Source organism: Cherax quadricarinatus, chromosome 52, assembly GCF_038502225.1.
Source record: "Cherax quadricarinatus isolate ZL_2023a chromosome 52, ASM3850222v1, whole genome shotgun sequence".
Classification (NCBI taxonomy): Eukaryota; Metazoa; Arthropoda; class Malacostraca; order Decapoda; family Parastacidae; genus Cherax; species Cherax quadricarinatus.
The window spans coordinates 23,888,691-24,138,690 of record NC_091343.1 but is presented as its reverse complement, the minus strand read 5'-3'; the positions used below and the strand labels follow the sequence as shown (position 1 = coordinate 24,138,690).

The following is a 250,000-nucleotide window of genomic DNA, read 5'->3' as shown; positions in this document are numbered from 1 at the left end:
GGTACATCTGTCATTACTTGTAACCAAGCCTAAGCCTGGTTACATCTGTCAGTACTTGTAACCAAGCCTAAGCCTGGTACATCTGTCAGTACTTGTAACCAAGCCTAAGCCTGGTACATCTGTCAGTACTTGTAACCAAGCCTAAGCCTGGAACATCTGTCAGTACTTGTAACCAAGCCTAAGCCTGGCCACTACAACATTAGTCAGTACTTGTAACCAAGCCTAAGCCTGGCCACTACAACATCAGTCAGTACTTGTAACCAAGCCTAAGCCTGGTCACTACAACATCAGTCAGTACTTGTAACCAAGCCTAAGCCTGGCCACTACAACATTAGTCAGTCTGTTCACATTGCACGTTGTTCCATAAACATACTGACCTACGTTCATGTTAATATAGTGGATTATAGATCTACTCAGGCTTCTAACTGCATTCCTGTAACAACATTTTCATTATTTACTTCTCTCCTAATATTATTCCTAATGTTAGACACAGTTATACCAAAGTTATATTCTACATTCTCCTTCTGGGTACTCTTCTTGGCTAACATATCAACTTTATCATGAAGGAGTAACCCAATGTGTGATGGGATCCATAGCAACTGTACATTAATTCCTTTGTCCCTGATTTTTGAGTATCTATACCTGAAAACCGACAAGTTGAAGATTCAGACACTTATGCAACATAAAGGAATCTTTATAGAGGAAACGTTTCGCCACACAGTAGCTTCATCAGTCCAATACAAAGCATCCCCCAGGATGCGACCCGCATCCTGGGGGACAAGATTGAGGACTCCAATAGAAATAAGACAGACAATCCTCGATGACACACTGACTTTCTTGGGTTATCCTGGGTGGTTAACCCTCCGGGGTTAAAAATCCGGACGAAATGTTATCTTAAGAATATCAGTTGGAGTTAATCCACTTACAATGAGACGAATTTTTGATATCGAAGTTACAGTTGGTATCCAGTTCTGACTTCTACAAGAAATATGTATTTCCAAGCAGAAAATATAAAAATATCTTGGATAATGCGAAAATGATGATATCATTATTTGGAAGTACATAAACTTGTGAACAACGTTGTTCGAAAATAAAATATGCTGAAAGTGGTTTAAGAAGAAGGTTGCGTGACTACCACCTGGATCATTGTATTGCTCAAGGTTGCGTGACTACCACCTGGATCATTGTATTGCTCAAGGTTGCGTGACTACCACCTGGATCATTGTTTTGCTTAAGGTCGCGTGACTACCACCTGGATCATTATATTGCTCAAGGTTGCGTGACTACCACCTGGATCATTGTTTTGCTTAAGGTCGCGTGACTACCACCTGGATCATTGTATTGCTCAAGATTGCGTGACTGCCACCTGGATCATTGTATTGCTCAAGGTTGCGTGACTACCACCTGGATCATTATATTGCTCAAGATTGCGTGACTACCACCTGGATCATTGTTTTGCTTAAGGTCGCGTGACTACCACCTGGATCATTGTATTGCTCAAGATTGCGTGACTACCACCTGGATCATTGTATTGCTCAAGATTGCGTGACTACCACCTGGATCATTGTTTTGCTTAAGGTCGCGTGACTACCACCTGGATCATTGTATTGCTCAAGATTGCGTGACTGCCACCTGGATCATTGTATTGCTCAAGGTTGCGTGACTACCACCTGGATCATTGTTTTGCTTAAGGTCGCGTGACTACCACCTGGATCATTGTATTGCTCAAGATTGCGTGACTGCCACCTGGATCATTATATTGCTCAAGGTTGCGTGACTACCACCTGGATCATTGTTTTGCTTAAGGTCGCGTGACTACCACCTGGATCATTGTTTTGCTTAAGGTCGCGTGACTACCACCTGGATCATTGTATTGCTCAAGATTGCGTGACTGCCACCTGGATCATTATATTGCTCAAGATTGCGTGACTACCACCTGGATCATTATATTGCTCAAGATTGCGTGACTACCACCTGGATCATTGTATTGCTCAAGATTGCGTGACTACCACCTGGATCATTGTATTGCTCAAGATTGCGTGACTACCACCTGGATCATTGTATTGCTCAAGGTTGCGTGACTACATAAGAACATAAGAACATAAGAATGGAGGAACACTGCAGAAGGCCTACTGGTCCATGCGAGGCAGGTCCTTATCAGAATGACTACTACCTAAAGCTTCCCTAGAAATAACTCCCGTACCCAATGACACCAATCAAACCCAGCCCCCTCCCACTCAAGGATCACATTATACTGCATATGTCCACATTATACTGCATTGTTTTGCTCAAGGTTGCGTGACTACCACCTGGATCATTGTTTTGCTCAAGGTTGCGTGACTACCACCTGGATCATTGTTTTGCTCAAGGTTGCGTGACTACCACCTGGATCATTGTTTTGCTCAAGGTTGCGTGACTACCACCTGGATCATTGTATTGCTCCTGTCATTGATAAATATTGCACCTGATGTGGAGAAGTTATCGAACAATAAGCACAACAAGTGTCTCATTAAATAATATGCTATTTCTAACTGTATTTGTTTGAAGTAAGGAATTTGAATTTTTTTTTGTTGTTGTGTTAGTAGTTGTTTTTCTGTTACTGATGCAGTACAATAAAGAACCTTGTTTAAATAAAATGGCATTAAATTCCTTTTTCTTTACTTTAAACCTCCAGACCAAGGCAGCTTTCTGGACAGAGCTGTCTGATTTCGAGAATTTTTTTTATATTACATTTAATAACATGGGCGTCCTCAGAGAGACTGCATAACTGTCTGACCCTTTCTATCCAAAAGGTTGCCGACCCCTGGGACTCCAGCTGGTACACATGTCCCCCAGGGTTACAGGTGATGGTGAAGGTTGCTTCATCACTCCAAAGTACTTCAGAGCACTGTTGCAGAGTCCAGTGAAGATATTTCTTTGCATAATCCGGGCTACGTTTCTTCTGTGGCTTGGAGAGGATCAGTTTCTTAACCTGGCGGTGACTACTGTAGTCCAGCTCTGACACACGTCTGTTAACAGTTCTTACAGACACCTCTGAGGGAAGATGTAGGTTCTTTTCTTTCAGTTCTCTAGCAGTTATCTTAGGTGTACTCTCTAACTGCTTCTTTAACACAGTTAAGGTATGAACATATGTCTTCGAGGAGCCAACCCGAGGTTTGGCAGACGGTAACTCTGCACCGCCACCAGCCTTGCAACGTTGCAACAAGTTCCTCACTGAACGCTCACACACACCAACATTCTCCACTATTTCTTTCGTCTGGTGCCCAGTTTTGTGAAGCCCTATGATTTGAGCTACAATTTCAGGTGTTAAAGACTACCTTTTACCCATAATCAAACAAGTATACCCCAAAACCATAGGGAACACCGGATAAAAGATGGGGCGGATGAGAGACAAAAGTGCAACACTTCCCTCTCACCACGGTAGCCACGTGAGCACTGAGGAGTCACTGTGGAGTGTGGCGGCAGACATCATGCTAACGGCTGCTACCCGGCATAATGCACTGACGAAAGAAGACCCCCCTGTATGGTAGGCGCTCACCCGGTATAATGTCGTGACTAGCATTGTGTGTGTGTGTGTGTGTATATATATATATATATATATATATATATATATATATATATATATATATATATATATATATATATATATATATATATATATATATATATGTATATATATATATATATATATATATATATATATATATAAATATATATATATATATATATATATATATATATATATATATATATATATATATATCATACAAACATTATTTCTTAGTCCACAGTAGGATTCGAACCTACAAACTCGGCATCAGAGTACACAGTACCATGTACTCTGACGCCGAGTTTGCAGGTTCGAACTCTACTGTGGACTGAGAGATAATGTTTGTAAAAATTTTGCCTTTTAGCTAAATATATTTCGAGCTAAGTGGTACAAATATATTGATGTTTCATGTTTATGCCTAAGAATATAGATGTAAACCATTACCTTGTTAAATTAAATAGTCTAACTCATTCCATAAATTTTACTGTTGAATTTGAGCAAAAGAACTTATTGCCATTTTTTAAATGTTTTAATTATTAAATATATGATTGACCATTAAACTGAGAGACTGTGATAGAGTTAAGATTTGAGATTCCTCCTGCCACCCGCTTAATTTTCAGTGTTCAACCCAACACTGGCAACACTCAGCCAGTGTGTGTGTGTGTGTACTCACCTATTTGTACTCATCTATTTATGGTTGCAGGGGTCGAGTCACAGCTCCTGGCCCCGCCTCTTCGTGTGTGTGTGTGTGTGTGTGTGTGTGTGTGTGTGTGTGTGTGTTATGAATACTAGTCAGTGGTAGAGGGACTCCCACATGTACACAAACAGAAGGATAGTTGATCTGTACATATAGATCCCGGTCTGAAATTCTCTTCAGCAAGCTTGCATATCGAGATTGAAATATACAGATCAACTGTTCTCCTGTCTCTTTCTACATAAGAGGTTCATCTTGGAGTGTATGTGGAGGCTCAGTGAGTGTTTTCTTATAGGCAATAAGATCATAACAGAGAGGTGGCATCTTAATATGAAATATAAGCAGAGTGATACACAATAAAATTCCAAATGTTTTCGTAATTTTCTCACATTATCTTATACATTTTGCCCCTGTTTACCTATAAATAAAGAGGTACAAGACGGTGAGTCGGCTGTTGTTGGGCGTCTGTTGTGGGGGGGTTGTTGTGAGTCGGCTGTTGTTGGTCGGCTGTTGTTGGTCGGCTGTTGTTGGTCGGCTGTTGTTGGTCGGCTGTTGTTGGTCGCATCCAGGGAAAAGTGCGTTAGAAAACTTAATTCCTTCTGGAATATCATATTCTGTGAATGAAAAGATTCCTGTCCTGTATAAGAAACCTCCAGTGCCTGACGAAGCGTTAATAAAGCGTTCTAATTCTTTCGAAAAGAATTCCAGTACCTGGTAGCAGCATTCAAGCCTTGACTGAAGGATGTCAATGTACTTAATGATGCTAAAATAATGACCCGGTCTCACTCACATTTACTGTTCTTCCTCAACTTACACATATTTAAAACATTTAACAGGCACATAAGTTCCCCTGTATTCTAATAACATGTTTATTTTGCCATTATAATCTACCTTGTCCATAATTACTATCGCATTTACTTTGTTTCGTCTGAGTAAAGCTCAGACTTTTGTAACACAACTGTCATCAAAGGTCTGTTAAGTTATACCATGAATTAAGGAAGATCCTGGACTTCACCTTACGAAACAAAGTAAATGTCTACCTGGAGTCTATCTGGAGGGTAGATAGTAATTATGGACGAGGTAGATTATAGTGGTTGTTATGTGTTAGTGGTTGCTGTGTGTTAGTGGTTGTTGTGTGTTAGTGGTTGTTGTGTGTTAGTGGTTGTTATGTGTTAGTGGTTATGTGTTAGTGGTTATGTGTTAATGGTTGTTGTGTGTTAGTGGTTGTTATGTGTTAGTGGTTGTTATGTGTTAGTGGTTGTTATGTGTTAGTGGTTGTTATGTGTTAGTGGTTATGTGTTAGTGGTTGCTATGTGTTAGTGGTTGTTATGTGTTAGTGGTTGTTATGTGTTAGTGGTTGTTATGTGTTAGTGGTTGTTATGTGTTAGTGGTTATGTGTTAGTGGTTATGTGTTAGTGGTTGTTATGTGTTAGTGGTTATGTGTTAGTGGTTGTTATGTGTTAGTGGTTATGTGTTAGTGGTTGTTGTGTGTTAGTGGTTGTTATGTGTTAGTGGTTGTTATGTGTTAGTGGTTGTTATGTGTTAGTGGTTGTTATGTGTTAGTGGTTATGTGTTAATGGTTGTTATGTGTTAGTGGTTGTTATGTGTTAGTGGTTGTTGTGTGTTAGTGGTTGTTATGTGTTAATGGTTGTTATGTGTTAGTGGTTGTTATGTGTTAGTGGTTGTTATGTGTTAGTGGTTATGTGTTAGTGGTTGTTATGTGTTAGTGGTTGTTGTGTGTTAGTGGTTGTTATGTGTTAGTGGTTGTTATGTGTTAGTGGTTGTTATGTGTTAGTGGTTGTTATGTGTTAGTGGTTATGTGTTAGTGGTTATGTGTTAGTGGTTGTTATGTGTTAGTGGTTGTTATGTGTTAGTGGTTATGTGTTAGTGGTTATGTGTTAGTGGTTATGTGTTAGTGGTTGTTATGTGTTAGTGGTTGTTATGTGTTAGTGGTTATGTGTTAGTGGTTGTTATGTGTTAGTGGTTGTTATGTGTTAGTGGTTGTTATGTGTTAGTGGTTGTTGTGTATTAGTAGTTGTTCTTATATATGGTTGTTGTTAGATGTGTGTGTCAGAGAGTAGTTGTAGTTAGTGGCATTGACTGTGGTTATTACAGTGGTTGTAATGTATAGTATCAGTGTATTATACAGTGTTACCGTACAACCTGACGATTGTTACACGCTGAAGTACACGTGTAAACTCAAGAACAATGTACACCCATTGTTGGTTCAGATGAGAACGTCGGCAAGTCTCCCCACACTTGTTATCTTTGTTCTCCTGGCAGTAAATAGGTACCTGTCGTGGTTGGTATCCTAGGCTGTGCCTCTATGATTTAAAGGCGAACTTTGACCTAAGTTGAGGTTGGGTCACAACCTCAAAACTAAATTTACTGGCGTACAATTTTTTAAGGTATTTAGAATATTCTTTTTTCAAACTTATTTTTTACAGGGGTATATTATACTGTGAAAAGAATTTTGTGTTCTTAGTTAATCCTTAAACTGGGGACTGATCTCTAAGTATATATACACTGAGAGACATACACCTCTCGGTGTATATATCTTGTGACTGCCCAACTCCACTAGTTATTAGAGAAAACTGATCTACCATGGTCTGGTCAACCATGAGTACTGGTCTACCATGGTCTGGTCAACCATGAGTGCTGATCTACCATGGTCTGGTCAACCATGAGTACTGGTCTACCATGGTCTGGTCAACCATAAGTGCTGATCTACCATGGTCTGGTCAACCATGAGTACTGGTCTACCATGGTCTGGTCAACCATGAGTGCTGATCTACCATGGTCTGGTCAACCATGAGTGCTGATCTACCATGGTCTGGTCAACCAGCACTCACGGCTGACCAGACCAGCTAGGGTCATGGTACAACAGACGGATGTTTCTAGCGGACGCACTTTCACGAGGATGAGATGATTTGCAGCTCACCAGTTTTGTGTTGCACACAGTGAATACAGAGTTACAAAGAACTTAGTGAGTTACAAGGCAGTTACAAAGAACTTAGTTACAAAGTTACATAGAACTTAGTGTGGCATGCAAAGAGTACGTAACCTTTATTCGGCGCATGGACACACCCTCATTTACAGGCTATCTCCCCCAACCAGCGAACCAGGTTGCTAAGAGTTGGTGATGGGGCCCCATCGTTCAACTAGTGACCAGGTTCTAGCCAATAAGAAGGTGGGATTGGCAATCGCAGAGGTTATGTGGATACCGCTCTCCTGTCTGCCCTTGTCATTCCCATTCTAGAGCTGGTTGAGCACGGTCTGCTATCTTGTGGCTTCTATTTCTGCCTTGCTTACCGTGACGTGCACTATACTTATTACTGTACATAGTGTACATATTGCTGTTCTAAATTGGTGAAGGATAATATAAGTCTAAACTTTTTCTGCTGTGTTTCTTTTGCTCCCATTACACCTGGGATAACAGGCCTTTGAAATCCTAGGTTGTAATACTTAGTGAGTTTCAACGCAGTGCGCACTTGGTAAGTGCGCTCAGTGCATGCAACAGTCACCTCCACAGTCAAAACACTGACGATGGTATCTTTTCAGTATGGCAAGTAAGGTGGTCAGTGTGTGTTGCTGTGGTCTATGGTTTGGTGATGTTGATACTGCTACGTAAACCACATCAGTCACCCCAACTTGTGAGGAGGTGAGACCCACCATTATAGTTCTTGATCTAAGAAAGTGTAAGCTACCCTTCGCTTCAATCAAACTTACACGATGTATAACCCGTACAGGTTTACTTCTTTCCAAGTGAATATGATGGTGTGAGAGGTAGACTGCAGACTGGTATACTCTTTGGTAAAGGGAGTGAGCAAGAAGTGGTCAAGGTCCCAGCACCGAAATGTTTTATAATAAATACGTCTTAGTATATGATCAAGTGTCCTTGAAACCAACCCATACCTCATAACTCCAGACCGACGTGTTAGCCACTAGTGTGGAGTTTTGAGACTCTCTGATCGCGGGTTCTAACCCCGCCCGTAGTATGGTTTGTTTGCAATCGTGTCGTTACGATTTCGTGAGTCATACCTCACATGACCAGTTGTGTGAGGTATGGGTAAGAGGTAGGGATGAGAGGTACGTGTGTGAGGTAGAGGTGAGAGGTATAGGTAAGAGGTATTAGTTTAAAATATTACTTACAATAGAGCTAGAGTTATTATTACTTAGGTGCTGTAGTTGTAAGAGTAGCGTACTTATTAAAAAACTATCATAATAATAATAATAATAATTAATAATAATAATAATAGCAACAACAACAACACCAAAAGCAACAACAATAATAATAATAATAATAATAATAATAATAATAATAATAGCAACAACAACAACACCAAAAGCAACAACAATAATAATAATAATAATAATAATAATAATAATAATATAATTCCTATGACATGAAACGAGTTACTGGAATAGTTTGTACTGCTACGAAGATATGTTTTTACTTATGTTATACTTACGATATCGGTAATTATAATACATTAGCCACAAAAGCTGTCAAATATATTTTCCAGGTTACACACTGTAAAGATAACTTATTATGGCAGAGAAGTAATGATATAAACCACTTTGTTTTATTTTAAGGCTCTGAATAACTCATATTATTTTAGTGCTTTGCAAATTCGTAACCTGTCTGCTTCCCTCAGGGCTGTGTTTATGGTGGGGTCAACGCTGGACCCTGAACTACAGGCTGCCCTGGATGCTGAAGCTACCCAGCACCATGATCTAGCTCAGTACAACTTTATAGACTCCTACGAGTGAGTCTGCCACACCTAAAGTGTAAATAATAAATTCTCTCTGTTAAACAAAGCATTAAGGAAGTTTTGTAACAATATTTAATGGGTCAGAGGTGTGTGTGTGTGTGTGTGTGTGTTAAGTTCCCTAATGATGTTGTTGGGTCTCAGGAGATCATAATGACGTGACTGAGCTAGAGTTTGTCACGGCCACGCTGGCGGGAGGTGTATATGTATAAACTTATATTTGAGGTCACAGTGGTGCCTATGCTAACTTTTCTACTGTGCATACATGTACCTAATTACATGAATCTTATTGTAGCCAGTTGACCCAGTGGCTAACGCGCCGGTCTGGAGTTTTACGACTCACTAGCCGCGAGTTCAGTTCCCTCCCGTACAGTGGTTTACTGGGACTGAAGACAGAGATGGCAGGAACATAATTTACTCATGGTCTTAACACTGTTCCTTGAGGGGTCTGTCTTGTCTAACTCATTCATTCAAGTATTTCACTGGTAAGACCTCATTTCGGCGATGCGGATTTGTTTAATTCATGTTAAGCGCTAAACCCAAGTGGAGTCATTCAACGCAAGCCTCTTCAAGGGGGGCTCCTTGGCGTGGTGAAGAGGCTCTTGGTCTGAGGAATTAGCCCTGTCGGTCTTCTTCCTCAGACCGAACCTAATTACCCCCCATTCTCCCCTCCCCTATCCCATCCTCCCCATCCTCCCCTTTTTCCATTCCTCCTCCTCCTCCTCACCCCTCCCTTTTGCCCTTCCTCTTTTTAGCCTTCGTGATTTCTCCCACAGGCGCGCTAGTTCCTAGGTAGGGGAAAGGACACCGGGGTCCATCCCATTCCGTTGAGGTTTCTTGGCGGTGGCGTAGTTTGCCGTGGAATCTGGATTGCCTAGGGATGTCCCGATCCCTCTCCGGTATCCCGGAGTAGCTTTGGGTGTCTTTTGGGCGACGGGTGTATCTCTGGAAGCCACCTTTCGGATTCCGGGGGTGGTGGCTGAAGGAGGTATGCTTTGTGGCGGATATCCGGCCGCCCTCTCTTTTGTCCACCGAGGTAGCTCGGCAGATGTGAGGTTGCTATCCCAGATTGCTGGTTTACTGGCATGAAGGGTAGGGTATGGCACGGGTTCCATGCTGCATCTGCGCTACTAGCGGTGTCGAGTCCTCATGGGCGCGGAGGGAGATTTCTGGCCCTTTCATTCCTCCTAGGAACTATCCCTCCCCGGTCCCCCCTTTTTTTTCTTTTTTTTATTTTTATTTTCTTTTCTTCTTTCTTTTTTTTTCTTAAAAACAAAAAGAAAGAAGTAACCTAACCATGGCAGCCCTAGTCCATGAACCTGGTACCCCCGGGCCCCTTCTTGATACCGCACCCCGTTCTGACCCCGCCTCGTCTTTGGACCACTCTTCAGACATTCCTCATGCCTCTGTACCTATTGCCGGTGCTGTTTCCTCACCCGCTTCAGGTACTGAGGCCTCGACTGACTCCTTCGATTTATCAGACCTTCGCTCTCCTCTGACTATGCTTCCGGCCTCTCCCTCTACGGTGCGGCAATTTTCAAATCGCCGACCCGTTCCACGTCGGACCAACTCTGGTCCCACGCCTAAACGTCAACGACAATTACCTGCTGATGATACTTCTCCACCTTCACCTTCTCGTTCTTCTCAGAAACGATCGACACGTCCTTCACTACCTTTCCACGCTCAGTTTCAGACTGAACAGTGGACTAAATTCTTCACTTTACGACCAACTTCCTCTACTGCCTATCTTTCTGACCATAGTATTGGCAAGGCACTCCTACGCCATGTTGGTAAAGATATTTCTTTTCATGCTCTTAAGAGCGGTACGCGCATCATTACCGTACAGAATGCTACCCAGGCTCGTGAGCTCTCTCGTCTTTCCCATATAGATACTGTTCCTGTCACCCTTGAAAAACATCATTCCCTCAATTCTTGTAGTGGTACCGTTATTCTGCCCCATACCATAGTTCAACAAAATTTCCAGACATGTGGCACCGACATTCTAGAACAGCTGGAACTCCAAGATCTCCCAATCCTCAAGGTAGACACTTACGTTCTTCCTGCCCGTGGGCGGAGACGATACCCTAGCAATGTGGCTCGTTTAACTTTTGACAGCCGAGAACTCCCATCCTCCGTTTATATAGCAGGACATCGGTTACAAGTTCGAAAGGTGATCCCTACACCACAACAGTGTAGAAATTGCTGGCGATTTGGCCATCCAGCGAAATATTGCAGATCTATCGCCGAATGCCCAGTCTGTGGTGCCGATGACCATTCTAATACGTCTTGCAATCGATCTCCCTCTTGCCTTAACTGTCATGAGGCTCACCCTTCGTACTCTCGCCGTTGTCAGGTCTATTTAAACGAGCGGGAAATCCGTTACCTCAAAGAGACAGAAGGTCTCCCTTATGCCATGGCAGTTTCTCATCTCCGCCTCCAAGGGAGACTCCCACGTGTTTTTTATTCCCGTGTTTCAAAACGTCCCCCCACTTCTGGTATCCCATCTTCTACACCCACCTCTGTGGTTACCTCTCCCATAATCACTCCTGTATCTAATCCTTTTGCTGTCCTCGGCTCAGACGTCCCTACTTCAACGCCTCAGTCTAATCTCGCTTCTTCGAGTTCTCTCTTACAAGCCTCAGTATCGACGAGACCTCGTACGACACCTCTTCCCATTCGTCCCTCTACTTCTCAAAAGTCAAAAAAAGGTCCGGTAACACCTCCTACCCATCTTCCACCTCCTCATTTTACCCTCCCTGTCTCTGTCCCTAGTTCTTCCCCTCTCACTGGCTCAGTTACAAGTGCAGAGGTTCACCCTCCTCCTCGTAATGTACCTTCCTCCCCTGTTCCCTCCCAAGTTTCTTCCTCTTCTGCCACCTCCCAGGTTCCTGTCTCTTCTGTCCCCTGCCACGCTTCTCCAGTTCCCTCCACCCTTTCGCCCCCCCCTACCTTGGTACAGTCCAATACAGTTCCAATCTTTACTCATCCTCCCCCTACCATTCCCAATATTGTCTCCCATACGACATCTCTGAATTCCGAAACACTTGAAGCAATCTCTGAATATATTGCAGAGACCAAACCATCAATGGACACTGATCCACCTTCCGCTCTTTCTCTCTCCTCTGCTCCATCTGCGCAACTCCTTTCTTCACAGCGCACCGTTCCTTCGCTGCTTGAACATTTTCCACTGCCTCCGCATGTGGACTTTTCTAACCCTTCTAGTCCGTAGGAACCCTTACCTGCGGATTTCAAGTATCTTTATCATTGCCAATCATGGCCTTTTTACAGTGGAATATACGCGGCCTCAGGGGTAATCGGGGTGAGCTTCAGATGTTACTCTCCCAGTTTGCCCCTGTTGGTGTTTGCTTACAGGAACCAAAATTACACTCTGCTGTTATTTCTCACATCTCAGGCTATAATTTATTGTATTCTTCAGATCCTTTTCCTGATGGGACCTTTAATGAAAGTGCCCTTCTTCTCCGCACTGATATTCCGTACCATCAGCTATTTATTCATACTTCGCTGCATTACACAGCAGCCCGTATCCACTTACATAGGTGGTATACGCTCTGTTCTTTATATCTCTCTCCTTCTCGGGCATTATCTATTCCGGATTTTGCCTTCCTTGTTTCGTCATTACCGCCACCGATTCTGTTACTTGGTGATTTTAATGCCCACCATTTCCTCTGGGGAGGGTCTCACTGTGATTCCCGTGGAATTCAGTTAGAGGCTTTTCTTGCCACCCACCCCCTCCATGTTTTAAATACAGGTACTCACACCCATTTTGATCCTCGGACTCATACTCTCTCTTGCATCGATCTCTCAGTTTGCTCTTCCTCCGCCGCATTAGACTTTACTTGGTCTGTTCTCCCGGACTTACATGACAGTGATCATTTCCCAATCATTCTTTCTTCCCCTTCATATTCGCCACCTCTTCGCACCCCACGCTGGCAATTTAATCGGGCAAATTGGAACCTTTACTCACACCTGACTGTTTTTAAAGAGGTTCCTTCTTCGTCCTCCATTGATGAGCTTTTACACCTCTTCTCGTCCTCCGTTTTCACCGCAGCTTCTCATTCTATACCCCAAACTTCGGGCAGGCATTCTCAGAAATGCGTGCCGTGGTGGTCTCCTGCTTGTGCTCGTGCAGTACGTTTGAAACGCGCTGCATGGGGCAGGTACCGGTACAATAGAACCACAGAGCGACTCCTTGATTTTAAACAGAAGCGTGCGATCGCTCGCCGTGTCATCCGTGACGCTAAACGCACTTGCTGGCGAGATTATGTCTCCACCATCACCTCTGCTTCCTCTATGAGTGCAGTCTGGAAAAAAGTACGAAAACTGAGTGGTAAATATTCTCCTGACCCGGCTCCTGTTCTGCGAGTTGCCGGTGTTGATATAGCAAACCCACTAGATGTTGCCAATGAAATTGGCAATCATCTGGTCCGTATTTCTCAGGGACTCCATCTATGCCCCTCATTTCTTTCCTCAAAGTCTGCCAGAGAGTTAGCACCCTTGGACTTTTCTTCTCTCAGAGAAGAACAGTATAATGTGCCTTTTACACTTCAAGAACTGGAGGCAACACTCTCAGCTTGTCGATCATCGGCAGCTGGGCCCGACGACATTCATATTCGTATGCTACAACATTTACATCAGTCAGCCCTTGCAGTCCTATTACGCCTTTACAATCTTATTTGGTCACAAGGAGTTCTTCCACAGCTGTGGAAATCCGCCATTGTTCTCCCTTTCCGCAAACCAGGCACTACGGGACATGAAACCTCCCACTATCGTCCCATTGCTCTTACCAGTGCAGTTTGCAAAGTAATGGAACGTCTAGTAAATAGACGTTTAGTGTGGTATTTAGAGACACACAACAGTCTCTCCACTCGTCAATATGGCTTTCGTAAGGGACGTTCTACCATAGACCCCTTACTGCGCTTGGATACGTATGTTCGTAATGCCTTTGCGAATAACCACTCAGTTATTGCCATATTTTTTGACCTTGAGAAGGCATATGACACAACTTGGAGGTATAATATTTTAGCCCAAGTCCACTCCTTAGGCCTTCGAGGCAATCTACCATCCTTCCTTAAGAACTTTTTAACTGACAGGCATTTCCGTGTTCGGGTTAATAATGTGCTCTCCCCGGACTTTGTCCAAGCTGAAGGTGTCCCCCAGGGATGTGTTCTGAGCACAACACTTTTTCTCCTTGCTATTAATGATTTGGCCTCTAGTCTTCCATCAAATATTTGGTCATCACTCTATGATGATGACTTCGCTATTGCCTGTGCAGGCGCTGACTGTCACCTCCTTACAGTTTCTCTCCAGCATGCAGTCGACCGTGTTTCCAATTGGGCCACCACACATGGGTTTAAATTTTCCAGCACTAAAACCCACCAAATCACTTTCACTAGACGCTCTGTCATCTCTGATCATCCTTTGTACCTCTATGGCTCACGTATCCCTGAACGTGATACAGTCAAGTTTCTGGGCCTCCTCTTTGATCGTAGGTTATCCTGGAAACCTCACATTACCTCTCTGAAGGCAACTTGTCACAGCCGGCTGAACCTTCTTAAAACCCTTGCTCATCTTTCGTGGGGAGCTGATCGTCGAACCCTCCTTCACCTACATTCCACCCTTATTTTATCGAAACTTGATTATGGTGACCAGATCTATTCAGCGGCATCTCCTGCTACTCTCTCTAGCCTTAACCCCATTCATCACCAAGGATTACGTTTATGCCTTGGTGCTTTTCGCTCTTCCCCTGTCGAAAGCCTCTATGCAGAAGCGAACGTTCCATCCTTATCCGATCGCCGTGATGCCCATTGCCTGCGCTACTATGTACGCTCTCATGATCTCCGCAATCCTTCCATTTATAGAATGGTCACTGATATTAGTAGACATTCTTTATTTGTTCGCCGCCCCTGCTTACTCCGTCCCTTCTCTCTTCGCCTTCATTCGCTCTTGTCTTCTCTTCAACTACCACCTTTCTATGTACATGTAGCATCTCACTTTTCCCTACCCCCCTGGGAAGTTCCAGCTGTTCGAGTCTGTTCTTTCTCCCTCCCTTGCTCGAAAGCCCAACTGTCTACGGTCGCTTCCCGCTCTCTTTTTCTTGACCACTTTCACTCTCATTCTCATGCCATTGCTGTGTACACAGATGGCTCTAAGTCTTCTGACGGCGTAGGATTCGCAGCAGTGTTTCCGGACAGCGTCGTACAAGGGCATTTACTATCTTCAGCTAGTATTTTTACTGCTGAATTATATGCCATCCTTACAGCACTTATCCGTATTGCATCTATGCCTGTGTCATCATTTGTGGTTGTCTCAGACTCCCTTAGTGCTTTACAGGCTATACAAAAATTTGATACACCTCACCCCTTAGTCCTCCGTATCCAACTTTGGCTACGCCGCATCTTTACTAAGCATAAAGATATTGTTTTTTGTTGGGTCCCTGGTCATGTTGACGTACAGGGCAATGAACAGGCAGACACTGCTGCGCGGTCAGCAGTACATGACCTACCAGTTTCTTATAGAGGTATTCCATGTACGGACTATTTTGCTGTAATATCTTCCCACCTTCACACCCGTTGGCAGCAACGTTGGTCTACTATGCTCGGCAACAAACTTCAGTCTATTAAACCGAGTATAGGTTACTGGCCGTCTTCTTATCACCAGTGTCGAGGTTGGGAGACTACTCTCTCCCGTCTTCGCATTGGCCATACTCGTCTTACTCATGGATATCTCATGGAGAGGCGTCTTGCTCCTCTCTGTGAGAATTGCCAAGCTCCATTATCAGTCAGCCACATTCTGTTGGACTGCCCACTTTATCAACGAGCACGCAGAATTTACCTCTGTCGTCGTCTTCGCCCCGCTGCTCTCTCTTTACCTTCCCTTCTCGCTGATGGACCCACCTTTCATCCGGACTCTCTCATTGACTTTTTGACAACGACTGACTTACTTCACAAATTCTGATACTTTCAGCCCTTTCTACTTGTATCTCTTGCTACCCTCTACCCCCGTACTATCCCCTGCCCCGCTGTTTTCTGTAACCTGCTGATCATCCCCCCTCCCTTCTGCCATCCAATTCCCTTGCTTCCTTCCCTACCCTGCAGCGCTGTATAGCCCTTGTGGCTTAGCGCTTCTTTTTGATTATAATAATAATAATTCAACGCAAGACGAGGTGAAGGCTTGATCCTCCGTCTGCTGAGTACGAAACAGACGACGCTCTTCATATATATTTTAATTACAAAGTTGATATCCTGTTTTAACAATCTTTCATACAAAAAAATATATTATAAGCACTAGCATCACCTTCTTGAAAGATGAATAAAGATGAATAAAGATGAATAAAGGTGAATAAAGATGAATAAAGATGAATAAAGATGAATAAAGGTGAATAAAGATGAATAAAGGTGAATAAAGATGAATAAAGATGAATAAAGACGAATAAAGATGAATAAAGATGAATAAAGGTGAATAAAGATGAATCAAGGTGAATCAAGGTGAATCAAGATGAATCAAGATGAATCAAGATGAATCAAGATGAATAAAGATGAATAAAGAAGAGATATGATTGAATTGTACAGAAAGAAGATAGCTTATAAATAAATTATAAATAAGGCATTTAAAATAAACATTAACGAAGACTAAACTAGCACTGAGCTGGCACTGGGGCTGGCACTGGGGCTGGTACTGGGGCTGGCATTGAGGCTGGTACTGGGACTGGGGCTGGTACTGGGGCTGGCACTGGGGCTGGCACTGGGGCTGGCACTGGGGCTGGCACTGGGGCTGGCACTGGGGCTGGCACTGGGGCTGGCCCAGGGGCTGTAGGTGAATGGCAGTAAATGACAAAGAGTGTCATTGAAGCAAGTGTTCTGAGTAGTTTAAGGGGCACGTAAGTACCTCTGTCTCCTAATAACATGTTCATTTTTCCACTATAATCTACCTTGTCCATAATTACTATCACATTTCCTTTGTCTGTTTCGTAAGGTGAAGTCCAGGATTTTTCCTTAATTCATGGTATAACTTAACAAATATTTGAGGACAACTGTGTTGCAGAGGTCTGAGCGTTACTCAGACGAAACAGACAACGCAAATGCGATGCAACACATCGCGATAGTAATTATGAACAAGGTAGATTATGGTGGAAAAATGAACATGTTATCAGAGGACAAGGGTACTTACGTGCCTTTTAAAAGATGTGAGAATGAAAAATACTGCATGCCTTCAGGCCACTCTGGACCTGAAGTCATGCACTGCTCCTTTGTTCTTATCTTAGTCTGGCCGGCAACTGCAACTTAGTCCAGAAGTAACAACAATTTTAGTCCAGGAAACTTCTGACACATCAGTATTGTATTACTCACTAAACTTCTGACACATCAGTATTGTATTATTCACTAAACTTCTGACACAGCAGCAGTAGTGTATTATTCGCTAAACTTCTGACACAGCAGCAGTAGTGTATTATTCACTAAACTTCTGACACAGCAGCAGTAGTGTATTATTCACTAAACTTCTGACACAGCAGCAGTAGTGTATTATTCGCTAACCTTCTGACACAGCAGCAGTAGTGTATTATTCACTAAACTTCTGACACAGCAGCAGTAATGTATTATTCACTAAACTTCTGACACAGCAGCAGTAGTGTATTATTCACTAAACTTCTGACACAGCAGCAGTAGTGTATTATTCGCTAACCTTCTGACACAGCAGCAGTAGTGTATTATTCGCTAAACTTCTGACACAGCAGCAGTAGTGTATTATTCACTAAACTTCTGACACAGCAGTAGTGTATTATTCACTAAACTTCTGACACAGCAGCAGTAGTGTATTATTCACTCAACAATCACCTCCCACCGCAGGAACCTAACATACAAGACACTGGCCATGTTTTCTTGGGCCGCCTCCTACTGCCCTGATGTTCCCTTCATCGCTAAGGTGGACGACGACGTGTTGGTCAACCCCTTCCACCTGAAGAAGTTCCTCCTGAAGCAGCTGCGTGAGCCATCCAATCCTGCGGTAAGTCTATTCAGGGTGGAGGTTAGTTATAACATCAGAAAAGACAGTAAACATCCTGGACTATGAGAGACAGGTCCCATTTAAACCTCAACTCTTTATCTATTTTTATGTAAATTACGTTTAACGCTTTAGGTTCGAACCTCTAAACTGACAAGGGAGACGTGTGTGTACTCACCTAATTGTGGTTGCAGGGGTCGAGACTCAGCTCCTGGCCTCGCCTCTTCAATGAACGCTACCAGGTCCTCTCTCTCTCCCTGCTCCCTGTGTGTGTGTGTGTGTGTGTGTGTGTGTGTGTGTGTGTACTCACCTATTTGTACTCACCTATTTGTGGTTGCAGGGGTCGATTCACAGCTCCTGGCCCCACCTCTTCGCTGATTGCTACTAGGTCCTCTCTCTCCCTGCCCCATGAGCTCTATCATACCTCACCTTAAAACTATGTATGGTTCCCGCCTCCACTACGTCACTTTCTAGGCTATTCCACGGCCTGACTACTCTATGACTGAAGAAATACTTCCTAACATCCCTTTGATGCATCTGAGTCTTCAACTTCCAATTGTGACCTCTTGTGTCTGTGTCCCCTCTCTGGAACATCCCGTCTTTGTCCACCTTGTCTATTCCGTGCAGTATTTTATATGTCGTTATCATGTCTCCCCTGACCCTCCTGTCCTCCAGTGTCGTCAGGCCGATTTCCCTCAACCTTTCTTCGTAGGACAATCCCCGTAGCTCTGGGACTAGTCTTGTTGCAAACCTTTGCACTTTCTCTAATTTCTTGACGTGCTTGACTAGGTGTGGATTCCAAACTGGTGCTGCATACTCCAGTATGGGCCTGACGTAAATGGTATACAGAGTCTTAAACGAATCCTTACTGAGGTATCGGAACGCTATCCGTAGGTTTGCCAGGCGCCCGTATGCTGCAGCAGTTATCTGATTGATGTGCGCCTCAGGAGATATGCTCACACCATTCAGGCCCTTCGCTTAGCCTGCTCTGAGCACTCTAATTTTTTCAAAGTAATTGTGCCGGCCACTCGGTGAAGAGCACCCCGTGCAAGCCGGCGGGGCGGCTTTAGCTCAAACCGTTCGGAGCGTGACGGTAAGCACCATCGGCGGTGAAACGTCAGTCCAGAACTGAAGCCCAACTACGAGCTTTTTAACTGCAACAACTTAAATATACGCTATTGGAGCTGGAATTACCGCGGCTGCTGGCACCAGACTTGCCCTCCAATGGATCCTCGTTAAGGGATTTAGATTGTACTCATTCCGATTGCGAGGTGTGTGTGTGAGTGTGTGTGTGTGTGTGTGTGTGTGTGTGTGTGTACCCGACATTACTTTTTTTTTAATCCGGGGATTCAATCCCAGGAACTCAGTGGTGAGAGGCGTGACTCTCACCACTGGGCTACGACTTTTGGTACGACCCTTGTGGGTTTAGCGCTTAGTTATAATAATAATAATAATAATAATAATTCACCTATTTTTAAGCTTTCTGATGTATTTGTTTTAATGTTAGTGTTTGGCAACATCATTAATGTAAATATTAATCATACATTTCCTTCTCTTCTTCCTCCATCTCTCATTTCCTCCTACACCTCCCACTTTCCTCTCTACCTTCCCCTTCCTCCTCCACCCCTTCAATCCCTACTGATCTTCTTGGTTGATGTGCAGGACCTGAAGCCTGGAGACGAGGTGTTGCTGCCTAATAACATCAGCAGAGCCATGACATATTTATGGCCGCTTCGACCCTATTGCCTATCCCCACAGGTCCGGCAAGTGGGGCGTGTCTAAGGTCAGTCCGTAATACTTCTCTTCCTCTATTATATCTTTGTGAAGCTCTAAATGTGTGTGGGTCACTCAGAGCAATGAGGGGCAAAGGTTCGATCCTCGGTCCGGTAAGAGAGGTTCTAAATTTTGCAAATACATATACGTATATATATATATATATATATATATATATATATATATATATATATATATATATATATATATATATATATATATATATATATATATATATATATATATATATATATATATATATACACAATCAGATCTATTGTAGAAAGAGGAAAGGTAACTGTAGTTCATGATTGTTTCTCCAGTAGTAAGATAATTCTCTGTAAAGGATTATTCGTAGTGTTACAACACAGACGATGGCTGGGTGGCCATGCTTTATTCGGCCAATGGGAGAGCCTGGTTTTAAGCACGGATGTTGATTGGCAGATTCATCAAGGCTAAGTCTTATTGGTCGAGCAAGCCCTGCCCATGTAGCCAGTCACTGCATACACTCAGCAGCGAATAGTGCAGAGTCACAGCTCTCCCATTGACTGACTTAATCTTCATGAAGCGGCCAAAAAAAAAAAAAAACAGAAATTGTTTGAAATCAGGTTCTCTCTTAACTAAATAAAACATTCCCATGAGGTCAGTCATTGTCTGGTTCGTGACGATGTACTTTATTACTATTTATTTATTTACAGTAACAGTGCAAATTGACCAACAGGATGAGTACCCGGAGGAGAAGTATCCGTCATTCGTTCATGGACCGGCTTACCTGGTGGGGAGTTTGGCTTGGCAACAGCTGTTGAAGTACACCCCCTACGTGCCGTTCCTCAAGCTGGAGGACGTTTACATTACCGGCCTCGTCGCCCACGCCGCTGGGATCAAGCACGTCCAGATCATAGGCGTCATCAACACTTTTCACGCCAAATTTGAGTTCTTCAGCGGCACTCAGGCCTTCCTGGAGAAGAACAAAGAGGAGAACAGAGAGACGGCGTGGCAGGGCGTCCTTAAGTATGCTCCTCCTGTCTAAGACAGACGTATAGACAGCATAGATTGGATTCGATAGAGTGTCATAGTTCAGGTGGAGTGCGACAGGGCTATCATGCCCCGGGTGGGATTCCACAAGGCTGCCATTGCCCAGGTGGGGTACATCAGGGATATTATACCCCCAGAGGAGGAATGAGACTGCGATGTCATAGCCCTGGTCTGTGTGGCAGGAGTCTCACAGCTCCGATGAAATGCGAGAGGCCGAACTAAACCAGTTAATCAATGTACTTAATACTGAAGACCTAAATATTGTTTATTCGCATTAAAGATGATTAACAGATTTGTTTCCAAATCATAGAGCCAAACAATTTTTCTGTGTCTTCCGCCGAAGCAACTTTTTTACTTATTTTGTTAGTTTGCAAAGGATACGAAGCTGTGGTTAATGTTTTTATGTGTTGGTTGTGAGGATGGGAAATGAAAGTTTTGGTCCAGGACTTTGCCTTGAGGCAAATGCTTTTGCATTTGATTTGCTAGAAAGTTGAAAATCAATTTTCATACTTTTCCTGTTATGCCTATTCACATTATTTTACAGGCTATTGCTGCATGATGACATTTATTAAATGCCTTGGCGAAGCTTGCATAGACAACATCTGCATTTTGGGTTTCTACCAAAGCCTCATTCATTTTTGCCATAATGATCTAATAATATTTATGAATTGGGTTGTATAAGTCATGCTTTTCATAAAATTAATAATTTTGCATATCACAACCATTTCAAAGATTATTTTGTGTGATGTTGACACAACTGGTCTGTAATTTTGTGCAAGAGGTCTTTTGCATCCTCATTGAAGACGAATCATGTTTGCACTTTTTTAAAGCCTTTAGGATTTAGCCTGTATTTAAGGTCTTTCTCCAAGGAATACAGTGTTCGTGTTAATGATGTTTTACACTTTATATTGAAAACAAGTTTTCCACGAATTAGATCTAGGCGCTACACCAGTGGCCATGTTATGGAGAATTTGTGCTTATATCAAATAGGGGATTAGTAGGGAGGGCCAGAGATAATAAAAAAAGATAAATGCAACTTTTCTTTCTGATAATGGTTTAATGATTATTGATTCGTACGTGACAAAATCCATCCTGCATGATGGATGTGTTAGGTGAACATAGGCCTAGAGATATTTTTGTAAAGTATCAGCAACAAACTGTGATGTATCTTATGTTAATAAACAAAACGTGATTGATTAATTTATCATTTCAGTTGTGGATTATTTCTGAATTAACAAAAATGGAAGCTTACCCTCTATGAATAACGAAAATGGAAGAGTTTGCCGTCTATGAGTGAGGAAAGAATATGAGTTTACCCTCTTCAAATAACAAGATCGGAATATTATTAGTATTATTTTGTATTTTGGGCAACCCCTCAGGGGAGGTTCCTTGACGCTGGTGAAGGGCTCTTGATCTAGGGAACTGGATCTGAATTGAGCTTGAATGCCTTCCATCCCCCTCCCCCAACAGGCGTTGTATAATCCCTACGAATTCAGCTCTCCCCCATGATAATAATAGAATCTTGGGCAAGATTCCTGGGACTATTGACAAATGTTCGGGCGCCCAGGCGCAACGCTACACACAAATTTTGTTCCTGTGAGACAGGTGGAGACAGGCTCCTCCGATAGGCTTCGAAAATTCAACTCAGTTCTATAGTCAGTTCCTGACTATGGAACTGAACTTCTCCAGGCTGAGGGACTGACAACCTCAAATTCTACGACTTCAAGGGTGATGGACTGATTACATCGTCTTCACATCTCTACTGTTCCTCCCTACTTTCTGTATTCGACTGAAGAAGCCTATTGTGTAGGCGAAACGTTTCGGAATAAAGTTGCCTAACTGTTGCCTATGTGTCTTACCTACCTTACTGCCTTGATGCTGGTGAGCGGCTTTTGATCCAAGAAACTGGGCTTCTCTCCCTTGCTGGGATCGAATTTGAGTGCCTCGCGTTCCACAGGCCCTTTGTGACACCCCTACGGGTTTAGCGCTTTCCTCTGATTAAAATACAACCACTGCGGACAGCAACAGTCTTCAGTGGCTGATGCATCTTATAAAACAGATGGAACATTTCACGGGCTTAGCCCGAGTAGGAGCAAATTTTTTTGGATTCTGCCCCCCCCCCCTCCAAAAAAAATGCACCTTGTGGTCATCCTCGTAAAAACGCTGAATTACATACAGTGGGGTACTGTTACAACCACAGTGGGGACTGTCACAACCAGTGTGGGGACTGTCACAACCACAGTAGGGACTTGCACAACCACAGTAGGGACTGTCACAGCCACAGTGGACAAGTACACTAAGGGAAAACACCATAAATGTCCGGGGCCCAAGACTGTTCAACAGCCTCCCATCAAGCATTAGGGGAATTGCCAATAAACCCCTGGCTGCCTTCAAGAGAGCTGGACAGATACCTAAAGTCAGTGCCGGATCAGCCGGGCTGTGGCTCGTACGTTGGACTGCGTGCGGCCAGCAGTAACAGCCTAGTTGATCAGGCCCTGATCCATCGGGAGGCCTGGTCATGGACCGGGCAGCGGGGGCGTTGATCCCCAGAATAACCTCTAGGTAACGCATGAACATGTTACATTAGATTACCTTTGTTCAGGAAACCCAGGATTCATTTTACAGACCACTGCATACGTTTGTACAAAGGTTTTGAGAACACATAGCTATTAAGTACATATAGTATGTAGAGTTAACTGAACACTACACTGAAGTCAGTGTATCTTGTATAGTTAATTGTAATTAAGCTTATCGATTACACTGTGATCAGTAAATAAGACTGGGTATAATTTCTTCATCAGCAACAGCCACGAATGTTATAATTCCTAAAGTAGGGATTACTGAATATAAGATGACACATACACCTCTCTGTGTGTGTATAACCTTTATTGTCACGTGGTTTATGACGGTTTAATGGTGGGTTTAAAATACATCAACTGCACGAGGCTCACTAAGGCTGCATGACACTTGTTCACCACCAGTCAAGATTACTTAAATTATATACGCTGATAGGAAACTATCAGCGTATATAATAATAATAATAATAATAATAATAATAATAATATCTTTATTTCTACAAGTACATGTACATGTATACAGACCATAGCTGACATCAATGACATACTACTATATAGAAAGCCCCTTGTTATGCTGAGCATTTCGGGCAAATTAGGTCAGTTTTGTCCCAGGATGCGACCCACACCAGTCGACTAACATCCAGGTACCTATTTTACTGATGGGTGAACATAAAACAACCGGTGTGAGCAAACACACCCAATGTTTTTACCCTTGCTGGGAATCGAACCCGGAGAGCTTTTGCCACCAGGCCACGAGCCACCGTATATAATGAAAGACATACAACTCTTAATATGTATAACAAAGGGGTGATTTATTTGCATTAAAGTCCTTCGTGTTAGATCGACATTAAATCCAAAAGATTTACTATGGAGATAAAAATGTGTGGAAGAAAAGCGCGGCTTCCTGTATCTGTTACCATAGATGATTTTCTGGCGTGTCCCAACGAACTTATAGAAAAGAGTTTATCATGTTTTTTTAGCATAAGGTCAAAGACAGGGTAAATCAATATATAATATATAGCAAGTTCGCTTACAAAGCTTCTCTTAATAGTGATTTTTTTTTTTTGTAAATACAGTCGAAAAATGTCCAAAATTGAAACCTAGTGGAAAGACCTAGTTAAGTGTTATTCAGTTTTTGAGGTACAACTTAGGTTAAGTTTAATACTACCAACACCATCACCACCACCACCACTACCACTACCAACACCATCACCACCACCACCACCACCACTACCAACACCATCACCACCACCACCACCACCACTACCAACACCATCACCACCACCACCACCACTACCACTACCAACACCACCACTACCACTACCAACACCATCACCACCACCACCACTACCACTACCAACACCATCACCACCACCACCACCACCACTACCAACACCATCACCACCACCACCACTACCACTACCAACACCATCACCACCACCACCACTACCACTACCAACACCATCACCACCACCACCACTACCACTACCAACACCATCACCACCACCACCACTACCACTACCAACACCATCACCACCACCACCACTACCACTACCAACACCATCACCACCACCACCACTACCACTACCAACACCATCACCACCACCACCACTACCACTACCAACACCATCACCACCACCACCACTACCACTACCAACACCATCACCACCACCACCACTACCACTACCAACACCATCACCACCACCACTACCAACACCATCACCACCACCACCACCACCACTACCAACACCATCACCACCACCACCACTACCACTACCAACACCAGCACCACCACCACCACCACCACTACCAACACCATCACCACCACCACCACTACCACTACCAACACCATCACCACCACCATCACCACCACCACCACCACCACTACCAACACCATCACCACCACCACCACTACCACTACCAACACCATCACCACCACCACCACTACCACTACCAACACCACCACCACCACCACTACCACTACCAACACCATCACCACCACCACCACTACCACTACCAACACCATCACCACCACCACCACCACCACTACCAACACCATCACCACCACCACCACTACCACTACCAACACCATCACCACCACCACCACTACCACTACCAACACCATCACCACCACCACCACTACCAACACCATCACCACCACTACCACTACCACTACCAACACCATCACCACCACCACCACCACCACTACCAACACCATCACCACCACCACCACCACTACCAACACCATCACCACCACCACCACTACCACTACCAACACCATCACCACCACCACCACTACCACTACCAACACCATCACCACCACCACCACTACCACTACCAACACCACCACCACCACCACCACTACCACTACCAACACCATCACCACCACCACCACTACCACTACCAACACCATCACCACCACCACCACTACCACTACCAACACCATCACCACCACCACCACTACCACTACCAACACCATCACCACCACTACCACTACCAACACCATCACCACCACCACCACTACCACTACCAACACCACCACCACCACTACCACTACCAACACCATCACCACCACCACCACTACCACTACCAACACCATCACCACCACCACCACTACCACTACCAACACCATCACCACCACCACCACTACCACTACCAACACCACCACCACCACTACCACTACCAACACCATCACCACCACCACCACTACCACTACCAACACCACCACCACCACTACCACTACCAACACCATCACCACCACCACCACTACCACTACCAACACCATCACCACCACCACCACTACCACTACCAACACCACCACCACCACCACCACTACCAACACCATCACCACCACCACTACCAACACCATCACCACCACCACCACTACCACTACCAACACCATCACCACCACCACCACTACCAACACCATCACCACCACCACCACTACCACTACCAACACCATCACCACCACCACCACTACCAACACCATCACCACCACCACCACTACCAACACCATCACCACCACCACCACTACCAACACCATCACCACCACTACCAACACCATCACCACCACCACCACTACCAACACCATCACCACCACCACCACTACCAACACCATCACCACCACCACCACCACCACTACCAACACCATCACCACTACCAACACCATCATCACCACTACCAACACCATCACCACCACCACCACCACCACTACCAACACCATCACCACCACCACCACTACCACTACCAACACCATCACCACCACCACTACCACTACCAACACCATCACCACCACCACCACCACTACCAACACCATCACCACCACCACCACTACCACTACCAACACCATCACCACCACCACCACTACCAACACCATCATCACCACCACCACTACCAACACCATCACCACCACCACCACTACCAACACCATCACCACCACCACCACTACCAACACCATCACCACCACCACCACTACCAACACCATCACCATCACCACCACCACCACTACCATCACCACCACTACCACTACCACTACCAACACCATCACCACCACCACCACTACCAACACCATCATCACCACTACCAACACCACCACCACTACCAACACCATCATCACCACTACCAACACCACCACCACTACCAACACCATCACCACCACCACCACTACCAACACCATCACCACCACCACCACTACCAACACCACCACCACCACTACCAACACCATCACCACCACTACCACTACCAACACCATCACCACCACCACTACCAACACCATCACCACCACCACTACCAACACCATCACCACCACCACCACTACCAACACCATCACCACCACCACTACCAACACCATTGTTGCAACCCCTGAATGGGTTACAATGTATATTATGATTATGAATATAATGTATATATATAATTATCACCTTTTCATATAATTTTGTATTGCTTATATTTGCGATTATAGCTAAATCGTAAATATATTGCTTTATATTATTATTATTATTTGACTTAGCTAAATTTTGTGAGGTAGGATGTAACATATTATGTGCTCAGTTCAAGTCTTGATCGTCCAACTACTGTAATTATCGCTCTTTTCTCGTTATTCTGCCGGCTTCTGTTGGTGGGCTGTACTGTCCACGGAGCTATCACGTGATCGAAGGGGAAGTGTCCTCACCTCGCCTGAAGTATTCAGTCTGGTCTAGACTCTCTTGGTGGTTGGACAGATTGTCTGTCTCATTATTCTTCTTAGTTTGTAGAACTCTGTTCACAGAACATTGTATAGACTTAGTGATTTTCGACGTTGTACTGAGGTTGTGTGTCGCATAGACACTCTGAGCAACTCAGGTCCTGAGCTGTAGCTTCTGACCTAATTTGTACTGGTATCTGTGTACTGTCACAGTCGGGGATTTTCTTATGCTGAACTTAGATTCAGTAGTATGGGAGTTTTGTGACTTTTGTGGAGGATCTGCTGATGGTCCCTACTTAGTGTCGTTATATTATCTCCTTGTTCCTGATTCCGTGTCGCAGTTGCTTGTTATATTGCTATTGGGCTTAGCATTCTTTTTATTGTTCAAGCAGACTATTCTGATAGTCAGTTGGTCAAGAAGTTAGTTTATTTGAAGACTTTGTAAGGAAAATGCGGTAACATTCATTGACAACTGGGACCTCTTCTATGGCAGAAATGACATGTATGCCAGGGATGGGGTTCACTTATCTAGGTCTGGGGTGGTAGCACTGGCAACTGCAGTGGAGGGAGCAGTTAGGACTTTAAACTAGGAATAGTTAGTGGTATGGGTTTGGGCAGGAAAACAGTGAAGTCCCAGTGTAGTAATATTACGAGTTCTAGAGGAACTAATAATAAGCAGAACGAGGTAGATATTGAAAAGCCAGGGACTTTGGGTGATAAGGACAGTAATAGGTTTAGTAGAAAAACAGAAATGAGCAGGAAGGGTAAAGAGAAAGGAGAGTCTTTCAATGTTTATTATGCTAATTGCCATAGTGCTAGGAATAAGATGGACGAGTTGAGATTAGTTGCTAGTGCAGGTAACATTGATGTATTTGCCTTAACTGAGACGTGGTTTAATTCAAAAAGTCGGGACATGCCTGCGGAATGTCATATTCAGGGTTTTAAATTGTTCCAAGTAGATAGAAGTATCGGGAAGGGGGGTGGGGTGGCATTGTATGTCCGAGATCGCTTGAACTGTTGCATAAAAACGGGTATTAAGTCTGAAGTAACACATACAGAGTCTGTTTGGATAGAATTTTCAGAGGGGCAAGAAAAACTGATTTTAAGAGTGATATACCGTCTCCCAAACTTAGATAGGGACCAAGGGAGACTACTTTGGGAGGAAATTGTTAAGGCCACAAGGCACGATAATGTAGTAATTCTAGGAGACTTTAACTTTAGTCATATTGATTGGAATTTCTTGACTGGGAATTTAGAATCATACGACTTCTTAGAAGTAGTTCAGGATTGTTTTTTGAAGCAGTTTGTGACAGAACCAACAAGGGGAAATAACCTGCTTGACTTAGTTATGGCAAACAATGAATCCCTTGTTAATAATTTAGAAATTTCAGAGGAACTGGGTGCTAGCGACCACAAATCAATTACATTTAGCATTGAATGGAAGTACGATAGTAGCGATAACTCAGTAACAGTCCCAGATTTTCGCTTAGCAGATTACGATGGGCTTAGAGAACACTTATCATCTGTTGACTGGGGTAACGAAGTGAGCTATCAATATGACAGTTTTCTGAACACTATACATGCTGCTCAAAGAACGTTTATCCCATATAAAGAAATTAGATCAAATAGAAATGACCCAAAATGGATGAATAATAGGCTCAAATATCTACTAGGGCATAAGAAATGAATTTATAGGCGTATCAAAAGAGGTGAGAGTCATCTTATGAATCAGTATATTGACATTAAGAGGGACATTAAAAAAGGGATAAGAAAAGCTAAAAGGGACTATGAAATTAAAGTTGCTAGGGATTCTAAAACTAACCCAAAAAGTTTTTTTCCAGGTCTATAGAACAAAAGTTAGAGATAAGATAGGTCCCCTTAAAAATAACTATGGGCACCTTACTGACAAAGAGAATGAAATGTGCTCGATTTTTAATAATTATTTTCTCTCAGTTTTTACACAGGAAGACACTAACAATATTCCAGTAATTAATTTTTATAGTGGGCTAGAAGAAGATAAATTATGTAACATCACAGTCACTAGTGAAATGGTTGTGAAGCAGATAGACAGACTGAAGCAAAATAAGTCGCCGGGTCCTGATGAGGTTTTTTCAAGGGTTCTTAAGGAATGCAAAATGGAACTCTGTGAACCATTAACTAATATTTTTAATTTATCTATTCAAACAGGTGTAGTGTCTGATATGTGGAAGATGGCTAATGTAATTCCTATTTTTAAAACAGGGGACAAGTCGTTACCGTCAAATTACCGCCCAATAAGCCTGACCTCAATTGTAGGCAAATTACTAGAGTCAATTATAGCTGAGATTATAAGAAGCCATCTCGATAAGCATAGCTTGATTAATGATACTCAGCATGGATTCACAAGAGGCCGGTCTTGTCTAACTAATTTATTAACTTTCTTCAGTAAAGCTTTTGAGGCTGTTGACCACAATAAAGAATTTGATATTATTTACTTAGATTTTAGTAAGGCTTTTGAAAGAGTTCCGCACCATAGACTGTTAAAGAAAGTGGCAGCTCATGTCATTGGGGAAAAAGTGCTCTCGTGGATCGAGCCATGGCTCACTGACAGGAAGCAGAGAGTGTCCATAAATGGGGTTAAATCCGAGTGGGGATCTGTAACAAGTGGCGTTCCACAGGGATCAGTCTTGGGCCCGTTGTTGTTTATAATATATATCAATGATCTTGATGAGGGAATTACTAGTGATATGAGCAATTCGCCGATGACACAAAGATAGGTAGGATAATTGATTCAAACGTAGATGTTATGGAACTTCAGGAGGATTTAAACAAACTCTATTCTTGGTCAGAAAAGTGGCAGATGCAGTTCAATGTAGATAAATGCAAGGTTCTGAAGCTTGCGAAAAGGACTTGGGGGTTATGGTGAGCAGCAACTTTAAACCAAGACAGCAATGCCTAAGCGTACGTAATAAGGCAAATAGATTACTGGGATTTATATCAAGAAGTGTAAGCAACAGAAGTCCAGAGATCATACTGCAGCTTTATACATCATTAGTAAGGCCTCACCTAGATTATGCAGCTCAGTTCTGGTCTCCATATTACAGAATGGACATAAATTCGTTAGAAAACATTCAGCGTAGGATGACTAAATTAATACATAGCATTAGAAATCTTCCTTATGAAGAAAGATTGAAGACTCTTAAGTTACATTCACTTGTTAGACGAAGAATGAGGGGAGACCTGATCGAAGTGTATAAGTGGAAGATAGGTATTAATAAAGGGGATATTAATAAGGTCTTGAGGATGTCTCTCCAAGAGAGAACCCGCAGTAATGGATTTAAATTAGATAAGTTTAGATTTAGAAAGGACATAGGAAAGTATTGGTTTGGAAATAGGGTAGTTGATGAGTGGAACAGTCTACCTAGTTGGGTTATTGAGGCTGAGACTTTGGGTAGTTTCAAATTTAGGTTGGATAAGCACATGAGTGGGAGGGGTTGGATTTGAGTGGGACTTTCACATCAGAGCTTATTTCTTGGGTGGCATTGAAAATTGGGTTGGTCAAATGTTTTGTTAGTGGGATGAATTGTAGAGGACTTGCCTAGTGTGGACCGGCGGGCCTCCTGCGGAGTTCCTCCTTTCTTATGTTCTTATGTTGTCAGTCACTTTAAGTCTAGTTGAGTCGTGAGACATAACGAACTACTTAGAGCACTTACACACATACACACAAACTTGTACATGTTTGTAATATCTTATTAAATGTTACTGTACCAGACGGTACTTAAGAATTATAAATGTGATATGTGCTTTCAGCACAATAATACTGTACTCGAGAGAAGTGATTAATATTATTTTGATTACTGTGATTATTATTAATTTAATTTAATTTGATATACGCCTAGACAACTTAAATAATAAATTTATTAAATTTAAATTCTCTAGTTAGTAGCCTACCAGTTGTAATCCTGAAGCAATATTGAATCATACTGAATTCTAATGGATAATTGGACAAGGATACTGACTACTTGTTACGAAAATTGTCCTCATCGCCTCCGAGCCGTGTGGACGAGCTGCGCAGACGCTCCTGTTTGAGATTGATGGACTGAACACATCGACTCCAGGTTGAGGGACTGATTACCTCATACTCCTCCTCTCCTTACGCCTTCCTCTTTGTATTGGACTGATGAAGCCACTGTGTGGCGAAACGTTTCCTGAATAAAGATTCCCATATGCTGCAAAAGTGTCTCAATCTTCAGCTCCTGTTTGAGTTTGTTTTTGAGCAGTTTACCTGATTGAGCTGCCCCTAGCGTTGGTTGGTGGAAACTTTATTTTCTCCAACATGGCGCTGAATAGCAGAAGAAGAATCAACACTGTCTGCATTGAGATGATCCGTGGTGCTGTCACGGGATCCAACATGGATTTATTGTTACCAGCGATCATTCGCGATACCTATGGTATAGCAAATGAGGAGATAAGTGGTGTCGCACTCAATGGAACAAGAATCTTCGTTAAAATGACGTCTGCACGAGTCTACGAGGCGGTGGTCGACAAGTATCAGGAGACCATCATACCGGTTAATGCAGCTGTGTCGGTGCGACTCCATGATGTATCTCTACATTACACTTGGGTGAAAATCAGGAATGCGCCTTTTGAGGCGACTGATTTTGATATTAGCAGTGAACTGCGTACTTATGGGACGGTTCACGTAGCCACAGCAGGGAGATGGGCAACTGGACCGTATGCAGGTGCGCTGGAAGGTACATATACTGTTAAAATGACTCTTCGACACCCTATTCCTTCATATGTTGTGTTGAAGGAATTACGGACTCAAGTCTATGTAACGTATGCGGGGCAACAACGTACGTGTCGGCTATGTGGGTCATATGACCACATCGCGGCGCAGTGTGGGAAACGAAGTGGGTACCCGGCACAACAGCAACGGCAACAGCAGCCAGTGGGCGAGGTAGGTGATGAGCGAGAACAGTCTCTTGCTACACCGCCCCAACAACGGTTGTCATGGAGTGAGGAGGTGGACAAAGGAGTTTGAATCGCCAGTTGTAACGCTACAAGGAGAATCTCAGTCTTTGGACATACATCAGGTTTTTGAGGAGAGACTACCTAATATGGGTGAAGAAGTGGCGGCGTCTTTGGTAAAGGCGTTGGATGTCTTGTTAGAGGAATCGGGCCTAGATCAGGTGGAAGACCCAGGCTTAGTTCTGGGGACGGCTGTGAATGATGGTATGGCAGGAGATGACGGTTTGTCGACGAGAGAGTCTAAAGGATTGAAGGTGCATGCAGTAGAGGTGGAGGTGCATCAGGACGGCACTTCAGATGTCAAAATGCAGGTGGAGGGCGGGACACGAAAGAGGACTGCAGCATCATCGGATTCTGATGATGTGCTCACTCCTGCCCAACGCCCTGGGAAAAAGTCTTGGGTGGAGGTACAGAAGAGAGGGAATGGTGAACCCAAGGATCAAGGGATTGCAAAGGTGATTCCCAATAAAGGGGGGAGGGACAGAGGTGTTGCAAAACGAACTGGGGTAAAGTCAATGCCGGGGACAAAAGGAAAACCCATTTGTTGAATTCAAGTGTTTTACTATAAATATTAACGGGTTGAGAGCTGAGAGGAATTATTATTATTATTATAATCAAGGGGGAAGCGCTAAACCAGTAGGATTATACAGCGCCTGGGGGGGGGGTGATGTGGAAGGCATTCAGGCTTAATTCGGGGAACTGGAGCACAGATCCAATTCCCTAAATCAAGAGCCCCTCACCAACATCAAGGAACCTTCCTTGAGGGGAGCTGAGAGGAAGCTTAAGTGGTTTAATGAGTATTTGGTGCGACTTGGTGTGGATGTGGTATTCTTACAGGAACATAATTTTAGGCCTGGTTATGAGTTGGATATGAGTGGTTATAATGTATACATGGAACATGCGACACGTTTGAAAGGTGGGGCTGCCATTTTGGTAAAGAAAACTAGCCCGTTTATAGTAAGGCGTAGTGAAGGGGGGGAGGGGAGGGTAATTAGAGTGGATGGAACCTGGGGTAGGGTTCCCATTAGTTTAGTATGTGTATATGGCCCGGCTGAGGGTGACGTATTAAAACTAAATTTGTTCAGGACGTACTGGTCTATTTTTTACGTGGTTTACCGAATGTTGCAATAATAGGCGGAGATTGGAATTGCGTGATACGTCGTAAAGATGTGGAGCCCAGAGGTGCGGGGTGTTGTTTGGGTATATTGGGGGATATATTGACCGGGGTGGGGTTAAAGGATGTGGGGGGGGGGGGAGGGATGGTAGAGCATACCTTCATTAAACGAGGTTATGCGGCGAGGTTGGACCGAATGTACGTGCCTTGTGCGGTTACTGTGCGGAGGGTGAATGTGATAGATGTGTTTTTTTTCGAATCGTAGAGGAGTTGTAATAGATGTGAATATCGAGGGTGTGCCTCGGAGGGGTCCATCATTTTGGAAATTGAATGTAAAGTTATTAAAGGAAGAGGATAGTCTTTTGTCTTTTGGACATATGTGGGATCGTTTAGCGGTAGAAGCACCAGGGGATGTTGCCATGGTTAATTGGTGGGAAACGATAGCTAAAAAACGTATTAAGGAATATTATATTAATCGAGGGACGAGATATAATCAGTTACAATACAGTTTTAAAAAATATTTAGAGGGGCAGTTGCGCGAATGTTATGCACAAATTAATGCTAATTATCCTGTTATTGAAATTGAAAGTTTGAATGAAAATATCCGGAATTTACAAAATGAGAGGTTTGATGGGGAAAGGCTTAAGGGAGGGATTGAGGAGGTTTTGTGGGGAGATCGGCCGTCGGCGTGTGTGTTGCGGAGTCAACACACACGTCGCAAGGCAATGGAGTTAATGGGGTTGAATGTTCAGGTAGGTATGCAAGGGTATAAAGTGGATCAGGTGTTGACGACGACTGAGGGTATGAGTGGGTATATTGATGCTTGGGTTAAGTTGAAAACGCAAAGTGTGGGAATAAGGGCAACATGGGTTTAGAACAGGTCGCTCCTGTCTGTCTCAACTATTGGATCACTACGACAAGGTCCTAAATGCACTAGAAGACAAAAAGAATGCAGATGTAATATATACAGACTTTGCAAAAGCCTTCGACAAGTGTGACCATGGCGTAATAGCGCACAAAATGCGTGCTAAAGGAATAACAGGAAAAGTCGGTCGATGGATCTATAATTTCCTCACTAACAGAACACAGAGAGTAGTCGTCAACAGAGTAAAGTCCGAGGCAGCTACGGTGAAAAGCTCTGTTCCACAAGGCACAGTACTAGCTCCCATCTTGTTCCTCATCCTCATATCCGACATAGACAAGGATGTCAGCCACAGCACCGTGTCTTCCTTTGCAGATGACACCCGAATCTGCATGACAGTGTCTTCCATTGCAGACACTGCAAGGCTCCAGGCGGACATCAACCAAATCTTTCAGTGGGCTGCAGAAAACAATATGAAGTTCAACGATGAGAAATTTCAATTACTCAGATATGGTAAACATGAGGAAATTAAATCTTCATCAGAGTACAAAACAAATTCTGGCCACAAAATAGAGCGAAACACCAACGTCAAAGACCTGGGAGTGATCATGTCGGAGGATCTCACCTTCAAGGACCATAACATTGTATCAATCGCATCTGCTAGAAAAATGACAGGATGGATAATGAGAACCTTCAAAACTAGGGAGGCCAAGCCCATGATGACACTCTTCAGGTCACTTGTTCTATCTAGGCTGGAATATTGCTGCACACTAACAGCACCTTTCAAGGCAGGTAAAACTGCCGACCTAGAAAATGTACAGAGAACTTTCACGGCGCGCATAACGGAGATAAAACACCTCAATTACTGGGAGCGCTTGAGGTTCCTAAACCTGTATTCCCTGGAACGCAGGAGGGAGAGATACATGATTATATACACCTGGAAAATCCTAGAGGGACTAGTACCGAACTTGCACACGAAAATCACTCACTACGAAAGCAAAAGACTTGGCAGACGATGCACCATCCCCCCAATGAAAAGCAGGGGTGTCACTAGCACGTTAAGAGACCATACAATAAGTGTCAGGGGCCCGAGACTGTTCAACTGCCTCCCAGCACACATAAGGGGGATTACCAACAGACCCCTGGCAGTCTTCAAGCTGGCACTGGACAAGCACCTAAAGTCAGTTCCTGATCAGCCGGGCTGTGGCTCGTACGTTGGTTTGCGTGCAGCCAGCAGCAACAGCCTGGTTGATCAGGCTCTGATCCACCAGGAGGCCTGGTCACAGACCGGGCCGCGGGGGCGTTGACCCCCGGAACTCTCTCCAGGTAAACTCCAGGTAAGATTATTCAATATCCTTAAGAGGGATCGGGTTTTAGGGGCACAGCAACGGATGGCTGTGGTCGTTCTAGTGCCTAAAGGTGAGCCACTAACAGTCAAAGACTATCGTGCTATTTCGTTATTGTGTGGTGATTATAAGATTTTTGCAAGAATTTTAGCTAACAGAATAAAAAAGGTCCTGGGTAAAGTGATAGATAAGGGACAATATGGGGTGCCGGGAAGATCTATGTATGACGGGCATTGGTTGATTAGAAGTTTTATTGAAGAAAGAGTAAAATTGGGAGGGGGGGGGGTGTTGGCTATAGGTTGGGAGGCGGCATATGATAGTGTAGAAAGGGAAGCGTTATGGAAGATTATGAGATGGCAGGGGTTTGGAGAGGAAATTATATCATGGGCCAAATTAATGTATCAAGATGCATCCTTGCGGGTGCAGGTAAATGGAAGGTTAGGAGAACAAATTCAGATGAGAAGGGGTCTACGTCAAGGTTGTCCCCTTTCACAAATATTTTTTGCGTGTTTACAGGATCCCTTTTATAGAGGAATTAGGGTCTTATTGGCAGCTAATGGGGTTGGTGACGAAAGGGGTGGGGGGGGGGGGCTGGCATTGTTGGATATGTTGATGACACAACGATTTTAGTAAGTGGTAACAGGGATTTGCCTCGGGTGGAAAAGTTAGTAAACGTTTTTGAAAAGGCTTCTGGCATGTCAATTAATAAGGAGAAAACGAAGTATATGGATCTTGGGGATGGGTTACCTGGAGTTTACCTGGAGAGAGTTCCGGGGGTCAACGCCCCCGCGGCCCGGTCTGAGACCAGGCCTCCTGGTGGATCAGAGCCTGATCAACCAGGCTGTTGCTGCTGGCTGCACGCAAACCAACATACGAGCCACAGCCCGGCTGATCCGGAACTGACTTTAGGTGCTTGTCCAGTGCCAGCTTGAAGACTGCCAGGGGTCTGTTGGTAATCCCCCTTATGTGTGCTGGGAGGCAGTTGAACAGTCTCGGGCCCCTGACACTTATTGTATGGTCTCTTAACGTGCTAGTGACACCCCTGCTTTTCATTGGGGGGATGGTGCATCGTCTGCCAAGTCTTTTGCTTTCGTAGTGAGTGATTTTCGTGTGCAAGTTCGGTACTAGTCCCTCTAGGATTTTCCAGGTGTATATAATCATGTATCTCTCCCTCCTGCGTTCCAGGGAATACAGGTTTAGGAACCTCAAGCGCTCCCAATAATTGAGGTGTTTTATCTCCGTTATGCGCGCCGTGAAAGTTCTCTGTACATTTTCTAGGTCGGCAATTTCACCTGCCTTGAAAGGTGCTGTTAGTGTGCAGCAATATTCCAGCCTAGATAAAACAAGTGACCTGAAGAGTGTCATCATGGGCTTGGCCTCCCTAGTTTTGAAGGTTCTCATTATCCATCCTGTCATTTTTCTAGCAGATGCGATTGATACAATGTTATGGTCCTTGAAAGTGAGATCCTCCGACATGATCACTCCCAGGTCTTTGACGTTGGTGTTTCGCTCTATTTTGTGGCCAGAATTTGTTTTGTACTCTGATGAAGATTTAATTTCCTCATGTTTACCATATCTGAGTAATTGAAATTTCTCATCGTTGAACTTCATATTGTTTTCTGCAGCCCACTGAAAGATTTGGTTGATGTCTGCCTGGAGCTTTGCAGTGTCTGCAATGGAAGACACTGTCATGCAGATTCGGGTGTCATCTGCAAAGGAAGACACGGTGCTGTGGCTGACATCCTTGTCTATGTCGGATATAAGGATGAGGAACAAGATGGGAGCGAGTACTGTGCCTTGTGGAACAGAGCTTTTCACCGTAGCTGCCTCGGACTTTACTCTGTTGACGACTACTCTCTGTGTTCTGTTAGTGAGGAAATTATAGATCCATCGACCGACTTTTCCTGTTATTCCTTTAGCACGCATTTTGTGCGCTATTACGCCATGGTCACACTTGTCGAAGGCTTTTGCAAAGTCTGTATATATTACATCTGTATTCTTTTTGTCTTCTAGTGCATTTAGGACCTTGTCGTAGTGGTCCAATAGTTGAGACAGACAGGAGCGACCTGTTCTAAACCCATGTTGCCCTGGGTTGTGTAACTGATGGGTTTCTAGATGCGTGGTGATCTTGCTTCTTAGGACCCTTTCAAAGATTTTTATGATATGGGATGTTAGTGCTATTGGTCTGTAGTTCTTTGCTGTTGCTTTACTGCCCCCTTTGTGGAGTGGGGCTATGTCTGTTGTTTTTAGTAACTGTGGGACGACCCCCGTGTCCATGCTCCCTCTCCATAGGATGGAAAAGGCTCGTGATAGGGGCTTCTTGCAGTTCTTGATGAACACAGAGTTCCATGAGTCTGGCCCTGGGGCAGAGTGCATGGGCATGTCATTTATCGCCTGTTCGAAGTCATTTGGCGTCAGGATAACATCGGATAGGCTTGTGTTAATCAAATTTTGTGGCTCTCTCATAAAAAATTCATTTTGATCTTCGACTCTCAGTCTGGTTAGCGGCTTGCTAAAAACTGAGTCATATTGGGACTTGAGTAGCTCACTCATTTCCTTGCTGTCATCTGTGTAGGACCCATCTTGTTTAAGTAGGGGCCCAATACTGGACGTTGTTCTCGATTTTGATTTGGCATAGGAGAAGAAATACTTTGGGTTTCTTTCGATTTCATTTATGGCTTTTAGTTCTTCCCGCGATTCCTGACTCCTAAAGGATTCTTTTAGCTTAAGTTCGATGCTTGCTATTTCTCTGACCAGTGTCTCCCTACGCATTTCAGATATATTGACCTCTTTTAGCCGCTCTGTTATTCTTTTCCGTCGCCTGTAAAGGGAGCGCCTGTCTCTTTCTGTTTTACATCTACTCCTCCTTTTTCTTAGAGGAATAAGCCTTGTGCATACATCGAGTGCCACCGAGTTAATCTGTTCTAGGCATAAGTTGGGGTCTGTGTTGCTTAGTATATCTTCCCAGCTTATATCGGTTAGGACTTGGTTTACTTGGTCCCACTTTATGTTTTTGTTATTGAAGTTGAATTTGGTGAATGCTCCCTCGTGACTAATCTCATTATGTCGGTCTGGGGCTCCGCGCATACATGACTGAACCTCAATTATGTTGTGATCTGAGTATATTGTTTTTGATATGGTGATATTTCTTATCAGATCATCATTGTTAGTGAAGATGAGGTCTAGTGTATTCTCCAGTCTAGTAGGCTCTATTATTTGCTGGTTTAAATTGAATTTTGTGCAGAGATTTAAAAGCTCGCGTGAGTGTGAGTTTTCATCAGAGCTGCCTCCTGGTGTTATTACTGCAACAATATTATTTGCTATATTCCTCCATTTTAGGTGCCTTAAGTTGAAATCCCCCAGGAGCAAGATGTTGGGTGCAGGAGCTGGAAGGTTTTCCAGACAGTGGTCAATTTTTAACAGCTGTTCCTGGAATTGCTGGGATGTTGCATCCGGAGGCTTGTAGACTATCACAATGACTAGGTTTTGGTTCTCGACCTTTACTGCTAAAACTTCCACTACATCATTTGAGGCATTTAGCAGTTCTGTGCAAACAAATGACTCTGCAATGTACAGGAATGTGAAGTAGTTGAAAGGTGGAAAAAGGTGGCCCAATTACTGATATGTGGGATCGTTTATTTAAGTGATATCAAGTTAGCACAAATAAATTCAGTGCGTATTGTAGATGGTGTACGGAAGTGCCTTAGTGGTTTACGAGCTGCACACTTAACTTTGCATCAGAGTGATTACAACGAATGTCCTATTATATAGTAAACTTTGGCATGTAGCAGCAATATATCAGATACTTCGTAGCGAGATACAAAGGTTACAAAAGCGCGTTTTTAGATTCATTTGGGGTACTGGAAGCGAATGGTAGGTAGAGCGGTTGTCACACTCCCGGTTGGCCGAGGAGGGCTGGGTCTTAAAGCTGTTGAAAAGAGGATTATGAGTGTGTATTTGAAACGTAGTTATAAGCGGGAGGGGGGGCGAGGGAAGGCGGACTTCATAAGATACGTCAGGATATGCAACGGTGGTGGGTGGGTAGGGAGTTCATAATAGATGAGGCAATGTTACGGGGCATCATAAACATGAGCGATCCTTCACATATTAAATTGGGAAACCTTGATGGGGTGGATGGTAAGGCAGTGGTAGAAGGGGTTTATCCGATGTATGATTGGCGTAATATCTGGGGGCGTTTGAACAAATTGCGTTTAAAACCTAAAGTACGAGAAGTTATGTATAAATTTTTACATGGGATCTTACCGTCTGGAATGGTTTTATTCCATAAGAGAATACGGGAGGATAGGACATGCAAGGCTTGTGGTGGACTGGAGACTGTTTTCCATATGGTGTATTTTTGCGAATGTATTGAACTAATAAGGGTTTGGTTGGGTAAGGTAATAAGGTTAGTGGGAGGGGGGGGGGGGTTTGCAGGTGTTGAGGGTTTTAAGCTTAGACATAGGTGGGGTGAATCAAATGGTAGAGAATGCGGTAGGGTATATAATTACGGATTATATTTATATGTCTTGGGCTATGAGAGGAGCGAACGTGTGTGAAAGAATTAATGCATTAACAGCAACTTTTTATAGGACAAAGTGTAGGAATAAGGAGGTGTATGGGGGGAGATGGGAGAGGGATTTAAGTGAGGGTTACAGAAATTTCACATTACGGGATTTACGGGAGTTGAAAGGCAGATAAGGGGGATGAAATGGGCTGGTTTCCTAGAATGGGCGGTAGCATGATGAGTTTGATGAATGTTATATGAGGTATGTCTGGGGTGCAATTTTAACATTATTTGTTCTGAGTGTGTCAAGTACAATACAGTTATATTTGGAATTGTCGACTTATAACTGTGTATGTGTATGTATGTGTGTATATGTGTATATGTATGCATGTGTATGTATGTGTGTATGTATATATATATATATATATATATATATATATATATATATATATATATATATATATATATATATATATATATATATATATATATATATATATATATATATATTGTATATATATATGTATATATATGTATGTATGTTTACTTTCTTGTATATACCATTAATGGTTTTTCTCATGAACATTTTCAATGATATTCAATACATATTTTCTATGTGTATTTATGATTTTGATACAATGTGTAAATGTCAAAATGGCTTTTTATGTTTCAGTTTAATTTACAATGTATTTTTGTAAGCACAATTGATTTGGTGCCAATAGAAGCATAGTGTGTTTTGATATATTTGAGTATTGTTTTTCTTTTTAATTTGTCTAGATGGTGGCAATACTATGTATGTAGTTTAAGAGTTTTACGAACCTTGAAGTTGTAAGAATGGTTGAAGTTATTCATGGTTGAGTTGACGTAATATTATAACTGACGTTGGAAGTGATTGTGTTCAATTTGACAATATACTTTATATAATTATTTATATGTATGTACCTAATGGTAAATTGAAGTCTGATTTTTAAAGGTGAAGAGTGGGGTTTCCTTTTTTATTGTTCTTTTTTTCTTTATGGTAATACAAGGTTGTATCATGTACACCAACAAATATGGTTAGGGGTATGTGGTAAAATTTTCGTGTTGATTAGACATTTATAATACAGATGGAATACTAGGCTTAGGTTAGGGTAAATTTATGATAATTGTGGAATGTTCTTTGATTCAAACTGCTCTTTATTATGCGAATTTGGGTAGCATGTTTCTAAGTATGGCATTATTGAAAAATGTTGAGCTAAATCTAATTGTAGGTACGATGTGTAATATACATGTGAACACCTGGGCGAGCAGCTGCGCGGACCGTACAGTTCTCATGGACCTGTATGGTCGGTGTAGGTTTCGCTTGGATGTGTTCTTGACATCATTAGTTTAATTATTATCCTATATTTCTTTCCGTGCTCTGAGCAGAAGGAATTTAGTCTGTAACGAAATAATGAAAGTATACTTGTATTTTATTATTCTAGTGTAAATTAAGAGCAAGGATGATTAATTTGAGGAAGAGTTAATATAGGTTTGTATGTTTCTACGAAAGTTAACTTATCCACATGTAGCTAGTATAGGACAGTTTTAAGCTTCGGTATCTGATTTTATATGTAGGTTATAGTGGTCATATTTGTTATATTGTTATGTTATTCGTTACTGTTTCAATATCTAATGTAACGTTTTTTCAGTTATTGTTCATATATTGTCATCTTTATGGTTTTTCCTTTTGTCTATTGTATATTTGTTGGTTTTAAATAAAATATAAAAAAAAAACTTGTTACGAAAACCCAGTAACAGGCTGGATGCTAGAAGGGCAGTCCTTTCTAGTATTACCTGGAGATCTCTAAGCTTTTAGAATAGCGTTTTTTGTAACAACCACCACCACCACCACCACCACTACCATCACCACTACCATCACCACCACCACCACCACCACTACCACCACCACTACCACTATCACTACCACCACCACTACCACTACCATCACCATCACCACCACCACCATCACCATCACCACCACCACCATCACCATCACCACCATCACCACCATTACAACTAACAAAACATTCATCTTTGCTACTACCATTACCATTAATACACTCGTCACCACAATGATCTTCATATTCGTCACTATCATTGTCATAATCGTTACTGATATCATCATATTCGTGGCTACTTACATTATATTAGTTACCACCATTATCATACCAACACTATCTCATCATTCATCATTATTATCCTCATAGTCAAACTACTATTGACGTCATATTCATCACCACTGTTATCATATTCATTATCACTGGAGATACCTGGAGAGGGTTTCGGAGGTCAACGCCCCCGCGGCCCGGTCTGTGACCAGGCCTCATGGTGAATCAGGGCCAGATCAACCAGGCTGTTGCTGTTGGCTGCACGTAAGCCAACGTACGAACCACAGCCTGGTTGATCAGGTACTGACTTTAGGTTCCTGTCCAGTGCCTTCTTAAAGACAGCCAGAGGTCTATTGGTAATCCCCCTTATGTATGCTGGGAAGCAGTTGAACAGTCTTGGGCCCCTGACACTTATATTCTACATTATTAACTACATTATATTCTTCACAATTATCATGTCCATCACTATTAAGAAAAATAATATTTGTCACAGATCTTGGTAAGCATTTTTATATTTAAACTCTACTAAAACTTCGATAATTCAACAGTCGTAAACCTTGAACAATTTTCAAGAACATTCCAGGGCACGTGAGCCTGAGACTCCAGAAGACAAATGTTTGAGGCAACAGCTGCTTTCATCACATGTTTAGGGCATCAGGGAGCGTTCTTCATATATTTGGAGCACGAAAGGGTGTCCATCATATGTTTTGAACATCTGAAGACGTCCTTCATATATTTAGAGCACCAGAAGGTATCCTTCATATGTTTGGAGCACCAGAGGGCGTCTTTTATATGTTTGAAGCACCAGAGAGCGTCCTTCACATGTTTGGCGAACCAGAAGGCGTCCTTCGTACATCTGAAGCACTAAGGGGCGTCCTTCATGTGTCTGGGACACTTACATAACTGGCAGTGTTTTCCTTAGTTTTTTTTTTCCTGCAGTGTGACTCGTATATTAACTAGAGCTGTCTGATACTGCTTGTCACATAGTGGCCATCACACATGGAAAGTCGATGCCTCCTGGCTGAATTTGTGTCAAATCTTACAGCAGTGTAAAATCATATATTCCAATGACAGCCATCATTTCTTTGCCTTGCTGCGCTTTTGTACATGGGCGTACTTGAGAATCTTCGCCCAAGAGACAGCTTTGTTCTTCTCACTGGCGTCTATATAAAAAACTTGTTGGCCCGAGTACAGCTTCTTCGTGAGTTTCTTCGTATAGAGGACTTTGTCTACTTGGACGTGTTTTATTCCTGCGGCATGAGCGACAAGTCCTGTGATGTAGACGTCCTCCAGCCAGAGGAAGGGAGTGTGAGAAATGTAGGCCAGCAGGCGGTCAACAGCGTTGCGGCCCAGGATGTACGCAGGACCCAAAACAAACGGTGGGAAGATCTCCTCCGGGTACTCCTCCTGTAGGAAAAGACATGTGGTTACTATTGTAGCCTTAAAAGTTTCCTTCCAGCCTGGCTGGAGTTACTCTCGTTTAGGAATTACAGTCTCTCTCAGGATAGTCGGTTCCATACACAGGAAAAAGGGAATTTTTATGAAGATTTCTGCATCATCGTAGAGCGGGAGGGCAAGAGAAATAAAAAAGAGATGACTCCCTCTTCACAACTGTCTAAACTGAATACAATGAATGCAAGGAGCATTGCTTTATACAGTAGCAGAAAAAAACTAAAGTATAAGGTGTGTAAAACATCTTTCTATACTGAAGATTTCAGAAGCTATTAAAAATAAAACTTCTAACTAGAAATAATGCAAGCAGTTACTACGTGTATTGCAAGGCGTTTTGCTTTCTAGCAATCTTCAGTGAGAGAAGAACATACCTTATGAAGAACTTATCACGTGATCTGTAACAATGTTGAAAGTAAATATCGGGAACTAAAACATTTTTTTTATCAGGAAGTATAGTCCCGAAATCTTCATACTTGAGTGGAACGTTAAGTAACAAAGTAACTCCGTTATAACCCAGGTCTCACCTCGGTAACGGCCCATTTGCCGTTCCTGTGAGGCTTGGCCCTTTTCCAGAAGCGCCCGTGGATCTTGGCGGGCGCCGAATCCTTGTGGATTTCCTCCTGAAGGTAAGCGACCAGGTGGAAGGGGTTTACCACCAGATCATCGTCCACCTTCACTATGAAGGGCGTGTCTGGACAAAAGTCCCTCACCCACGACAACCACGAGATGCTTTTGTACGTCAGGTTTCTAAGGTGAGTGACGCCAGGGAGTAGATTATTATTATTATTATTATTATTATTATTATTATTATTATTATTATTATTATTACTATTATTATTATTATTATTATTATTATTATTATTATTATTATTATTATTATTATTATTATTATTAAGAAGCCCTAAATCCGTGTTTCATACAGCATGTTGCGTGTATCAGTTGTTAAGGAACTTCATCTTATGCAGTCATACATTAACATGCTAAGCCACCTCCGACAAGATAACAAAATCCCCCCCCCCCCAAAAAAAAAAAAAATAACAAACTTTTTAAAGGCAACATGATTTACAGCAACATTTATAATATAATGATGGAGCAGACCAACAGTATATTAAGACACAGAATACAATGATGGAGCAGACCAACGGTATATTAAGACACACAATACAGTAGACCGACTGTATGTTAAGACACACAATACAGTGATGGAGCAGACCAACGGTATATTAAGACACACAATACAGCAGACCGACTGTATGTTAAGACACACAATACAGTGATGGAGCAGACCGACGGTATATTAAGACACACAATACAGCAGACCGACGGTATATTAAGACACACAATACAGTGATGGAGCAGACCGACGGTATATTAAGACACACAATACAGTGATGGAGCAGACCGACGGTATATATTAAGACACAATACAGTGATAGAGCAGATCGACGGTATATTAAGACACAAATCCTTGACGGGAATTGTGAATTGCCCGTCAAGGATTTGAGCAATTCACAATTCCATTACTCGTTTTGTGTATTTTATATACACGATCAAACGCTATTAAGGCATCAAGCGTTACACGAGGTTACTTACTAAGTCAGCGAAACAAGCTTATAGTGTGTATGTGGGAAGAACAACTACATGAAATTTTTTTCAAAAAATAGTGGTAATATCATTTTCAAATTGTATTCCTTACTGTACTGTGTACAACAACTATATGAATTAATTTTAAAATATGAAATGGCTAATGTGACATCTGTAATCTTGTCTGTGCTACCACTCTGGGGATGAGATGCGGTGTTCAGTAAGCTAGCTACTCAGCCGACACAACTATTAGGAGAGGAGAGAGATCCGAGCCTGGGGAAAAAAGCCTGACATTACGTAAGACTTGGATCAAGGGTAGATATTAGAGCCTGTGGGGAGAGGTTTTGAATATCAGTCCTGAGGACGTTTAGTGTACCTGTAGGTGTCAAAGAAGGTGTTCTGGATGATGTCGTGGTTGATATCCATCTCTTGGAAGATCTGGTCTTGTAGAATGAAGTTGTCGGTGGCTCCCAGCACGAACAATGCCCTGCAAGTTCAAGGTCATGTAGTCCACAACTTGGATCCAAATTAAGAAAAGACACGCGTGGCAGAACACATTTTTTGGGGGGACAACGTTTCGCAGTATATAGCTCTACCAATCGCAATACAAAGCGAAATGTTGACCTTTTATAAAAGCTTGTTTTACAACGAATGTTTCCTTCAAATCAAAGCTGATTACCTTACATTCCCCGCTATCAGTGTCATTGTTCCCACTTGTCTGAATTTCTCATTGTTTACCTCCCTGACCCTCGCGTGCCGAACACTTCCCGAAATGATAACGAGCAGTACTAACCTGATCCTTGTGAAGGGATAGAGGCTGGGATTAGCCCAGGTGTCCCTGATGCGATTCCTCTCCGTGAAGTGGTGCAGGGCTGACGGCACCACTGCTAGGATGAAGGGGTCACTGTTGTTGCACACTGGTTCATCCTCCTGTGAGAGGTCCTCTATCCACTCCACCTCCTCCAAGATGCTGTGCACAGTAGGTCCTGGTAGGCTGATGGTCTCGTTCAGTTTGTTAAATCTGCTGGTGCACGTGGTCACCAGGATTGCGCACATACAATAATAAATATTACTAGGATTATTAGATTGGGAAACACACATACACACACACACACACACACACACACACACACACACACACACACACACACACACACACACACACACACACACACACACACACACACAATAAGATCACAGTAAACAGGTGATTTCAGAATATGCAAAACAACCACTGTAAAAGAATAGAGAAGTTCCAAGCGCTTTCGTGACTACTCACATTATCAAGGAACAATGAAAGTAAAGCATCAAAGGAAGGTATATAAAGGGGTAGCCCACACCTCACTATCAGATCCCACAAACAACGAAACGCCTGACGCGAGACAGCAGGCCCGCCGGCCGAACTAGACAGGTCCTTCATACAACCCACTAGCAAACTATTCTACCCAAGAAATAAGAAATTAAAAAAAAAATATTATTTGTCCAATGTATTATTAAATTCTTCCCAAATTCTATTAATTATAAATGGATCTAATTTATATAAACCAAAGGAAATATTCATATTATTGTCAAAACTGCTTTTTATGAAACAAGAGTCAATTATATTCCTGTTGACCATTGACTTGCTTGATACTACTTTCTCAACTTTTTGAAAATCAATTGGATGGTTAAAATCTCTTACATGAATAAATAGAGCATTGGAATCTTGTCCAGTTCTAATGCTATATTTATGTTGTTTTAATCTTCGAGATTTTTACCAGTTTGACCGTAATAAACTTTATCGCAAATTTTACAAGGAATCTTATAGACACATCCATCAGCATTTTGGGGGGAATTCTTTATCAAAAGTTTTTTTTACTGTATCAAGATTTTTGAATACAACTTTAATATTAAAAGTCTTAAGAAGAGAAGGCATATCAACCAAGTTTTCATGGTAAGGGAGAACCAACATATTTTTAGTTGAATAAGGCTGTTTGTCCCTTTTTGGATTGTAAAAAGTATTTCTAGCAACTTTAAAAGATTTATCAATTACATTTCTTGGGTATTTCAAATCATTACCTATTTCATAAATTTTGGATATTTCCTCATCTATGAACTCTGTTTTTGAGAGCTTTACGAATTTGTAGTCCAGAGTTCACAGATGAGGAAATATCCTGTATGAGAGCTACGGTGATCTTACCTGTATGAGGGCTACGGTGATCTTACCTGTATGAGAGCTACGGTGATCTTACCTGTATGAGAGCTACGGTGATCTTACCTGTATGAGAGCTAAGGTGATCTTACCTGTATGAGAGCTACGGTGATCTTACCTGTATGAGAGCTACGGTGATCTTACCTGTATGAGAGCTACGGTGATCTTACCTGTATGAGAGCTACGGTGATCTTATCTATATGAAAGCTACAGTGATCTTACCTGTATGAGGGCTACGGTGATCTTACCTGTATGAGAGCTACGGTGATCTTACCTGTATGAGAGCTACGGTGATCTTACCTGTATGAGAGCTACGGTGATCTTACCTGTATGAGAGCTAAGGTGATCTTACCTGTATGAGAGCTACGGTGATCTTACCTGTATGAGAGCTACGGTGATCTTACCTGTATGAGCTACGGTGATCTTACCTGTATGAGAGCTACGGTGATCTTACCTGTATGAGAGCTACGGTGATCTTACATGTATGAGAGCTACGGTGAACTTACATGTATGAGCTACGGTGATCTTACCTGTATGAGAGCTACGGTGATCTTACCTGTATGAGAGCTACGGTGATCTTACCTGTATGAGGGCTACGGTGATCTTGCCTGTATGAGAGCTACGGTGATCTTACCTGTATGAGAGCTACGGTGATCTTACCTGTATGAGAGCTACGGTGATCTTACCTGTATGAGAGCTACGGTGATCTTACCTGTATGAGAGCTACGGTGATCTTACCTGTATGAGAGCTACGGTGATCTTACCTGTATGAGAGCTACGGTGATCTTACCTGTATGAGAGCTACGGTGATCTTACCTGTATGAGAGCTACGGTGATCTTATCTATATGGGAGTTATATTGATCTTACCTGTACTCACCTAATTGTGGTTGCAGGGGTCGAGACTCAACTCCTGGGCCCGCCTCTTCACTGATCGCTGTTAGGTCCTCTCTCTCTCTCTCTCTGCTTCCTGAGCTTTGTCATACCTAGTCTTAAAGCTATGTACGGTTCCTGCCTCTACTACATCACCTGCTGGACTGTTCCACTTCCTGACAACTCTATGATTGAAGAAATACTTCCTAACATCCCTTTGACTCGTCTAAGTCTTCAGCTTCCAGTTGTGACCCCTTGTTTCTGTGTCCCCTCTCTGGAACATCCTGTCTCTGTCCACCTTGTCTGTTCCACGCTATGGTGATCTTACTTGTATGAGAGCTGTGGGGTCATACCTGTAAGTGAAGTTAGCAGGCAGCAGAGGACGGTAGGGTGGTGGTAATGTCATACTGATGATGGCTATCAGCAGTCCCGTGCAGCAGCACACAAACATTAGTAGACGTAGTATCATCTCTGTAGTTACATCAGTAGACGTAGCACCTCACTGTAGTTACATTATTAGACGTAGCACCTCACTGTAGTTACATCAGTAGACGTAGCACCTCACTGTAGTTACATCAGTAGACGTAGCACCATCACTGTAGTTGGAGTTATAACATCAGTAGACGTAGCACCATCACTGTAGCTGGAGTTATAGCATCAGTAGATGTAGCACCATCACTGTAGCTGGAGTTATAACATCAGTAGACGTAGCATCATCACTGTAGCTGGAGTTATAACATCAGTAGACGTAGCACCATCACTGCAGATGTAGTTGCAACGTCGACTTTCGTAACACTAGCACTGTAGCAGCAGACATAACATCAGCAGACGTAACACCAGCACTGTAGCAGCAGACATAACATCAGCAGACGTAACACCAGTACTGTAGCAGCAGATATAACATTAACAGACGTAACACCACCACTGTAGCAGCAGACAACATCAGCAGACGTAACACCAGTACTGTAGCAGCAGATATAACATTAACAGACGTAACACCACCACTGCAGCTGCAGACATAACATCAGCAGACGTAACACCAGTACTGTAGCAGCAGATATAACATTAACAGACGTAACACCACCACTGTAGCAGCAGACAACATCAGCAGACGTAACACCAGTACTGTAGCAGCAGATATAACATTAACAGACGTAACACCACCACTGCAGCTGCAGACATAACATCAGCAGACGTAACACCAGCACTGCAGCAGCAGACATAACATCACCAGACGTAACACCAGCACTGCAGCAGCAGACATAACATATTTGTAAATATTACTTGTGATCTGCAAGATTAAACAAACATGTAAGTGGTAAGTCTTCTCCCTGAAGTGATAATAAAGACTGTGTTAGCCATAAAAAAGAACAATAGCAAAAACGAAATATTTTTAATCTAAGTAATATGATACTGACCTGTTGTCCCTGTTCACCCATCAGTAAAATGGGTACCTGGGTGTTAGTCGACTGGTGTGGGTCGCATCCTGGGACAAAACTGACCTAATTTGTCCGAAATGCTTAGCATAACAAGGGGCTTTCTATATAGTAGTATGTCATTGATGTCAGCTATGGTCTGTATACCTTGTACATGTACTTGTAGAAATAAAGATATTATTATTATTATTATTATTATTATTATTATTATTATTATTATTATTATTATTATTATTACATTATTATTATTATTATTATTATCATCATCATCATCATCATCATCATCATCATCATCATCATCATCATCATCATCATCATCATCATCATCATCATCATCATCATCATCATCATCATCATCATCATCATCATCATCATCATCATCATTATTATTATTATTATTATTATTATTATTATTATTATATAACATCAGCAATTCGACTATATAAACTCTGCAAGTTAAGTTTGCAGACAAATATTTTGGCAGGTTAGTTTTGGCGTGGGAGATGATACATCTGGCGGTGTTATCATATATCTAGCTACTAACATCCCCCCTCCCCTCCCCTCCCCTCTAACCATATGACGAGAAGCAGATCACAACACACTTATACTTATTTACTTGCTATACCTTTCTCTACACATATTGCCGAGTAGGCTCCCACGTACTACACCTGTCCTCTTTCCTGGAAATCTTGTAGCAAGTTATAATGTCACAACTCACTCGAACCTCCTCTACATGTCATGTACCTTGGTAGTACTTGTTGTTGGTCTCTTTTCGGATCGTCATCAGTTGTGTATTGTTTAAAATCATTAATATGTAGAAATATACTCCTCCTGGTAGATAATTTAGTTATAATGAGAATAGTGTGAGAGAAGGAGCACATCTCTTAAGAGAATAACTTGTCACACTCACCAATTCTTTGTGTTTTCTTCTCCATTCTTAACATTTTTACTGACTATATTTTTCATCCACGTATTGCTTTATCTATGAATATACTGTGTCCTTCCTGTCGCTCCGTAACCCATCCTGAGTGTCCGTGGTTCAATCCCCGACACGGGTGGTAATGATGGGCGTGTTTCCTTACACCCTGTTGTTCCTGTTCACCTAGCACTAGGTAGGTACCTGGGTGTTAGTTGACTGGTGTGGGTGGCATCCTGGGGGGGGGACAATACAAAACAAACATTGGAAATAAGACAGGCAGTCCTCCATGATGCACTCTCCTGGGTTATCCTGGGTGGCTAACTGGATAAATCTTATCATATCCTTCTGAACACAGGATGGGTATGGAGTGCGTAGTAAAAATATTAAACTAACTCTTTCAGAAGAATATCTCACTCCATCAGTGTTCATCCATTCTCTGATACAGTGACACCATATTCCATTATCATGTATTTTTTATATATTTTCTTACGTTCTTCTAGAATATTTTACGATAACCTGGCATTAACTATGTACAGAAGCCACTAGACTCATACCAACATTGTACTCTTGTGGTAACTTCATTTTTCATGGGTTTTCGAGGCCGTGGGAAAGACACAAGTTGTTATTACTAAGGGGATATGGAAGGAAATCGAGGCAGATACAATGTGTTTAGAAAATGTCTCCTTACTACCATTGCTGCTCACTTAATGATGATCACAGTGGTTATTTTCTAGTTTATATTGTTATAAAAACAAGCGATTTTCCCGATATTCCTGTAAACTTTCTATGCATCATTTATCATTTAACAAGTCATTTAACGAACCGTATCATAAAGTTAAAGGGAACAGAGCATAATTATATAACTATGAACCAACTCGTTGTTGCCATAGACACTGGGAGGTATGTGTCACTCAGTGTATGGATGTTGACACTGAGTTAATTACTTCTACAGAGATTAAAAGATTCTTTAATGGTTGCGTGCAGGTTACTTGCAGCCCTAGGCTTTAAAACACAATAAACCTACCTCTTAATATGTTTAAAAACACACAATAAACCTACCAGAGAGCTCCGGTTGGAAGTTCTAGAGTGTACATGTGACAGTGAGAGAAACACTCGTGTTATCGTACTCGGTCAGCAGCACTGCCAAGCTGTTATCTACTGATAACCACACATTCATCCAACCTTATTTAGTGTTAACAATTTTTGTTAGTAAAAGCATGTAGATCAGTAGTGATGTAATTGGATATCTCTTGAAATGGACTACCTTAGTAGTTGTCGATTTGCTTTTTTATTCCTCTATGATTATTGCCCAATACCTGAAAACGTTTGTTCTGATCGGCTTCAAACTTTCAAAACTGGTGTATCCTATGTAGCAGAAAGTTTGGATTGTCACTGGGTTGTGCATGTGTCCCTGTGTCACTGGGTTGTGCATGTGTCCCTGTGTCACTGGGTTGTGCATGTGTCCCTGTGTCACTGGGTTGTGCATGTGTCCCTGTGTCACTGGGTTGTGCATGTGTCCCTGTGTCACTGGGTTGTGCATGTGTCCCTGTGTCACTGGGTTGTGCATGTGCCCTTGTGTCACTGGGTTGTGCATGTGTCCCTGTGTCACTGGGTTGTGCATGTGTCCCTGTGTCACTGGGTTGTGCATGTGCCCCTGTGTCACTGGGTTGTGCATGTGCCCCTGTGTCACTGGGTTGTGCATGTGCCCCTGTGTCACTGGGTTGTGCATGTGTCCCTGTGTCACTGGGTTGTGCATGTGTCCCTGTGTCACTGGGTTGTGCATGTGTCCCTGTGTCACTGGGTTGTGCATGTGCCCCTGTGTCACTGGGTTGTGCATGTGTCCCTGTGTCACTGGGTTGTGCATGTGTCCCTGTGTCACTGGGTTGTGCATGTGTCCCTGTGTCACTGGGTTGTGCATGTGTCCCTGTGTCACTGGGTTGTGCATGTGTCCCTGTGTCACTGGGTTGTGCATGTGTCCCTGTGTCACTGATCTGCTTCAAACTCTGAAAGATAATATATTCTACTTAAAATAATATTCGAATTGTTATTGGGTGTCAGTCTGCCAGTTTCCACTAGGTCTTTCCACTTCCTGACCACTTTAAAGCTAAAGAAATATTTCCTAACATCCCTGTAACTCATCTTTGTTTTTAATTTCGAGTTGTACCCTTGTGTACCTGAGACCCGCCTCTCAGGCTAGTCCTCTCCACCTTGTCACTTCGTCTCAGTAGTTTTTATGTCGTACCCATGATACCCCTGATCCTTCGTACAGTGTCGTCAGATTTGACACTTTGAGTCTATCCTCAGCTCTTACCCCTTAGCTCTGGGACTAGTCTCGTTGCAAACCTTTGCATTTTTTTTCAGCTTCTTTACATGATTTATCAGATACGAGTTGCATACTGGTGTTTCTTGCTCCAAGATGGGATGATATATGCTGTGGAAAATTGCATTTATCTGAATGTATCATTATATACATAACAGTAAATGAAAAGATAATTATTATTTATCAGTTAGACAAGTAGGAATTTGGGACACCTAGGTCGCAAAAAATGTCCTCCTTCGATACCTACCACTGTCATATACACAAGTTGCTCTGGACCTATTAATCATAAATGAAATATACATCACCAGGAATACTGGTAAATATATAAATTTGTGGACTGTATATTAAAATTAAAAAAGGATTATAGTATATACACACATTTATATAACAGAAGGAGAATATATCTTAATCATAACACTCACCAATTTGACTGGAGATTAAGTTGTATCATACTCAGAAAACCTCACTGTCTATACATGAAAATAACACTGGCCAGGTTACTACATAAGACTTATCTGAGGTTCATGGAGCTGTCTTGTCCAGTCGCCTGATATCTCAAGTTATACAGGAATGCACATCCAACAATTTCGCCTCCTATTTGAGAGGTGTCAGTCCAATTTTAACCTCTAGAGCACGAAAAATTCTTCCCATTACACCAACGTTTCTAATCCAAATTCAAACAAAATGGCAACTGCCCTTCTGCACAGGCGCAGGCTCAGTTTCCCATTTTCCTTAATATAATTTTTATTAAATACAATATAGGCAATCTATTTATCTATAAATTACCGTATTTACGGAAAATATATACAGTATTTTCCACACTGTGGCCAGGCGGAGGTCGTTGATAAACAACTCAAATTGCTGATTTGGCAACAGTGGAGGACCTGGGTACATATAGGATCTGGCATCCACACGGCGACATATTACACAAGATTTAATCACCCTTTTTACACTTTGCCGTCCTTGTCGAATCCAGAAAGTTTCCCTAATACAATTTAAGGTATCTTGTACCCCACCATGCATTACATTTTTATGGGCATTTAGAACAATTACATTTGTTAGATGATGAGTTTTGGGCAGTAAGATAGGGTATTTAGCATAATCATCCAATTCAGCATTTTGTAACCTACCTCTGCACCTAATTACATTGTTCTCTAAATACAGCCTCAATTTCTCTATTATAGAACGTTTCACAATTTTTCTTTCCATCATCAATTTAATCTCATTTCCATAGATTTCCTCCTGTACCCTCTTTATCCAATATTCAAGAGGATGTGAAAACTTATATGATATATTCATCTTGTTTAGAAATTTAAACACCAACTTAGTTACATTGATTAGTTTGGGTAAAGAAGAATACCTATTTATATCAATGGCTAAGGGAGGACAAACTATTGGAGCGGTGGTCACAGTAATTTCAATGGGAGCAATATACGCCTTTTGTACAGGCCAATTAGCATTATTTACCAACCAGCTCAGTCCTTTAAACCATGATACAGCATTTACAAATTTAGCATAAGGTAAACCTTGAGACAAGAAATCAGCTGGATTCTCCTCACCAGGTATATGATTAAATGTTAACATATGCTGACCCAAACTATTATACTTCTCTTGCATCTGATTAATTTCAGCGACTCTGTTTTGTACGTACACAATTTTACTGTTTCCATTACGAATCCATTGTAAGGATACCTCATTATCAGACCAAATTACAGTGTCGCTAATATTTATCTCATGCAACTTATTTCTTATATAATTAGCTAATTTGACACCTACATAAATGGCTGTTAATTCCAACTGGGGCAAGGTATGTGATTTAATTGGAGACACTTTAGCCTTAGACATAACAAGAGAAATAACACTATTACATTGAAGGTAAGCAACTGCTCCATATGCCAATTTTAAAGCATCACAAAAAATGTGGAGTACATTTTTCCCATTTGGATTGGCCACCTGGCGTGGGAACTCCAACATTGGAATTTTCTCATAATCACCAATTAACTCATCCCACCTGTTAATGAATTCCTCAGGTAGAATTTCATCCCAAGCACATTTAAGTTTCCATGCTTCCTGAATTAATAATTTCCCTCTTATAGTAAGGGGTGACACTAATCCTAGTGGATCAAAACATTTGGAAACTTCAGCAAGCAAAACTCTCTTAGTTAATTTATTGGGCATACCGTAATTATTAGGTTTTAACATTAACAAATCTCTCTCAGTATCCCAAGTTAAACCCAATACATTACTACATTTTAGCACTTCATCCCCAGGGTAATCTTTACTTATTTTGTCCTTTAATTTGGACGAATTACTATTCCATTCCCTCAGAGGCATATTTGCACTTGCATTATTTTATTAGCCTCTCCATAAGTCATTCCTCTTCAGTTGACGTCACACCCAGGGAATTGTCCACATAAAATTATTTGCTCATTACTTTACTCAATGGACTTTCCATAAATTTAAGGTGTGCATTTATCGTCGCTTGAAGTAGGAACGGACTGGATGTAGCACCAAATAATACGCTCCTAAAGCAAAAGGTTTTCAGAGGGCTAAGTGGGTCACTAGGATTCTCAGGCCATAAGAAGCGGGTACAATCCCAGTCAGCCTCTTGTAAACCCACTCTTAGGAAAGCTTTACTTAAGTCAGCCGTAAAGGCATAATGCTTCACTCTGAAATTTAATAAGATATCTCCTAATTTTTCCGTCAGTGACGGACCTGTCATCAAACAGTCATTTAAACTAGGTGCATTTTTGTTACTCCTGGCACTACAATTAAACACAATCCTCAAAGGAGTGGTCTTAGAATCCTTCTTCACTCCGTGATGTGGCAAATAGTGACCATAAATTTTGGCTTGTTCAGGAGGTACCTCTTCTATAAATTTATTAATTAACTGCTCAGCAATTATATCATTATAGTCAGTTAACAATTCTGGTGTCTTACTCAGTTCGCGGAGCTGAGCCTTAATTGTCCATATGTCATTCTGTAATTAGTGGGCAATTCTGGATGGTTCAGTCTCCACGGAAGTCGTACGCAGTATTGTCCAGATTCAAATTTTACAACTCTCAGGTATTGCTCCTGAGTAAAAGAATCGTCTGGACTTTCTTCATTTACATTTATTCCAATGTTGTCTAATTCCCACAATTTATGCACTGGCTCAACACCATCCTCTATGGAAGAATTATACTGGGGTACGATTTCATGAGAAAGACACACAGTTATGGTATTTGTAGTTTCCTCTAGTCATGAATTATTATTACGAGGAATCCTACCATACATTACATGTCCTCCAGCAGTCTTTAAAAGGGTGACACCACATTTCTTTACCATACCCTTTACAAAGGAGGCATAATAGTCACTACCTATCAAAATATTTATTGGGCCTACAGAATCATCACTTACACCAGAAGGTGCTAAATTTACATTATGTGAGAGTCTGTAGCTTTACTAAGCCCTACTGTAGATATTTTCTCTGGAAGTCTATCTACAATTACTGCATTAACACGTTTTTTCTCATTGCCCAACCTGACAGTTACATAAACAGTGTCATACAATTGAGACCTTTTATCCGAGAGAAAACCAGATAATTTTAAAGTTGTGGGATCTCCCATCTGTACTTTCATACCATCAAGACAAGATAAGATAAGATAAGATTTCGTTCGGATTTTTAACCCCGGAGGGTTAGCCACCCAGGATAACCCAAGAAAGTCAGTGCGTCATCGAGGACTGTCTAACTTATTTCCATTGGGGTCCTTAATCTTGTCCCCCAGGATGCGACCCACACCAGTCGACTAACACCCAGGTACCTATTTGCTGCTAGGTGAACAGGACATTTACGTTTTATGAAAATACGCCGGGATCCCTGGTCCAATAATGCATTTACATTTTTTTATTTATGCCTTTTATCATCAATTTTTACCTGTAACACAGGTAAGGCTACTTCAGCAAAACCATCATTATTAACATTAGCAGCAATTTTTACATTAGCTACTGTTGTGTCAGGATTGTCAACGTTATCATTATTATCAACATTATCACATAGACTTTTACACATGACTATATGATGTCTTCCTTTGTGACATTGATAACAGAAGTTTAATTTGGCATAACAATACTTTACATTGTGATTACCTAAACACCTGATACATCTGTCAAGTTCCTCCAATCTTTCAACTTTATCATTCCATGAATTGTATGCATTGCAATTCTTATAAAAATGAGTACCCTTGCAGAAAAGACAATCTCTCTTTTCTTTGACTGGTTTCTTATTAGCTGGTCTACTCTTAGGAGGGTACTTATTCTTCTTACCTTGTGGAGAATCATTATTTCTGATTCCTGCTACTTGATATGCATCTATGCAACTCTTTTTAGGAAATGAATTTTGATTATTACCATTGGGATAATTTTTCCCTTTGTGAAACTTGACAGATACCTCAGAGTTATTATGTGTTGCATCTTTAAAATGAGTTATTTGGCTGGTCTGCAACTGAGCAATTAATTCTTGTAGACCTAGTCATATTTCCTCCAGACCAAAATAATCCTTGTGATATTTATTTGAGAGCCATTCAAGTGTTTTACAGCTTAATTTATTCTGTACCATGGCACTCAATAACCAGTCTGATTCCTTCAGATTATATTTATTACTTAAAGTTTTGAGAGTGCTATCCAGTTTAACTCTAAACTGCTGTAAACCTTTGTAAGTGTGATCTGGAGATTTTAAATTAACAATAATATTCACTAGATTTAACCTACTTTGTTCTATATTACCATAAGTGACTTTCAACAAGTCAACTGCTTCCTTATAAGAGTCATCTACATTGGGAAAGGCTTGTATGAGTATCTGAGCATCTCCTCTTACCTGTCCTAATTTAGTTACACAGGCTAGGTTACTCCTGTCATGCACAGCTGCTTTAAAGATTGACCAAAATTCCTCCCAATTTTCACCAGGATTAAATACAGGTAAACATAATTCTGGGAGTTTTGGCAAAGACATATTATTTGTTGGAGCAGACTGATTAACTGCCTGGTTTACACATTTTAATTTATTCAAGGCCTGACTTTTACAAGAAAGAATCTTTTCCTCTAATTCATAATACCGATTAATCATAAGATCTACTTCAGTCTCATCTACACAGTTTACTAACAAATCTCCTTCATATTTGTTGTAATATAATTTGTATGAATCATGCTTTATTACCTAAAGCATCTAAATACAATTTTAAATCATCAGTATTCACAGTTTCTTGATTCATTAATACCAAACACTTATTATATGCCTTGGTTACATGAACTTTTCTAGCCTGTAGTGATGCTTTCTTTACTCTATATTCCATATGTTTGTCTTCTATATTAATTTCCTCATTTTCAGCCATGATGCAATGTATTAAATTCAACTTAATAACACTGACTATGTACTAAATTATGCACTTTAGAAAGGTAAATAGAACAACTTACCTTTGAATAAATCCTAGCTACTTGAGCTTAGCAATTACATGCAAAAAATTATAATATAAATTTTAAATGTACATTAATACAAACAAACCTTTAGCCAGACTTGGCTTATCAAAATTATTATACAAATTAATATAAATCCTTGCCAGAATTTGGCATAGCAAAATTAACATTATACACATTAATATTAGTTACACTTACTTGGCTTATCAATTACACATACACTGATATAAATCTTGGCCAGAATTATCTTATCAAATTAATATTATACAAATACATTAATATAAATCCTAGCCACTTTGGCTCTGCAAAATTAATATACACATTAATTAGCTACACTTGGCTTATGAATTACACATACACTTATACACATTAATATAATCTTTAGCCACACCTGACTTATCCAAATTAATATTGTAATAATTATAATCCACTACACATTAAATAAATTTGTGAACTTAACATCCACCTCCTTCTGTCATTTCACATATAATTATTAAGTAATTAACTAATTAATGACTTCACTAATTACCTCTGGTTCAAGAAGGACCAACGGACAAATTAAATATGGAAAATTGCATTTACTTGGATGTATCATTATATACATAACAGTAAATGAACAAAGATAATTATTATTTATCAGTTAGACAAGTAGGAATTTGGGACACCTAGGTCGCAAAAAATGTCCTCCTTCGATACCTACCACTGTCATATACACAAGTTGCTCTGGACTTATTAATTATAAATGAAATATACATCACCAGGAATGCTGGTAAATATATAAATTTGTGGACTGTATATTAAAAATAATAAATGATATATATATATATATATATATATATATATATATATATATATATATATATATATATATATATATTACACACACACATTTATACAACAGAAGGAGAATATATCTTAATCATAACACTCACCAATTTGACTGGAGATTAATGTGTATCATACTCAGAAAACCTCACTGTCTATCTATGAAAATAACACTGGCCAGGTTACTACATAAGACTTATCTGAGGTTCATGGAGCTGTCTTGTCCAGTCGCCTGATATCTCAAGTTATGCAGGAATGCACATCCAACAATTTCGTCTTCTATTTGAGAGGTGTCAGCCTAATTTTAACCTCTAGAGCACGAAAAATTCTTCCCATTACACCAACGTTTCTAATCCAAATTCAAACAAAATGGCGACTGACCCCCCCCCCCCCAGCCGCAGGTTTCCCATTTTCGATAACATACTTCTTTTAAAAATGCAATATAGGGCATCTATTTACCTATAAATTACCGTATTTCCGGAAAATATATACAGTATTTTCCACAATATTATTTTCCATGTGATGATTTAAGAAAACCTTCTCTGATCTGCTTCAAACTCTGAAAGATAATATATTCTACTTAAAATAATATTCGAATTGTTATTGGGTGTCAGTCTGCCAGTTTCCACTAGGTCTTTCCACTTCCTGACCACTTTAAAGCTAAAGAAATATTTCCTAACATCCCTGTAGCTCATCTTTGTTTTTAATTTCGAGTTGTACCCTTGTGTACCTGAGACCCGCCTCTCAGACTAGTCCTCTCCACCTTGTCACTTCGTCTCAGTAGTTTTTATGTCGTACCCATGATACCCCTGATCCTTCGTACAGTGTCGTCAGATTTGACACTTTGAGTCTATCCTCAGCTCTTACCCCTTAGCTCTGGGACTAGTCTCGTTGCAAACCTTTGCATTTTTTTTCAGCTTCTTTACATGATTTATCAGATACGAGTTGCATACTGGTGTTTCTTGCTCCAAGATGGGATGATATATGCCCCGTATAAAGATGTGGATGCCTCCTTATTGAAGTTCCTGAAAGCTACACTTAATTTGCCAGTTTCACATTCGCCGATGTCATTCTTCAATTCATGTGTACTTCCGGCAACATATTCGGAACTGTGAATGTAGATAAATGGCTCAGAGAACCGATACAAGTGTCTGATTCATCATTCGGAACTATGATCACCCCGTGGACCGTCTTTTTCACGGAGATTTGCAAACTTTGTTCCCCTGCCTGTACTCTTCTTAAGGTCTAATTTGCCCTTCCCCCTGTTTCATAACTTGCATTTGCTAGGGTTAAATTCTAATAACCACTTGTCTAACCTAAGCTACAACTTGTCTAGATCTATGCGTAGTCTTATCGTCTACCTGGAGAGTGTTCCGGAGGTCAACGCCCCCGCTGCTCAGCCCATGACCAGACCTCACAACGACCTGTTTCTGTTTGCATTATCCTCATTAGTTTTACGTCATATGCGAACAGAAATACCTCTGACTCGATTTCTTCTGTCAAGACGTTACTCATAATAAAAAGTACCGGTCCAATGGACAAGACCTAAGATTCCACTTTGTCACTCTGAGGGGGATTAGGCAAGGGGATTCACCTGACCTAATTGAGAACTTTGCTGTTACCATTCCTTTTTTCCAGAGGAAACTGCTTCCTTTCTAGTTCCCTATAATTTTGGGACATTTTGTTGTTCAGGGCCCCCGAGAAGTAGTGCTCAATAAAGGAAATAGTGCTAAATAAGGGAAGTAGTGCTCAATAAGGGCAGTAGTGCTCAATAAGGCTCACTGTGGTGGCCCTTAACAACAACAACAACGCCGCCGCTGCTACTCCAGGAGACAGGAGTCACTTACCTTCATTTACTTCATTTATTTATCCCTCATTAATGAAGCAAGTACAGGGAATGTGTTCTCTGGGGAGTAGGATCTACAAATGCTGATAATTTGTCCTTTGTTATTGTTGGTTCTCTGAGGGACGTGTCTGGGAGCATTTTTTGTGTGGTCCACCAGAACCTTGTTAGATAAGAAGTTACGTTTATATAAGTACTGGTACACAATTTTAGGTGATTTTAAATTAGTATACATAATAATATGTGTAATTTACCTAGGATAATCCAAAAAGAAGTCAGATGAAGTGACTTGTTTCCGTAACAATGGGCTTCTGCCCATCTTTATATATATTGTATCATGCTGAAATAAATATTTTATCATTATTTTTATTATTATTATTATTATTATTATTATTATTCAGATTTTTAACCCAGAGGGTTAACCACTCAGGATAACCCAAGAAAGTTAGTGCGTCATCAAGGACTCTGTCTTATTTTCATTGTGGACCTTTAATCTTGTCCCCCAGGATGCCACCCACACCAGTCCATTAACACCCAGGTACCTACTTACTGAAAGGTGAACAGGGGAAGTACTCTATCTGTGTGTGTGTAATATATAAAAAAAATTTCATTATTGTCACATTGGCAGTTTCCCGCCGAGGTGGTGTGACCTGAAAAAGAAGAAACCACTTTCATCATCACTCACTCAATCACTGTCTTGCTAGAGGAGTGCTGACACTACAGATAAAAGAAAACTGCAATATATCTGCACCCCTCCTTCCGAGCACAGTCACTGTACTTACCACCTCCAGAACTCAAGTGTGGCTAACCTGTTTTCCCGAGTCCCTTCATAAATGTTACTTTATGTATGTATGTATCGGCAACTGTATAATTCCTTGGGAAACTGGGAGAGTGTGTGTGAGAGAATGTGTGTGTGTGTGTGTGTGTGTGTGTGTGTGTGTGTGTGTGTGTGTGTGTGTGTGTGTGTGTGTGTGTGTGTGTGTGTGTGTGTGTGTGTGTGAGTGTGTGTGAGAGTTCTTACCTAGTTGTGGTTACAAGGGTCGAGTCACAGCTCCTGGGCCCTGCCCCTTCACTGGCCACTACTAGGTTACTCCTGCTCCATGAGCTTTATCATACCTCTTCTTAAAGCAATGTATGGATCCTGCCTCCACTACATCACTTCCCAGACTATTCCATTTCCTGACAACTCTGTGACTGAAAATAATACTTCTTAACATCCCTGTGATTCATCTGAATCTTCAACTTCCAACTGTGACCCCTTATTGCTGTGTCCCATCTTTGGAACTTCCTGTCTCTCTCCACCTCGTCGTTTCCTCTTAGTATTTTATATGTCGTTATCATATCCTGTCCTCCAGTGTTGTGAGGTCGATTTCTCGTAACTTCTCCTCGTAAGACATGCCCTATGCCTCTGGGACTAGTCTTGTTACAAACCTTTGCACTTTCTCTAGTTTCCTTAAATGCTTGGCTAGGTGTGGATTCCAAACTGGTGCTGCATACTCTAATATAGGCCTAACATACATGGTGTACAGGGTCCTGAATGATTCCTTATTGAGATGTCGGAATGCTGTTCTTAGGTTTGCTAGACGTCCGTATTCTGCAGCAGTTATTTGGTTGATGTGCACCTCAGGAGATGTGCCTGGTGTTATACTTACCCCAAGATCCTTTTACTTGAGTGAGGTTTGTAGTCTCTGGCCCCCTAGACTGTACTCCATCTTTGCCCTTCCCCAATCTTCATGAATTTGCACTTGGTGGGGTTGAATTCCAGGAACCAGTTGCTGGACCAGGCCTGCAGCCTGTCCAGATCCCTTTGTAGTTCTGTATGTACATATATATGTATGTATGTATAACTAATTACAACACCAACCATGTATCACTTATCATATCTTATAATTTATTTACATCACTGATATGTTTGTTGAATTGCACAACTATTTGTATCCAGGTAAATGAATTGGTACAGATGGGTGAGAAAATAAGGAGAGGTCAGTTGAGCTTCTGGGTATCATTGAGAGATGTCAGTGACACTGAAGCTTCTAAATTGCACAGGAACTCCTCTGCCTTGGAGTCTCTTCCATATTTCTGTACAACAGCAAATCTACCAAGTGCTGTGGTCTACTTATCACAGGTAAGTTTTCTTGTGCTAACTTGGATGTCTTGTTACAGTATTCATAAGTTTCTTCTAGTACTTGGATGTATTGTCACATATAAGCCTCTTCTAGTACTGTTTCCTTATCTTATAGGACAGTGGTACATGTACTGAAGATAAAAAAAAATTACTGTACTAAAATTCTGAAAGAACAGTATAAATCCATGTCTAGTATAAGATGCTAGTGAGAAGTACTTAATCCAGGGAATTGGGCCCATCCTCCCCTTCCTTGGATCAAACCTGATTGCCTCCCACTCCTCAGGTGTTGTATGACCTCTACTGGTTTAGTATTTCCCCATGAGTGTAGTATGTAATAATAATGTCATTATTGGCAGTTTTCAGACCCACATAGCCATCACAGCCTGGTTGATCTGGCTCTTCTCAGGAGTACAGTAGCAGTCTGCTCTCCTCTTGGGGATTTGCACACTCCAGGCAATATTTCTGATATCTGCTGGTAACAAGTTGAATAGTCTTGGACCACTGATGTTGACACTGTTCCCCTATTTGTCCTATGGCACCCCTGCTTTTCACTGGGTCTATTTAACACTTCTTCCCATATCTCTCACTCCAGTATATTATGATAGTATGTACTCTTGGGAATAGGCTCTCAAGTATCTCCAGTGTATAAAGTATATTATCAGGCATCTCTACTTCACTCCAGAGAGTACATTCAAAAAATACTTTGAAGTATTCCTTTATTTTAAAGGTTTTATTGGCTCTTTATGGACTCTGCATGATCTCTCTACCATTTTAGCTCAGATATCACTGCTGCCTTGAATAGAGCCATCAGTATCAAGCAATTTTGTAAATGAGAGAGCACAAATCATTTAAATAGTGTCACCATTAGAAATGTTTCATTATCCATCCTGTCATTTTTCTGTCCTCCTCAGCATTTGCCTTATTGTATCCTTTAAATTAGAAATCATATGACAGTATTATACCCAAGTCTTTTATGCGTTTCTTTCATTCAATGAGACCGTCTTCCTGTGTTTTGTATCCAACGTTCTTTTCGAGTTCTCCATTCTTCCCACATCTGAGACATTGGAATTTGTCTCCATTAACTATTATATTATTTTATATTGTTTGCTGAAAGACTTTGTTAATACCGGTTTGCAATTTTTTCATTGTTCATACCAGTTTACAGTTTTTTTATTTGGAAAATCTGAGACATTTGCTCTACTCCATAATTTTTAATTATTGTAACACAGTTGTAAAATTAACCCACTCGGGCTTTGTGATACAGTAATCTTAAAATTGGCCGATGCTTTGACAACACCATAAAAAAAAAATGACTTTTGGAAACACAGTTGTATTTAGGAAGGTAAAGGAACATAATATTGATTTATTTTTCTACTTTTTATACCCTCCTCCATTATGCATAAGGAGCAGTTTTAATTTTCAATGTTGTAGCTAAAGTCTTTGACTGCAGAATGTTGAGTTCCATGTGAAGACTTTCAGTGTTTCTTTGATGAGCATTCAGTTGTTTTAATGAAGTTCATTGTAATTAGTTCTGGCCTTATTTGTGTGCTCTGTTTGATTATTCTGTTCATATAGTTAATATTAGTTCTGTACTGTATTTTAGCTTTAATTTCATTACAGGAACTACAGGGAATGGGTCTTGGTTGTCCACTTATTGAAACAGGAAGCCAAAGAGTTAATTTGGTGGCTCTTATTAATACCTGTTGGGAGGTGACGCAGTTGTATCGTGCTTCTGCTCGAGACAGTAACAACCTTCTTGACCAGAGGAGAAGAGATATTGCTGATCTTAACCACTGCCAGGTACACAAAACATTTACATGTCAGTTTTTCATAAAGTTAGAGGACTTTAATATAGGGGTGATTTATTGTCTTGGTTACACTATTTCATTTGTAAAGTTTAGATTTTTGTTTGTAAGTACAGTACATATATAATTTTTTTTTATTCTACAGAAGTGAAAGAAGGAAAAAACTTGAAAAAAGTTTTTTCTTTTACATGTCTTTATTCATTAGAAGTGTAGTGCTATTTTGAGGGAGAATATTAAGACACAGCCTTAAAAAACATCTTTCTCTATTTTATAAAATTATTTTATTTCATTATGTATTTTTTTAAAACAGAGCAATATAAAAGATCTGCGAGGAAATGTGGAGGAAAAAGAGCGGCTGGTGTGTGATGCTCAGGAGAAGGAACGACAAGCAGTTTCTGTTAGTAAAGCTTTGGCTTCCAAACTCAAGGCTGAGAAAGAGGAGGTATTGATTGTTTTTTCTACATTCATTTTGTTTTAATTTTTATTTGGGTCTTCCTCTATGCTTATGGTGATACTAATTTTCCAATGGGAGGTTAAAAAGGAATGAATAAAATATAAGAGATCAGTGTACAAATTTGAGTCAGAGGGAACAAGTTGTAGGGGGACATCCAACGAAAGGATTGGTTAACAGATGGATGATGGAGTTTAATATACAAAAGTCCATGCAATGAAAGTAAAAAGATTAAAAAAAAAAATCTTGAAAAATATTAGACTGTGATAAAATGCTGATTGCCTTAAAGAGGGGCAGGGAGGAGTAATGATGACAGTTCGGCAGCACAGCAGGCTTTATCAATTTAATACAGCCTCTCCTTACTTAATGATGGTGTTACGTTCCTAAGACCACGTCATTAAACGAATTCATCGCTAAGTGAGGAGCATACTATTATGCTAGTGGGTTTGTGTCAACCATCTTTGATATTGCTTTAATGTCACCTTTGCACCATTTTTAATATTTCTGGTATGCTTTTAAGTGTTTATACAGTAGTGTACTGTATATTGAAATAAACAGAATAGAGGAAATCAGCTTTAATATATACATTATTAGGTATAAATACTGGTCAGAGAGCCCGTCGTAAATCCAAGGCATCAGTAAATGAGTATGTCGCTAAGTGAGGAGAGGCTGTACAGAGTGAAGATGGAGATATGTATGCTGGAGCCAGAGGAGCAGTGAAGGCTGACTTTAACACTAGAGGTAAAGGAGGATAGAAGAATTTGTACTCAAAAGATTATCACCAGATGATATAAATGAAGCATTGTCATCTTCATCTGTTACATTGGCAAACTTTAAAATAGTCTTCAGTCATATGGATCGTGAAATGAAAATTCTTTTCACGGTATATTTTGGACTAAAATTAGGATACGTAACAGTAGATTCAAAGGTCACGTAGATAATATAAATAAGTCTATTGTTATGTGACAGAATTTTTTCCCATTTTTAAAAAATATGACTAATGAAGACTGAAAACAATCAATAAATCCTCATTAGTTGATAAAAGGATGAGTTTATTGATAACTACAAGAAGAATCATTAAAGTATAAGAGAAAATATAAAACAAGAGTATGTACTTTGATAGAGGCAAAAGTGTTTACTGTGGTTCAAGGTGTCTGATGATGTTTCCAGCCAAATGTCCTAAATCACCCTTATGGGTCATGCTATCCATGAATGGATGAGTAAGACATGCAACAATAGCATCTGTGAATATGGTAATAATGCACATGGAAGGCTCCACTGTATGTAAGTGGTCACTAGCCCAACCACTGTAGGTGTAGCCACAGTGTGTATTGTGCTATTGTAAGTACATTTGCATGAAGATTTAACAGTATTACAAATGTACATTTACAAATACAAAAATTATGAATGCTAATAATAATATTACTATTGTTATATCCTCCTACAGGTACGGAAATTAAGTAGTGTTCTGCAGCAGCGAGAAGTTCACCATCAACATGAACTTCGGAAGAAAGAGGTACATACCTGCCATTGTGTTTGCAGCACTTGTGATTAAAAAGCCAGATAAATCTAGAAATATCAAAGCAGCAACTATGTAAAGCTTAAATGCAGTGGTGATCACTGTGAAGCTCACAGATTTCTTTCCTGAAGCCCAGAAAAAGACCAATAAAGTTACAACAATACTGTTCAGTCTGACTTCTCTAGCCCTATCTTTATGAGATCTAAACAGAGAAAAAAAAAAAAAGCAGAGTTCAGTAATGTACTCCATCAGAATCCTAGATCTGTATCATATTACTGTATTTGGTCCTTTGTCAACATTTGGGCTCTGCCTCCACTATGCACATGTCATATTATGGCATTATCCGCAGACCTGGACTAAGTGCGAAGGAATCTTATAATGTAACTGAGATAATAGCCAACAGAATGAACTTATTTACTAAGACAGAATTATGGTCCTGTATTTAGTATGCTATGTATTATTTTCAATTTCCTAACAACAAACAAATAGAAATTTTACAGTTGTTTGACACAATCTGTGCAAGAAAAGCATAAAATCATTAAGATAACTTGCTTTCCATAACCATTGATAAATCAAATACAGTACCAATGTTTTAGCACTTTTGTATGGTTATGTAAAAACACCAGAGCACACCTTACCGACAAATTACGGTGAGAGTCACCAGTCCATTTCCAAGCTACAAGATGACAGTACATTGTAATAGTCAGAGAAATATGTAATACCAAAATGAAAATAGAAGTTTTCAAGATTAAACTGGACCATTATCCTGTGAGTGCCTGATCAATTAGGTTGTGATGGTTATGTGGACCTATGGGCTGCTAACAACATCAGTTTAGTTGATCAGTCAAAAAGGATTCTTCGCCTCAGGCCAGGTAGCAAAGGTAGAAGAACCCCTCGAAACTGGTCAAAGGTGTCATGATGATGTGCTGCCTCCAAAGGTTTAAGTTGCTTTTGGAACATTGTATCAAGAAATGTTCGGTGATGTGTATGGCTGTTAATGTCATTCAATTTGATTATTTAAGGAATTTTTGTAAATTGTTTATTTTTCTCTCTTGGACCCAAATTTTTGGAACTTCTTGTAAATACATAGATGTAAATATTCTTGCAAGGACTTGGTAGCCAAGCCCTTACTAGATGCAGTATTGTAATAACATGCTTTGGTTTAGATAATTTGATCAATTTGATGCCTTTGTCATTGACTGTCTTGCTTGTCTTTGCATTCTTAGATTGAGAATAACAGACTTACTGAGCGTCTCCATCGATTAATTTCTGGAGATCGCTCATCAGAGTTACGACCTCCCAGCATGACAGTCTCCAGTACACTAGCAAGAACCAACCGCTCAAGAGCTAAGTGGAAAACAGAAGCTTCAAATGCTCGGTGAGAGTTAGGTTGTGGTTTGTGATATACAAGTAATGAAAAATTCTTTAAATGTCATTTAGAAGTTAACTATATATATATATATATATATATATATATATATATATATATATATATATATATATATATATATATATATATATATATATATATATATATATATATATATATATATATATATATATATATATTATATATATATATATATATATTATATATATATATATATATATTATATATATATATATTATATATATATATTATATATATATATATATATTATATATATATATATATATATATATATATATATATATATATATATATATATATATATATATATATATATATATATATATATATATATATATATATATGCATATATATATATATATGCATATATTTACATATTTTGAAATCACCTGTTTACTGTGATCTTATTGCATATATATATATATATATATATATATATATATATATATATATATATATATATATATATATATATATATATATATATATATATATTATATATATATATATATATATATATATATATATATATATATATATATATATATATATATATATATATATATATATTATATATATGCAATAAGATCACAGTAAACAGGTGATTTTGGAATATGCAAAACAACCACTCTGAAAAAATAGAGAATTTGGGAAGAATTTAATAATACACTGGACAAATAATTTTTTAATTTTCTTGGGTAGAATAGTTTGTGGGGTGAGTTGTGCAAAGGACCTATCCAAGTTGGGTCGCCGCGCGTCAGGTGTTTAACCGTTGTGGGATCTGATAGTGAGGTGCTGGCCGACCCCTTATATAGCTTCCTTGGATGCTTTACTTTCATAGTTCCTTGATAATGTGAGTTGTCACGAAAGCGCTTGGAATTTCTCTATTTTTTCAGAGTGGTTGTTTTGCATATTATATATATATATATATACAGTGGACCCCCGGTTAACGATTTTAATCCGTGCAAGAGGGCTCATCGTTATGCGAAATAATCGTTATGCGAATCAATTTTCCCCATAAGAAATAATGGAAATAAAATTAATCCGTGCAAGACGCCCAAAAGTATGAAAAAAAAATTTTTTTACCACATGAAATGTTAATTTTAATACACACAAACTGAAAAAGGCATGCACAATTAAATGACACTTACTTTTATTGAAGATCTGGTGATGATTGATGGGATGGGAGGAGGGGAGAGAGTGTGTTAGTGTTTAGAAGGGGAATCCCCTTCCATTAGGACTTGAGGTAGTAAGTCCTTTTCTGGGGTTACTTCCCTTCTTCTTTTAATGCCACTAGGGCCAGCTTCAGAGTCACTGGACTTCTTTCGCACAAGATATCTGTCCATAGTGGCCTGTACCTCTCGTTCCTTTATGACTTGCCTAAAGTGTTTCACAACATTGTCAGTGTAATAATCACCAGCACGGCTTGCAATAGCTGTGTGAGGGTGATTTTCATCCATGAAGGTTTGCACTTCAAGCCACTTTGCACAGATTTCCTTAATCTTTGAAGTAGGCAACTTCTTCAATTTCTCTCTCCCCTCCTCCGAAGCAATTTCCTCAGGTGTGGCCTCTTGCTGTTGAAGTTGATCTAGCAGCTCATCAGTGGTTAGTTCTTCATTGTCCTCCTCCACCAACTCTTCCACATCCTCCCCACTAACCTCCAACCCCAAGGACTTTCCCAATGCCACAATGGATTCCTCAACTGGCACAGGATTCTCAGGGTTAGCCTCAAACCCTTCAAAATCCCTTTTGTCTACACATTCTGGCCACAGTTTCTTCCAAGCAGAGTTCAAGGTCCTCTTTGTCACTTCCTCCCAAGCCTTACCTATAAGGTTTACACAATTGAGGATATTAAAGTGATCTCTCCAAAACTCTCTTAGAGTCAGTTGAGTTTCTGAGGTCATTACAAAGCACCTTTCAAACAGAGCTTTTGTGTACAGTTTCTTGAAGTTGGAAATAACCTGCTGGTCCATGGGCTGCAGGAGAGGAGTGGTATTAGGAGGCAAAAACTTCACCTTAATGAAGCTCATGTCCCCATAAAGTCGCTCTGACACGTCTGTAGGATGACCAGGGGCATTGTCTAACACCAGGAGGCACTTAAGTTCTAATTTCTTTTCAGTTAGGTAATTTTTCACATTGGGGGCAAATGCATGGTGTAACCAGTTATAGAAAAATTCCCTAGTGACCCATGCCTTACTGTTTGCCCTCCACAGCACACACAAATTATCCTTGAGGACATTCTTTTGCCTGAACGCTCTGGGAGTTTCAGAGTGATACACTAATAAAGGCTTCACTTTGCAATCACCAGTAGCATTGGCACACATCAACAAAGTAAGCCTGTCTTTCATAGGCTTATGTCCTGGGAGTGCCTTTTCCTCCTGAGTAATGTAGGTCCTGCTTGGCATTTTCTTCCAGAACAGGCCTGTTTCATCACAATTAAACACTTGTTCAGGTTTCAGTCCTTCAGTTTCTATGTACTCCTTGAATTCCTGCACATATTTTTCAGCCGCTTTGTGGTCCGAACTGGCAGCCTCACCATGCCTTATCACACTATGGATGCCACTACGCTTCTTAAATCTCTCAAACCAACCTTTGCTGGCCTTAAATTCACTCACATCATCACTAGTTGCAGGCATTTTTTTAATTAAATCGTCATGCAACTTCCTAGCCTTTTCACATATGATCGCTTGAGAGACGCTATCTCCTGCTATCTGTTTTTCATTTATCCACACCAATAAGAGTCTCTCAACATCTTCCATCAATTGCGATCTTTGTTTCGAAAACACAGTTGAACCTTTGGCAAGAACAGCTTCCTTGATTGTCTTTCTGGTGCCCACAATAGTAGCGATGGTTGATTGGGGTTTCTTGTACAGCTTGACTAGGTCGGCTATACGCACTCCACTTTCATACTTATCAATTATCTCTTTCTTCATCTCTATAGTAATTCTTACCCTTTGAGGTGTAGGGTTGGCACTAGAAGCTTTCTTGGGGCCCATGGTCACTTATTTTCCAGAAACAGCACCGAAAATACTGTAATAATACGAAATATTCCGAGTGTATGCTTGGATGTTACCGCGGAGGCTGGCTGGTAAACAATGGGACGGAGCGGCACATGTGAGGCTGGCTGAGGGCACATTGGACGCGTCTCGGACGAAAATCGGTATGCGGGTTTTTAATCGGTATGCGGGGCAAAAATTTTGCGATAAAAGTAATCGTTATGCGGAAAAATCGCTATGCGATGCCATCGTTATGCGGGGGTCCACTGTATATATATAATATATATATATATATATATATAATATATATATATATAATATATATATAAATATTTATATATATATATATTTAAATATATATATATATTTATATATATATATATATATTTATATATATATATATATATATATATATATATATATATATATATATATATATATAAATATAAATATATATATATATATATTATATATATATATATATATATATAATATATATATATATATATATATATATATATATATATATATATATATATATATATATATATATATATACATATATATATATATAAAATATATATATATATATATATATATATATATATATATATATATATATATATATATATATATATATATAGGTAGTAGGTTGGTAGACAGCAACCACCCAGGGAAGTACTACCGTCCTGCCAGATGACTGTGAAACAAAAACCTGTAACTGTTTTGCATGATGGTAGGATTGCTGGTTTCTTTTTCTGTCTCATAAACACGCTAAGATAACAGGGATATCTTGCTACTCCTACTTACACTTTGGTCACACTTCACAGACACGCACATGCATATATATATATACATACATCTAGGTTTTTCTCTTTTTTCTAAATAGCTCTTGTTCTTTTTTATTTCTTCTATTGTCCATGGGGAAGTGGAAAAGAATCTTTCCTCCGTAAGCCATGCGTGTCGTATGAGGCGACTAAAATGCCGGGAGCAATGGGCTAGTAACCCCTTCTCCTGTATACAATTACTAAAAAAGAGAAGAAGAAAAACTTTATAAAACTGGGTTGCTTAAATGTGCGTGGATGTAGTGCGGATGACAAGAAACAGATGATTGCTGATGTTATGAATGAAAAGAAGTTGGATGTCCTGGCCCTAAGCGAAACAAAGCTGAAGGGGGTAGGAGAGTTTCAGTGGGGGGAAATAAATGGGATTAAATCTGGAGTATCTGAGAGAGTTAGAGCAAAGGAAGGGGTAGCAGTAATGTTAAATGATCAGTTATGGAAGGAGAAAAGAGAATATGAATGTGTAAATTCAAGAATTATGTGGATTAAAGTAAAGGTTGGATGCGAGAAGTGGGTCATAATAAGCGTGTATGCACCTGGAGAAGAGAGGAATGCAGAGGAGAGAGAGAGATTTTGGGAGATGTTAAGTGAATGTATAGGAGCCTTTGAACCAAGTGAGAGAGTAATTGTGGTAGGGGACTTGAATGCTAAAGTAGGAGAAACTTTTAGAGAGGGTGTGGTAGGTAAGTTTGGGGTGCCAGGTGTAAATGATAATGGGAGCCCTTTGATTGAACTTTGTATAGAAAGGGGTTTAGTTATAGGTAATACATATTTTAAGAAAAAGAGGATAAATAAGTATACACGATATGATGTAGGGCGAAATGACAGTAGTTTGTTGGATTATGTATTGGTAGATAAAAGACTGTTGAGTAGACTTCAGGATGTACATGTTTATAGAGGGGCCACAGATATATCAGATCACTTTCTAGTTGTAGCTACACTGAGAGTAAAAGGTAGATGGGATACAAGGAGAATAGAAGCATCAGGGAAGAGAGAGGTGAAGGTTTATAAACTAAAAGAGGAGGCAGTTAGGGTAAGATATAAACAGCTATTGGAGGATAGATGGGCTAATGAGAGCATAGGCAATGGGGTCGAAGAGGTATGGGGTAGGTTTAAAAATGTAGTGTTAGAGTGTTCAGCAGAAGTTTGTGGTTACAGGAAAGTGGGTGCAGGAGGGAAGAGGAGCGTTTGGTGGAATGATGATGTAAAGAGAGTAGTAAGGGAGAAAAAGTTAGCATATGAGAAGTTTTTACAAAGTAGAAGTGATGCAAGGAGGGAAGAGTATATGGAGAAAAAAGAGAGAAGTTAAGAGAGTGGTGAAGCAATGTAAAAAGAGAGCAAATGAGAGAGTGGGTGAGATGTTATCAACAAATTTTGTTGAAAATAAGAAAAAGTTTTGGAGTGAGATTAACAAGTTAAGAAAGCCTAGAGAACAAATGGATTTGTCAGTTAAAAATAGGAGAGGAGAGTTATTAAATGGAGAGTTAGAGGTATTGGGAAGATGGAAGGAATATTTTGAGGAATTGTTAAATGTTGATGAAGATAGGGAAGCTGTGATTTCGTGTATAGGGCAAGGAGGAATAACATCTTGTAGGAGTGAGGAAGAGCCAGTTGTGAGTGTGGGGGAAGTTCGTGAGGCAGTAGGTAAAATGAAAGGGGGTAAGGCAGCCGGGATTGATGGGATAAAGATAGAAATGTTAAAAGCAGGTGGGGATATAGTTTTGGAGTGGTTGGTGCAATTATTTAATAAATGTATGGAAGAAGGTAAGGTACCTAGGGATTGGCAGAGAGCATGCATAGTTCCTTTGTATAAAGGCAAAGGGGATAAAAGAGAGTGCAAAAATTATAGGGGGATAAGTCTGTTGAGTGTACCTGGTAAAGTGTATGGTAGAGTTATAATTGAAAGAATTAAGAGTAAGACGGAGAATAGGATAGCAGATGAACAAGGAGGCTTTAGGAAAGGTAGGGGGTGTGTGGACCAGGTGTTTACAGTGAAACATATAAGTGAACAGTATTTAGATAAGGCTAAAGAGGTCTTTGTGGCATTTATGGATTTGGAAAAGGCGTATGACAGGGTGGATAGGGGGGCAATGTGGCAGATGTTGCAAGTGTATGGTGTAGGAGGTGGGTTACTGAAAGCAGTGAAGAGTTTTTACGAGGATAGTGAGGCTCAAGTTAGAGTATGTAGGAAGGAGGGAAATTTTTTCCCAGTAAAAGTAGGCCTTAGACAAGGATGTGTGATGTCACCGTGGTTGTTTAATATATTTATAGATGGGGTTGTAAGAGAAGTAAATGCGAGGGTCTTGGCAAGAGGCGTGGAGTTAAAAGATAAAGAATCACACACAAAGTGGGAGTTGTCACAGCTGCTCTTTGCTGATGACACTGTGCTCTTGGGAGATTCTGAAGAGAAGTTGCAGAGATTGGTGGATGAATTTGGTAGGGTGTGCAAAAGAAGAAAATTAAAGGTGAATACAGGAAAGAGTAAGGTTATGAGGATAACAAAAAGATTAGGTGATGAAAGATTGAATATCAGATTGGAGGGAGAGAGTATGGAGGAGGTGAACGTATTCAGATATTTGGGAGTGGACGTGTCAGCAGATGGGTCTATGAAAGATGAGGTGAATCATAGAATTGATGAGGGAAAAAGAGTGAGTGGTGCACTTAGGAGTCTGTGGAGACAAAGAACTTTGTCCTTGGAGGCAAAGAGGGGAATGTATGAGAGTATAGTTTTACCAACGCTCTTATATGGGTGTGAAGCGTGGGTGATGAATGTTGCAGCGAGGAGAAGGCTGGAGGCAGTGGAGATGTCATGTCTGAGGGCAATGTGTGGTGTGAATATAATGCAGAGAATTCGTAGTTTGGAAGTTAGGAGGAGGTGCGGGATTACCAAAACTGTTGTCCAGAGGGCTGAGGAAGGGTTGTTGAGGTGGTTCGGACATGTAGAGAGAATGGAGCGAAACAGAATGACTTCAAGAGTGTATCAGTCTGTAGTGGAAGGAAGGCGGGGTAGGGGTCGGCCTAGGAAGGGTTGGAGGGAGGGGGTAAAGGAGGTTTTGTGTGCGAGGGGCTTGGACTTCCAGCAGGCATGCGTGAGCGTGTTTGATAGGAGTGAATGGAGACAAATGGTTTTTAATACTTGACGTGCTGTTGGAGTGTGAGCAAAGTAACATTTATGAAGGGATTCAGGGAAACCGGCAGGCCGGACTTGAGTCCTGGAGATGGGAAGTACAGTGCCTGCACTCTGAAGGAGGGGTGTTAATGTTGCAGTTTAAAAACTGTAGTGTAAAGCACCCTTCTGGCAAGACAGTGATGGAGTGAATGATGGTGAAAGTTTTTCTTTTTCGGGCCACCCTGCCTTGGTGGGAATCGGCCGGTGTGATAATAAAAAAAATAATAAAAAATAAATATATATATATATATATAATATATATATATATATAATATATATATATATATATATATATATATATATATATATATATATATATATATATATATATATATATATAGATATATATATAGATATATATATATATATATATATATATATATATATATATATATATATATATATATATATATATATATATATTACTAATTAATCACAGGGTATACAGTATAATTTTTCTGGTAAACATGTTACTTAGACCACAATACCATAGAGTTGAATCAGCATTTTAATTCCTAAACAGTTTCCTGGGTATAAATATAGGTGTCTTTCTTAACTTGGATTTCTTCTCGCTGCATTACTACTATCTCATTGGTTATAAGTTATGTGGTGTTGCCTTCCTGGCATATATAAAAACAAATGCCATCAACTACCTCCCAGGGATAGATCTTGTAAACTAACTAATGAGATACATGGCTGCAAGCTTCCATGTCTGCCTTAACACCAATAATATACTTAACAGAATGAATACTGAGTACTTCTCTTAGCCTTATACACTGATGCTTGGTCCTGAGATCAGCAACAGACCTTTTTGAAGGGACACGCATGTCACATAATTTGCCCATATGGTTTTTCTACTTGATCCCACTAGTGACATCTTTAGGGATAGGGAAAGGATGCATAAATCCATTGAGATATAGCAGTCCGTTTTCACTAGTGATTTGCTTTGTATGACAAAAATTAATCAAGGTAATTAGTTTGGTTCTCACTGTGTAAATGCAGGTGGATGTTCTATATTTTGTCCTGTATTGTACAAAACATAAATTTATTCTTATACAGCCATTGGATTAGTACTGGTAAACATTTGTGTGCTTTGCCTGATGTATTACAGGAACTATAATAGTAAGTTGTGGCCACTATTTCATTTATTTTCAAGTGATTTATTTTTTACATACCTGTACAGAACTGTAATTTGTTGTGTGTGGTGTACTCGTTTTATTTTTGGGTAAAACTTGGTCGTAGCTTGTGGATTTTGCTTTTCTCATCTTTTCATTAAATTCCTTTACTTATTCTTTCTGTATATGGCTGTTTGGTTCATTTATGGTGTACTGCCTCTTGTATTCAGTTTTGTTGGATACCTCTATGTCAAGAAATATATGTTCTTTCTTTTGTCCTGGAACACAGTCTTACATGTTCATATGGTTTTTCTTTATTCTGTTTTGCTGTGTAATGGCCCTAGATTGCAGTCTACCATATACAGTGGAACCTCGGTGTTTATCATTAATTCATTCCAGAAAGTCTGACAAAAACTGAATTCAACGAAAACTGAAGCAATATTTCCCACAAGAGATAATGTAAATCCAATTAATCCGTTCCAGACACCCAGAAGTATTAACAAAAAATGCATTTTATAAGGAATAACTATAGTTTTACATGCAGAAAACAATGAGAAATAAATATAAAGGACTAATGAAATAGATAAATGAACATTTAATATCACTTTTACCTTTATTGAAGACTTGTTGGCATATGGAAGACAGCGAGGAGAGGAGAGGGAGGAGGAGAGGTTATTATTTGGAAGGAGAATCCCCGTCCATAAGGATTTCAGGTATCAAGGCCCTGTCCGGGGTTACTTCCTTTCTTTGTCTTTTACTGGCACTAGAATCAGCTTAAAAGTCACTAGACCCCTGTCGCACAAAAAAGTCTATCCAGAGAGGTCTGTTTCTGGCGTCTCTTTAAGATTTGCCTAAAATGGGACAACGCATTCTCATTGAACATGTTGCAGACACGGCTTACAACAGCTTTGTTTGGGTGATATTTCTCCACAAAACTTTCCAACTCACTCCACTTTGCACACATGTCCTTAATCAGTGAAGAAGGCACATTCTCCCCTCTCTCTTCCTCCTCCTCTGAAGCAATTTCCTCAGCTGCGAGCTGTTGCTGTTCCAGTTGAAGGTGTTGCAGCTCTTCAGGGGTTAGCTCTTTCCTGTGGTCATCCACCAACTCTCTCACTCACATCCAACCCAATAGTACTTTGCTACGAGTTCTTTCTTGAATTCTATTGCGTTTCTTGCCTTCTTTATCAAAGGGTTGGCACTCAGAACTTTCTTTGGCCCCATGGTGGCTTATCTAGCAGTCACACTCAATAAACAAGCACAAAAAACAATGGATTACTATGAAATGTTTCAGATGAACACACAGGGTAATGTTCATTCGACGAGAAACAAAGCCAGACTTACTCAGAACGCGTGGAATGCTTTGTGTGGGCGTTGGCAGGCAGACATGTTTGGTACAGTGGACTGACGAAAACAGAGGTGATGAACGAAAACTGGGAGAAAATTTTGATGAAAAAAGCCATCAAAAACCGAATTTGACGAAACCCAGGGCAAACGAAAACTGAGGTTCCACCGTATTAATGCTCCTTTATTCAACTGTAAAGCTCAGAAATCACAAATTATTAATTCGTGTTACAAGTAACACTCAGTAGTAACATGGTTACTGTATTGTTGTCTTTTTAATAATAGACATGAAGAGGACCTGCACCGAAGAATTCTAAGCCAGTACGAGGCTTGGGTTGGGCAGCTCAGTGCTGAAAATGATCAACTCAAGACTTGTCTTTCTTCAATCTCCACTCAGATGTCAAAACTTATTTCTAAATATTCTAAAGTAAGTTCTAAGCTAACAAGTTTTATATTTCCAATTTTGCTTTATAAGAGACGGTTGTCAGAAACAATTTTTTCTAATGTTTATTATTGTTTATTATAATTATTATTATTATTGTTATAAGTTTACTATATTTTTTATTGAATAACTGTTTTTCTCTTAGCAACTACATAGTAGTAGATTGCAGTTTTAAATTAATCAGGTATGTATCATAATTCTCTAAACATCTAACAGGGGTATTTCTTGAATAGTTGAAGACTATATTGACGTGAAGGAAAGTGCTGACACTCAGTTTGTTTTCAATTAACCCTTTCAGTGTCGAGACCCCTGATTCTTAACTCACTCTCTGTGTCGAAAAATAAAAAAAAAATATTTTTTCTTATGAAATGACAGAAATTTGATGGAAAACTTACGAAATTATGCTCTCTTGAAGTTAGCGATCTTGGCGATATTTATGAATTGGCGATTTTGCCCACTTTGAGCCTTATTTTCAGCCAATTCCATTGTTCCAGTCAACTAAAAATCATAGCTATTTCACTAGAATTCCATTTGTTCTATTGATTGAGTACAAGAAACTGCCTATTTACCTATTTCAACTACCCAATAAAGTGGTCAGAAATTAGCAATTTGGCCAATTTCACACAAATTTCAAAAGATGCAAATTTCAAAATAGGGTCCAGAATAAACAAGGCAGATATTCCTGGCACTAAAATAACATTTTTCTCTGTTCATTAGCCACGTCTCCAGGCCCCTCTTGTATTACTCTTGCTTTCCATTTTGAATTTTTATTCTCGCAAAAAATAGAAGATATACTGTTATGCAAACTACTGCATTATTATAATAATTGTATAAATAATGTCAACCCATTTGTGACTGTGTATTAGACTGGCCAGTTGGACACACATTGAACAGCAACGTCATTTGTTTACTCTTGAACTTTGGCAAAAATCAAATATTTCTGCTACTTTGAGCTCAATTTCAAGGTACTTTTCATCGTGAAACCAATCAAAATCATCTCCATTTCTGTAACATATCTTCCATTCTATCAAATGAGACCAAGAAAACAAGAATATAACTATAAATACCATACAAAACTACACCACAAAGTCACTGTTTTAAACCAAAAACACGGTCTTTTTTTTTTCTCATCATGCAATGCGTGCTGCAGGATTTTTTTTATACTGCGCATACTGACCATGCAGACCCATTCTTTCATATGTAGGCCTACCAGCTTTCTTCCACCAGATTTGAAGGAGCTAGAATTTTGGTGTAGTATCACTGACTCTCAAGCTGTAATATTACGGGGCCAACACTGAAAGGGTTAACACCTCTAATCTGTTTCATAGAGTAGGAAACTAGTTTTTTTTTTTTTTTTCAACAAGTCGGCCGTCTCCCACCGAGGCAGGGTGACCCAAAGAGAAAGAAAATCCCCAAAAAGAAAATACTTTCATCATCATTCAACACTTTCACCTCACTCACACATAATCACTGTTTTTGCAGAGGTGCCCAGAATACAACAGTTTAGAAGTATATACGTATAAAAATACACAATATATCTCTCCAAACCGCCAATATCCCAAACCCCTCCTTTAGAGTGCAGGCATTGTACTTCCCATTTCCAGGACTCAAATCCGGTTATATAAAATAACCGGTTTCCCTGAATCCCTTCACTAAATATTACCCTGCTCACACTCCAACAGATCGTCAGGTCCCAAATACCATTTGTCTCCATTCACTCCTATCTAACACGCTCACGCACGATTGCTGGAAGTCCAAACCCCTCGCCCACAACACCTCCTTTACCCCCTCCCTCTAACCTTTTCGAGTATGACCCCTACCCCGCCTTCCTTCTCCTACAGATTTATATGCTCTCCATGTCATTCTACTTTGATCCATTCTCTCTAAATGACCAAACCACCTCAACAAACCCTCTTCAGCCCTCTAACTAATACTTTTATTAACCCCACACCTTCTCCTAATTTCCACACTCCAAATTTTCTGCATAATATTTACATCACACATTGCTCTTAGACAGGACATCTCCACTGCCTCCAACTGCCTCCTTGCTGCTGCATTTACCACCCAAGCTTCACACCCATATAAGAGTGTTGGTACTACTATACTTTCATACATTCCCTTCTTTGCCTCCATAGATGACATTTTTTGCCTCCACATATACCTCAATGCACCACTCACCTTTTTTCCTTCATCAATTCTATGATTAACCTCATCCTTCATAAATCCATCTGCTGACACGTCAACTCCCAAATATCTGAAAACATTCACTTCTTCCATACTACTCCTCCCCAATTTGATATCCAATTTTTCTTTATCTAAATCATTTGATACTCTCATCACCTTACTCTTTTCTGTGTTCACTTTCAACTTTCTACCTTTACACACATTCCCAGATTCATCTACTAACATTTGCAATTTTTCTTTAGAATCTCCCATAAGCACAGTATCATCAGCAAAAAGTAACTGTGTCACTTCCCATTTTGTATTTAATTCCCCATAATTTAATCCCACTCCCTCTCCCGAACACCCTAGCATTTACTTCTCTTACAACCCCATCTATAAATATATTAAACAACCATGGTGACATTACACATCCCTGTCTAAGACCTACTTTTACCGGGAAGTATTCTCCCTCTCTTCTACACACCCTACCCTGAGCCTCACTATCCTCATAAAAGCTCTTTACAGCATTTAGTAACTTACCACCTATTCCATATACTTGCAACATCCGCCACATTGCTTCCCTATCCACTCGGTCATATGCCTTTTCTAAATCCATAAATGCAATAAAAACTAGGTATGTATAAATATTGAGGATGAGTATAAACTTTTTTTTTTTTCAGAATGAAAACAAATTGCCCACAGAAGGAGACATGAATTCTTCCATGACATCATCCATATTGAGTACAGATAGTCTGGATGATCCTGTATATAAGCTAGAGTTCCATGCGTTTCGTGATCAAGTGCAGCAGACCTTCGATGTCCATATGAAGACAATTATGCAGATTTTTGAAGAAAAATGTAAGTATCTGGTTGTTTTATGGCTTTAAGGAGGAAAAGTTCACCATTGTTTTGAGATTATGGCAGTACAGTGGAACCTCAGTACTCAAACAGCTCCATACTCAAACAATTCGGTATTCGAATGCTTTGTTCGGTAAGCAAATTGCTCAGTAGTTGACCATTTGCTCGGCACAACACCAAACAGACACGGCCTGCCAAAGCTTCTCTGTAAACTATTTCATGTTTCTTCGCATTTTTTGATGTTTTTTTTATATTACATGTATTTGTGTAAATAAGTCACCATGGGGCCTAAGAGGGTTAGTGATTACAGCCAACCCAAAAGAAAATTGGTTGGGAAAAATTTGTTCTGTACTCAAACAGATCAGCACCTGAACAGCCTTCTGGAACTAATTAAGTTCGAGTGCCGAGGTTCCACTGTATTTTATTTTTCAAATATTGCTGCCTTCACATGTGACAGAAAAAGCATTGAATGTGATCAGTGACTTGCAAAGCCATTCTTTCTCTGAAAAGTGAAGGTATGGTTTAAATATTTACTTTTTTGTGGTTACTATTAAAATGCTCACTACTATCCCACAATTGGGAAAGCAAACTTTAGACAACATTTCAGACTATCCTGGACCATTATCATTGATGATGTAAGCCAAAGCCCAAATTAAGTATGTTTTGTTTAGGCAAGGTTACCCTGTTTTAACCTTAATTTTCATAAATTGATGTATAGTTAAATGTCTTACGTAGGTGTAGACCTTCCTTGTCAATGCAGCCTCCCTTTGACTTCAATTTCCTTCAAGTAGAATTATTATTCTTCTTTCAACAAACTGGCCGTATCCCACTGAGGCAGGGTGGCCCAAAACGAAAAACAAAAGTTTCACTTTTTACCTTTAGTATTGTATACAGGAGAAAGGGTTACTAGCCCCTGGCTCCCGGCATTTTAGTCACCTCTTACGACATGCATTTCTTATGGAAGAAGAATTCTGTTCCACTTCCCCGTGGAGAAAGTGTTGAGTTATTGTTATTTAATTTAACTTTTCTTCTCAGGTAAAAAAGGTAGCAAGGATGTTGAAGAGCATCTGAAGAAAGAAATTAGTGAATTGGAAAAGCAACTGACCATCACCAAAGATGAGTTATCCTACTACCATCTTTTGCTCAGCAAAGGTATTGTACAGTTTGTCAGGGTGTGTATATACACTTGTGTGTTTGAGGCAGATTGCCAGCAACAAGCACCACCACCTTTACTACCATTCCTCTTCCACTCTCTCCCTCTTTACACAGTGCTCTCACCTTTTTTAGCCATATATGCATCTCATACCCATCTGTACTTCTTCTATCCTATCAACTTTTCTCACCAACACTTAAACTGATTCGGAATAAATTTTACATTCCATGATATTTTATAGCACTTTATAAAGTAGACACATTACCAATATTGGTTGATATCTTATGTCCACTTACAGAAATAAGGCCACTTAATCTATCTCATCACCAGTTTGATGCTAGACTTTGCTGGGATAAAACAAAACATAGTAAAATATAACTAGATTAATGGTATACCATACCTGCATGTTGATGAATAAGACATGTGCAAAACTTCGGTATCTTTATTGTGAAAATGTTTCTCCGACCAGTGGCTTTGTCAATTCGATGCAGATACTATATAGTACCAGAGACTTTGGAAGATGAGGTAATCAGTCCCTCAGCCAGGATAGAATATGTTCAAACTCTTAGCCTTGAATATTCTGAAGCAGAGACAGCAGGTGCAGAAGAAATGGACAGCAGAGACAGCAGGTGCAGAAGAAAGGAGCAGCAGAGACAGAAGAAAGATGCAGCAGTTCAAGACATCCTCAAAGGTGCCTGCATCTGCTCTGCCTCAGTTCTGGCTCTGGTACATGTGTCCATCCTCCTGCCTCTGCTTCAGATCAATCAAGGCTAGGGGACTGAACACATTCTCTCCAGGCTGAGGGGACTAATCAATGCACCTTCCACTGTCTCTGGTATATTATCTCTGTACCGAGTTGAATAAGCCACTGACTGGTGAAATATAATCGTAATAAAGTTATTGAAGTGTTTCACATATGTTTTATTCATCAACTTGTTGGTATTATATACCATTAATGTAATTACTCTTGTCTGGAACAATACACAAATAATGCACACATAGGTGAAAGAAACTTTATGATGATGTTTCAGTCTGACTTGGACCATTAACTAGTCACACTAACACATGAAGGTAAGGGAACTAGTACACATATACTGGCTCCCTTACCTTCATTTGTTAGTGTGATTAGTTAATGGTAAAATTGGACCGAAAAATCATCATAAAGTTTCTCCTGTGTGTGTGTTATCTTTGTATTGTTCCAGTCATGATATTGTGCCTTTGTGTTCTTTAGTCTTGTCTAACTCAGCAACACTGGAATTTTGGTACAAGGGATATCTATTGCTGGCCCAACTCTTAGGCATAGCCTACTTAAACTAGTGGGCCCCACTCACCAGTGACAGTTCCTTCAAATGCTACACATCTCTTTTGGCTCCAATATATATGTACCATATTTCACAGCTTATAAGACACTCCTATGCATTAGATGTTTTAAGTTTCAATGGCTTGGCATTGGATGTAAATGGGAGAGCTACAGCCCACCCCACACCCCAAACTTATAGCTCCTGTCACTGACCTTCAGTTTATAGGATGCAGGGTGGTTTTTGGAGACATTTTATTGAAAAAAAAATGCATCTAATAAGCTGCGAAATACAGTAAGTATTCAATCTCCTACCTTTACCTCAGATTGATCAAGGGTAAGGGACTGAACACCTGTCAAAGTGGAGGGACTGATTACCTCTTCTACTGTCTTCTGTCTCGTTTTTCTGTATTGAATTGAAAAAGTCACTGGTTAAAAATAAACAAAATTGGCAAACCATTTTTATTATAAAGATACCCAGGTGTTGTACATGTCTTATTCATCAGTAAATATCAGCACTTGAAGGGGTTTAAATTGCTGGAATTCTTAGAGCATAACACATGTTTGTTACTATAGGATCAAGCAAATAAAAAACATCACACTCTTTGAATACTTCATATAGATATTAGTAGTATGTAAAGCCTTGTGAATTGTTTGCCTGAAATACTTCTGCATAATTTGTGGCTTATTTTGAGTTTTATATTGTATCAAATTAAATCTGTATCATAATAAAATCAGATTCAAATTAGGTATACTCAATATGAATGTATTTCTACTGTAACTAATTTGTATGGCACATAAGAAATAAAAATTTTAATTTTATTTTTTAATTTTAATTTTTTAGTATTGCATTTTGATGAAAACAAAGAGTGAGATAAACAGTAGTTTTAGAAGTGTAACATAATGAATGATAATAATATGGATTACACGTAAAATAGGGAATACAAATATTTTCAACTGTACAGGTCAGCCATCACTAATCCAGCATCATTGGGACCTGTAGTGTGCCGGATTACAGAGTGGTTAGGTTAGAATACACTTAATTAACCTATCAATAGAGAGACTGCTACATTTTTCTCATTTTCATCACTGCTTTCTCCTCCACTGGCTTGCTGCTGTGGATTTACAACCATCTGCACAATCTGAGTCAGTATAATGATGAAATTTGAGTCAGTATAATAAATTGAGTCAGTATAATGATGAAATTTGAAATTATGCTAACCAAAATTAGTGCCGGATTACTGAGGGAGCAAGATAACTGATTGCCGGATTAGTGATGGCCAACCTATATTAACATTTAAAAAATTTTAACAGACGAGGGTGCTGCAGCAAAAGAAAAAGACTTGTCATTTCTAGAGGATGCCAAGTATGTAGAGGAAAGAGCAACTTTGGAGAAAGATAGGCAGGAGCTAGCAAAAGAAAAGAAATTGCTGCACCAGGAGCGTGACAAATTCACAGAGGCTGCCATCAGACTTAACAGAGAAGTGAGTAGTGTGTGATTACAGCATTAGTGTGAATATATGAGGATTCATCCCATGAGCTACAACAGTGTGTGAAGTGCATATACCTGTGGAAAGGTGAATAACTGAAAGTGTAATTACATATAACAGTTTGAGGAGGAGGAGGTGAGTTCTAGTTCTTGGTCCCAACTCTTAACTTTTGACTGATTAATGTGATTGAACACACACACACACACACACACACACACATATGCACGCATGCACGCACATGGTTTCAGGTACGGGAAATCCCGTGTCACAAACCTACTGGAGTTCTATGACGTGGTTGACAACAGTAAGACAAGAGAGAGAGGGGTGGGTGGATTGCATTTTCTTGGGCTGCAAGAAGGCATTTGACACAGAGTTCCACACAAGAGATTAGTGCAGAAACTGGAGGACCAAGCAGGGATAACAGGGAAGGCACTGCAATGGATCAGGGAATACTTGTCAGGAAGACAGCAGCAAGTCATGGTATGTGGCAAGGTGTCAGAGTGGGCACCTGTGACCAGCGGGGTCCCACAGGGGTCAGTCCTAGGACCAGTGCTGTTTCTGGTATTTGTGAACGACATAACGGAAGGAATAGACTCCGAAGTGTCCCTGTTTGCAGATGACGTGAAGTTGATGAGAAGAATTCACTCGATCGAAGACCAGGCAGAACTACAAAGGGATCTGGACAGGCTGCAGACCTGGTCCAGCAATTGGCTCCTGGAGTTCAACCCCACCAAGTGCAAAGTCATGAAGATTGGGGAAGGGCAAAGAAGACCGCAGACGGAGTACAGTCTAGGGGGCCAGAGACTACAAACCTCACTCAAGGAAAAACATCTTGGGGTGAGTATAACACCAGGCACATCTCCTGAAGCGCACATCAACCAAATAACTGCTGCAGCATATGGGCGCCTAGCAAACCTCAGAACAGCATTCCGACATCTTAATAAGGAATCGTTCAGGACCCTGTACACCGTGTACGTTAGGCCCATATTGGAGTATGCGGCACCAGTTTGGAACCCACACCTAGCCAAGCACGTAAAGAAACTAGAGAAAGTGCAAAAATTTGCAACAAGACCAGTTCCAAATTTAAGAGGTATGTCCTACAATGAAAGGTTAAGGGAAATCAACCTGACGACACTGGAGGACAGGAGAGATAGGGGGGACATGATAATGACATACAAAATACTGAAAGGAATTGACAAGGTGGACCAAGGCAGGATGTTCCAAAGATGGGACACAGCAACAAGGGGACACAGTTGGAAGTTGAAGACACAGATGAATCATAGGGATGATAGGAAGTATTTCTTCAGCTGCAGAGTAGTCAGGAAGTGGAATAGTTTGGGAAGCGATGTAGTGGAGGCAGGATCCATACATAGCTTTAAGCAGAGGTATGACAAAGCTCACGGAGACTGACCCGAAACTGTTGTATAGCCACATCAGGAGGAAGACAACAGTCAAAGACCAGGTGATCAGATTAAGGACAGAAGGTGGAGAACTCACAAGAAATGATCAGGAGGTATGTGAGGAGCTGAACAGGAGATTTAAGGAAGTTTTTACAGTAGAGACAGGAAGGGCTGTGGGAAGACAGCACAGAAGGGAACATCAAGAGGGAATATACCAACAAGTGTTGGATGACATACGAACAACTGAGGAGGAGGTGAAGAAGCTCTTAAGTGACCTTGACACCTCAAAGGCGATGGGACCAGACAACATCTCCCCATGGGTCCTTAGAGAAGGAGCAGAGATGCTGTGCATGCCTCTAACCACAATCTTCAACACATCCCTTGAAACTGGGCAACTACCTGAGAAATGGAAGACAGCTAATGTAGTCCCCATATTTAAGAAAGGAAACAGAAACGAGGCACTAAACTACAGACCTGTGTCTCTGACATGTATTGTGTGCAAAGTCATGGAGAAGATTATCAAGAGGAGAGTGGTCGAACACCTGGAAAGGAACAAGATTATAAATGAAAACCAGCATGGGTTCATGGAAGGCAAATCGTGTATCACAAACCTCCTGGAGTTTTATGACAAGGTAACAGAAGTAAGACACGAGAGAGAGGGGTGGGTAGATCGCGTTTTCCTAGACTGCAGGAAGGCCTTTGACACAGTTCCCCACAAGAGATTAGTGCAGAAGCTGGAGGATCAGGCGCATGTAAAAGGGAGGGCACTGCAATGGATAAGGGAATACCTGACAGGGAGGCAGCAACGAGTCATGGTACGTGAAGAGGTATCACAGTGGGCGCCTGTTACGAGCGGGGTCCCACAGGGGTCAGTTCTAGGACCAGTGCTATTTTTGATATATGTGAACGACATGATGGAAGGAATAGACTCTGAAGTGTCCCTGTTCGCAGATGATGTGAAGTTGATGAGAAGAATTAAACCGGACGAGGATGAGGCAGGACTGCAAAGAGACCTGGACAGGCTGGACATGTGGTCCAGTAACTGGCTTCTCGAATTCAATCCAGCCAAATGCAAAGTCATGAAGATTGGGGAGGGGCAAAGAAGACTGCAGACAGAGTATAGGCTAGGTGGACAAAGACTACAGACCTCACTCAGGGAGAAAGACCTTGGGGTGACCATAACACCGAGCACATCACCGGAGGCACACATCAACCAAATAACTGCTGCAGCATACGGGCGCCTGGCAAACCTGAGAATAGCGTTCCGATACCTTAATAAGGAATCGTTCAAGACACTGTACACTGTGTATGTTAGGCCCATACTGGAGTATGCAGCACCAGTCTGGAACCCACACCTGGTCAAGCACATCAAGAAGTTAAGAGAAAGTACAAAGGTTTGCAACAAGGCTAGTCCCAGAGCTCAAGGGAATGTCGTACGAGGAAAGGTTAAGGGAAATCGGACTGACGACACTGGAGGACAGAAGGGTCAGGGGAGACATGATAACTACATACAAGATACTGCGGGGAATAGACAAGGTGGACAGAGATAGGATGTTCCAGAGAGGGGACACAGGGACAAGGGGTCACAACTGGAAGCTGAAGACTCAGACGAGTCACAGGGACGTTAGGAAGTATTTCTTCAGTCATAGAGTTGTCAGCAAGTGGAATAGCCTAGCAAGTGAAGTAGTGGAGGCAGGAACCATACATAGTTTTAAGAAGAGGTATGACAAAGCTCAGGAAGCAGAGAGAGAGAGGACCTAGTAGCGATCAGTGAAGAGGCGGGGCCAGGAGCTGAGTCTCGACCCCTCCAACCACAATTAGGTGAGTACACACACTCACACTCTCACACACACACGCACACACACGCACACACGCACACACACGCACACGCACACACACGCACGCACACACACACGCGCGCACACACACACACACACACACACACACACACACACACACACACACACACACACACACACACACACACACACACACACACACACACACATGCACACACTCACACACTCACACTCACACTCACTCTCACACTCACTCTCACACTCACTCTCACACTCACACTCACTCTCTCTCTCTCTCTCTCTCTCTCTCTCTCTCTCTCTCTCTCTCTCTCTCTCTCTCTCTCTCTCTCTCTCTCTCTCTCTCTCTCTCTCTCTCTCTCTCTCTCTCTCTCTCTCTCTCTCTCTCTCTCTCTCTCTCCCCCCCCTCTCTCCCTCTCTCCCTCTCCCCTCTCTCTCTCTCTCTCTCTCTCTCTCTCTCTCTCTCTCTCTCTCTCTCTCTCTCTCTCTCTCTCTCTCTCTCTCTCTCTCTCTCTCTCTCTCTGTAAAGGCCTCTGATAAAATAAAAATGAGAACAAAATACTAATATAAAACATTTAAGCAGACGAGTCTGTGGATGAGAACACAAGCACCGAGCATTTTTGCAGGCATTAAAATGTTTTACCTTCTTTATATAGTGAGCAAGTGAGTCTTAAAACTAGCTCAGAGTTTTAGGGCTCACTTGCCATGGGTTCATACCCCCTCCATTCTGTGGTTTGTTTGCAATCCTGTTATTATGATTTAGTGAGTCAAGATATAATATATCTTTGTGTTATTCATCCATCAACAGAGAGCAGCATTTGAAGTTGAGAAGGTTGAGCTGCTGAGGCAACAATTTCTTCAGGAGTTGCCACCAACACTTACCGACATGTGTGCTGATGCAACAACAAGTGGTCATGTGAGTGCCACTAGACATAAATGGAATCTGCTAGCTTCATTATATAATTTTGGTACCGAAAACCTTCCATCCCTTGCCTCCATCCCCACAGGCACTGTATAATCCCTATGGGTTTAATGTTCCCCTATGATTATTTTTTTTTCAACAAGTCGGCCGTCTCCCACCGAGGCAGGGTGACCCATAAAAGAAAGAAAATCCCCAAAAAGAAAATACTTTCATCATCATTCAACACTTTCACCACACTCACACATTATCACTGCTTTTGCAGAGGTACTCAGAATACAACAGCTTAGAAGCATATACGTATAAAGATACACAACATATCCCTCCAAACTGCCAATATCCCAAACCCCTCCTTTAAAGTGCAGGCATTGTACTTCCCATTTCCAGGACTCAAGTCCGACTATATGAAAATAACCGGTTTCCCTGAATCCCTTCACTAAATATTACCCTGCTCACACTCCAACAGATCGTCAGGTCCCAAGTATCATTCGCCTCCATTCACTCCTATCTAACACGCTCATGCACGCTTGCTGGAAATCCAAGCCCCTAGCCCACAAAACCTCCTTTACCCCACACCTCCTAATTTCCACACTCCGAATTTTCTGCATAATATTTACACCACACATTGCCCTTAGACAGGACATCTCCACTGCCTCCAACCGTCTCCTCGCTGCTGCATTTACCACCCAAGCTTCACATCCATATAAAAGTGTTGGTACTACTATACTTTCATACATTCGCTTCTTTGCCTCCATAGATAACGTTTTTTGACTCCACATATACCTCAACGCACCACTCACCTTTTCTCCCTCATCAATTCTATGATTAACCTCATCCTTCATAAATCCATCCGCCGACACGTCAACTCCCAAGTATCTGAAAACATTCACTTCTTCCATACTCCTCCTCCCCAATTTGATATCCAATTTTTCTTTATCTAAATCATTTGATACCCTCATCACCTTACTCTTTTCTATGTTCACTTTCAACTTTCTACCTTTACACACATTCTCAAACTCATCCACTAACCTTTGCAATTTTTCTTTAGAATCTCCCATAAGCACAGTATCATCAGCAAAAAGTAACTGTGTCAATTCCCGTTTTGAATTTGATTCCCCATAATTTAATCCCACCCCTCTCCCAAACACCCTAGCATTTACTTCTTTTACAACCCCATCTATAAATATATTAAACAACCATGGTGACATTACACATCCCTGTCTAAGACCTACTTTTACCGGGAAGTATTCTCCCTCTCTTCTACACACCCTAACCTGAGCCTCACTATCCTCATAAAAGCTCTTTATAGCATTTAGTAACTTACCACCTATTCCATATACTTGCAACGTCTGCCACATTGCTCCTCTATCCACTCTATCATATGCCTTTTCTAAATCCATAAATGCAATTAAAACTTCCCTACCTTTATCTAAATACTGTTCACATATATGCTTCAATGTAAACACTTGATCTACACATCCCCTACCCACTCTGAAGCCTCCCTGCTCATCCGCAATCCTACATTCTGTCTTACCTCTAATTCTTTCAATTATAACCCTACCGTATACTTTTCCTGGTATACTCAGTAAACTTATTCCTCTATAATTTTTACAATCTCTTTTGTCCCCTTTCCCTTTATATAAAGGGACTATACATGCTCTCTGCCAATCCCTAGGTACCTTCCCCTCTTTCATACATTTATTAAACAAAAGTACCAACCACTCCAACACTATATCCCCCCCTGCTTTTAACATTTCTGTCATGATCCCATCAGTTCCAGCTGCTTTACCCCCTTTCATTCTACGTAATGCCTCACGTACCTCCACCACACTTACATTCTGCTCTTCTTCACTCCTAAAAGATGGTATACCTCCCTGACCAGTGCATGAAATTACCACCTCCCTTTCTTCCTCAACATTTAAAAGTTCCTCAAAATATTCTCTCCATCTACCTAATACCTCCCTCTCCCCATCTACTAACTACCCTACTCTGTTTTTAACTGACAAATCCATACTTTCCCTAGGCTTTCTTAACTTGTTTAACTCACTCCAAAATTTTTTCTTATTTTCATTAAAATTTCTTGACAGTGCCTCTCCCACTCTTTCAACTGCTCTCCTTTTGCACTCTCTCACCACTCTCTTCACCTTTCTTTTACTCTCCATATACTCTGCTCTTCTTATAACACTTCTGCTTTGTAAAAACCTCTCGTAAGCTACCTTTTGCACTCTCTCACCACTCTCTTCACCTTTCTTTTACTCTCCATATACTCTGCTCTTCTTATAACACTTCTGCTTTGTAAAAACCTCTCGTAAGCTACCTTTTTCTCTTTTATCACACCCTTTACTTCATCATTCCACCAATCACTCCTCTTTTCTCCTGCCCCCACCCTCCTATAACCACAAACTTCTGCCCCACATTCTAATACTGCATTTTTAAAACTATTCCAACCCTCTTCAACCCCCCCACTACTCATCTTTGCACTAGCCCACCTTTCTGCCAATAGTCGCTTATATCTCGCCCGAACTTCCTCCTCCCTTAGTTTATACACTTTCACCTCCCTCTTACTTGTTGTTGCCACCTTCCTCTTTTTCCATCTACCCTATGATTATAATAATAATAATAACCATAAAATGGTAAGATTTGCAGTGATGCAAAGCTTTAGAGAAAGAGCATTAATTTAGAATGTAAAACTGGTTTTTTTTATGGCTGCTTGATCCTTGTGAGAAATTAGGTACAGTTATGATTATTATTATTATTATTATTATTATTATTATTATTATTATTATTATTCTTTCTTTCAACAAACCGGCTGTATCCTACCGAGGCAGGGTGGCCCAAAAAGAAAAACAAAAGTTTCTCTTACTTTAGTAAAGTATACAGAAGAAGCTCCCAGCATTTTAGTCACCTCTTACAACATAAATGGCTTACGGAGGAAGAATTCTGTTTCTCTTCCCATGAGATAAGAGGAAATAAACAAGAACTAGTAAGCAAATAGAAGAAAACCCAGAGGGGTGTATATATATGTGCTTGTACATCCAAGTGTAGTGTGACCTAAATGCAAGTAGAAGTAGCAAGACATACATGAAATATTGTATGTTTATGAGACAGAAAAAAGACACCAACAATCCTACCATCATGTAAAACAATTACAGGCTTCCATTTTACACTCGCTTGGCTGGACGGTAGTACCTCCCTGGGCGGTTACTGTCTACCAACCTACTACTTAAATGTTTAAAAACTATTCATTAATTATGTTAAAGTATTAGTGAGGTTTTAACTGGGTTATTAACTAGGTTACTATTGGGTTATTAATGAGATTATTACTGGGTTATTAATGAGGTTATTATGGGGTTAATAATGAGGTTATTACTGGGGTTATTAATGAAGTTATTCTTAGTGCCTTATAACACAAAAGAATTTTTTTATCAGGAAAGTGGTGGTAGCTTATCAAGTGGAAGTATTGGTGATTTATTAGACTCCCCTCAGCGAAAAGTGGCTGTGCCAAACATTACCCCTCCAAGAGGAAATGTCACATTCATTCAGAGTTCACCTGTTGTTTTGGGTCCGACTAGACTCCCAAAGCAGCAGCAACCGTAAGTAATTAGTCTGATGAAACAATAACTATTTTTTTGTTTTTTGTAATCTGAAATTTGAACATTAATACTCCATTTGTGTTTTATAATACTGAATTGTGTTCTTTGTAATTGAGCATGGTACATGGTTTGAGGTTAGACTATAGCACTTAACACTAATGTACAAGTTGCCTGCACAATAGAGTATGTGTGTTGGGTTAGAGTACTAACTGTGCTCCAGTAATTTTTAATGTTGTTTACTAACAACCTTGCTTATTTTTCTCTTATTTTAGTGATTCTAAAAAACAACAAGGATCTTCAAGAAGACTATGAATAATGGTGAGTTGCTGTGAACATTCCATAGAAGTATTTGTTTTATACAAAAGTATGCTCCACTTATTACATAAAATTTCTGTGTTAAAATCCCAGTGCATCAATGAATTTTTTTTTAACCACACTTAAGTCATATTTAGCAATATCATACTTTTATATAGTTCACCTGAACAATATAAGTACAATAGAACTCGTGTATCTGCGGGAGATACATTCCAAGTATCTGCCACGGATACCAAAAACGCAGATAGTAGCGAACCCTATATACGTATGTCGTTTTTTGTTTACATACATACCTGTTACAAAGTTTAATTGATAAATTGTGCCTAATAAGTGGAGAATTATCATGTTTTCACTGATGGGAAGCTCTTCACAGCTTCTTTTATGCTTTGAAGAACTTCTACCATCAGTACTTTTGCACTTTGAGGCCATTATTAAGCAAAATTAAGGGTTATTCTCAGGCCACCGTAAACCGTGGATACGGGGGTCCTTTCTTTCTTTCAACACACCGGCCGTATCCCACCGAGTCGGGGTGGCCCAAAAGGAAAAACAAAAGTTTCTCCTTTCACATTTAGTAATATATACAGGAGAAGGGGTTACTAGCCCCTTGCTCCTATACGGGGATCCTACTGTATATAAATTTTGTGTTTACTGTACCTCTTGCAAATCATGTTAACTTCCATATTTTTTATGTTTGCTACTAATATGTCTATTTTTCTAACTTACTAATATAGTTCAGTATTTTTGGTAGAGTAGTAGCATGATTGAACTCAGTGGTACTGAAATACCACCACCATGCTGCTCTAGTTTGTATGTAAAGTAAAAGGACACAGTGCAACTAATGTGATATTTTATTGTGGCAACGTTTTGCTCTCCAGGAGCTTTGTCAAGCCCTAGTTTGGTAACTCTGCTAGCTACTTTATATCAAACAAACAAATTTTATTTCTATAAAGTGGAGTACAGTGTATTATACAATTAGGGTGAATAACATGTAACTACTTCATAGGAAGCCCCTTGTTAAGCAAAGCATTTTAGGCATCCTTAAAACTAAATTATGAATTGAAAAGGATGTGGGAAAGCACTGGTTTGGCAGTAGAATTGTAGATGAGTTGAGCAAGTTACAATGAAGCCAATGCTTTACATAGTATTAAGGGATGCAGGGACAGGTACAAGAGTGGGAATGTTTGGGTGAGAGTTGGACCTGCCTAGCATAGAGTAGTAAAACTACTAGAGTGACCCCTCTACTCTTAGGATTTTTATATGTATTCTTATATTGGAGAACACTATTTTGGCAACAGCTGTAGATGAATGGAATAGGTGGGTGAGAGTTGGACCTGCCTAGCATGGGCCATCAACCTTGTTGTACCTCCTTATTCCTATTTTCTAATGTAAAAAATATCACTGGTTTAGCAATAGAGCTGTAGATGAGTAGCATGGATCATTGTGAGTAGGTCCTGCCTAACTTTGTCAGTGGGTCTACCACAGTGCTACATTTTCATTTTTATGTTATTTTGTATATAAAAAGCCTCTATAGAAAACCAAGAGGTATTGTAGTGAAGGTGTAGCCACAGTACAGGTAAATTACAAATTAAATCAGCAGTAGTTCTTTCATAGGCAACTAAGGCAAACAGGTCTACTAATTTGTACAGTATTTTTCTAAACTTTACAGTGATGGAATTTACTAGAGATATAATGCCAGTTTGTTGAAGAAAAAAAAAGTAATGCAATCACCAGAGATGGATCCATTATTAAATAGAGACATAATTGTGTTATACCCCCATTTTATGAGTGCATAATGCATAAAAGTATGAAAAATTTGACAATGTTTTTTCATGTCTGTGAGAGAAGAGCATTGTCATATTACATGCTATACTCTCCACCATTCTTCCCTCCCTTCATCACAGTTGAGTCCATTGTTTGCTAAAGGCATAGTGGAGTTGTTTCCTTTGTTTTATGAGTCTGTAATACAAAAACTATAAAAAATTATCAAAATATCAAGAGAAGTATCTCATTGTTTTTTTGTTGTTGTTGTTGAGTTTAATTGTGATGGCTCTAAAGAGTTGCAGCACCCCTTAGTCTATCACAGTATTTCTACCCAACAGTAGAAAGCTTACAAGACATGACAGCTCTTCAACTTAACTACAATAAAAAATATATGTTACTTCTCTAGATCTTTCTTCTTTCAACACACCGGCCGTATCCCACCGAGGCGGGGTGGCCCAAAAGGAAAATCGAAAGTTTCTCCTTTTACATTTAGTAATATATACAGGAGAAGGGGTTACTAGCCCCTTACTCCCGTCATTTTAGTCGCCACTTACGACACGCATGGCTTACGGAGGAAGAATTCTGTTCCACTTCCCCATGGAGATAAGAGGAAATAAACAAGAACAAGAACTAGAAAGAAAATAGAAAACCCAGAGGGGTATGTATGTATATATATGCTTGTACATGTATGTGTAGTGTGACCTAAGTGTAAGTAGAAGAAGCAAGACGCACCTGAAATCTTGCATGTTCATGAGACAGAAAAAAGGACACCAGCAATCCTACCATCAGGTAAAACAATTACAGGATTTTGTTTTACACTCACTTGGCAGGACGGTAGTACCTCCCTGGGCTGTTGCTGTCTACCAACCTACTACCTAGAACTTCTCTAGATATTTTGGTAAAATTTTTTCATAGCTTATTGTGTTATGCACTCATAAAACAGGGGTTATAACATTACTGTGTCTTAACCAAACAATGAACTCATCTCTGATGACTGGAGAGAAGAGTGGTGGAAGGCACTCTGCTCTCACAGACATAATCACACCTTGTCTCTCCTGGGGGTGATAAACAATTTATATACTATATAAATGTATGAAAGAGGGGAAGGTACCTAGGGATTGGCAGAGAGCATGTATAGTCCCTTTATATAAAGGGAAAGGGGACAAAAGAGACTGTAAAAATTATAGAGGAATAAGCTTACTGAGTATACCAGGAAAAGTGTACGGTAGGGTTATAATTGAAAGAATTAGAGGTAAGACAGAATGTAGGATTGCGGATGAGCAAGGAGGTTTTAGAGTGGGTAGGGGATGTGTAGATCAGGTGTTTACATTGAAGCATATATGTGAACAGTATTTAGATAAAGATAGGGAAGTTTTTATTGCATTTATGGATTTAGAAAAGGCATATGATAGAGTGGATAGAGGAGCAATGTGGCAGATGTTGCAAGTATATGGAATAGGTGGTAAGTTATTAAATGCTGTAAAGAGTTTTTATGAGGATAGTGAGGCTCAGGTTAGGGTGTGTAGAAGAGAGGGAGACTACTTCCCGGTAAAAGTAGGTCTTAGACAGGGATGTGTAATGTCACCATGGTTGTTTAATATATTTATAGATGGGGTTGTAAAGGAAGTAAATGCTAGGGTGTTTGGGAGAGGGGTGGGATTAAATTATGGGGAATCAAATTCAAAATGGGAATTGACACAGTTACTTTTTGCTGATGATACTGTGCTTATGGGAGATTCTAAAGAAAAATTGCAAAGGTTAGTGGATGAGTTTGGGAATGTGTGTAAAGGTAGAAAGTTGAAAGTGAACATAGAAAAGAGTAAGGTGATGAGGGTGTCAAATGATTTAGATAAAGAAAAATTGGATATCAAATTGGGGAGGAGGAGTATGGAAGAAGTGAATGTTTTCAGATACTTGGGAGTTGACGTGTCGGCGGATGGATTTATGAAGGATGAGGTTAATCATAGAATTGATGAGGGAAAAAAGGTGAGTGGTGCGTTGAGGTATATGTGGAGTCAAAAAACGTTATCTATGGAGGCAAAGAAGGGAATGTATGAAAGTATAGTAGTACCAACACTCTTATATGGGTGTGAAGCTTGGGTGGTAAATGCAGCAGCGAGGAGACGGTTGGAGGCAGCGGAGATGTCCTGTTTAAGGGCAATGTGTGGTGTAAATATTATGCAGAAAATTCGGAGTGTGGAAATTAGGAGAAGGTGTGGAGTTAATAAAAGTATTAGTCAGAGGGCAGAAGAGGGGTTGTTGAGGTGGTTTGGTCATTTAGAGAGAATGGATCACAGTAGAATGACATGGAAAGCATATAAATCTATAGGGGAAGGAAGGCGGGGTAGGGGTCGTCCTCGAAAGGGTTGGAGAGAGGGGGTAAAGGAGGTTTTGTGGGTAAGGGGCTTGGACTTCCAGCAAGCGTGCGTGAGCGTGTTAGATAGGAGTGAATGGAGACGAATGGTACTTGGGACCTGACGATCTGTTGGAGTGTGAGCAGGGTAATATTTAGTGAAGGGATTCAGGGAAACCGGTTATTTTCATATAGTCGGACTTGAGTCCTGGAAATGGGAAGTACAATGCCTGCACTTTAAAGGAGGGGTTTGGGATATTGGCAGTTTGGAGGGATATGTTGTGTATCTTTATATGTTTATGCTTCTAGACTGTTGTATTCTGAGCACCTCTGCAAAAACAGTGATAATGTGCGAGTGTGGTGAAAGTGTTGAATGATGATGAAAGTATTTTCTTTTTGGGGATTTTCTTTCTTTTTTGGGTCACCCTGCCTCGGTGGGAGACGGCCGACTTGTTGAAAAAAAAAAAATAAAAAAAAAAATAAACCTTATCCTCATTTTTCTCATATTTTAACTGCTGATGCAATGGATATGAAAAAAAAGTGTGCATGTTGACTGCTGATGCAGGAAACTACTGATTTAGTTCCATCTGTGGAGCCCTGTGAGATAATAAGCAATAGTACAGGTCAGCCATCACTAATCCGGCAGTCAGTTCTCCGGTTCCATCGGTAATCTGGCACTAATTTTGCCTAGCATAATTTCAAATTTCACCATTATACTAACTCAAATCATTATACTGACTCAAATTTCATTATTATACTGACTCAGAAATTGTGCAGATGGTTGTAAATCCACAGCAGCAAGCCAGTGGAGGAGAGAGCAGTGATGAAAATGAGGAAGATGTAGCAGAAAGAGTCTCTAGTGATAGGTTAATTAAGTGTATTCTTACCTAATCACTCTGTAATCCAGCAAACTCACTAATCTGGCACACTACAGGTCCCAATGATGCCGGATTAATGATGGCTGACCTGTATACCGTATTTATCAACATTGTCTAGTTGTACATGGAGAAGTCATTAATCAAGGGAAAAGGCAGCCCACAGCCTGGAATTTGGTTGTCAAACAAGTGGGAACTGGTCATTAACCCTTTCAGGGTCCGTCCCGTAGATCTACTGCTTTATGTTCAGGGTCCAAACCGTAGATCTACGTCATGAGCTCAGCTCACTCTGATAAACTGTGAGTGGTACATTTGGGCCTAGATATGAGAGAATACATCTATGTGGTATGTGTGCACCACATAAAACAAATCCTGCAGCACACTGTGTATAATGAGAGAAAAAAAACTGAAATCATGATTTTTCGATTAAAACAGTGACTTTGCAGTGTTTTTTCGTATGTTTTTTATAGTTGTACTTGCGATTTCTTGGTCTCATTTGATAGAATGGAAGACATATTACAGAAATAGAGATGATTTTGATTGGTTTTAGCACTGGAAATGGCTTGAAACTGAGCTCAAAGTAGTGGAAATGTTAAATTTTTGCCGATATTCAAGAGTAAACAAACGACCTCACACGTCTAATACATGCCAGCTGGCGGGTCTAATATACACTCACAAATATGGTGATGATATTTATACAATTATTACAGTATTGCATAACAGTAAATCTTCTATTTTTTGGTGTGAATAAAAATTCATTATGCGAATAAAAAATCAAAATGGAATTTATTTGTAAAGCCTCAAAACATAACTGATGAACAGAAAAAATGTTAGTTTAGTTCCAGGAATACCTACATTGTTTATTCTGGACCCTATTTTGAAATTGGAATATTTTGAACTTCGTGTTAAATTGGCCAAACAGTTGACTTGGCGATTTCTTGTGCTCAATCGATAGAATAGAAGTATTACTAGTGAAATAGCTAAGAATTTGGTTGACTGGAATAATGTAATTGGCCTAAAATGGGAGTCAAAGTCTGCAAAATCGCCGATTCGTCAATATCGCTGACACATCAAAATTCGCTAGAGCATAATTTCGTCAATTTTCCATCAAATTTCGTACTTTTTGTTTTATTACCTTCACAAAAAGAATCCCTACCATTTCATAAGAAAAAATAACAAATTTTTTTTTTGAAAATTCTTGGACACTGGCACCACTTCAGATTTGGGCCTTGGACCCTGAAGGGGTTAAGCTGGGAATAGTAATAGTTTTTGAAGCCATTCAAATTATGTTATGTGAATGGTTGTTAAGTGGGGTGTCACTGTATTATACTGGTCTGCATCAATAAACCATACCCCGGCCGGGATTGAACCCGCGGTCAGAGAGTCTAAAAACTCCAGCCCGTTGCGTTAGCCACTAGACCAGCAATCGTGTCATTACGATTTCGTGAGTCCTGCATCAATAAATTTATCCATTTTTTGCATGAATTGGTGATATATATAATAATATAAAAAAAATAGGATCAGTGATAAGATTTTTTTTTTTTGTATTACTAAACCATTTCTGTTAAATTTAAAGTTGAAAACAAGCATCTGATTTTCAAGTAATTTGAAAGTAGCCATTACTATGAACTTATTAAAAATTTTAATGAACACACTTTAGTATTGCTGTTTATAAATTTGGTAAGCTCTGTTTCATACTCACTTTTATTATACACAATTAATACTTTCAGTGATGATTGCTCTAATGCCCAAAATCGAAAGGCATCTTCTGTCTTCCGTATGAAATCTGCCCCAACAAGTAGAGCACCCTCTGTCCCACGACACAAAGAAGTAGAAACACAAGCTTTAGGTTATAGTGTGTCCAGTGGTGTCTGTCCTTCCAGCGTTCGTCCACACACCTTGGAAAGAGCAAAGCGGCGATCACTCTCAGGGACATCTACTCCGCTTTATAGAAGTCAGAGCCGAGGTGATTTGACAAAGGATTGCTGTCAGGAAATCAGTAGGCATGGGATATTTTTATTACCTTCACAAAGAGAAGGAGAAGCCTTACTATGCAAAAGGAAATCAAACTTTCGAGATCATAAACATTCACACATTGCCAACAAAGAAGGCTTGAATACTTTATCTGCAAGTTATCAAAAAGACACACTGCACCATGGTGTGGGTTCAAAGCCATCCAGATCTACCAGGAAATTAAACATGCCTCTTTACAGGAATGATGGTAAATATTTCCAAGAAGATCAATATGATGATGATGATCATGATCATGATGTTAATGACTATATGGTGGCTCAAGCAGAAAGTGCTAACACCTCACTAAACACCTTCGAAACAGAGCTTATTAGTTTAATGAACCAAATCACTCAACAACAAGAGGAACAGAGTACAAAGTCACACATTGACTGTCCTCCATCTTACGAAGAGGTTACACAACCAAAGGCACTTCCAAGAAATAGTCTCTCGCTCCACAGCAGTGCACCAGGGAGTTTGTGTGGAAGTAGGAGATCTAGCCGAGATGTTAGTGCCCCAAGGGAGTATTTGAAAAGAATATACAGACAGAAAACTAAGAAATGAAAAGAATCAAAATTAAAATAGATATATGGTGAAATTGATGAAGCGTATTCAAAAAATCAATGCAAGTTAGATTTAAATGTCTTGTATCTCGAGTTGATAATTATCAGACGTGCATATATATATACAGTATATGCCCATTGCACAATAGATAAGTGTATAGTAATAGTCTCCATAAGCTTTATCATATTTTGGAACATTTTCTTACAGAAGAAGAATGCTTAATATTTACTTGTCTTAGAGATTGCCTTGCAAGTTCCATTTTAAAATATTTATGTTAGTACTCAGTATTACATTCAAGTCATTAGTATATTTCACAGTTTGTTTCTTTTACATTTATATTCATATGTCATGCTTTTTAGTCACTTGTGTACTTGCCTTATAATAATGATTTTTCTTTTACCAGATATTCTAAGTATAAACTCATTGTTTCAATAGCTGTGAAAATCAGTCTGAATATTGCAAAATTTATATATTTCATTAATGTTAAATAATGTGATCTAAACAAATTTAGGCTGACCAGAGAGGGTGGGTAGGGTTAAGCTATGTAATTTGTATTCCATTAATTTAAAAAAGGTTAAATGAGGATGCTGTTACTTTTGGTGCAAAAATTAAAATTTATATGCCCTATTAATTTACAGATATTTATCTATAAATGCAAAGAGAAAGTTTTAGAAGAAGATGTATTTTTAGTTGAGTTTGACTTGTTTAACCAAATCTTATTATAAAGCATGCCATAAAATATGCTCTACTGTGTATAGTATACATATACATGTACTATATTTACAGTATATGGTGTACATATTTTGTATTATGATTTCATAATTTTATAGATTCTCATTTTTTACATAGTAGATTGCTGTGTAGAATTGTCCACCACTAGATCTAGGCTTTGTGTGAGACAACAGAACTATTCTTGTAGTTGTATTAAGACTTCAACATGCATGATTTGCAATGTTTGGCTTCCAACACCATGCAAGCTCTCTTTCTGTTTTATATATTGCTTCAGTCAGGGACAGATCTACTGTGAAATTAATGAAGCTTAAGCTTCAGGGCCCCTAATCCTTGAGGGCCCCCAGAAGCAACTTTAGTCCACATTGCTTAAAAATTTTGGGTCTTCTGTATGAGAAGAGGTTGTAAAGGGGCCCCATAACAATTCAAGCTTCAGGGCCCTCAAAATGTAGGTCTGCCACTAGCTTCACTTGTTGAACTCTAGTGAGAACAAACTGAGGTTGTGGTATGCACTATATTTGTAGTACATTAAAGTCCAGCTAATTCTGGAGAAAAAAAATTCATTATTTTTTTTTTTTTATTAACACACTGGCCGATTCCAACCAAGGCAGGGTGGCCCAAAAAAGAAAGACTTTCACCATCATTCACTCCATCACTGTCTTGCCAGAAGTGTGCTTTACACTACAGTTTTTAAACTGCAACATTAAAATTAATTGCCATGCATTGCTTCAGTTACTGAGCACTTGTGAGACACATACATACTATGGTTGTTATATGCATTATATTTATAGTACATTACAGTCCAGCTAATCCTGGAGACAAAAAAATTATTGCCTCTCATAAATACAGTACTGTGTCCAGAATTTGTAAGTCTGTGTTGTATTATTCTCAACAAGCACTTCGTGTTGTTTCTTCATTATTCCAGTGATAAATTCATATGGCAGTATTAAAACTTGTGATTGTTGATTTTGTTTTTGAAACTTCTAAATGAAATCTTAATTTTTGCTTGCAGTGTTGAGATAGTGCTGCAACCTGATGTCAACAGTACCACAGCACTAGAGCATTGCCTAATTTCACATGCCTGCTGGGATAAATCTTAAGGGGTTTGGAAAATTGGTTTATACAGATTGACACTGGTCCCATGCACTCCTAGATACGAAGGATTTTACTTTACTGCATCACAAACCATTTTCTTAAATCTTAATTCTTTTTTCAGATCTACCACCACCTGTTGGATCTGAGGTGGTGTAATTGATCAACCTCTAAGTCTGTTTCTCCCTCACACTTTGCTCTCATATCTGGTTTCATTACATTTGCTCTTGATTCTTGCAAAGTCATCTCCATGTGCACAAACCAACAATATCATAAGTCAGAATTTCTCATTACATTACATTTCTCATTAGGTAGTAGGTTGGTAGACAGCAACCGCCCAGGGAGGTACTACCGTCCTGCCAAGTGAGTGTAAAATGGAAACCTGTAATTGTTTTACATGATGGTAGGATTGCTGGTGTCTTTTTTCTGTATCATAAACGTGCAAGATTTCAGGTACGTCTTGCTACTTCTACTTACACTTAGGTCACACTACACATACATGTACAAGCATATATATATATATATACACACACCCCTCTGGGTTTTCTTCTATTTTCTTTCTAGTTCTTGTTCTTGTTTATTTCCTCTTATCTCCATGGGGAAGTGGAACAGAATTCTTCCTCCATAAGCCATGTGTGTTGTAAGAGGTGACTAAAATGCCGGGAGCAAGGGCCTAGTAATCTCTTCATCTGCATAAATTACTAAATTTAAAAAGAGAAACTTTCGTTTTTCTTTATGGGCTACCCTGCCTTGGTGGGATACAGCCGGTTTGTTGAAAAAAAAAAAAAAACTTCTGATCATTACTTTCATGATCAAAATTGCATAGTACTTATCTGCAGAGTATCATTACTGCTGACCAGAACTTGGATAAACTAGAAAAAGTTATAATCATTGTATTGTTTTGATGGGTACTGCAAGATATACTACATGTCAAAACCTCTCCACCTGTATGTTTAATTCTAGGCTTCGTCTTGAAAATTACATTCTTATTAACAAAGTGAGACGAGGTTTTCTGCCCCAGGCTGTTTTGTAGGTTCATATTTTTGTATGTTTAGTTCATGCTTATACATAAAAAGCTTTTACAGCTTGTGGCATAATTGAGTTTTTATGTGCTGTTCCTGTACTATACAGTAGCTATCTTCCACAAATCTGAATATGCAGACTTTAAAAAGTGAAGTTATGTATATAGGTGTTACAAATGTTATGGTGTTAGATTTATACTGTGTGGAGTGGGTGAAATTACTAGTCAGGATTTACTCAAAATTTTTGTCACATATTTTTCCATGGATTCGGGGTAGGGGATGGGGGAGAATAGGTGAATTCTGTCTTCATTCATCCTTAGTCTTATTTAAACTAGACTATTGGAATTAGATTAATTACTCTGTTTCTGCAGCTATTCTTTCTGGACTTGGTGATTTATCACTAGGGATTTAATTTGTGGGTAGGGATCTTTTATTTGTACCCACTTAAAAGAATGTATGCAATGTAATATCCTTTCATTATGGGATCTCTCAGATATCCACTTCTCTGTTATCTTGTTAGTTTCCAATATCCTTTTTAACTTTTGTGACTTCTTTCTTCTTTCAACAAACTGGCCGTATCCCACCGAGGCAGGGTGGCCCAAAAAGAAAAACTAAAGTTTCTCTTTTTAAATTTAGTAATTTATACAGGAGAAGGGGTTACTAGCCCCTTGTAACTAAAATGCGACTAAAATGCCCCTGGCATTTTAGTCGCCTCTTACAACACGCATAGCTTACGGAGGAAGAATTCTGTTCCACTTCCCCATGGAGATATGAGGAAATAAACAAGAACAAGAACTAGTAAGAAAATAGAAGAAAACCCAGAGGGGTGTGTATATATATGTTTTTTTTTTTTTAACAAGTTGGCCGTCTCCCACCGAGGCAGGGTGACCCAAAGAGAAAGAAAATCCCCAAAAAGAAAATACTTTCATCATCATTCAACACTTTCACCTCACTCACACATAATCACTGTTTTTGCAGAGGTGCTCAGAATACAACAGTTTAGAAGCATATGCGTATAAAGATACACAACATATCCCTCCAAACTGCCAATATCCCAAAACCCCTCCTTTAAAGTGCAGGCATTGTACCTCCCATTTCCAGGACTCAAGTCCGGCTATATAAAAATAACTGGTTTCCCTGAATCCCTTCACTAAATATCACTGTGCTCACACTCCAGCAGCTCGTCAGGTCCCAAATACCATTCGTCTCCATTCACTCCTATCTAACACACTCACGCACGCTTGCTGGAAGTCCAAGCCCCTCGCCCACAAAACCTCCTTTACCCCCTCCCTCCAACCTTTTCGAGGACAACCCCTACCCCGCCTTCCTTCCCCTACAGATTTATACACACTCCATATCATTCTACTTTGATCCATTTTCTCTAAATGACCAAACCACCTCAACAACCCCTCTTCAGCCCTCTGACTAATACTTTTATTAACTCCACACCTTTTCCTAATTTCTACACTCCGAATTTTCTGCATAATATTTTCACTACACATTGCCCTTAGACAGGACATCTCCATTGCCTCCAATCGCCTCCTCGCTGCAGCATTTACAACCCAAGCTTCACCCCCATATAAGAGTGTTGGTATTTTATATGCTCTGATAAATGGTATAATCAGTCAACAGGACACAAGCTACAAAACATAACAAGTTTCACATAAACAATGGGTGCCTCTCTAACTGATGTCACATCTTGTAGCTGGTGTCAACTTGATTGATTGTTCCATTTATCAGAGCATAGCGTGCATGAGTGTGTTAGGAGTAAATGGAGACGAATGGTTTTTGGGACCTGACGAGCTGTTGAGTGTGAGCAGGGTAATATTTTGTGAAGGAATTCTGGGAAACTGGTTAGCTGGACTTGAGTCCTGGAAATGGGAAGTACAATGCCTGCACTTTAAAGGAGGGGTTTAGGATATTGGCAGTTTGGAGGGACATCTAAATTGTCATACCTGAGTGCCTCTGCAAAGACAGTGATTATGTATGAGTGATGGTGAAAGTGCTGAATGATGAAAGTTTTTCCTTTCTTTTTGGGTCACCCTGCCTTGGTGGGAAACGGCCGACATATTAAAAAAAAAATTTAATTTCCAGACTTTTTTTTTTCAGAACCAAGGCACCAATGACTTTACCTGTTCTCCTTTCAGAAAGCCTACCCTCAGTGTAAACTGACTTTTTTTTGGACCGAAACTGACTTTGTTATTTTTTGTGTTTGAGTGTTAGCTCAATATACAGTGGACCCCTGCTTAACGATCACCTCCCAATGCGACCAATTATGTAAGTGTATTTATGTAAGTGTGCTTGTACGTGTATGTTTGGGGGTCTGAAATGGACTAATCTACTTCACAATATTCCTTATGGGAACAAATTCGGCCAGTACTGGCACCTGAACATACTTCTGGAATGAAAAAATATTGTTAACCGGGGGTCCACTGTATTTCCCATTACAGTACCTTTTATAAATAGCTTCCCAGCAGTGCAGTGTTTTATGGCCTATATGGGTTTGGTGCATTCTGTGAATATAACATATTCATGGAAGAGTTCTAAACCCATAGGTCATACGTCGTTTTGGGAATGGGAGGCAACAAGATTTGAGCTAAGTAAAAGGAGGGTAGTTCTTGTTCTCTGGATTAAAGTACCTCATTTTAGGAGTTTTAATGGATTGTATTTATCAGAAAACAAGCGGACTTCATTCTGGCCACTCTCCTCTTGGAAAGCTTCACTTTTAATACAGACTGACTTCTTAACTGAAACTGTCATTGCACCAACAATAGCTTCCTCCTCTTGTACGAGATCACCTTCCTCATTTTGTTCTCCTGACACTGCCATGCAGTGCTGAAGAACCCATAGGGACCTGGTACTGTTTTATGAATACAATATAATTGGGCAATCCTCGGCCTTGTGAATAAGACGTGTAACACCTGGGTCGCTTATTTAAGAAATATTTGGCCCAACAGGGGCTTTTATCAAATTTTCATTTAGAGTAAGACTGATTAGGAAAAACTATCTTTAATAGACACAAAGGTGTTGCACTTGTTTTAGATTCACTATTTTCTTGGTATTATATTTCTTGATCTTGTATATCCTCAACCTTTCAACACACTTTCATAATGAATATAAATTGTGACGAGTGATTTTGAGGACCGGTACAATATGTGGAATTCTAAATGAAATATTTCAAAATGTTTCTTAGGCTGATATTATAATCAGAAAGGTTTCTTAGTCCGAGACTCCTTTGGGTTTAGCACTTATTTTATTATTCTTAAGTCTGAACAACTTTACTATATTGGCTGGGGTCTGAAGGTGCTACATAATAATTTGATATGTCTATTATTATTATTATAAAATCAGGGAAAGTGCTAAACCCATATGGGTTATATAACACATGGAGAATGGGCAGCAATCGGGTTTAATCCAAGGACAGAGAGGATCTGTCCACTTCGCTGGATCACAAGCCCCTCACTACCAACAGGGTGTCTCCCTAGAGAGAAAGGTTAATAACAAGCTTTAATGAGCCTGATTGTGCCTCATTCTCCCAGGTACTGTATGACCCCTAAGGTTTAGCACTCCCTTGCAGGAATGTAATATCTATGCATAGAGCGAGAGTTACTTCTAAAAAGAAAATTTGTTACTAAATATGAACCAGAGGAAAGAGGGTGCCCTTAAATGTAACTAGTCATTCTTTATAGAATTTTACCATGTTATATTGTTAGTATTTTATCCTCTTTGTATACAGGTTTTAAAACCTTACACTAGTCATTATACATATATTGTAAAGTGAATCAATCATCTAGTCATGTGTAATGTATGTGGTTTCATAGCCCAGTTATGTGCCTTAGCAGCAGTATTGTTATATCTATATTCCATGATTAGGAGACTTGCTTTTTATTACTTAGAATGGAACTTTGCAAGTACTGTATGTAACATTTCATGTAAGTTTATGCAATTTCCTTTTGAAATGTACAAAAATATAACTGCCATATTCTAATTTGTTGGTATAGTTCCACTAGTGCATTACTGTACTGTATGTACATTTTCATTTATATTTTAGTAGGGCATTTTTAAAAAGTGTGTGGTATGGAACAGGGAAAGCTCACTAGTTTTAATTTATGTCTGATATTTATGAATGTAGGAGGTAGCAGGATGTTGCTAAGTTTTGAATGCATAATGTCATGCTTGTATGGCCTACAAATCAGCGCCCATGATCGTAGTAATACATAGAGTAATGAAATCACAGTCCTGACGTAACCAAGCCAAGGGTGGTCATGGGTAGGTGAATTGTGTGGAATCAAAGTTGTCTCCTATTAGAATGTGCCAACCTGTGAAATTGGACATGGTAAAAATATTAAATCCATTTAAATCATTACAACAGCATCCAGATTCTGTCATTGGATTAGTATGTAATTATTATAATCATTAAGTGCTATACTACTTGTGGTCATATAGCACCTGGGGAATGGGAGATAATTAGGTTTGATTCAAGAAAGGGTAGTTTAGGTCCTGTTCCTTCAATCAAGAATTGCTTACCTTCACCAGAGTACCTCCCTTAAGGAGTTAGCATTTAAAACAGAATTTAAAATTTACCCATTTCATAGAAATAAGTACATACTTAAAGTTGTTAACTTTTATTTCACCCCCCCCCCCCTTTGTTTTTTTTTATAGCAAGGTTACATTCAGTAAGAGGTAATGAGAATGTTATGGTGCTGACACTACAGATCAGCATTAAGATAAACTCAGCAGTCTTTATTGGTGTAATGTTTCACCCATGTAGGTGAACGTTGCACCAATAACAACACTTTATTATGCATATTTACCATTTGTCAGCATTATGCCTTTACTTAGTATAAAAATTTAGATGTAATGCAAAGTTCAGCTTTAATTCTGACAAAGCCTTGTGTCCATTATTTTTTTTTTTTACTTTCATGGTATGTATCCATAAATCTTCAAAAATTCTCTATCTATTTGAAAAATAGAAGATCATCGGGACTGACATCCCACCTTCAGTACAGACTTGCTTGCTTTTTTTTTTTAATTGGACTAACCTACTGTCCCAACTCCGACATTAATTTTGCACGTGACAAACTCTTACACGTCACGACTGTATGACTTGTATGCATTTAGCACTTATTTTTTTTTTATAAGGGGTGTCCCTCCTTTCAAGATTGCTGCCCATTGTCTCCATAATTTTGTAGACTTTCACAACCTTCACAATCCACCCACATATAGGATGGTAATGGATAGTGGAAAGGGAAAGGCTAATTTATTCATTTCTCACCCCCATTTATTATGCCCCTTTACTCTCTATTCACACTATTGGCTTGCTTACTTAATTTACTTCCCATTTAAGCGCACCTTACATCATACTTTTTTGCTCCTTCTTTGGGAAGTCCCAATGATTCACATTTGCCCCTTTTCACTTCCATGCATGAAAGCTCACCTCTGCTATAATTTCACATTTGCTGTTTATTGGCCACTTATTTTCTCGTTTTCCATACTATTGCAATGTACACTGATTTAAAATCCTCTGATGTTAAGTATGCAGTGGTTTTCCTGACAAAATAATTCAAAGTCACTTACCAGAATAAGCCAGAGTTTTCACAGCCATATTATGTGCAATTCTCACTGCTATCATACACAGTGCATCAATGTTCACCCCGTTCTTCGTAGTTATTTCAGACTCCTTTAGCGCTTCTTTTTGATTATAATAATACATTAATATTTCAGACTCCTACAATGCATTACAGACTAGCCAAAAATTAGACTTCCCTCATCCCATCATCCTTCATATGCAACTTTGATTATGCCTCATATCTAGTGACACAATAGTAGTTTATTGCTGGGTCCCTGGGCACATTGATGTTTGGGGCAGTGAACAAGCAGACTCCTGCCCCCTCACTCCCTCCTAGACTTTGCACTTTCCTCCTTTTGCACAACCCTCCCTACAGCACTGTATGACCCTTTTGGGTTTAGTGCTTCTTTTTTATTATAATTCACTCAATTACTGTATATTATTACTGTTATTATAATAATGGGCTTCCTTAACTGACAAATGGATTTGTCAGTTAAAAATAGGAGAGGAGAGTTATTAAATGGAGAGTTAAAGGTATTGGGAAGATGGAGGGAATATTTTGAGGAATTGTTAAATGTTGATGAAGATAGGGAAGCTGTGATTTCGTGTATAGGGCAAGGAGGAATAACATCTTGTAGGAGTGAGGAAGAGCCAGTTGTGAGTGGGGGGGAAGTTCGTGAGGCAGTAGGTAAAATGAAAGAGGGTAAGGCAGCCGGGATTGATGGGATAAAGATAGAAATGTTAAAAGCAGGTGTGGATATAGTTTTGGAGTGGTTGGTGCAATTCTTTAATAAATGTATGGAAGAGGGTAAGGTACCTAGGGATTGGCAGAGAGCATGCATAGTTCCTTTGTATAAAGGCAAAGGGAACAAAAGAGAGTGCAAAAATTATAGGGGGATAAGTTTGTTGAGTATACCTGGTAAAGTGTATGGTAGAGTTATTATTGAAAGAATTAAGAGTAAGATGGATTATTATTATTATTATAATCAAGGGGGAAGCGCTAAACCCGGAGGATTATACAGCGCCTGGGGGGGATGTGGAAGGCATTCAGGCTTAATTCGGGGAACTGGAGCACAGATCCAATTCCCTAAATCAAGAGCCCCTCACCAACATCAAGGAACCTTCCTTGAGGGGAGAGTAAGATGGAGAATAGGATAGCAGATGAACAAGGAGGCTTTAGGAAAGGTAGGGGGTGTGTGGACCAGGTGTTTACAGTGAAACACATAAGTGAACAGTATTTAGATAAGGCTAAAGAGGTCTTTGTGGCATTTATGGATTTGGAAAAGGCATATGACAGGGTGGATAGGGGGGCAGTGTGGCAGATGTTGCAAGTGTATGGTGTAGGAGGTAGGTTACTGAAAGCAGTGAAGAGTTTTTACGAGGATAGTGAGGCTCAAGTTAGAGTATGTAGGAAAGAGGGAAATTATTTCCCAGTAAAATTAGGCCTTAGACAAGGATGTGTGATGTCACCGTGGTTGTTTAATATATTTATAGATGGGTTAGTAAGAGAAGTAAATGCAAGGGTCTTGGCAAGAGGCGTGGAGTTAAAAGATAAAGAATCACACATAAAGTGGGAGTTGTCACAGATGCTCTTTGCTGATGACACTGTGCTCTTGGGAGATTCTGAAGAGAAGTTGCAGAGATTGGTGGATGAATTTGGTAGGGTATGCAAAAGAAGAAAATTAAAAGTGAATACAGGAAAGAGTAAGGTTATGAGGATAACAAAAAGATTAGGTGATGAAAGATTGGATATCAGATTGGAGGGAGAGAGTATGGAGGAGGTGAATGTATTCAGATATTTGGGAGTGGACGTGTCAGCGGATGGGTCTATGAAAGATGAGGTGAATCATAGAATTGATGAGGGAAAAAGGGTGAGTGGTGCACTTAGGAGTCTGTGGAGACCAAGAACTTTATATGGGTGCGAAGCATGGGTGATGAATGTTGCAGCGAGGAGAAGGCTGGAGGCAGTGGAGATGTCATGTCTGAGGGCAATGTGTGGTGTGAATACTGTATAATGCAGAGAATTCGTAGTTTGGAAGTTAGGAGGAGGTGCGGGATTACCAAAACTGTTGTCCAGAGGGCTGAGGAAGGGTTGTTGAGGTGGTTCGGACATGTAGAGAGAATGGAGCGAAACAGAATGACTTCAAGAGTGTATCAGTCTGTAGTGGAAGGAAGGCGGGGTAGGGGTCGGCCTAGGAAAGGTTGGAGGGAGGGGGTAAAGGAGGTTTTGTGTGCGAGGGGCTCGGACTTCCAGCAGGCATGCGTGAGCGTGTTTGATAGGAGTGAATGGAGACAAATGGTTTTTAATACTTGACATGCTGTTGGAGTGTGAGCAAAGTAACATTTATGAAGGGGTTCAGGGAAACCGGCAGGCCAGACTCAAGTCCTGGAGATGGGAAGTACGGTGCCTGCACTCTGAAGGAGGGGTGTTAATGTTGCAGTTTAAAAACTGTAGTGTAAAGCACCCTTCTGGCAAGACAGTGATGGAGTGAATGATGGTGAAAGTTTTTCTTTTTTGGGCCACCCTGCCTTGGTGGGAATAGGCCAGTGTGATAATAATAATAATAATGGGGAAGCACTAATTTTATATGGGTCATACAATACCTGAGAAACTGGAGATATTCAGATTTGATGAGGAAGGGATAGCTCCAGTTCCATAGATCAAGAGCCTTTCACCAGCATCAATGCATGTAAACATCTGGTTTGTAAACTTTCCCCTTGTCCCATGCTAAATGCATTATCTCCTAAACCCACTAATAATGTGAAAAATCTTGTAAATAAGAAATATTGTATAGATAAAGTACAAAAGTTTATAATGTTACACCATTTGTCAACTAGATATTGAACTTCCATTTTATCAAACTAAAACATTTCATAATCTGGTTCATTAATCTCCTGCTACTGATACTTCCACTACATACTCCACTGCCTGCTCCTATGGCCTTTTCCAATAGTGGCGAAACTGGCCACCAACTTTTTGAACTGCCCATTTTCTAGCCTTCACAGATGCTGCCTTATTGACTGAGCCCTTATACACAGTCCTAATATGAATTGTAGCCTTCATTTGTTCCTGTTGTTGCCTACCTTTCTCGGTGCACTGTCCAAATGGGCGGAGACAGCCCTTCCTATCTCAAACCCCCCTCATCAGCATCAAATTTCCTTGATGCTGGCGAGGGGTTTCTGATCCAAAGAATTAGACCTGGCCTTCCCCCCCTTGATCGAACCTGAATGCCTCTCATTTCCCCAAGCGTTGTATGACCCTTGTGGGTTTAATGTTCCCGCCCATAAATATAATACTTTACTCACCACCTAATCTATTTCTGGAATTTTCATACCTTACCTGTTGTCTTTCTACTCAGCTTTGCAACTGACTGGTCATCTGGCTTTTCCCAACTTTATTGCAACTTGATAATTGTCCAGGATGGACCAAAATGTCATCATAACTTTTTTCTCTGAAATGTGGATTTGTTCCACCCATGGTATTGCACCTTTAATTCTACAATTCTCCATATGAGCCTTTACCCACTGATGACAAAAAAAAAATTAAAATGTAAGTTGGCTTTTATTAGCAAAATTGTTTTACAGCAGTGAAGGAATAAGATTATTTTATCAACAAACAATAAAAGCTGCTGCAGTAACCATAGACATCAAGTGCATCGATGGACTTTTATCACACCCGCAATCAAGTGCAAAATGCTTACAGCGCTTCGGTATCGTACTTCATTACTAATACTCATTCATAAAATTACCCATTCTAAAACAGATTACATGTCACGGATGTGAAATAAGCCAGGCCTTGGAATGAAAATATTTATGTAATTACACAAGAATGAAATGAACTCCCTATGGCTCTTCATTTGATGTATTTACAATGGACAAGAGAGAAAATGCTTAGACTTATACAACGATCCAAAAGCTAGATTAAGAAGAAAACAGACTGAGGCCAAGGTTGAGCTCCCTTACCCAATAATATGCAAATTCATCCTCTACAATATTATGTATACCTTCCTGAGCACTTTCTCTGGATGATTTTGAGATTACAATAAAGTGGACTGTAATGCAAAAATGACTGCAGCAAAATTAAAAAAAACTAAATGTAATATGTTGCTAGAATTTATATGACCTTCTCTACCTGGTATATGCAAATATTATAAACTTATGACAGAATATTGCAGCTTTAACTTTTGCTCCAAATAACAGACAAAAGACTACAGAGGAAGATTAAATTAATACTTACTAATTTAGTACTTATCTACATCAGAAACATACCCCAAAAGCAGTACACAAAGAGAGGAAGACAAATTTCACACTGTAGGGTAATCCAGCAAGGCTGTTCTGATGGCAACAATTGCAACTCAAGACTAGATGTCACAAAGACATTCATCTTTAAAAAATATGAGTGAAAATCCTCAATTAAAAAATGGACCCTTAATAAAATGCACTACACCATAAAAATTGCATTTGCCTCTTTCCCCATTCATATTTAGATAATTCATTAATCCCCCTCCAGTACTAAATTGTGGAACTACGTATCAAAATTACTCACATCATGGGATTACTGCACGTTACTTTATATTAATAATCTTTGGTACAAGTGCACTTATCTCTAGTGCCCTATTAAATTGTGTGACATATTGACTTAATTCATAGAAATCAGTAATAGACTACAACACTTTTCTTTAACAATGGAAAACAAAATTAAAATGCCTGCACAAAAAACTGAACAGTTCTTTAAAAGCCAAAATCACAGTACCCTCAACCCTCCATATTATTATTATAATCAAAAAGAAGCGCTAAGCCACAAGGGCTATACAGCGCTGCAGGGTAGGGAAGGAAGCGTGGGTATTGGGCAGCAGAAGGGGGAAGGGATGATCAGTAGGTTACAGAAAACAGCGGGGCAGGGGACAGTGCGGGGGTAGAGGGTAGCAAGAGATTGAGGTAGAAAGGGCTGAAGGTATCAGAGTTTGTGAAGTCAGTCAGTTTTTGTCAAAAAGTCAATGAGAGAGTCCGGATGAAAGGTGGGTCCATCAGCAAGAAGGGAAGGTAAAGAGAGAGCAGCGGAGCGAAGACAACGACGGAGGTAAATTCTGCGTGCTCGTTGATAAAGTGGGCAGTCTAACAGAATCAACCCTCCATAATACCACAGACAAGCTCTTCCATCCTATAATATGAAAGGAAAGGTTAAAACAGCAGAATAAAGACTAGCAAGAAAACCTATAAAATGCAGGTATTAATTTCTAGTACAAAACCAACTTGTAATTACAATATTGCCAACATTTCAATATCAACCTCAATAGTAATATTGCTTATTAAGGAATTTTTACTCAGATTTTAAGACTACAATAATATTTATGACTGAGGAGGAGGTTTCATTAACAGTTCAAACATATAATAGGAATTTTACTACAGTATCACCACTAAAAGAAATATTTTGGTATACTGTATGTCAGTTTGCCTCAATTATTATTACACTTGCACACATCCACATACTTTCAGAGCTTATATAATGTAGATAATTTTAACATAGAAGCAATAATTTACTTTATCTACTGGAAATGGTAACATTCGGAATAATTTCATTATTGCTTCATATTTCAGGTCAGTTACACTTTAAATATAAATATTTTTAAAATGCTTTATCAAATTATAAATATTAAATAATTAACTTACATAAATTTATGTAATGATTTTACCAAAAATAAATTTATACTTTGATATGCAAAAAACAGAATGCTTACTTTGACATATTGCCCAACTTAATTAATATTAAAATGTTATAATAAATAATACTAGTGAAATAACTACACTTCTCCCATATTATAGGTATACTGATAATGCTGAAAAATCAACTAATAGTTACAACATCATTCAGACAATTTTGTTTTAAATATAATTTATACAATTACTCAAACTTCAATATGCTTAAATGACATAAATTATTCTTCACTTAATGTTATTACCTTACAAAAGTTGTTTCTACTAGTTAACACTTTTAATTTATTAATACACAACTATTTTACCCTCTGGGACCTTCCAGAAATAATAAGAATAAAACAAAAGGAGAAACTGAGTTTTGAGAAGGCAAGCAGATGCAAAATCCTACAAGATCTCCATCAATCTTTCTCACTGAACAATATTTTTCTCATCACAAAGTATATCAGAGATGAGAAACCAAATCAATAATTTCCTCTCAACTTTTTACTTTTTCAAAAAACATACATGTCAATGCATACAGTACTATTAGACTATTATAATACATATATATTTTGCTGTTTGAATTAAGGCATACAGCAATCAATAAATGATTAACAATGAACTACTGTATTGGCTTTAAAAAAAATATCCCAAAATAAAAATACTGTATCATTCTTTTCACTTCATAACCAATTAATTCTGACAATATAATTATCTGCTGCTGTTCAAAATTTCTGGACTTACAATAAGCACAATATAGAATCAAAACTTTTTGTCATGAAATTCTCTAATTTGCAACTCTGGACATTCTGGTAAATTACCACAATCACCACATCTATGAGGAGAAAAAAAAAGGTTATTCAACCACAGACGAGACTGCAAGAAGCAGACAAGGATATAAAAAAAAGCAGACAAAGATGCAAGTAACAAAATAGGCTGAAAGGAACAGCTGTGCTTCCCTCATTTAAAGTTGGTTTCTGTACAATTACTAGACTCACAGATTTGCTGTGCACTTACATATGTATATATATAGAAGATCCCAACTTCTAAATGAGTTGTCATTGGATTTTCAATGAGTTACTTGTACAGAATGTAGTAATGCAAAGAGTGGATGCTTCACACATGTTCATACTCTGGCCTTGCATCATTATTATTATAATTATTATTACTATTATTAATATCTAGAGGGAAGCACCAAACCCAAAAGGTTGTACAGTACTGTCACAATTTAAGTGACTCATGTATAGGGCTTATATATTTAGGTTCAAATACTTTACTTTGGGAACAATTTTTTTTTTCTACTCATTTTAAATTTTTTTTATTACTAACCCCATAGCAACAAGATCTTGGAAATAACCACAAACAGCAAATGAGGTGTGCCTGAATAAGCTTTATGAAGGCAAAGTGAGGAAAATATCTGAACTAGATGACATTTATGTAGCAAGTATGTCAAGAGAACCACTTTTTAATGAACATGTGGTTCTAATGGAGTAAAGCAAAAATTATGTCAAATGTTCATCAAAAATGTAACTTTAGAGACGTGTATTATTATTATTACTATTATCATCATCAATAAATGTGCTAAACGTGTAAGGGTCTGAGAGATGTGTTGATACTTAATTTATGAGGTAGGGTAAAGGCATTATGCTTAAGGAGTCATAGGAAGGTTCTCAAACTCCAAGTATTTCAGTACAAAGAGTTTTGACTGCAGTGAAAAAAGTGATTCATATTGAAATGCTGATTATTTGATGTTTCAACTTGGCAAGTAATATTTCTTGCATTATCTTTTTTTTTTTTTTTATATGCACACGGAACAACAGAAATAAAAATTATTCAATATGTATGGACATATATGCAACACATTAGAAGCACAATATGTTTCCATAAACAATGATTCACTTATCCCCTTTTCAGTGATTAAAACATTTATTAAATAATGTAGTTTCCTTTTTTGATTATTTTACTAATATAGTACCTAACCATGTCCATAAATTTTAACTACCCATCTAAAAAAAAATCACTTTTAAGTAGTACACTCCTGGTAAAGACTACAGAAGACACATTCACACAATTCATTCATTCTACTCACCAAAAGACATTAACATTTAATTCTGATAATCTTCAATATATACAAATGACAACACTAGTTGCTGGTATGAATGGCATATCATATACAATCAATGATGATTTAATTCATCTTTTAATACAATGCATCAGCTGAGCCAGACTGAATTTCCAAACTGACTTTCTCAGCCAAGGTAAAAATCAAAGTACTTACTTTAAGCACACATTAAAGTTATTAAGAACTGATGGTTGATGAGGATCTTTATTATAAAGATCACAGCATATTTTGTAGAGATGATACACTTGAATGAAGACCAAAAGGACCCACAACCAAGATTACACATTAAAATTAATCTGATGTATACTGAAGCCCAATAATCCACTCAAATTAAACAATATCACCAATCACACTTTGTTCAGCTACAACTCCCATGCTTTACATATGTATCCATTCCAAGCAAAGCACAGGGAAAAACCAGAGAAACATTCTACATGCCAGTAATATACCATCCTCAAGTAGCTGCTCATTAGTGTCTCTGAACACAGCTCTTACAATGGAGAATTATCACATGGCTGAGATTCAATGAGACAGTCTGCACACAACTTGGTTTGCAGAGTCTTACAATATAGACTAAATAAATAATATATTTATATATATTACATCGTTATCTGAAGTCTTAAAATTATTGTTTAATATTTACATCCATTAGCTCCTAAACCATAACAACAAAATATTTGAGCCATATGAAATGAAATCCACATCTATCAAGGCAGCTTTTAAGATCTAAGAAAATAGAATATAAAATTTTGCCATGATAAAAACAATGCCCTGCAGCAAAATGCATAGGCATTCAAGACTATTATTCATACATAAGACTGGATAATGCATTAAGACTAAGCATATCCAAAAAAACAGAAAAAGGTACTCTCAACAAAAGAAGACATTATTTACAAGTGTTAACCACTCTTAATACCTCTAACCACACAACCACTGTCTCAATTTCTAGTACACAGTGACCATCACAGATGCTAAGCCATACATAAAATTACATTATAATTGTATATCATATTTTCCAACAAAACACACAGCTGCATCTCTCCTGCACTGCTTTACATTGGACTTTTATTCAAATACCATTCTGCAAACTAAGTAATGTGGTATCATTTTGTTTAAATAAAAATAAAAAATTTATGAACAGCATATATAATGGTAGATCCCAATAGAACACTATTTTTTAAGTGCATACAGTAGGTATCAAATCTTTGTTTTATGCTAATTTTGCATTCCATCAAAATTAATCACACAATCCCATGCCTAAAACTCAAGGTTCCAATTAAAAATTCTGTAACTACAATACAAAATATACAACCCTGCTTAAAATGTAGGACTGCATACAAACTATGTAGAGACAATAGATATCTAATTTCATTTTCAAAATCTTTCTTTCCTGTATCACTAAAATATATTTTTCCGAATGAGCAGTTGGTGTTTGATCTGTGAAGTGTTTCAAAAGCATCACTAAATACAATTCCATGACCTTTACAGACCATAATGGAACCAATTCCTACCGCAAAAACAAAATATTAAAAGAGTTTGATCTATGCTGTCTCCTTCAATAATGAGCTCAGGTAAAAAGAACATAAACACACATTATACATATCTTTCTTTCAACACACTGGCCTTCTCCCACCGAGGCAGGGTGACCCCCCCCCCCCCCCACAAACAAAAAAAAAAATTTCACCATCATTCACACATAATCATTGTCTTTGCAAAAGTGCGCAGATACTACAGTTCAGATGTCACTCCAAAGAGCAAATACCCCAAAACCCTCCTTTAAAGTGTAGGCATTGTACTTCCTACCTCCAGGACTCAAGTCTGGCTAACTGGTTTTCCTGAATCCCTTCACAAAATATTACCCTGCCCACACTCCAACAGCTTGTCAAGTCACCCTGCCTTGGTGGCATATGGCCAGTGTGTTAAAAAAGAAAAATACATACTTTCCAGTAAAAGTAGGACTTAGACAGGGATGTGTAATGTCACCATGGATGTTTGACATATTTATAGATGGGGGTTGCAAAAAAAGTAAATGCTAGGGTGTTGGGGGGAGGGGTGGGATTAAATTATTGGGAATCAAATACAAAATGGGAGTTGACACAGTTACTTTTTGCCAATGATACTGTGCTTTTGGGAGATTCTAAAGAGAAGCTGCAAAAGTTAGTGGACAAGTTTGGGAGGGTGTGTAAAGGTAGAAAGTTGAAAGTAAACGTAGATAAGAATAAGATGACGAGGGTATCAAATGATTTAGGCAAACAAAGCTTGGATATCACATTGGAGGGAGTATGGAAGTGAATGTGTTCAGATATTTGGGAGTAGACTTGTCAGCAGATGGGGTTATGAAGGATGAGGTAAATCACAGAACTGATAAAGGAAAAAGAGTGGGTGGTTAACAGAGGCATCTGTGGAGACAACATTACCCATGGAGGCAAAAAAGGGAATGTATGAGAGTATAATAGTACCAACACTTATATGGGTGTGAAGCATGGATTGTAAATGCTGCAGCAAAGAGGAGGCTAAGGGCAATGTGTGGTGTAAATATTATGCAGAGAACCTGTAGTGTGGAAATTAAGAGGAAGTGTGTAGTTACTAAAGTATTATTCAGAGGACTGAGGAGGGGTTGTTGTTGAGGTGGTTTGGTCATTTATAGAGGATGGAGCAAAATCAGATGACTCAGAGGGTGTATGAATCTGTTGTGGAGGGGTAGGGGTCATCCTAGGAAAGGATGGAGGGAGGGGGTAAAAGAGGTTGAGTGTGCAAGGGACATGTACATATAGCAGGCATGTGTGAGCATATTAGATAGGAGTGAGTGGAGACAAATGGTTTCTGGGACTTGACGAGCTGTTGAAGTGTGAGCAGGGTAATATTTTGTGAAGGGAGTCAGGGAAACCAGTTGGCCAGATCTGAGTCTTGGAGGTGGGAAGTACAATGCCTGCACTTTAAAGGTGGGGTTTGGGGCATTCGCTGTTTAGTGACATCTGAACTGTCGTATACATACATACATACATACACACTGGGCAAACTAACAATGGAAGTATTAAATATTACTTTAAAGTTACAATAAAATATAATTATACTTAGTAACTTCTTTTAATCTATTTTCCTATACCATTCATTTTCATATAACATGAATCCCATTTACCAAGTGTAAATATTAGACTACCATATACTGTATACTCATAACACTGGTATAAAGGAGCTCACTTCATCTGGTTCACCATCATCAGAAGCACTACAGAAAATATTTAAAGGCATACCAGACAGTACTTTAGCAACATGATCCATCAATTTCCACACAACCACCTCAATAATGCACTGTAAAACTTGATCTAATAACACCACATCTTTTTATCTGGGACCTTAAATCTTGTATATAATTATGATACTCACAGCTTCTGTGTCAACTGTAGAATACTAATACATGAATACATTATATTCAACCACTCATACTTTGTAGCAATTATTTTTCCACCACAAATAGCCACACAAGAAAAGTATTTATATCAGTTTAAATAAACACACGTCCACGATCTCATAAAGATCACATACCAAATAAATTTAAAGACAACAAGAAAATTAAAATCCTTAGCACCTACTGGTATGGGAAGCTCCTGCCACCACTCCAACAGTAAGATGACCCTGTATGCTGGTATGTACATCATGCAGCACTCCACCGTTTTCACCAACACATGTGAAACATATCCTCTTAACTACCATAAACACGCACACACAAACATACATGAAGCAACTGTGTACATCCATTATAATGACACACACATACAAAACAACAATGTCCATCATTTATACAGATACACACAATGCCAATATGTACATCTTTGACACTGATGCACACACATAATAACAATGTATATTCTTTATACTTATACACTGAATTAACAGTACATACCTTATGCGAGGGACATACATGCAATAACAATGCACAACCAGCAGAATTCAGGGTAACCAAATACAGAAATGTGTGTAGCTAGCTTTGCCATTTTCAACCACCTCCCTAAATATATATGTAAAAGGGCCAAATAAATGAAGATTGCAAATTAAGTCTTAAAACAGAGAATAAAGAGTAATCCCAATAAAATGAACATTATGTTAGGTAAGAGGACACAAGTGCAACTAATGTGACATTTTATTGCAGCAACGTTTCACTCTCCAGGAGCTTTATCAAGCTTTATCAAGGTAATGGCTTGATAAATCTCCTTGAGAGTGAAATGTTGCCACAATAAAATGTCACATTAGTTGCACTTGTGTCCTTTTACCTAACAGATTGTTGGCAATTCTACTAACATTAATACAAAATGAACATTGAATATATATGAATCAAAACAGCCTACTAGATTGATAGTGTTCCACAGAAGCATTATCCTGGATTCTTGGATAGAGAAAAAATTGTATATGCATTTCTTAGTAACAGTTCTGGTCAGCTAAAGTTCAGTTCTTGGTAGTCTCCTTCATATTCTCATTCTCTCTCTCTCTCATAATCTCTCATTCTTCATCTAATATTCTCATTCTCTCTCTCTCTCTCATAATCTCTCATTCTTCATCTAATTTTCATTCTCTCATTCTTTCTCTAATTCTCATTCTTCCATTCTCATTTTTTCTCTCCTTCTCTTTCTCACTCATTCTCTTACATTATCCTTTCAATAAACACTTTTCAAAGACACCATTTCCTTACTTGTGACTACAATTCCACATTTCCTGCTTATAAGTGAATAATTGCAATTACTTTAAAAAAAAATTCTCACATTCTTGTTTCTAAGTGTAAGGGGTGATTACTTTTATAACAGACATACCTGCATCTACAATTCTTTAATAAACGATCATCAGTGGCAGCAACAAGGTGGTAGGGGCTTCGGGGGTGGGGGTTCAGCTCCCAAATTTTTTTCTCAAACCCCCCATAGCCCCCCCCCCCCAATAAAACAGAAATAACACTGACCACCCTCCCCCCAAAATTTCCTAGCACCCCCCCAGTATAGAAATTCTGGCACTGTTCCTGCAAATGATACAGGCTCTTTGAACATTAATTTTTTTTTTTTTTCAACAAGTCGGCCGTCTCCCACCGAGGCAGGGTGACCCAAAAAAGAAAGAAAATCCCCAAAAAGAAAATACTTTCATCATCATTCAACACTTTCACCACACTCACACATTATCACTGCTTTTGCAGAGGTGCTCAGAATACAACAGTTTAGAAGCATATACGTATAAAAATACACAACATATCCCTCCAAACTGCCAATATCCCAAACCCCTCCTTTAAAGTGCAGGCATTGTACTTCCCATTTCCAGGACTCAAGTCCGACTATATGAAAATAACCGGTTTCCCTGAATCCCTTCACTAAATATTACCCTGCTCACACTCCAACAGATCGTCAGGTCCCAAGTATCATTCGTCTTCATTCACTCCTATCTAACACGCTCATGGAGACGAATGATACTTGGGACCTGACGATCTGTTGGAGTGTGAGCAGGGTAACATTGAACATTAATATCTGAAATATATGTATTTGCAACCCTCTTCCCCAAGGCTGGAAAATTCCAAGATGAAACAAAGCCATCAAGGATACAAGTAAACTGATAAATCACCACAAAGTATATCTGAAAAATTTTTTTTCTTTTAAATTCATAGAATTTAATTATTTTACGATCTTGCAAATATGATAAACCAAAGTTAAGCTTAATACCAAACCAAATGAATCTAATAAAACAAGTACATGCCAGCTGTACTTACAATACCATCAATAATACAAGAGTTGCCAATAAAACTTAGCAATCTCCTGAATCTCCGATAAAAAGCTTATCACACATTTGTCCAACCACTAGCAATATAAGTGAAGTATCTGGTATGAAGCCTTTCCTTTCTTTCTGCAGCTTGTGTATTATAAATTAAGGAGTTTGGCTGAAAATGGCTAATACCTAGCAACAATACATCTGAAGTTCAGTACTGTGTATATATTGGAGGAGGGTGGCGAGACAGATGTTATATACAAGTGTCAGGAGAATGGCTGGAATATGGCTGCTTTCCTCTTGTTGTTTTATTTTTGTTGACATCTCCCTTGGCAAGTGTTATAGGATCACTGCTACATTTGCGTGGATTACCAAGGGTCACAAGAGTGCTGGCAATTGCTAAACCACCTGAAATTATAGAGAAAAATTTATTATTAATTATATTTTAACACACTGGTCATCTCCCACCAAGGCAGGGTAACCCAAAACAAAAACAGTTACTATTATTTATGCTACCACTGTTTTACTAGAGGTGCAAAGATACTACAGTTTACACATCCCTCTAAACAGCAAATATCCCAAACCCCTCCTTGAGAGTGCAAGCACTGTACTTCCCACCTCCAGGACTCAAGTCCAGCTAACTGGTTTTCCTGATTCCCTTCACATAATGTTACCTTCACATCTCCACTTTATGTTCAACTGAATACAAAGTCACACTGCCAATAGCAATGAATAAAAGACAGGTGCAGAGCAAGTTTTTGTTGGGACAACTTTTTGTTCCATGCAGAGCATCAAGTCAATGACTGACTTGACGAAGCAAAACCTTTTCTTTTTAACATTGCCATCTCCCACCAAGGTATGGCAACTCAAAAAAAAAAAAAAGAGAGGAAACATATTCACAATCATTTATTCTATCACTGTCCTGAGAAAAAGTGTGTGACATCACAGTTCAGTTTGCCCTCTGAACCAGTGGCACAGCCAAGGGGGAGGGCACTATGGGGGCTAAAGACCCCCCCAGATCCATACTTTTTTTTAACGGCTAATCCTCACTGTATTATACTAAACAGTGACCACAAAGCCAAGGAAGTTTAAGAAATTTCACATACATACTGAAAACTGTATATTTAAAACTTATTTCTTTGATTTTTAAGTTCCCCTTCCTTCCCCAACAGAAATCCTGGCTTAAGCTCATTTTGCCCCATATTAAAATCATGGCAGTGCCACTGCTCTGAACTGCAACATCCTCGTCCCTTTATTGCAGCATATCTCAAAGAGTTTTGTTTTTAACTCAACAGCTGTCTTTTACCAAAGCAGGATGACCCAAAGAAAACATGTTCACCATCATTTACTCAGTTGGCATCTTTCTAAAAGTGCTGACATTCCAATAAGATTACCCTCCACCTGCAACATCCCCACCAACCACCTTCAGAGTGCAGCAGTGCCTGCCTGACATTAGAGGTAAAGGGGTGGTTAAAGTTTTAAATAAAGATGCAGAAGGAAGAGCACAAAGGCAAAAGAATGAAGTCTTACATGATACATTCAATCAATTTCCATTAAAAGATTGAAGAAAGTAATAGCATATAACCTAGATAACAATATAGTGTCATGGATTAATAATTTTAAATAGGGGCTGAGAACCTACCAGGGTGTCCTATAGGGGTGTAAGGTTCTCCACCCGTTGGCAGCTGCACCAGGAGGGAGAGGACGGCGGCACGATTTCCACAACATGGTTCCAGAGCAATGGGACTAGGATTTACCTACCAAAAAAACAGTGTAACACTTTAATTCTTATTGAAGAATTTCACCTTCATATTTTAAAATTGTCTAAGAATAATTTGCATACCTGTAACTTTCTCCATTTTTTTTTTTAATTATTCACTAATTCATGAAGGTTCATACATAACAGTTAAGGAAAACACAACTACATCAATTCTTTTTTATATTTCATACAGACATCTTCACTCCAGTTGATAAGCACTATGAACACAGAGGCAATTTTTTTTTTTTTTAAACAAGTCGGCCGTCTCCCACCGAGGCAGGGTGACCCAAAAAGAAAGAAAATCCCCAAAAAGAAAATATTTTCATCATCATTCAACACTTTCACCTCACTCACACATAATCACTGTTTTTGCTGAGGTGCTCAGAACACAACAGTTTAGAAGCATATACGTATAAAGATACACAACATATCCCTCCAAACTGCAAATATCCCGAAACCCCTCCTTTAGAGTGCAGGCATTGTACTTCCCATTTCCACGACTTAAGTCCGGCTATATAAAAATAACCGGTTTCCCTGAATCCCTTCACTAAATATTACCCTGCTCACACTCCAACAGATCGTCAGGTCACAAATACCATTCGTCTCCATTCACTCCTATCGAACACGCTTGTGCACGCCTGCTGGAAGTCCAAGCCCCTCGCCCACAAAACCTCCCTTACCCCTTCCTTCCAACCTTTTCGAGGATGACCCCTACCCCACCTTCCTTCTCCTACAGATTTAAATGCTCTCCATGTCATTCTACTTTGATCCATTCTCTCTAAATGACCAAACCACCTCAACAACCCCTCTTCAGCCCTCTAATACTTTTATTAACTCCACACCTCCTAATTTCCACACTCCGAATTTCCTGCATAATATTTACATAACACAATGCCCTTAGACAGGACATCTCCACTGCCTCCAACCGCTTCCTCGCTGCTGCATTCACAACCCAAGCTTCACACCCATATAAGAGTGTTGGTACTACTATACTTTCATACATTCCCTTCTTTGCCTCCATAGATAACGTTTTTTGACTCCACATATACCTTAACGCACCACTCATCATTTTTCCCTCATCAATTCTATGATTAACCTCATCCTTCATAAATCCATCTGCCGACACATTAACTCCCAAGTACAGTGGACCCCCGCATACCGTACGCATCGCATAACGTTCAATCAGCATACCGCTTGCTTTTTTCGCAAAAATTTTGCCTCGCATACCGCTCAAAATCCCGCTCACCGCTCTTCGTCCGAGACGCGTCCAATGTGCGCCCTTAGCCAGCTTCACATGTGCCGCCGGTGGCATTGTTTACCAGCCAGCCTCCGCGGTAACATCCAAGCATACAATCGGAACATTTCGTATTATTACAGTGTTTTTGGTGATTTTATCTGCAAAATAAGTGACCATGGGCCCCAAGAAAGCTTCTAGTGCCAACCCTACAGCAATAAGGGTGAGAATTACTATAGAGATGAAGAAAAAGATCATTGATAAGTATGAAAGTGGAGTGCGTGTCTCCGAGCTGGCCAGGTTGTATAATAAACCCCAATCAACCATCGCTACTATTGGTGGTACAGCTGCTGCTGCACTGTCAGCTGCTGCTGCTGCTGTACCACCGTCAGCTGCTGCTGTAGTACCGTCTGCTGCTGCTGTAGCATCGTCTGCTGCTGCTGTAGCACTGTCAGTTGCTGCTGTAGTACAGTCTGCTGCTGCTGTACCACCGTCAGCTGCTGCTGCTGCAGCACTGTCAGCTGCTGCTGCTGCTGTACCACCGTCAGCTGCTGCTGTAGTACCGTCTGCTGCTACTGTAGCATCGTCTGCTGCTGCTGTAGCACTGTCAGCTGCTGCTGCTGCTGTAGCACTGTCAGCTGCTGCTGCTGCTGCTGCTGCTGCTGTAGCACCGTTGTTGGTGTGGCTTATTGAGAATACCAAGAAACAATTAACCCCAGAGGATTTGCCACCCAGGATAACCCAAAAAAGTCAGTGTCATCGAAGACTGTCTAACTTATTTCCATTGGGGTCCTTAATCTTGTCTCCCAGGATGCAACCCACACCAGTCGACTAACACCCAGGTGAACAGGAAAAAATGCCTGGAACTAGTGCTCATATTGGTGAATTTAAAGCCAGCAAAGGTTGGTTTGAGAGATTTAAGAATCGTAGTGGCATACACAGTGTGATAAGGCCTGTTCTGGAAGAAAATGCCAAACAGGACCTACAGTACTCAGGAGGAAAAGGCACTCCCAGGACACTGTCTCATCAGTCATTGCTGCATCTTCAATAAAGGTAAGTGTCATTTATTCTTCATTTAGTAGAGTAGTACATGCACAATATATATTGTGCATGTACTACTCTACTATTGTGCATGTATCCTTCTCTTTATGTGTAGGAAAATGTATATTTCATGTGGTAAAAAAATTTTTTTCATACTTTTGGGTGTCTTGCACGGATTAATTTGATTTCCATTATTTCTTATGGGGAAAATTCATTCGCATACCGATCATTTCGCATAACAATCAGCCCTCTTGCACGGATTAAAGTCGCTATGCGGGGGTCCACTGTATCTGAAAACATTCACTTCTTCCATACTCCTCCTCCCCAATTTGATATCCAATTTTTCTTAATTTAAATCATTTGATACCCTCATCACCTTACTCTTTTCTATGTTCACTTTCAACTTTCTACCTTTACACACACTCCCAAACTCATCCACTAATCTTTGCAATTTTTCTTTAGAATCTCCCATAAGCACAGTATCATCAGCAAAAAGTAACTGTGTCAATTCCCATTTTGTATTTGATTCCCCATAATTTAATCCCACCCCTTTCCTGAACACCCTAGCATTTACTTCTTTTACAACCCCATCTATAAATATATTAAACAACCATGGTGACATTACACATCCCTGTCTAAGACCTACTTTTACCGGGAAGTAGTCTCCCTCTCTTCTACACACTCTAACCTGACTTGTTAATTTTTTTTTTTTTTCAACAAGTCGGCCGTTTCCCACCGAGGCAGGGTGACCCAAAAAAAAAAAAAAGAAAGAAAATCCCCAAAAAGAAAATACTTTCATCATCATTCAACACTTTCACCACACTCGCACATCATCACTGTTTTTGCAGAGGTGCTCAGAATACAACAGTCCAGAAGCATACACATATAAAGACACACAACATATCCCTCCAAACTGCCAATATCAACTTGTTAATACTGTAATGTAATCTTATTGATTATTCTTTCTACAGTAATTAATTTTCACAGAAAAAATCAGGACTGATTTAAAGAAACAATAAAAAAAAGACAAAAATTCTGCTGGCCACTTTTTCCAAACTTATTCCTAATAATATCACTATATAACCCTGAAGTAAATTTACACAGATACAGTAAAGTCATAGGAAATATACTGATAGCACATTTTTAGTAAAACAATATTCCAATTTCTTTTCAATAAATATTACTAAGCAGTTTTGTCAGAACATTCATGTCATGTCCCTGATAACTGCCATGCAGTAATGTCAATAATAATAAAATTATTGGCATCCCCATATGTTATGCTTGTTCTCTTTTCTCACAGGCATAATCTATCAAACATTAAATTTTGAAACAGAGCAAAAATTCAAAATTTAACTACAAAAACATCTCTAATTCAGAATTTTCTAAATTAAACAAATTATATGAAGTATTCAGTAATATAAATTCTTAAAACAGATTTTTCCAAATTTAAAAATGATCTCTAATTCTAATTTTTTCCAAATGAAAAATACTTTTCAAAAATTCTAAATTTGAAATTTTCTCTCTCATTCACATTTTTTGTTTTAAAAATCAGAGAAATTTCAGATTCCTATTATTTGAAACATTCTATATTTTGGACAACCCCAAGCAAAAATGTTCAAATAAAGAGATTTCACTATAAAAAAAAAGTACAACAGAATTACAATGGGTGCATACCTTCTTCTTTATTTTGTGAGTGCCAAGACTGTCAAGTAAATCAGAAGACAGATTATCTGGCAATGTTGCATTTGGGATGATTTTATTGGCACTGTTATTACAGGATTTCGTATTATCTTTGTTTGTGGCCTTTGTGATGGCATTGGAAGAAAGACAAGGAATAACAGTGGCATTTGGCATGGCCCCATTACTTCCTGTCACACAGCAATTGTTGGTGACTGTTGTGGTTACAGTTGTGTTAGTTATGGAAGCAGTTGTAGTAGATGTGTCACTAGTTTCCAAAACCTCAGCGGCCGGGCCTCTTGGATACAGCTCCAGAAGAATGGGGCGGAATGGACGAGATGCCATAGCCTCCATCTCAACCAGTAGACGCTGAAGGAATTAAGTGGCAAAATTATAAATTGCTGCTAACAATGCATGTATACATTAAATAAGTCATCTTATTTATGTGATTAGATAATGAGAAGGTAGATCATAAAGATATTCTGAAGAGCATCTAACTGAAAATGTGTGTGCACCATAGGCATAATAAGAGAACACTAAGGCAACATCCACACCCCAAGACACCTCAACTTGCTACCAACAGATATCAGAAATATTGCTGGAACCTATGTACAGTGGAACCTTGGTTTTCGTGATTAATCCATTTGAAAAAGTCTGACGAAAACCGAATCGAACGAAAACTGAAGCAACATTTCCCACAAGAAATAATGTAAATCCAATTAATCTGTTCCAGACACCCAAATATTAACAAAATATACAATTTTTAGAGAATAACTATAGTTTTACATACAGAAAACAATGAGAAATAAATATAAATGATTAATGAAAAGGATAAATGAACATTTAACATCACTTTTACCTTTACTGAAGACTCTTGTTGGCGTATAGAAGATGGTGAGGGAAGAGGGAGGAGGAGAGGTTATTGTTTGGAAGGGGAATCCCCGGTCCATAAGGAATTCAGGTATCAAGGCCCTATCCAGGGTTACTTCCCTTCTTTGTCTTTTACTGGCACTAGGACCAGCTTGAGAGTCACTGGACCCCTGTCACACAAAAAATCTGTCCAGAGAGGTCTGTTTCTGGCGTGTCTTTAAGATTTACCTAAAATGGGACAAGGCACTGTCATTGAACATGTTGCACACATGGCTTGCAAGAGTTTCGTTATGGTGATATTTCTCCACAAAACTTTCCAACTCATTCCACTCTGCACACATGTCCTTAATCACTGAAGAAGAACCATTCTCCCCTCTCTCTTCCTCCTCTTCCAAAGCAATTTTTCCAGCACTGCGATCTGTTGCTGTTCGAGTTGAAGGTTTTGCAGCTCTTCAGTGGTTAGCTCTTCCCTGTGGTCGTCCACCAACTCTTCCATATCCTGGCCATTCACATTAAACCCCATGGATTTCCCCAACGACACAACAGATTCCACAACAGGCGTAGGGTCATCAGAGTCAGCCTCAAACCCTTCAAAATCACAAACGCATGGGATGCTTTGTGTGGGCACTCGATTCTGAGAAATGAGTGGCAGAATCATGCAGGCAGGCGGAGGAGTTTGGTACAGACCATTTACAACTGTACAAAAACTGAAAGGATGTATGAAAACTGGGACAAAATTTTGACAAAAAAAAAGTCGTTGAAAACCAAATCGTACGAAACCTAGGGCATACGAAAACCGAGGTTCCACTGTGTAAGTCTTCAGAAGGAAACTGAACCACTATCTCTATAAAGTGCCATGTCAACCAGGTTGTGATAGCTATTTTGTCAACACAGGCTGAAAAGAGGCAATCACCATAAGAAGCATGTCAGTCAGATGAAAACTCATAGGTATAACCAAGAGTATAACCACCCAGGGAGGTACTACTGTCCTGCCAAGTGAGTGTTAAACGAAAGTCTGTAATTGTTTTACATGATGGTAGGGTTGCTGGTGTCTTTTGTCTGTCTCATAAATATACAAGATTACAGGTACGTCTTGCTACTTCTACTTACACTTAGGTCACACTACACATACATGTACATGTTTATTTATACACACTCATCTGAGTTTTCCTTGATTTTATCTTAATAGTTCTTGGTCTTATTACTTTTCCTTTTATATCCATGGGGAAGTGGAATAAGAATCTTTCCTCCTTAAGCTATGCGTGTTGTAAAAGTCAACTAAAATGCCGGGAACAATGGGCTAGTAACCCCTTTTCCTGTAATAATTACTAAAAAGAATAAGAAGAAGAACCGGTTATTCTTAAATACCAGTTATTTTTATTTTTTTTTTTTTCAACAAGTCGGCCGTCTCCCACCGAGGCAGGGTGACCCAAAAAGAAAGAAAATCCCCAAAAAAGAAAATACTTTCATCATCATTCAACACTTTCACCACACTCGCACATTATCACTGTTTTTGCAGAGGTGCTCAGAATACAACAGTTTAGAAGCATACACATATAAAGATACACAACATATCCCTCCAAACTGCCAATATCCCAAACCCCTCCTTTAAAGTGCAGGCATTGTACTTCCCGTTTCCAGGACTCAAGTCCAACTATAAATAACTCGAGTATAAATAACTCCGAGTATAAATAACTCGAAAGTGACAAGCTTAAGAAAGGAACTCAATCACGAAAGAAAAACGACCACAAGAGAGAACTTGACATGTCTCTTATGAGAGGTCAATGAGTGAGGTATGCTCCCTTGGCTATGCAAGCCCAGACTAGAAGTGGGAATGCTAGTCAGAGTGAGTGTGAAGGACATACTCTCTGCGAGTGCTGTAAAACTACTCAGAGCAAGGGTTGTGAACCTTCTCTGAGCAGGTGCGGTAAACCTACTGACGGTATCACTGAGTGGTAAGCCAATGTCAGGTTGGTCACGTGACTGAGGGAGACCTCAGTACCTGAACTGCTAACCGGCACTTAAACCTAGTGGTTTCCCACTACATGGAAATAACATTAAAGCGTAATAAAACATATAATACATACAATATTAGCATTAATATTTGCCTTAACATTTTTTTTTTTTTTTTCAACAAGTCGGTCGTCTCCCACCGAGGCAGGGTGACTTAACATATATACATGTATTATAAAATAAAGGGGCTTATCCAATTATAAAATAAAACGGGTATGGCCATACTCGTAACACCGGACTTGAGTTCTGGATATGGAAAGTACAATGCCTGCACTTTAAAGGATGGGTTTGGGGAGATATGTTGTGTATCTTTATACGTACATGCTTCTAAACTGTTGTATTCTGAGCACCTCTGCAAAAACAGTGATTATGTGTGAGTGAGGTGAAAGCATTGAATGATGATGAAAGTATTTTCTTTTTGGGGATTTTCTTTCTTTTTTGGGTCACCCTGCCTCGGTGGGAGACGGCCAACTTGTTAAAAAAAAAAGAAAAAATACATGACATTTATTTTTATTCTAAATCACAGATTACATTTATTTATTATATTCTCAAACATGATATCTCCACTGGAGGCAGTGAAGATGTCATTTTTGAAAGCAATGTGTGGTGTAAACAGAATACATGGAATAAGGAGCATAGATATTAGAAGATAGTGTGGGGTTACCAAAAGTATAATTCAGAGGACTAAAAAGAAATTATTGAGGCAATTTGGGCATTCAGACAGGATGGAACAAAATGGGATGATTAAGAGGGTATATAAATTAGGTATCCATAGGGAAGTGGAGAACAATCCTTCCTCTGCAAGTCACACATGTCATAAGAGGAGCCTAAAATGCCAGGAGCAAGGGACTAGCAACCCCTTCTTCAGTATAAATTACTAAATGAAAAAGAAGAAATACTGTGTGTTTCTTCATTTCTAGGTCACCCTGCTTCAGTGGGAGATAGCCGTTGTGTTAAAAAAATAATAATAAATCATGGTGTAAGGAAGGAGGGACAGGGGTCATCCCAGGTAGGGTTGGAGAGAGAAAGAGTAATGGAGGGTTGGAGTGGTAGAGGCTTGAACATCTAACAGGCTTGTGTGAACATGTTTGATCAGAGTGAGTGTCATGCTGTTAGAATGAAACTTAAACATTTATTAAAGGATTCAGAGTAACCATATAGCAAAATTTCGTTCCTGGAAATGAGAAGTACATGCACTGTATTGTAACATCCTCTGTACAGTAACATCCTCACTGCTCCTTTAGGAGCAGTGAGGATGTTACAGTTCAGAGATCATCAAATGAACTCTGATATCAGCACACTTCTGGCAAGACAGATATTAAATGAATGATGGTGAATGTGTTTCTTTTTGGTGGGAGATGACCAGTATTAAAAATATTAAAAAGAGTTAAACCCCTTGGAACCACACAGAGTCGAAGAGCTTATTCATTTAATTTATACAAAGCAAAATGCTAGGCCCCTCAGTCAGAGATTAAGTCTCTCTCCAGCACAACCCTCCATCCCTGCTTTTCTTCCACCCACCCACACCCACACACCCACCCACACACCAAACAGAAAAAGGTGACCCAGCTTTGGAAAAACTAGAGGATAGGGTATGGCTATCACAAGCAAATGAATTGTAACTTGTCTAGATCAACACACAAAGAAAGCATTCAGTCTAAGAAATACAAACAAGCAGAGAAATAGAAATAAACAGAAAAAAGAATAAGGCATAAGACAAAGGTAAAAAAGAAAAATAAATTGTTCAGTGAAGAGGCAAAGTTGGATAAAGCAAACATGCAGCTAACCATCAAGCTACACTTTCACAAACATGCAGCTAACCATCAAGCTGCACTTCCACAAACATGCAGCTAACCATCAAGCTACACTTTCACAAACATGCAGCTAACCATCGAGTTGCACTTCCACAAACATGCAGCTAACCATCGAGTTGCACTTCCACAAACATGCAGCTAACCATCAAGCTGAATGTCCACAAACATGCAGCTAACCATCAAGCTGAATGTCCACAAACATGCAGCTAACCATCAAGCTGCACTTCCACAAACATGCAGCTAACCATCAAGCTGCACTTCTACAAACATGCAGCTAACCATAAAGAATTTAATACACTAAGATGAAATTATATTTCTTTGGAATATTTAAGTTAAATTTAAAACCTTCACTGTGTAAAACTTCACTTTTACCTGTCTCCTGGTGTAGATGTCATATTTCTGTTTAATTTTCCATAATATTGCAGCCAAAGTTAACAACACCAAAAAGCATCTGCAAGAAAAAGATAATTCTTATTAATATAATTTATGTTTGATAATAGAACACTTTGTACATAATATTTTGTACATAATATTTGTACATAATATTTGAGGTATATGTGGAGACAAAAAACGTTATCTATGGAGGCAAAGAAGGGAATGTATGAAAGTATAGTAGTACCAACACTCTTATATGGGTGTGAAGCTTGGGTTGTGAATGCTGCAGCGAGGTGGTGGTTGGAGGCAGTGGAGATGTCCTGTCTAAGGGCAATGTGTGGTGTAAATATTATGCAGAAAATTCGGAGAAAGTGTGGAGTTAATAAAAGTATTAGTCAGACAGCTGAAGAGGGGTTGTTGAGGTGGTTTGGTCATTTAGAGAGAATGGATCAAAGTAGAATGACATGGAGAGCGTATAAATCTGTAGGGGAAGGAAGGCGGGGTAGGGGTCGTCCTCGAAAAGGTTGGAAGGGATAAGGGAGGTTTTGTGGGCGAGGGGCTCGGACTTCCAGCAGGCGTGCGTGAGCGTGTTTGATAGGAATGAATGGAGACGAATGGTATTTGTGACCTGACGATCTGTTGGAGTGTGAGCAGGGTAATATTTAGTGAAGGGATTCAGGGAAACCGGTTATTTTTATATAGCTGGACTTGAGTCCTGGAAATGGGAAGTACAATGCCTGCACTCTAAAGGAAGGGTTTCGGGATATTAGCAGTTTGGAGGGATATGTTGTGTATCTTTATACGTATATGCTTCTAAACTGTTTTGTTCTGAGCACCTCTGCAAAAACAGTGATTATGTATGAGTGAGGTGAAAGTGTTGAATGATGATGAAAGTATTTTCTTTTGGGGGATTTTCTTTCTTTTTGGGTTACCCTGCCTCGGTGGGAGATGGCCGACTTGTTAAAAAAAAAAAAAAATCTATATATTTATATTTACAGTGCCTGCACTCTAAAGGGGAGTGGGGATATTTGTTGTTTGGAGGAACATCTGAACCATCATATCTACATCCCTCTGGCAAGTTAGTGATAGTGTGAATGACAGCGACAGTGTTTCCTTTTCGGATCACCTTACCTCGGTGGGAAATGGCCAGTGTGTTAAAAAGAAACATTTATTTATTTATTTAGCTATTTGTATTTTGTGATAAGCAGAAGTGTGTGTGAGGCTGGGTTCCTGCTGTTATGTTTACACACCTTACTTCCCTCTCTTCTTCCCTTCCACCATTCCCTCCCTTCCAGTGGCATTATTATAACCAATGATGTTTTTTCATGAAAATATTGCTGATATTTATCATAAGAATGATAGCAAATATGGGCATGGGGCTAGTAACCCCTTCTCCAGTATATATTACTAAATTTAAAAAGAAACACTTTTTTCTTTTAGGGCCACCCTGCCTTGGTGGGATACAGCCAATTTGTTGAAAGGAAAAAAGATAGGAAATATATCAAGCAAGCCAATTTTAATTCAATCTTCTGCACAACATCGTTTCCTAATCATTCTTTTAGTTATCCATGAATGCAAGATTGTATAGTTACCTTAAGAACAAATTTCCATTCACTGCATTTTTAAAAATTACATCACAAACATTAAATATATTTATACTAATATTATTTCTGCATTTTTCACATTACTGATACCATAAACACTACACTGCACAAGAATACTTACAAAGAAAATATAGAAAAAAATTGAATTAGATCCAGTTTAGGATGTTGAGAGAAGGAGACGACAATTTCTATAGGTGGTGTGAAGTTGTAGACGTAGACATGAAAGGTAGTGTTGTTATCCGCTGAGCCAAAAGTGTATTCCGAAGCACTGAACCTCTGTCTAATCCGTGTACCAGTGAAGTTCCGGATTATCCACGATTCGTGACTCCGAGCTGAAATCAATAACATTAATGCAGTTGCAAAATTTACTATAAGGTTTATCAAGTTTTCTTTAAATTAACACTTATCATATTACATACATGAGTTTGCACCTATGGATAACTAGAAAATAATGATACAGGACCTACAGCTTTGTAATGAATGAAACATGATCAGTAATACATGAAGCATAACAGGCACATTAAACCCACTTCCAGGTCTATTACATAATAAGATCTGTGACTTGCAGTGTGGCACAGGCAGAACAGAAACTACATGAAAAAAGCCACATTCCAAGATACATGGTCTCATGAAGAATATATGATAAAATGTAGCCTATCTTTTGATAAGCATGGAAAATAACAGCAGCCATAATTTGTTGTTAATTTGTGTATGTTCACAGTGGCCATTATGAACTCACAGGGCACAGAAGAATTACACAAGCAGTTATTAAACTGCCATATAAACACTCAAGGCTAAGACCATCCAATCACATTCATGACAATTAAAGTTCACAAGAATAACCAAGTACTCAGACTGATCACCTTTCACGCAACTATTTTGTTCAACCTTAACTTCATCACATGTAGATACAGTTTACACGTCAGCAAAATTGATAAGAAGGACAATGCTAACACTATTTAAATCATGTAAAACAAATTAGATTTTTTGTCAAAATAGTGGTAATCATACTACAATACTTCAAATACCAATACCAACAAACAGCTCATTGAAAAAATAATCAATATTGCCAGGTACATGCACTTGCATCTTGCATGTCTGAGTTCATAGGTTCAAACCTAAAGCATTAATGCTTACACTGATTTTGATAAATGAACCAGGTGTATAAATCTTCAGTGAAAGAAAGGTAGGATAGGGGTTATACTAGAAAACATGACTATGACCGCGGGTTCAATCCTGGCCGGGGGTATGGTTTATATTAGAAAAGTTTGGATGGGGTAAAGGAGGTTTTGTGGGTGAGAAGGGCTTGGACATCCATCAGGTATGCGTGAGCATGTTAGATAAGAGTGGAGGCAAATGGTTTTTGGGACTTAACAAGCTGTTGGAGTATGTGTGAGCAAGGTAACATTTTGTGAAGGGATTCAGGGAAACTGGTTAGCCAGACTTGAATTCTGGAGGTGGGAAATACAGTGCCTGCACTCTGAAGGAGGGGTGGGGATATATGCAGTATGGAGGGGCACCTGAACTGTAGTACCAGCACACCTCTGGCAAGACACTTGGTGTGAATAATGGTGGAAGTTTCTTTTTTTTTTTATGTCATCCTACCTTGGTGGGAGACAGCCAGCGTGTTAAAGAAGTATTTAAGTCAAGGCACACTGCCAGGAGCAAGGAAATAACAGTTCCTATATATACAAGACTTTACTAGTGGAGTAAGAATGGAACTTTACAGTGAAGAAATCTGGAAGCTTTCATTTTTATCACATTAACTGTTCATTACATTCATTTATATGCACATCAAAAAGCAATTAGGCACACCATATTAGTGTTAAAGGAAGAGTAACCACAATGAATCAATTCATCTATCTCATGTTGCTTCACTCACTAGTTTTAACAGGAGACATTTGAGAATGCAACCACCCAGGGAGGTACTACCGTCCTGCCAGGCGAGTGTAAAACTGAAGCCTGTAATTGTTTTACATGATGGTAGGATTGCTGGTGTCTTTTTTTTTCTGTCTCATACACGTTCAAGATTTCAGATACGTCTTGCTACTTCTACTTACACATAGGTCACACTACACATACATGTACAAGCATATATATACACACCCCTTTGGGTTTTCTTCTATTTTCTTTCTAGTTCTTGTTCTTGTTTATTTCCTCTTACCTCCATGGGGAAGTGGAACAGAATTCTTCCTCTGTAAGCCATGTGTGCGAATGGTATGCAATACCGACAAAATGAGATTAAGACACACGTGCAACATCTGGGTTTCTTTATTGTAGACGTTTCGCCATCCAGTGGCTTTATCAATACAAATTCTAGGACATAACTTGAAGACAGTAGAACTATGTACAGAAGATGAGGTAATCAGTCCCTCAACCTAGGAGTAGGTGCGAAGAGCACCATAGTCGTGGAGATTCTGAAGCAGAAGAAAGGATCCTGGAGCTTATATAGTAACGTCAGGTGTAGCAGACGAGGGCATATTCACTGGTAGGCGGGATTCCCCAGTGGAAGTAGGTCCTTCCCAAAGAGATGGGTTAGTTGTAGTAGTAGTTGTAGTAGTAGTTGTCGTAGTCGTGAAGGTTATGTACATGTCCTCAGAATTAAGATTCCATGATGCTGCAGTGTCTGACAACACAACTTGTCAGACACTGCAACATCATGGAATCTTAATTCTGAGGACATGTACATAACCTTCACGACTACGACAACTACTACTACAACTACTACTACAACTAACCCATCTCTTTGGGAAGGACCTACTTCCACTGGGGAATCCCGCCTACCAGTGAATATGCCCTCGTCTGCTACACCTGACGTTACTATATAAGCTCCAGGATCCTTTCTTCTGCTTCAGAATCTCCACGACTATGGTGCTCTTCGCACCTACTCCTAGGTTGAGGGACTGATTACATCATCTTCTGTACATAGTTCTACTGTCTTCAAGTTATGTCCTAGAATTTGTATTGATAAAGCCACTGGATGGCGAAACGTCTACAATAAAGAAACCCAGATGTTGCACGTGTGTCTTAATCTCACTCTGTAAGCCATGCGTGTTGTAAGAGGCGACTAAAATGCCGGGAGCAAGGGGCTAGTAACCCCTTCTCCTGTATATATTACTAAATGTAAAAGGAGAAACTTTCGTTTTTCCTTTTGGGCCACTCCTGCCTTGGTGGGATACAGCCAGTGTGTTGAAAGAAAGAAAGAATTTGAGAATGCAATTTTACTTTGCATAAATCACATTTTTATTTAAAATATCAAAACTGTCTTACATATTATACTATTTAGAAGCAGAAATAAGATAAAACCAATTTTTTTTGTTGATACCAATACCATCAAAATTAGCCAATACCCATTGATAATGATACTTTGGTACACATGCAAAGCCTAACAAAATACATATAATACTGCTAGTGTATTGATACATCGAAGTTGCTTACTTGTTTTAGCTGATATCTTGATTTTTGTTGCCTTGGAGCAGTATATATCAAAGTCTGTGTCCACGTCACTCTTGGTGGGAACATTGAAGAAGTTGATTTGCCGGATATGACGATCTTCATGCTTGGAGAGGTTAAAAGTGAACTGGTAGTCAATCTGAAGATCATCTATAGAGATAAAATAGAGAAACACAAATAGGATATGATTTACTGATAAGAAGTTCAAAGTTTAAAAAATTTCCTTCAAATCTATTTCTACAACACTTCACATGATAAACGGTTACCCGAGTACTGCAAACCAATTATAATTTCAAAGATTAATTTCTCATTAATTTTCTCATCAACAGTGATTATAAAAGTACTTCATAAATCCTCACATTTATTTCAACTTGAAGAACAAAAAGCCACAATACTTATGGCATTTCAGTCTGACTTGGACCATTTACAGTGCGTGACTTTGTAATGGTCCAAGTCAGTCCGAAGTAGTGTGCACAACTTTCCAGGTTTTGAAAATCCCTTATACAGTATGATGTGCATGATAACACATGGACAGAATAGCTAATACCAAGTAAAAGATCTGAGAACGTAACAAGGTTTCTCTAATCCCACGGTGAAGATGTGGTTGCAGAAGATTTAGTGAATATTACAGAAAGAAGACAAAAGGATGAGGAGGAAGATAATACAGCTCATGAAATCTATGACAGTGAAGATGACAGCTGAACTGTTGTCTTGGGATGATAAGTTGAGGGCTAGAATGTATCCCCAAAATAGCCAACATATTAATTTCTCATTACTAAGTAGCTCTTTGGGTCAATTTTTTAGAAATGTATCCCAATTGAAGATCAAGAGTTAAGTGTATATACTGAATGGGAATTTTGAGGTGGAGAATATGAAACAGACTTGATAGATTGCTGACAGATCGCTGCTAGATCTTGTCTCACCTACCGAAAGCAGGTGAGAAAAGATCTATCAGCGAGGAAAGGAGTACCCCAGATTTTACTGTTTTTTTTTTTTTTTCAACAAGTCGGCCATCTCCCACCGAGGCAGGGTGACCCAAAAGGAAAGAAAATCCCCATAAAGAATATACTTTCATCATCATTCAACACTTTCACCTCACTCATACAAAAATCACTGTTTTTGCAGAAGCACCCAGATACAACAGTTCACAGGAAGGAAGGAGTAAGGGAGGTTTTGTGGGCAAAGGGCTTGGATTTCCAGCAGGCGTGCATGAGCGTGTTCGATAGGAGTGAATGGAGACAAATGGTATTTGGGACCTGACGATCTGTTGGAGTGTGAGCAGGGTAATATTTAGTGAAGGGATTCAGGGAAACCAGTTATTTTTATATAGCCGGACTTGAGTCCTGGAAATGGGAAGTACAATGCCTGCACTCTGAAGGAAGGGTTTCGGGATATTAGCAGTTTGGAGGGATATGTTGTGTCTCTTTATACGTATATGCTTCTAAACTGTTGTGTTCTGAGCACCTCTGCAAAAACAGTGATTATGTGTGAGTGAGGTGAAAGTGTTGAATGATGATGAAAGTATTTTCTTTTTGAGGATTTTCTTTCTTTTTGGGTCACCCTGCCTCGGTGGGAGACGGCCGACTTGTTAAAAAAAAATAAAAATATATAACATATCCCTCCAAACTGCCAATATCCCAAACCCCACCTTGAAAGTGCAGTACTCAAGTCCAGCTATATAAAAACAACTGGTTTTCCTGAATCATTTCACTAAATATTACCCTGCTCACACTCCAACAGCTCGTCAGGTCCCAAAAACTATTTGTCTCCATTCACTCCTATCTAACACGCTCACGCACGCTTGCTAGAAGTCCAAGCCCCTCACCTACAAGACCTCCTTTACCCTCTCCCTCCAACCTTTTCGAGGATGACCCCTACCCCGCCTTCCTTCCCTTACAGATTTATACACTCTCCAAGTCATTCTACTTTGATCCATACTCTCTAAATGACCAAACCACCTCAACAACCCCTATTCAGCCCTCTGACTAAAGCTTTTATTAAGTCCACTCCTCCTAATTTCCACACGCCGAATTTTCTGCATAATATTTACACCACGCATCGCCCTTAGACAGGACATCTCCACTGCCTCCAACCGCCTCCTCGCTGCTGCATTTACAACCCAAGCTTTACACCCATATAAGAGTTGGTACCACTATACTTTCATAACGTTTTTTTTTTGTCTCCACATATACCTCAACGCACCACTCACCTTTTTTCCTTCATCAATTCTATGGTTAGCCTCATCCTTCATAAACCCATCTACTGACACATCAACTCCCAAATATCTGAAAAACATTCACTTCTTCCATACTCCCTCTCTAAAATGTGATATCCAATTTTTCTTTATCTAAATCATTTGACACCCTCATCACCTTACTCTCATCTATGTTCGCTTTCAACTTTCTACCTTTACACACCCTCCCAAACTCATCCACTAACCTTTGCAATTTTTCTTTAAAATCTCCCATAAGCACAGTATCATCAGCAAAAAGTAACTGTGTCAACTCCCATTTTGTATTTGATTCCCCATAATTTAATCCCACCCCCTCTCCTGAGCACCCTAGCATTTACTTCTTTTAAAACCCCATCTATAAATATATTAAACAACCATGGTGACATTACACATCCCTATCTAAGACCTACTTTTACTGGGAAATAATCTTCCTCTATTCTACACACCCTAACCTGAGCTTCACTATCCTCATAAAACTCTTTACAGCATTTAGTAACTTACCACCTATTCCATATACTTGCAACATCTGCCACATTGCTCCCCTATCCACTCTATCATATGCCTTTTCTTAATCCATAAATGCAATGAAAACTTCCCTACCTTTATCTAAATACTGTTCACATATATGCTTCAATGTAAACACTTGATCTACACATCCCCTATCCACTCTAAAGCCTCCTTGCTCATCCGCAATCCTACTCTCTGACTTACCTCTAATTCTTTCAATAACAACCCTAACGTACATTTTTCCTGGTATACTCAGTAGACTTTTTTTTTTTTTTTTTTTCAACAAGTCGGCCGTCTCCCACCGAGGCAGGGTGACCCAAAAAAGAAAGAAAATCCCCAAAAAGAAAATACTTTCATCATCATTCAACACTTTCACCACACTCGCACATTATCACTGTTTTTGCAGAGGTGCTCAGAATACAACAGTCTAGAAGCATAAACATATAAAGATACACAACATATCCCTCCAAACTGCCAATATCCCAAACCCCTCCTTTAAAGTGCAGGCATTGTACTTCCCATTTCCAGGACTCAAGTCCGACTATATGAAAATAACCGGTTTCCCTGAATCCCTTCACTAAATATTACCCTGCTCACACTCCAACAGATCGTCAGGTCCCAAGTACCATTCGTCTCCATTCACTCCTATCTAACACGCTCACGCACGCTTGCTGGAAGTCCAAGCCCCTTACCCACAAAACCTCCTTTACCCCCTCTCTCCAACCCTTTCGAGGACGACCCCTACCCCGCCTTCCTTCCCCTATAGATTTATATGCTTTCCATGTCATTCTACTGTGATCCATTCTCTCTAAATGACCAAACCACCTCAACAACCCCTCTTCTGCCCTCTGACTAATACTTTTATTAACTCCACACCTTCTCCTAATTTCCACACTCCGAATTTTCTGCATAATATTTACACCACACATTGCCCTTAAACAGGACATCTCCGCTGCCTCCAACCGTCTCCTCGCTGCTGCATTTACCACCCAAGCTTCACACCCATATAAGAGTGTTGGTACTACTATACTTTCATACATTCCCTTCTTTGCCTCCATAGATAACGTTTTTTGACTCCACATATACCTCAACGCACCACTCACCTTTTTTCCCTCATCAATTCTATGATTAACCTCATCCTTCATAAATCCATCCGCCGACACGTCAACTCCCAAGTATCTGAAAACATTCACTTCTTCCATACTCCTCCTCCCCAATTTGATATCCAATTTTTCTTTATCTAAATCATTTGACACCCTCATCACCTTACTCTTTTCTATGTTCACTTTCAACTTTCTACCTTTACACACATTCCCAAACTCATCCACTAACCTTTGCAATTTTTCTTTAGAATCTCCCATAAGCACAGTATCATCAGCAAAAAGTAACTGTGTCAATTCCCATTTTGAATTTGATTCCCCATAATTTAATCCCACCCCTCTCCCAAACACCCTAGCATTTACTTCCTTTACAACCCCATCTATAAATATATTAAACAACCATGGTGACATTACACATCCCTGTCTAAGACCTACTTTTACCGGGAAGTAGTCTCCCTCTCTTCTACACACCCTAACCTGAGCCTCACTATCCTCATAAAAACTCTTTACAGCATTTAATAACTTACCACCTATTCCATATACTTGCAACATCTGCCACATTGCTCCTCTATCCACTCTATCATATGCCTTTTCTAAATCCATAAATGCAATAAAAACTTCCCTATCTTTATCTAAATACTGTTCACATATATGCTTCAATGTAAACACCTGATCTACACATCCCCTACCCACTCTAAAACCTCCTTGCTCATCCGCAATCCTACATTCTGTCTTACCTCTAATTCTTTCAATTATAACCCTACCGTACACTTTTCCTGGTATACTCAGTAAGCTTATTCCTCTATAATTTTTACAGTCTCTTTTGTCCCCTTTCCCTTTATATAAAGGGACTATACATGCTCTCTGCCAATCCCTAGGTACCTTCCCCTCTTTCATACATTTATTAAACAAAAGTACCAACCACTCCAACACTATATCCCCCCCTGCTTTTAACATTTCTGTCATGATCCCATCAGTTCCAGCTGCTTTACCCCCTTTCATTTTACGTAATGCCTCACGTACCTCCCCCACACTTACATTCTGCTCTTCTTCACTCCTAAAAGATGGTATACCTCCCTGACCAGTGCATGAAATTACTGCCTCTGTTTCTTCCTTAACATTTAAAAGTTCCTCAAAATATTCTCGCCATCTACCCAATACCTCCATCTCCCCATCTACTAACTCCCCTACTCTGTTTTTAACTGACAAATCCATATTTTCCCTAGGCTTTCTTAACTTGTTTAACTCACTCCAAAATTTTTTCTTATTTTCATTAAAATTTCTTGACAGTGCCTCTCCCACTCTATCATCTGCTCTCCTTTTGCACTCTCTCACCACTCTCTTTACCTTTCTTTTACTCTCCATATACTCTGCTCTTCTTATAACACTTCTGCTTTGTAAAAACCTCTCATAAGCTACCTTTTTCTCTTTTATCACACCCTTTACTTCATCATTCCACCAATCACTCCTCTTTCCTCCTGCCCCCACCCTCCTATAACCACAAACTTCTGCCCCACATTCTAATACTGCATTTTTAAAACTATTCCAACCCTCTTCAACCCCCCCACTACTCATCTTTGCACTAGCCCACCTTTCTGCCAATAGTCGCTTATATCTCACCCGAACTTCCTCCTCCCTTAGTTTATACACTTTCACTTCCCTCTTACTTGTTGTTGCCACCTTCCTCTTTTCCCATCTACCTCTTACTCTAACTGTAGCTACAACTAAATAATGATCCGATATATCAGTTGCCCCTCTATAAACATGTACATCCTGGAGCCTACCCATCAACCTTTTATCCACCAATACATAATCTAATAAACTACTTTCATTACGTGCTACATCATACCTTGTATATTTATTTATCCTCTTTTTCATAAAATATGTATTACTTATTACCAAATTTCTTTCTACACATAGCTCAATTAAAGGCTCCCCATTTACATTTCCCCTATAATTTTTACAGTCTCTTTTGTCCCCCTTCCCTTCATTTAAAGGAACTATACATGCTCTCTGCCAATCCCCATGCACTCACTCAACATTTCCCAAAATCTCACTCTCTCCTCTACACTTCTCTCTTCTCCAGGTGCGTAAACGCTTACTGTAACCCACTTTTCACATCCAACCCTTATTTTACTTCACATAATTTTTTAATACATTTATATTCCCTCTTTTCCTGCCATAACTTATCCATCAACATTATTACTACTCCTTCTTTATCTCTAACTCTATTTGAAACCCCTGACCTAATCTCATTTATTTCTCCCCACTGAAACTCTTTCTATCAATGTGCTGACTCACAGAAGCAGGATCCCTGCAGTGGTTCCCCAACATAGTTGTTTTGGGTGTCACAGCGTTCACAGTGATCACCGGTCACTCCTTTGGTGTGGCAGTTGCAACGACCAGATTCCCTGTTGCACGTGTCCCCATGTTCATTGCACATGCAAGCTGAAATAAAAGCCATTTAAAAAAAAAATAGATGTATATGTAATTATATAGCAGGATACAGTAAGACAAAACATCTACAAACACTCTTTTCTTTCAAGTGGTTGTGATTACCAATTTGCAAATGATTATTTCAAAATTACAGGCTAAAACTTAAGCTCATAGTGTTCTGTCTTGCAGGTGTCATAAAATTTTTATTCTACAACTCTATTTGTGAAGAAAAACTGTATAGTAGCCTTTTGCCACTGTATATTTTTTCACTTTACAACTGTGGCCAATTATTCTACCTATTCAAGCACAAAGAAATATTTATCTACTTTTTTGCTATTATTTCATGACCTTAAAAATAGTTATCCTCATAAACCATTAAATTTACTGTTGACACTGATCAAATTAACTCAACATTATTTCTAGTTCTTTTAACTGGTGAGAATAGCATGAATTTAGATTCAAAAAACAAAAAAAAAAATTACCAAATGTTTATTTCTATATACACTATAATCAGTCACTCCATGATAGTTAAATAGTGTATAGGTGTGAGGCATGGTATTTCAAAGTTGCAGCAAAATGGATGAAATGAGTCATGATGAATGTGTCTTTTACTTTGGTGAAAAAAAACAGTAAGTTAAAAAATATAAATTTACATCATCTTTGTATAAATTTCTATCACCCGGCCTTGGTGGGAGACAGCCAGTGTCTTAAAAAAATATTTGTATCTCATAGTATTAATACGAAACATTTCCAATGCTTTACTATGCATTTAAAACTTACGTTTACAAAGGCCACCATTAATGGGTCGTCCAAAAAACTTCTCAATACAATGCTGGCAATGAGATCCAGCTGTATTATTGGAACATGGTAAAATGCACTGGCTGCCATTTTCACATTTACTGTGACCATTGCAGTTGCATACTGGAAAAAACATGCATACTTATAAGATATAGTGTATATCAAAGCTGTCAAAAACAAACTACAATCTATTTTAAACTTTAAGTAAACACTGCATTTGTAACTCATAAAATCTTTCATGGAAAAGATACAACTGAATTTCAAATTACAACTATAAAAAAGATGATACTTTAATATATAATCTATATAAAAAAGGTTAATCTTTTGTGGTAATTTAAATATTATGATCCAGCAAGGATTTTGTAAAGAAATACCTAAAATTGATGCTGAGCACAAACACTTCTTAATAAGGTTTACATATACAAATATACAACTTTTACATATTAGGATTACATATTAAGATTCAGAAAGTATGAATTTAGTAAATACTTTCTTATTAGCATTTTTAATGTTAGAGCTGCACTCAAATTTCTGGACTCTTGAGCTTCCCCATTTAAAGACTTATATACAGGAAACTCCTCCAATACACACTCACAGGGGCATTCTGTAAAGAACCAGTTTGGTTTGGGACATTTGCTTCTCTGCATGATGCCTGTAACTGGGTTGATGGGCCCACGTTGTCCTCCCTCCACACACACCCCAATGCCAGTGCCACTTCCATCATCACACCATCCACATGCCACATCTGCCTGGCAGTCTTTGCAGGTCTGGTGAATGCTACATCTACTGACACCTGTGGAAAATGACACATGTCAGCTGTAAAGAAAAGGTGTATTGTACATACAATTACATTCTGTATTCCTCTGGACAAATACCACTTCACCCTATATAATAGGAAATAGAGTACTGATGGAAGTGATGATTATAACTACACTAAACTTGACTGCTTACCTTTTCATAAAATAAATCAATTATTCAATACAAGCACATATCTTTCCATTACACTCTTAGATCTAGAATAGATCTGACCCAAAAATTTACATCCTAAAATTTGTATCCTTGTATTATCCTCATATTATTTATATCCTCATATCATACTCTGATTTAACCCTTTCAGGGTTTCGGCCATACTAGTACGGCTTAAGCCCCAGGGTTTTTGACGTACTAGTACGCCTAAATTCTAGAGCCCTCAAATCTAGTGAGAGAAAGCTGGTAGGCCTACAAATGAAAGACTGGGTCTATGTGGTTAGTGTGTGCAGTATAAAAAAAAATCCTGCAGCACACAGTGCATAATGAGAAAAAAAAACTTTGACAGTGTTTTTGGATTAAAACAGCGACTTTGCACTGCATTTTCGTATGGTATTTATGGTTGTATTCTAGTTTTCCTGGTCTCATTTTATAGAATGGAAGACATATTACAGAAATTGAGATGATTTTGACTGGTTTTACAATGAAAAGTACCTTGAAATTGAGCTCAAATTAGCAGAAATGTTCGATTTTTACCAAAGTTCAAAAGTAAACAAATCATGCCAAGCGTCCAATACACATCAACTGGTGAGTCTAATATTCTTTCACAAGTGCGCTGATATTATTTATACCATTTCTACACTAATGCAGTAGTCCGCGTAACAGTAAATCTTCTATTTTTGTAAGAATAAAAATTCAAAGTGGAAAGCCAAAGAAATATAAGAGGGGCCTGGGATTGTGACTAATGAACAGAAAACTTGTTATTTTAGTGCCAGGAATGTCTTTCTTGTTTATTCTGGACCCTATTCGGAAATTGGCATTTTTTGAAGTTTGTGTGAAATTTGCAAAATTGATAAACTCTGACCACTTTATTGGATAGTTGAAATCGGTAAATGGGTGGTTTCTTGTACTCATTCGATAGAAAAAAATGGAGGTCTAGCGAAATAGTTATGATTTTTGTTGACTAGTACACTGAAATTGGCCGAAAATAGAGCTCAAAGTGGGCAAAATCGCCGATGCGTAAACATCGAGACCGCTAACTTCGTGAGAGTATAATTCCGTACGTTTTCCATCAAATTTCACACTTTTGGTGTCATTATGACCAGGAAAAGATTCTCTATCTTTCCATAAGAAAAAATAATTTTTTTTTTTCTGAAATTTGGGCGACCCTGAGAACAAGTCTCGGAGGGGGCCTAGAGACCCTGAAAGGGTTAATGTTCTTGTGTAAGCACATTAGATTAAAGTGAGTGGAGCAAGTGGTTTTTGTGACCTGACATACTGTTGGAGTGTGAGCAAGGTAGCATTTATGAAAAGTTTCAAGGAAACTTGTTTGCTGCAATTCAGTACTTGAAGTGAGATGTACCATGCCTGCACATGGGCAAGTTGTTGCATATCAATAAGCCATCTGAGCTGTGATGGCAGTACACTATTGGCAAGACAAAGATTGAATAAATAATGGTAAATGAGTTTATGTGTGTTTTTTGAGGTCACCCCACCTCGGTTGGAGACAGCCAGTTTTAAAAAGAAATTATAATATATAAAAATGTATTTTTTGTTAATATTTTTGGGTGTCTGGAATGGTTTAATTGGATTTACATTATTTCTCATGGGAAATATTAACAAAAAATACATTTTATAGAGAATAACAATAGTTTTGCATACAGAAAAGGGACTACTAAATTCGAGGGTCCACTGTATAATGTAAATGATTAAACTAAAAACAGATACAAAATTCATAATACATCATTTTGAATGCTCAGTTACCTGGGACAAAACAGTGTAGTACTACCATTAATACCAATTAGTAGGTCTCAGGTACTTGTAGAAAATACATATATAACATTCAGAAGATTAACAGAGACATTATTCTACATATACTGTTTGATAAAAATGATAGCAATACAGAAAAAATCCCATCTCACCCTACCTTTTTTTTGACATAATCAGAAAAACTTTTTTTCCTTAGCTATACATTGTGTTAGTTTACTGCATAAGCTTCAGATCAAAATCTATATTATAAAAAAAGTTGCATTTGAGATATTCTACAACAAACAAAAGACAAGCGCCTCATGATGCAGCAGCGTCTTCCTACCTGGCTCTACATCCATGCACCTCTTGGATTCAGTGGTCCATTCTCTGCACTGTCCATATGGGAAACTAACTAAATATGAATTGTTGTTGACACACCGCTGTTGATTGAAGCACCACATACATGACCCCTGAAGATTAAATATATAGCAAATTATTAGCTTGCAGATTATTAGCTTGCAATTTTCACAGCACAAATAGCACAGCTATTACAAAAATATTACAGAAATGTAATATAAAGGCAACTAAGTACAATGCCTGCATTTTAAAGGAGGGGTTTAGGATATTGGCAGTTTGGAGAGATATGTTGTGTATCTTTATATGTGTATGCTTCTAAACTGTTGTATTCTGAGCACCTCTGCAAAAGCAGTGATAATGCGAGTGTGGTGAAAGTGTTGAATGATGATGAAAGTATTTTCTTTTTGGGGATTTTCTTTCTTTTATGGGTCACCCTGCCTCGGTGGGAGACGGCCGACTTGTTGAATGAAAAAAAAAAAAAAAAAGCAATTATAAAGGAATTTGTACTATTCCCCACAATCCAAGGATATCTACACATTGCTGTGGTGAGAAGCAGTTGCATCACAGCCAGGGATGTGTGCATTTCCAATTTCAATGTATTCCATCTATGATGAATGAATGGTTGATAAAGGCTAAGTTCTTTATGGAGATGAGGACAGATTACAGACTAGAACCTATCATATGTGTTTGCCTTATTCCTATATGACTGACAAGCAATAGATAGTTCTAACACAGTTCTAACAGTCTAAGATCACTCAAGACTTCAAGAAAAATTTTACCATGTGTGATCCTCAAGTCAAATATTTTCATTTCCACCACCACAAAGTAACATGCTAGTTTTCTGTTACTATATTTTTGTGTCAAAAACTTTTTTTTTGGGGTGGAGGGGCCTCTACTATCTATGAAAATAAGCTGCAGTACTCTATCTACACATAACTTTAAATAGAATATATGCAGCTAGCAAAGGCTGCTGCATTTTTTTTTTTACAGATGTGGGTTTCAGTCACACAAGCCTTTTGGATTTAACTAAAGAATTTTTCACTTTCAACAAGATATTAAAAAATTACTCAATCTTGGGATTACTTTGTGTAGTCTCACCTTCAAAGACCCAATAATCAAGAGCACAAAATGCAGTCCTTCAGAGATGGATTTAAAAATGTTTATTAACCCTTTGACTGTCGACAGGCCCAATCCTGAAGTGTCTCCTGGTGTCGCAAAATGTTTGAAAAAAAAAAATTATATTTTCTTATGAAAATGTTAAGATTATTTTTATGATTGTTCTAGTCCAAAAAAAAAAAATTTCCCATCAGTACTTACCAAGATATAGAGGCGTGAAGTTTGCCGAAAAATATCTGTGAACGGCAAAAGCGGCGACTGCCGCTCACCCGGTAAACTTTGATTTACTTGTATTCGATGGTTTCTTGTTTTTTTCACTATTTTATTTTTTCACATAACTTTTGTGGCCTGTGAGACCAAATTATTGTGCAATGTTCAAATATACACTCGATGAATGTAACACAATTATAGCAAAAACACTCGTATCATTATAATGTTGCTAAAACTTGTTTACACAAACAATATAAAAAAAATTTTATTACGATTGTTCTATAATATATATGCCTATGTACCATCACTGGACACTTTTCTAGAACTGCTGCAGCTTGTGGAATTCTTTGAAACATGGGTATAAGCACAATGGTGTTTTACACTCCTCACACATAAAATGAGTGTCTCTGCGTTCTTGTGGGCGTTTTGTGGTATGTCCACAGACAAAACACCTCTTCTGAGCATTTTTCTTGAGAGCAGTAGCAGGCAGTGGTATGGGGTAGTGATCACCAGGCCTCAGACGAGAGGACATGTGTTGATAATTTAGTGGGTGCTGGTCTATTGCAGGTGTTGTTCCTTGGTACTTGAATATTATTTGTCTGATGACTGACAAACAAAATTCACCATATTTGGGTTTGTTCTTGGTCTTCAACTTATACATATTATAAGCATTCAGCATGGAAATGTCAAGAAGTTGGAAAAACAGTTTTATGTACCACTTATAACTCTTGCAAACACAGTCAGCAAACCCAATCTGCATGTCACATTTATCCACTAAGCGCATATTGAGGTTGTAATCCATCACAGCTGCAGGTTTTACAATGGGTTCATTGGTCTCTCTATTCTGCTTGCCAGTGTCTACCATTTTGTGTCAGTTAACTGATTTCAGCAGTGTGACATCACATTTGTCATGCCACCGAAATGCCATGATGTCATTGGCAGCAAACATCTGCACTTCACCTCTACAACTGCCAGCATCGAACCTAGGCATATGTTTACGATTTCCACGCACTGTGCCACACACATCTGTCATGTTCACTCGCAAGAAATCACTGAGTATAGGGCTTGTGTACCAGTTGTCAGTATATAAAATATGCCCCTTATCAAGATATGGCTCCATCATTGTTCAAACCACATCACGAGAGATACCCAGTAACTTTCTGGTATCTTCCAATGTTTTACCGCCAGTGTACACAATTATACCCAAAACCAGCCCAGTTTTGCAATCACACAGAACAAATAACTTTATACCAAAGCATTTCCTCTTGCTTGGTATATACTGTTTGAATGAGTCTTCCTTTGAATAAAATCAAAGATGCATCAACAATAAGCTTCCTGAAGGGATGAAAATACATACAGCACTTTTGTTTCAGGGACATAAACACACGTCTGATCTTATATAACCTGTCGCTTCTGTCAGGCCTTGTTGTGTCTGAAAAGTGTAACATACATAACAGTAACACAAATCTATTCACTGGTATAATGTCACTGAAAGCAGGGGATGAAATCAGGCGGTCTGTCGTCCAGTATGTGTTGACACTGTGCTTATACACATGTGGCATAAGCATTATTGTGGTAAAGAACAGATACATCTCTGCCACAGTTGTGTCCTTCCACTGGTGTAGGCTTGAACTTGGTGAAAGAATAGTGTTTGCCATGGTGTACTCAAAGTATGTATTGCTTTCCCTGACAATAATGTCCATCAGGGGTTCATCGAAGAAAAACTGAAAGCATTCCAGTTCAGTGGCATTGTTCCCAAGTGTACATGATGGCCATATTCCACTTTGTCCTCCATCAAAGTCATGGGGACTGGGAACAAATTCGTCACCTTGCTACCAATCCCAGATGCAGTCAGCTGGTGGGTTCTGGATATTGTAATGTGGCTGTGGTTGTGCAGGTTGTGGTTGTTGTGGGAGTGTGGGGTCGGGTGAGGCTGGTTGTAGTTGTGCAGAGTCAGCAGCATGGGTAGCAGCATGGCCTGCTGCTGGTGTCACATAACCCGTGCCACCATCACTATCACCACCACCACCTGCTGCCTCACTCGCATCATTGATATCCATCGTAACAATATCATCATCTTCACTATCAGGTCGTGGTGTAGGGCCACGAGATGTGCTCCGAGATGTACTCCTTCCTCTTGGAAGAGCATATGGCACACTACCAGACCGCATGCGACGTCGTATATACTGCCGCTTCACTGGGGAATATTCACCCTCACTGTCACAACTAGAACTGCTTTCAATAACCTTGAAGTCACTATCACTATTACTTACACTGCTCACATCTGAGTCTTGTACACAGGCAAATAGTTTCCTCTTTCGCCCTGGTACAGGTGAACATGAACGAGCCAACCCAGCACCAGAGGTGGAAGGTTGTGGGTCATCTGGGTTTTCATCACTAATTACATTATCCTGGGCACTTTTTTCGGTCACACCTGCTTCAAAACCAGGGAATTCACTTTCACTGACACTTTCATCGCTGTTTGAGCTATCACTTGGGAACAAAAGACCTCCAATCCACCGAGGAGCAGGCATGGTGAAAATGGACTACCAAGATGGCATTCCCACAATGCACCGCTGAGTCCCAGATTTTTTTCACAGGGTGCACACCCACCACTGAGACCCATTCTCTCTCATGTAGGCCTACCAGCCCTCTCCCGCTTGATTTGAAGCCGCTAGAATTTATGCGTATATACGTCAAACACGGTATCTCCCATGACGTATATATACGACCGCGACAGTCAAGGGGTTAAAATACTATAGTTGACCTTTTTTCCCTGTGATGTTCTAAATTACAATATTTATGAAATGTTCTACATTAGTTAACATGCTTTCCATCTTGAAAACAGCATAAGAAATGGAATGGCTAGAGCTTGAACTTATGGACTGATACTTGACACACACAACTCCACCAACAGTTCTACTTCTTGTAGCCACTGGTCTCATTAGTTTAAATCCCTACAATATTGAGGATCCTTGATCTGTATTGCAAATGGGAATTCAGCTACTGTTACACAGAAACAATGGATAAATAAGAACATAAATTAGACAGGAATTTTGTTTAGAAATTACATATATTTTAATATCATTTACCCGTATTACCATTTGTTTCTCACAGAACAAAAGACAATGATTCTTTCTTCCACCAACAGCTGAACTCTGATTTAGCAGTGCATTTAAATACATAAAATTTAAAATACATAATGTTGATGAAGAAAGGGAGGCTGTAATTTCATGCACTGGCCAGGGAGGTATAACATCTTTTAGGAGTGAAGAGCAGGATGTGAGTGTGGGGGAGGTGTGCGAAGCATTACATAGAATGAAAGGGGGTAAAGCAGCTGGAACTGATGGGATCATGACAGAAATGTTAAAAGCAGGGGGATATATAGTGTTGGAGTGGTTGGCATTTTTTGTTTAATAAATGTATGAAAGAGGGGAGGGTACCTAGGGAGTGGCAGAGAGCATGTATAGTTGATTTATATAAAGAGAAGGGGGACAAGAGAGATTGTAAAAAAAATTTTTTTATTATCACACTGGCCGATTCCCACCAAGGCAGGGTGGCCCAAAAAAGAAAAACTTTCACCATCATTCACTCCATCACTGTCTTGCCAGAAGGGTGCTTTACACTACAGTTTTTAAACTGCAACATTAACACCCCTCCTTCAGGGTGCAGGCACTGTACTTCCCATCTCCAGGACTCAAGTCCGGCCTGCCGGTTTCCCTGAACCCCTTCATAAATGTTACTTTGCTCACACTCCAACAGCACGTCAAGTATTAAAAACCATTTGTCTCCATTCACTCCTATCAAACACGCTCACACATGCCTGCTGGAAGTCCAAGCCCCTCGCACACAAAACCTCGTTTACCCCCTCTCTCCAACCTTCCCTAGGCCGACCCCTACCCCGCCTTCCTTCCACTACAGACTGATACACTCTTGAAGTTATTCTGTTTCGCTCCATTCTCTCTACATGTCCGAACCACCTCAACAACCCTTCCTCAGCCCTCTGGACAACAGTTTTGGTAATCCCGCACCTCCTCCTAACTTCCAAACTACGAATTCTCTGCATTATATTCACACCACACATTGCCCTCAGACATGACATCTCCACTGCCTCCAGCCTTCTTCTCGCTGCAACATTCATCACCCATGCTTCACACCCATATAAGAGCGTTGGTAAAACTATACTCTCATACATTCCCCTCTTTGCCTCCAAGGACAAAGTTCTTTGTCTCCACAAACTCCTAAGTGCACCACTCACCCTTTTCCCCTCATCAATTCTATGATTCACCTCATCTTTCATAGACCCATCCGCTGACACGTCCACTCCCAAATATCTGAATACATTCACCTCCTCCATACCCTCTCCCTCCAATCTGATATCCAATCTTTCATCACCTAATCTTTTTGTTATCCTCATAACCTTACTCTTTCCTGTATTCATTTTTAATTTTCTTCTTTTGCATACCCTACCAAATTCATCCACCAATCTCTGCAACTTCTCTTCAGAATCTCCAAAGAGCACAGTGTCATCAGCAAAGAGCAACTGTGACAACTCCCACTTTATGTGCGATTCTTTATCTTTTAACTCCACGCCTCTTGCCAAGACCCTCGCATTTACTTCTCTTACAACCCCATCTATAAATATATTAAACAACCAAGGTGACATCACACATCCTTGTCTAAGGCCTACTTTTACTGGGAAATAATTTCCCTCTTTCCTACATACTCTAACTTGAGCTTCACTATCCTCGTAAAAACTCTTCACTGCTTTCAGTAACCTACCTCCTACACCATACACCTGCAACATCTGCCACACTGCCCCCCTATCCACCCTGTCATATGCCTTTTCCAAATCCATAAATGCCACAAAGACCTCTTTAGCCTTATCTAAATACTGTTCACTTATGTGTTTCACTGTAAACACCTGGTCCACACACCCCCTACCTTTCCTAAAGCCTCCTTTATACTGAGTATACCAGGGAAAGTGTATGGTAGGGTTATTAATGAAAGAATTAGAGGTAAGACAGAGAGTAGGATTGCAGATGAGCAAGGAGCCTTTAGAGTGGGTAGGGGATGTGTAGATCAAGTGCTTACATTGAAGCATATATGTGAACAGTATTTAGATAAAGGTAGGGAAGTATTCACTGCATTTATGGATTTAGAAAAGGAATATGATAGAGTGGATAGGGGAGCAATGTGGCAGATGTTGCAAGTATATGGAATAGGTGGTAAGTTACTAAATGCTGTCCTTGGAGGCAAAGAGGGGAATGTATGAGAGTATAGTTTTACCAACGCTCTTATATGGGTGTGAAGCATGGGTGATGAATGTTGCAGCGAGAAGAAGGCTGGAGGCAGTGGAGATGTCATGTCTGAGGGCAATGTGTGGTGTGAATATAATGCAGAGAATTCGTAGTTTGGAAGTTAGGAGGAGGTGCGGGATTACCAAAACTGTTGTCCAGAGGGCTGAGGAAGGGTTGTTGAGGTGGTTCGGACATGTAGAGAGAATGGAGCGAAACAGAATAACTTCAAGAGTGTATCAGTCTGTAGTGGAAGGAAGGCGGGGTAGGGGTCGGCCTAGGGAAGGTTGGAGAGAGGGGGTAAACGAGGTTTTGTGTGCGAGGGGCTTGGACTTCCAGCAGGCATGTGTGAGCGTGTTTGATAGGAGTGAATGGAGACAAATGGTTTTTAATACTTGACGTGCTGTTGGAGTGTGAGCAAAGTAACATTTATGAAGGGGTTCAGGGAAACCGGCAGGCCGGACTTGAGTCCTGGAGATGGGAAGTACAGTGCCTGCACCCTGAAGGAGGGGTGTTAATGTTGCAGTTTAAAAACTGTAGTGTAAAGCACCCTTCTGGCAAGACAGTGATGGAGTGAATGATGGTGAAAGTTTTTCTTTTTTGGGCCACCCTGCCTTGGTGGGAATCGGGCAGTGTGATAATAAAAAAAAAATGAGGCTCAGGTTAGGGTGTGTAGAAGAGAGGGAGACTACTTCCCGGTAAAGGTAGGTCTTAGACAGGGATGTGTAATGTCACCATGGTTGTTTAATATATTTATAGATGGGGCTGTAAAAGAAGTAAATGCTAGGGTGCTCAGGAGAGGGGTGGGATTAAATTATGGGGAATTAAATACAAAATGGGAATTGACACAGTTGCTTTTTGCTGATTATACTGTGCTTATGGGAGATTCTAAAGAAAAATTGCAAAGGTTAGTGGATAAGTTTGGGAGTGTGTGTAAAGGTAGAAAGTTGAAAGTGAACATAGAAAAAAGTAAGGTGATGAGGGTATCAAATGATTTAGATAAAGAAAAATTGAATATTAAATTGGGGAGGAGTATGGAAGAAGTTAATGTTTTCAGCTATTTGGGAGTTGACTTGTCAGCAGATGGGTTTATGAAGGATGAGGTTAACCAAAGAATTGATGAAGGAAAAAAGGTTCGTGGTGCGATGAGGTATCTGTGGAGACAAAAAACATTATCCATGGAGGCAAGGAAGGGAATGTATGAAAGTATAGTAGTACCAACACTCTTATATGGGTTTGAAGCTTGGGTTGCAAATGCTGCAGCGAGGAGGCGGCTGGAGGCAGTGGAGATGTTCTAAGGGCAATGTGTGGTGTAAATATTATGTAGAAAATTCGGAGTGTGGAAATTAGGTGTGGAGTTACTAAAAGTATTAGTCAGAGTGCTGAAGAGAGGTTGTTGAGATAGTTTGGCCATTTAGAGAGAATGGATCAAAGTATAATGACTTGGAGAGCATATAAATCTGTAGGGAAAGAAAAGCGGGGTCGGGGTCGTCCTCGAAAAGGTTGGATGGAGGGGGTAAAAGAGGTTTCGTGGGCGAGGGGCTTGGACTTCTAGCAACCATGTGTGAGCGTGTTAAATAGGAGTGAATGGAGACGAATGGTTTTTTGGACCTAACGAGCTGTTGGAGTGTGAGCAGGGTAATATTTTGTGAAGGTATTCAGGAAAACAGGTTACCTGGACTTGAGTCCTGGAAATGGGAAGCACAATGCCTGCACTTTAAAGGAGGAGTTTGGGATATTGGCAGTTTGGAGGGACTTCTGAACTGTCATATCTGAGCACCTCTGCAAAGGCAGTGATTATGTATGAGTGAGGTGAAGTGCTGAATGATGATTAAAGTATTTTCTTTTTGGGAATTTTCTTTCTTTATGGGTCACCCTGCTTCGGTGGGAGATGAATGACGTGTTAAAAAAAAAAAATTGCGAGTGCTGTGATTAATTCCTTCCTCTTCCCCTCCTCTTACCTAAGTAGCATTTGTATTTCTCTCATGTTTTCAGTAAGTTGTATGATTTCCATTAAAATTCTTTTAAGATGAACCAAATTCTTCTCCATAGGTTTCGATTGCTTGCAAAAGCTGTGTTACTGACTCAAACCATCCTGATCATAATCACCAATTATGATATTAAACAACTAAATAATTAATTAGAAAAATATTTAGGTGTCACCATAAGGCAGCAAGGCAAAAGAACACTATTACATTTTAGCATTATGAGTGTTTCATGTAACTGTCATAAGTCAGCTGATTTTTGCAGAGTCAAAACATCAAATTCATTCACTGCATCACCACTGACCTGGTTCGGTGCAGATCATTTGACTTGTTAACCCTTTCAGTGTCAGTCCCATAATATTACAGCTTGAAAGCCACTGCGGGTCCTGTAATACTACGCCAAAATTCTAGCTCCTTCAAATCTGGTGGGAGAAAGCTGGTAGGCCTACATATGAAAGAATGGGTCTGCGTGGACAGTGAGCACACTATAAAAAAAATCCTGCAGCACGCAGTGCATGAGAAAAAAGAAACTCCGTGTTTTTGGTTTAAAACAGCGACTTTGCGGTGTAATCTGGTATGGTATTTATGATTGTATTCTCATTTTCTTGGTCTCATTTGGCAGAATGGAAGATATATCACAGAAATGGAGATGATTTTGATTGATTTCACGATAAAAAGTATCTTGAAATTGAGCACAGATTAGTGGAACTGTTCGATTTTTGCCGAAGTTCAAGAGTAAACAAATGACGTCACTGTCCAGTATGTGCCCAACTGGCCAGTCTAATACACAGTCACGAATGGGTTTACATTATTTATACAATTATTATAATAATGCATTAGTCTGCATAACAGTAAATCTTCTATTTTTTGTGAGAAGAAAAATTAAAAATGGAAAGCAGAGTAATACAAGAGGGGCCTGGAGACATGGCTAATGAATAGAGAAAATGTTATTTTAGTGCCAAGGATGTCTGCCTTGTTTATTCTGGACTCTATTTTGAAATTGGCATCTTCTGAAATTTGTGTGAAATTGGCCAAATTGTCAACTTCTGACCACTTTATTGGGTAGTTGAAATCAGTAAATGGGCAGTTTCTTGTACTCAGTCAATAAAACATATCGAGTTCTAGTGAAATAGCTATGATTTTAGTCAACTGGAACAATGGAAATGGCCGAAAATAGGGCTCAAAGTGGGCGAAATCGCCAATGCGTAAATATCACCGAGATCGCTAACTTCAAGAGAGCATAATTTCCTAAGTTTTTTATAAAATTTCGTACTTTTGGTGTCATTACCACTGAGAAAAGATTCTCTATCATTTCATAGGAATTTTTTTTTTTTTTTTTCAAGTTTTCGACAAAGTGAGTTAAGGATGAGGGGTTTCGACACTGAAATGGTTAAACTCATAAATAATTTTTCACTTCAACAGAAACCCAACTTTATAGGAATGGAAAACCATCATCTTACAATTTTTTTTTACCTTCTAAATATTTGCTATTTTCATAAACTATCTTATAAATAATAAACATTTTTACCTTTGTCTCAGTACAGTTGGAACATGATGACCTCTGTGCACATGTAGGCTCGCATGGTCTGTGAGAATGCAACGCATTCCGGGTACCCCCATTCATCGGTGATCGATGATCATGTTGATCAATAGACGGGGTAGTGGAAATTTCTTTTAGTGCTAAGCTGGGACCTGCATCTGCTGTTGCCCCAGCAGCTGTTGATGTTCTATTAGGTGCAGCAACACACACTTGCTCCACCCAGTCACAGTGGTGGTGAGCACGACACAGTGGACAGGTACTCAGAGATTTGCAGCGTGACCGTAAATTATCTTCACACCCTTCGCCACTTGCCACACCCTGATAGCAAGGGTAAAATAGAGCTGGTTAAAATGCATTACATAATTGTGCATCATAAGTGTCATGCAATTTAAAGAATTTATTATGAAAATACATTATAACATATTTAGACCCTTAACATATAAACCTTTATCTGTTTAATGCAGTAACTTTCACTTATTTCTCATCAAATTAAACAGCTTTAATTTTTCAGCCATAATAAAAAAAAAATATGATCACTAAAGATCAGAGTTAATTAATAGCAATATTGAAGCTAATAATAATGCAATTTATTTTCATTATTGAAGAAATTGTTGTTTTAATTAATAAGGCTCACATTTCTTACATTCAAATAACTGTTCGAGTTTCTGATCCCATTATTGTGTTAATTCAGAGCAAAAAGTATTAAGAACTTCTTTAATTAGTGAAATTAAATGCAAAAACCCTAGTAGGGTAAGATGTTTTTATCTGTACCAGAAGAACTTGGACTTATCATAATTAAGTCTTGGAAGAATGCTGTGTTCCATGACTCATACAACAGAAAAACACTTAAATTTGTACTTGAAGCCAGCAAAATTTACATGTGTAGAGAAAATTCAAAGTAAATAGTGCATGCTTCAGCAGAGATGTCATTAACAGCCAGGTGACTGGCAAAATCGTCTCAAATTCCAAACTACAATACTCTGAACAATCATCAATGACTCAGTTTTCTGAAGGATAAGAGGGAAGGCTACAATCCATTTGATATGAAAAACAAAATATAAATATTATTGAACTTAGTTATCTTAAAACTGATAATGCAACACATGAAAGCAACAGATTTAGCTACATCGAGTTAGCTCCAAAGGTAACAGGGCGTCAAGCCTGATCATTCTATTTCCTGCTTTCCTGCTACTGAAAAATTTACTGACACCCCTGCTTATATCAAAGGAAATATTTGGTAAAAATAAAAATGTGCACAATACAAGAACGCTGTGCCTTCAATGAACTATTCAGTCTCATCTTTTGCATTCAAACAAATCTCATGTATTGTATTATCTCATATTTTGTTCCTAAAGAGTTCATGCAAAGTTCTCTTTGTGCTTTCATCAAAATTAGAAAACAAAGACAAAATAATGAACTGAATTTGCATCCCACTGACAAAAAATAGTGCTTCTATTTTAATACAGTATAAATATCTTACACATATCATACCATGGGCGGGATTTGAACCCGCGGTCTGATAGTCTCAAAACTCCAGAACATATGTTCTCTGCATTACTGTTAGTCTTCCACCATTAAACAATACTTTGTCCAGAGACAAATGATACACTACACAAATAACCCGCACATAGGAGAGAGGAGTTTATGATGACATTTCGATCCAACTTGCACCATTTACAAAGTCACACTAACAGAAAGGAGAGAAGGAGGGAGTATATATAGGCCAGCAGACAGGGACGAGACAAGAGAGGTAGTCTGCTGGCCTACATATACTCACTCCTTCTCTCCTTTCTGTTAGTGTGACTGTAAATGGTGCAAGTCGGACCGAAACGTCGTCATAGCTCCTCTCTCCTATGTGCGGGTTACTTGTGTATTGTTTCAGTCACAGTATTGTGCCTTTTTGTTATTTAACAAATGATACACAAGGGAACAAACTCACTTAACACCCTGCCCCCATTTACCTATCCTCACATTCAAAAATAAGTTTTAGTAGTAGGACCTAGTCTGTCTGGTGATGAGTAAATTGGTTTCCAGGTCAAATAAACAGACATAACCAGGCTTCCATTTTACTTAGATGTAATGGAGGTGGGGTAAATTCACATCCTAGGCACTATTACAGTTTGCAAATGGAACTATGTTTTTTTTTTATTTTTTTTTTTTTTTTTTTTTTGCTTTTCTTCAATTTGAGTTTCAAAATGACATAAAATAATAATAATGTCAAGCACTAAACAGATATTTCAAATGACATTCCAAACTGCAATATCTCCATCCTTCCATGTGCAGACACTGTACTTCCCACCTCCACAACTTAAGTCTAGCTAACCAGTTTTGAATCCCTTCATAAACTATACTATGCTCACATTCCAACAGCATGTCAAATCAATAAAACCACTGTCTTCACTCCCTATAACATGCTCAGATATGTCTTCTGAATGCTCAAGACCCAACCACTTAAAAACCTCCTCCACATCATCCCCCCAATCCTTCCTGGAATAACCCCAACCTCTCCTCTCCTTCCATCCCAGATATACATCTTCTAGATAATCTCATTCTGCTCCATGCTCTCTAAATGCCCAAGTCAAAAATATGGAACTGAATACCCTAATAAATGTACAACAACAATCAACTTCAAAAGAAATATCAAAGAAACCTACCTCAATATGATGTATTTTCAATCAAACAATTTATATACAGTAAGCTACATTATATGTAGGATTTGTAGTTATTTGTATAGTATATATAGAATAGGACAATATAGTACAATATACAGGAGTACTGTACAGTACAGTATAATATTTAGATTACATCACCAGTATAATGTCCTCTTCAAAAGGAGTTATTGTAGTTTTCTAATCTCTCAATGAAGTATTTTATATCAACAATTTTGTAATGACAAATATTTTAGCAGTGTGTTTAAAAAGTGAGTTAAATATGAAGAAAGCTTCAAAGCTACTTCCATATCTTTAATTTGGTTGTTTATAGTTTAGCCTAGCTGTTACAAGGTGGATACAAGGCCTGAAGATATTTTTTTTTTTTAACAAGTCGGCCGTCTCCCACCGAGGCAGGGTGACCGAAAAAGAAAGAAAATCGCCAAAAGGAAAATACTTTCATCATCATTCAACACTTTCACCTCACTTATACATAATCACTGTTTTTGCAGAGGTGCTCGGAACACAACAGTTTAGAAGCGTATACATATAAAGATACACAACACATTCCTCCAAACTGCTAATATCCCAAAACCTCTCCTTTAGAGTGCAGGCATTGTACTTCCCATTTCCAGGACTCAAGTCCGGCTATATAAAAATAACCAGTTTCCCTGAATCCCTTCACTAAATATTACCCTGCTCACACTCCAACAGATCATCAGGTCACAAATACCATTCGTCTCCATTTACTCCTATCGAACATGCTCATGCATGCCTGCTGGAAGTCCAAGCCCCTCGCCCACAAAACCTCCCTTACCCCTTCCTTCCAACCTTTTCGAGGACGACCCCTACCCCGCCTTCCTTCCCCTACAGATTTAAATGCTCTCCATGTCATTCTACTTTGATCCTTTCTCTTTAAATGACCAAACCACCTCAACAACCCCTCTTCAGCCCTCTGACTAATACTTTTATTAACTCCACACCTTCTCCTAATTTCCATACTCCAAATTTTCTGCATAATATTTACAGCAACCACCCAGGGAGGTACTACCATCCTGCCAAGTGAGTGTAAAACAAAAGCCTGTAATTGTTTTACATGATGGTAGGATTGATGGTGTCCTTTTTCTGTCTCCTAAACATACAAGATTTCAGGTACGTCTTGCTACTTCTACTTACACTTAGATCACACTACACATACATATACAAGCATATATACACACACACCCCTCTGGGTTTTCTGCTATTTTCTTTCTAGTTCTTGTTCTTGTTTATTTCCTCTTATCTCCATGGGGAAGTGGAACAGAATTCTTCCTCCGTAAGCTATGCGTGTTGTAAAAGGCGACTAAAATGCTGGGAGCAAGGGGCTAGTAACCCTTTCTTCTGTATATATTACTAAATTTAAAAGGAGAAACTTTTGTTTTTCCTTTTGGGCCACCCCACCTCAGTGGGATACGGCTGTTGCATTGAAAGAAAGAAAGATTTACATATATAGTATAAGCAACATAAATAATGTGCTATGGATCTTGAAAATAATCTTAGGTAAAAAAATACTTAAAAACAATATAATATCTAAGTAAAAAATATGCAAAAATAAGCTAAGACTCAAAGTACCATATATTTCTACATCAACATCAGTCTCCCACTATGGTAGGGTGGCCTAAAAAGCAGTGGAGGGAAGGCAGGGTAGGGGTTGGCCTAGAAAAGGTTAGAGGGAAAGGGGTAAAGGAGATTTTGTGTGCAAGGGGCTTGGACTTCCAGTAAGCATGCATGAGCGTGTTTGATATGAGTGAATGAAGACAATGGTTTTTAGGACTTTACATGCTGTTGGAGTGTGAGCAAGGTAACATTTGTGAAGAGATTCAGGGAAACCGGCAGGCCGGACTTGAGTCCTGGAGATGGGAAGTACAGTGCCTGCACTCTGAAGGAGGGGTGTTAATGTTGTAGTTTTATAACTGCAGTGTAAGTGCACTTCTGGCAAGACAGTGATAGAGTGAATGATGATGAAAAGTTTTTTTTTCTGGGCCCCCCTGCCTTGGTGGGAGATGGCCGATGTGTTAATAAAAGAAAAAACACACTTGAATTACATGAGATGAGGCATCTTTTTCACATCATCAAAATTCTATAAACACCTGATGAAGTTTAAGAACAAAATAACTTGCCAAGCTAAAATTATTTCATGACTGCAATTCCAAAATAAATAAATAAATATTGGGCAGGATCTTTTTTTTTTTTTTTTTTTCAACAAGTTGGCCATCTCCCACCGAGGCAGGGTGACCCAAAAAGAAAGAAAATCCCCAAAAAGAAAATACTTTCATCATCATTCAACACTTTCACCTCACTCATACATAATCACTGTCTTTGCAGAGGCACTCAGATACGACAGGATCTATGTATAGAAAAGTTTGAAGAGGATGATGAAAAAACAACTGCTCTTCTCGTTTGTAGAACAGAAAAATCAATCGTAAAATAATTTTTTTGTGTGGAAACAACCCTTCGGAAGGTACTAATGAAATCAGCAACAGAAAACTATGTGACGATTCATTATTGACTAACACAAACTATACATAATAACAAATTCTTTAGTGGTTTAAAGATTCTCTCTGTGATGGGATAGTCTGGGATACTTTAATATCAATATAGGTGACAATTACCGTTATGAGGAGAACCATAAAAATAACCAACACAACTATTTGGAAGTAATATTTCATAAATTTCAGAAAGAAGTTAAAGGAAAATACTAAATATATCAACATTTTAAGATGTTCAAGATGCAGTCACTATTTTACTTACTGATTTAGAAAGCAACAAAACAAAATGCTAAAGCAAGATGCAAGATTTATACTACTAAATCTGTTTGAAGTTTGCAATAAAGCAAAGAAAATTATTATCAAACACTTTCAAAGAAGCATGCCACTGAATCACTCAATTGTGCAGTATGCTATCATACTTAATTACATTCAAAACAGTCCAACAGCCTCATCAAAAGTGACAAACATTCTTATTTTAAAAACCAAATCCTATCATCATAACTGGCAATCCCAGTGTCAAAACTTGACACACTATCCTACCATTAAAACTGATAATTCTACCAACAGGGATAGGATGAAGAAGACCATATAAAGCTGGGTTGGAAGGTATATGGGAGTAGAGAACAGTTGAAGAAAAGGCATTAAAGTCTGAGTTTTAGGGACCTGAGCATCCAACAGGCTTGTGTGTCTGTGGGTGTGTGCATGCGCGTTAGATAGGAATGAATGGAGACACGTGATTTTTAATGGACGTGCTGTTAGAGCGAAGATAAAGTAACTTTATGAAGGGATTTAGGGAAATCAGTTAACTAGATTTGAGTCCTGAAGGTGGGAAGGGAAAGTCTGCACTCTGGAGGAGTGGGAAAAGTGGAAGTCAAGAGGGTAATCTGATCTACAATGTCACACTTCTGACAAGACAGCAAATGAATGAATGATGAATTTTTCTTCATCTTAAGGTCACCCTGCCTTGGCTGTAGACAGCCATCAAGATAAAAAAAAATAATAATTGTAATACCGTGAGTAATAGTAATAATATTAGTAAAAAATAATATTTAGGACATGATATTTGAGGGGTCAAAAAATTTATTACTTAAGGTCATATTGTTATATTATAATTTTGTTTAGAATTTGCCATGAAATTTACATTTTTTGTTTCATTAAGTAAATTACTATAACTTCTGCTTACAAATTTCTACAAATTCAAACAAACATAAAGAATATCTAAATGACATTGTTTCTAGTGTGATATCTATGTTCTTTAAGAGCTTTCAAGGAAGATCCTACCATATAAATATATAATATTTGTTCCTAATTTACTTAAAATACTTAAAACTTCTTAGAATAAAATAAGGCATATTAAAATATGAAGCTACTAATGTAATGAAATCCTTAGAAATCTCTATAAGATGCATTCCCCAAAATTCTTGTAAATAGTGAATTCATAAATTTTGATCACAAATTCACAAAATAATTAATCCCTTGTAGTAGGCTTGTCTTTCATTCCACTGTATTCTATTGTTTCCCCAAAACACTACTCAAAGTTTTTTTGAAATACAAATAGTGTATTGAAAATTAATATACCCATTTGTTTGGATCACTGATGCATGGTTTCCATATAATTAGCATAAAAAGTCCCATCCCCACTGCATGGGTATTATTCCAACTTTGGTGTTCAAAAAATCAAAAACATTCAGAAGACATTGTTAAATAGTAGTAACAGTAGTTACAAAGAAATAATATATCACAATTCATCCTCTTTTCTTCCTTTAGAGACAGACAGACAGATACAGACACAAACACCTGCAGCTGAGTCTTCACCCCTGCAACCACAATTAGGTGAGGTGAACGTACACACACACACACACATACACACACACACACACGTACGCACAGAGAGAGAGAGAGAGAGAGAGAGAGAGAGAGAGAGAGAGAGGAGAGAGAGGAGAGAGAGAGAAGAGAGAGAAGAGAGAGGAGAGAGAGAGAGAGAGAGAGAGAGAGAGAGAGAGAGAGAGAGAGAGAGAGAGAGAGAGAGAGAGAGAGAGAGAGAGAGAGAGAGAGAGAGAGAGAGAGAGAGAGAGAGAGAGAGAGAGAGAGAGAGAGAGAGAGAGAGAGAGAGAGAGAGAGAGAGAGAGAGAGAGAGAGAGAGAGAGAGAGAGAGAGAGAGAGAGAGAGAGAGAGAGAGAGAGAGAGAGAGAGAGAGAGAGAGAGAGAGAGAGAGAGAGAGAGAGAGGAGAGAGAGAGAGAGAGAGAGAGAGAGAGAGAGAGAGAGAGAGAGAGAGAGAGAGAGAGAGAGAGAGAGAGAGAGAGAGAGAGAGAGAGAGAGAGAGAGAGAGAGAGAGAGAGAGAGAGAGAGAGAGAGAGAGAGAGAGAGAGAGAGAGAGAGAGAGAGAGAGAGAGAGAGAGAGAGAGAGAGAGAGAGAGAGAGAGAGAGAGAGAGAGAGAGAGAGAGAGAGAGAGAGAGAGAGAGAGAGAGAGAGAGAGAGAGAGAGAGAGAGAGAGAGAGAGAGAGAGAGAGAGAGAGAGAGACAGAGAGAGAGAGAGAGAGAGAGAGAGAGAGAGAGAGAGAGAGAGAGAGAGAGAGAGAGAGAGAGAGAGAGAGAGAGAGAGAGAGAGAGAGAGAGAGAGAGAGAGAGAGAGAGAGAGAGAGAGAGAGGGAGAGAGAGAGAGAGAGGAGAGAGAGAGGAGAAAGAGAGGAGAGAGAAGAGAGGAGAGAGAGAGAGAGAGAGAGAGAGAGAGAGAGAGAGAGAGAGAGAGAGAGAGGAGAGAGAGAGAGAGAGAGAGAGAGAGAGAGAGAGAGAGAGAGAGAGAGAGAGAGAGAGAGAGAGAGAGAGAGAGAGAGGAGAGAGAGAGAGAGAGAGAGAGAGAGAGAGAGAGAGAGAGAGAGATAGAGAGAGAGAGAGAGAGAGAGAGAGAGAGAGAGAGAGAGAGAGAGAGAGAGAGAGAGGATAGAAAAAGAGAGAGGATAGAAAAAAGAGAGAGAGGACAGAAAAAAGAGAGAGAGGACAGAAAATGAGAGAGGATAGAAAAAGAGAGAGGAGAGAAAAAGAGAGAGGAGAAAAAGAGAGAGGAGAGAAAGAGAGAGAGAGGAGAGAAAAAGAGAGAGAGAGGAGAGAAAAAGAGAGAGGAGAGAAAAAGAGAGAGGAGAGAAAAAGAGAGAGGGAGAGAGAGAGAGTAAAAGAGAGAGAGAGAGAGAGAGAGAGAGAGAGAGAGAAAAAGAGAGAGAGGAGAGAAAAAGAGAGAGGAGAGAAAAAGAGAGAGAGGAGAGAAAAAGAGAGAGAGAGAGGAGAGAAAAAGAGAGAGAGAGGACAGAAAAAGAGAGAGGAGAGAAAAAGAGAGAGGAGAGAAAAAGAGAGAGAGAGGAGAGAAAAAGAGAGGAGAGAAAAAGAGAGAGGAGAGAAAAAAAGAGAGAGAGGAGAGAAAAAGAGAGAGAGGAGAGAAAAAGAGAGAGAGAGACCTAGTAGCAATCAGTGAAGAGGCAGGGCCAGTAGCTGAGTCTCGACCCCCTGCAACCACAATTAGGCGAGTACGTACGTACGCGCGCGCGCGCACACACACCCATACCCTGAGGCGCACATCAATCAGATAACTGCTGCAGCATACGGGCGCCTGGCAAACCTACGGATAGCGTTCCGATACCTCAGTAAGGATTCATTCAAGACTCTGTATACCATTTATGTCAGGCCCATACTGGAGTATGCAGCACCAGTTTGGAATCCACACCTAGTCAAGCACGTCAAGAAATTAGAGAAAGTGCAAAGGTTTGCAACAAGACTAGTCCCAGAGCTACGGGGATTGTCCTATGAAGAAAGGTTGAGGGAAATAGGCCTGACGACACTGGAGGACAGGAGGGTCAGGGGAGACATGATAACGACATATAAAATACTGCACGGAATAGACGAGGTGGACAAAGACGGGATGTTCCAGAGATGGGACACAGACACAAGAGGTCACAATTGGAAGTTGAAGACTCAGATGAATCAAAGGGATGTTAGGAAGTATTTTTTCAGTCATAGAGTAGTCAGGCCATGGAATAGCCTAGAAAGTGATGTAGTGGAGGCAGGAACCATACATAGTTTTAAGGCGAGGTATGATAGAGCTCATGGGGCAGGGTAAGAGAGGACCTAGTAGCAATCAGCGAAGAGGCAGGGCCAGGAGCTGTGACTCGACCCATGCAACCACAAATAGGTGAGTACAAATAGGTGAGTACACACACACACACACACACACACACACACACACACACACACACACACACACACACACACACACACACACACACACACACACACACACAACATGACAGAAAACAACGTTTGTTAAGCTAAATTTTGGCAAGACAAAATTAGTTCCTAAAGTGACTACCTAGTTCTGACTTCCTAAAAAAAATTTAATAGTGGCTTAAAGTCTGTCAATATATGAGTATGCCAAGCTTCATGCCAACTTAGCGAGATATACTCAAATTGTCACTTGGAAATGGGATACCTATCTATATCTTCGTACCTTGTTTCCCCTAGGATACCTTCTCCAAAGATGACACCCCTCATGTGAAGTGAGAACCTCAAACAACCTTCCCCCCAAAAAGAAAATTCCCATGCCAAAATAAAATACACAACAAAATTATAAAGCTCAGCCCCATAGGCCAACAGAATCAGTCAAAAACCTAACATCTCTTTACACAATAACCTCCTGAGCTACTGTATTATTTCACATGGAACAAAAAAAATGAGTTGGAAGTGCATAAAAGAAAAATAATAGAGTGAGAGGATGATCAATAAACTTAAAATACAGTGCCCCTGCATTATAATCTTAGCACAAATGTTAAGCATACATATACTGAAAATGCACAGACGTACAAATGCATGGAAACACTGAGGTACGAAGGCATATACCTGAATGCTATAAGCACCCCAAGTCTTAACTGGCAAGACATAAAAAAATGGAATAAATGGGCATGAATGTCGTAAGTACAATAAGACAATCTAAAAGACGAAAATAATTATTGGCTAATAGTATTAAAAAGGTCACACCTAAATCTAGCACACTGAATTCTGAGAGCATAGAACCCTGTGGCTTAGGTATTCAACACATGAAAGAACGAAAACTATCAGTAACCGAAAAATTCAAAAGAGGTTATGAAGCCAGGAAAGAATGCATATATATGACACAGTGAAATTAAATATATAATTTGAATCAAACTGTGATTGTCATAATCCCTAACCTTTATATAACAAACTTTCTAAGGATAAGACAAGTTACAACATAACAACTCGTGTATTCAACGAAAAGTCAGCTATAATTAATCATTCCATATATTAGTCTACATCACAAGCATTTTTAGATACAGTAAACATGGGATGCAGTATTCACATAAGTACTGGATCAAAATTTTAACAAAATAAAAAAATGTAGCTTAGTAAACAGACTTAACAGGCATTAGTTTCCCAATGGATTGACAGCCAGATCATGCATACAAGGGAACAATCATGACTGAAGAGCCAAGAGTACAAAAGGGAGAGCAGCCGACACCAACATACCACCACCTTAGTAGGCCTGGGAACCTCTTTATTTATGAGGCCATTACTCAAACTCATCACACCCTCAGGCTGTCAGAAACAAAACACACAGTTACTTCTTGACATCTGGGAACAAAGCTTATAAAACACTCATGGATTACTTTTGCAATTAACTGGGGCTTCCCAACCATTTGAAATTTTTTAGTTATCAACACAAAGTAATAGCAATATTTCTATTTTGTAAACTGTAGGAAACCCCTGTTAATAGATAACAATGTAATTTTATTAGCCATCACTTATCTTTCACTTTAACTAATAAATTAATTTAAAAGCTCAATATATTCACATGCATCTTGCCACTCCAAGATTGCCAAGACAGCCCAGTCACACTAATTCACTCTTGGAATCAACAATAACAGGATCTTCAGGTGAATCATTAACAAATCAGGGATGATATTCACATATACAAGAAGCACATCTATACTTTCATATTTTAAGCAAATTAAATCCAGATGGAAAAGAAAGAAAGAATACAGCCAAAATTAATCAACATCCATATTCAGATAAATTTAGTCTCCTTTAAAAATAGACAATGGCTAAAATAAAACTTAAAGTAACAGTTAACATTTATGGATCTCAAAGTTGCTTTAGCTACCATTATCATTGCTGCAACAAAATATGCTCCTAATAATCAGTTGTCACAATTAACAACTTTGAATAAATCTTAAAATTAAAACAAAAAGCTAGCATGAACAACCTGGTCTGGTATCCATTGCCCCGGGAAGACAACTTAGTACACCATCATTCAAATATTCTTCTGATAAACAAGTTTCCTTAATTTTTTGTTTACTTCACTGTGGTTTTACCCCCTAATACCTTAACCCTTTTTAATTTTACAATACTGGAGTTATATTCATATTAATACTTTTCCCATGCTTACAAGTATCTCTAATGCTATAAATATTACAGAATATTAATGGAAAAAATGTTGTCAGAAAAATACTTGCAAACTAAATTAAAGCTTCATTATAAGTAAATAATACAAAGTAAATGCTCTTCACATTATACATTAACCTAAGCAAAATCTAACTATTATCTCTAAGTCTACCATAAGCATGAAGAAGTCTTCAATCCCACCAATAATACTTAAGTAAATTATAATGCAATAATATGCATATCTACCTATTTCTGCAAAGAATTAAATACAAAAGTTAAGTAAGATATCAGACATGACAAAACCAAAATAAACCCCCCAAAATAAAACTAACCTTGGCATATTCCACACACTTGTTGTGGGTGCAAATGTTGCTACACCACACGCACCCATACGTGTTAGACACACACGATCGACAAGAAGTTTGCTCATTGCAGAGGGCAGTAAAATTAAGCTTTTGTGTTACTGTTGGGCATACATCATATGCATTTTTGTCGTTATTATTGGTAGGTTCACATCGTGTCAGAATCCTGAAAGAATCCAATTTTTTTTTTTTTAATTATTTACAATTTATATGAAAAACTGAAGAGAACAGCAATCTAATTCCAATATTACAGATATTTTATAAAGCACCCCCAGGAGGGCATGCAACAGAGTATGGGCACCATTATTCAATTAATGTGCCCAATGGGTTTTGTTATATACAGTAGACTGTCATGTAACACGATAGTTATGTTCCTGAAAATGCCATGTTAGGTAAAAAACCATGTTAGATAAACTGAAGAACTTCAGGGAAAAATAGGGTTACGTTCCTGGGAGCCCCAAAAAAAGCCATACAACTTTTTTTTTTAGGCCTCCATATCTTACAAAAATAAAAGTGAATATGTAATTGTAATTCATGGTTGTGATTTATTATGTTGTCTTTACTGCATAAGATTACAAATGCAACAGAAAAAATAGTATTTCTTACCTTAAATTGTGGGTGCTGGTGTTTGTGGATGATTGTGGAGAGTAGAGAGTTATGCTGTGGCACTAGTGGGCTGAGGTGGATGGTAAAGGTTCTGGTATTTAAGTCGATGGTTGCACTGGAGTGTGTATAAATTCTGTAATGGATTTCTGTTCTATTTTACCCTACAGTACATTATACAATTGATGGTAAGGCATCAGCTGCTCTAGACACCCTTTCAGGGTCCACTTCAGTGAAAAAGTCTAACTTTAACTCATTCAGTAAGTCAGTCAAGTCATTCAGTAAGTCAATCATGTCATTCAGTCAGTCAAGTCAGAAAGTCATTCAGTAAATCCAAGTCATTCAGTAAGTCAGTCAAGTCATTCAGTCAGTCAAGTCATTCACTCATTCAGTAAGTCAGTCATTCAGTAAGTCAGTCAGTCATTCAGTCAATCACACAAACTCATGTTTACCTCATTTATGTGCACAAAGCGAGTTTCATTACGGCCACAGGCTATCCCTTGTTTAATATCTCTGTTTTCTTCATTAATTCTAAGATTCAAATGCTTATACTGTTTCTTGCCACTTTCAGCAACACTGGCATGCCTACTGGGTGTCATGATTGCTTGGCAGATACAAGATATGGTAATTAAAAGATCAAAACACAATTCACAAACGCAGCTTGTAGCAGAGAAGAGGAACTAGACAAGTATGAAGTATGAATGTTGGGATGGTGTGACAGGGTGGCAGGGGATGGCAGGAGTGTTGGGGGTGGCAAGGAATGGCGGGAGTGTTGGGGAGTGGCAGGGGATGGTGGGAGGTCTCCCCCGCTGATCCACAACAAGGTGGCCGCTTGTTAAATTAATTTTATGAAAGGTTGTATAAAATTGTGCTGCAATTCTTCAATCGTGCTATACCCGAATCATGCCAAATAAACTTGTGTTAAATGACGGTCTACTGTATTTGTATAAGTGTACAGTGTGTGTCTTCACTATTCCTTTTAGTTAACCATCCACCTTAAAAAACTTCTTACAGCTATACCCAACTTGAGTGCTCAGTTCATGTCCCATCTCCCTCCTTCCAGTCTCACCCACTGTCACTGTCCCCTGAGTAAATCATGTCAATATACCCCAATAACTTGTCAGCTTACCTGTTCCAAAAACACTTACGGCCAGGGTAGGCATGTAAGCACTCATCACTTGATGTAAGCCGCTTACAACTGTGAAAAAAGTGCAGACAAGTCATTTAAATTGAACAACTAATACTTCAACTTATTTTATTACACATTTCTGTGTTTCCTCCTATTATACACAAAACTAAAAAAAAAAAAAAGCATCCTTGGAACCAAGGTTACATGATTTCTGGAAAAAAAAATACAAAAAATCTTGCTTATACTATGATGATTTCTTGAAGAATGTTCTTATTCTTAACCAATTTTTACAGTGGGTTATTGCAAGAAATAAAAAAAGTAGGTGGAGTGTTTAGCATGTAACAAGAAACTTATCAGTGGCAGCAAAAACAAAAATGTAGCAGAGTACAGACATACCAACACTTACATGTGTGGGGCATGGTCTTTGAATGTCATGTTTGATAATGTGTGGAGCATTATGCAGACAATAAGGAATGAAGAAATAAGGAGACAGTGTGGGGCAGGAAAGGTATAAGTCAGAGAGTGGAGGGGTGTTGCGAGGGTTTGGTCATTTAGAAAGACTAGAGTTGAAAAGGATTGCTAACTCCCAACAAGACAGCTGCCTAGCATGGGCCAGTAGGCCTGCTGCAGTGCTCCTTCTGTCTTATGTTTTTATAATAATACAGAATGTGTTGCTTTAAATTATCCTGCCTTGCTGGAAAACAGCTATAGTAAGAAAATTTTTGGCTTAAATAACAAAAATAATATCAGTATAATATACGTGTCTACAAGACAAATTTGAACAATATAAGAAAAGTGAATACAGGAAAGAGTAAGGTTATGAGGATAACAAAAAGATTAGGTGATGAAAGATTGGATATCAGATTGGAGGGAGAGAGTATGGAGGAGGTGAATGTATTCAGATATTTGGGAGTGGACGTGTCAGCGGATGGGTCTATGAAAGATGAAGTGAATCATAGAATTGATGAGGGGAAAAGGGTGAGTGGTGCACTTAGGAATCTGTGGAGACAAAGAACTTTGTCCTTGGAGGCAAAGAGGGGAATGTATGAGAGTATAGTTTTACCAACGCTCTTATATGGGTGTGAAGCATGGGTGTTGAATGTTGCAGCGAGGAGAAGGCTGGAGGCAGTGGAGATGTCATGTCTGAGGGCAATGTGTGGTGTGAATATAATGCAGAGAATTCGTAGTTTGGAAGTTAGGAGGAGGTGCGGGATTACCAAAACTGTTGTCCAGAGGGCTGAGGAAGGGTTTTGAGGTGGTTCGGACATGTAGAGAGAATGGAGCGAAACAGAGTGACTTCAAGAGTGTATCAGTCTGTAGTGGAAGGGAGGCGGGGTAGGGGTCGACCTAGGAAAGGTTGGAGGGAGGGGGTAAAGGAGGTTTTGTGTGCAAGGGGCTTGGACTTCCAGCAGGCATGTGTGAGCGTGTTTGATAGGAGTGAATGGAGACAAATGGTTTTTAATACTTGACGTGCTGTTGGAGTGTGAGCAAAGTAACATTTATGAAGGGGTTCAGGGAAACCGACAGGCCGGACTTGAGTCCTGGAGATGGGAAGTACAGTGCCTGCACTCTGAAGGAGGGGTGTTAATGTTGCAGTTTAAAAACTGTAGTGTAAAGCACCCTTCTGGCAAGACAGTGATGGAGTGAATGATGGTGAAAGTTTTTCTTTTTCGGGCCACCCTGCCTTGGTGGGAATCGGCCAGTGTGAAAATAAAAAAAAAAAAGAAAGAGCAATACAGTGGAACCTCTACTTACGAGTTTAATCCATTCCGTGACCTTGCTCGCATCTGGATTTGCTTGTTTGCAGAGTTAATTTTCCTTATTTAAATTAATTGAAATGGAATTAATCCGTTCCAGTGGAATTCCAGGCACGACAAAATATGTACTTCAATAATTTCCCTAATATCAACACTACGGCTTATTTATCTATCACATTTCATCCAATATGACATAATAAACAATATTAATAACAGAAACATGACATATACATTAGAATGAATAAAATACATGTCATTATATATGTGGCTATGGCCATTGTTGTTGTTGGGGTTTATAGGGCCACCACAGCAGCCATTCCTGCTCCTGACTACATGTACAGAGAACCTAGGATAACCCAAAAACAAGTCAAATGCTGCTGTTTCATGTTGTCTGCCACTGCTGCTTCATGTTGTCTGCCACTGCTGCTTCATATTGTCTGCCACTGCTGCTTCAGGCTGTCTGCCACTGCTGCTTCATGCTGCCTGCCACTGCTACCTCATGTTGTCTGTCACTGCTGCTTCATGCTGTCTGCCACTGCTACCTCATGATGTCTGTCACTGCTGCTTCATGATGTCTGCCACTGCTGCTTCATGTTGTCTGCCACTGCTGCTTCATGTTGTCTGCCACTGCTGTTTCATATTGTCTGCCACTGCTGCTTCATGTTGTCTGCCACTGCTGCTTCATGTTGTCTGCCACTGCTGCTTCATGTTGTCTGCCACTGCTACCTCATGATGTCTGCTCCCACTTTTGCTAGTGTGTTGAAGAGCTTTCCAGTATGTGAAGGTTGAGGGGGAGTGCCAATCAGACAGGTATTGGATGGTGACGTCATTTGTTTACTCTTGAGCATCGCCAAGGAATCGAACATTTCTGCTACTTTGAGCTCAATATCAAGGTACTTTTCATTGTGAAACCAATCAAAATCATATCTATTTCTGTAGTATATCTTCCACTCTATCAAATGAACAATAAAAAACGAGAATACAACCATAAAAACCATACGAAAATACTATACCGCTAAGGGAAGGCTAATGGCTGAGAAGTGAACTCAGTTATTTATGGTCCAATTTCTTTCATTTTTGGTGTATGTTAAGAAGCACATTTCCATCACACATTGCCCAAGTTTCAATATGATAGTCCAACAAACAACAGAGATCCAATTCCCTAGATCAAGGGCAAGAGCCCCTCACCAGCATCAAGGAACCTCCCTTGAGGTTCTTTTCTTTCAACAAACCGGCTGTATCCCACTGAGGCAGGGTGGCCCAAAAAGAAAAACGAAAGTTTCTCCTTTTAAATTTAGTAATATATTCAGGAGAAGGGGTTACTAGCCCCTTGCTCCCAGCATTTTAGTTGCCGTTTACGACATGCATGGCTTACAGAGGAAGAATTCCGTTCCACTTTCCCATGGAGATAAGCGGAAATAAACAAGAACAAGAACTAATAAGTAAATACGTGTAGAAGTATTAGAATGTGAGGCAGAAGTTTGTGGTTATAGGAGGGTGGGAGCAGGAGGAAAGAGGAGTGATTGGTGGAATGATGAAGTAAAGGGTGTGATAAAAGAGAAAAAGTTAGCTTATGAGAGGTTTTTACAAAGCAGAAGTGTTATAAGAAGAGCAGAGTATATGGAGAGTAAAAGAAAGGTGAAGAGAGTGGTGAGAGAGTGCAAAAGGAGAGCAGATGATAGAGTGGGAGAGGCACTGTCAAGAAATTTTAATGAAAATAAGAAAAAATTTTGGAGTGAGTTAAAAAAGTTAAGAAAGCATAGGGAACATATGGATTTGTCAGTTAAAAACAGAGTAGGGGAGTCAGTAGATGGGGGGAGGGAGGTATTAGGTAGATGGCGAGAATATTTTGAGGAACTTTTAAATGTTGAGGAAGAAAGGGAGGCGGAAATTTCATGCACTGGCCAGGGAGGAATACCATCTTTTAGGAGTGAAGAAGACCAGAATGTAAGTGTGGGGGAGGTACGTGAGGCATTACATAGAATGAAAGGGGCTAAAGCAGCTGGAACTGATGGGATCATGACAGAAATGTTAAAAGCAGGGGATGATATAGTGTTGGAGTGGTTGGTACTTTTGTTTAATAAATGTATGAAAGAGGGGAAGGTACCTAGGGATTGGCAGAGAGCATGTATAGTCCCTTTATATAAAGGGAAGGGGGACAAAAGAGATTGGAAAAATTATAGAGGAATAAGTTTATTGAGTATACCAGGAAAAGTGTACGGTAGGGTTATTATTGAAAGAATTAGAGGTAAGACAGAATGTAGGATTGTGGATGAGCAAGGAGGTTTCAGAGTGGGTAGGGGATGTGTAGATCAAGTGTTTACATTGAAGCATATATGTGAACAGTATTTAGATAAACATAGGGAAGTTTTTATTGCATTTATGGATTTAGAAAAGGCATATGATAGAGTGGATAGGGGAGCAATGTGGCAGATGTTGCAAGTATATAGAATAGGTGGTAAGTTACTAAATGCTGTAAAGAGTTTTTATGAGGATAGTGATGCTCAGATTAGGGTGTGTAGAAGAGAGGGAGACTACTTCCCAGTAAAAGTAGGTCTTAGACAGGGATGTGTAATGCCACCATGGTTGTTTAATATATTTATAGATGGGGTTGTAAAAGAAGTAAATGCTAGGGTGTTCGGGAGAGGTGTGGGATTAAATTATGGGGAATCAAATACAAAATGGGAATTGACACAGTTACTTTTTGTTGATGATACTGTGTTTATGGGAGATTCTAAAGAAAAATTGCAAAGGTTAGTGGATGAGTTTGGGAGTGTGTGTAAAGGCAGAAAGTTGAAAGTGAATATAGAAAAGAGCTGAAAGTGAACATAGAAAAGAGTAAGGTGATGAGGGTATCAAATGATTTAGATAAAGAAAAATTGGATATCAAATTGGGGAGGAGTATGGAAGAAGTGAAAGTTTTCAGATACTTGGGAGTTGACATGTCGGAGGATGGATTTATGAAGGATGAGGTTAATCATAGAAATGATGAAGGAAAAAAGGTGAGTGGTGTGTTGAGGTATATGTGGAGTCAAAAAACGTTATCTATGGAGGCAAAGAAGGGAATGTATGAAAGTATAGTAGTACCAACAGTCTTATATGGGTGTGAAGCTTGGGTTGTGAATGCAGCAGCGAGGAGGCGGTTGGAGGCAGTGGAGATGTCCTGTCTAAGGGCAATGTGTAGTGTAAATATTATGCAGAAAATTCGGAGTGTGGAAATTAAGAGAAGGTGTGGAGTTAATAAAAGTATTAGTCAGAGGGCTGAAGAGGGGTTGTTGAGGTGGTTTGGTCATTTAGAGAGAATGGATCAAACTAGAATGACATGGAGAGCATTTAAATCTGTAGGAGAAGGAAGGCGGGGTAGGAGTCGTCCTCGAAAAGGTTGGAAGGAAGGGGTAAGGGAGGTTTTGTGGGCGAGGGGCTTGGACTTCCAGCAGGCGTGCATGAGCGTGTTCGATAGGAGTGAATGGAGACGAATGGCATTTGGGACTTGACGATCTGTTGGAGTGTGAGCAGGGTAATATTTAGTGAAGGGATTCAGGGAAACAAGTTATTTTTATATAGCCGGACTTGAGTCCTGGAAATGGGAAGTACAATGCCTGCACTCTAAAGGAGGGGTTTGGGGATACAGGTCGACCATCACTAATCCAGCATCGTTGGGACCTGTAGTGTGCCGGATTAGTGAGTTTGCCGGATTACAGAGTGGTTAGGTTAGAATACACTTAATTAACCTATCAATAGAGAGACTGCTACATCTTCCTCATTTTCATCACTGCTTTCTCCTCCACTGGCTTGCTGCTGTGGATTTACAACCGTCTTCACAAGTTCTGAGTCAGTATAATGATGAAATTTGAAATTATGCTAGCTGAAATTAGTGCCGGATTATTGATGGACCCAGATAACTGATTGCCGGATTAGTGATGGCCAACCTGTATTAGCAGTTTGGAGGGATATGTTGTGTATCTTTATACGTATATGCTTCTAAACTGTTGTGTTCTGAGCACCTCTGCAAAAACAGTGATTATGTGTGAGTGAGGTGAAAGTGTTGAATGATGATGAAAGTTGGGGATTTTCTTTCTTTTTGGGTCACACTGCCTCGGTGGGAGACGGCCGACTTGTTGAAAACAAAAAAAATGTAGAAGAAAACCCAGAGGGGTGTGTATATAAATGCTTGTACATGTATGTGCAGTGTGACCTAAATGTAAGAAGAAGTAGCATGACATATCTGAAATCTAAATAGCAATAACTAGCTACAAAAATCTTGTTAAAATATTGAGTCATGATAAAAAGTTAAGTAAATAATAATATTCTATCAATACAAATAGTGTAATAAAATTCCATAATAAATAGGAATCAAAGTAATAATAATTATAGTAGTGAGAAATATAAGAGAAAGATTACCATGTTTCACCCTGTCATGTAGCAGGGAGAAGGCAGGAGGAAAAATTGGGAAGCAGACTACTTACAGAAACAAGTGTAAAATTATTCTTTACTCCCTTACTTTCTTTAACAAATGCCTAATGTTTAAAGAAATAAAACTACATGGTAATCTCTGGCATGCCAGAGATTACCATGTGCATTTGCCTCAGGAGCTGACGAACCTACATTGTTAATTAGGCCTAAGTTAAGCAGAGTTGTGGAAAATATTACATCAAGTAGTGGGTTGCCTAAACAAACTATATTTATTTTGTTAAACAAAAATTTAGGTGGCACTTTTTCAAGAATTTAATGGTTTAGAGGTGATCTTTGAAAGTGCCTGCACTTTAAATGAGGGGTTTAGGATATTGGCTGCTTGGAATGACACCTAAACTGTCATATCTGGGCATCTCTGCAAAACAGTGATTGTGTGTGAATAATGGTGAAAATGTTGAATGATAGTAAAAGTGGGAGACAGCTGACAAGTTAAAAAAACAAAATTAACAAGTTTCTCCTAACAGTAAACAGAAGACATATTATGTGGTAATCTTACAAAATGTAGTAATGACAAAAGAACGTAAATGTAAACAAACCAAAAAACTTCAACTTACACTCCAGGGTGATACCGGAGAATGGATCCAAGCATTTTGCCATTGAAACCACCAACTATATACATTTCCCCCTGATGCAATACTGCTGAATGGCCATAGCGCGCTACATCCAAATATAGATTCGGAGGTTTGCTTAAGGAGTGCCAGGAATTACAGGCTATGTCATATGCCAAAAAATCTGCACTATAACATTTGGCACCATAAGAAAAGGCTGTATCATTATGCGTGTTTCCTCCGAACACCAGCATCAGTCCTTCAACTAGGACGGCAGAATGCAAGAACCGAGGCACTGGTGCTGGACTTCGTAGTTTCCTAAAAAGTAAACATTCTACAGATAATGGTGAAACTTTATATTACTTTCTATGCTATAAAAGTAATCACATCTTCAATAAAATATTTTATTTTTTATACTGTATAGTATAATACTACTTAGTTTATTACTGTTTAGTAACCTACACACTGATGAAGTTAAAAAGAGTCAATTTTATTAACTAAATGTACATGAAAAAATATTTGGTTTGCTTAATTTAATACTCACAACAACAATTAACACTAGAAAATAGTCTCTTAAAAATTACTTGTTGCATTTTATATTTATTACATAAATAGTCTCAGATGTCATGATGTCATTTCTGAGGGCAATGTGGAGTGACTATTATGCAGAATTCATAGTTTGGAGATTAGGTGTGGGGCTACCTAGGGTATTATTCAGAGGGACAAGAAGGTTTGGACAGTTCAAGAGGATGGAGAAAATTAGGATGACTTGGAAGGTGTATAAATTTATGGTGGAGGAAGAGAGAGGTAGGGGGTCATCCTAGGACAGGTAGGTTATCCTAGAAAGGTTGGAGAGAGGAAGTAAAGGTTTTGTACATGAGGAGCCTGGACATCCAACAGGCTTGTGTATGTGTTAGATAGGAGTGGAGGCAAGTGGTTTATGTGACTATGTGCTTTTGGAGTGTGAGCAAGTTTAACATTTATGAATGGACTAAGGGAAACTAGTTAGCTGGACTTGAGTCCTAGAGGTAGGAAGTACAATGCCTGTACTCTGAAAAGGTGGGGATACTGCAATTTGAAGAGGCATCTGAGCTGTAATGTCTGCACTCCTCTGCCAAGACAGTGATGGAATGAGTGATGGTGAAAGTTTCTTCTTTTTCTGGGTCGCCTTACATTGGTGGGAAACAGCCAGTGTGTTAAAAAAATTCAGAGTTGCAAATGAATTGTTCATAAGATGAAGCACTGGAATGCAACTCATCTGTAAAGTGGGATCCTACATTATTGGCATCAGGTAATATTCAATGCCCATGTTTTACTTCCACAGGCTTAGCAATGGTAATTTGAGATGATCTCAGACCCCATATCTATTCACTCTAGAAGCTTTAAAGTATCTGACCAAGGAGAATTCTTGATGCACAAGGACAGTATTTTCATTCACTTGGCAAGGCTATGGTAAATGGATTAAAAATCAATTATTTAAATAGCTATTGTACAACATTCTAAGACAATTATGAAATACAGTGAAAGATGCTGGTTGCACAGAACCAGGATCAAGCATAATTTTAGATTATTTATTTCAAATGTATTGTGATAATTTCAAACCTATAGGTGGAAGGCCGGTGGGCAGCAACCACCAGAAATGTACTATTGGCCTGTTACAGGAGTGAAAGAAAAATCTGCTAAATGTTTTAAACTCTGCCAAAACTGCTGATATGTCTGTCTCATAAACATGTAAGACGACAGATAAATCTTGCAGCTAATGTTAAAATTCAATATACTGAACTCTACATGTATGTGAATGTATATGTACATGTGTATGCATGTACACACTCACTTAAATTTTCTTACAAATTTCTTCAAACTTCTTGTCCATTTAGTGTTTCCCTTTAATTCTATGGGTAAGTGGCATAGAAGAGGCATATGAGGGTGGATAGGAAAGCAATGTGGCAGATGTTTCAGGTGTACAGAACAGGTAGTACATTGCTAACAGTCAGAAAGTGGTAGGGGCTTGAGCATCCAGCAGGCATATGTGTGACCTTGTTAAATTGTGGAGAATGGAGACAAGTGATTGTATAAATAAAACATGCTGAAGTACAAACAAGGTAACACTTATGAAGGTATTCAGGGAAATTGGTTACTTGGCCTTCTAGTTTTGGAGATGAGAAGCACAGTGCCTGAATGCTGAAGGACAGGTGGGGGTGTTACAGTTCAGGTCATTTAAATTGTAATGTCTGATCACTTCTAGTAAGACAGATAATCAATGAATGATGGTGAACAGGTCCATCCTTTTCTGAGTCACCCTATATTGATGGCAAGTAACCAAAATAATTTAAAAAATCCAAACTTACCATTTTTGTTTGATAGGGTCATATGTCATTAGGTATGGAACAACATGACTGGCAGAAACGATAGAGAGCAGACCACCGTGGACATAAACAAGAGCAGTTGTAGGATCCCACAATGCTGTGTGACCATAAACTCCTTTAACTACAGCACCTCGTGTTTCCACTGTCATCCAGGTGCCTTGCTCTGTAGGTTAATTAGTAATAAAAAATATATATTAATATTGAAATCTCTACTACTGCATTAAAGATTCTCAGAGCTAACTGATAAAAAGACAATGTAATTATTATAAGAAATAAATATATTTATTATGAATTTATACAGGCAAGGAAGAACTTACATAAAATGTTTACACTTTTTTTTTTTTATTTTTATTATCACACCGGCCGATTCCCACCAAGGCAGGGTGGCCCGAAAAAGAAAAACTTTCACCATCATTCACTCCATCACTGTCTTGCCAGAAGGGTGCTTTACACTACAGTTTTTAAACTGCAACATTAACACCCCTCCTTCAGAGTGCAGGCACTGTACTTCCCATCTCCAGGACTCAAGTCCGGCCTGCCGGTTTCCCTGAATCCCTTCATAAATGTTACTTTGCTCACACTCCAACAGCACGTCAAGTATTAAAAACCATTTGTCTCCATTCACTCCTATCAAACACGCTCACGCATGCCTGCTGGAAGTCCAAGCCCCTCGCACACAAAACCTCCTTTACCCCCTCCCTCCAACCCTTCCTAGGCCGACCCCTACCCCGCCTTCCTTCCACTACAGACTGATACACTCTTGAAGTCATTCTGTTTCGCTCCATTCTCTCTACATGTCCGAACCACCTCAACAACCCTTCCTCAGCCCTCTGGACAACAGTTTTGGTAATCCCGCACCTCCTCCTAACTTCCAAACTACGAATTCTCTGCATTATATTCACACCACACACTGCCCTCAGACATGACATCTCCACTGCCTCCAGCCTTCTCCTCGCTGCAACATTCATCACCCACGCTTCACACCCATATAAGAGCGTTGGTAAAACTATACTCTCATACATTCCCCTCTTTGCCTCCAAGGACAAAGTTCTTTGTTTCCACAGACTCCTAAGTGCACCACTCACTCTTTTTCCCTCATCAATTCTATGATTCACCTCATCTTTCATAGACCCATCCGCTGACACGTCCACTCCCAAATATCTGAATACGTTCACCTCCTCCATACTCTCTCCCTCCAATCTGATATTCAATCTTTCATCACCTAATCTTTTTGTTATCCTCATAACCTTACTCTTTCCTGTATTCACCTTTAATTTTCTTCTTTTGCACACCCTACCAAATTCATCCACCAATCTCTGCAACTTCTCTTCAGAATCTCCCAAGAGCACAGTGTCATCAGCAAAGAGCAGCTGTGACAACTCCCACTTTGTGTGTGATTCTTTATCTTTTAACTCCACGCCTCTTGCCAAAACCCTCGCATTTACTTCTCTTACAACCCCATCTATAAATATATTAAACAACCACGGTGACATCACACATCCTTGTCTAAGGCCTACTTTTACTGGGAAAAAATTTCCCTCTTTCCTACATACTCTAACTTGAGCCTCACTATCCTCGTAAAAACTCTTCACTGCTTTCAGTAACCTACCTCCTACACCATACACTTGCAACATCTGCCACATTGCCCCCCTATCCACCCTGTCATACGCCTTTTCCAAATCCATAAATGCCACAAAGACCTCTTTAGCCTTATCTAAATACTGTTCACTTATATGTTTCACTGTAAACACCTGGTCCACACACCCCCTACCTTTCCTAAAGCCTCCTTGTTCATCTGCTATCCTATTCTCCGTCTTACTCTTAATTCTTTCAATTATAACTCTACCATACACTTTACCAGGTACACTCAACAGACTTATCCCCCTATAATTTTTGCACTCTCTTTTATCCCCTTTGCCTTTATACAAAGGAACTATGCATGCTCTCTGCCAATCCCTAGGTACCTTACCCTCTTCCATACATTTATTAAATAATTGCACCAACCACTCCAAAACTATATCCCCACCTGCTTTTAACATTTCTATCTTTATCCCATCAATCCCGGCTGCCTTACCCCCTTTCATTTTACCTACTGCCTCACGAACTTCCCCCACACTCACAACTGGCTCTTCCTCACTCCTACAAGAGTAGATAAAAGACTTTTCTATACAGCAAACCTATGTCTGCTCCAATTCTTCCTGGACTTTTCTGAAAATCTTTCTTTATGAAGGCTTCTGTTTTAATTTTCCACATTAGTGGTTGACTTCCCATCTCTCTCCTTCCTTTCTTCCATTCCCATCTACAATATTACTGTCTTCATTATTATTTTAAAAGAGTCCTTTTAAAAACACCATTTCCCCAGTCGTCCCCAGTTTTCCTTCAATATCTCAAGTTTTTGTCACTCTGTTTGTCTGGAAATTTTAATCTAATTCTTTTATTCCATCAATTACACATCTTTACCTTGTTACACTTCATTGTTTTCCAGTAACAAGATCACTCTTTTCTTTTTCTTACCTATCTCTACCATTTTCTCTAAATATATATTTTTGAAAAAATAATTGTGGTAGGGAACCTGAATGCTAAAGTAGGAGAAACTTTTAGAGAGGGTGTGGTAGGTAAGTTTGGGGTGCCAGGTGTAAATGATAATGGGAGCCCTTTGATTGAACTTTGTATTGAAAGGGGTTTAGTTATAGGTAATACATATTTTAAGAAAAAGAGGATAAATAAGTATACAAGATATGATGTAGGGCGAAATGACAGTAATTTGTTGGATTATGTATTGGTAGATAAAAGACTGTTGAGTAGACTTCAGGATGTACATGTTTATAGAGGGGCCACAGATATATCAGATCACTTTCTAGTTGTAGCTACACTGAGAGTAAAAGGTAGATGGGATACAAGGAGAATAGAAGCATCAGGGAAGAGAGAGGAGAAGGTTTATAAACTAAAAGAGGAGGCAGTTAGGGTAAGATATAAACAGCTATTGGAGGATAGATGGGCTAATGAGAGCATAGGCAATGGGGTCGAAGAGGTATGGGGTAGGTTTAAAAATGTACTGTTAGTGTGTTCAGCAGAAGTTTGTGGTTACAGGAAAGTGGGTGCAGGAGGGAAGAGGAGCAATTGGTGGAATGATGATGTAAAGATAGTAGTAAGGGAGAAAAAGTTAGCATATGAGAAGTTTTTACAAAGTAGAAGCGATGCAAGGAGGGAAGAGTATATGGAGAAAAAGAGAGAGGCTAAGAGAGTGGTGAAGCAATGTAAAAATAGAGCAAATGAGAGAGTAGGTGAGATGTTATCAACAAATTTTGTTGAAAATAAGAAAAAGTTTTGGAGTGAGATTAACAAGTTAAGAAAGCCTAGAGAACAAATGGATTTGTCAGTTAAAAATAGGAGAGGAGAGTTATTAAATGGAGAGTTAGAGGTATTGGGAAGATGGAGGGAATATTTTGAGGAATTGTTAAATGTTGATGAAGTTAGGGAAGCTGTGATTAAGTGTATAGGGCAAGGAGGAATAACATCTTGTAGGAGTGAGGAAGAGCCAGTTGTGAGTGTGGGGGAAGTTCGTGAGGCAGTAGGTAAAATGAAAGGGGGTAAGGCAGCTGGGATTGATGGGATAAAGATAGAAATGTTAAAAGCAGGTGGGGATATAGTTTTGGAGTGGTTGGTGCAATTATTTAATAAATGTACGGAAGAGGGTAAGGTACCTAGGGATTGGCAGAGAGCATGCATAGTTCCTTTGTATAAAGGCAAAGGGGACAAAAGAGAGTGCAAAAATTACAGGGGGATAAGTCTGTTGAGTATACCTGGTAAAGTGTATGGTAGAGTTATTATTGAAAGAATTAAGAGTAAGACGGAAAATAGGATAGCAAATGAACAAGGAGGCTTTAGGAAAGGTAGGGGGTGTGTGGACCAGGTGTTTACAGTGAACCATATAAGTGAACAGTATTTAGATAAGGCTAAAGAGGTCTTTGTGGCATTTATGGATTTGGAAAAGGCATATGACAGGGTGGATAGGGGGGCAATGTGGCAGATGTTGCAGGTGTATGGTGTAGGAGGTAGGTTACTGAAAGCAGTGAAGAGTTTTTACGAGGATAGTGAGGCTCAAGTTAGAGTATGTAGGAAAGAGGGAAATTATTTCCCAGTAAAAGTAGGCCTTAGACAAGGATGTGTGATGTCACCTTGGTTGTTTAATATATTTATAGATGGGGTTGTAAGAGAAGTAAATGCGAGGGTCTTGGCAAGAGCCGTGGAGTTAAAAGATAAAGAATCACACATAAAGTGGGAGTTGTCACAGTTGCTCTTTACTGATGACACTGTGCTCTTGGGAGATTCTGAAGAGAAGTTGCAGAGATTGGTGGATGAATTTGGTAGGGTATGCAAAAGAAGAAAATTAAAAGTGAATACAGGAAAGAGTAAGGTTATGAGGATAACAAAAATATTAGGTGATGAAAGATTGGATATCAGATTGGAGGGAGAGAGTATGGAGGAGGTGAATGTATTCAGATATTTGGGAGTGGACATGTCAGCAGATGGGTCTATGAAAGATCAGATGAATCATAGAATTGATGAGGGGAAAAGGGTGAGTGGTGCACTTAGGAGTCTGTGGAGACAAAGAACTTTGTCCTTGGAGGCAAAGAGGGGAATGTATGAGAGTATAGTTTTACCAACGCTCTTATATGGGTGTGAAGCATGGGTGATGAATGTTGCAGCGAGGAGAAGGCTGGAGGCAGTGGAGATGTCATGTCTGAGGGCAATGTGTGGTGTGAATATAATGCAGAGAATTCGTAGTTTGGAAGTTAGGAGGAGGTGCGGGATTACCAAAACTGTTGTCCAGAGGGCTGAGGAAGGGTTGTTGAGGTGGTTCGGACATGTAGAGAGAATGGAGTGAAACAGAATGACTTCAAGAGTGTATCAGTCTGTAGTGGAAGGAAGGCGGGGTAGGAGTCGGCCTAGGAAAGGTTGGAGGGAGGGTGTAAAGGAGGTTTTGTGTGTGAGGGGCTTGGACTTCCAGCAGGCATGTGTGAGCATGTTTGATAGGAGTGAATGGAGACAAATGGTTTTTAATACTTGACATGCTGTTGGAGTGTGAGCAAAGTAACATTTATGAAGGGGTTCAGAGAAACCGGCAGGCTGGACTTAAGTCCTGGAGATGGGAAGTACAGTGCCTGCACTCTGAAGGAGGGGTATTAATGTTGCAGTTTAAAAACTGTAGTGTAAAGCACCCTTCTGGCAAGACAGTGATGGAGTGAATGATAGTGAAAGTTTTTCTTTTTCGGGCCACCCTGCCTTGGTGGGAATCGGCCAGTGTGATAATAAAAAAAATAATAATAATAATAATTCATATCTTTGATATATAAATTTTATTAACTAAAAATTCTCAATTTCTTACCAAAGTCATACTCTTGGATAGTATTCAAATAGCCATATCTAGATGAATGTCCAAAAATCACTAGCATGACCTGTTTCTTCACTTTCTGAACCACCACAGCTGCATGACCTACACAGGGAATTGGTGCACATGGACCAGGAGCTGATGCACATCCTCCAATCTCACTCTTATTTATGGGTTCTTCATCTTCAATACTCAGATCTTCAGCATGTTCATCCTCTTCCCAGTCCTTACGATTGCTAATATTTTCTTCTTTGTCTTCTCTGCTCTTTCCACTGCGATTAGTACGTCTTGTCCTCTCACGTCGGTTAAGTCTGCCCCTTCTTCCACCCCGGCTTCGTCCGCCTATCCTGGCTCCCCGTTCAGAAGGCAATAAAGACCACTTGAGTGATTCAGTGTCTAGCCGCCATAATTCACGCGTTATACTCCCATCCTCCTTCATTCCTCCATACATGTATATGGAACCCTAGAGAAAAGCAAGAGAAATGTCATATTAGAATGTATTAGCTTATCTGATCACACCAGAACACTCATGGGTTGGGGCTGTATCTCCAGCTTTGTGGCCCAGCACAATATCTGATCATACAGTTAACTTGTGAAGAATAAGTAAAACGCATTCTTGAATTACTCACCGACAGTATGTACTAAAAACTCTTTAAAAATACTCTTCTGTTCTTTGAAACTATGAAAGTTTGACCTCCCAGTGAACATAGAAAGGTACCCCAAGTAAATGTGATAACTCATTTTCACATTTATTCAGCAGGTTTTTGTTGTAAGGGTTGTTTCTTGTAGTTATATGCTGTTAATCATTTTCTTATAATATACTGTATCATTAAAAGCCGATTAACAATTGCATGCCATTTCTATAATTGTATAGCATCAGCAGTGGGATACCACACATAAATATTAAGACCATTTTTTTTTTTTCAAAAATTTACTTCAGAAATATTTTAGTTTACACTGACATGATTGTAAATAACTATCTAGCGATGATAGGTTACAAAAAAAATTTCATATAATTTCCAAGTTAATTCCATAATGAAATTAAAGTAAAAGTATTTAGGGACTGAGCAATGAGTCATCATATCTCTTGCACTGTGTACAAATGTATTTCCAATAATTAGCTATTTATCACCTTTACTATGTTTTATATTTATACATAGGCATACTGTAATATACATAGGTATACTGTAATATAAGTTGCACCTAACACCATCTATACACTCATACATTCCCCTCTGCCTCAATGGACAATAGTCTGTCTCCACAGATACCTTAATGCATCACCCACCTTTTTCCCCACATAGGTTCTATGGTTTACCTCGTCTTTCATATACCCATCTACCGACATGTCCACTTCCAAATATCTGAACACATTCACTTCCTCCATACTCCCTCCTTCCAATCTAATATCCAATTTTTCATTATCTAGGAAATGGGAGGTAATCAGGTTTGATCCAAGACAGGGAAGGGATACTCCTATTCTTTGATTGAGCCTTTCAATATCAAGCTCTTCCTTGAAGGGACAACTCACAGACAGATAAAAGTTGATGCTATAACCAAACTTATTAAGCAACCATTTTATGTACAACATAAAATCTTTAAAATAAATGAAATGGGACAAATATGGGACAAATAAAAATTAAACTACAATATGCCTGACAACCAAAAATCCTGAAACTCACATTGTATACAACAGCAGTGTGGCCGTATCGGGGCCCGGGTTTCTTTATGCTTGTGCTCACTACAGTGGTCCATTTATCATCTGCAACAAAAGGCACAAGTATTAAATACCTGTACTGAACAACCACATTCAACAACTTATACAATGTGTGAAAACAAAGGAGAGTGGTGGCACAATATGTATACAATTTGCGAGTACAGTACATAAACAGTACTAACCTACTTTATTTGACACGCTCAAACTATAGCTTTTGAGTACCACCTCAAAAGTCGCAATCTCCCTGCCTTCCTCCAGCCCCCACACCGTCCCCACCCACCTCTCTTTCCCCTTGTCTCTACTAAGCTGAAAAACTGGGTGACTCAAGAAATCGTAATGACACGATTGCAAAACTGGGTGTTTGCAGTAGCAAGCAGCATCAATAGGGCATTGAGGCAAGTAGTATGAATTGCCTTACTTTTCCCATAAAATGCAATTATAGCAGCAGTTTCAAATAAAAGTGTGATAATTTACATTTTGTAGCTAAAAAATGTCAGAAAATGCTTCAAGCTGTTCTAAATCAACAAAATATGCAATAAAATAGCATTGTAACAAAGTGAAAAAGTTTTATTATTACATGTTTGCAGAAATGGTTTAACTTTAAAACTGTTTTGTTGAACTAGAATTCCACTTGTTTTTAACATGTAGCCTCCAAATGCATAATTTATAAATAACATTTCAGACAATACCAGCACATCTCGAGAGCCCCATGGGCTTTATATTTATATCTGAAATCAAGTTCAATTCCACTGCTTCCTTCTCCAGGGCAGTCTAATTGCATGCTGCTTTAACAGTGAAGCTCTATCCATCTTCATCTATTTGGTTTATTTTTATTTTTAGCTTACATCTTTATCCCATGGAGATCCATGGGGAAGTGGAAAAGAATTCTTCCTCTGTAAGCCATGTGTGTTGTAAGAGGCAACTAAAATTCAGAGAGCAAGGGACTAGTAGCCTTTTCTGTATAAATTACTAAATGTAAGAAGATAAACTGTATAGTTTTCTTCTTTTTCATAGGTGGTTGATATGTTAAAAAAGAGAAATCTGTATCCTCTCATTTTAGTTTTATCAATTTCACAAAAAAACCTGCCCACCTTGCAAATACCTCCGAGTTTTCCCTGTATCCCAGTGTTGTGCGGTTCCTTTCTCCAAACCTCTCCTAGTAACTATGCTTACATATGTATAGTCACTGACAGAAGCAAAGCTATGCTCAATGTACGGTTGTCAGTGTTCAGCTCATCCTAATTTTTTTTTAACTTTCCATTGGTTGTACCATTTACTATATCCTCTCAAGTCTCTATATGTAAAATACATACAAATTTCCAATTCTGCAAACTTTCAACATTATTATTTCTCATTTACAACTATGGCCTCTTGTTCTTCCTGTGGATAAGGCTAAAAAAATTCTTTATCCATTGCTTCCCATCTTTTTCTTGGTCTTAAATATAGTTATCCTTATGTAGTAAATCTATAATTCTTAACTAATCTTTACTAAAAAAAAAAATGGGAACTCCCCACACATGCATAAAAGAGAACATACACAAAATATCAATACATTTCACAGAAAATTAACGAAGAAAAAAATTATGAATCAGTCTTAAGAAAATCATAAACGTTAAATCTATAATTTTTGACCAACTGTTATCAAACAAATATGACTTCTAAACAGGCATAAAATGAACATACATAAAGAATAAATGTATTAAAAAACTAACCAAGGAAAAGTAATATTCATACCTGTAATTCAATCCTAAGAAAATTGAAGATATTAAAACTATTGCTCACCAATTTCAAATAAACAAATGTGTGTACTGTTCAGTCTAATTAACCTAACTTTTCCAAACAAAAACATACCATACTGTACTTTCAAACAAGAAAATATTTCAGCAACTGAGGAAAAGAAATTACATAAACTGCCACTACTGTATTACTAGAGAATATTTTTCTCACTTAGAGTAAATAAAAGCACAGTAATTTTTCATTCTAAGAAACATAAGGACCTTTACAGACATAAAAAAAAAGGTGATAGTGCTATAAACTGCCTTGTTAGCAATCGAAAATTATAGATATATTAAAATATGGTAATGCTGCAATGAAAAAACATATAAAAGAGGATAATATGACATACCTGTGATATTGTATTTCACAAGGAATGGGCGCTCAGTGAAAGAGTAGCCACCAATAACCCATATTGCATCATCAATGAGAACAGTGGCATGTGATGATCTTTCTAATAATACAGAAGCAGGGTCAGGATGGTTCAGCTGGCTGGTGATGTCATGCCCCACCACCTCCCACCAACCCTCCTCAATCACCTGGCTGCAGTCTGCACCTTTGAAGGATACAAATAACCAATTCCTTTTAAAATCTCTCACCATTTCCAGATACAGAATATATACAAAAGGGAAAATGTCCACATGGAAAAATATCACCAACAGGGACATATGCCCTGATGTTAGTAACATAAACGACTTGTGAAAGGAATAAAAACTATATAAACATGTACCTGGATGATGTAAAAAACCATGTTAAATAAGTACAGTAATAAAAATTACAATCCCTGCACAAACACTTGGATAAATTTGAAAATGAAGTGTTTCATGGATGATGAAATTTTATGTAGGCAAGTACCATGTTATGTTAATGGGAGAAAGAACTAACAAGCTATGCAAATAACATAGATTATGTGATAAAACATTGTTAAGTAGCATGAAATATGAAGAAAAACTGAAGACAATTTATATAACAGTGATGGAAAAAAAAGAGGAAACATAGCCACATACTGTACAGTACAATTTCATAAAATTTCTGTAAATACTCAGGAAAGATTTATTGGTATATAACAGCAAGTGTGAGTGAGCGTGTTAGATAGGAGTGAATGGAGGCGACTGGTTTTTGGGACATGACGAGCTGTTGGAGTGCGAGCAGGGTAATATTTAGTGAAGGGATTCAAGGAAACCGGTTATTTTTATACAGCTGGACTTGAGTACTGGAAATGGAAAGTACAATGCCTGCACTTTCAAAGAGGAGTTTGAGATATTGGCAGTTTGGAGGGATATGTTATATATCTTTATATATGCTTCTAAACTGTTGATTTGGGTGCCTCTGCCTAGACAGTGATTATGTATGAGTGAGGTGAAAGTGTTGAATGATGATGAAAGTATTTTTTGGGGGGGATTTTCTTTCTCTTTGGGTCACCCTGCCTCGGTGGGAGACAGCCGACTTTTTGAAAAAAAAAAAATCAATAACAAAAACAAAAGGTTATAAAATCAAAACTATGTAAAAAAAAAAAATACAGAAAGGACAATGACAAAGACCTCTTCATGAATATTGTGATAAACAAAAGGAAAGGGATCTAAGAGGAGGTAGTACAGTAATACAGCCACTGGGAACTTTCAAAATACACAAATCTCGTAATTTAAAATTAAAAACACACATGACATACAATACAAAATTCTATAATTCCACAAAAATTCAGGCCACTAGATGTGTTGGTCTTCTAAGAACTTATTTTTAAAATAAATAGAAAGAAGATTCCAAATACAGATACAAACCAGTGTAGCCAGGATGACACTGACAACGGTGCTCTTCAGGGTTGCATAGACCATTTCCTGAACAACCTTCAGGACATACTGGGACAGAGCAGGCAAGACCTCCCCAGCCAGCATCACAGGTGCAGTATCCCTCCAAACATGCACCACGGCCTGAGCATTCGTCCCCGACCATAGTACTGGGGCACCCATCAACTCTGATGGCCAAAATGTACATTCATAACTCTGCATTAAAGCTGTAAACTCTCTTAACTGTATGCTACATATATTTTAACTCTACATTCTTATGTTGTACATACCTTTGACCATTTTCTAAATTTTTGTACTCCTGCAGTCCAGAATGAGACAAACCTTTACTGGTGATTACAAGGTCAGTCAGGCTACCACTCCTTGCAGACTGCATGCTCATAATAGCCATTACAACCCATCACTTCCAGCAGGACAATAACTAGTTAACTTGTGAAGCCATCTACTTTTGCTCCAGCAAGTAGAAGATCAGAGCCAGGAAACACTGGATGTTGACATAAATGATGTCTCCACTTTCCAAGGGCTTATTTTACACCATCTCCCATATCTTTTGCCTTAATACATGTTATTTTAGTGTACAGAACAGATTAAGAACCTGATCTTTAAATATTTTCAATTAAAATTTTTCCATCATGATAATCCTCTTCTTCATTCTAAAGTATACACTGAAAGTGCTATAACATGGTCCTGCAACAAATAGTTTCTCAATGCTCTGGCCTTTATCACTCTTACTTGCAGTAATCTTCACTCTTTCTACAACAAAACCTGTGTGTAAAAAAATTTAACAAATATTTCAAGTTCTCCTTAATTTAATGTCTTTATCTGTACATGAAAATATATGAAATTCTTGAAGAAAATATACAAGGCAAACAACCTCAAGAAAGGAAAGATCCCAGAAGGAGCAAAATATCAAAGATATGTGGTAATCTTTTTTTTTTTTTTTACTACACTGACCATCATCCACCAAGGTAAGGTAACCATAAAAAGAAAAAAAAAAAAGAAAAAAAGAGGACATTCACTGTCATTCATTTAAAAGCTGTCTTCCCAGAAGTGTGCATCACAATTCACAAGACCCTCAAAGCAGAAACATCCTCACCCATCCTTTCCAACTTCAGGCACTGTACTTCCTACGTCCAGGACTCAAGTGCGAAGATTTATATAAAAACTATCACCTTATTCTGCTCCATCCTTTATAAATGTAAATGGCCAAACCACCTGAATAACCCTTCTTCTGCCCTTTTAATTATTCTTTTTGTAACCCCATATCATCTAATTTATGTGCTCCTAATTCTCTGCATCATATTCACACCACAAATTGTTCCAAATTTTATGAACATATAAATTAGATCACACAGTGTGATTACCACCATAAATTGTACCTCCATACAAACAAATACATACACATATGCTTATACATATACAGTAGCATTTTTTCTGTAATTAAAAGTAACTGCAAGGCAAAAATCCCGTTAGATCAAAACCACACTTTTGTTTATTAATGTAAATGGTGAACTACGCTTTAAAAAATAGTACAATACGTGTACACTGTATCTAGGTGGTAGGTTGGTAAACAGCAACTGCCCAGGGAGGTACTACCATCCTGCCAAGTGAGTGTAATATGAAAGCCTGTAATTGTTTTACATGATGGTAGGATTGCTGGTGTCTTTTTTCTGTCTCATAAACATGCAAGATTTCAGGTACGTCTTGCTACTTCTTCTTACACTTAGGTCACACTACACATAAATGTATACAAGCATATATACACACATCCTTCTGGTTTTTTTCTATTTTCTTTCTAGTGCTTGTTCTTGTTTATTTCCTCTTATCTCCATGGGGAAGTGGAACAGAATTCTTCCTCCGTAAGCCATGCGTGTTGTAAGAGGCAACTAAAATGCCGGGAGCAAGGGGCTAGTAACCCCTTCTCCTGCACAAATTACTAAATTTAAAAAGAAAAACTTTCAGTATACATTTGTCCATGGATCCTCCATATGTATTAAGCCTATTTAATTCCTAACTAAATGTGACACAGATGTACAAATATCCTTACAAGAAATCTGATTAAGTGGTAAAACTGTCAGGTACAGTATTATAATTTGCCAAGAATTAATGATCGTGCCTGTGTATTAACTTACCTATAAGATATTGAGAATCCTGTAAGGTTATATGCTGCATCAGAATAAAAGTAGAGCAATGCATAGCCTGACCTGGCTACCACTTCTGGTATGTGTGGAACACGATAATCATCTTGGACCACCATCCCACTGCCAATTAAAAGATGGATTAATATATAGAGAATATAAAAAAGTACATGTATTTACAAATAACTTAAAATTATATCTTTATAATATAAAAAATATTTATCCTTAAACCATTTTATTTTAGACAAACCACAAGCATTGCTGTTCCAGTAACCACAAATAAATAATGACATGAAGACTTCTTAGCAAAATCAACAAAAAGAAAGGCCATAACTGTGCCTCCATCTGGCTTCTCCACAACACCAACACAATACCATCACCAACACCATCATCACATTATCAATACACCAAAATTAAGTGCATACTTCATACATTGTTATTAGAATGATAGCCTTCAAAATATACTTTGTGACAAACTTTTTTTAATTAACCTATGGTCACTAATGCTTTTCGTTAATTTGGTATTCACTGTACCTTCAGGTACACAATCCCCCATGAATATGCACAATTTCCTACAAAGAAATGACTGCAAGTGCATGCCAGAAGTGAAAAGAGGTACAAAAAGTTAAAGGTCTTGAAGAATGGACTGCAAGTACCTTGAGTTTTATTTATTTATTTATTTTGAGTGGAAGGCACAGGTGTGAAGCAAACATAAGGCAAATGATAAACATATATATACTCTACCCAGTATGCCCTACTCTACAAAAGAAAGCAGTCCATACAAAATATTGGACTACAACTAACCTGAAAACAGCTAGGAGGGGGTCATAAATACTGTCGCCATCAAAAACATATAAATGGTCCCACGAACATTCCGTGGCAAAATGGTCAAAATGGAGACGGATGGAGGTATTGGGCCGGCCAGCATCAATCAACCACGTACATTGTGTATCCGTGGAGTAATTCCCTGACCCATCCGTTATCACACTTGAATTGGACCATAATCTGTGGGTCAGAAAGAAGACTGTTAGGAAATGCATCCTATGAGAATACAGTGGACCCCCGGTTAACGATATTTTTTCACTCCAGAAGTATGTTCAGGTGCCAGTACTGACCGAATTTGTTCCCATAAGGAATATTGTGAAGTAGATTAGTCCATTTCACAGCCCCAAACATACACGTACAAACGCACTTACATAAATACACTTACATAATTGGTCGCATTCGGAGGTGATCGTTATGCGGGGGTCCACTGTACTGTATTACTACAAGACAAAAGATTATGCCATAAAATGAAGAATAAAAGCCACAATACTGTGATTAAAGCAGTTCATAAAATAATGTTTGTTATGCTATATACAGTACATGTCTTCTTTTTTTTAGAGTTAGATAAATAACATTACAAACTTTATGCAGTTGGACATCATGCAAATACTGTACACAAGGAATGGGTAAACTTTGGGACCTTTCACCATTTTCCAAGCATCTTATATTTTAACATATGTATTTTAGTTACGTGTATTATAATTATCACCAGTAGGTGTCCCTAATAACAACAGCGGAGTGCCAGCTTTTGAACCTCACACTTTGCTCTTTAGTAGGTTGAACTCCAGTTCTTTGGCCTATTGAAGGTGTTGATCCATTTCTTAGCCCTACTACTCATTGACCAAGCTCTGTTTATGTAAAACGCCCTTCAGCTTCTGAACCTGGCACGCAGCTCATCCAGGAGTCAAACTCTAGGGGGAATTCAACTATATCTGGTCACTTCAATACTTTGGGGTTACCCTAAGTAATTTACACATATGTTACTATGTATAATGATTGTTAAGACTATGCATACCTGTACCTAAATAAACCTACATACTAGCCTATGTTTGTTTATATTTACTTATAGCTTCTGAACCTGCTACTTAAGCTGAGGCCCAGCCTCTGACTGCTTGCTGCTTGAGGGGGTTTGAGCTCCATCTCCTGGCTTTACTACCAACCTAGATGTTTGAGTTCCAGCTTTTTGGAATGCTGATTATTTCCCACACCCTTACAACTCATTCCCACACCCTTACAACTCATTCCCACACCCCTACAACACATTTCCACATCCCTGCAACTCATTTCTGCATCCCTACAATGTATTTCCATGCCCCTACAACACATTTCCACATCCCTAAGTCACTTTGTCTGACTTTTTTGGGTTATCCTCAGTGATTTACACAATGTATGATAATTGTACTTAAGTGTACCTATGTATAATAAACTTTCTTACTATTCCCACATTCTTACAACTCATCTGCATATCAATTATACTTTTCTACATATACCTTTGTACATATGTACACACATTATAGTATATACCTTTTTACATGTGCAAATTAAGTCAACTTTCCAATGTTCACATACAGACATTATTAATACTGTTGACAACTGCACATTTCATATTATTAATACTTATGGATAAGCACTAAGCCCACAAGTCTGATACAGGACTTGGGGTATGAGTGGTAATCAGGTTTGACTCAAGGAAGAACAACTTCATTTCCCTGAATCAAAAGCCCTTCACCAACATCTTGGTACTCCCACTGACAGTTCACATTACTATAATTAGTTTACATGTAAGATAAGATAAGATTTCGTACGGATTTTTAACCCTTATATTTACATGTGCACAATTAATATTCAAGGTTCATATATTTATTGATATTTACATGTGCACATACTGATATTTACATGTGCACATATTTATTGATATTTACAAATGCACACTGTACATGTGTACATTGGATGAAGATCAGAACAGCAAACTACGTATTACATTTATGGAGAAGTGCTAAGCCAGTAGGAAGTTAAACATTAACTGGAAAATGGAATCAGATTTGATCCAAGGAGGAGGAAATAAGCAAGTAAGTACTTATTTACTTATCCAAGGGAGGAGGAGGGTAGCTCCAGTTCCTTTGATCAAGAAATAATGAAAAAATTTAATCTTAAAGCAAATGAGGACAAGAAGAGCAGATAATTCTGCACAGGAATGTAGGAATACTGCAGAAGGCCTACTGATTAATTATAGGCAGGTCCAACTCATACCCTTCCATACCTACTCATGTACCCTTCCAAACTATATTTAAAGCTTCCCAAAGTTCCTTCTTCAATGACACTACACAAGAATTTGTTCTGCTCATCTACAACTTTACTGACAAACCAGTACAACCTCAATGGAAATACAAGGACCCCAGTGGAAATACAAGGACCCCTGTGGAAATACAAGGATCCCAATGGAAATACAAGGACCCCAATAGAAATACATTGACCCCAATGGAAATACAATGATCCCAATGGAAATACAATGACCCCCAATGGAAACACAAGGACCAAAATGGAAATACAAGGATCCCATGAAAATACAAGGACCCCAATGGAAATGCAATGACTCCCAATGGAAATACAATGACCCCAATAAAAATACAATGACCCTCAATAAAAATACAATGACCCCCAATGGAAATACAAGGACCCCAATGGAAATACAAGGACCCCAGTGGAAATACAAGGGCCCCAGTGGAAATACAAGGACCCCAGTGGAAATACAAGGACCCCAATGGAAATATAAGGACTCCCAATGGAAATACAAGGACCCCCAATGGAAATACAAGGACCCCCAATGGAAATACAAGGACCCCATTGGAAATACAAGGACCCCAGTGGAAATACAAGAACCCCAGTAGAGATACAAGAACCCCAGTGGAAATACAAGGACCACAGTGGAAATACAAGGACCCCAGTGGAAATACAAGGACTGCAGTGGAAATACAAGGACCCCAGTGGAAATACAAGGACCCCAGTGGAAATACAAGGACCCCAGTGGAAATACAAGGACCCCTGTGGAAATACAAGGACCCCTGTGGAAATACAAGGACCCCAGCAGAAATACAAGGACCCCTGTGGAAATACAAGGACCCCTGTGGAAATACAAGGACCCCAGTGAAAATACAAGGACCCCAGTGGAAATATAAGGACCCCAGTGAAAATACAAGGACCCCAGTGGAAATACAAGGACCCCGGTGGAAATACAAGGACCCTGGTGGAAATACAAGGACCCCAGTGGAAATACAAGGACCCCAGTGGAAATACAAGGACCCCAGTGGAAATACAAGAACCCCAGTGGAAATACAAGGACCCCAGTGGAAATACAAGGGCTCCAGTGGAAATGCCTCTTTGAATTTTGTGGGTTATCCTAGATAATCTACACTATGTATGATAATTGTAGTTATGTGTACCTGTGCCTAAATAAACTTACTTACAGCCATTTATGTTTATTTAGGAAAAATTATCATACATAGTAACATGTACGTAAATTACCTAGGATAACCCCCCAAAAAGTCAGTGACTTATTGCCAATGGGCTCCTTGTATTTCCATTAGGGTCCTTACCTACACATGTACCCTTTCAGACTATACTTAAAGCTTATTGAGGTTCTCGCTTCAATGACACTACGCATAAATTTGTTCTACTCGTCTACAACTCTACTGCCAAACCTATAGCTTTTGTAGATCTAAAAAAATTCAACACAAATCTATATTCAACAAGTTATTTATGTCCCCTTTATTTATTCCTGTTTTCCATCTGTACACTTCAATTATATCTCCCCTAATTCTATGCCAACACAAGTTTTGATAAAACAGATGATGACAAGAAGAGCAAATGGGTAATGGGTTGAACTTCCAGCTGGAGGTAAGGAAATGGGAGAAAGAAATGGGGAGGGATGACATGGTTAGGAATCATAATATTTCCATATCGTGTACCTAAACTCAAAAAACAGGTCCCCTTTGGAATAATAATAAGGGAGGGGAAAACTACGTGATTCCTGATGGGAGGACTAGTTCTATGCGGAAGACGTGTTGCACAGACAGCAAATGAGGAGACAAACGGAGATAAGGTTGAGAAAATGAGAGAAAGGGGAAGAGAAGAGGAGGGGGGATATAAATGAGGAAGGGAGGTGGGTGAAAATGAGCACTCACCTGACCCTTCCTTCACACCACTGACAGAGCGAACCCTTCCAGCCTGGGTCACATATACACTTGGTGTCCACACAGTGGCCGTGCTCGCACTCTAAACTGCACTCCTGTCCCTCTGCACACACCAACGAGTAACTTAACAACACTACCACTACCACTAACACCCGCGCTTCCTCCCATTTCCTCAAAAACTTGGATTTGAACAGGAATTTCTGGAGATCCGCAGCCATCTTGGATCTGCCATTTCCGTAACTGGTGACGTCACACGCAAAACATTGAGCCCAGAGCATGGGAAGACTGAACCCACTGTGGTGGGTTGTGCTACTGAACCCACTGTGGTGGGTTGTGCTACTGAACCCACTGTGGTGGGTTGTTACTGAACCCACTGTGGTGGGTTGTGCTACTGAACCCACTGTGGTGGGTTGTGCTACTGAACCCACTGTGGTGGGTTGTGCTACTGAACCCACTGTGGTGGGTTGTTACTGAACCCACTGTGGTGGGTTGTGTTACTGAACCCACTGTGGTGGGTTGTGCTACTGAACCCACTGTGGTGGGTTGTGCTACTGAACCCACTGTGGTGGGTTGTTACTGAACCCACTGTGGTGGGTTGTGCTACTGAACCCACTGTGGGTTGTGCTACGGAACCCACTGTAGTGGGTTGTGCTACTGAACCCACTGTGGTGGGTTGTGTTACTGAACCCACTGTGGTGGGTTGTGCTACTGAACCCACTGTGGTGGGTTGTGCTACTGAACCCACTGTGGTGGGTTGTGCTACTGAACCCACTGTGGTGGGTTGTTACTGAACCCACTGTGGTGGGTTGTGCTACTGAACCCACTGTGGTGGGTTGTGCTACTGAACCCACTGTGGTGGGTTGTGCTACTGAACCCACTGTGGTGGGTTGTTACTGAACCCACTGTGGTGGGTTGTGTTACTGAACCCACTGTGGTGGGTTGTGCTACTGAACCCACTGTGGTGGGTTGTGCTACTGAACCCACTGTGGTGGGTTGTTACTGAACCCACTGTGGTGGGTTGTGCTACTGAACCCACTGTGGGTTGTGCTACGGAACCCACTGTAGTGGGTTGTGCTACTGAACCCACTGTGGTGGGTTGTGTTACTGAACCCACTGTGGTGGGTTGTGCTACTGAACCCACTGTGGTGGGTTGTGCTACTGAACCCACTGTGGTGGGTTGTGCTACTGAACCCACTGTGGTGGGTTGTTACTGAACCCACTGTGGTGGGTTATGTTACTGAACCCACTGTGGTGGGTTGTGCTACTGAACCCACTGTGGTGGGTTGTGTTACTGAACCCACTGTGGTGGGTTGTTACTGAACCCACTGTGGTGGGTTGTGTTACTGAACCCACTGTGGTGGGTTGTGCTACTGAACCCACTGTGGTGGGTTGTGCTACGGAACCCACTGTGGTGGGTTGTGCTACTGAACCCACTGTGGTGGGTTGAACTACTGAACCCACTGTCGTGGGTTGTGTTACTGAACCCACTGTGGTGGGTTGTGCTACTGAACCCACTGTGGTGGGTTGTGCTACAGAACCCACTGTGGTGGGTTGTGCTACTGAACCCACTGTGATGGGTTGTGTTACTGAACCCACTGTGGTGGGTTGAACTACTGAACCCACTGTGGTGGGTTGTGCTACTGAACCCACTGTGGTGGGTTGTGCTACTGAACCCACTGTGGTGGGTTGTGCTACTGAACCCACTGTGGTGGGTTGTGCTACTGAACCCACTGTGGTGGGTTGTGCTACTGAACCCACTGTGGTGGGTTGAACTACTGAACCCACTGTGGTGGGTTGTGCTACTGAACCCACTGTGGTGGGTTGTGCTACTGAACCCACTGTGGTGGGTTGTGCTACTGAACCCACTGTGGTGGGTTGTGCTACTGAACCCACTGTGGGTTGTGCTGCTGAACCCACTGTGGTGGGTTGAACTACTGAACCCACTGTGGTGGGTTGTGCTACTGAACCCACTGTGGTGGGTTGTGCTACTGAACCCACTGTGGGTTGTGCTACTGAACCCACTGTGGTGGGTTGTGCTACTGAACCCACTGTGGTGGGTTGTGCTACTGAACCCACTGTGGTGGGTTGTGCTACTGAACCCACTGTGGGTTGTGCTACTGAACCCACTGTGGTGGGTTGTGCTACTGAACCCACTGTGGTGGGTTGTTACTGAACCCACTGTGGTGGGTTGTGTTACTGAACCCACTGTGGTGGGTTGTATTACTTGGATGACTCGCGTTATGCACGGAGACATGAGACGAGTTTCTCACTTTTGGAAGAGAGAAAGTTCATTTAAGTACATGTACACATAAGTACAATTATCATACATAAATTACCTACGATAACCCATAAAAGTCAGACAAAGTGACCTATTTCTGGTATTGATGCATGATTGTGACCAGATCTACCTGGAGTTTATTACCTTTGTAACTTGTCATGATTGTGACCAAATCTACCTGGAGTTTATTACCTTTGTAACTTGTCATGATTGTGACCAAATCTACCTGGAGTTTATTACCTTTGTAACTTGTCATGATTGTGACCAAATCTACCTGGAGTTTATTACCTTTGTAACTTGTCATGATTGTGACCAAATCTACCTGGAGTTTATTACCTTTGTAACTTGTCATGATTGTGACCAAATCTACCTGGAGTTTATTACCTTTGTAACTTGTTCAGCTATCAAAACCTTGGGGTCCAGTCCCTGGACCCATTATGTACCTTTGTAATCTTTTGACTACCGCCCACAGGACAGGTATGGGGTGCATAATAAACATCTTAAACTAAACTGATGGCGATACGGCCCTTTTGTGAGTTAGGTGAAAATTTATTTCTAGAACTCCCCAGTTTTAGGTTTAGTCATGAACATTGTTCTATGTTATGCACGTAGAAGTATAAAACCTAATAGTATATCGAAAACCAACTGAAAATAACTTTACTCTGCCAGCGGTAGATATAGGTCTAGTTGCGCCTCTATTTGCTCGCTGTAATGAGGCAGGAACGTCAATATTAACTGTTACCTGGAGGTTATTCCCGGGATCAACGCCCCCGCGGCCCGGTCTCCGACCAAGCCTTCCGGTGGATCAGGGCCTCATCAACCAGGCTGTTACCGCTGGCCGCACGTAGTCCAACATACGAACCACAGCCCGGCTGATCCGGCACTGACTTTAGGTTGATTGATCCTGATTTCTCAAGATGACCGGATCTTCTAAGTAGCTGCATTTTTTTATCTATTCTTTCATATTAAATAAAGACGAGTCGAATGCAAATAAAGGCGCGTCAGTCCCATATCAACCGCTGGCGGAGTAAGGTTAACTTATGTTACTTATATATTGTGTTTCGTTAGGTTACGTGTCTTATATTTGCTCAACATAAAACCATGTCTATAATAAAAGTAACCTGACATTGAAGAACTTTTTAAGGAATAAATTAATAAGCTTATTTAGATAGATACACATAAGTACCATGCAAAACAATCACGGGAGGGGGGTTGAATGATAGCTTTAGGCCTTTCGTGTTGCAATCAACAGATCATCAGGAGCTTGCAATGTTGTAGAAAATGGAGGAATTTCCAGCTGGCACTGGACAAGCACCTAAAGTCAGTTCCTGATCAGCCGGGCTGTGGCTCGTACGTTGGTTTGCGTGCAGCCAGCAGCAACAGCCTGGTTGATCAGGCGCTGATCCACCAGGAGGCCTGGTCACAGACCGGGCCGCGGGGGCGTTGACCCCCGAAACTCTCTCCAGGTAAACTCCAGGTAAACTCCAGAGGAGACATCCTTTCTCGAGCACATAAGTACAGTGCAAAATAACCCGCCCCCCTGTGGGTGCTTTGCACTGTACTTATGTACCTGTGCCTAAGTAAACTTGCTAATTTATTTCTTAAAAATGTCCTTCAGTACTAGGTTGCTTTTCTTAAAGACTGGTTGTTTTGCATTTTGTATCGCTTGTTCGTGATTAATGCAACATAAGTACAATTATCATTCATATTGTTAATTACATAAGATAACCCCAAAAAAAAGGTCAGTCAAAGTGACCATATCTCCAAATTAAATGTCTTCTCCCCTCCACCTTAGGACGAAGGGCAAACTTTAATACAATATTCCTCTTCTCGAAGAGCGGAAACTCGTATATTCATACCATGAATCCGAGACACTGAGAGTTAGAGTGGGAAAAAAATATCCAGAGGTGTGTAGTGGTCCCGTTAACTGTTACATGAGTTGCTGCCCCTCCTCCCCCTCCCTCCCATCCCTCCCCCCCACACACACACTAGTTACAGTTACATTGGCTTGCCAACTAGTTATAAGCTAGTGGTGACAGGTTTCCTCCCTGGACACCAGAAATGTCTTGTGTATATATAAAAAAAAAATCTTGTGATTATACGGCAGACTTTCTTGGGTTATCCTGGGTGGTTAACCTTCAGGGTTAAAAATCCGAACAAAATCTTATTTTATCTTATTAATGTCAATGCAACAGATATTGAGGAGAACCCCAGCCTTCTTCCTGGCCCAAGCCTGCAAGTAAATTTGTTTAGGCACAGGTACGCATCAGTACAGTTATCAAAGTGTAACCCACCTAGGATAACTCAAAATAGTCAAAGTGACTTATTTTCATTCACACCTATGCAGAATAAGATTTCATTCTGATTAATAACTAGGAGGGTTAGTAGCCTTGGATAACCCAGGAAAGCCAAGCAGAGTGGCTTAGTTCCATAATTATTTGGCTTTTTACCCCCTAGGATGCGACCCCGCAACAGGTGGTGAACAGGGGCAGCAGTAGACCTATATATATCAACAGTAATGACATACTAGGGGTGAGGGATAGCAGGTAGTGGTTGATATGGTGGTTGTGGGAGACAGTGGTAGTGGGGGGGGAGATATGATAGGGAAAGGTAGCCAGCCTGGTAGTGGGGGGGGGAGATATGGTAGGAAAAGGTAGCCAGCCTGGTAGTGGGGGGGGAGATATGGTAGGAAAAGGTAGCCAGCCTGGTAGTGGGGGGGGAGATATGGTAGGGAAAGGTAGCCAGCCTGGTAGTGGGGGGGGAGATATGGTAGGGAAAGGTAGCCAGCCTGGTAGTGGGGGGGGAGATATGGTAGGGAAAGGTAGCCAGCCTGGTAGTGGGGGGGAGATATGGTAGGGAAAGGTAGCCAGCCTGGTAGTGGGAGGGGAGATCTGGTAGGGAAAGGTCGCCAGCCTGGTAGTGGGGGGGGGGAGATATGGTAGGAAAAGGTAGCCAGCCTGGTAGTGGGGGGGGGGAGATATGGTAGGGAAAGGTAGCCAGCCTGATAGTGGGGGGGGGAGATATGGTAGGAAAAGGTAGCCAGCCTGGTAGTGGGGGGGAGATATGGTAGGGAAAGGTAGCCAGCCTGGTAGTGGGAGGGGAGATATGGTAGGAAAAGGTAGCCAGCCTGGTAGTGGGGGGGAGATATGGTAGGAAAAGGTAGCCAGCCTGGTAGTGGGGGGGGAGATATGGTAGGAAAAGGTAGCCAGCCTGGTAGTGGGGGGGGAGATATGGTAGGGAAAGGCAGCCAGCCTGGTAGTGGGGGGGGGGAGATATGGTAGGAAAAGGTAGCCAGCCTGGTAGTGGGGGGGGAGATATGGTAGGTAAAGGTAGCCAGCCTGATAGTGGGGGGGGGAGATATGGTAGGGAAAGGTAGCCAGCCTGGTAGTGGGGGGGGAGATATGGTAGGAAAAGGTAGCCAGCCTGGTAGTGGGGGGGGAGATATGGTAGGGAAAGGTAGCCAGCCTGGTAGTGGGGGGGGAGATATGGTAGGGAAAGGTAGCCAGCCTGGTAGTGGGGGGGAGATATGGTAGGAAAAGGTAGCCAGCCTGGTAGTGGGGGGGGAGATATGGTAGGGAAAGGTAGCCAGCCTGGTAGTGGGGGGGAGATATGATAGGGAAAGGTAGCCAGCCTGGTAGTGGGGGGGGAGATATGGTAGGAAAAGGTAGCCAGCCTTGTGGACATGACAGAAGCATTCTGGTCTACAGTCAGCTCAAGGATGTTATGTCATTCTGCTGGCGTGACTGCTGCTTCTGTTACTGTTAAAACTGTTGTCACTGTTACTATTGACGCTGTTGATCATGCTACTTTTGTTGCTACTATAGTTGTTGATTCTTCCATTGTTGTTGCTGATATTGTTGCTACTGGTGTTGCTGATATTGATGATGTTGTTATTGTTGCTGCTGTTGTTACTGTTGTTGCTTCTGTTGCTACTGTTGTTGCTGATATTGTTGATACTGCTATTGTTGTATATGCTGCTACTGTCGTTGATGCTGCTACTACTGTGACAACTATTGATGATGCTGTGACAGCTATTGATGATGCTGTGACAGTTATTGATGATGCTGTGACAGCTATTGATGATGCTGTGACAGCTATTGATGATGCTGTGACAGCTATTGGTGATGCTGTGACAGTTATTGATGATGCTGTGAGTTATTGATGATGCTGTGACAGCTACTGATGATGCTGTGACAGCTACTGATGATGCTGTGACAGCAACTGATGATGCTGTGACAGCTATTGATGATGCTGTGACAGCTATTGATGATGCTGTGAGTTATTGATGATGCTGTGACAGCTACTGATGATGCTGTGACAGCTACTGATGATGCTGTGACAGCAACTGATGATGCTGTGACAGCTATTGATGATGCTGTGACAGCTATTGATGATGCTGTGAGTTATTGATGATGCTGTGACAGCTACTGATGATGCTGTGACAGCTACTGATGATGCTGTGACAGCAACTGATGATGCTGTGACAGCTATTGATGATGCTGTGACAGCTATTGATGATGCAGTTACTGCTGCCTCTGATATTACTACTGTTGGCGCAGTTATTAAGACTGCTACTGATACTGTTACAGCTTCACACATTTACAGTTACGCCTGTTGCTGTTGCTGACGTTTCTGCGGTTGTCGTTGTTGTTATTCTGCTATCTCTGCTGTTGTTAGTGCCACTACTGCTGATACTGTTGCGTTAAAAATAAAAATTCATTTTTTATGTCACATCATCATGAACACAAAGAGGAGTGACATAAATATGCTGACCTAAATTTTCCTGAAGGCCATTTGTGGCGACTGACTGGAAATTCAACAACCCCTTCACTGACTCGTGAAGGGAAGGAAATCTCCACTGACTCGTGAAGGGAAGGGAATCCCCACTGACTCGTGAAGGGCAGGGAATCCCACTGACTCGTGAAGGGAAAAGAATCCCTTCCATGACTCGTGAAGGAAAGGGAATCCCTGCCATGACTCTTGAAGGGAAGGGAATCCCCACTGACTCGTGAAGGAAAGGGAATACCTGCCATGACTCGTGAAGGGAAGGGAATCCCTTCACTGACTCGTAAAGAGAAAGGGAATCCCTTCCATAACTCGTGAAGGAAAGGGAATCCCTTCACTGACTCGAGAATTCCTCAGTGGTGCTGGTGAAGGGTTCTTGTTCTAAGGGAAAAACCATCATGTGTGATGAAGCATGCTAGGGAAACCTTCGTGCGTGGAATATTATGGGAAAACCATTCTGTGTGATGAAGGATGATAAAACCCTTGTGTGGAGTATTACAGGAAGATCATCCTGTGTGATGAAGCAAGTGATGCTGTGTGATGTATGACAGGAAGACCATCCTGTGTGATGAAGCAAGTGATGCTGTGTGATGTATGACAGGAAGACCATCCTGTGTGATGAAGCAAGTGATGCTGTGTGATGTATGACAGGAAGACCATCCTGCGTGATGAAGCAAGTGATGCTGTGTGATGTATGACAGGAAGACCATCCTGTGTGATGAAGCAAGAAATGCTGTGTGATGTATGACAGGAAGACCATCCTGTGTGATGAAGCAAGTGATGCTGTGTGATGTATGACAGGAAGATCATCCTGTGTGATGAAGCAAGTGATGCTGTGTGATGTATGACAGGAAGACCATCCTGTGTGATGAAGCAAGTGATGCTGTGTGATGTATGACAGGAAGACCATCCTGTGTGATGAAGCAAGTGATGCTGTGTGATGTATGACAGGAAGATCATCCTGTGTGATGAAGCAAGTGATGCTGTGTGATGTATGACAGGAAGACCATCCTGTGTGATGAAGCAAGGGATGCTGTGTGATGTATGACAGGAAGACCATCCTGCGTGATGAAGCAAGGGATGCTGTGTGATGTATGACAGGAAGACCATCCTGTGTGATGAAGCAAGTGATGCTGTGTGATGTATGACAGGAAGACCATCCTGTGTGATGAAGCAAGTGATGCTGTGTGATGTATGACAGGAAGACCATCCTGTGTGATGAAGCAAGGGATGCTGTGTGATGTATGACAGGAAAGGAGTGTCAGCCAGCTAGCAGAATATCTTACGTTACTTAAGTAATGAGAGTCGCAGTCACAGCTAGAAGTCATAACCAAGGCAAAATAAAACTGTGTAAGAAAACCTATGGAGTTACAAGAACCCTAATTTAAATAAATCACTGTCTGACTTTTATATGTTATTTCTAGGTAGTTTATACTATGTATGTTAATTGTACTTATGTGTACCTGTGCCGAAATAAACTTACTATGGGTTAGGTGAAAAGTAGCCAGGTAAACTCCAGGTAAACTCCAGGATTACGATATATCTATTGATGTTAATAATAAAAATAGGAATAGACATATACGATGGGCAAGATTTTATATATAAGGCAATCTATAAATAAGTTTACCAGCACAAATTTAAAATTTTACTATATATATATATATATATATATATATATATATATATATATATATATATATATATATATATATATATATATATATATATATATATATATATATATATATATATATATATATATATATACATATATATATATATATATATATATATATATATATATATATATATATATATATATATATATGCAAAATAACCACTCTGAAAGAATAGAGAAATTCCAAGCAACTTTAAAAGATTTATCTGCCCGAAATGCCTAGCCATGCTAGGTGTTCTAGTGGTACACTCTGTAATTATTATTTTACTACATGTAAACCACACAATAACCAAATTCTGTAAACTCAGCATTGTAATCCTTATAGAGAATAAACTTTGAATTACATTTCTTGGGTATTGATAAATTGATAAATCTTTTAAAGTTGCTAGAAATACTTTTTACAATCCAAAAAGGAACAACCTGCCTTATTCAACTAAAAATATGTTGGTTCTCCCTTACCATGAAAACTTGGTTGATATGCCTTTTCTTCTTAAGACTTTTAATATTAAAGTTGTATTCAAAAATCTTGATACAGTAAAAAAAACTCTTGATAAAGAATTCCCCCCAAAATGCTGATGGATGTGTCTATAAGATTCCTTGTAAAATTTGCGATAAAGTTTATTACGGTCAAACTGGTAAAAATCTCGAACTAAGATTAAAACAACATAAATATAGCATTAGAACTGGACAAGATTCCAATGCTCTATTTATTCATGTAAGAGATTTTAACCATCCAATTGATTTTCAAAAAGTTGAGAAAGTAGTATCAAGCAAGTCCATGGTCGACAGGAATATAATTGAATCTTGTTTTATAAAAAGCAGTTTTGACAATAATATGAATATTTCCTTTGGTTTATATAAATTAGATCCATTTATAATTAATAGAATTTGGGAAGAATTTAATAATACACTGGACAAATAATAATTTTAAAAATTTTCTTGGGTAGAATAGTTTGTTGGTGGTTGTGCAAAGGACCTGTCCAGTTGGGTCGGCGCGCGTCAGGTGTTTAACCGTTGTGGGATCTGATAGTGAGGTGTTGGCCAGACCCCCTTATGTACCTTCCTTGGATGCTTTACTTTCATAGTTCCTTGATAATATGAGTAGTCACGAAAGCGCTTGGAATTTCTTTATTCTTTCAGAGTGGTTGTTTTGCATATTCTGAAATCACCTGTTTACTGTGATCTTATTGCATATATATATATATATATATATATATATATATATATATATATATATATATATATATATATATATATATATATATATATAGTATATATATATATATATATATATATATATATATATATATATATATATATATATATATATATATATATATATATATATATATATATATATATATATATATATATATATATATATATATATATAGTATATATATATATATATATATATATATATATATATATATATATATATATATATATATATATATATATATATATATATATATATATAGTATATATATATATATAGTATATATATATATATATATATATATATATATATATATATATATATATATATATATATATATATATATATGTAGGTAGTAGGTTGGTAGACAGCAACCACCCAGGGAGGTACTACCGTCCTGCCAAGTGAGTGTAAAACGAAAGCCTGTAATTGTTTTACATGATGGTAGGATTGCTGGTGTCTTTTGTCTGTCTCATAAATATGCAAGATTACAGGCATGTCTTGCTACTTCTACTTACACTTAGGTCACACTACACATACATGTACACATTTATTTATACACACTCATCTGAGTTTTCTTTGATTTTATCTTAATAGTTCTTGGTCTTATTACTTTTCCTTTTATATCCATGGGGAAGTGGAATAAGAATCTTTCCTCCGTAAGCCATGCGTGTTGTAAAAGTCAACTAAAATGCCGGGAACAATGGGCTAGTAACCCCTTTTCCTGTAAAGATTACTAAAAAGAATAAGAAGAAAATTGTCAAAGTGGGAAGTCTGAATGTGCGTGGATGTTGTGCAGATGATAAGAAAGAGATGATTGTGGATGTTATGAATGAGAAGAAACTGGATGTCCTGGCTTTAAGTGAAACAAAGCTAAAGGGGGTGGGAGAGTTTCAATGGAGAGGAATAAATGGGATTAGGTCAGGGGTTTCAAATAGAGTTAGAGCTAAAGAAGGAGTAGCAATAATGTTGAAGGATAAGCTATGGCAGGAAAAGAGGGACTACAAATGTATAAATTCAAGGATTATGTGGAGTAAAATAAAGATTGGATGTGAAAAGTGGGTTATAGTAAGCGTGTATGCACCTGGAGAAGAGAGAAGTGTAGAGGAGAGAGAGAGATTCTGGGAAATGTTGAGTGAATGCGTGGGGAGTTTTGAATCAAGTGTGAGAGTAATGGTGGTTGGGGATTTCAATGCTAAAGTGGGTAAAAATGTTATGGAGGGAGTAGTAGGTAAATTTGGGGTGCCAGGGGTAAATGTAAATGGGGAGCCTTTAATTGAGCTATGTGTAGAAAGAAATTTGGTAATAAGTAATACATATTTTATGAAAAAGAGGATATATAAATATACAAGGTATGATGTAGCACGTAATGAAAGTAGTTTGTTAGATTATGTATTGGTGGATAAAAGGTTGATGGGTAGGCTCCAGGATGTACATGTTTATAGAGGGACAACTGATATATCGGATCATTATTTAGTTGTAGCTACAGTTAGAGTAAGAGGTAGATGGGAAAAGAGGAAGGTGGCAACAACAAGTAAGAGGGAGGTGAAAGTGTATAAACTAAGGGAGGAGGAAGTTCGGGCGAGATATAAGCGACTATTGGCAGAAAGGTGGGCTAGTGCAAAGATGAGTAGTGGGGGGGGTTGAAGAGGGTTGGAATAGTTTTAAAAATGCAGTATTAGAATGTGGGGCAGAAGTTTGTGGTTATAGGAGGGTGAGGGCAGGAGGAAAGAGGAGTGATTGGTGGAATGATGAAGTAAAGGGTGTGATAAAAGAGAAAAAGGTAGCTTACGAGAGGTTTTTACAAAGCAGAAGTGTTATAAGAAGAGCAGAGTATATGGAGAGTAAAAGAAAGGTGAAGAGAGTGGTGAGAGAGTGCAAAAGGAGAGCAGATGAAAGAGTGGGAGAGGCACTGTCAAGAAATTTTAATGAAAATAAGAAAAAAATTTGGAGTGAGTTAAACAAGTTAAGAAAGCCTAGGGAAAGTATGGATTTGTCAGTTAAAAACAGAGTAGGGGAGTTAGTAGATGGGGAGAGGGAGGTATTACCTGGACCTGGAGTTACCTGGAGAGAGTTCCGGGGGTCAACGCCCCCGCGGCCCGGTCTGTGGCCAGGCCTCCTGGTGGATCAGAGCCTGATCAACCAGGCTGTTGCTGCTGGCTGCACGCAAACCAACGTACGAGCCACAGCCCGGCTGGTCAGGAACCGACTTTAGGTGCTTGTCCAGTGCCAGCTTGAAGACTGCCAGGGGTCTGTTGGTAATCCCCTTTATGTATGCTGGGAGGCAGTTGAACAGTCTCGGGCCCCTAACACTTATTGTATGGTCTCTTAACGTGCTAGTGACACCCCTGCTTTTCATTGGGGGGATGTTGCATCGTCTGCCAAGTCTTTTGCTTTCGTAGTGAGAGATTTTCGTGTGCAAGTTCGATACTAGTCCCTCTAGGATTTTCCAGGTGTATATAATCATGTATCTCTCCCGCCTGCGTTCCAGGGAATACAGTTTTGGGAACCTCAAGCGCTCCCAGTAATTGAGGTGTTTTATCTCCGTTATGCGCGCCGTGAAAGTTCTCTGTACATTTTCTAGGTCAGCAATTTCACCTGCCTTGAAAGGTGCTGTTAGTGTGCAGCAATATTCCAGCCTAGATAGAACAAGTGACCTGAAGAGTGTCATCATGGGCTTGGCCTCCCTAGTTTTGAAGGTTCTCATTATCCATCCTGTCATTTTTCTAGCAGATGCGATTGATACAATGTTATGGTCCTTGAAGGTGAGATCCTCCGACATGATCACTCTCAGGTCTTTGACGTTGGCGTTTCGCTCTATTTTGTGGCCAGAATTTGTTTTATACTCTGATGAAGATTTAATTTCCTCGTGTTTACCATATCTGAGTAATTGAAATTTCTCATCGTTGAACTTCATATTGTTTTCTGCAGCCCACTGAAAGATTTGGTTGATGTCCGCCTGGAGCCTTGCAGTGTCTGCAATGGAAGACACTGTCATGCAGATTCGAGTGTCATCTACAAAGGAAGACACGGTGCTGTGGCTGACATCCTTGTCTATGTCGGATATGAGGATGAGGAACAAGATGGGAGCGAGTACTGTGCCTTGTGGAACAGAGCTTTTCACCGTAGCTGCCTCGGACTTTACTCTGTTGACGACTACTCTCTGTGTTCTGTTAGTGAGGAAATTGTAGATCCATCGACCTACTTTTCCTGTTATTCCTTTAGCACGCATTTTGTGCGTTATTACGCCATGGTCACACTTGTCGAAGGCTTTTGCAAAGTCTGTATATATTACATCTGCATTCTTTTTGTCTTCTAGTGCATTTAGGACCTTGTCGTAGTGATCCAATAGTTGAGACAGACAGGAGCGACCTGTTCTAAACCCATGTTGACCTGGGTTGTGTAACTGATGGGTTTCTAGATGGGTGGTGATCTTGCTTCTTAGGACCCTTTCAAAGATTTTTATGATATGGGATGTTAGTGCTATTGGTCTGTAGTTCTTTGCTGTTGTTTTACTGCTCCCTTTGTGGAGTGGGGCTATGTCTGTTGTTTTTAGTAACTGTGGGACGACCCCCGTGTCCATGCTCCCTCTCCATAGAATGGAAAAGGCTCGTGATAGGGGCTTCTTGCAGTTCTTGATGAACACGGAGTTCCATGAGTCTGGCCCTGGGGCAGAGTGCATGGGCATGTCATTTATCGCCTGTTCGAAGTCATTTGGCGTCAGGATAACATCGGATAGGCTTGTGTTAACCAAATTCTGTGGCTCTCTCATAAAAAATTAATTTTGATCTTCGACTCTCAGTCTGGTTAGCGGCTTGCTAAAAACTGAGTCATATTGGGACTTGAGTAGCTCACTCATTTCCTTGCTGTCATCTGTGTAGGACCCATCTTGTTTAAGTAGGGGCCCAATACTGGACGTTGTTCTCGACTTTGATTTGGCATAGGAGAAGAAATACTTTGGGTTTCTTTCGATTTCATTTATGGTTTTTAGTTCTTCCCGCGATTCCTGACTCCTCTAAGATTCCTTCAGCTTAAGTTCGATGCTTGCTATTTCTCTGACCAGTGTCTCCCTACGCATTTCAGATATATTGACCTCTTTTAGCCGCTCTGTTATTCTTTTCCGTCGCCTGTAAAGTGAGCGCCTGTCTCTTTCTATTTTACATCTACTCCTCCTTTTTCTTAAAGGAATAAGCCTTATGCATACATCGAGTGCCACCAAGTTAATCTGTTCTAGGCATAAGTTGGGGTCTGTGTTGCTTAGTATATCTTCCCAGCTTATATCGGTTAGGACTTGGTTTACTTGGTCCCACTTTATGTTTTTGTTATTGAAGTTGAATTTGGTGAATGCTCCCTAGTGACTAGTCTCATTATATCGGTCTGGGGCTCCACGCATACATGTCTGAACCTCAATTATGTTGTGGTCTGAGTATATTGTTTTTGATATGGTGACATTTCTTATCAGATCATCATTGTTAGTGAAGATGAGGTCTAGTGTATTCTCCAGTCTAGTAGGCTCTATTATTTGCTGGTTTAAATTGAATTTTGTGCAGAGATTTAAAAGCTCGTGTGAGTGTGAGTTTTCATCAGAGCTGCCTCCTGGTGTTATTACTGCAACAATATTATTTGCTATATTCCTCCATTTTAGGTGCCTTAAGTTGAAATCCCCCAGGAGCAAGATGTTGGGTGCAGGAGCTGGAAGATTTTCCAGACAGTGGTCAATTTTTAACAGCTGTTCCTGGAATTGCTGGGATGTTGCATCCGGAGGCTTGTAGACTACCACAATGACTAAGTTTTGGTTCTCGACCTTTACTGCTAAAACTTCCACTACATCATTTGAGGCATTAAGCAGTTCTGTGCAAACAAGTGACTCTGCAATGTACAGGCCAACCCCTCCCCCTTTTGCCTGTTCACTCTGTCACATCTGTATAGGTTGTAACCTGGGATCCATATTTCGTTGTCCAAGTGATCCTTTATGTGGGTCTCAGTGAAAGCCGCGAACATTGCCTTTGCCTCTGCAAGCAGTCCACGGATGAAAGGTATTTTGTTGTTTGTTGCTGGCTTTAGACCCTGTATATTTGCAAAGAAGAATGTCATCGGACTGGTGGTATTGTTGGTACAGGGGGGGGATTTTTTTTCCGGCATTAGTATCTGTATCTGTTGGTTTGGAGTGGAGGCCATCGACTGTGGTTCCACTCCAGGAATGACTGGATTTGGTGTACTATCTCTGTCATTTTCTGCCAGTTTTTTTCCTTCCTGGCACTAAAAAACCTCTCCCTCTTGAGTGGCTGTGGCTACCCAGGTTTTCCCATGGTAGATGGCGAGAATATTTTGAGGAACTTTTAAATGTTGAGGAAGAAAGGGAGGCGGTAATTTCATGCAGTGGCCAGGGAGGTATACCATCTTTTAAGAGTGAAGAAGAGCAGAATGTAAGTGTGGGGGAGGTACGCGAGGCATTACGTAGAATGAAAGGGGGTAAAGCAGCTGGGACTGATGGGATCATGACAGAAATGTTAAAAGCAGGGGGGGATATAGTGTTGGAGTGGTTGGTACTTTTGTTTAATAAATGTATGAAAGAGGGGAAGGTACCTAGGGATTGGCGGAGAGCATGTATAGTCCCTTTATATAAAGGGAAAGGAGACAAAAGAGATTGTAAAAATTATAGAGGAATAAGTTTACTGAGTATACCAGGAAAAGTATACGGTAGGGTTATAACTGAAAGAATTAGAGGTAAGACAGAATGTAGGATTGCGGATGAGCAGGGAGGCTTCAGAGTGGGTAGGGGATGTGTAGATCAAGTATTTACATTGAAGCATATATGTGAACAGTATTTAGATAAAGGTAGGGAAGTTTTTATTGCATTTATGGATTTAGAAAAGGCATATGATAGAGTGGATAGAGGAGCAATGTGGCAGACGTTGCAAGTATATGGAATAGGTGGTAAGTTACTAAATGCTGTAAAGAGCTTTTATGAGGATAGTGAGGCTCAGGTTAGGGTGTGTAGAAGAGAGGGAGAATACTTCCCCGTAAAAGTAGGTCTTAGACAGGGATGTGTAATGTCACCATGGTTGTTTAATATATTTATAGATGGGGTTGTAAAAGAAGTAAATGCTAGGGTGTTCGGGAGAGGGGGTGGGATTAAATTATGGGGAATCAAATTCAAAATGGGAATTGACACAGTTACTTTTTACTGATGATACTGTGCTTGTGGGAGATTCTAAAGAAAAATTACAAAGGTTAGTGGATGAGTTTGAGAATGTGTGTAAAGGTAGAAAGTTGAAAGTGAACATAGAAAAGAGTAAGGTGATGAGGGTATCAAATGATTTAGATAAAGAAAAATTGGATATCAAATTGGGGAGGAGGAGTATGGAAGAAGTGAATGTTTTCAGATACTTGGGAGTTGGCGTGTCGGCGGATGGATTTATGAAGGATGAGGTTAATCATAGAATTGATGAGGGAAAAAAGGTGAGTGGTACGTTGAGGTATATGTGGAGTCAAAAAACGTTATCTATGGAGGCAAATAAGGGAATGTATGAAAGTATAGTAGTACCTACACTCTTATATGGATGTGAAGCTTGGGTGGTAAATGCAGCAGCGAGGAGACGGTTGGAGGCAGTGGAGATGTCCTGTCTAAGGGCAATGTGTGGTGTAAATATTATGCAGAAAATTCGGAGTGTGGAAATTAGGAAAAGGTGTGGAGTTAATAAAAGCATTAGTCAGAGGGCAGAAGAGGGGTTCCTGAGGTGGTTTGGTCATTTAGAGAGAATGGATCAAAGTAGAATGACATGGAAAGCATATAAATCTATAGGGGAAGGAAGGAGGGGTAGGGGTCGTCCTCGAAAGGGTTGGAAAAAGGGGGTAAAGGAGGTTTTGTGGGCGAGGGGCTTGGACTTCCAGCAAGCGTGCGTGAGCGTGTTAGATAGGAGTGAATGGAGACGAATGATACTTGGGACCTGACGATCTGTTGGAGTGTGAGCAGGGTAATATTTAGTGAAGGGATTCAGAGAAACCGGTTATTTTCATATAGTCGGACTTGAGTCCTGGAAATGGGAAGTACAATGCCTGCACTTTAAAGGAGGGATTTGGGATATTGGCAGTTTGGAGGGATATGTTGTGTATCTTTATACGTATATGCTTCTGAACTGTTGTATTCTGAGCACCTCTGCAAAAGCAGTGATAATGCGAGTGTGGTGAAAGTGTTGAATGATGATGAAAGTATTTTCTTTTTGGGGATTTTCTTTCTTTTTTGGGTCACCCTGCCTCGGTGGGAGACGGCCGACTTGTTGAATATATATATATATATATATATATATATATATATATATATATATATATATATATATATATATATATATATATATATATATATATATATATATATATATATATATATATATATGGTCTTGGCCTAAGTAAGTTTATTTAGGTACAGGTGCCCCGGTGGCCTGGTGGGGTGCCCCGGTGGCCTGGTGAGGTGCCCCGGTGGCCTGGTGGCTAAAGCTCCCGCTTCACACACGGAGGGCCCGGGTTCGATTCCCGGCGGGTGGAAACATTCCGACACGTTTCCTTACACCTGTTGTCCTGTTCACCTAGCAGCAAATAGGTACCTGGGTGTTAGTCGACTGGTATGGGTCGCATCCTGGGGGACAAGATTAAGGACCCCAATGGAAATAAGTTAGACAGTCCTCGATGACGCACTGACTTTCTTGGGTTATCCTGGGTGGCTAACCCTCCGGGGTTAAAAATCCGAACGAAATCTTATCTTACACCATAAGTACAATTATCGTACATAGTGTATATCACCTAAGATAACTCAAGAAAGCCAGAAAAAGTAACTTATTACCAATGGCAATGGGGGTCCTTGTATTTCTACTTCCACTGGGGTCCTTTATTTCCATTGGGGGTCTTTGTATTTCCACTGAGGTCCTTGTATTTCCATTGGGGGTCCTTGCTAAGCGCTTGCTAACTTGTCCCATCAAAGAAGGTTCCTTGATGCTGGTGAGGGGCTCTTGATCTAGGGAATTGGATGTGCTTCAGTTCCCTAAACTGAGTCAGAATACCTTCCATCCCCCTCCCCACAGAACCTGTATAATCCAACGAGTTTAGCGCTCTCCGATGATTATAACAATTGCTAACTTGTATAAAGCCAAGTACTTGATGGGGGGTTGTCGCATAATTGAAAATGTACTCCCTTAATTAATAATAATAAGGTTAATAATAATAAGAATATTAGTATTATATTTGTGAAGGAAGAGTCAAGTGAGAGTCGAGAAGCGACTCACCAGCCAGCTTAGCGGAGCGCTACTCACCCTACACTAACTTTCATTGTGCTCTTATATAGTGATTGTGTGTCTGCCTCGACGACCGTGTACCCTACACTATGAACAAGAAGGGACTGAGGAAGGGTAGGTGATAGAAGGTGGTTTTGTGATGGTTTTTGGTGGAGTTAGTGTGGGTGAGACTGCTGCTCGGTTTAGCTATTTTAGCTACACAGCCAAAGAGCCAACAATGGCCGCTTCTCGGCCTCCGCTAACCTGCTATATTCAGCTTTGGAGTATCTGTTATTTTTAGCTTCTGTTAACGTCCTATACTTACCCACTGCAGTCCTCCTATGCTCAGGCTTTGCTAACCCGCTATGCTTAGTCTCTTTTTCACTCATCCTGTGCTTACTCAGCCTTTGCTAACATGCTTTATTCGACTCAGCCTCTGCTAACCTGCTATGCTCAGCTTTGCTAACCCACTATACTTAACTGTGGCTAGCCAGCTATACCCAGCCTTTGATAATCCACTATACTCAGTCTCTGCTAACCTGTTAAATTCATCCTTTGCTAACCTGCTACATTCAGCCTCTACCCATCTACTATGTTCTACTCGCCCTCTGCTAGTCTGCTATACTTAGCCTTTCTCCTCAGGGGAAGTTCCGTGATGCTTGCTAGGGGCTTTTGATCCAAGGAATTGGACCTGACCTCCCTTTTCTTGCCTCGAACCATATTTCCTCTCATTCCCTAACTGGTTTAGCGCTTCCTCTCGTTAATGCAATAATAATAATATACTTAGCCATTGCTACGTGCTATACTCAACTTTTTCTATCCTCATCCACTGCTAACCTGCTGTACTCAGCCTTCACAAACATGCTGTCTTCTGCCTCTCCTAATCTACCACACTCAGCCTCTGCTGACCTGCTATATTTAGTTTTTGCTAACCTGCTATACTAAACCATGGCTAACTTGCTATATTTAGCTTCTGCTACCCTGCTATATTATTATTATTATTATTATTATTATTATTATTATTATTATTATTATTATTATTATTATTATTATTATTATTATTATTATTATTATTATTATTATTATTATTATTATTGGGAAGCACTAAACATTTTGTGGTCATACAGTGTCTGAGGAAAGGAGAATGAGAGGCAGTTTGGTTTAATGTAAGAAAGTGCAGGGCAGTTCCAATTCCCTTGATCAAGAACACCTCACCAACATCAAGGCAAGTTTTTTTGAACAGCCTGCTATATCCAGCCTCTGTAACTCTGCTATACTCATCCTGTGTTATTCTGCTATATTCAGACTCTATCAAGCTTTCTTCAGTTTTTACTAGTCAGTTATATTCAGTCTTCGCCAGCCTGCAATATTCATCCTCTGTTAACCTGCATATTAACAGTAAACCTTTTCATAATATGCAAGGGTGTGTTCTCGAAAATCACTGCACTGTATAAAACAGTGTTGTGCAAAGTGAAGAACATACGTATAGAAAAATTAGGGTTACGTTCCGAGTACGGTACTACCGAAATTTGACTATTTTAGTACTCTTCCAGGTAAAAATTATTACATTATAACTTATCCTACACACAGGCATTTTGCATTACACATGCATCACCTCTATGCATATCTAATACATGTACTATACAAAACTAGTATTGTTTGAATCTTGAAATACTGTATCAGTTATCTCTGTCTAAAAATTCTCATTCCACAGTATCCATAGGTCGGTCAGTGGTGCAAGCATCAGAGGAACGAGAAGGCAGAATACACTGGGGACACGAGGATGTGATGAACCTGGTGACCTATGTTGGAGTACACTGGCAGGAGTTTGGCAATGGATCACGCAAAAAGAAATTCATCTGGAAGGAAATTGCATCAAAACTGGCACATGACGGTTTTTCTGTCACAGGTGATGACTGTGACCGGAAGTGGAGGAACTTGAAGGTGCTGTTTTGTTTCCTCTCTAGTTTATTTTGTGTTTTTTGGGATTTTAAGACAGTGTTTTAAAAATAGTACACAATGATTGAAATCTGTTGTCAAGTTAGAAAAAATAATAGTTTCAATATTTGATTGGATGCATGTTGTGTCATAAAGCTTTTGAAGTTGAATCACTCCAGAAGACGAAAGAAGAGTCCATCAAAGGATAAGCACTTATTGGTAGAAATATCATTATCCCATAGTTCATAAGTTGGTGATGGGCATGAACAGGTTAGTACAAATCTCAGTAATTGGGTAGAAATTTCATTATCCCACAATTTAGGTTGGTGATAAGGATGAACAGATAAGTATAAGTCTTAATTATAATGTATGTAAGGTCATCAGCATATTTTTATTTGTATACCTTGGTAATATGATTCTTTTTATATACTTTCTCATCAAGCTAGTAAACTTTGGAGCAGTTATCATAGTTGTATTTGACTGTGAGAAAGTCAGTTTTTTATGATTAATCCGAGGCGATTAAGGAAATCATTACACCTGCTGTTCCTGTTTATCTGGCAGTAAATAGATTGTATTAATGTTGGTAGAATTACTGACAATAAGGTGAGTAAAAGGACATGAGTGCAACTAATGTGACATTTTATTGTGGCAACAAAATGACTTGATAAAGCTCCTGGAGAGCGAAACGTTGCAACAATAAAATGTCACATTAGTTGCACTTGTGTCCTTTTACTCAACAGTAAATAGATGCCAAGATATTAGTCATCTCTTGTGGGAGGGCCTGCAGACCCCCAACATTAATACACATTCCTTGATCTTATTAATACATAATCTGGAGTTTACCTGGAGAGAGTTCTGGGGGTCAACACCCCTGCAGCCCGGTCTGTGACCAGGCCTCATGGTGGATCAGGGCTTGATCAACCAGGCTGTTACTGCTGGCTGCACGCAATCCAACGTATGAACCACAGCCCGGCTGGTCAGGTACCGACTTTAGGTGCTTGTCCAGTGCCTGCTTGAAGACAGCCAGGGGTCTATTGGTAATCCCCTTATGTATGCTGGGAGGCAGTTGAACAGTCTTGGGCCTCTGAAGAAAGTCTTCTCATGTGTAAAAGAGAACTCTTGATGAGAATCTAATGGTTAATAAGTATTCTGTATAGTACATGTATGTATAGCAGATTACACTAGTCATTTTGCATTGTATCAGATTTTAAAAAAGTCTGTCAGTATAAATGTGTAGAAAATAGTTTTGTGTGTCATTTCCACTTGCAGTTTGCTACTGATGATTATGATATTGTTTTAATTAGCGTGCACTATTCTTACAGATTCGGTATATGGCAGTACTCGAAAAACAGCTATCTGGTGAGAAAACTGGATACCGAATTGATTACTTTGATAACATCCATTCCTTCCTTAAAGATGATCCCGACACCAAGGCTTTTTTAGAACAAAGGTATGTACTTCAGCTTAAGCCAAAAAAAGTTTAATAATTTTTATGGTGCAGAGAAAAAAAGGGTCATAAAAATGTTATATTTTTGTACCTTTCTTAAGTAGAATTATATAGATGTATGATGTAAATTTCATTGGGATAACATGTGCTTTTAACCCATCAGATACATAGTTATCAAAGGAAGTAAGTAATAGAGAGTTTATTACATAAGTTGCATTGTATTATGCACCGTAGAGACATTGTATTATGTACCGTAGAGACATTGTATTATGTACCGTAGAGACATTGTATTATGTACCGTAGAGACATTGTATTATGTACCGTAGAGGCATTGTATTATGTACCGTAGAGACATTGTATTATGTACCGTAGAGACATTGTATTATGTACCGTAGAGACATTGTATTATGTACTGTAGAGACATTGTATTATGTACCGTAGAGACATTGTATTATGTACCGTAGAGACATTTCATTATGTACCATACAGACATTGTATTATGTACCATAGAGATATTGTATTATGTACTGTAGAGACATTGTATTATGTACCGTAGAGACATTATATTATGTACCGTAGAGACATTGTATTATGTACCGTAGAGACATTGTATTATGTACCATAGAGACATTGTATTATGTACCATAGAGACATTGTATTATGTACCATAGAGACATTGTATTATGTACCATAGAGACACTGTATTATGTGCCATAGAGACATTGTATTATGTACCATAGAGACATTGTATTATGTACCATAGAGACATTGGAGACAAATGTAAAGTCATGCATGTACCTGACTGAGAGAAGCTCTAACAGTAAAAGACAAAAACAAAAACAAAGTTTTATTTCTTTGCAAAGGTTACAGTATGTAATTACAATTCTGATGTGTTAGGTACAAAGGAACCCCCTATTGTGCCGGGGCATTTCGGGCAGACTAATCCTAATAATTAAAGACTGCTTAAATCTAGACAGAATAAGCGGTTAATTTTTAATTATACGATATAATCTATGCTCGTGTTGTTTATATATAAAGATTAAACCGAAATGCCTTGGCATGATAGTGGCTTTCTTTGTACTTAACAAATTACACATTGTAACCTTTGCAAAGAAATAAAATCTTTAATGTTTTTTATAATTGCTTTTGTTATATAAATATGAAGAGTAAACCCAATGTATTATTATTATTATACTTAATCACAACCAAGCACTAAACCCACCAGGGTCATACAGTGCTGAACCCAATCTATAATCCTTGCTTTTGTTATATAAATACAAAGAATAAATGCAGCCTCTGCAGTGCAGTAGAACATAAATATAGTGTAAGGTGTTGGGAGCAGTGAGAGGATTAAATACTGTTTGTTATGTTTGTAACTATCTTGGCCCAGCACTGGGAAACTATGGTCTAGAGTGCATATAGACTATGCAGGTCCAGTTGAGGGCAAACATTTTTTGGTAATTGTAGATTCCTTTTCAAAATTCTTAGATGTGTAAGTAACTAGTTCCATGACTTCCACAGTTACTACTGAATTACTGAGGAAATCCTTTTGTAATTTTGGGTTACCAGACATAGTTGTGTCAGATAATGACACATACTTTGTATCACAAGAGCTGGAAGCCTTCTTTCCTAAGAATAGTATTGAACATGAAACTCCAGCCCCATACCATCCATCATCAAATGGTCTGGCGTAGACAGGGCAGTAAGGATGTTGAAGGAAAGATTACACAAATTTACGAAAGGATCTTTCAATACCATATTATGTAGGTTCTTATATAACCATAGGAAAACTGTTCATTCCTCCACTAGTAAGACACCAGCAGAAAGGATGATTAATAGGGGATATAAATCATTGCCTAATATGCCTGCTGGTGAACTTCAGGGAGAGGTGAGGCAGTTTCAAGTTGATGATTCTGTGTATGCCAAAAATTTTGGGAAAGGTGACCCTTGGGTGGAAGGGAAGATTGTGGAGGTATTAGGAATTAGGAATTATGTACAAAGTGTTAATTAGAGGTTTTGGTAATATGATATGGTAAAGGCATATACATCAACTCGTGCTAAGGTTTAGGAGTGGAGAGCAAACACTGATTCCAACAGTACCAGATGCTGTAAGCAGTGGTTTAGAGGAACTGTCCACAATAGATAATAGTGGTAATAAACTTAAGGATCAGGTTAATATGCAGGAAGAACCTCTTGGGAGCTTTGATGAGGAAAACAGCAGTGCAAAAGGAGAGGTTGCACCTCAGGACAATGCAAACCCTCCATCTCTCCGGCATTCCAGAAGAGTGGTCAAACCTCCAGATAGGTTGGATTTGTAAGTAGTTTGGATGATGAGCTTATCTTTGTATGGTAACCATTCCACCTGTTGTGATAATATAAGGTAATTTAGAAAAGGAGGAATATAAGGTGTTGGGAGCAGTGAGAGGATTAAATACTGTTTGTTATGTTCATTCATTTATAGCTTTGTTGTTGTTGAGCCAGGCCGTGGAGGGTACACTTGTTACTGTTACTCTGGCTTTCATTAACCTACAACCATAACATACAGTACCTGACAAGTATTGTTACTATTTGGATTAAATTATTTATTCTTTATACTGAGCTAGTCTGTTTATTTATTTATTTATTTATTTACTTATCTTTGTTTGAATCATTCAGCACAGGAAGGATGAAGTCTCATCCTGCAGTCCACTAATTGCTTCTTGTCAGTGCAGAAATACATTACAGTACAATTAATTTTCTTTATTTCAGACGTGTCCAGCAAGAGTCAAAGGACTTAGGAAACCATAATGATCTTGATGAAGAAGACTTCTCAGATATTACTTCTGATGGTAAAATATTCATATTTGTATAAGTGTTATTCATTAATAGTAATGTTGCTTGTCATATCATGATGAAAGACTGCTTTTCTAATAAAATTTTATTGCGAAGAATTTGTCACATCTGTGACTCACGAAATCATAGTAACACGATTTCAAACAAAAAACTGAACAGATTTGGTATAAATATACCTAGTTGGATGAATCTTATTGTAGCTATCGGGCCCAGTGGCTTATGCACTGGCCTGGGATTTCTTGACTCGCTTGCTGCGAGTTCAGTCCCCACCCATACCGTGGTTTGTTTGCAATTGTGTCATTATGATTTCATGATTCCTATGATCTGCTCACTCTGTTTACCTTCATCCAGGAAAACTTCACTTTTAATGCAATTTCTTCCTTTAATTTCACATGTCTCCATGGGGAAGTGGAACAGAATTCTTTCTCTGTAAGCCATGCATGTCATAAGAAGTGACTAAAATGCCGGGAGCAAAGGGCTGGTAACCCCTTCTGTATACATTACTAAAGTTAAAAAGAGAAACTTTTGTTTTTTTGTTTTGAGCCACCCTGCCTTATTGGGATATGGCCAGTATGTTGAAAGAAGAAGAAGAAGAATTTCACATGTACAGCTGATGAGGAAATACTCTCAAGTTTGTTCATTCTGCCTCTGTATTCAATTTCAGTACTTCTGCTTGTTTACTCTTCGTGTCAGTCCTCCTTTAACAATGCAGTGCTGAATAACTCCAACAGGTTTAGTACTTCCCATGAATCAAGTAATGATAATAATAATAATAATAATAATAAATAATAATTTTTATTAACACACCGGCTGTTTCCCATCGAGGTAGGGTGACCCAACAAAGAAGAAACACTTTCATCATCACTCACTCCATCACTGTCTTTCCAGAAGCATGCCGACACTACATTTCAAAAACTCTTTAAGAGTGCAGGCACTGTACTTCCCCACATATGAATATTTCTATAGCTTATATACTTTGCAAACACTTTTTTACTGATACTTTGCAGGTCCTATGGAATGGACAGACAAGTCAGTACAGTTACTCCTTGACTTGTTATTGGAATTTAGAGATTGGTTCACTGATAAAGACCCAGACCGTAATGACAGCACTATTTGGGAGGTGAGTGAAAGCTGTGACCATATTTGCTATTGAAATACTGGTCTAATATACTATACAGTATGATCCCTTATACCTGAAATGGTCCCTCGAGGGGGTGTTTTGAATAGTGAAATTTTATAGATAGTGGGTAGGTTGTTTTTTTTTTTTTTACAAATTTCCCTAACATATACAGATGGCTACATTAGCAACTCATTGAAACTGTAAAGTATGTTATTAAATTTTTGCTAAACAGTTTCAGTCATTTAACCCGTAAACGGTCCAAACGTATATATACGTTCTCTACCGTAGTGCCCCAACTTTTTTGAGAATAAAAATCATTTTTTTTAATAGGAAAAAAGAGCATATGGTACCCAGGCATCCCCAATTATTTTAATATGGCACACAGTGAGTGCACACACCCATTCTCTCATGTCTACGTGACTCTGGCTTATTGTGGCAATGTTGAATGTATGACAAATAAAACGTATATATACGTTTGTGGCACTAGCGGTAAAAACGTATATATACGTTTGGACTGTTTACGGGTTAAAATAGATTATTGTATTTTGCATTGTTAGATAAAATGTATAAGAACAATAAATATTGAATGGTACTTGTACATTAAAATGAGTTTTATTGGTGTATGGAAAGTGCCATGTTAATTAATCTAATTTGCTGTCTATCCTTTCATGTTCTGGAGGAACTGTCCATTTACTTTTTTGGTTAGATGTAGTACTGGAAAACTAAAAGATCTTAGCATACTTTTAAAAGAATTTACTATGCAAATCCCCTCCAGACAGTATCAGACCAGATGAAGATGGAGGGACATCAGCCAGGACCAGAGCAGTGCAAGAGGAAGTGGATCAATCTGGCAATAGGCTTTCAGCATCATAAGGCTGAGGCAGAGGCCACAGGATCGGTGCCGTTATGGCCATACTACACTCGGGTCAGGCACATTATGAATGTTATAGGACTTCCCACACCAGGTATAATAACCGGTTTCCTTATTCTTTTTTTATATATAGTACAGTATGCTTTTTTTTTTACACAAATTCACACCGACACATATGTTCTCTTAACTTGTCAGTCATTTCCTACCTGGGCTGGGTAGCCTCAGTAAAATTGTTTGCCAATGCACATCCTCACTACCCTCCATCACTCTTACAGAGTGCAGGCACAACATTCAAATCTCATGGTTGGTTAGCTATTTTTCCTGAGTCCCTTCATTCAAATAGTTTGTAAACATTATACGTATATATAACATTTGAAAGCCCATAAGTTTTTTTTTTTCAACAAGGCAGAGTCCATAAGTATGCACAGTATTTTAGATATTATCTAGTTCACACTTTAGCAGTGAGTCAAATCCTATAAATTATTAGCTTAGCTGAACATATTCACATCACATTGTATTTTGTATTGTGAGGTTTACTGTAATAAGAGAATGCATATACTGTACCTTCCTCTATTGTGATCAAACATTATTGAGTTTTGTATTAATTTTAATGAGATCATGTGATAGATCATTGTATTACCTTTTATAATAAATTATAGCTTAAATTATTTTCTCCCTAGATATTGAAGCTAGAAATAAATTGAAACGAAGAATAAGATTTCCAGGTAATAGCCCCAAGAAGAAGAGCCAAAGATACTTCAAGCAAGAGATTGAGGATATTGATGACAATTTATTAGAAGAATCAATTGAAGAAGCTGTTGATAAAATAAAGCCATCCACCTCAGATGGAGCACCAGGAAGATGTGTGAGATTAACAGAAGTACCAAATAGTGTCATTTTACCAGGTGAGGTTAAAGAAGTATGCCAAAGATTAGAACGCTTAGAAAAAAATGTTGCGATACTCCATAGACTTGATCGCCTAGAAGCAAAGCTCGATGATGCAACACAGCAACAAGAAGCACAACAGCAAACTAATTCATTACTGACTCAGGTCTTATCCGAATTGTCACGCCTCAGTCGCACATTGAGCACTCGATACAGCCATTCAGGACCAGGACAAGATCAGACAGACTTAGGTGCAGGAATCACAATAGTAGTGCCTCATTCACAACACTTAGAATGAACTTTATATTGAAGTACAAAGTTTGAGATCAAATTGATTGTATTTTTAAGGGTAACTCTACTAGTTATAAATATCTGAAATTTATTGTCTTCCGTTTTTATAAGTTTGGTAAGTCTGGTGTAACAGGAACTAATTTAATTAAATTTTTAGCATGATTTATTTTGGGGGGAATGCAAGATGAATGAGGAAAATTATGTACATTGCGTAGCATTTTGTCTAGAAAAAATGTAGGAATGATGACCTGTCTCAGTGAATAAATTCATGGAAAATTCTAAATCCACAATAATTATGCAGTACTACACAGCAGAGGTGGAACAGATGTGAGGAAAAAGATATAGCAGAAAGGAGACAGACACATTGATATAGCAAACTAGTCAGTTAAGAGTGAGAGCATTAAAGGTGTGGTGGTTAGATAAGTAGGCATCCTAAATAAGCAAGACTAATCAATGAGTAAAGCTGTAGAACTCCAAAACATTATGATGTTTTTAATTCATTTTGCTCCATAGAAAATTAAAAAAGAGCAGATAAGTCATGGTTGCATGTAAGGAGTGTCACACCTTTTCATTCCATATTATTATATATTTCACATATTTTTATAAATCATTGTAAAAAACATTAAAATTTTTGGTTAAGATTAGGCAATTTTACTCTTAAATGAAGAATTTAAAAGGCTTTATGATTGATTGTCTGAGTTTGATTAAATGTGAAGTACAGTAGGACCCCCATATCTGTGGGAATATGTTCCAAGAACTACCGGGGATAGTAGCAAACACTATATATGTCATTTTTCATTCACATACGTACATACCCATGATAAAGTTTAATTGATAAATTATGCAGAATAAGTCTAGAATTAGCACTTTTTCACTGACAGGATGCATTTCACAGCTTCTCTTAGTCTTTGAAGAACTGCTAGCATCACTACTATTGCACTTTAGGGCCATTATTAAGCAAAATTAAGGTTTTTTTTGGGCCACGGTAAACAATAGATAACTGAAACTGCAGATTCTGAATCAGTGGATATGGGGGTTCTGCTGTAATGATTAAACCTTCAGATATAACAAACCAAGGCAGTTCAGTCTGAAATTAGCAGAAATTTATGTCATGCCTTATGGAGTTACAATTTTACATTGGCACTGCTAAATTCTTATTTATACAGTATCTTTAATGAACTAACAGATTTTATTGAAAGTACAATATTAGTAATAAATATTCTGAAACTTTTAAAAAATCATAAATATTGCTAGTTTTTCATATACTTTCAGATATTTTTGTAAATAACTGAACAAAATACTGTACATATATGCTTAAAAATTGTTTTTATACTATACTGCATTTAGGGAAATGAATTAAAGGAAATTCTCAGTCCCTTAGTCATTATTGCTTTTACTCTGTGATTGAGTTGATAAAAGTGCAATTAGTAAATGTCTGTATGAGAGACACTGCATCTCTGTAGATTAGTTAATTAACTAGGGCAGTTAGAGGTGAATCTTAGCAAACATTGATTGAAAGAGTCGGAGATCCCAGGAATAACCAAGGGTAGTTCAGAAATACATGAAAATCAGTCAGTTTGCTAAAAATTTTAGATACTCTTCTTACTATTTTTTTTGCAATCTAAATGCCAAAACTTACAAGCAATGACACTCATGAATGAGGCACTTAGGGAAAAAATTGCATCTTACAACAGCTGCCATGTAAATGTGGAACATAATTATCTTTTTTTTATTATTTTCTATACAAAAACTCCTTTGTAAGTTACTCTGTGTTAAGCACATGGTGAAAGAATGGAATAAATTGAAAGAGGAAGTGATAAGTGTAAGTAAGTAAGTAAATTTATTCAGGTATACACAATACAGTTACATAGAATTATCATACATAGCAGCATATGTGTAGAGAACCTAGGATAACCCAAAAAAGTCAGACAGAGTGACTTATTTCCAGTGCTTCAACCATAATGAAAATATCCTTCCTCCGTAAGCCATGTGTGACATAAGAGACAACTAATATGCAGGAAACAAGGAGCTAGTAACCTCCTCTCCTGTATAAATTACTAAATGTAAAAGGAAGAAAAATTTTATGATTTTCTTCTTGTTTGAGTCACCCTGCCTCAGTGGGAGATGGCTGGTATGTTGAAACAAAAATGATGAAAATATTACTGATGACAGGAGACCACAGCTCTGCTTCTGAAACTACTAATAGGTAATTAACAGGAAATCAACTTTTTTTTTTTTTTTGTAAATTAAAGACCTTCAGTATCTTTTTATTAAGCAGAGGGCTGAGGAAGGGTTGTTGAGGTGGTTCGGACATGTAGAGAGAATGGAGCGAAACAGAATGACTTCAAGAGTGTATCAGTCTGTAGTGGAAGGAAGGCGGGGTAGGGGTCGGCCTAGGAAGGGTTGGAGGGAGGGGGTAAAGGAGGTTTTGTGTGCGAGGGGCTTGGACTTCCAGCAGGCATGCGTGAGCGTGTTTGATAGGAGTGAATGGAGACAAATGGTTTTTAATACTTGACGTGCTGTTGGAGTGTGAGCAAAGTAACATTTATGAAGGGATTCAGGGAAACCGGCAGGCCGGACTTGAGTCCTGGAGATGGGAAGTACAGTGCCTGCACTCTGAAGGAGGGGTGTTAATGTTGCAGTTTAAAAACTGTAGTGTAAAGCACCCTTCTGGCAAGACAGTGATGGAGTGAATGATGGTGAAAGTTTTTCTTTTTCGGGCCACCCTGCCTTGGTGGGAATCGGCCGGTGTGATAATAATAATAATAATAATGTAACTTTTGTATATTATGGGGAAGCTCAAAGTCAGGGGGATTAGAGATATACACTATGCTAATAGATAACTAAAGTGTTATGAAGACTTGTGGGTTATTAATGAGCACTATGATATTATTTTATCATTTTGTTACTAGTCTTCATTATGTTGGTTTCAATAATTTCTCACTTAAGCTCATAATTTGCATTCTGTCTCTTCTGGCAATTTGTTCTTTGAGATTTTATGTTTTTTGGTGCCATATACTGTACTGTACTGACATCATATTGAGAAAATGTTCTGAGAGTTAAAATTCTTAATAAACTTGCCTTCTATATGATTTTCATGAATTATTTTATTTATTTTCTGAAGTATATTGATGAGAGAAAAACCTACTACAGTATAAATTTGTTATTCATAAAGTGTTATGTTCTGGGAAGTATCATGAATACTAAATCTATGCAAGATACTCATGACTACAGGATTAATTAAGGAACAGATAAACTGTTCATATTCATAACAAAATAAGTGAAATACACCTGTAAAGTATTAATACTGTACATTATATATAATGGGACTATGACCCATAGGGGTTTAGTGCTTCTCCCTTAAGAATAGAATATAATTATTATGTCCTTCAGTTATTTATTTGGCTAATTCTCATTTTCCATTATACATTATAGGATTTTCAACACTTTTTTCAGGTAATCTAGATGAGAATATATTGAACATTTTTATACCACTGTTTTTATGTGAATGACATATGATGTTTATGTCTGTGGATGTGGCTAATTTTTTTTTAATGTTTCTTGTTTCCTGTGAGTCTAGTGGACTTACAATCTTTGTTTTTCACTCTCTTTTGTCACCTTTCAAATAAATTGCTTAATTTCATCATTCTTGTTGTTTATTTGTTCTGCACAAGGTCCTATGCTCATTTTCTAGATCATTTATCTTTATTAGTCAGCACACAACAGTCAGTCAGTTAGATGCACAAGACCTGACTGCATGCTGCCAGCCTTCTAGGAACATACACTCACCATAAACAAACATTTCCTAGAAATGTGAAGCATTCCCACACAATATATTGCAAGAGGTGCTTTATACATACACTACTGAATATAAGACAGCTAGCTGGAATTATTGTCATGCTTCAGAACACTTCAGCCTACCTGTCAAACTTTTACACCATGTGTCTTACCCTCCAATACCCAACAAAGAGGTGCACACCCTGTCTCTGTCTTCTGTTATTCATGAAAAGACAGTTAAGCCTCTGAAGAGCTTTTTCCCACTCATTTGTCATTCTTATCTATATTTCCCCCTCTATGAAAGTATAACTTATTTCATAGTCTACTGCCCTGGTGTTCTCACAAATATGGGTATACTCTAAAGGAGCCTTCTTTCTCCAGTCACCCAGCTGTCATGATATGAGTCATCCTGGTTATCATCATAGGGCCATATGAACTATACAGATCAGACTCATTCCTGATTTAATCTTTCAGCTTCTTAAAATTTTATTGCTCTTGACTTAATTTGTGAATATTATAATTTATTGGTATTCATAATCTTTACTTATATGCCCATTGTCTGTGCCACTCAGGTTAGCAAGATGGGCATGCAGAATGGCTGCACTTTACATATAATTCTGCTCTATTTCTTCCCAATGTTTCTTCCTTTATCAATTAGTTGTGCTTTCTTCTTGCCTCCTCCTCCTCTGCTCCTTCATTGATTTTTCCATAGATATTGAGGAAACATTTTTCACAAATGTTCATCTTGGTGATCCCCAGTATGTGTTCGAGCAAATTACATTTTCTTGTATCAAACCTGATGACCTCCCATTCTCCAGATGCAATATGACCCCTACAGGTTTAGGTCTTTCCTATTAATATAATAATTCTAACTCCTTTACCAAAGGGCACCTTGGATCAAACATAATTACCTGCTATTCCTCAGATGATGTATGATCCTTACATGTTTAGTGCTTCCCAGGAATCCAATAATTGAGTAGAAGCATTGAGAATGAGCCAACAATATTACACATTCACACCCAGTATGTCAGTACTTTGTAGGATACTCTGGCATCCCACGACCCACAAGTTTACTGTTTTTTGTCAGTATAAGCAGCCAGGCAAGTACAAGTTGGCAGCATGTATGTCTTGAGCTTACTCTATGGAGGATTGAGCCTCAATAACTGTGCACTGAATAACCCACATGGGTTTAGCTCTTCATGCATATAATATATAATATGAATCCAATACTGCTACTACAATAACAATGGTGCTGCTGAAGGGCTCTTTATCCAGGGCCCTCTTCAAGGGAGGCATCTCTGTGCCAGTGCAGGGCTTTTGATCAAACAAGTTGGAGCAACTCTCCCCTTCCTTTGATCGAATCGAATTGGATTGCCTCAATGGGTTTGGCACTTTCCCATGTATATAATAATAATTGGTTATTTTTGGGAATATATTAATAATAATAATGTGAAAGTCCTTTAAGACTTGGGTGTGAAGCATGGGTGATGAATGTTGCAGCAAGGAGAAGGCTGGAGGCAGTGGAGATGTCATGTCTGAGGGCAATGTGTGGTGTGAATATAATGCAGAGAATTCGTAGTTTGGAAGTTAGGAGGAGGTGCGGGATTACAAAAACTGTTGTCCAGAGAGCTGAGGAAGCGTTGTTGAGGTGGTTCGGACATGTAGAGAGAATGGAGCGAAACAGAGTGACTTCAAGAGTGTATCAGTCTGTAATGGAAGGAAGGCGGGGTAGGGGTCGGCCTAGGAAAGGTTGGAGGGACGGGGTAAAGGAGGTTTTGTGTGTGAGGGGCTTGGACTTCCAGCAGGTATGCGTGAGCGTGTTTGATAGGAGTGAATGGAGACAAATGGTTTTTAATACTTGATGTGCTGTTGGAGTGTGAGCAAAGTAACATTTATGAAGGGGTTCAGGGAAACCGGCAGGCCGGACTTGAGTCCTGGAGATGGGAAGTACAGTGCCTGCACTCTGAGGGAGGGGTGTTAATGTTGCAGTTTAAAAACTGTAGTGTAAAGCACTTTTCTGGCAAGACAGTGATGGAGTGAATGATGGTGAAAGTTTTTCTTTTTCGGGCCACCCTTCCTTGGTGGGAATCGGCCAGTGTGATAATAATAATAATAGAAACTTAAGCAACCCTTAACTTCACAACTTAAACCACAGCATTGCTGTATGGTCATCATGAGTGGTTCCTTGATGCCAGTGAGGGGAGCTCCTGATTCAAGGAATTGGAACTTTTCATCCTTTCCATGGAATGAACCTGAATGACTCCCATTCCCCCAGGCACTATATGACCCCTATGGGTTTAGCACTTCATGAATACAAACAGCCATGTGCCAAGTTACAACACTGTCTTCCTGGAAAGTGATCCGAGGGTCAACATCATGTGGCTGAGTCCCAGACCAGACATCCTAATGGATCAAGGCCTCATTAACCAGGTTGTTACAGCATATGAACTACAGCCTGGCTGATCAGGAACTGATTCTGGGAACCTATCTAGTTCCCTTTTGAAGACAGCTAGGGGTCTATTAGTAATCCCTCTTTATATATGGTGGGAGGCTGTTGAATAGTCTTGGGCCCTTTACACTTTTTGTGTTATCTCTCAGCACATCCCTTGCTCTGTTGGGGTGCCAATGAAGAGCTTTTTACTTTCATAGGGAGTGATTTCTGTGTGCAGATTTGGCACTAATCCCCCTATGGTTTTTCAGGTGTAAATTATGATGTATCTTTCTCTCCTGTGTTCCAAGGAGTACAGGTCATGGGAGTTCAAAATTCCCAGTAAATTAAGTGTTTGACTGTACTTATACGAGCAGTGAAGGTTCTCTCTACATTCTCTAGACCTGTAATTTAGCCCAACTTAAAAGGGAATGTTAGTTTGCAGCAATATTCCAGCCCCCATGTGGGGTTGCAACAGTGTGGGGTTAAAATATCTCGTGGTGTTACAACAGCTTGTGAGATTACAAGACCGTGTGGGGGTTGACAACCCCGTAGGGAGTAGTCAGTCCTTAAGAGAGTCGCCTTGATGCTGCTAAGGGCTCTTGATCTAAGGAATTAGAGTTGACCTCACTTTCCTTGGATCGAACTTGATTGCTTCCCATTTCTCAGGCGAGGTATGACCCGTATGTGCACAGTACTTCCCTCTAAATATAATAATAAAGGAAAATTTGCCATTTTTTTTTTTTCCAACTTACCCACCTGAAGTCTACCTGGAGGGTGTCCCGGAGGTCAATGCCCCCGCGGCCTGGTCCATGACCAGGCCTCGCGGTGGATCATGGCCTGATCAATCAGGCTGTTACTGCTGTTTCTCCAAACCTTTCATTTATAACTTGGGAATGCCTCAGCAGCCTGGCTTCAGATATCGAACGCTAGGTTACTGTAACTTAAGAAAGGTGAAAGCTCATACCACACGCCCTTATAAAAGTCTCGGCACCACTATACCTGTTGTATACCTAGAGAGGGTTTCGGGGGTCAACGCCCCCGCGGCCCGGTCCATGACTAGGCCTCGCGGTGGATCAGGTCCTGATCAACCAGGCTGTTACTGTTGGCCGCACGAAACCCGACGTACGAACCACAGCTCAGCTGGTCAGGCATGTTCCCCATTTTGCCTCCATAGATAAATTTCTTTCCACAGATGCAAGGAGAGTGGACCTAGTAACGACCAGGGAACATGGGGGACCAGGAACTGTGAATTGACCCCTGCAACCACAAATAGGTGAGTATACCACCAACCTCCCCATCATCATCCTCACCTATTCTATTCTGTTCTTGCTTGACATATGTAGATCCATCTACCGGCATGTCCACTCCCAAATATTAATAATAATAATAATATTTTTTATTTATACATGTACAAGGTATAGTCCTAGCTGACATCAATGACATACTGCTATACACAAAACTACTTGTTATGCTGAGCATTTCCTGCAAATTAGGTCAGTTTTGTCCCAGGATGCCACCCACACCAGTCCACTAACTCCCAGGTTCCCATTTTACTGAGGGAAAATATAGAGAACCGGTGTAAAGAAACACTACCAATTTTTCTACCCTCACCGGGAATCGAACCCGAACCCTCACCATGTGAAGCGAGAGCTTTAGCCACCAGACCACGGGGCCTGGAGGCATTCACTTCCTCCATTAGAGGACTGTGAAAGATAGCACATTACATAACTGTGAAAGATAGCACATTACATAACTGTGAAAGATAGCACATTACATACCTGTGAAAGATAACACATTACATAACTGTGAAAGATAACACATTACATAACTGTGAAAGATAACACATTACATAACTGTGAAAGATAACACATTACATAACTGTGAAAGATAGCACATTACATAACTGTGAAAGATAGCACATTACATAACTGTGAAAGATAACACATTACATAACTGTGAAAGATAACACATTACATAACTGTGAAAGATAGCACATTACATAACTGTGAAAGATAACACATTACATAACTGTGAAAGATAACACATTACATAACTGTGAAAGATAGCACATTACATAACTGTGAAAGATAACACATTATATAACTGTGAAAAATAACATATTACATAACTGTGAAAGATAACACATTACATAACTGTGAAAGATAACACATTACATAACTGAAAGATAGGAAATTACCTAAAATTATAATCCAGCCTATAATTTTTAAAACAAACTCGATTAAAGGCGTATAACATTTACTAATAGGATATTCAATTCCTTTGTATCATTGTAACTCGTAACTTTATTTTTACAACCACATAAGAAAGTGTATATACAAACAGTTAACTAGTTATTACCTTAATATTAACTAGTTATTACCTTAATAATCTGAAGATAGATAAGCTTGTCCTCAATGATCTGCATGTTAAGAGGCTTAGTGTAGGAACACCTGTCTGTGTAGGAACACCTGTCTGTGCAGGAACACCTGTCTGTGCAGGAACACCTGACTGTGCAGGAACACCTGACTGTGCAGGAACACCTGTCTGTGCAGGAACACCTGACTGTGCAGGAACACCTGACTGTGCATGAACACCTGACTGTGCATGAACACCTGACTGTGCAGGAACACCTGTCTGTGCAGGAACACCTGTCTGTGCAGGAACACCTGTCTGTGCAGGAACACCTGACTGTGCATGAACACCTGACTGTGCAGGAACACCTGACTGTGCAGGAACACCTGACTGTGCAGGAACACCTGACTGTGCAGGAACACCTGACTGTGCAGGAACACCTGACTGTGCAGGAACACCTGACTGTGCAGGAACACCTGACTGTGCAGGAACACCTGACTGTGCAGGAACACCTGACTGTGCAGGAACACCTGTCTGTGCAGGAACACCTGTCTGTGCAGGAACACCTGTCTGTGCAGGAACACCTGACTGTGCATGAACACCTGACTGTGCAGGAACACCTGACTGTGCAGGAACACCTGACTGTGCAGGAACACCTGACTGTGCAGGAACACCTGACTGTGCAGGAACACCTGTCTGTGCAGGAACACCTGTCTGTGCAGGAACACCTGACTGTGCAGGAACACCTGACTGTGCAGGAACACCTGACTGTGCAGGAACACCTGACTGTGCAGGAACACCTGACTGTGCAGGAACACCTGACTGTGCAGGAACACCTGTCTGTGCAGGAACACCTGTCTGTGCAGGAACACCTGACTGTGCAGGAACACCTGTCTGTGCAGGAACACCTGACTGTGCAGGAACACCTGTCTGTGCAGGAACACCTGACTGTGCAGGAACACCTGACTGTGCAGGAACACCTGACTGTGCAGGAACACCTGACTGTGCAGGAACACCTGACTGTGCAGGAACACCTGACTGTGCAGGAACACCTGACTGTGCAGGAACACCTGACTGTGCAGGAACACCTGACTGTGCAGGAACACCTGACTGTGCAGGAACACCTGACTGTGCAGGAACACCTGACTGTGCAGGAACACCTGACTGTGCAGGAACACCTGACTGTGCAGGAACACCTGACTGTGCAGGAACACCTGTCTGAGCAGGAACACCTGTCTGTGCAGGAACACCTGACTGTGCAGGAACACCTGACTGTGCAGGAACACCTGACTGTGCAGGAACACCTGACTGTGCAGGAACACCTGACTGTGCAGGAACACCTGACTGTGCAGGAACACCTGACTGTGCAGGAACACCTGTCTGTGCAGGAACACCTGTCTGTGCAGGAACACCTGACTGTGCAGGAACACCTGTCTGTGCAGGAACACCTGACTGTGCAGGAACACCTGTCTGTGCAGGAACACCTGACTGTGCAGGAACACCTGACTGTGCAGGAACACCTGACTGTGCAGGAACACCTGACTGTGCAGGAACACCTGACTGTGCAGGAACACCTGACTGTGCAGGAACACCTGACTGTGCAGGAACACCTGACTGTGCAGGAACACCTGACTGTGCAGGAACACCTGACTGTGCAGGAACACCTGTCTGTGCAGGAACACCTGACTGTGAAGGAACACCTGACTGCAGGAACACCTGTCTGTGCAAGAACACCTGACTGCAGGAACACCTGACTGTACAGAAACACCTGACTGTGCAGGAACACCTGTCTGTGCAGGAACACCTGACTGTGCAGGAACACCTGACTGTGCAGGAACACCTGACTGTGCAGGAACACCTGACTGTGCAGGAACACCTGTCTGTGCAGGAACACCTGACTGTGAAGGAACACCTGACTGCAGGAACACCTGTCTGTGCAAGAACACCTGACTGCAGGAACACCTGACTGTGCAGAAACACCTGACTGTGCAGGAACACCTGTCTGTGCAGGAACACCTGACTGTGCAGGAACACCTGACTGTGCAGGAACACCTGACTGTGCAGGAACACCTGACTGTGCAGGAGCACCTGACTGTGCAGGAACACCTGTCTGTGCAGGAACACCTGTCTGTGCAGGAACACCTGACTGTGCAGGAACACCTGACTGTGCAGGAACACCTGACTGTGCAGGAACACCTGTCTGTGCAGGAACACCTGTCTGTGCAGGAACACCTGACTGTGCAGGAACACCTGACTGTGCAGGAACACCTGACTGTGCAGGAACACCTGTCTGTGCAGGAACACCTGACTGTGAAGGAACACCTGACTGCAAGAACATCTGTCTGTGCAAGAACACCTGACTGCAGGAACACCTGACTGTGCAGGAACACCTGACTGTGCAGGAACACCTGTCTGTGCAGGAACACCTGACTGTGCAGGAACACCTGACTGTGCAGGAACACCTGACTGTACAAGGTAGCGCATTACAGGACTGACTGTACAAGGTAGCGCATTACAGGACTGACTGTACAAGGTAGCACATTACAGGACTGACTGTACAAGGTAGCGCATTACAGGAGGACTGACTGTACAAGGTAGCGCATTACAGGACTGACTGTACAAGGTAGCACATTACAGGACTGACTGTACAAGGTAGCGCATTACAGGACTGACTGTACAAGGTAGCGCATTACAGGACTGACTGTACAAGGTAGCACATTACAGGACTGACTGTACAAGGTAGCACATTACAGGAGGACTGACTGTACAAGGTAGCACATTACAGGAGGACTGACTGTACAAGGTAGCACATTACAGGAGGACTGACTGTACAAGGTAGCACATTACAGGAGGACTGACTGTACAAGGTAGCACATTACAGGAGGACTGACTGTACAAGGTAGCACATTACAGGAGGACTGACTGTACAAGGTAGCACATTACAGGAGGACTGACTGTACAAGGTAGCACATTACAGGAGGACTGACTGTACAAGGTAGCACATTACAGGAGGACTGACTGTACAAGGTAGCGCATTACAGGAGGACTGACTGTACAAGGTAGCACATTACAGGAGGACTGACTGTACAAGGTAGCACATTACAGGAGGACTGACTGTACAAGGTAGCACATTACAGGAGGACTGACTGTACAAGGTAGCGCATTACAGGAGGACTGACTGTACAAGGTAGCACATTACAGGACTGACTGTACAAGGTAGCACATTACAGGAGGACTGACTGTACAAGGTAGCACATTACAGGAGGACTGACTGTACAAGGTAGCACATTACAGGAGGACTGACTGTACAAGGTATCACATTACAGGAGGACTGACTGTACAAGGTAGCGCATTACAGGAGGACTGACTGTACAAGGTAGCACATTACAGGAGGACTGACTGTACAAGGTAGCACATTACAGGAGGACTGACTGTACAAGGTAGCACATTACAGGAGGACTGACTGTACAAGGTAGCGCATTACAGGAGGACTGACTGTACAAGGTAGCACATTACAGGACTGACTGTACAAGGTAGCACATTACAGGAGGACTGACTGTACAAGGTAGCGCATTACAGGACTGACTGTACAAGGTAGCACATTACAGGAGGACTGACTGTACAAGGTAGCACATTACAGGAGGACTGACTGTACAAGGTAGCACATTACAGGACTGACTGTACAAGGTAGCACATTACAGGACTGACTGTACAAGGTAGCACATTACAGGACTGACTGTACAAGGTAGCACATTACAGGACTGACTGTACAAGGTAGCACATTACAGGAGGACTGACTGTACAAGGTAGCACATTACAGGAGGACTGACTGTACAAGGTAACACATTACAGGAGGACTGACTGTACAAGGTAGCACATTACAGGAGGACTGACTGTACAAGGTAGCACATTACAGGAGGACTGACTGTACAAGGTAGCACATTACAGGAGGACTGACTGTACAAGGTAGCACATTACAGGAGGACTGACTGTACAAGGTAGCACATTACAGGAGGACTGACTGTACAAGGTAGCACATTACAGGAGGACTGACTGTACAAGGTAGCACATTACAGGAGGACTGACTGTACAAGGTAGCACATTACAGGACTACTGACTGTACAAGGTAGCACAGAGCCAGATTCCTGTGGGTTACTATGTAGCCTCCACGTTCTTTGTATTACTATATTCACACCCTGACCTCACCACTCAACAGTCCAAGCGTCTTTGTTAAATAGTAACTGGACAGATACCTAAAGTCAGTGCCAGATCAGCCAGGCTGTGGTTCGTACGTTGGACTACGTGCGGACAGCAGTAACAGCCTGGTTGATCAGGCCTGATCTACCAGGAGGTCTGGTCATGGACCGGGCCGGGGGGCGTTGATCCCCGGAATACCTTCCAGGTAGACTACTACTACTAGTAGTAGTAGTCTACCTGCTACTACTAGTAGTAGTAGTCTACCTGCTACTACTAGTAGTAGTAGTAGTAGTGTTTGTACCTCAGAATCTATTAAAAGAAATATAAAACCAATAATATCTTAAAAAACTATATTATTATTAATTATTATTATTATTATTATTATTATTATTATTATTATTATTATTATTATTATTATTATTATTTCTACACTACTACTTCTAATTTTGTAGCTACAACATTTCGTAGTATCAATTTTCTTATTATAAATCATTTAGTTCTTATTACTGTCTTCTTTATTTAATAAATTACTGTAATATGATACTCGAATTTTAATCCCTTTTATAAGACTTATCCATAAATTTGGTTTTTATATATATTACTGCTATACGAGGCCTGGTTATAGACCGGTCCGCGGGGGGCGCTGACCCCCAGAACACCCTCCAGGTATACGAGGCCTGGTTATAGACCGGTCCGCGGGGGGCGCTGACCCCCAGAACACCCTCCAGGTATACGAGGCCTGGTTATAGACCGGTCCGCGGGGGGCGCTGACCCCCAGAACACCCTCCAGGTATACGAGGCCTGGTTATAGACCGGGCCGCGGGGGGCGCTGACCCCCAGAACACCCTCCAGGTATACGAGGCCTGGTTATGGACCGGGCCGCGGGGGGCGCTGACCCCCAGAACACCCTCCAGGTATACGAGGCCTGGTTATAGACCGGGCCGCGGGGGGCGCTGACCCCCAGAACACCCTCCAGGTATGCATACAGATTTATTGGTATTGTATTTTCTGGGTTTATTATCCATATCTACAGGATGTATACACACCGAAAGTGTATTTCTCTCAGCGTATTTATGCTGAGAGTTTAATGCCTCTGACCACGAGACACACTTGCAACACTTGGGGGTCATTATTGTTGTAACGTTTCAGCCGCACAGTAGGTTTCTACAGTCGGTGCAGTAGTGGAATGAAGATGCAATTACTCCATCTACCTTGGAGAAATAGTATTTGAGGTGGACAGTCGCTATTTTAGGGTTGAAAGTCTTGTCTGGTGGTGAACAGGTCATCTCGCAGCCTTAATGACCCCAGTCTAGTTAATAGGCTTTAAACCCCATTAAAGAAGAAATCATTATCTGTACACATAGGAGAGCGAAACTTATGACGACGTTTCGGTCCGACTTAACCCATTATGTATGTTCCAGTCACGGTATTGTATTCTTTTCTAGTCTTTAAACCAATATCTAAATTATTGAGAGGAAGAATGGTGGAAAAACTGGGAAAGCGTAGCATAGTGACCTCCTGACCCTGGGCAATTAGTGATAATCATGAGTAATTAGTGATAATCATGGGTAATTAGTGATAATCATGGGTAATTAGTGATAATCATGGGTAATCAGTGATCTGACACTGGCACCTTTAAGTGGTTGCCGAATTTTTGGCCCTTTCTCCAAACTTTCGTTAATAAACTTAAAAAAAAAACAATAGCCTCGTCCGACCACCTTCAACTCTTTATTGTTATTCAATATACGGGAAAATGGGCCCATAATAATAATCTTTATTTCTACAAGCACATGATAGTAAGTTTATTCAGGTACACATGAATGCAGTTGTATAAATTATCATACATAGCAGCATATGTGAAGATTACCTAGCATAACCCCAGAGAAAGGTCAAAGTGACTTGCACCAGGGTCCTTGCTGACATCAGTGACAACTACTGTCATGAGGGTCCTTGATGACATCAGTGACAACTACTGTCATGAGGGTCCTTGATGACATCAGTGACAACTACTGTCATGAGGGTCCTTGATGACATCAGTGACAACTACTGTCATGAGGGTCCTTGATGACATCAGTGACAACTACTGTCATGAGGGTCCTTGCTGACATCAGTGACAACTACTGTCATGAGGGTCCTTGCTGACATCAGTGACAACTACTGTCATGAAGGTCCTTGCTGACATCAGTGACAACTACTGTCATGAGGGTCCTTGCTGACATCAGTGACAACTACTGTCATGAGGGTCCTTGCTGACATCAGTGACAACTACTGTCATGAGGGTCCTTGCTGACATCAGTGACAACTACTGTCATGAGGGTCCTTGCTGACATCAGTGACAACTACTGTCATGAGAGTCCTTGCTGACATCAGTGACAACTACTGTCATGAGGGTCCTTGCTGACATCAATGACAACTACTGTCATGAGGGTCCTGGCTGACATCAGTGACAACTACTGTCATGAGGGTCCTTGCTGACATCAGTGACAACTACTGTCATGAGGGTCCTTGCTGACATCAGTGACAACTACTGTCATGAGGGTCCTTGCTGAAATCAGTGACAACTACTGTCATGAGGGTCCTTGATGACATCAGTGACAACTACTGTCATGAGGGTCCTTGCTGACATCAGTGACAACTACTGTCATGAGAGTCCTTGCTATCAGTGACAACTACTGTCATGAGGGTCCTTGCTGATATCAATGACAACTACTGTCATGAGGGTCCTTGCTGACATCAGTGACAACTACTGTCATGAGGGTCCTTGCTGACATCAGTGACAACTACTGTCATGAGAGTCCTTGCTGACATCAGTGACAACTACTGTCATGAGGGTCCTTGCTGACATCAGTGACAACTACTGTCATGAGGGTCCCTGCTGACATCAATGACAACTACTGTCATGAGGGTCCTTGCTGACATCAGTGACAACTACTGTCATGAGGGTCCTTGCTGACATCAGTGACAACTACTGTCATGAGGGTCCTTGCTGACATCAGTGACAACTACTGTCATGAGAGTCCTTGCTGACATCAGTGACAACTACTGTCATGAGAGTCCTTGCTGACATCAGTGACAACTACTGTCATGAGGGTCCTTGCTGATATCAATGACAACTACTGTCATGAGGGTCCTTGCTGACATCAGTGACAACTACTGTCATGAGGGTCCTTGCTGACATCAGTGACAACTACTGTCATGAGGGTCCTTGCTGACATCAGTGACAACTACTGTCATGAGGGTCCTTGCTGACATCAGTGACAACTACTGTCATGAGGGTCCTTGCTGACATCAATGACAACTACTGTCATGAGGGTCCTTGCTGACATCAGTGACAACTACTGTCATGAGGGTCCTTGCTGACATCAATGACAACTACTGTCATGAGGGTCCTTGCTGACATCAATGACAACTACTGTCATGAGGGTCCTTGCTGACATCAATGACAACTACTGTCATGAGGGTCCTTGCTGACATCAATGACAATTACTGTCATGAGGGTCCTTGCTGACATCAATGACAACTACTGTCATGAGGGTCCTTGCTGACATCAATGACAACTACTGTCATGAGGGTCCTTGCTGACATCAATGACAACTACTGTCATGAGGGTCCTTGCTGATATCAATGACAACTACTGTCATGAGGGTCCTTGCTGACATCAATGACAACTACTGTCATGAGGGTCCTTGCTGATATCAATGACAACTACTGTCATGAGGGTCCTTGCTGACATCAATGACAACTACTGTCGTGAGGGTCCTTGCTGATATCAATGACAACTACTGTCATGAGGGTCCTTGCTGATATCAATGACAACTACTGTCATGAGGGTCCTTGCTGACATCAGTGACAACTACTGTCATGAGGGTCCTTGCTGACATCAGTGACAACTACTGTCATGAGAGTCCTTGCTGACATCAGTGACAACTACTGTCATGAGGGTCCTTGCTGACATCAATGACAACTACTGTCATGAGGGTCCTTGCTGACATCAATGACAACTACTGTCATGAGGGTCCTTGCTGATATCAATGACAACTACTGTCATGAGGGTCCTTGCTGACATCAATGACAACTACTGTCATGAGGATCCTTGCTGACATCAGTGACAACTACTGTCATGAGGGTCCTTGCTGAAATCAGTGACAACTACTGTCATGAGGGTCCTTGATGACATCAGTGACAACTACTGTCATGAGGGTCCTTGCTGACATCAGTGACAACTACTGTCATGAGAGTCCTTGCTATCAGTGACAACTACTGTCATGAGGGTCCTTGCTGATATCAATGACAACTACTGTCATGAGGGTCCTTGCTGACATCAGTGACAACTACTGTCATGAGGGTCCTTGCTGACATCAGTGACAACTACTGTCATGAGAGTCCTTGCTGACATCAGTGACAACTACTGTCATGAGGGTCCTTGCTGACATCAGTGACAACTACTGTCATGAGGGTCCTTGCTGACATCAATGACAACTACTGTCATGAGGGTCCTTGCTGACATCAGTGACAACTACTGTCATGAGGGTCCTTGCTGACATCAGTGACAACTACTGTCATGAGGGTCCTTGCTGACATCAGTGACAACTACTGTCATGAGAGTCCTTGCTGACATCAGTGACAACTACTGTCATGAGAGTCCTTGCTGACATCAGTGACAACTACTGTCATGAGGGTCCTTGCTGATATCAATGACAACTACTGTCATGAGGGTCCTTGCTGACATCAGTGACAACTACTGTCATGAGGGTCCTTGCTGACATCAGTGACAACTACTGTCATGAGGGTCCTTGCTGACATCAGTGACAACTACTGTCATGAGGGTCCTTGCTGACATCAGTGACAACTACTGTCATGAGGGTCCTTGCTGACATCAATGACAACTACTGTCATGAGGGTCCTTGCTGACATCAGTGACAACTACTGTCATGAGGGTCCTTGCTGACATCAGTGACAACTACTGTCATGAGGGTCCTTGCTGACATCAGTGACAACTACTGTATGAGGATCCTTGCTGACATCAATGACAACTACTGTCATGAGGGTCCTTGCTGACATCAATGACAACTACTGTCATGAGGGTCCTTGCTGACATCAATGACAACTACTGTCATGAGGGTCCTTGCTGACATCAATGACAATTACTGTCATGAGGGTCCTTGCTGACATCAATGACAACTACTGTCATGAGGGTCCTTGCTGACATCAATGACAACTACTGTCATGAGGGTCCTTGCTGACATCAATGACAACTACTGTCATGAGGGTCCTTGCTGATATCAATGACAACTACTGTCATGAGGGTCCTTGCTGACATCAATGACAACTACTGTCATGAGGGTCCTTGCTGATATCAATGACAACTACTGTCATGAGGGTCCTGGCTGACATCAATGACAACTACTGTCGTGAGGGTCCTTGCTGATATCAATGACAACTACTGTCATGAGGGTCCTTGCTGATATCAATGACAACTACTGTCATGAGGGTCCTTGCTGACATCAGTGACAACTACTGTCATGAGGGTCCTTGCTGACATCAGTGACAACTACTGTCATGAGAGTCCTTGCTGACATCAGTGACAACTACTGTCATGAGGGTCCTTGCTGATATCAATGACAACTACTGTCATGAGGGTCCTTGCTGACATCAATGACAACTACTGTCATGAGGGTCCTTGCTGATATCAATGACAACTACTGTCATGAGGGTCCTTGCTGATATCAATGACAACTACTGTCATGAGGGTCCTTGCTGATATCAGTGACAGCTACTGTCATGAGAGTCTTGCTGTCAATGCCTGGAGTCTGCCTGGAGGGTATTCCGGGGATCAACGCCTCCGCGGCCCAGTCCACGACCAGGCCTCCCGGTGGACCAGGGCCTGATCAACTAGGCTGTTACTGCTGGCCGCACACAGTCCAACGCACGAACCACGGCCCGGCTGATCCGGCACTGACTTTAGGTATCTGTCCAGCTCTCTCTTGAAGGCAGCCAGGGGTTTATTGGTAATTCCCCTAATGCTGGATGGGAGGCTGTTGAACAGTCTTGGGCCCCGGACACTTATGGTGTTTTCTCTTAGTGTAACAATGGCTATGGAGCCTCTACCATGTTTTCCCAGGAAATTTTCGTCCGAGGTTTTATAACACGGGTCTCAGAAAGTATATAGCTCTTGGGTCGTGTGGGTGTCCCCCTAGGGAATATACAGCGTCTGTAGGAGGGGGGGATGGAAGGTATCCAGACTCAGTTCAGGGAACTGGAGCACAGACCCAGTTCCCTAGATCAAGAGCCCCTCACCAGCGTCAAGGAACCTCCCTTGAGAGGCTTGAGGCCTATAACTGTCCTATATTAGCGTGTCTAGAAATGTATTGGCTTCCTAGGTGAAGCTGGAAGTCAGAAAGGAAACCTGACCATATTCACCTCGCCTTCACCCGCATATCGAATCCAGGTGCTCTTGTTTGTAAGCTAAAAGCTCTCTATAATAATAAATAATAATAATACAAATAATAATAATAAAATACTACTACTACTAATAATAATAATTTTGAATCATTATTCATATATAATGATCTGAAAGCCCACACTATACCTAATTAATTCACATGATAGAGAGAAAACTTCAAACGATGTTTCGGTCCTGCAACACTATGGTCACAACTTATAATGGTCCAGGAGCGAAACGTCGTCTCCAGGTTGTGGGTTCTTTGTGGATAGTTCTCCCACTCTTGCCATGGGCTACAGCATGCGCCACACGAGCCATGGGGGAGGCTTGATCCAAGGAATAGAGGGAGTGGGGGTAAATCCACAACCATCACCACCACCCAGGTCACCACCACCACCCAGGTCACTACCACCACCCAGGCCACTACCACCATCACCACCACCACCACCCAGGTCACTACCACCACCCAGGTCACCACCACCACCCAGGTCACTACCACCACCCAGGCCACCACCACCACCCAGGTCACCACCACCACCCAGGCCACCACCACCACCCAGGCCACTACCACCACCCAGGCCACCACCACCACCCAGGCCACTACCACCACCCAGGCCACTACCACCACCCAGGCCACCACCACCACCCAGGCCACTACCACCACCCAGGCCACTACCACCACCCAGGCCACCACCACCACCCAGGCCACCACCACCACCCAGGCCACCACCACCACCCAGGCCACCACCACCATCACCACTACCACCACCCAGGCCACCACCACCATCACCACTACCACCACCCAGGCCACCACCACCATCACCACTACCACCACCCAGGCCACCACCACCACCCAGGCCACCACCACTGTCATGTAGGGGGGCTATATTGGATGAGATATAAGTGGGGAATATGGGAGTAAGGGATTATGTAGGCAGGGGAGAGGCAGGCGAGGTGGTAGGAGTGAGATGATTAGCGGAGGTAGGTAGGTAATGACAGGTCAGTGGTGACCACCACGACACTCTCATTAACTCGACGCTACTCACTAACATATGCCTCGCCCACTCTTCACTCATAAACATAAATTAATGGAAATAAGAATAAATGACGGGGACAGTGAATATTACTATTCTATTCAAACACAGTTTATTATTAAGTCCTTGTACAATAATATATTTGGGAACAGGAGTATATCATTGGGGTTTAGATAAATGGGGTGGTACATATAGACAGCGAGACAGGGAAATACAATCAACTTGACGAAAATGAATATAACTTACAATATAGCACAGAGGACAGTTCACTACAGGAACTAAGCCACAGGTCCCAAGACCTACACAGCAAGAGTACTGCGCCAAGCCAGTACTCTGCCCAATGCCTCCAACAGTCTCCTCCAGAGACTTCAGCAGCCTTCTCCCAAGCCCTGCACCCCAGCAGCAGCTCCGCTCGAAGTCTCTGCTCAGGAGCTCTGCATCCCAGCAGCAGCTCCACTCCAATCTCATGATCATGCTCTTCCTTGGGCTTTTATGGTGGTCCAAGCACCCTCCACAACGAGGTGTGCACACGTGGTGTTGATCTGACGCCGTCCAGAACAAAAGACCTGTCTTAAGCCGAAAAGGCATGGCTCTGACAGACATTTGCCAAGGCAAGGTGTGACCATATGACTTAAGAAATCGTAATGACACGATTGCAAATAAACCATATAATTGGTTAAATTAGGTCTCCCCAGAGACCTCACATGCCCTGCTGAACTACATCACATCCCCCTTTCTCCCCCAGTTTAAAATATCTGAGAACTAGGACAATTTGTCCTAAGTTATTAGACTATTTTAATCCTAACCCCTTAAATCTATTACAATACAAAGACAAAATTATACGTATTACAAAATTATTCAATTACATATATTTCCCTCAACCTTCTCATCTACCACAAGGCAGCGTAATCAGTACACCTCGCAGTTGGCCAGCATAATAGTTGCTCTCTGGTGCAAAGCCTCCTTACCCGTCATTTATCCTTAAACCTAAATATCGGGCTCCAGTGCCTTCCCTACTTCTACTAGAAATGCACTAGCCAATGCTAGTCACCCTCGCACGTTAACCATTGGGCCAAACCTCTCTAGGCTTCTCTGGCGTGGAAAACTGCTCCAACGGGTTGCATTCTTTCAAGTAACTGCAACTGGACCACTTCACGACCCCCAAGGTCGCATTTTGAGCACACTTCACATGCACACTACAACGTCTGAAAATCGAGACAGGGCAGGCATCGCAGCTAAGACCCACCATTATCCTATGCCGCTACTAGGATTCACTGGCCTCATAAAACAAGGTAGCCATGATCAGTGGACCGTTTCCAAGGTCACCTTATTCCACCCAGGTAACACTAACACTTCTGGCAAGTCAAAGTAGGCTGGGGACATCTCACACTCTTAACTGTCTCTCATGGCTGGCAGGACATCCCCGCATACCGTTCGTACAGGTTGACCAGCAAGGCAGGATACACCTCCATACCACCCTTGATAGCAGGCTGGTCCCAGCAGCTGAAGTCCATCTCCACGGCTCACGCCCTTCCACATCTCTGAGGATGGCAGCTCCTTCATAGCAGACTCTTATCCTGGCATACCAGCCAGAATCCCCCATACACCACTGCAGCATCACCGCCATCGTCTCCTCTTGAGCTAGGCAGCATCACAGCACGGCCACAGCATCGCAGCACGGTCACAGTATAGCAGCACTGCTACAGCATCCCAGCACGGCCACAGCATCTCAGCACGGCCACAGCATCGCAGCACGGTCCCAGTATCTCAGCATCGCAGCACGGCCGCAGCACTGCAGACAGCATCACAGCAGCCGACATCAGCAGTGGCAGGCTATGGTCAGTTGCTCGAGGTGAGGTGAGGTGAGGTGAGGTCACTTCAGGTCATCAACAGCAGGTGCGGTCACCCATCCCTGGCAACTGCAGGTAACTGGCGGTCCGCAGGTGGTCACAGAGGCTGGGTGACGCAGACAGACACCCACTACACTGGATGACAGACCAGGGCAGCAATACATCTACTGGGGCACATCAGCTGGGTGACTGGGCATATCAGCTGGGTGACTGGGCACATCAGGTGGACAGCAATCATAGGCAACTCTTCAATGGGTGACAGTTGT

At 39.9% G+C, this 250,000-nt stretch overlaps 5 protein-coding genes across 16 annotated transcripts; 3 read left to right on the top strand and 2 right to left on the bottom strand.

The window, feature by feature from the left end:
- Positions 1 to 7,976: 7,976 nt before the first annotated feature.
- On the top strand, positions 7,977 to 22,038 carry LOC138854200 (beta-1,3-galactosyltransferase 5-like). The gene is given in 6 exon segments (XM_070095994.1): positions 7,977 to 8,009; positions 8,841 to 9,013; positions 17,881 to 18,037; positions 19,697 to 19,755; positions 19,757 to 19,817; positions 20,529 to 22,038. Coding segments are annotated over 6 exon segments (792 nt in total). The 3' UTR covers positions 20,838 to 22,038.
- A 21,022-nt stretch (positions 22,039 to 43,060) lies between these two features.
- LOC128695341 (beta-1,3-galactosyltransferase 5) lies at positions 43,061 to 52,160 on the bottom strand. Of its 7 annotated transcripts, XM_070096180.1 has the most exons (7): positions 52,079 to 52,124; positions 51,011 to 51,252; positions 49,018 to 49,955; positions 46,396 to 46,626; positions 45,979 to 46,089; positions 44,543 to 44,765; positions 43,061 to 43,973 (listed from the first exon to the last, which is right to left on the bottom strand). In XM_070096180.1, the coding sequence occupies exons 3-7, from the start codon at positions 49,131 to 49,133 to the stop codon at positions 43,644 to 43,646; spliced, it is 1,011 nt and encodes a 336-aa protein (XP_069952281.1). In that variant the 5' UTR covers positions 49,134 to 49,955; positions 51,011 to 51,252; positions 52,079 to 52,124; the 3' UTR covers positions 43,061 to 43,643. The 7 variants fall into 7 exon arrangements, with proteins under 7 accessions (XP_069952281.1, XP_069952280.1, XP_069952286.1 ...); XM_070096179.1 differs by lacking the exon at positions 51,011 to 51,252 and having other exon boundaries at positions 52,079 to 52,160; XM_070096185.1 differs by lacking the exon at positions 51,011 to 51,252 and having other exon boundaries at positions 46,396 to 46,623; positions 52,079 to 52,160.
- A 9,205-nt stretch (positions 52,161 to 61,365) lies between these two features.
- Positions 61,366 to 102,540, top strand: LOC128696893 (afadin- and alpha-actinin-binding protein B). 2 transcript variants are annotated; one of them, XM_070096177.1, is made up of 13 exons: positions 61,366 to 61,499; positions 63,401 to 63,583; positions 65,204 to 65,383; positions 65,699 to 65,830; positions 67,287 to 67,355; positions 68,585 to 68,736; positions 78,521 to 78,662; positions 81,521 to 81,698; positions 82,734 to 82,850; positions 85,478 to 85,632; positions 89,664 to 89,771; positions 93,204 to 93,367; positions 100,402 to 102,540. In XM_070096177.1, exons 2-13 carry the CDS (start codon positions 63,419 to 63,421, stop codon positions 101,243 to 101,245), a joined length of 2,406 nt encoding a protein of 801 aa, XP_069952278.1. In that variant the 5' UTR covers positions 61,366 to 61,499; positions 63,401 to 63,418; the 3' UTR covers positions 101,246 to 102,540. The 2 variants fall into 2 exon arrangements, with proteins under 2 accessions (XP_069952278.1, XP_069952277.1); XM_070096176.1 differs by having other exon boundaries at positions 85,463 to 85,632.
- A 10,666-nt stretch (positions 102,541 to 113,206) lies between these two features.
- On the bottom strand, positions 113,207 to 200,299 carry dsd (attractin-like protein dsd). 3 transcript variants are annotated; one of them, XM_070096173.1, is made up of 23 exons: positions 200,032 to 200,299; positions 195,830 to 196,030; positions 195,020 to 195,148; positions 192,864 to 193,057; positions 191,438 to 191,641; positions 189,278 to 189,357; positions 187,593 to 188,058; positions 182,186 to 182,366; positions 179,844 to 180,155; positions 173,060 to 173,128; positions 171,298 to 171,493; positions 170,051 to 170,119; positions 159,332 to 159,661; positions 149,182 to 149,308; positions 146,719 to 146,916; positions 146,106 to 146,246; positions 145,191 to 145,337; positions 139,035 to 139,199; positions 135,718 to 135,928; positions 133,990 to 134,068; positions 128,918 to 129,289; positions 124,852 to 124,966; positions 113,207 to 123,617 (listed from the first exon to the last, which is right to left on the bottom strand). In XM_070096173.1, exons 1-23 carry the CDS (start codon positions 200,256 to 200,258, stop codon positions 123,463 to 123,465), a joined length of 4,368 nt encoding a protein of 1,455 aa, XP_069952274.1. In that variant the 5' UTR covers positions 200,259 to 200,299; the 3' UTR covers positions 113,207 to 123,462. The 3 variants fall into 3 exon arrangements, with proteins under 3 accessions (XP_069952274.1, XP_069952275.1, XP_069952276.1); XM_070096174.1 differs by having other exon boundaries at positions 191,438 to 191,635; XM_070096175.1 differs by lacking the exon at positions 170,051 to 170,119.
- A 17,965-nt stretch (positions 200,300 to 218,264) lies between these two features.
- LOC128696853 (uncharacterized) lies at positions 218,265 to 230,038 on the top strand. 3 transcript variants are annotated; one of them, XM_053788269.2, is made up of 7 exons: positions 218,265 to 218,402; positions 219,982 to 220,211; positions 221,528 to 221,655; positions 224,401 to 224,480; positions 225,492 to 225,604; positions 226,380 to 226,569; positions 227,156 to 230,038. In XM_053788269.2, exons 1-7 carry the CDS (start codon positions 218,378 to 218,380, stop codon positions 227,656 to 227,658), a joined length of 1,269 nt encoding a protein of 422 aa, XP_053644244.1. In that variant the 5' UTR covers positions 218,265 to 218,377; the 3' UTR covers positions 227,659 to 230,038. The 3 variants fall into 3 exon arrangements, with proteins under 3 accessions (XP_053644244.1, XP_053644245.1, XP_053644246.1); XM_053788270.2 differs by lacking the exon at positions 218,265 to 218,402 and adding an exon at positions 219,355 to 219,492; XM_053788271.2 differs by lacking the exon at positions 218,265 to 218,402 and adding an exon at positions 219,551 to 219,820.
- Positions 230,039 to 250,000: the final 19,962 nt, after the last annotated feature.

Bases quoted from the DNA above. Each gene is read 5' to 3' on its own strand.
- LOC128695341 (XM_070096179.1), bottom strand. From the start codon at position 49,133: ATGATACTACGTCTACTAATGTTTGTGTGCTGCTGCACGGGACTGCTG. The intron at 46,627-49,017 runs GTATGACCCCAC...CACGTGCACCAG, and splicing joins CCTGCTAACTTCACTTACAG to CAGATTTAACAAACTGAACG. The intron at 44,766-45,978 runs GTACACTAAACG...CACTCACCTTAG, and splicing joins ACCTTCTTTGACACCTACAG to AAACCTGACGTACAAAAGCA.
- LOC128696853 (XM_053788269.2), top strand. From the start codon at position 218,378: ATGAACAAGAAGGGACTGAGGAAGG. The intron at 218,403-219,981 runs GTAGGTGATAGA...CTCATTCCACAG, and splicing joins CAAGAAGGGACTGAGGAAGG to TATCCATAGGTCGGTCAGTG. The intron at 224,481-225,491 runs GTAAAATATTCA...GATACTTTGCAG, and splicing joins CTCAGATATTACTTCTGATG to GTCCTATGGAATGGACAGAC.
- LOC128696893 (XM_070096176.1), top strand. From the start codon at position 63,419: ATGGGTGAGAAAATAAGGAGAGGTCAGTTGAGCTTCTGGGTATCATTG. The intron at 63,584-65,203 runs GTAAGTTTTCTT...ATTTCATTACAG, and splicing joins CTGTGGTCTACTTATCACAG to GAACTACAGGGAATGGGTCT. The intron at 93,368-100,401 runs GTAAGTAATTAG...TAATACTTTCAG, and splicing joins CTCCCAAAGCAGCAGCAACC to TGATGATTGCTCTAATGCCC.
- dsd (XM_070096173.1), bottom strand. From the start codon at position 200,258: ATGGCTGCGGATCTCCAGAAATTCCTGTTCAAATCCAAGTTTTTGAGG. The intron at 189,358-191,437 runs GTATGTCATATT...CTTTTGTTGCAG, and splicing joins TGTGAAATACAATATCACAG to ATGATAAATGGACCACTGTA. The intron at 182,367-187,592 runs GTAAGAAATTGA...ATTAACCTACAG, and splicing joins TATCCAAGAGTATGACTTTG to AGCAAGGCACCTGGATGACA.